This window comes from Gambusia affinis, linkage group LG17 (assembly GCF_019740435.1).
Source record: "Gambusia affinis linkage group LG17, SWU_Gaff_1.0, whole genome shotgun sequence".
NCBI lineage: Eukaryota > Metazoa > Chordata > Actinopteri > Cyprinodontiformes > Poeciliidae > Gambusia > Gambusia affinis.
The window spans coordinates 25,384,685-25,654,651 of NC_057884.1; the positions used below are offsets into that span (position 1 = coordinate 25,384,685).

General features: G+C 45.0%; 27 protein-coding genes and 2 long non-coding RNA genes across 54 annotated transcripts in view; 16 read left to right on the plus strand and 13 right to left on the minus strand.

The window, feature by feature from the left end:
- The window catches only part of ptpa (protein phosphatase 2 phosphatase activator), a 14,284-nt gene extending 13,626 nt beyond the window's left edge, over window positions 1–658 (plus strand). The window contains exons 10-11 of one of the 2 annotated variants that reach the window (XR_006368590.1): window positions 27–215; window positions 336–658. Coding sequence is in view for 1 of the 2 variants with exons in the window: in XM_044096027.1 (XP_043951962.1) it covers window positions 27–101 (75 nt within the window). In the remaining variant the exon portion in view is untranslated. Of the gene's footprint in view, window positions 1–26 lie in introns of both variants that reach the window. The other variant, XM_044096027.1, reaches the window with a different exon arrangement.
- Window positions 659–7,336: 6,678 nt separating this feature from the next.
- Window positions 7,337–9,940, minus strand: ier5l (immediate early response 5-like). Its single transcript, XM_044096028.1, has one exon. It carries the CDS (start codon window positions 9,402–9,404, stop codon window positions 8,616–8,618), a length of 789 nt encoding a protein of 262 aa, XP_043951963.1. The 5' UTR covers window positions 9,405–9,940; the 3' UTR covers window positions 7,337–8,615.
- An 18,259-nt stretch (window positions 9,941–28,199) lies between these two features.
- ntmt1 (N-terminal Xaa-Pro-Lys N-methyltransferase 1) lies at window positions 28,200–30,657 on the plus strand. 3 transcript variants are annotated; one of them, XM_044096042.1, is made up of 4 exons: window positions 28,200–28,337; window positions 28,977–29,136; window positions 29,211–29,463; window positions 29,977–30,657. In XM_044096042.1, the coding sequence occupies exons 2-4, from the start codon at window positions 28,978–28,980 to the stop codon at window positions 30,231–30,233; spliced, it is 669 nt and encodes a 222-aa protein (XP_043951977.1). In that variant the 5' UTR covers window positions 28,200–28,337; window position 28,977; the 3' UTR covers window positions 30,234–30,657. The 3 variants fall into 3 exon arrangements, with proteins under 3 accessions (XP_043951977.1, XP_043951979.1, XP_043951978.1); XM_044096044.1 differs by lacking the exon at window positions 28,200–28,337 and adding an exon at window positions 28,346–28,452; XM_044096043.1 differs by lacking the exon at window positions 28,200–28,337 and adding an exon at window positions 28,481–28,856.
- Window positions 30,383–35,527, minus strand: ndor1 (NADPH dependent diflavin oxidoreductase 1). 5 transcript variants are annotated; one of them, XM_044096035.1, is made up of 15 exons: window positions 35,394–35,527; window positions 34,658–34,851; window positions 33,757–33,834; window positions 33,573–33,670; window positions 33,404–33,502; window positions 33,230–33,331; window positions 32,955–33,158; window positions 32,607–32,734; window positions 32,329–32,540; window positions 32,146–32,253; window positions 31,968–32,082; window positions 31,092–31,238; window positions 30,896–31,014; window positions 30,726–30,820; window positions 30,383–30,595 (listed from the first exon to the last, which is right to left on the minus strand). In XM_044096035.1, the coding sequence occupies exons 2-15, from the start codon at window positions 34,790–34,792 to the stop codon at window positions 30,451–30,453; spliced, it is 1,785 nt and encodes a 594-aa protein (XP_043951970.1). In that variant the 5' UTR covers window positions 34,793–34,851; window positions 35,394–35,527; the 3' UTR covers window positions 30,383–30,450. The 5 variants fall into 5 exon arrangements, with proteins under 5 accessions (XP_043951970.1, XP_043951966.1, XP_043951969.1 ...); XM_044096031.1 differs by having other exon boundaries at window positions 30,726–31,014; XM_044096034.1 differs by having other exon boundaries at window positions 32,329–32,734.
- Window positions 35,528–36,112: 585 nt separating this feature from the next.
- Window positions 36,113–45,851, minus strand: lrsam1 (leucine rich repeat and sterile alpha motif containing 1). Its single transcript, XM_044096030.1, has 25 exons — window positions 45,584–45,851; window positions 44,409–44,620; window positions 44,252–44,308; window positions 42,983–43,027; window positions 42,840–42,917; window positions 42,704–42,772; window positions 42,554–42,638; window positions 42,366–42,487; window positions 42,187–42,277; window positions 41,904–42,013; window positions 41,805–41,834; window positions 41,609–41,731; window positions 40,745–40,884; window positions 40,630–40,674; window positions 40,409–40,479; window positions 40,065–40,164; window positions 39,617–39,704; window positions 39,474–39,548; window positions 39,271–39,351; window positions 38,719–38,814; window positions 38,326–38,424; window positions 38,122–38,253; window positions 37,494–37,560; window positions 37,220–37,419; window positions 36,113–37,023 (listed from the first exon to the last, which is right to left on the minus strand). Exons 2-25 carry the CDS (start codon window positions 44,478–44,480, stop codon window positions 36,901–36,903), a joined length of 2,199 nt encoding a protein of 732 aa, XP_043951965.1. The 5' UTR covers window positions 44,481–44,620; window positions 45,584–45,851; the 3' UTR covers window positions 36,113–36,900.
- A 3,462-nt stretch (window positions 45,852–49,313) lies between these two features.
- Window positions 49,314–54,773, plus strand: lmo4a (LIM domain only 4a). Of its 2 annotated transcripts, none has more exons than XM_044096045.1 (5): window positions 49,314–49,558; window positions 51,885–52,147; window positions 53,041–53,137; window positions 53,221–53,364; window positions 53,830–54,773. In XM_044096045.1, the coding sequence occupies exons 2-5, from the start codon at window positions 51,918–51,920 to the stop codon at window positions 53,836–53,838; spliced, it is 480 nt and encodes a 159-aa protein (XP_043951980.1). In that variant the 5' UTR covers window positions 49,314–49,558; window positions 51,885–51,917; the 3' UTR covers window positions 53,839–54,773. The 2 variants fall into 2 exon arrangements, with proteins under 2 accessions (XP_043951980.1, XP_043951981.1); XM_044096046.1 differs by lacking the exon at window positions 49,314–49,558 and adding an exon at window positions 51,076–51,237 and having other exon boundaries at window positions 53,830–54,750.
- A 13,251-nt stretch (window positions 54,774–68,024) lies between these two features.
- On the minus strand, window positions 68,025–70,924 carry cdk9 (cyclin-dependent kinase 9 (CDC2-related kinase)). The gene is made up of 7 exons (XM_044096037.1): window positions 70,837–70,924; window positions 70,576–70,689; window positions 69,718–69,799; window positions 69,542–69,632; window positions 69,304–69,470; window positions 69,058–69,229; window positions 68,025–68,862 (listed from the first exon to the last, which is right to left on the minus strand). The coding sequence occupies exons 1-7, from the start codon at window positions 70,875–70,877 to the stop codon at window positions 68,348–68,350; spliced, it is 1,182 nt and encodes a 393-aa protein (XP_043951972.1). The 5' UTR covers window positions 70,878–70,924; the 3' UTR covers window positions 68,025–68,347.
- A 799-nt stretch (window positions 70,925–71,723) lies between these two features.
- Window positions 71,724–78,572, plus strand: fpgs (folylpolyglutamate synthase). Its single transcript, XM_044096036.1, has 15 exons — window positions 71,724–71,929; window positions 73,228–73,356; window positions 73,432–73,485; window positions 73,589–73,653; window positions 74,387–74,501; window positions 75,222–75,299; window positions 75,371–75,432; window positions 75,797–75,899; window positions 75,982–76,059; window positions 76,133–76,280; window positions 76,569–76,652; window positions 76,724–76,874; window positions 76,948–77,023; window positions 77,101–77,167; window positions 77,400–78,572. Exons 1-15 carry the CDS (start codon window positions 71,780–71,782, stop codon window positions 77,765–77,767), a joined length of 1,728 nt encoding a protein of 575 aa, XP_043951971.1. The 5' UTR covers window positions 71,724–71,779; the 3' UTR covers window positions 77,768–78,572.
- Window positions 78,573–79,254: 682 nt separating this feature from the next.
- Window positions 79,255–82,167, plus strand: naif1 (nuclear apoptosis inducing factor 1). Its single transcript, XM_044096041.1, has 3 exons — window positions 79,255–79,836; window positions 80,755–80,799; window positions 80,875–82,167. The coding sequence occupies exons 1-3, from the start codon at window positions 79,392–79,394 to the stop codon at window positions 81,423–81,425; spliced, it is 1,041 nt and encodes a 346-aa protein (XP_043951976.1). The 5' UTR covers window positions 79,255–79,391; the 3' UTR covers window positions 81,426–82,167.
- A 1,006-nt stretch (window positions 82,168–83,173) lies between these two features.
- LOC122819363 (protein FAM102A-like) lies at window positions 83,174–96,122 on the plus strand. Of its 3 annotated transcripts, XR_006368591.1 has the most exons (13): window positions 83,174–83,425; window positions 83,539–83,795; window positions 88,544–88,664; window positions 89,575–89,604; window positions 90,084–90,200; window positions 90,350–90,396; window positions 90,642–90,799; window positions 90,877–90,969; window positions 92,031–92,205; window positions 92,773–92,894; window positions 93,412–93,481; window positions 93,581–93,850; window positions 93,976–96,122. XR_006368591.1 is itself a non-coding variant. In XM_044096040.1 (12 exons), exons 2-12 carry the CDS (start codon window positions 83,650–83,652, stop codon window positions 93,624–93,626), a joined length of 1,125 nt encoding a protein of 374 aa, XP_043951975.1. In that variant the 5' UTR covers window positions 83,174–83,425; window positions 83,536–83,649; the 3' UTR covers window positions 93,627–96,122. The 3 variants fall into 3 exon arrangements, 2 of the variants coding, with proteins under 2 accessions (XP_043951975.1, XP_043951974.1); XM_044096040.1 differs by having other exon boundaries at window positions 83,536–83,795; window positions 93,581–96,122; XM_044096039.1 differs by having other exon boundaries at window positions 93,581–96,122.
- Window positions 96,123–96,534: 412 nt separating this feature from the next.
- On the plus strand, window positions 96,535–98,515 carry dpm2 (dolichyl-phosphate mannosyltransferase subunit 2, regulatory). The gene is made up of 4 exons (XM_044144732.1): window positions 96,535–96,651; window positions 97,593–97,682; window positions 97,831–97,933; window positions 98,239–98,515. Exons 1-4 carry the CDS (start codon window positions 96,649–96,651, stop codon window positions 98,292–98,294), a joined length of 252 nt encoding a protein of 83 aa, XP_044000667.1. The 5' UTR covers window positions 96,535–96,648; the 3' UTR covers window positions 98,295–98,515.
- A 1,043-nt stretch (window positions 98,516–99,558) lies between these two features.
- Window positions 99,559–109,289, plus strand: pip5kl1 (phosphatidylinositol-4-phosphate 5-kinase-like 1). Its single transcript, XM_044095883.1, has 10 exons — window positions 99,559–99,698; window positions 101,004–101,216; window positions 103,134–103,184; window positions 103,273–103,427; window positions 103,827–103,951; window positions 104,036–104,070; window positions 104,512–104,567; window positions 105,571–105,683; window positions 106,115–106,277; window positions 107,143–109,289. Exons 2-10 carry the CDS (start codon window positions 101,004–101,006, stop codon window positions 107,552–107,554), a joined length of 1,323 nt encoding a protein of 440 aa, XP_043951818.1. The 5' UTR covers window positions 99,559–99,698; the 3' UTR covers window positions 107,555–109,289.
- On the minus strand, window positions 107,611–110,200 carry LOC122819526. The gene is made up of 5 exons (XM_044096306.1): window positions 109,997–110,200; window positions 108,384–108,867; window positions 108,081–108,272; window positions 107,919–108,008; window positions 107,611–107,888 (listed from the first exon to the last, which is right to left on the minus strand). The coding sequence occupies exons 1-5, from the start codon at window positions 110,198–110,200 to the stop codon at window positions 107,611–107,613; spliced, it is 1,248 nt and encodes a 415-aa protein (XP_043952241.1).
- A 12,199-nt stretch (window positions 110,201–122,399) lies between these two features.
- sh3glb2b (SH3-domain GRB2-like endophilin B2b) lies at window positions 122,400–135,705 on the minus strand. 2 transcript variants are annotated; one of them, XM_044144266.1, is made up of 12 exons: window positions 135,476–135,705; window positions 134,336–134,477; window positions 133,760–133,771; window positions 133,512–133,640; window positions 133,307–133,440; window positions 132,464–132,556; window positions 131,713–131,775; window positions 128,406–128,429; window positions 127,928–128,017; window positions 127,229–127,329; window positions 126,481–126,655; window positions 122,400–125,699 (listed from the first exon to the last, which is right to left on the minus strand). In XM_044144266.1, the coding sequence occupies exons 1-12, from the start codon at window positions 135,536–135,538 to the stop codon at window positions 125,592–125,594; spliced, it is 1,134 nt and encodes a 377-aa protein (XP_044000201.1). In that variant the 5' UTR covers window positions 135,539–135,705; the 3' UTR covers window positions 122,400–125,591. The 2 variants fall into 2 exon arrangements, with proteins under 2 accessions (XP_044000201.1, XP_044000202.1); XM_044144267.1 differs by lacking the exon at window positions 133,760–133,771 and having other exon boundaries at window positions 135,476–135,703.
- On the plus strand, window positions 130,948–147,463 carry LOC122846967. The gene is made up of 3 exons (XR_006373299.1): window positions 130,948–130,959; window positions 131,404–131,405; window positions 145,719–147,463. It is a non-coding gene; the product is annotated as an uncharacterized LOC122846967 (long non-coding RNA).
- zer1 (zyg-11 related, cell cycle regulator) lies at window positions 136,868–147,463 on the plus strand. Of its 2 annotated transcripts, XM_044144265.1 has the most exons (17): window positions 136,868–137,039; window positions 138,691–138,904; window positions 138,977–139,127; window positions 140,554–141,008; window positions 141,380–141,553; window positions 141,627–141,741; window positions 141,993–142,139; window positions 142,220–142,393; window positions 142,463–142,678; window positions 142,865–142,906; window positions 142,982–143,101; window positions 143,181–143,296; window positions 143,376–143,564; window positions 143,742–143,839; window positions 144,021–144,123; window positions 145,630–145,737; window positions 146,192–147,463. In XM_044144265.1, the coding sequence occupies exons 2-16, from the start codon at window positions 138,738–138,740 to the stop codon at window positions 145,715–145,717; spliced, it is 2,355 nt and encodes a 784-aa protein (XP_044000200.1). In that variant the 5' UTR covers window positions 136,868–137,039; window positions 138,691–138,737; the 3' UTR covers window positions 145,718–145,737; window positions 146,192–147,463. The 2 variants fall into 2 exon arrangements, with proteins under 2 accessions (XP_044000200.1, XP_044000199.1); XM_044144264.1 differs by having other exon boundaries at window positions 136,869–137,039; window positions 145,630–147,463.
- A 710-nt stretch (window positions 147,464–148,173) lies between these two features.
- tbc1d13 (TBC1 domain family, member 13) lies at window positions 148,174–156,899 on the plus strand. Its single transcript, XM_044095738.1, has 12 exons — window positions 148,174–148,364; window positions 149,745–149,818; window positions 149,891–149,931; window positions 150,109–150,170; window positions 150,426–150,525; window positions 150,709–150,791; window positions 150,863–151,022; window positions 151,517–151,727; window positions 151,804–151,967; window positions 152,257–152,417; window positions 152,492–152,549; window positions 153,738–156,899. Exons 1-12 carry the CDS (start codon window positions 148,189–148,191, stop codon window positions 153,801–153,803), a joined length of 1,356 nt encoding a protein of 451 aa, XP_043951673.1. The 5' UTR covers window positions 148,174–148,188; the 3' UTR covers window positions 153,804–156,899.
- A 3,545-nt stretch (window positions 156,900–160,444) lies between these two features.
- Window positions 160,445–168,571, minus strand: LOC122819310. The gene is made up of 3 exons (XM_044095937.1): window positions 168,296–168,571; window positions 165,942–167,486; window positions 160,445–163,979 (listed from the first exon to the last, which is right to left on the minus strand). The coding sequence occupies exons 1-3, from the start codon at window positions 168,301–168,303 to the stop codon at window positions 162,413–162,415; spliced, it is 3,120 nt and encodes a 1,039-aa protein (XP_043951872.1). The 5' UTR covers window positions 168,304–168,571; the 3' UTR covers window positions 160,445–162,412.
- A 1,990-nt stretch (window positions 168,572–170,561) lies between these two features.
- Window positions 170,562–180,328, plus strand: thnsl2 (threonine synthase-like 2). Its single transcript, XM_044095941.1, has 8 exons — window positions 170,562–171,213; window positions 175,259–175,482; window positions 177,011–177,205; window positions 177,287–177,439; window positions 177,507–177,860; window positions 178,219–178,441; window positions 178,933–179,175; window positions 179,729–180,328. Exons 2-8 carry the CDS (start codon window positions 175,260–175,262, stop codon window positions 179,961–179,963), a joined length of 1,626 nt encoding a protein of 541 aa, XP_043951876.1. The 5' UTR covers window positions 170,562–171,213; window position 175,259; the 3' UTR covers window positions 179,964–180,328.
- Window positions 180,329–180,940: 612 nt separating this feature from the next.
- dqx1 (DEAQ box RNA-dependent ATPase 1) lies at window positions 180,941–191,024 on the plus strand. Of its 2 annotated transcripts, none has more exons than XM_044096147.1 (12): window positions 180,941–181,338; window positions 182,867–183,187; window positions 184,173–184,366; window positions 184,646–185,042; window positions 185,608–185,889; window positions 185,966–186,065; window positions 186,139–186,297; window positions 186,377–186,568; window positions 187,201–187,326; window positions 187,397–187,587; window positions 187,655–187,869; window positions 190,383–191,024. In XM_044096147.1, the coding sequence occupies exons 1-12, from the start codon at window positions 180,970–180,972 to the stop codon at window positions 190,570–190,572; spliced, it is 2,736 nt and encodes a 911-aa protein (XP_043952082.1). In that variant the 5' UTR covers window positions 180,941–180,969; the 3' UTR covers window positions 190,573–191,024. The 2 variants fall into 2 exon arrangements, with proteins under 2 accessions (XP_043952082.1, XP_043952083.1); XM_044096148.1 differs by having other exon boundaries at window positions 181,062–181,322; window positions 182,871–183,187.
- A 99-nt stretch (window positions 191,025–191,123) lies between these two features.
- On the minus strand, window positions 191,124–196,024 carry smyd1a (SET and MYND domain containing 1a). The gene is made up of 10 exons (XM_044096149.1): window positions 195,729–196,024; window positions 193,687–193,863; window positions 193,194–193,407; window positions 192,979–193,109; window positions 192,716–192,754; window positions 192,447–192,633; window positions 192,286–192,378; window positions 192,054–192,217; window positions 191,411–191,579; window positions 191,124–191,340 (listed from the first exon to the last, which is right to left on the minus strand). The coding sequence occupies exons 1-10, from the start codon at window positions 196,007–196,009 to the stop codon at window positions 191,212–191,214; spliced, it is 1,584 nt and encodes a 527-aa protein (XP_043952084.1). The 5' UTR covers window positions 196,010–196,024; the 3' UTR covers window positions 191,124–191,211.
- A 320-nt stretch (window positions 196,025–196,344) lies between these two features.
- On the minus strand, window positions 196,345–199,832 carry spra (sepiapterin reductase a). Its single transcript, XM_044096154.1, has 3 exons — window positions 199,375–199,832; window positions 198,503–198,793; window positions 196,345–198,108 (listed from the first exon to the last, which is right to left on the minus strand). Exons 1-3 carry the CDS (start codon window positions 199,688–199,690, stop codon window positions 197,918–197,920), a joined length of 798 nt encoding a protein of 265 aa, XP_043952089.1. The 5' UTR covers window positions 199,691–199,832; the 3' UTR covers window positions 196,345–197,917.
- A 128-nt stretch (window positions 199,833–199,960) lies between these two features.
- On the plus strand, window positions 199,961–209,606 carry LOC122819423. Its single transcript, XR_006368611.1, has 3 exons — window positions 199,961–200,289; window positions 202,225–202,635; window positions 209,514–209,606. It is a non-coding gene; the product is annotated as an uncharacterized LOC122819423 (long non-coding RNA).
- On the minus strand, window positions 202,896–211,951 carry LOC122819421 (excitatory amino acid transporter 1-like). Of its 3 annotated transcripts, none has more exons than XM_044096150.1 (10): window positions 211,477–211,951; window positions 209,780–209,993; window positions 209,568–209,705; window positions 208,232–208,436; window positions 208,111–208,153; window positions 206,199–206,479; window positions 205,897–206,130; window positions 204,704–204,898; window positions 204,484–204,618; window positions 202,896–203,532 (listed from the first exon to the last, which is right to left on the minus strand). In XM_044096150.1, exons 2-10 carry the CDS (start codon window positions 209,916–209,918, stop codon window positions 203,322–203,324), a joined length of 1,581 nt encoding a protein of 526 aa, XP_043952085.1. In that variant the 5' UTR covers window positions 209,919–209,993; window positions 211,477–211,951; the 3' UTR covers window positions 202,896–203,321. The 3 variants fall into 3 exon arrangements, with proteins under 3 accessions (XP_043952085.1, XP_043952086.1, XP_043952087.1); XM_044096151.1 differs by lacking the exon at window positions 211,477–211,951 and adding an exon at window positions 210,091–210,165; XM_044096152.1 differs by lacking the exon at window positions 211,477–211,951 and adding an exon at window positions 210,148–210,163.
- Window positions 211,952–212,674: 723 nt separating this feature from the next.
- nadk2 (NAD kinase 2, mitochondrial) lies at window positions 212,675–219,105 on the plus strand. 6 transcript variants are annotated; one of them, XM_044144815.1, is made up of 14 exons: window positions 212,675–212,769; window positions 212,849–212,959; window positions 213,038–213,422; window positions 214,008–214,096; window positions 214,176–214,264; window positions 214,648–214,729; window positions 214,801–214,884; window positions 216,048–216,187; window positions 216,299–216,392; window positions 216,473–216,610; window positions 216,865–216,920; window positions 216,983–217,036; window positions 217,130–217,253; window positions 217,332–219,105. In XM_044144815.1, exons 3-14 carry the CDS (start codon window positions 213,201–213,203, stop codon window positions 217,468–217,470), a joined length of 1,311 nt encoding a protein of 436 aa, XP_044000750.1. In that variant the 5' UTR covers window positions 212,675–212,769; window positions 212,849–212,959; window positions 213,038–213,200; the 3' UTR covers window positions 217,471–219,105. The 6 variants fall into 6 exon arrangements, with proteins under 6 accessions (XP_044000750.1, XP_044000753.1, XP_044000754.1 ...); XM_044144819.1 differs by having other exon boundaries at window positions 212,676–212,769; window positions 216,515–216,610; XM_044144818.1 differs by having other exon boundaries at window positions 212,849–213,422.
- Window positions 219,106–219,653: 548 nt separating this feature from the next.
- Window positions 219,654–223,369, plus strand: dync2i2 (dynein 2 intermediate chain 2). Its single transcript, XM_044144284.1, has 9 exons — window positions 219,654–220,115; window positions 220,197–220,454; window positions 221,111–221,220; window positions 221,454–221,611; window positions 221,688–221,797; window positions 221,892–222,056; window positions 222,530–222,762; window positions 222,834–222,991; window positions 223,061–223,369. The coding sequence occupies exons 1-9, from the start codon at window positions 220,038–220,040 to the stop codon at window positions 223,297–223,299; spliced, it is 1,509 nt and encodes a 502-aa protein (XP_044000219.1). The 5' UTR covers window positions 219,654–220,037; the 3' UTR covers window positions 223,300–223,369.
- sptan1 (spectrin alpha, non-erythrocytic 1) lies at window positions 223,361–243,414 on the minus strand. 5 transcript variants are annotated; one of them, XM_044144279.1, is made up of 54 exons: window positions 243,175–243,414; window positions 242,971–243,096; window positions 242,395–242,535; window positions 241,397–241,677; window positions 241,173–241,317; window positions 240,944–241,098; window positions 240,546–240,681; window positions 240,360–240,461; window positions 240,143–240,280; window positions 239,960–240,070; window positions 239,802–239,879; window positions 239,565–239,720; window positions 239,190–239,394; window positions 238,690–238,871; window positions 238,354–238,597; window positions 238,022–238,144; window positions 237,722–237,939; window positions 237,556–237,648; window positions 237,342–237,476; window positions 236,573–236,721; window positions 236,364–236,420; window positions 234,366–234,564; window positions 234,168–234,272; window positions 234,056–234,088; window positions 233,938–233,973; window positions 233,711–233,758; window positions 232,594–232,685; window positions 232,374–232,518; window positions 232,108–232,289; window positions 231,753–231,852; window positions 231,485–231,682; window positions 231,264–231,410; window positions 231,086–231,189; window positions 229,800–229,962; window positions 229,703–229,717; window positions 229,065–229,196; window positions 228,839–228,976; window positions 228,657–228,761; window positions 228,338–228,546; window positions 228,147–228,267; window positions 227,942–228,063; window positions 227,741–227,873; window positions 227,568–227,666; window positions 227,326–227,485; window positions 227,151–227,227; window positions 226,568–227,074; window positions 226,380–226,492; window positions 225,652–225,669; window positions 225,111–225,165; window positions 224,833–225,029; window positions 224,165–224,218; window positions 223,947–224,093; window positions 223,723–223,870; window positions 223,361–223,653 (listed from the first exon to the last, which is right to left on the minus strand). In XM_044144279.1, the coding sequence occupies exons 1-54, from the start codon at window positions 243,409–243,411 to the stop codon at window positions 223,528–223,530; spliced, it is 7,440 nt and encodes a 2,479-aa protein (XP_044000214.1). In that variant the 5' UTR covers window positions 243,412–243,414; the 3' UTR covers window positions 223,361–223,527. The 5 variants fall into 5 exon arrangements, with proteins under 5 accessions (XP_044000214.1, XP_044000217.1, XP_044000216.1 ...); XM_044144282.1 differs by lacking the exon at window positions 236,364–236,420; XM_044144281.1 differs by lacking the exon at window positions 233,711–233,758.
- A 12,139-nt stretch (window positions 243,415–255,553) lies between these two features.
- On the minus strand, window positions 255,554–262,928 carry LOC122819527 (outer dense fiber protein 2-like). Its single transcript, XM_044096307.1, is given in 21 exon segments — window positions 255,554–255,815; window positions 255,881–256,006; window positions 256,442–256,520; window positions 256,590–256,690; window positions 256,759–257,079; window positions 257,386–257,491; window positions 257,613–257,704; window positions 257,832–258,185; window positions 258,264–258,336; window positions 258,385–258,510; window positions 258,641–258,795; window positions 258,988–259,122; window positions 259,188–259,304; window positions 259,383–259,547; window positions 260,086–260,187; window positions 260,267–260,402; window positions 260,884–261,065; window positions 261,293–261,460; window positions 261,530–261,628; window positions 261,733–261,840; window positions 262,769–262,928. Coding segments are annotated over 21 exon segments (2,919 nt in total). The 5' UTR covers window positions 262,772–262,928; the 3' UTR covers window positions 255,554–255,644.
- A 616-nt stretch (window positions 262,929–263,544) lies between these two features.
- The window catches only part of scai (suppressor of cancer cell invasion), a 15,960-nt gene continuing 9,537 nt past the window's right edge, over window positions 263,545–269,967 (minus strand). Inside the window, exons 12-17 of one of the 2 annotated variants that reach the window (XM_044096439.1) lie at window positions 268,229–268,328; window positions 268,081–268,162; window positions 267,929–268,001; window positions 267,675–267,848; window positions 267,453–267,553; window positions 263,545–266,957 (exon numbers count right to left, since the gene is read on the minus strand). In XM_044096439.1, coding sequence (XP_043952374.1) covers window positions 266,811–266,957; window positions 267,453–267,553; window positions 267,675–267,848; window positions 267,929–268,001; window positions 268,081–268,162; window positions 268,229–268,328 — 677 coding nt within the window. In that variant the 3' untranslated portion in view covers window positions 263,545–266,810. Of the gene's footprint in view, window positions 266,958–267,452; window positions 267,554–267,674; window positions 267,849–267,928; window positions 268,002–268,080; window positions 268,163–268,228; window positions 268,332–269,967 lie in introns of both variants that reach the window. The other variant, XM_044096438.1, reaches the window with a different exon arrangement.

Sequence of the window (269,967 nt, forward strand, 5' to 3'; positions counted from 1 at the left end):
CGTCTCGCTCTCTGTCGTGTTTTCAGTGTTTGGAGAAGTTCCCAGTGATCCAGCACTTTAAGTTCGGCAGCCTGCTCTCCATCCAGCCAGTTAATCCTTGACGCTCCACAGAGGAAGGATTCCCAGCGTTCCCAGCGTTCCCAGTTCCAACGGTAGCGAATGCTAGCTGCATAGCCCGATACATGCATTCCCCTCACTGGCATGCTGCTGAGAAGGTTTGGACACATCCTCAACTTTCCTGCTCAGCATGTTGCTGATGACCTCTGAACTCTGGAGCCTCTGTGAATTTTTGTCTTATTTATATAAAAGTCTGATTTCATTTTTATGCTTTTCAGAATGTGTGATCATGAATGCTGCAGTATTCTGATCCAGCTTCCTTCAGCCGGGTCGCTGTCATCAGTGACACTGCTGGGTTTTTGTTTTGCTTTTAAGGCCAAAGGTCAAATTTTCCTCAAATGTCATCTTTCGTTTGCTCAGAGCCGACTGTAGAACATCCATCTAGATTAGACAGAAACTTCTAGATTCAGGAAGTTTGTGCATGAAAAACTCTTTCAGTTTGTCAACGCTGCCTCATCAAGCCCCAGAAATAAAAAACACAAATATCAGCTCAGTTCTGATGGATATTGTCATTAAAACAATAAAATGAACTTTATGGTTCTGTGTGACGTGTTGTTTGTGTTTTAACGTCCTAGTCCAAGCAGAAAAACAAGTTTTAGCTGCAGTTCAACAAACCAGGTTCTACTTTTTGCCTTTCAGTAAACAAGTTTAAAATATTATAGCAGATGTTCTTTATTAAAAGATCCCAGATATTTTTAATCACATTTTCTTATATGTGCAGGTTTGAGCTACAGTGACAGTTGATACCTTGAACTGGACACAACAGAGCTAACCTAGCTCCTGCATGCTAGCCTAGCTCAGAATGTTTGTAACTCAAACTGAATAATTTGGAAGCTTTTCATCTGGTATTTATGTGAATCCTCACTGTCTGTGTCTGTTTGACTTTTATAAATTAATTTGCTAATGGAAACAGAAACTTAAACAGAACTTGTATTTTGATAAAAAGTTTGTATGAGCTGGTTTCATGACTGTATTTGGTTTAATTTGGAAAAGCTTTTTCTGCATCATGAGTCAAATGATCAACAGGATGTTGCTACTGACAGAAACCACAAAGAAGACAACAGGAAGTCGTTGGAGCATGTTTTATTTTATGAAAGTGTGTGAACAAACTTAGTCACATTTCTTATTTAATGGAAACACAAAAATTGTGTTGTTTTGACATTCATGAAAGTTTTAACATTTGTAATGAAAACACAGATATACGCTCTACAGAAATCAGACTTTTCTCTGTGAGTAGAATCCCTGGATTCTATTGGTCAGTTTGATCAACTTGGTTTATTAACTAAGTTGATTTGGTGACACCTGAACAGGTAGAAATAAGTTAACAGAGTTTCTATTTTCACCTGGTAAAACCTGATTTTTAACAGTTCAGTGATAAAACGACGTCACCTGGTTTTAAAGGGACAGTATCAGGTAAAAGCAACTTTTTAGTCTTTCCATTGTTTTCTTTTTATTTATGGAGTATTGCTTTGATACTTTCATCACCATGGCAACCATTCAGCTGTAAAACGCCTGGGTGGACCTAGCCCCGCCTTCCAGGTGCAGCTCCTCCCCCTAGCCAGCTCCTTCAGACTAGCCAGATGCAATTAGCCAACAGCTGCTGAGCTCATCTGAGAGCGATGCTGGTGAAAATATCAAAGGGTTAATAGAGGAGCCATGTTGGAATGACTTCCTGGAGGCGGAGCTTCAGAGAGAGCAAGAGCTTCTTAAAGAGACAGAGGCCCAATTTCAAGGCATTAAATCAGGAAGTCAAATTTATTTTAAGTCTTAAAGCATTTTTAGAACAATATAAGTAACAAAATTACTTGATTATGGCATAAAATGGATGAAAAATATACAATGCGTTATATAAAGGGAACATAAATGCAGGTTTAATTCGTTTTATGCACATTAAAAATCTTTCCAGTTCCTTTGAAACTCTTGAAACTGAATCTTTCTCCAGTCGTCCATTTTCTCCAGACGAAGCCTGTTTCTGGTTTGAGCTGCTTTATCGGAAACAGACTTCGCTCTGCTGACCGGCGGGTGAACCTGCAGCAGATTCTGAGCTGAACGGGGAAACGGCTGAATTTTACATGAGCAGGTCGACTTCAGGATCCGTCACACGGAGGAAGACCGCTGGTCTCCCACAGCCGCTCCGGCGGCCATGTTGGCTGCTTCCAGTGGAAATCCCCGACTGACAGGATGTGGAGGGAGTGGAGCTGAACTGAGGGACTTTACACAAACGTTCATTCAGAACCTCGGCTGTTTCATTTCAGAACAAACCTCTGCAGAACCAGAACCCAGAGGAGACGCTCAGAAAATCTCCTGAATGTTTGGCTTTGTGCATAAAAGTTTAAAACATTTACGAAGCGGTTTCTGATAATAATCCAGTTATTGTAGATCCCTGGAGCTGAACTTTCTGCCTTCATTTGGAGAAGAAAATCATGTTTCATTAAATAAATCAATGTGATGAATCATATCAGCATCACTGAGGAGCAAAGTGGAAGAAAACAGCAGCAGATGAAATATCGAAACTTCAACAGAGAAACCTCAGATTATTTAACCATAGATTAAGATTATTGATTCACCAAGCTACAATAAACATGTTTTAATTCAAATTAATGTAATCATAGCAAAAGATCCAAGAACTGAATTCTCATTTTCAAAAATGGTAAAGGTTAGCTGATGCTAACGGTGCATTTTAAATGTTTTTCACCAGTTAGCTTAAACTTTAGCAAATAGCATCAGCTACCAGTTCAATTTTAGCATAACTTAAAATCATAATTGTTTTTGTTTCACAGCTGTTTCATTTAAAATAAAAGTTTGACTAAACTAACCTATATTAAGTTAATTAATGTGAATACATAAGCAGCTAAAGTTTAGTAACTGCTAAGTGTTCAAGGTTTAGCAAAAACTAGCCAAATTTCTGTACTGATGTTTTAGCTTAGCTATCTTAACATTCAGCGCAGTAACCATATCAGTTTATTAATATGAAATGAGTTGTTTAAATTAACTCAAGTTACGGATGACTAACTATTTAGCATTAGCTGGAATGTAAGTTTAGCATATGCTAACTGCTAAAGTTGTAGATATAGTTTTACTGAAACTTAAGCTGTTAAATTTGAGATTAATTTGAATTTGTGAATTATTTACAAAAAAATTGTAAATGAAAACAACGTATATGAGCAACGTTAAAACGCAGCAGAAAGTTTATCTGAGCCTTTAGCTTTCTGCTGAAACTCTGCTCAATATTTTGAAATATAATTGGTTTGTTTGATTCAAAACTATACTTTAAGTAAATAAACACACCTAATTCATAATTAACTACTATTAAGATCTTCCAATTAATTAAAAAGTAGTAACTGGTAAACATTTAAAAAGTAGTTAAAATGTGACACATTTTACAAAACAGCCAGATGGAATATAATGGGTTAAATATATTTAATAAATATAATTCTAAATGAAGTGAGATTTTCATTTTTCTTCAGATCCGCCCAGAAACTTTTCCTTTTTATTTATTGATCTGTCATATTGGATTTTAAAAAAGACGCTCCGGTCGTAAAAACGCGGCACATTTTGTCCGACATGTTTGAAACCAGCCAGCGTCACTAATGACCCTCTGCTGTATCCATGGAAACCAAACACACACCCCCTCCTCCGGCCGTTCCTGTCAACATGTTGCTCAACATGTTGCTCAACAGCGGCTGATGTTCCGTAAACGGGCCGGATCCAAACAAACAAACTTTAACCTTTTTCCTGCTGGTTTCTCCCAGTTCTCCCAGTTCTCCCAGTTCTCCCAGCAGCAGAACTCCAGCAGGCAGACAGAGTTTTGTGCAGGAATGTTTGGAATGGGACAGCTGCGGTTCTGACCCGTTTGGACTTGTCAGAGACTCAAGTTTTCCAAAGAGAAACGGGATGCAGCTGCAGATGAAACAGAAACCGACTAAAAGCAAAAGTTTATTTTTATAAACATAAAGATAAAAAACTAAAACTGATCAAATATTTAAAAACTGCTGATAAAAAACATTAAAATGTTTCTGTTCTTGCAGAAACAAAGCAGAGCTGAGTCATGATTCATCGGCTTCATTTTATTCGCTTCTTAAAAACTTGAACTAGACCTCAGCTCATCCTGATGGGTGCTGTGGGATCCATCCAGCATAAATTATCCTAAATATGCAAATGAGCTGCAGCCTGGTTTCCTAATCAGGGTTAAATGTGGGCGTGGCTTCTCACGTCATGAATATTCATGAACACACTTGCCGGCTGGGTGTGGTTTTTGTTTTAATATAATTTAATTAAAACAGAAGGTCGGAAAATAAATCAGGCATAATGCAGGGCAGCCTGTTCGGGTCTCTGTCTACGGAGGCCTATCAGTGCCTAAACAGAAAAGCTAAAATGGAGGTTAAAATTTCACCAAAAAATCCGAATTTTTTTTAAATTTTGTAAGACAAAATTTTTTTCTACAAAATTTCTTTGTTTTTATTAAATCAAATTTTCAATCTTCCAAACTCAGAAATGTTTTTTTTTCTCCTCCCCACCAGGGGGTCTTTTTGTGGCTCTAGTGTCCCTTATATCAGTGGTCCCCAACCTTTTTATAACAGCGGACCGGCCAAAGCCTTCGTAAAATTCCGCGGACCGGGGGGGGGGGGGGGGGGTGCATGCGCGTTGTGAGGATCGTCGAACGGGGGTGCATGCGCGTTGTGAGGATCGTCGAACGGGGGTGCATGCGCGTTGTGAGCTGGCGCAAGACTCAACCCTCGGCATCCGGTATACGATTTTGGCCGGTACCGGTCCGCGGCCCGGTGGTTGGGGACCACTGCCTTATATGACAGCAGACTGACAGGAAGGGGGAAGGAGAGGGGGGGAGACATGCGGCAAACGTCGGCTGGGTCCGGGAATCGAACCCGCAACCGCCACATTGAGGACTAAAGGCCTCCAAATGTGGGTCACGCTGTCCCCTACGCCACCACAGCACGCCCCAAAACCCGGAAATGTTTTTTGAGATTAATCTGAAAATTTCTGAGCTTTTCGGTGGAAAATGTTCTCTTTTTAAAAATCTTTCCTGTTTTGTTTTTTATTGACTTTTAAAACATTTATTTTAAAATAAATAAATGTTTTCTGTTTTCTGTTCATTTTTAAAGTGGCTTGCAAAAGTATTCTCACCTCTTGAACTTTTCCATATTTCCATATATTTGTTTGCACTCCGCACTTTTCAGTTTTTTCTTGTAAAAACGTTTTGAATATTGTATAATTTTCTTTCTACTTTTTTATTATGAAGTATTTTCTGTTCCATATTAAGTTCCAATAACTTAAAATATGGAAAAGCGCAAAAGCTATAAATAATAATTACATTCAAATCATTTTGATTTGAATAAAAGAATTAAAAACTTTTCACTCCTTTTTGTATTTATGTATTAATGTCTTCTTTTGTTTTGTTATTAAATATAAAAAATATTTTTATATTTTATATTCTGGCTGCTCGTTTCTCCAACCTGCAGCTGAAACTGAATCATTTTTATTCCTCAATATTAAAATAAAGTAAATGAAGCTCAGTGAAAAAAAAAAGAAATTATTTATCCAGCCGCCCCTCCTCCATCTGACCTGACCAGTAAGACCAGTAAGCTCCTCCCAGTATACCTTCAGCCCAGCCCCCCCCCCATCACTCCTTTCTGCTGTCACATGACCAGAACCCCCACCGGACCACCTGGACCCCCTCCAGAAAACCTCTGTGTGTGTGTGTGTGTGTGTGTGTGTGTGTGTGTGTGTGTGTGTGTGTGTGTGTGTGTGTGTGTGTGTGTGTGTGTGTGTGTGTGTGTGTTTGAGTGTGTGAGTCTCTCCAGACGGAGGAGCTGTGAAGACAAACGGCTTCAGAACCAAACCCTGATCCGGTTCTGCTTTCAACTGGATCCATCTTCGTCGTTTAAATCTGGACAAACTTCATCATCCTCATCCTCACCTTCCTCCTCCGCCCTGCAGAACAGCAGAGGAAGAGGAGGAGGAAGAGGGAGGGTGGGCCTGCGGTGGCTCCGCTCCGTGACGCTGATATCTTCATTCATTGATTTTAAAGAACTCCACCAAGTGGCACAGAGCAGAGATAACAGCAAGCAGGCAGTCTAGTCAAAGTAAAGCATGAAGAACGCTCCAGTCTCTCACTACTGCACAGTTCTGTCTATTTAAAACATCTAATCAGTTTAAAATATGTATTTTAGGCTTATTTAAAAAGTTAATTACATTTAATATGATAATTTAACTTATTTAAAACATCTAATCAGTTTAAAATATGTATTTTAGGCTTATTTAAAAAGTTAATTACATTTAATATGATAATTTAACTTGAAAAATAGATCAAAAATATCCTGAGATTTTTAAAAATGCATGAAATTTAACTAATAATCCAAAATGGAGGAGAAATAAATTCATCTCTTTAGTTTCAGTTAGCAGCTGTTAGCACAACAGCAGGGCGGGAAGACAACAGCAACGACTCTGAAGGAGCAACGGTTGCCGTCATCAATCTTAGAAAGGGTCAAAGGTCAAAGGTCATCTGAGGAGAGGAAAACATCTCAGCAGGTTCAGATCAGAGAAATGACCAGAAACCCAACAGCTGTACTGGGCTCTGTTAGCAGGCTAAAGGTCAAAGGTCAGGAGAACCAGCATGGCTGCTTGGCTGGACAAGATGGCCGCCGGACTGATGTTAGCAAACGCAAGATTCTGGAACCAAGTGAAACATGGAGGAACCAATCAGCTGCTGTTAGCTGCTGCAGGTAAATAATAAGGCGCTAATTTACTTTTTATAAACTTTCAGTTGAACAAAGTTCAGTGTTTGTGTGGAAGTTTTGTTTATTGAATGCTAAATAAGTTAGCTGCTTATGTTCATGCTCTTATTTTGAAGTGGATGAAGTTCCATGTTCTCCATTAGCTTCAGCTAAATGTGTTATAGCGCTTTAGCATTAGCTTCCGCTAAACACCATGATGGCATAGCACTTAATGTTAGCTTCTGCTAAATAGTATGATGATATAGCACATTAGCATTACTGCGCTCTAAATGGCTTGTTGCTGTAGAGCGTTAGCGTTAGCAGAGCTACTGTTTGTGAAAAGATTAAAACATTAAAGCAGAAAAGATGTTTTAATGGCCTAGTCAAAGCCCAGACCTCAGAAATCCATGCAGGTTCATCGATTCTGAACAAATTCAGATTATTTTAAATATTCTTATTTTAATCCTGCTGAAACTCAAACACAACAGTTCAGATGAAAGACTTTTATTTTTTATTAAGATTATAAATTTTAACAAATACTTTCTCGAACAGTTTGACCCGGAGATATACAATTTATTAAGCACAAAAATACAAGAATAACAAAGAAAATATGTGGAGAATGGCTGAGTTCTCTGTTTTGGTACACATAGTGCTCGTAAAGCCGGCAGGATCCTCAGGCCGCGCAGAAACCCGGAGCTTCCCTTTCTACAACAAAAGGACTAATTCTGATCCGTTCTCACAACGTTCGGACCCACGGAACCGAGCCGGGACTCTACAGAACGGCGGCCATGTTGGAAACAAAACCACGTTTGAGATCTGGAGTCTGTTTCTCCGACATGCTGCTGAAAACATTCAGCGAGCTTCAGGGTTAAGGCAACAGGAGTTCCTCAGGGATGACCCGGTTCTGACCAGTTCTGACCCGGTTCTGACCAGTTCTGACCCGGTTCTGACCAGTTCTGACCCGGTTCTGACCAGTTCGGAGGCCGGGCTCAGCTGCATCCTCCACTTCCTGGTTCAGTTGAGACACGCTGCTCTGAGGTAAAACCTGGACCGGTTCAGGATGTCAGGCGAATCAAGATGGCCGACTCGGCCTGAAACGTGCAAACGTGTCACTTCCTGTCGGCTCTGTGGATATTTCTACAGCAAAACACCAACAATGATTCAGATTACTGAACCATGTTATTCCTACATTTAAACATTGAGTTTGGATATTTAGTTCTAAAACTAAATATTTATCTTCATAACTAAAAATTTTATTTGAAAGTTAGATATTTAGCTTGTTAATTTAATATTTAGTTTGAAATTTTGACATTTATAAATGTAGGAATAAGGCAGTGAAAACATTTTTCCACATTTTTCTCATTTATCATCAAAATAAACCAAATTATTGCTGTTCATGTTTTGCTGTGAAACTATAGAAATGAGACGCAGAAGAAGAAGTAGAAGGAGGAGAAGAAGAAGTGTGGAGGACCTCCAACCTCCCAGATGTGCAAAATGACCCCCGGGCCTCTGGGGCCCCGGCCCCCCCACCATGTAAACTCTGGACCCGCCTCTGAAATGTTCCCACACAGAACAGCTGAGCCCGGTCTCCCTTCCGTCCTGCTCGTTCCGTCCCTGCGCCATTTCGTACCCGGGCATGAAACAGCTGATTCTGACTCTGCCGAACCGAACCAGATCAGAACCAACCGAACATTTATGACCATTTATATTCATGACGAAATAAAAATGTTACAAATCAGCGCATCGGACTTGGTACGAAACGGCTCGTCAGAACGCCACGATGGCCCGGGTCCAGGCGCCCAGGCTGGCCAGCGCCTGCTTGCTGCAGACCTGCTCCAGTTCGGCCTGGCGGCTCAGCAGCCCGGAGAATCCGGAGCCGAAGATGGAGATCAGGTTGGAGATGTTGGAGGCGTCCGGGCTGCAGTCCGCGCCGGAGCACTCCTCCCGTTTCAACCGCTTCCGCCCCGCCGTGTAGTCCGCCGGCTCCTCCAAGTCCGGCGAGCAGCCGGCAGAGTCCACCTTCCGCTTCCTGGCCGCGGCGCCCGGCGCGCACTGCGGCGCGGCGGCGGCGGCGGCGGCGCAGCAGCAGTCCTGGTGCAGGAAGCCGTTCTCCACCGTGGTCACCACGTGCGTGTCCAGGTCCAGTACGGTGGTTTTGTTGCAGTTCTGGGAGAACTGGTCCTCCATGCAGCAGCTCCGGTAGTACGCCGGCTCCGGCGGCTCCGGCTCCCGGCCGCCCGCCGCCCGGCTCTCCTCCCCGCAAAGCGCGGCGCGCCCCGGCTGCTCCGGCTCCGCGTCCTCCGCGCCCTGCTGCTCCAGCGGCTCCAGCGGGTCCAGCTCCTGGATCCCGCTGCACACCGCCATCACCTCCTCGTACTGCTGCATCCGGTAGATCTCCGCGTACTTCTCCTTGATGTAGAGCTGGCGCGCGTTGCGCAGCACGTAAGACACCAGCAGGTTCTTGTGCAGCTTGATGCCGCCGCGCTGCGTCCGGGAGCTGTGGATCTTCATCAGGGACATGGAGATCAGGCTCTGCGCGTCCACGGCGCACTCCATGGCGCCCCGGTCCACCTCCAACCCGCTCCGGAACCGCCTGTCACTGCTCGGGCTCGGTTCTGGCTGAACTGCTCCAGTCAGCTGTGAGTGGAAACATCGGAGACGCCGCGGCGCCGCTGAGGACCAGCACTCATTTCCAGCCGCTCAGGAGGCTGAGGCGGTTTATACCCCGCACTGAGCCCGCCCCCGCGCCGCAACCGGCCAATCAGCGGCCAGCGTTCCGCTGACAGACAGCCGCGCGCTCAAAGCAGCCCTCCCTGCGGACCAATCAGCGGCTGGCGGCTCCTCTGAACTATTCAAATCCAGCAGGCAGCCTGACAGGAACGTCCTGATTTCAGGAAAACTTGTTCTGAGATCCAGAGAGAAAAGTTCACAAAACACGAAACTCAGCGGAGGAGGGACGACTGGAGGAAGACCAAAGTATAAAATAATAATACAGCAAAGCTCTTACAATAAATAGTTAGGAGCTTAAATAAATATATTTAACTATATAGTTAGTATTTTAACTTATGATTAATTTTTAGTTAATTTATGACATGGCAGGAAATGTGTGTTTGGTTCAGGAAACGGCAGGAATGTTAGACAGGAAGTGGTTTCTTCTTCCTGGAATCGTTTCTGCATTCAGAGGGAAGTGACGTCCTTCATCCTGAATCTAAATCTGAAAATCTGGTTCTGGATCCGGAAGCTGGAGCTCAGACGGAGCCGGTGAGTTTGGCCCTCAGGAGCATTTAACATCAAACATTCGTGACTCCAACAGGAACTCAAACTCATCCTGACCGGAGCCTGAACGCGTCAACCTGCGGAGGGTCTGCCTCCTGGTCACCGTCACAGCCGGGACGTCCGGCAGGTGAGGGCGGCGCCGCGGCTCCACCGGCAGCAGGAAGAGTCTGTGGCCCCTGCAGGTGATTCAGGACCAGGAGCCCCTCGGAGTGACTGCAGTAACCTGCGCTGAACCTGTAGAGGCCAGTGCAGCTCCAGTTTTCCTCTTTGTGATTAGAGCTTCTGTTATTTAGAGGGAATAAAGGCTGTGGCTGCAGAGGGAGAGAAGACATTTACTGAGAGAGAGAGAGAGAGAGAGACAGAGAGAGAGAGAGAGAGAGAGAGAGAGAGAGACAGACAGACAGACAGAGGGAGAGAGAGCAGAGGAGGGGAAAACATCTGCTAGTAATGTTCTCTGTTCTCTGGGTGATGAATGCAGAGCCTGACAGACACTCATCTCTCCTTCCAGAGGAGGAGCTGCTAGCTGCTAGGTGCTAGCTGTTAGCTGTTAGCTGTTTGTCTTCACTGCTGGGAAGGAAACACTGAACATCTAATCACAGCAAGGTGTCCCATTGTTGACTTTAATTAGGACAGATTGAGGTCAGGAAGGATCTTAAAGGTTTCCAACATTCAGAGCAGAGAAACATTCACCGTTTCCCTTCACAAGATTATACATCAAACTAGCTAGCTAGACAGTTAGCTAACCTTAAAGCACTAGTTATAGTTCAGCTAAAGCGCTAGGATGCTAACACTAACGTGCTAAATTCAGCCATGTTGTTGTTGCCGTTTCATTAACACTCTAAAGAAATGGAGCTGCTACCCACTTCAAAATAAGAGCGTGAATAAAAATGTCTGACTGATCACAAAAACTTAAAAATGTTAAAATTTATTCAACTGAAAGTTTATAAAATAGTTTCAATTGTAAAAACAATAATTTAGGAGAAGCTAAGTGCATGAAATGTTTCTTGCTAACTTAGCATTTTTGCTAATTTAGCAAATGCTAGTGGAAATATCTGTGCTGCTAATGGAGCTAATATAGCAGATTAGCAGCAGTGGTCTAGATCTGTTTGATCTAGAAGTGTTTTCACTCTCAGTTCAAACCAGATCAGAGTTTTTTCTCTATCAGAGGAGAAAACATTTTGTGTTTTTGTCATTTGAATCTGTAACCTGGTTTCTGTTTGTTTCTGTGTTCATGTTTTCCAGAAACCTCCAGCTGCTTCCCCACATTCTCTCTTTTCTCTTTCCATCCGTCCGCTGCAGCGCTCCGACCTGCCGGCGCAGCGGAGGCTCGTCTCTTCCTTTGCTCCAGAAAACAGGAACGTTCCTGAACCAGAACCGGTCCTGAAACAGGTTCTGGTTCTGATCCAGGTTCTGGTTCTGCTCAGCCTCTGGTTCTGGTTGCACTGGGAAAACCTGCTGGTTTATTGATCATTATTTTTATCACTGAGATGTGATGAAGGTGTGATGTAAAAACTCATCCAGCCTCCTCAGGCTGAGGTCTGGACTTTGACTAGACCATTAAAACTCAGTTATTCTCTGTAAGTTAATAACTTAATCAAGTTTATCAGTATTGAACATTTCAGCAGCAGCTCAGTTCAAAGTTCTTCACATCATCAAAACAAACAGTCAATAAATGAGAAACAAACATCACATTTTGCTTTAAACCATCATAATTTTGATTCTTTCGTGTTTGATAAATCCTTTAATCTCCATGGCAACCATTAAGGGCTGGGTGGACCTAGCCCCGCCTTCGAGACGCAGCTCCTCCCCCTCTACTTGATCATAACATAAAATGGCACCATGTGCCTGGAAAACGACCTTTAAACATTATTGTCCTTAATGAACAGTATTCTGTATTAAATTAATATTTATTCAAAAGATGTAAGGTAGAACTGCAATTCTTGAATAAAATAAAAAGTATGTAAATATGTCCAGAAAACTTATAGCAGCTATTTTAAATCTATTCCTCTTTATATAAACAATTGTTATTGTTTTCTGTACTTTCATTTAATTTGATTTGATCTGTAACAACTTTATTAATATACATTTGTTCATATTGTTTCCAGATGTTTTTATTCTGTGCTGCTGTTATTTCTGCAGGATGAATAAAAACTATTTTATTCTGTAATCCCAGTTTATAATCTCAGTTTGCTCCTGCATTGTGTCGGTTCTAATCCTGACATGAAGCTTTTCTCCTGTGCAGCGTTTTGTTTAAATATTTAAATATATTTATTATTTTTCCATCCAAACTGCAGTTCAGTTTCAGACTCACTGTAAAACTCAACATGTTGGCGGAAAGGAACAAAATCACGCAGGAATAATATTTTATTAATATTATTATTATTATTTTTAACCTTTTGTATAAAAACATTTCCTCTGTAACCGTCCATGTTCCTCTCTGCCTCCCCCTGCAGGCCGCAGCGCGTCACTGTCTCTGGTTACTGCAGTGTTTAATCTCTCTCTCTCTCTCTCTCTCTCTCTTTGCTGGTTTTATTTTTTTGTCTTTTTGTTTCGGTCCATTTCAGTTTGTCCTGATAGAATCTGGACCTGAAGCTCAGTTCGGATGAAACTCTCCAGTTTGTTGTGTAGAAGCAGAACCGAAATAAAACCTGCTTTTATTTTTCTGGTTCCTGCTGCGCTGCTCCTCCTCTTCCTCCTCTTCCTCCTCCTCCTCCAGCTCTGTTTTCACTCCATCCTCCCCCCTCGTCTTCCCTCTGGAGAATAGGGGTCATTGCACAAATGATTACTCAGACCCCGGTCTCCATGGCGATGCCGCCGAGTGACGGCGACAGGCCGCCGGCTTCGAGCAGCGAAGAGCCGATCAGAGGAGGAGGAGGAGGAGGAGGAGGAGGAGGAGGAGGAGGAGGAGGAGGAGGAGGAGGAGGAGGAGGAGGAGGAGGAGGAGGAGGAGGAGGAGGAGGAGGAGGAGGAGGAGGAGGAGGAGGAGGAGGAGGAGGAGGAGGAAGAGGAGGAGGAAAAGTTCTGTCTGCTGCAGATTTGATTCACAATCGCCTCCAACGGTCCAGAAGAATCAAAACCGACTTCCTGTTGTTCCCTGAAGACGTTCAGGAACGACTCAGTCAGACAGTTAGCCTCATCCTGATTACCCATAATGCTCTGCAGCTAATCTCGATAGTCCATGTTCCTGGTTCTGGTTCTGGTTCTGAAGGGTTTTGTATTTACACTGACAGGATTTCTGGTTGAGATTCTGACCTCCAAATGAAAAGAGAACTTTAGTTTCTTCCGGCTCCGGTTCCGGTTCTGGTTCTCCTCAACCCAGATGCTTGTTTGGATGTTCTTTGTGTCTCTGCAGCGTCGCTTCCAGACTCGGCTGTTTTTCCTCCTGTTGGACTTTCCGGATCGGGTTTCTGCTCAGGCCGCCGGAGGAGGGAACCGTTCCCACCGAGTCGGGCGGCCATGTTGGGCCTCAGCAGCTGGCGTCCAGATGGAGCCGATGCTCCACCGTCTGAACGTTTGACCTCACAGAGAAAAAACCTGCAGGCATCAGAGACGGAAACGATTCGCTGTGAGATCCTGAGTTTGGCGAGGACCCGCCGTGAAACATGGCGGTGGCAGCATCATGCTGAGGGAACGAGGCTGGGGATAAACCAGCCTGAACAGGCAGGCAGATCAGAGCGGATTCACAGGTTAGACTGGCCTAGTCAAAGTCCAGGCCTAAATCCAGCTGAGGGTCTGTGGGAACCCTCAGACGTTCTGAATCCAACCGGACTGACCTGCTGAAAAAATGCACACCACACTTTTCAGATTTTTATTTTTCCTTCTGCTTGACTTTGTTTAAAATAAACAAAATTAATTCACAGATGTTTGGTTGGACAGAATGTGGAAACCTTTATTAAAAAATAAAAATAAAGAATAACAAAGGAGTTTCAAAGGAAATAATTATGTTAGCTAATAGATTTAGCCAATAAACGGAAGTAGATTATCAAAATAAAAGCTGGATTTTACATGAAGAACAGGAGCTTCTTAAAGAGACAGAGGCCCAAATTTGAGACATTAAATTATGAAGTATGAATAGTTTTCAGTCATATTTGATCTGCAGCTGAAGGAAACCTGGTCTGAGTCCAGGTGACTCTGAGCAACACCTGAGCTCTCTGCTGCCCCCCGCCGGCAGACAGAAGTACTGCATCAACTATACTTTCAGGTTTTAAAGCTGCTGAATGAAACCAACCAACTCCTCTCACTGTGACACACAACATTCATCTGATTCACACCCAGAGGTCAGAGGTCAGCATTACCAGCCCAGCAGCATCATGGGAAACGTAGTTTCTGTTCGTTACATCAGTTCAATAGATTTTAAATGAAAGAAAAGTAGAAATAAAATCCTGATTCTGATGAGAACCAGGGATGAAGAGAGAGCAGAAAACTGAACTAATGAGAGAAACAGAAAGAGAGAGAGAAAAAGAAAGAGAGAGCTTCAACATTTTCCGTTTAGTTTTCTCTAAATGTGTTTGTCTGTGTGCGGTTCTGTCAGCTTTGTCCCTCAAAGAGCTCCTTTTCTTTCTCTCCAAAGCTTTTTTCTTTTTTCTTCTCCAGGAGAGAAAGAGGAGGAGGAAGAGAGGAGGAGGCGGTGGGGGGCTGGAGCCAGCAGTCTGGAACAAGCATGACAGAATCTGAATTATAGAAGCAGCACAGCAAAGAGGAGAGGGAGGAGGAGGCTGGTGTGTGTGTGTGTGTGTGTGTGTGCGTATTTGGGTGTGTGTGTGTGTGTGTGTGGAGAGCAGAGAGGAAGAAAAGCCGGTTTTCAGCAGCAGAGGCTGTTATTGTTGAGAAGCAGCTAATTTCTCATTTAGATGCAGCTGCTGCTCATCCTCACATGATGAAGAACAGAATGTTGGACCTGAATGTCCTGGACGTTCATACTGGAAAGAAAGTACACCCCTCAGTCAGTTAGTGCCGATTCTCACATCAACAACGACCTTAGAGAAAACTGCAGGGGTCAGAAGGTCAATAACAGAACAGGATCAGTTAGCGCTTAGCTAATCAGATTATTTTAATTCATTTAATACCAAATAAAGTCAAACTGTGTGATTTTTTTATGTACAAAACATACATTATCTTAAATGTTAATTATTTATATGAATTATTATCTTAAACATTAACTAAGTGGACAATAAAAAGTATAAATTTATTGGGCGTGCTGTGGTGGTGCAGGGTGTTAGCGCGCCACATGTTTGGTGGCCTTGGTCCTCGACTCGTAGGTTGTGGGTTCGACTCCCGGTGACCTTTGACACGTCTTCCTCTCTCCTCGCCCTCCTTCCTGTCTGCCTTCTGTCACAAAAATACGAGCCACTAGCGCCGCAAAAATTCTTTAGAGAAAATTTTTTATTTTTTTTTAAAGTATAAATATATCATAAATATGTTGAATCTGCCTTTTAATATTAATGTTACTGAAAACCAATTTTAATGTTTTTTTTTATCTTGTATTTTCTGTAGAGGCTGTTCTCGTTCTGATTGGTTGCTGTATTTGAAGCCCCGCCCATCCACTTCCGGCTCAGGGTCAACAGTTCAGCCTCAGTAAAACAAGCAGATGTTTTCATGAAGGATGTTTTGTGGGAAACCCTGCAGTTCGCCTGCCGAGCCAACAGGGGGCGAAGCTGTAGAGAGATGAAGATCTTCAGCAGGAGCTCTAGACCGAAAGAGTAGGTCTGAATGTTGTTGCCATAGTGATGAAACACCAGTGAGGACAGAACAGAACCCTGAGGAACACCTGAAGAGAATCCGACACCGAACGGCTCACCGCAACGTTTTAATGATCCAGGTGAAATCTGAGCAGCCATTTTTTATTAAGTCATTTTGGTACAAAGTGATCCCGGTTCCTCTCTTTTCTTTGGGAGTAACCAACAGCAACACAATCTTGACCTCTGACCTTCGTTCCGACCCTCCTCCACTCTGACTGGATGAGTTTCCTCTGCAGGGCGTCGGGACTCCATCAGAAGAGCCTCCGCTTCTACTGACCGACGGGCCAGTGGAGGCAGAGCGGTTCTGATTATCGCATATCATGACTGACTGGACTTTCAGTCATTCTGGCCTCACAAAGCCGCTGACAGCAGAACCACATTCACTCATTCACACTCAGATTCATCCACAGATCAGGAGGCAACTGAGCGCCTTGGCCAGAGGGGGAGGAATCGACTTCTAGAACCACTCTAGATCTATAGCTCTGGATCGATAGATATACATCTATAGCTCTGGATCTATAGCTCTAGATCAGGGGTCTCAAACTCCTCGAGGGCCGCAGTCCTGCAACTTTTAGATGAGCCTCTGCTGCACCTGAATAGAATAATTAAGGTTCTGGAGAACTGATCTACATCAGGTGGAGGAAATTAAACCCTTTCATTCCAGTGTTTTGTACCTGAGGCACATCTAAAAGCTGCAGGACTGGAGTTTGAGACCCCTGATCTAGATCATTAATATTAATTAATTAGATCATTAATCATTAATTAATTTAATAACTTCTGGTTTTTCTCATCCACACTGATCTGTTCTGCATCACCTGGTGACATCACAACGTGGCGTTGTGCATCATCTGTGTAGTCATGGTAACTAATCCAACCTCAGCAGGTCGACATCAGGAGGGTCCTGGGATTGAGCCTTGAGGTTCTCCGTAGGTTCAGCTGCTGTCAGACGTTCCCTGTGAAGGAGGTCCAGTGTGTGTGTGTGTGTGTGTGTGTGGGTGTGTGTGTGTGTGTGTGTGTGGGTGTGTGTGTGTGTGGGTGTGTGTGTGTGTGTGTATTCCAGAGAAAGAAGACAAAAGCAGAAAGAAGCAGGATACACATCATTATAATGGCTACTTGCAACCTGATCCTCTGCATACTGAATTTTCCCCCAGAGGGTTTTTTCCATTATCCTGAACGGGGGAGTCGTTTAGCTGATCCAGCCCAGTTCGCCTTCCTTTACTCCTTTTTTTTTTCCTCTCTCTCCTTCTTCTTTGCCGGTTTCTCGTTTTCCACAGACACATTGTGCAAATGTAACCTTTTGCGAGGCCCGGCCCCCTTCCCCCTCCCGCTCCCCCTCCCCAGGAAGTTGGCTCGCCACTTTGCTGCCAAGAAATATGAAAAACTGGCAGGCTGCCCGTTTCATCTGCAAACACACGGCGGAAAAAAGGGAAGGGAGGATGGAAGCAGCGGGAGGCGGAGGGTGGAGGGAGTGGAGGGGGGGTGGAGGTGACACAGAGGCGAAGGAAACGCTGCTGCTGCTTCGCCACGAGGAAGAGAAAGACTGTGAAGCAGAGAGAAAGCAGGCAGCAGGGAGATAAGGAGGAATTTCACTTGCATGAAAAGAGGCCACATTACCGACTGCAGATAAATCTTCTGTGGACGTTTTCTGAGCCGCAGCCGGAGATGAGCTGCTTTTACACACATGCAAATCAGCAGCGGCCGCCGTCCCTCATCTCAGCTTCATGGACACGAGATTTATTTTACTAACAGGAAGACGGAGCCTCAGCGGTCCGGTCCGGTCCGCTCCGGTCCGGTCCGGTCCGGTCCGTTCCGGTCCGGTCCGGTCCGCTCCGGTCCGGTCCGCTCCGGTCCGCTCCGCTCCGGTCCGGTCCGCTCCGGTCCGCTCCGGTCCGGTCCGGTCCGGTCCGGTCCGGTCCGCTCCGGTCCGGTCCGGTCCGGTCCGGTAGCCTGGAGTCATCGACTGGATCCAGTTCACCCAACATTAACACTGGATCCAGTGGAGATCCAAAAGATCAATCAACTTCTGAAAACCTTCTGGTGTCGAACCAGTGAAGAGTCTGTGGTTCAAACAAATCACAGTAAATACTGGAATGATCTCAGGAAGTGACGTCAATCCAGACATGGATGAAGAGGAAACTCAAAGTTCACAAACAGCAGCTGATTCTGGCCCATTCAGCGCATCACGTTAACCTCATCGTTGAAATGAGTTTGAAAGGTTTTCAGTCTGAGAAAACGCAGCAGGTTGAATCGAGTCGCTGCTAATCCAGTTAGCCTAGTGAGCACAAAATGACCGACTTTCTGACAAAACTGAAGGAAGCAGGAAACCAAACCGACTGACTAATGAGGTCACATTTATCCTAAACCAGAGGAATTATTACCCAATAAAGAAGTGAATCATTCTGAAAGTTTATGTTTACGTATCGGTCAGTTTGGGGTTTGCTACATGCTAATCCTCCTCACTGGAAAAACCAACATATTTACTTCATGAGCTCAAACTGTTTGTACTTTTCTCTCTGTTGGACGATTTATTTTAGGAAAATCCAGGAAACTTTTACATAATTTTAAATTTTTGAAAGAAAATGAATAAACGGCCACAATCTGCAGGCTGGATCTGCTGCAGATGTTCTGACACACTTCCCTGAAACAAAGGAGCGATCTGAACCGAGGCGCTGAAGCTCTGGCAATAAACACTCAGGTTGCTTCTGCAACAAGGCAACGTGGAAACAAAGAGAGCAGCTGAGGAGTCTGAGCCTCCGTCACCTCACAGCTCAGAGCCGCAGGAAACGGATCATTCACTGAATAACATCCAGTTCTTTAGTTCAGGAACTGTTCAGTTTGGATCCGTCTGTCTCTGCTGAGGGTCAGGATCGTTTTCCTCCTCAACCTGTTTGATGTTTTATTGTTTTTCAGCCTTTAAAGCTCATAAAGCTCATAAAGCTCCTTCAGCGCGCAGCGGGCCGACATGTTGCTTTTCCAGGTCTGTTTGTCTGCAGCCTGAAGTGTCTTTCTGGGAGCTCTTCCTGTGGCTTGGACGTCTCCAAGTGATGCTCTTCCTGTCGGTTGCCTAGCAACAGAGGAGGGAAAAAATAGATGAGGTGATGAGTGAAGGTGATCCCGAGGGAGTTTGGAGGAGGAGCGGGGAAGAGATGTTTTCTTTTCAGAAAGCTTTTCACAGATTGTTCCGTTTCTGTTCAGAAAAATAAAAATAACCTTCAGCTCCAAACGAGCAGCAGAGGAAACCCAGAGCCAGAACCGATTCAGAACCGGTTCAGAACCGATTCAGAACCGATTCAGAACCGGTTCAGAACCGATTCAGAACCGATTCAGAACCGGTTCAGAACCGATTCAGAACAGATAAACAACCTGGAGAGGAAAAGACCAATCAAAACAATCTGACGTCTCAGAATAACAAAAACTTTTGATAAAGTGGAAAAAACTGCAGAAAAAAAAGATTCAATTCATTCAGAGAATAAAAGTATTCACGCTTCCATGCGACGTTGTTCTAGTTTTCTGCTCCAGAGTATAAAACTATTAAAGCTCCATATTAAACTATATTCTATTTTTATTCTGGTTTTATTAGGTTTTAAGTATTCACACCCTCTGCTCTGAAACCAGGAGGAAACACAAAATATCGTCATGGCAACATCACCGACGGTTTGGAAAGTGTGCTCACAGTGTTATGAACGTTTTAATGCTAATGTAATATTCAGCCAGCTGGACTAAGGTCAAAGGTCACAGGGTGATGGATGGATTTCTGGCTGCGGGTTGAGAACAGAGGAGATTCTCTCCCAGCTGATCATTTAGATTCAAGCTTTAGATTTATCAAAACTTAAACCTTCTTACAGGAAAATAACATTTTTCATGAATTTATTAAACTGGATAAATACAGAAACAATGTTTTTATTGAAAATGTTTGTTTTTATCAATTGAGATCCAAACTATTCAAAACCTGGAGGCCTTTCATGGACTGAAACAAACCTGCAAATTATTTTTAACGTTTTGGATCTACAATAATTTATATTTCCTTTCCAACAAACAAACTATTTATCTAATTAAATTTCTGCAGCTTAGTTTATTGTTAAGAAGAAAAGCTCTTATTTTACATAATCCTCTTTTCTGGATGTTTTCATTCCATTAACATTAATCTGGTCTCTCCTGCTGTAGATGTTAGCTTCTGTAGCGTTAGCATTGATAATATTAATGCATATTAAAGCTAATTTGGAAAAATAAAAGATGTCTTTCCCATTTTTGACTGTCCTCTCACCTCTCACAGTATGTCAGCTTTATAAAACATATTTTAATATATTGGATAAAGATGTCTCCATGTTGTTTATGTTTTCTCTCAGTGCTAACTAGAAACAACCAATCAGAACCAGGAGGCGGGTCTTAGCTCTGCAACTAGCATAACCTGTCATTAATGCTAAGGCTAGTTAGCATAGCTACCAATGACAGCAGATAAATGATCTTCCTCTAACAGTCAGTTGTTTCTAGACCATTAGCACATTTAGCAGCTGGTGTTAGCACTGTTGATGGACAGCGCTAAGACCCGCCTCCTGGTTCTGATTGGTTGCTTTTGTCCATAATAGCAGCTCAGGGAGGTGGAGATCAATCTGTTCACAGATTATCTGTCTCCAATAAACATGGAGACAGTTTAAAACAAAACATTTTTAAAAGAGACATACTGCAGCTTTAAGATAAAGGAACCATTCGGATCAGGATCTGATCGGTTCTTAATGTTTGATCTGTAATATTGGTTATTAATAGGTGAGTAAATGATTGAATCTCCAGGAACTTGATAACTTCAGGATCATCATCTGGGTGTGTCTGGGCTGCAGAGCGAGCAGCCGCAGTCAGAGATCAGATCAGATCAATAAGTTCATCACATAAAGTGTCAGATCATTTCTGCTTTGTGAAGCATCAGCAGCGCAGCTGAACGCTGAACTCAGCAGGAATATTTCTGGCTTCATGGCCAAATATTCCATAAACAGCTTTTAGTATTATCGTAGCATCAGAGAGGAAAACGGCGTTCCTCCTCCTGGAGCGAACCGAGATCCAGGAGATCCAGGACAGGAGGTCAGAGGTCAGGGATTCCCCAAAGAGGTCATAATAATGTTCAGAAATGGACACATGTCCGCTAACGCGCTAAAGCCAGAGCTAATGTTTCAGTTAGCGCATTAGCATTTCTGCTAACTTTGAAAACATTTAAAATTTCCATATAAATCCCAAAGTTTTGCTTTACTTCGATGTAAACATTCAGCTGAATGAAGTTCAGCATCTTTTATGTGTTTATTGTTTTTATTTCTGATATCTTGTTTATGTTATGAACAATTTATCCCAAAGTGGCTGGAGACCACAAAGACAGTTAAACAGTCTTCACTCATTTCAAAATAAAAGCATGAAACTACTTAAAGAATTATTAACAAAACTTCAACACAGATAAAAAAAAAACAACTTTATTTAACTGAAGGTTTACAGAAAACTAAACTGGCGCTTAGGATTTATCTGGAAATTTAATTTCAAGGAAGCTAAGACGCTACATGGTTTCAAATGAGCAAAAACGCTAAAGCGCTAGCTGACAAATTAGCTCCACTATTAGCATATTAGTGGATGTGTGGCACCTCTGAACATCAGCATTAACTCTTCATCTCTGATTGGACGGAGTAAAACCTGGAGGTTGATATTTATCTTCATGCTCTTATTTTGAATAAAACTGTTTCATTCCTTTTCCTTCAGCCATTTTTGGATACATTATTCATAAAAATTACATATCAGTAATATGAACAATATTTATCAATGTACTCAGCGTAAACACATAAAATGCCTCCTATGGTCCTAAAAATATCCGTTGTCAGTAAATGTGAAGCTGCTGGTGCAGCTCCAGTTCTCCCAGTCTCACGCCTCACCTCCTGTTGGTGTGGGAGGAACCAGTGATGGAAGCCAGGACGCATAAATGAGAAGAATCCCAATTAAATGGATCCCAGGAGTGACAGAGAGAAGGAGAGCAGGTCTAAATGAAAGAGAAGGGCTCACCGGCGTGGAGCGCCAGCGCCGGGCGGGGGAGGATCAATATCTAATTTCAGTGCTGAGCTCACGCTGGACGCTTTTCCAATAAGGCCGGGATAAAAACACCCAAGCCTGAATAGGTGTGTGTCTGTGCTGTCTGCAGACCACACATCCATCTGCTGCCGCTGCCGGAGAAACCGTCAGCTTCTGCAACGACCAGTGGAGCCAGGAACGGAGCTGGAGCCGATTTAAAGCTCCACAGTTTGGAGGTTTAATCCCAAAACAATCCAACAATTAATCAGATTTAAATTCACCAACCCTGAGCTTCACCAAACACCTGCAGCAGCTCCACTTCCTGGAGACGCAGTGAGGCAGTGGCTAACAGCAGATCAGCACAATGTCGCATGCTAATTGGTAGTTAGCATGATGTTAGCATAAGATGGCTGAAGGATCGAGGAATCTTGCAGCTACTGAGTGAAACAAGAGATCATCTGTAGACCAAAGTACTTTAGAGCTCATCAGTGATAACCAGTAATAACCAGTATTATTGTTAATAACCAGTAAACAGACATATGATGTTCTGCTAGTTGTTAGCATAGCATGTTAGCTTTAGTGTCAGCTAATGTTTATCATTAGCTTCAACATAGCAATGAGCAGAATTAGCTTCTGTCCATTGCTATGGTGGTATAGCCCTTTAGCACTAGCTTCAAATAATTACGCTATAGTGCTTTAGCATTATCTTCTGCTAATTACTATGCTGGAGTAGCGCTTCAGCTTTAGCTTACACTAATTACTATGTTAGTGTAATGCTTAAGTGTTCACAGAACTAATATTCATGATTAGTGCTTTAGCTAATCTTTTAGCTAGCGGTGCCCACCATTGGACAAAGCCAAAGGTGTTAAAGCTAACTGATCTGCGCTAACCAGGAAGTTGATATTGGAACTTCACTATGAGAAAAACAAAGAGAAAATCTCCAGTCAGTGATGATGAGCAGGTGGAGCAGCAGCAGAGGCTCTGAAGGTGGACGTGTTTTCCTTCATGAGTGGAGCGTTGTGCTGATCATCAGGATCTCAACCCAACGAACCAAACAGTCACACAGAAAACGATGAGCAGATCCATCCTGATCACTGAAGCTGGATCTGTTTTGATCTGAGGAATCAGAACAGAAACTGGATCAGTGACCAAAGTTTCTCCAGTTTTTCTGCCTTTATAGAAGGAAAAATCTAAGGTTTATAAAATGTTTATGTGAATCTGTTTTCCTACAAAATAAAAGCCCTGAATGACCCTCTGGAGCAGCTGGAACAGAGGAACAGATGTATGTGGACTTTATCCCGTAGGAACACAACAGATTATTTGACAATAAATCTTTGACTCCAACATCTTCAGTCTGACTGAGAATCCCAGTTTTTCTGATTTTCTCTCCTCTAAGTTGAACGTTAGAATGAAAACTGCAGCTTCTCTCTGAAGCTTTGTTTATTATTTTAGCAGATTCTATTTCTGCGCTGGAGCTCCCCTCAGTGGACGCTGACAGGAATGACACTCAGACAGAAGGTCTCCATCCGTCCGGAGGTTCAGAGGTGATAAACCTGGCAGGAAGTTCTAACCTGAGAGCAGAAACAGGAAGCAGAAGGCTGCTAGCTGCTGCTAGCTGCTGCTAGCTCAGGTTTCTGAGTCTGGACTCAGCAGCTAACAGTTTCACTGAGAATCAAACTCAAACACTGACAGGAAATCTCCCCAAACCCGCCAGCAGATCGCTTCAGCTCGGAGCTACAGTGCCATCATGTGGCCGGGCTACAGAACTGCAGCTGCAGACTGAACAGGCAGAACCAGAACTTTCAGCTTCACTTTTCTCCGAACCTCCACTGGAGGTCCAGAAGTTCTGGAAATAAAAACAACTCGGGATTACAGCTCTAGCGGCAAGTAAAATTCATATTATTTACTTTATTTTTTTCAGTATTTTGCCTGGTTTTGTTATTTTTTGTAATTTATGAATAAATTATTGTCATTTTAGTTCTTAAAATACCAGAATTTCTACTAACTTTATATTCTGGTCCATCTGATGATTAATCAGTTACTCAATATTTGGGTTGACTTTTTATAAAATACATTTTTACTCTTACTTGAATAATTTCTTGGATGGATACTTTTTACTTTTACTTGATTAAAAATATGTTGAAGTATTGATACTCTTACCTGAGAACAGTTTTGGGTTCTCTCTAACTGTAGCGTCGCACATATCACCTCAAATAAACGGCCGCTCAATGAGGAGAATGAAATATTATGAATAAAGATATAACAAACCAGAGCTGAGTGAAGTTACTCCCACCTTCAAATCAGACAAAAATGGTGTCAAACATTTGTGCAAAAAAAAAATAAAAATTAGTTTGTGCTACTTTGGCTTTAAGGATATTAATGAAAGGTTAAAGGTCATGTTGTTAAAGTAGTTGACCTTTTGACCTTTAAACTTTTATTAATATCTTCAAAGTCAAAACCATTTTTGTCTGATTTGAAGAAGGTGGGAGTAACTGAGGAAACCTGAAACATAAAGAATAAAGATGGATGAAAATAAACAGAAACTGAGACAGAGGATGAGTCCAGAGCCACTGGGTTATTTTATTTATTAATATAAACCCCAGGTTTAGTTTTTAGAGTTTATTTTTCTGTTGCTGAGGAACATTTATAATATCTAATTAGATTATAAATGGTTTTTAAAAGGAAAAACCGGAGAACCCGGTGAAAACCTAAAGTGCAAGAACCCAGATATAAAAATGGCCTAAAAATGATAATAATAGTTTATTAATAATAATAATAATAATAATAATAATAATAATAATAATAATAATAATAATAATAATAATAATAATAATAATTATAAGTTAATAACAGATGTATTCCTGAATTTTGACTGGTCTGTTATCAAATACTAAATTATTTCTCCTGTTACCTGTTTACCCTGCTAGAGCTGTGTGTGTGTGTGTGTGTGTGTGTGTGTGTGTGTGTGTGTGTGTGTGTGTGTGTGTGTGTGTGTGTGTGTGATCTACTGGCAGGTGGTTTGATTCTGCTGTCCGACGATGATCCTCACAGTCTTTCTGACTTTGGAAATCGTTTTCTGAGCTGCACTTTTCCTGAGTTTCTTGGGGATGTAACTCTTTAAATGCGCCTCTAAGGCTTTCTGAAAAGCTTTGCCGTTCGGTGACATCGCCGCCCTCTGCAGCTCTTCTGCAGAGCCAAACTGCTCTTTCAGGTCTTCGTACAGGTTTCTAACAAAATGTGTGTTGTTGTCATTGTCCATGCTGACAGAGAAGTCTGTGATTTGACGTATTCTCTCCCCTGACAGATAACGTAAGATTCTCCTCATCTCCTTTTGGTTGAAGCACCCTCCATTTTCCTTTGAGCAGTTTAAAACGGCCCTAAACACAAAACATGCCGTACCGATCTCAAGGTCTCTCATCAGTTCTTCTGGAGTTTGAGCTGGCTCCTCAATTTGAATCGTAGTGATTTCTTGAACAAATGTGACAAATTTACTCTCTGGTTCCATAAACCCTGTCTGAAGGTTGGAGTCGGTGCCGGATTTGCGTGGCAAGGTTGAGAAGGAGACCTTGGGGATTTGGGTCTCATATGTTTGTCCAACGAGATCACTGATCTCCGAGAGCACATTGGACACCCTGTCGCTCTCGCTTATGCGATTTGTTTCCTCGTCCCTGATCCAAAGGAAGATGTTTTGGAGAAATCTCTTCACCTCGTCTTCTGTTCTGGCGTAGAAGATTTCAGGGCAAATCTCTCTCTGGCCGGAAAGGTCACTTATTTTCTCGCTGGAGAGAACAGACTCTGAAAGGTTTTCAGGGGGAACAGGAAGTTTATAATGATGGCTACTGGTGATGTCAGTATATAATTTATCAGTCAGTTCCTTGGAGAACTGCTTGATCCTGTCATTCAGCTGTGGGTTCTCCATGAATTCTGCACACAGTCTGTCAAACTGAGGTTTGATGGACTGAAAGTCCAGCTTAGGCTTTTGGTCTGTTTCGGTTTTGTCCGGCACTTTTGACTTGGCCTGCTCCGCTGACTCCTCAGGGACATATCCAGGAAACATGAGGCGAGCCAATCTGTTTGACAAAGATCTGCCTCGTTTCAGTTTCACCACATTTGTGTCATTTGGATCCCGGACTGAGCTCTCCAAAGAAGACGTCATGGTGATGAACTGGTCCTTGGCAAACCTGGAAAATTGTGGTTTTTTGATAATTTCTTCTTTTGCAGGAGGAACAGTTTTGCTCTTTGACCGGAAAAGGTTTCTGATATCACCAAGAATCTTTTTCAGGTTAAAATGAGGAGCGTATAAACAACTTGTGTCTTTCTGTCCAACCGAACCTTCAGCCTTACAGTAATGAAGGTCGTCAATAATCGTTTTGCTAATTCCGTCTGCAACCTCGTTTACTTCTAAATGATCCAGGCCAGATTCTGCATCTTCTGCACTTTTGGCATCATCTGAATATTTCTCTATGATTTCAGTAATGCTCTCGCTAACTGAGGCCACAGAGTAAAGAGATTTTACAATAGGAGAAACGCTTCTCTCTGTAAGGTCGAATGCAGTCTCTGATTCTGCTGGAGACACGCCTGAGCTTCGCTTTTTAGTGAATGCACTCCAGTATCTTTCGATGCATCTCGATCTGGGTCTGTTTATGTGTTTTCGGAAACATTGAACTGCGTTGGAAACCATATTATTGAAATTTCTCAGGTTAGAAATGCAGCCACTTGCAAACACTGCTGGTGATGAAGGAAAACTAGAGGTTCTCCTGATGCCATTAGCAATGGACGTTACCTTTTCAGAGACCTCCTGTTCCATCAGTGAGTTCAACTCCACGCTGCTCTCACAGACTTCTTCTGGCTGTGGAACCTCGAGGACGGTGGCCATTTCTGTTGAAATCATGTTGATCAAATGCACGCTGATGTTTTCATCTGGTATTTTACTCTTCATGCTCTTCATCATGTTTTCTTCCAATATTGGCACAAGGACAGTCAGTGAATTTTCCACACATTGTTGAAAAATGTTGGTAAGTATGTCAGCCATGACGCCTGTTATATGTGAATCCCTCAGGCCCTGTGAAAGCAAGGTCCACTGCGCTGGTGTTAAAGTGCTCAGGCGGGGCATTATGATGTCCTCCAGGTTGTCAATGGAGATGTGGATGCTTCTGTTTATTGGCTCGTTTGACTCTTCCATTTTTCAAAGTTTTTATCTTTTTTTTCAAAGTTTTCCTTAAAGAAACAACGTTCTGCTCACTACGGATTCTCTTCTTGGAATGACTTTTACCTGAAACTACACTAAAAGTAGTAGTAAGCTGCCTTTGACACTGTTTCACGTCATAAGCCATTATGACGCAGCCATCCCCCGCGCGAACCCAGAGACACGCCTACGAATATGCGCATGCGTAGAGACATAACTTTACGCTAACTATCAATAGCTAGCTTACGGTGGAAGCTAGCTGGAAGAGCAAGGCCTCGACTGTCACGTGGCCTACTGAGCTCTGTAACCATGGAAACGTAGACTGAATCTGAAGAAAAGTTGTAATTTAACGTTATTTTCGATCATTTAATGCATTAGTCTACATTATTTATGTACCAAACTGTAGAATTAAACTGACTGGCTAAAGTTAGCATAGAGCGCCAGCTGTCGCACGACTCCCTACGGAAGCTCATTAGGGCTCTGTGGGAGATGGACCCCGAATTTTGCTCGTTTTGCCGGACATGCAGCGTTTTATAGCCACAGATATAAGAACTGCATGTTTGATTAAAGTACATCTGCTGGTAAAGTATTCATATTAAGGTCTAAAATTATTACAAACATGTTTTATGTCAGGAGAATCTCATCAACAACAGACATGGATTTCTAAACTGTTTTACTATTATGTTTACTTCAGAGATAAAACCTCAGTCACTTCCTCTGTTTATGTTCAGCATCTACTAAAGCCAGATCACTTTGCTAAAGGTTTATGATTTTTAATTTTTAATCTTGTGGCCAGTGAGGAGGAACCCTACAGAACGCTTCTTATAATGTAATGTCTATTTGTAAAACACATGAGTTTGAATCCATTACTGTTTTGGTAAATGTGAAATAATTGTTTCATCTAATTTTAAAGAAACATTTTGAATAAATAGTAAGTTTCTTTTGCCCTAAGGAAGACCATGATCAAGGCGGGATTCGAACCCAGGACCTCCCTGCTACAGGGAGAAGTTTTTATCCTCTCTCATTGAATAACTGAATTTCTGTGTGAGATTATTTCACCGTGTTCTAATAAACCTGGACGCTGCTGATTCTGTACTTCTTAGAATCTACCAGCAGGGGGAGCTACTTGCTGGCCATTTCCCAGGAAAACCAAATAAGGAAATGACGTGCTGTCCGTGTGGCGATGTCCTCAAATAGAAAGTGAGTGAAACACGCTGAGGAGGACTGCCAGAGCTCCAGCGGACACTAAACCAGGTCAGTCCTCGAGTTTAAGCCGGACAGAGCTGCTGCTTCTCACCGATGGGAGGGAAGCTAACGGCGGCTAGCGGCTAACCGGCAGTTTGCTGTTAAATCAGCAGGAAGTAGAGAGGTTTGGGTCTTTAAAGTGACTTTTTAAAGCAGGTTTTCTGCTGTAAGGCTTTAGATCTGTTAGCAGTCAGTGTTATGTCTGATATTTATGTTGAGTTTCCGTGTTGTTTGTAACTGTTCAGACATTTTATTAAAGCGACCAAAGCTGAGGTCAGATCAGAAATACAAGCTATAAGTCACTGCAGCTCAGGATGACTGATGGTCACGTGACAGCTGAGCTGCTGCCAAATATGGTCAAGGTTACTGCCCCCACTTCCTGGAACTGACAGGTTCAGACCCACCTGTTAGAGGGCAGGACGGACAGGAAGTGGACCCGAACTGGGTCAGAACATTGACACAGCTGGATGCAGTCAGTCACCGTCCTGTTCATCCATCCATCTTGATCTAGAAAGATGGATGACTTTGGTAAAGTTGTGTTGGAATGATTTCCATCTGTTGGATGTCTCCAGAATTATTGATTATTGACTCCAATCAGCTGATCAGTACTCCATGTCTCCCTGGTGTTCTGGTTGTGTCTCTGGACAGGATGGGGGACGTGGCGGAGGACAAGTCCAGCTTCTACTCCAATGCGGAGGACTACTGGAAGGAAGTCCCGCCCACCGTTGACGGGATGCTCGGCGGCTACGGCAGCATCTCCAGCATCGACATCAGCGGCTCCAAGGCCTTCCTCAGGAAGTTTCTCGGGGTAAGAGATGTTAGCGTTAGCTCAGTCTGGAGCGCCTTGGCCGCTTCCTGTCCAACGTATGGCGCCCCCCGCAGGACGGCGAAGGGAAGACGGGGACGGGCCGCGCCCTGGACTGCGGCGCGGGAATCGGCCGCATCAGCAAGCGGCTGCTGCTGCCGCTGTTCCGGACCGTGGACCTGGTGGACGTGACCCAGGAGTTCCTGGACAAGGCCCGGACGTTCCTGGGCGGCGACGCAGAGCGGGTCGGGAACTACTACTGCTGCGGCCTGCAGGAGTTCGTCCCAGAACCGGACCGCTACGACGTCATCTGGATCCAGTGGGTCATCGGTGAGTCAGGGCCGGATCCAGATGAGATGTATCCAAAATATTTAATATCTAAAATATCCAGACCAAGGATATTATGACCACGACTAAAAAACTGACTGTTTTCTCCTAATTTTGACTCGATGGTGTCCTGATAAGTAATTCAGGGGAATTATTACTGAAGTATTCAAACCAAACTTTAGAGCTTTTTAAACTCATTTTTAAAAACGTTTTTTATTCTCATGTCATTTTTTTTCTGTTATTGAGTTATAACTTTTATTCCTGAAATATTATAACTTTATTCTGGTCCAGAAATCTGAGCTTAATGAACGTTTAAAATACTGACAGACGAGCCTCATCAGAACCAGAACCGTTAGATGTCTGACCCAAACGTTCTCCTCGTTCTTCTTTGGTTTCTCTGGGATTTATTTTAAGTTTAGTGGAGAACATAAATGTCTGCCACACTTTTCAGATTTTTCATCCCTCCTTCCTGTTTGCCTGGTTCTGGGTGTATGAATACTTTTGGTTTTTCTGCAGGTCACCTGACTGACGACCACCTGGTGGCGTTCCTGCGGCGCTGCCAGAAAGCCCTTCGTCCCGCCGGCCTCATCATCATCAAAGACAACGTGTCATACGAAGGCGTCGTCCCCGACGACGTGGACAGCAGCGTGTGCCGAGATCTGGACATCGTGCGGCGCCTGGTGGGCCGGGCCGGCCTGCGGGTCGTCCACGAGGAGCAGCAGCTCAACTTCCCCAAGGAGATCTACCAGGTGCACACGCTGGCCCTCAGGTAGGGGGCGGAGCCTGTTGCCACGCTGTGGCCTGTCGCCACGGCGACGCCCTCACCTGGACAGTGTTTAAACTCCCCTTTTCAGGCCTGATGTGAACTTTACCACCTCTCAGGCTGACACAACGGTTCTGGTTCTGAAACATGAAGCCAGAATCGAGACAAACAGATTTATTGACACTCAAACCGGAACCACAGACTCCGGGTCAGGACCAGGGTCCGGGTCAGGACCAGGTCTCGCTCTGCAGGCGGCCCGTCTTCTCCATGGCGACCAGCATCTGCTCCGCCTCCTGGGCGGACACGCCCCCTTCCTGCTGGAAGGCGAACTGCAGCGCGTCGCACACGGCGGCCGGCATCTGCTTGGCGTTCCTGAACAGAACCAGAAACCGGGTCAGGAATGTTTGAACCAATAAATACAGCAAAAACACAAAGTTCTGTTTCTGGTCTCTTCATCCGTAGAAAACTAGAGCAGAACAGGAGGTTCTGGTTCTGGACTGACCCGGCGATGTAGAAGCAGCCATGTTTGTTGTTCATCAGGTCCCAGAGCAGCGCTGCCCTCTCCCTCACACGGTGCTGAACGTACACCTTCTCCTCCTGAACACACACACAGCTGAGGACACACCTCACCGGGTCAGAACCGGAGCCGGTCTGTTCGGGTCGGGTTCTGACCTGGTCCCTGGAAAAGGCGGTGAAGAGCTGCAGCTTCCCAGCCGCCATCATGGCCGCCCACTCAGAGCGGAAGTAGAAGTCCTTGGTCTCCGAGCGACAGCCGAAGAACAGAACGTTGGCTGGAGGGAGGAGAGGAGAGCAGGATGACGAGCCGATCCGGAGCAGGATGACGAGCCGATCCGGAGCCACAACTCACCTGATTTTCCCTCAGACAGCCTCTCCTGCAGCGCGGCTCTGAAGGGAGCCACTCCGGTTCCGGGTCCCACCAGAACCACGGGTGTGTCCCGGTCCGGAGGGAACCGCAGGCCGCCCCGCTTCACCCACAGCGGAACCAGAACCTCGCCTACAGGAACAGCAAGTACCAGGTCTCACTCTGTCATGATCCAGAAACTCAACAAACAGAACCTGAAATTTCTATATGGAAGAAAAACTGCAGTCCATCCACATTTCTTCCTTCCACACAACTTTAACTATAAAGAATCTCATTTCTAAAATATTCTGCAACTTTTTTGATTTACAATTAAAATTTCTGCTGTGAAACTTTTAACATTATGAACAATAAAATCAAATTTAATGTAAAATAAATACTTAAAAATACTTCAAAATTAGCTAAACATTTATTTATATAATCTGAAAATAAAAAATGGTTTTATGTTGTCTGCATTTAATAAGAAAGGATATTAAAATAACATTTTTAAGAGGATGGGATACGAGGACCATAATTAAACATAATGAAGAAATATTCAGAAAATTATTAGAATAAATTTATAGAATGTTTTTAATTTATAATCTTTTTTTTCTCTGTGGTTAAAAATCGTTTAAGGAATAAAAATAATTTCTTCTCCAAGTTCTGAATTATTCTAACGGGTTGGTTCCGACCAGCCCGACCCGGTTCTGAAGAGACAGGAAGCTCCTGCTGTTACCAAGGCGACCACATCACGCAGCTCCTGATAAATTTACCGTAAATCCTGCAGAAGCTGCACATCTAGAAAATTACCGGGTCCAGATGAGACCCGGCGTGGTTCTGGTTCTGACTTCACTAAACTGGACCCAAACAGCTACCAGAACCGACCTTGTTCCGGGTCCAGAGACGCCAGCCAGTTGGAGCAGAGCCCTATTCTGGGTCGGTGCAGCTTGGTTCTGTAGCGGACCACGGCCAGCAGAACCTGCAGCCGGCCGGGCAGAACCTGCAGGGAGACGGACCGGGTCAGAGGTCACGCTGCAGCTCGGCGGCGGCGGCCCAGCGGTACCTTCAGTGACGAGGCGATGGAGAAGGAGCGCGGCTGGATCTCTGGGATCAGGTCCAGCAGCCGGTCCGGTTCCAGTTCTGCTGTGGTGAGAGGAAAGTCTGCCAGAACCTGGAACCACAACCAGAACCGGGTCACCACGGGGAGCCCGGTTTGTCACGTCAGACGGCGGGTGTGACCTCCGACCTCCAGCGCGGTGCGGCGCGGCCGGTCGCAGTACGCCTGCAGCTGGTCCCGACCCGCCGGCGAGCAGAACTCCAGCAGCTTGTCCCGCTCCAGGTCAGAGGTCGCCACGGCGGCCAGCAGCTCGAAGAAGGAGCGGCGAGGAACGGCCGCCACGTCCAGGTAACGCTCCACCAGGTGGCGCACCGAGCAGGGCTGAGGCAGCCGGGCCGGAACTGGGTCAGAACCGCAAAGATCAGCACCAGAACCTGCAGCAGCGGATCTATGTGGAGTGGATCTACCTGGAGCGTCGCCGTTTGGCGTCAGCCTGAATCTGGAGTCCGGGTCCAAACGGAGCAGCTGGCAGAACCGCTGGACGTCGTCCTCTGAGTTCTGGGGACGGATCAGAACCACGTCTCCGGCTGAAAACCTGAACAGAACCACAGAGTTTGGGTCAGAACCGGGAATCAGTTCTCTGTCTGGGAACGTTACGAATCATTCCTGAAAAACGGTTCTGCTGAAACCAGAACCGACTGAGAAACCCGGAACGGACCGGCTACCTAGAACCCTGAAACCGGGTGGGACTGGACCGGACCAGAACCGGACCGGACCAGGACCGGACCAGAGCAGAACCGGACCGGAGCACCTACTGGATGTTGGATCCGCTGATGTCGAAGTCGAGCAGCCGGACGTCCTGGAAGTGGGTCGGGTCGGTGACCCGGCGGTTGGACAGCATCCGGGCCGGGAACGGACTGGACTCTGAAGGGACGGGCCGGTCCGGGTCGGTCCCGTTCCGCTCCTGGTTCTGGTCCGTCTTCTCATCCAGGAAGTGGATCGTGTACGACGGCGGCAGTCTGCAGGACAAACAGCAGAACCTTCAAACCGGGCCTCAGAACCGGCTATCGGGTCGGGTCGGGTCACTCACAGCTCGTCGTCCCTCAGCGGCTCCACCTCGGACAGAACCGGGTACAGAACCAGAACCTTCTCCCAGAACGACTGGAGCCACGGGTCGATCACGGCGTCCGGCCTGCAGCGGGAGCACAGTTAGACCCGGTCCGGTCCAGACCCGGTTGCTATGACGACAGCAGGGACTTCTCACCCCAGGTCGTGCTGGTCGTCCGCCAGACCCACCGGAACCAACATGGCCGCCCCGAGTTGGACCAGACGCTTCTGGAGCTTCTTAGCCACAAAATTAAACCTGCAGAAGAAGAAGAAGTTCTAAACGGGGACCTGAACGGGTTCTAAGTGGGTTCTGGTTCTGCACTAACTTTGGATACGATGAGTCTCCCAACCCCAGAACCGCACAGTCCAGGCAGCTCAGCGACCCGGCCGGCAGGGACTTTCTGAACAAGAACCTCCAGAAGTTCTGGGGAGAGACGGGAAAACGACCCGGATCAGACGGGTCAGATCGGACCGGACCCGACCCGGTACTCAGAGTACACCCTGCGTTACCTTCATGTTGTCTGGAGGGTCTCCCTGACCGGTGGTGGAGCAAACGAAGACAACCAGAGACTCTGAGATCAGGTCGGCCTGCAGAGGAACCAGAACCGGAACCGTTACTGGACCCGCCCGGTCACTGCAGAACCACCAGGTCCATTAAACAGGATTACTAAATGCAACACCTGTAGCTCAACAAATCCTGATCAGTAAATAAATCTGACACCCGCACAGCATTCTGGGAGATGTAGGCAGAGGAAAGGAGCCAAGAAAGACATCAACTCTCAATCTGGTTACCTAGCAACTCACTCACTCTTTGGTTACCTAGCAACAGCCTGTTGCAGTAGCAGTTTCAGGTTTCGCCTCATAGCTGCTCAAAAATAAAGAACGGAGCAGAGAAACTGAATAAACTGGAAAAGTTTGGAAACATTTCAGGTATTTAAAACAAAAAAACAAATCTAGAATTATTCATAAACTTCTATTCATATCAACTCATATGAATGCTTCTATCATAGGTTTTTCAGCCAAAACATCCAGACCTAATATAAGAACATTTGGATTTACTCTTGTTAGACGCAAACAAGCTAGCTATTTAGCTAGGTTATATTAGCAGCTAGTTAGCGGTAGCCGGAACTGACTCAAACTTTTGTCTGACAGAAAAGTTCAGCAAGAAAAAAAATATGTAACAAATGTGAGAATTTGTATTCAGCCACTTTTACTGCAATGCCCTGAAATAAAATCTGGTGAGATCAACTGACATGGCCCTAATCAGAGGAGCACAGAGCCTCTGGAGGAGCTGCAGAGTTGCACCGCTCAGATGGGACAACAAGTCTGGCCCCCAGTGAAGCATGGCAGTGGCAGTGTCATGCTGTGGGAAGCTGGATGGAGCGAAAACCTGCAGCAGAACCGGACTCACCACGTTGTATCCGTCCAGAGGCAGAACCCGGACCTTCAGCCGCCTCCTCTGGGCCTGCCGGCCGACCCGCTGGGCCGTGTCCTGGGCGGTTCCGGTCTGACTCCCGAACAGAACCAGCAGAGCGGGAGCCGCCATGATGTCTGACCCAAAACCCGGTGAAAGTGAGCCTCACAGATGGAAACGATGCTTCTGATCTGCCCGGAAACAGGAACCACTAAAAACTCATTCAGTTTCTGGATAGTTTAACAACAATGCGCAAATATAAATAAATTAATTTTAATAAACACCGTTAAACTGGTCCAGCAGAACCAGAACCGATGCTAACTAACACATGAAGATAAAAACAAGCCTGCGTGTTAATTAATGTCTGCTTTGATTTTTATATAAATTTTAGACATAAAGACAAAAATAAATCATCTTCTGATCTGAAGCTAACATCTAAACATCAGTATCTGTTTATTCAACTTTTAGTTTTCACTCATTAAGTTTGTGTTTTAAACAGAAAAACATTTTTAGAGTAATTTTCCAATAAATATTGACCTTTCTTTAGTTTCATACTTCCTTACTAGATCAAATTCATGTTTAAAAACAGGAAATTGAGCAGGTTTCATCAGTGCTGCTAGCTGCTGCTAACTGACCGATAACAGAGAAAATGAGCAAATATTTCCACTCGGGGTAAATTTCCACTCGTGTTAAACTCACACAAAGAAAGAAACTACACAAATAAAATATTTACCTCTGCTGTCTTTCTCGGGAACAACTTTAAACGACCTTAAAGTTAGTTGAAGCTAGCCGGAAAACACAAACCAAACGAAACACTTTACGGCAAGCCGGCGGCGCGCTGCATTCAAGTACCAGACAGAGAGTGGGAGATTATAATTTTATTTTTCTATAGTAGAAAATTTGACTTAATCCAGTAACTCATCTGAGTGAAACACATTATATGGATTAATTCCGCCCAGAATGGTGATTTAAGGCCTTTATTTATGTTAATTATGATGATTTTCTGCTTCCAGCTAAAGAAAAGATGACATTTAAGATCCGAATATTATCAGATCAATAAAAATATTTAAATACAGAAATTAGTATTTTATTACTTAAAGGTTATTTTCTAAAATCACATTTAAGTTGTGATTCATCAAAATATTGAAATTATCTGTATTTTCATAGTTGTTTTCGTGAGCCTGCACAGATTGACCAGTAGATGGCAGTGTAAGCAGCGACATGCTGGAGACTAACGGAGCGGTTTATAAATACACAATAACATCACATATTAATAGAAAAGCAGGTTTTCAAAGTCTGGTCGGTGTTTGAAGACTGAATCCAGAACTCCCAGTAACATTTAAACTGGTTCTGAATGTTGGTCCATTCTGTTCGCGCCAGGTCTCTTAACACTGAACAATCCAGACCTAAAAACGGCTCCTGAACGCAACAGAAAGTTTGCACGCCACAGGATGATTACAGGTTTTATTTTATTGTCTTACAGCTTTAAATGTCACATTAATATGTGGTGTAAATATCCTAAACATTCAGCCTGATAAGATAAGAGCACTTTAGAGTAATAGCGTCAACGTCCAGCTTCACACGGAGATAAAACAGAAAATGATCCTCGTGTTTAAATGATGACCAATTTATTGAATGTCGGCTGATTTAAATAACTTCACTTGTTCTGACAAGGAAAGCCTGATTAAACAGTTTGCACCTTATTATTAACCGTATGAGAACGAAGAAAAGAAGCCAAAATAAGGAACAAAAATAGATATTTACTGCATGTTTTCATCGCCTTCTGAAAACTTTAAGTATTTTCTAAATCTTTTCTATCTTTTATTAAAACTCAATAAAATGGGATTGAGGAAACAGATCAGTTTAAAGTGCTTTAATATTCAGACCCAGGCTGCTGATTGGAGTTAATTAAAACTTTTTAATTGTTTTAAAACTCATAAAGTAGCAATAATAGTAAAGATGGAGGAACTGCTCAACGTGTAACTAAACCCAGCCTGAGGGCGAGCCGCTGCTGCGTGGAAACATCCACTCACATGATGAGAGGCACCAACAGAACCGGCCCGGTTCTGACCCACAGAGAGAATCCACAGGAACCGAGAGGCAGACAGAAACTCGTCTCACGGTTCTGTTGATGGTTCTTCAAAACCAGCTGAGAGTTTTTACTCCTTTCCTCAGCAGCTTGAGGATCATGCATAAATACACAGGGAGCGGTCCGGTTGTGGCCCGGTTCCGGTCCGGTTCTAGTTCTGGTAGAGCCGTATGCGCTGGGAGATGTTGCTGCGGCACAGAGGGCAGTTCTGCAGGGCGTCGCTGCAGACTTGGCAGCAGCAGACGTGACCGCAGGGCAGGAAGACGACCTGAGCCTGGAACACAAGAAAACCCGGTGAGACCCGAGGACTGGACCCGTCCAGAACCTGACCAGAACCCGACCAGAACCAGCTGGTCAGGAAGAGTCAGGTTAGTAAAACATTAAAAGTACAAAACTGAAAAGGACTGAGGGCACATCCCTGAGGGACGCCACAGCCAGCAGAACCCAGCAGAACCCAGGCGGTGTCTTACTCCGGTCTCCATGCAGACCACGCACTCTGAGCTGCCCGGCCCCTCCACCGGTGTGGGGGCGGAGGGCGTGACGGGGGTCCCTGGGGTCCCTGGGGTTCGCGGCGACCGCGGTGGGCTCGGGGTCGGCGCGGTGGCGGTGCTGGGCAGCACAGGAGACGGGGGCGGGGTCAAACCTGTTGGGGTTTCTGCTTTGCTGGTTCCTGCAGAAGCAGCAGAAGGTCAGTGACCCTGAGGGCGGGGTGGGCGGGGCTTAACCCAGGTGTCTCTCAGGTACCTGCAGGCGGGCGGTCCCGGGCCCAGCTCAGCAGAGCTTTCTGGATCCCGGCTTCCTGAACGCCCAGCTGCAAAACAAGGACCAGCTGCTGATTGGACGATCTGCTTAAACCCACTGCTAGCTTAGCCGGCGCTCGTTAGCTACAAACGTCATCAACCTGAACTCAAAGGAGGAAAACAAACTAACAAAAATAATTAAAGTTTTCTGATAAAACAGGTTCATTTCACAAACACACGATTCATTTATTAATGTCAGTTTTAAACTAAATATTAAACTCGTGAAAAAATTTTACTCTTTAGCATCCAACTGAATGTTTCGCTTCAGGTTAAATATTAAATTTGCTGACTAAATATTTACCTTGTAATATAAATAATAAACATTTAGTTACAAGTTCTAAGCCAGATATTTAACAAGCAAGCTAAATTTTAATTTACCAAAATACATATTTAGCTCCAAGCTAGGTTGTTAGTTATCAAACAGTTAACTAATATATTAGTAAATATTTAGTTTGAATCTGATCTTTATGATAATTAATTCAACCTGAACTGTTTTTTCTCTTCCTATAGGCTGTTCAGTTTTTACAGTGTAACTTCAGACATGGCGCCTGTGACCTCGGGTCCAGCCTGACCTTCTTCAGGTCCGACGCCGTCATGTGACGCAGCGTTTCCATGGTGACGTGGTGGTGGGCCAGGACAGGCAGGTAGTGCTGAGCCGACAGTCTGCAGAGCAGGTTCACCAGCTCCGTCTCCAGACCGGCTTCCTGCACCCAAAACCCCGTTAGGTCATTCATTCACCCCATCAAACCTCACCGCTCAGCGGGATTTGACTAGACCTGCATCCGGAGCGCCAGCGGCTTGGCATCCAGCAGCCGCTGGTACTGGATCATCCAGTAGTTCTGCTGGCTGGAGTCCGACTTCTTCTCTATCTCCACCTGGAAAACACAGAATACTGACTGCTAAAGCTCTGACGTTAGCAGACAGCGCTAGTAGCTAACCCAGCGCTAGTAGCTAACCCAGTGCTAGTAGCTAACCCAGCGCTAGTAGCTAACCCAGCGCTAGTAGCTAACCCAGTGCTAGTAGCTAACCCAGCGCTAGTAGCTAACCCAGTGCTAGTAGCTAACCCAGCGTTAGTAGCTAACCCAGTGCTAGTAGCTAACCCAGCGCTAGTAGCTAACCCAGTGCTAGTAGCTAACCCAGCGCTAGCAGCTAACGCTGCGCCTCCTCACCAGAACCTGCCGCAGCTCCTGCTCCCGCTGGTCCCTCTGCTTCAGCAGCTGCTGCAGCAGGTCGCTGAGCGCCGTGCGCTGCTCCACCAGGACCTCCTGAAACACAGAGCATCATGGGAAATGCAGTTTAATCCTGCTCCTGCTGATCAAAGTGATTTAAACAAAATAAAACATCAATGATGCAACAATAATATAAAAGAGAAGATAAAACTGCGGCGGGACTCAAATAAAACTTTTAATTTTATTAATTGATTTATTTGGTGACGGTGAATATTAATGATCCAAATGGCTATTTGAAGATGAACTGTGTACAATTTGTTACAAATAAAACAAAGGAAACACAATTATTCTAAGAATTGCTGCTAAATTACTGAATGAACAATCAGAATATGAAAACAAATGTTTATAATGTTTGAACCAGAAACACATGAAATCGAAGCTCTAAATAAAAAGCCTTGATGCCGAGTCACCATGAGGATGGACAGACAGACGGACGGACGGCATGAGGAACTGAACCAACATGAAGCCAACACAGGAAGCGGCGCGACGCACCTGCAGGCTCTCGACGTCCAGGCTCCGCCTCTTGACCTCCAGCTTAGTGAGCTGCATGAGTTCGGCCTCAATGAGTTTGATCTGAGGAATGAGAGCCACATGCAGCTTAAACCGGCCGGACGGGCGATGGGATGAGCAGCCGGAGGAGCTGCAGAGATGGTCGGCCGAAGGTCAAAGGTCGCCTGAGAGCGAAGGCGGCTCACCTGGTTGCGGATGTAGCCGTGGACGGCGTCCTTCTGCAGCTGCAGCGCCTGGAACGCAGCTTTCTGCATCTCCTCCTGAGGAGCACAGAGACTGTGAGGCGCCCCCTTCAGGCCGGGAGCGGCACTGCAGCACGACCTCTTACCTCCTGCAGGATCTGAGCGATGGCCTTGGACTTGTCCAGAACCTGGAGCGACAGCATCCGGTCGAACTTCCTGTCCAGAGACTCCAGGCTGGCAGAGGAAGACAGGGTCAGCAGAGGAGAAGGCGATGCGTTCAGGGACACGGTGGTGCGTTCAGGGACACGGTGGTGCGTTCAGGGACACGGTGGTGCGTTCAGGGACACAAGGGTAAGTTTAAATACATGGCGGTGTGTTCAGGGACTCGGCGGTAAGTTCAGGGACACGGTGGTGTGTTCAGGGACACAAGGGTAAGTTTAAATACACGGTGGTGTGTTCAGGGACACGGTGGTGCGTTCAGGGACACGGTGGTGCGTTTAGGGACACAAGGGTAAGTTTAAATACATGGCGGTGTGTTCAGGGACTCGGCGGTGCGTTCAGGGACGTGTGTGTGTTGGTGGAGGGAGGACAAACCTGCGGTGCGCCTCAGACACCAGGCTCTGCCTGCGGCTGTCGCTGGCCTCCTGCAGGAGACTCATGGCGTTTCCGTCTGACAGCATCTTCTGCATGGCGGCTGCAAACACAACCGGACTGAGACCAAACCAGAACCAGAACCAGAACCAGAACCAGGTGATGCAAACATCACAACAAGATGCAGAGAAACAGTGTTAGTGAAGAGAAACTAGCACCGCTAACTAGAACGCTGGCTGAGCTAACCCTGAACCACTGACCATAGACATTAGCTCTGCTAATGCTAAAGCGATATGCTAACACAGTATTTAGCTAAAGCTAACCCTGAAACAGTTTTAGCTCGGTACCTGCCACCTCCCTCCTCCTCAGGGATCCGGCCTCCTCCTGGGTGACGGCCGTCAGCTGCTCCATCCGGATCCTGATCAAACATCCACATGTAGCTTTATACATTTCCACTGAGCAGAGACAGTAAACTGAAGGATATCCTCCATGTTTTCTTTGGTTTTTCAGCTACGTGGAAATACTGGGATCGGTTTCACCAGCAGAACCGTATCGGATCAGAACTCACCGGTCCTCCTCCATGGCCTGGAGGAACTCCGCGCTCTTCTTCTGCCTGGAGAAACATCCACATCATCGTCAACGTATAGCTGCTAGTGTTAGCGTTAGCTGCTAGCGCCCCCTACCTGCTGTTGTCCATCAGCAGGCTGCTGATGCGGCCGCTGATGTTGTCCTCGGCCTGTCGGACCCGCTCCAGAACCAGCTGCCTCTCGGCCTCCTGAGCTCTCTGCTGCTGGCTGAACCCGAGCTCCACACGCTGCTGGTCCTGATCGGGAACCGGATCAGGATCAGGAACCGGAACCAGATCAGGATCAGGAACCGGATCAGGATCAGGAACCAGATCAGGATCAGGAACCGGATCAGGATCAGGAACCAGATCAGGATCAGGATCAGGATCAGGAACCGGATCAGGATCAGGATCAGGATCAGGAACCGGAACCGGATCAGGATCAGGAACCGGATCAGGATCAGGGTCGATGGAAGGACAGTGATTCAGAACCGAGCCTCTCTCAGTGTTTGGGTTTCTGGTTCTGGTTCAGACCAGTGAATCCAAACGATTCAAACTTTATGAATTTAATCTGTTAATCTGCTTCTGCTATTTTCCTACCAAAAACATTTTCCTTCCACAAAACTTTCCACTGATCTGCTGCTTTTGTCTCTGTAAAACAAAACTGCTCTTATTATTATTATTATTTTTCTGCAGTTAAAAATATTTTTTATAGATTTTTATGTGATATTTAACTTTTCGTTTTCTTTCTGTGTTGAAATAAATTGTTTTTAATTATATTGTAATCAATGAATCATATTATTGATACTGAATCCGTTTGGACTCTGAAGAACTTTAAACATTTTTCCACAAAGCGTCTTAAATAAATTTCTAATTAATTAACTTAAAGAGTCTGGATTTCTCTCCAACTCGTTTCTCAGACCGTCTGAACCAGAACCAGAACCAGAACCAGAACCAGAACCAGAACCAGTGGTTCTCCTACCTGTCGGACCGAGTTCAGAATGTTCTCCTTGTGTGAATTGTTCATGAGGAGAAGCTGGGTGTGCTCCCTGTGTTTCTCCTCCAGGTGGCGCTCAAACGCCAGCTTCTCCTGCAGCTTTTGCTCCTGAAGGAAACAAAATTCGGAGACGTTAGCCTGAAGCCGCCGCCGCCGCGCCGAGGGCGATGACATCACCAACCTTCCTCCTCTCATAGTCGCTGAATTTGCTCTGCAACAGAAACAGACGGCGGTTAGCGGCGCAGAGGAACCTGAGCCGGCGTCAGGCTATGAGACCGACCTGCCAGGCCTCCTCCAGCCCGTCCAGACAGTCAGAACTGGGTTTACTGGAGTCGCTCTCCAGAACCGGCAGCAGGTACTGAGACGGAGCGCAGTACTCCTGACCCAGTTCTGAGGAGAACAAAACATTCATGATCAGCTTCACAGCAGGAGGATGAACGTCTGCATTCCAGTTTCTAGATCTCCGTTTGGCATGTAGCATTAGAATGTAGCATTTAGCTTGTAGCATTAGCATTTAGCTGGTAGCATTAGCATCCCGTTAGCCGCTCTGAGTCTGGTCTTACCGTCGCAGAGGAAGCGCTGGATGCTCTCCGTTCCCTCTGAGCAGACGGAGGCAGGTGGGTAGGTCATGCTAGCAGCATCCAGAGTGAAGCTCTGCACACACACACACACACACACACACACACATATGTAAGTAGAGCTGCCTGGGCACGCTGCAACGCTGCAGCAGCTGCTGCCTCACCTCTAAGGTGCGGATGCAGGCCAGATGTTTGGGCAGCTGCAGGACGTTGTTGTCGCTGATGTCCAGGGTTCGCAGGCTGCTCAGGGAGCCGACGGCCGCCGGCAGCTCCGTCAGGCAGTTTCCTGTCAGACATGGTGATGCATTTAAGAACCGTCAGGGTTTCTGAGACTCTGAGATAAACGCCTCACCCTTCAGGTTGAGCGTCTGCAGCAGCTGCAGCCTGCAGACGGACTCCGGCAGAACCTTCAGACGGTTCTTCTCCACATTCAGGATCTGCAGGGAGGAAGACGGAGACATGAGGAAGAGGAGGAGGAAGAACGAGAGGAAGATGAAGGTACCTGCAGTTTGGTCAGGGTCCCGATCTCCTCTGGCAGAGCGCTCAGCTTGTTCTCATGCAGATCCAAAACCTGCAGAGCCGAAAACTGATCAATAATCAATAATCAGAGCAGCAGCAGGTCAGATACGGGCTGATACCTTTAAGGTTGCTAAGCAACCGATGTCACATCCTTTAGGCAGCAGAAACTTCAGTTCATTAGTGTGAAGGATCAGCACCTGAGGAAGGAAAACGACCAGAACCTCAGAACCAGAACCAGAACCAGAACCTCTGTGGATCTTACCTTCTTCTGCTGGACCTTGCAGATGGAGAAGACTTTGGACGGCAGCTGCAGAAAAAAACAGAAACATTGAAGAGATGAAGGTGGAGCACATTCTGCTGGTTCAGACCAACGGAACCAAACGGAACCAAACAGAACCAAACGGAACCAAACGGAACCAAAAAGAACCAAACAGAACCAAACGGAACCAAACGGAACCAAAAAGAACCAAACAGAACCAAATGGAACCAAATGGAACCAAAAAGAACCAAACAGAACCAAACAGAACCAAACGGAACCAAAAAGAACCAAACGGAACCAAATGGAACCAAAAAGAACCAAACGGAACCAAATGGAACCAAACAGAACCCGTCTGGCAGGATGAAGCAGAACAAACTAAATGTCTGGTCAGAACCATCTCTGAGGTTCTGGACCGGCAGGGAGGACCGGTTTAAGGAACACTTCTGCTAATCCGCTAACAGCAGAGCTAATGTTTCAGTTAGCACTTTAGCATTTTTGCTAACTGTGAAAACATTTACCACACTTTGCTTCCCCTAAATGAATTTTCCAGATAAATTCTTAGACGTTTTGTAAACTGGAAAAACGTTTCGATAATCGAAAGTTTAGACGTTTATTTTCCTGCTGCTCAGTTTCCATTTTGTTTCCTCTCCTCACGTCCTCCAGCTGTGATGAGGAACAGAAAATAATGTTTATTAGCGTTAGCTTCTGCTAAATACCATGTGGTGTTTAGCTTTAGCGGGGCTAATGTTTATGATCTGTGCTTTACTGTTAGCTAAATGTTTCTGCAGCATCTTCATTAATTTTCTATTTGTTTCCTGTGTTTTTTCTCTTGAATTATGTTTCTAATATTCTATATTTCCTCCAAACTTCCCATCAGAGCCGTGTGGTTCTGGACCGCAGCGATCCGTTGGATCGTTCTGTTAGGAGAAACAGAACCAAACCAGTTTGTTGGGTTGATTTACCAGCAGCTGACTGGGATTTCGGTTTCACTTCCTGGTTTCTGGGCTCATCCTCAGCCACAGGGTCAGCTGACTGGCTGGACCAACTGTCAGGGTCAAAGGTCACCAAGACCTGAACCAAGAGCTTCAGAGACCAGCAGAACTACAGACAGGAGGAAGCTGGAATCAAACCCACAACTTCCAGTTTGTAGCAGTAGATGTGAGAAGCTGTTAGCTTGGTGAGCTAACAGCTAGCAACTAGTAGCTAGCAGGTCCTCACCTCTGCTAACTCGTTAAGCTAACAGCTAGCAGCCAGTAGCTAGCGGTTCCTCACCTCTGTTAGCTCGCAGGCTGAGACGTCCAGGATGTCGTCGGCTCCTTCCTGGTTGGACTGCAGGTCAGGAGAGAAACCATAAGATTTAATCCATCATAAAACCAGCAGGTTCTGCTCTGTTCTGGTCCAAACGGACCCGGACCGGCTCGGTTCTCACCCAGTACAGCTGATGCTCCAGCCTCTTCTTGGAATCCTCGCTGGGCTTCCTCCTCCTGGAGAACAGAGGCATCCTGACGCCCGTCCCGTCCAGAACCGCCGCGCTGCAGCTGCTGGTCCCACGGGACCGACGGACCGGCTGGAACCCGACCAAACAGGAACCAGTTTAACCAGGACTTCCCTCACTGGAAGCCTGTATGAATATTTCTGACCCTGTGGGTTAGAAATGCACCAATCAAGTCAGAACCGGTTTGTGGGTTTCTTTGAGGTCTGATCTGCCGATTCAGATTAAGAACCAGAGGACGTTTGGACGCACGATATCCAATAATTATCAATATTATTCATTTAATGCCATAAAAACTCCCATAATCCTTTGCTGCCTCACTGTCACATGACCAACCAGATGGAAACAAACAACATTTTACTTATTAAGACAATACAACATATTAAAAAATGACTAATATTGGACCGATACCGATGTTGACGTCGTACTCTGGGATTTGATGTTTGGGAAATAACCAAAGATTTCTGATTCAGAGTGTAAATTAGCAGATTAACCTGAACTGAATTTCTTTATTAACCTTATATGAATTTAATCTGATCAATCTGGGATTGGTTTCAGCCCAGAATGAAGAGAAGCTGCTGGAGGAAGTCGGTCATAAACAGGATGGATGTAATGGATGAGGTAATCTGATTACATGTTGATGCTCTGAGTGGTTTGGACGGACTCATCATTTCCCATCAACAAAAATCCCACAAACCAGTTCAGGTTAGAACTATGAATACTGAGAATAGATGCTTTAAAAACTGTTATTTTATTTTAAGATAATATTACAGCTGTTGCTAAAATACTACCTTTATGTTTTTGGCAGATTTATCTATCTATGTTGTTACTATAATCTCATTTTTTAATAAAATATTGGTTTAACTTCATGTTAACTGACTCCTTAAGTTAGCTGTGGTTCTCTACTGGTTCTGGTTCTCCATAAAGGCCCAGTAAACGGATAAACGTCCCATCAGAACCTGACAGTAACAAACAGGAGGAGGATGCTAACCTTCATCATTACGGTAAACACCCGATGCTAACAGAGCTAGCATGTCAGAAATCCCTGAAAACATCACAAACACAACATGTAGCTGATATTTAGAGGTATAATAAATATATTTTATACTCACAGGCTCAGCCTCGGCGTTGGTTGGTTTCCGGTTTCACTTATTTAAAGGTTGAAGACCTTCATTTAAAAGAGCTTCCGATATTTGCTAACTACTAACTGGTTAATACCGCTGTTAGAAAGGACATACATCTCTCTAAAGTTATATCTCAGTTATATCGCGGTTAATTATTAAAGCAACTTCTCTACTATAAGCCCCGACAGGCTGAGTCTCCCTCACCCTGTGAAACCAGCTGAATTCACTACAGCAACACCGTCCACTGACAAACTGTCTGCGCATCTATGCTGGTTATTACGGCCACGTAAACGCCCTGTTGGCTAACAGAAACAATTCTTCCGCCATGTTCCGAGTGGCAACCGTGTCAAATAAATCTGAAGGGAAGAAAAACATTCACTGAAGTTTATTTTAGCTCATTTTACTTAATCTTTTGCAGTAAATCTCTAAAACGCACCGCTACACACTTAACGATAAAACACTCTTTTAACACGACTGATAAAAGACTGGAAAAGGTTATATCTTAGTTACACTATTATTACTGTTTATTAAATCGGATTTTAGCCTAAACACCAATAAGGGTAATTGTTTAATATGAAATTAATTCTTATTTTATTGAGCTAGACATTTTGTGTGTATTTGACATATCATTGACACATCCATGTAAATTATGTACTTTTTAAATGAATAATACAACACTTATTACGGTTTTAATTAAACTATTACTAATCTAAATATCTGTCCTTCAATGTAAAATAGGAATATGAAATTTTTTTTTAATCACTGTCTTTTTATTGAGTTTTTTCTTTTAATACATACAGTTTGTGAATACAAAGAAGTGTATCTAGTTAAAGTGTATCTAACACATACATAAAATAATACACACAGAGAAAATAATCCCTCCAAAGTAATCCCATTTAGCCCACCCAGGTCACTGCCCAGTAGGTCCACCCACTGCATTCCTATCCCTGACAGAAATGAAACACATCTTAATAAAATCAATTAACTTCATTAATCTGGAGCATTATTGTATGTTTTGAAATGAGTCAAGAAAGGCTCCCCATGTTTTTTCAAATTTACCAGTTGCGTGTTGAAGAGAACATCTAATCCTTTCCAGTTTCAAACACGACATGAGGTCACAGAGCCTCTGCTTGTGAGTTGGAGGAGCAGCAGCTTCCACCTGGTCAGAACTGTTCGCCTCGCTATCAGTGAGCAAAATGCCAGGGCCCGTCGTTTAGAGGCTGGTAAAGGCAACACTGAACCACTGAACCCAAAGAGAGCCAAGAGGGGGCCAGGTGTTGGAATATGAAATATTTAAGAGAATACTTAAATATTAATATCAGCTAATTCGGGGTAGCTTTCTAATTTACGGGGTGTTATTGAATGCAACATGATCGCAAACGGCGACCGTAACATGAAGTGTAGAAACGCAACCAGTTCATATTTATTTATTTATGGTTTGACTGCAGGTTTAATCAATCATAACGGATGCTGCTTTCAAGTTAGCTCATCAACAAACTTCAGAAGAGGGCCTCTCCGCCCGATAACGGTTTAAAAATAAAAAACAGTGAGAAACACGTTTAATTAAAAATGCTTCATAATGTTCTGAGACGGACACGATAAAGTTTCAATAGAATCGATTGAACGGATTTTATAAATCGTGGAAAATTACCTATTAACAACAAACAGGCAAATAAACCTTTTTGTTTTTCTGCTAGTAGAAAACAGGAGCTAAAAACTCTGGATGGATGTGAAGAAAAGCTGCTTTTGATTTCAAGGTGTAAGTTTGACTTTATGGATCATTAAAACCAAGATATTCAACAAGAAATTCAAAACTCCTTCTTGGAATTGAACGCTCCACCTTGGACACATAATTCGGATGAACAGCGCCATCTACAGCCCGGAGTTAAGACCCAATATTTCTTTAAAACATCTGTAAACATTTTAACGAAACATGTTTAAAAATATATAGAGAAGTAATTCTCTTTAAGAGACAAATATAAAAATAAAAAAAAAATCCAAAAAAACAAAAATAAATCAACAGCTATTATAAAGTGAAATAAAGTAAAACATATTTATGTTTTTACTTGAAAGTATTTGGGTAATATTAGTAATTAAAAAGACAGAAACATAAATACATAGAAAATAATTTACAGTAGAATAAAACAAGGCACAAGTTAACGATATAAAACACAATAAACAATGAAAACAAAAAATTATTTGAATTAAATTAAATAAAAATAGCAATAAATGGAAACTTAGAAACTTTTTCCTCATTTAAAACGGGAACACAAGCAGCCTAAAATAATTTAATATTTATAAATAAAGCAAGATATATTATTATCTGTGATGCCACAAGGTTAATCTGTGTTTGAAGAGGAAAATAAAAACTTCCACAGCGCTCCAATGTAAAGATGTAAAACAAAAATGTATTCCACAGTTTCTTGGGTTATTCTTTACCAAAGCAATTAAATCTTAAATAACCTCCACAAACAAACTACGGTTGAAAAACCGTGTGGATTCTCACTCCTCTCTCTAACCTTCATTAACACTCAGGCCGCGCAATGAAGCCAATGAAGTTATAAATCATACAAACTTCAAATAAAACACGTATTCACAATAAAACATTATGAAATTAGCTACATGCAATATAATAATGCAACAAAGGCACTTATTAAATTACTAATTAAACAAATAAGTTTTTACAGTAACTGAATATTTTATACATTAACTTGGCCTCCACATTATATTTGTGTAAATATTTTATTGTTGTTCGGACTGATCCGACTTTTCCAGTCTGTCCAGCAGAGGGCGCTCTCTGCTCAGTGGGCGGCAGAGAAAATTTAAAATGCTGTAAAATAAATAATATGTTTGTTTTATTTTTAATGAAAACTGGAAACCAGCAAAATAAGAACTAATATTTACACAATGTTTATTGAATTATGTGTTATATTTGTTTTTAAAAAATTAGGGTTAATTTGAATAAAGTAAAATAAAAAGCATAATGTAAATTACAATGCATTTGAATAATCACAAAAAAACATAAAAATTATGACATCCATCTAATGCAATTTTAAATTTGAGGAAGCTTTTAGTCATTTGTTTTATTTATTTATTTATCTAAAAAGAATAAAGAAGCAAATTTTTATTTATAGTTGTTTAATATCAGATAATTATTTTGTCACAATTAATGATACACTTGGTTCCAGCCAGTCCGGTGTTATTCTGACTGAGATACATCAGATTATTTATTGTTTTACTTTCTAACAGATCAGTTTGTTTTCCATAAATATTCTGGATAAAAATCACTAAACCTTAAACAAGTTTAGGAATAATTGATCATGATTTTATTTTTCATATTCCAGAGGAAACCCAGCAGCAGAGCAACGGCTTCTTTTCATGATTTCAAACCTCTGCTCTAGTTAAATTAATGTTTTTAATTTTGACTTTAATCTTTCATAAATGTCAAAATTCACTTGATCTTTTCTCTGCTTCTTGATTTCATAGTTAAATAAATGATGCAGATTATTTTTCAGGACAGTTTTTCTGCAATACAAAGGGCGTTTGGAAGCTCTTTAACTTCATTTTTTAAATATTTTATAAGTTAATATTTGACATTAACATAAAATAATGATTTCTGCTCCGTATTTGAATTTAAAACATTTTTATCGACGTGTTCCATGGTAATAAAGGATCTAAATGTCGCCCTCTGGCGGTCAGGAAGGAAACCGCAGCTGAAGCCACACCTCCCGGTGACGTCAGAGGGGGCGTGGCTGCAGTCGGTTTTAAACCTCAGGCAGAAAAGCAGCGCCGAGCAGAAGCGACCCGCTGCCGGATTTCCAGGTTTCGGTTCCGATCCAGAAGGACTTTATATGGAGGAGGTTCGGCTCCGCTTCCCGCCCTCCACAGGACAAAACAGCCGCTGAGCAATTCCCCCGGCTGGCGGTTCGGATCCCTCTGGACCAGCAGCTTTTCCAGCAGGAGGTGAGTCGGAACCGATCCGGACCAGAACTTCTGCTTTCTGTCTGCTGGGCCAGGAACAGGAAGCAGAAATGTTTCATAGTTTAAATTAATTCTAATTTATTTGTTTGGGATTTTTCTTAAATAAATAAACAGAAACATTTTATTTTCTAAACACATTAAACTTTCTGTTTGGCTTCCTAATAGTATTTAAAGATACACTTACTATAAAAATATTGTCACCTTCCGAATATTTTGTTTCTAAAGTATTTAATTTATTTTATTTATTCATTTATTATTTGCCAAAATCACTTTTGGAAAAATGACTTTGTCCATAATTTTAGGAAGTTGATGATATGCAAACAAATACATTTAATTTTTTCTAAATGCCAGAAAGACAAACTAAATGTTTGTTCAGATTTATTTTAATCTTAAAACTGAAATTAATAAATATTCTCAGTGAAGAAAATGAATCAAAACACAATTTTTAAAATCTTTTTCATTTTTTGTCTTCTAGTTTTTTCTTTTATTATTTTAAGCAGCTAAAAGTGTTTGAGCATCCCGGAGGTCCAGTCCAGTCCGGTCCAGTTGGGACCGGTTCTGGTCCGTCATTCAGGGGGAGTGGTTGTTTCTGTACAGGCCACCAGGGGGCACCATTAGCGAGATGACGCTACCGGCGGTAACAGGAGCGTCTGACGGTCACTGGGCTGGTTCTGACCCGGGAAGCAGCTGGTTCTGACCCGACAACCCAGAGTCCTGGTTCCGCTGGACGGGCCGACCCAGACGTCTTTCTGCTAAAATCAGCTGCCAGGCGTGTAAAAATCCTTAAAAACAAAATGAAGGCTCAGGCTGAGTTAGAGTGTTGCCATGGCGATTCCCGCCTTTTCTCCGGTGAAAGTAGGAAGCGTTTTGCTGGAGGGCGGGGCCAAACTTCTGGCCAAGATCAAAGGTCAAAGTTCTCAAACAACTCAAAAATTTCATAAAAAGAAAAAAACAAATTAAAACAATTTTCTCTGTTTTTTGTGAAATGTAATTAAACATTTTAATGAAAGACTGAAATAGTGAAACGTTGTCAGAAAATGGATTCTAAATTCAGATTTCAGCCTGTGACTGAATAAACAATTCTACTTCCTGTCTCTTCATGTACCAACATCCGGCTGTTGATCACATGACCTGTATGATGGGAAAACTGTTTCCATACATTTCACCTCATCCTAAAACTTTCACTGGAGTTTTTTCAGGAAACTGAAGTTTATTCAGAGACTGAAACCTTAAAATCATCTCTAACCTGGTTTCTGTTTGACCTCAGTGGAAATGTTGGAGCCATTTTACTGAAAACTTCCAGGTTCTGCCGAACTAAAAGGCCCGTCCCGGTGATTCTGGCCCGGTTCTGATGAACCAGTCCGGATCCGGTCCGGGCGGTTCTGTCAGCGGCTCTAGCCCGGCCTCGGGCTTCCTAACTCGGTGTTCCGCCCTCCGGCTGATTGGACCCAGGTGTCTGCTCCAGAAGAACCGGGCCAGCTGCTGCAGCTGTTTGATGTTGCTGCTAATTATAACCCTGGACCCGGTTCTGGTTCTGCAGGGGTTCTGACTCACTGCTGGGCCGGCCAGAGGCTGGATTACTCCCAGCTGTGCCTGGAAACAAGCGGAACCGCGTTTCTGCAGGAGCGGGAAGAACCCGGCTGGTTTCAGGAGTGAAACTGGTGAATTATCCGGAGAAAAGCTCCGAGTTCTGGACGGGTTCAGTTCTAAACTGGACCTGAAGGTGTTGAGCTAAACGTTTTCACATTCCGGACCCACCGGCAGGAAATAATCCTACCGACTGGACCGGCGCTACGGAGCGACAAAAGTGGCAATAATTGAACTTATCCAGCCACACGCCTCAGCTAAATGTTTGATTAGCAAGCTAAGCACTTAGCTTCAAAGTTAACAGTTAACTCCATTCTTAATATTTAGTTTGCTAAGTAAATGTTAGCAAACAGTTGGTTTAATTCTGAATATTTGCTTAGTGGGTTAAGTGTTTTTAGATTGAAGCTAAATATTTAGCTAAAATGTAAAATCACTTGCAGATAACTTGAATTGGTAACTAAACATTTAGCTTCCTGTTACCTGCAAGTGAGTTCGCATATTAGCTAAATAATTAGTTTGAAGCAAAATACTTAGATATTTATTACTTAATTTAATTATTCTTGTCTTTTGTAAATAAAATCTTGGATCTAAATAAAAACCTTTCAAATTAAAGGTAAAAAATAAAACATAAATGAACATCATAGTGAATATCTGATCAAAATCAAATCAAATCTTCCTGTTTCATCCTGAAATGATTTTATTGTCCTCCATGTTGATGCAGATTCAGAGCCGTGCTCTGCTCCTCCAGGTTGCCATGGTGAACAGCAGGGTGGAGGCGGTGCTGGGCGGCGGCGGGGCGACGGGCGCCCGGGCGTGTGCGGGATGCGGCGGGCGCATCATGGACCGCTTCCTGCTCTTCTCCATGGAGCGCTACTGGCACACCCGCTGCCTGAAATGCTCCTGCTGCCACGCCCCGCTGGGCGAGTTCAGCAGCATCTGCTACAGCAAGGGAGGCATGATCCTCTGCAAGAACGACTACATCAGGTAGGCGGACCGGACTGGACCGGACCGGACTGGACCAGGTCCAAACCACAGAGTCTCTGACCTCCAGTTTGGTTTGAGCCCCAACATCTGAATTCAGTTCAATGAAACTTGTTTATTTGTAGCTTTTAATGCTAATGCTTTTAGCATTTAGCCTGAATGCTAGCAGGTATTATAAACTAGCTTCAGTGCTAATATTTGTAGCACTTGATTTTTAATTGAATGAAACATGATTTATGCCATTAGCATCTTTAAAGAGCCGCTGCTGAGGGCTGGAAGGATCTCCAGTAGCAGTCAGCTTTCCAACCAACCTGAAGAAGCCTCTGACTGAAGACTGTGCTAACAGGAGATGCTACTAACATGCTAACAGCTCAACACCCAGGCAGCAGAGACTATATCCCACAGTAACATGACCTAAACGTTAGCTAGCTCTGCTAATCCACCTCCTTGGCTTTTGCCGCTTCTGGTTAGAGAGATGCCGCGGTAGGGGACGTGATGCCGCGGTAGGGGGCGTGATGCCGCGGTAGGGGACGTGATGCCGCGGTAGGGGGCGTGATGCTGAAATATTCCAGCTCTCTATCGTTTTTCGGTTTGAAGTTCATCCATCCTTCCTCCTGGGACTTGGGGTCAAAGTTCAGGTGTTATTCAAAGCTTTTGAGATGCTAATCAGCTAAAGAAGCTCCATGAACGATCAGGAGTTTCTGAACCTTTGATGATTGAACAGATTAAAAACTATGAATGTATCTGATTTATTGCTCATTTGTCTGTTTATTCGAAAACTTTCTGCTTTTGTTGATTTAAATGTGATTAATTCCAGCTGGTTGGGTTTAGGTTAGCTGGTAGCTGCTGTGAGGCTCGGTGGTGGCAGCATGGTGATGTGGGACTCTGTGTTTCAGGCTCTTCGGTCACAGCGGCGCCTGCAGCGCCTGCGGACAGTCCATCCCGGCCAGTGAGCTGGTGATGCGGGCTCAGGGCAGCGTCTACCACCTGAAGGTTGGTGATGCGCAGCAGAAGTTGTGTGGCGCCCCCTGCTGTCTGACGGGTTGCTGACCGGGTTGTTACCATCTGTCCCCCAGTGTTTCAGCTGCGCCACCTGCAGGAACCGGCTGGTGCCCGGCGACCGCTTCCACTACGTCAACGGGACGATCTTCTGCGAACAGGACCGGCCCGGCGCCGCCCTGGTGGCGCTGCAGGGCGGCAGCATCATGGCCGATCAGAAGGTCAGTCAAAGTCCAGCTGGAGACCAGAGCAGGTCACCTGTTATCAGGCAGCTGATGTTTTTCTCTTAATGCTGAAAACCTTCAGTCAAAAACAGAATTTTGTGTTTGATCTTAAACATTGAACATGAAAAAGCAAAAATGAAATCAGTAAGGTGTGAATACTTTTGTAATCATAAAACAGCTGCAGGTTCCCAACATGGAAAAACCCAGCATCCTGTTATTTACCATTCATGGTTTACCATACATTTCAGCTCTTAATGTGTATTATTTTTGACACTAATGGCTTTCCATACATTTTCATCTCTTCTTTGATTTGGGGTTAAAGTTCAGGTATTAGCTGATCTCATGATGATCTCTCCCATGTGTAAAAACAATTCCTTGTTGCCATGGTTACGCAGCGTAACTTCTGTATGGAAGTAAATAAGAGCAGAAATCCTCCCAACATGTCGGTGTTTCTGGTTCCAGGTTTGCTGAGGAAGACGATGGAGCCAGACGTGCCTTCTTCTTCTTCTTCTTCTTCTTCTTCTCCTACTTCTTCCCCGTCTATCGCCGTCCTTCATCATCATCTTCCTCCTGCTGAATGCGCCCAGTGAACCCGACAGCCGGTCCGGTCCGGTCCGGTCAGCAGTGGACGCTCTTCTTCTTGTAAATAAAGTTTGTTTGGGACGCAACAGGAAGTCCTCCAAGGTTTACCAGGAAATGATGAAGACTTGAGGTTTGAACTTTGACTAGGCCACTGCTGCTCCAGCTGATGGACTCTGATTGGACGCATCCTGGACCAATCAGAGGCTGGCAGACTGAAAGTCAAGCCCGCATCATGATACCTCCTCCGCCGCCTGTGTGAGCGTCTGGCTGACGTCTCCCCGCCGCCGCAGGAGGAAGTTCCTGTTTGTCTGGTTTCAGTTTTTATGAAAATTTGTCAAAAGTTTCCGTTAAAAACAAAAAATCCTGAAAATAAAATGATTTTTACTGAATTATCTGACATGAATCTTCTGTTATTTAAGCAGAATTATTCATATCTGCTGCTCAGAACCGGCGGTGCCCAAAGTGTGGCTCGGGGGCCGTTTGCGGCCCTTGGACTGATTTTGCGCGGCCCCCGACTGTAGCTGGTTTCACCAGATTTGGCCCCAGCAGATGGAAACTTCTTTTTTTTTTTACACAAAGATTAAAAACAGGCTGAAATCTTATAAAAACAGTAAAAAATATTTAAATATTTATCACTGCTTCTGTTCTTTTGTAAGAAAACAAACATAAAAATTGTTTTTTATTATTAACACCTGATAAGTTTTTCTTTTCAAAGAGAAAATCTGCAGAATAACAAAGTTTTCACTCGACTTTCAACTGAAAACCAAAAATACTTTTAGTTTTATTAAACTGTTGCATCATCAGAACAATAAAGAACTTAAAGCTGCAATGTGAGTTTTCCTGCTGAATTTACTGCAATAAAACGTCTGAATAAATCACCAAACTGAAATTCATGGGTCAGATTTCAGATTCTAAATGATTCAAAACGAACAAAAAGAAAAAATATTCCAGAAATGAATAAAAACTGGAGATATGAACATAAATATTCCTGTTATGGCTGAAAACCGAAATCTACAGATTTTATAAATATATTTCACTGAACGCCGACGTCACCGCTGTCTGACTTAAACTTCCCACAATCCTTTGCTGCGTCACTGGATCCAGTTTTATTTATCGGACTGATTCCGATATTTGAGCCGATTTATCGTTAATCTGTAATAAAACCTTCAGGTCCGGCTTGAGATCTGAAGTTTCTATAATCTTATAGAATTTTTGTTTTCAGGTTCCAGTTTTTATCGGAGAGTTTAGATATTCATCGTTTTTATTTCCTGTTTGCTCCGTTTCTCCAGCAGCTTCAGAAAGTTTTTATTCTGAGACCAATAAGAAAATAGAAAACATTTTTATAGAAACAGAAACAAATCCTCTCTGTCTCTGGATTTTAACCTTTGACCTTTTCCTCTCTGTGGCTTCGCTTTGCTGCTAATTATTTCTGAGTTGAGGGAGACGAGGCCTCGTTAGGCGGCAGACCCCCGCTGTCAAAACCAACACATGAAGATCACTGCGGCTAAACTGATTAGCATGCTGCGGCTAAACTGATTAGCATGCAGTAATGAATTTGTCTTCTGCTCCTCCTGAGCAGAAACGCGGTGCCTTCAGGTCACCAGGCGGAGCGCGGAGAGCAGAGCGCTCAGAGCGGTTCTGAACTACCAAACACATCCGACCCGGATGAGTCAAACTTTTGATTCAACAAACATCTGTAGAAATTTGTTTCACTGCTTAGATAAAGAGCCGAGATTTCACCCAGAAAACTGTTTTAAAAGAACTGAAGGAAAGATTCAGCTAGCATGCTAGCTTAATGTTTAACAATTAGTTAGCATAGTTAGCATGCTATTTGAAGCTAAATATTTAGCATGCTAACTACATTTTTAGCTTCAAACTGAGTACTTAGAAAATATTTAATTTACAGCTAATTAGTTAGCATGCTAACTTCATATTAGCTACCTAAATATTTAGTCTGAAGCTAACATCAGAGTGTACTAAATCCTAAATAAATAATAAATTCTTATTAATTGTGTCGGTGTGAAGCGGTTCTGGATTTAAAGGTTCCACCAGTCCATGTCTCTGAACAGAACCGTCTGGTTCTGGTTCTGTCGGGTCGAATGGATCCACTGGGAATCATAAAGAGTCTGAATCAGTAACTCGTCCATCCAATCAGAACACTTTGAATAATTAAACTGATCAACTTAATTAGCTCAATTAAGCTGATCTGACCGGAGAGCGCTGCCATATGGAGAGAGGAAACAAAGGAGGGGAACTAATTAAAAGTAAAATAATGAGGATTTTAATTAAGCGGTTCCCCAGACGTCAGCAGGCCGGGATGTGGAGTTGTAATTAAAAAGTCCTGTAGCGCTGGCAGCATCTCCACCCGCACACACACACACGCACACGCACACGCACACGCGCACACACACGCACACACACCCACACACACACACACGCACACACACCGTTTCTGCAGCGGCCGGCTCCATCCGTCTCATTAAACCTGAAAATGAATCTGAAACATCAAGAATCCCTGCTGGCGTTTATTCTGCTGCTCCCAGAGCCAACAGACCGACCCGACCCGACCCGACCGGGCCAACAGAACCTCTCTGCTCCTCTGGTTCTGGAGGAACCGGTTCCTGTCTGAAGTTGGATCTGGATCGGGGGACATGAACAGTTTCCTGGAGTTGTCTCTGTTTAGACTACGGTGGCCTGCAGGGGCTAAACCCTGAATGATGCTAACTCCAAAACACACAAAATAATTCAACCAAAAACAAAACAACACGTTAACCTCCAGGCCACCAGGGGGAGTCGATCCCCACATCATCTGAATCATCAGAAAACTGTGAACTGTGTAACAATGTTTTTAGGAAGCAGCAGCAGATTTATGTATTTAAGTTTTAATTTAAATACAGAATTTAAATCTAATTTTTATGTTTGTCTCTGTACATTTGCACAATTCTTATTTACTGAACTTGTTAGTATGACGGTTTATTAGAGTCCGAATTCTGGAGATTTTGTAAAACTTGTCAAAACTTAACCCACTTTCCACTATTCAGACCCAGAAATCACGTTTTTATAGAAAAGTTGTTTTTTGTCATTTTAGTCTTTTGGCAGAAACTTTTTTTAAATGTTGCTGCGGGTTGCTGGAACCAGAGCAACGTGCGGACCGAGCAGCCGACCTTCAGCCTCTGAGCCGGACTGGCTCCTCTTCCTCCTGCGGAGCGTCGCGGCGACCCGCCGGGCCAGGAGCACCAGGCCCACCAGGAGAACGGGCTTTCATTAGCACTCTTTAATTAGGAACAGATGCAATTTGCAGCTCTCGACTCTCACAGTGAGTCACAGAAAAACGTGCAGATTAACGCCCAGCGAGTCCAACAGAACCATCAGAACCACAGAGGTGGTTCGGAACCAAACATCAGAATTTACACAACAATATGGAAAATAAGATATTTTCACCATGTTCATTTATCTGATATTTTATTAGCAAGATAAACATTTAGTGGTCAAGCTAACTAATTAGCTCTTAACTAAATATTTACTTCTGGCATTTTGTTTTTCTCTAAGCTTGTTAAATATTAACTGAATAAATATTTAATTTCCAAATTAAAGATTTAGCTAGCTCAATGCTAAATATTAAGCTAGCTCAGAGTTAGCTTAACATTGGCTCAGAGCTAAATATTTCCAGCTAACTATCCAAATGCGTTAGCTCTGAGTTAGTTGAACATTTAGTTTCTAAACACAATATTTTGATAATCAGATATGTATTTCTCTGTTTCCTCTGCATCCAGTCAGTCCTGGTTAATCAGCAACATTCAGCCAACAGAGAAAACCGTTTAAATGTTTAGGCTTCAGTAAACAACTTTTCTCTTCTCCTGTTCGACAGGTTTATTGATTAAATGAAAGTTTGCTGGAAGGAGGATGAATGATTTAACCAGCAGTTAGCACTGCTAATTAAAAATAAAATATTAATAGCTGAGCTATCCCTAAAGTATTAATCAGAAACAATAGCTAAACTTGTAGCGAACGCAAGGAATTAGGTCGTCACTTGGTCACGTGATGCTTTCGATATAAGACTTTAAGTTTTGTTTTCATACTCAGTCGGTGTGCAAGCGGTAAAAGGAAAGACAAAGAACTGAAATATGGAAGAAATGGACTTCTAGCAACTCCTAACCTTCTGGCTGGAGAGGCATACGGTATGGACAATTGAGTGAAATATTCTTGTGTTTGTATATGTGTAATAAGTTTCATTTGAACAATTCATATAAGGTAACATGACGGTTTTACTGATGTATTTTATTGTAGTGTTCACGGTGGTCTTGGGCATTTATGCGACAGAAAATTCATTTAATAAAACGTTTTAAACCATCAGTCGGCGCGTTGCACCTTCATCAACCAGTGAGAAAACGTTGGGAGCAGCAACAAAACTACTGCTAATAGCTAAAATAACACGATGTTTAGCCAATGCTAACACCAAGGAGCTAAATTCATAACGTTTCAACTCACATGTTGAACTTAAAGCCATTCCAAATAAATTTGCACTTTAGACTTTATAAGAAAAAATGTTTTAAAGTTAGCAAAAGCTCTAAATTGCTAAGTTAGGAATTAGCTCTGCTGTTAGCGCATTAGCATGAAAGTACGCAAAGTTTTCCCAGCTTTTGTGAGTCTTCTCGAAGAATCACAGAAGTTACTTCTTGACTTTTCCTTGGAGGCTAAGCTAAGTTTCTCTGTCCTTTCTCTCCTCAGCCGACCGACAACCTGCAACCCAACACCTCTGTCCTTTCTCTGCCCTCCACTTCCCTGAAAACCTCCCGATAGTCCAGATACGATATCCCTAATATCTCTAATTGCCTCATTAAAGTGACACACAAGCCAGGGCCGGGCTGCGGCGCGCCGCCTAATTAGACATCCAAACACGCAGCCCGGGGCGATTTACGGCGGCGCTTTGGGGAATGTTTTAATGAGGACACGGAGCTGAGAATAACCCACAGCCATTTGTTGACGCAGATGCTGCACCTGGCGGCCAGCGGAGAGCTGCAGAGTCCAGATCGCTTCAGAAACCAGCTTCAGACGGATCTCTGGAATAATCTGCTGAATGAGTCTGAGGGATCAAATCTGCAGCAGATTAAAGATCCAGAAACTCGTGAAGAGAAGAGGTCCGAGCTCCAAACAGCAGCTCCTCTCATGTTTTATGAACTGAAACCAGATATTTCTCTATTTTTTATTTTAAATCAGTCAAACGTTCCAGTTTCAGCTCAGTCTGGATTATTTCTGTCAGAATTATGACATTTTAAAAGTCGTTTCCTTTTTATTTACCATTCAATAATTATTACATGCAGTTAGCATAAATGCTAACTCATCCCATGTGGTGGTAAATGTTATTACCATATGTAATATTTCATATGAATATAATCAGACTTTTTTGCATTTTTTTCTCCCTCTAACTCTCTGAGGCCCCACAGCGCCCCCTGGTGGCCCCCAAACCTCTGCCCCAGGAGAGCCATTAGTGCCCAAACTTTAACTTCCTGCTGATTTCTCCAGATGTTGCTTCGTTTCCACAGAATCTTTCTTCAAGATGAAAAGCAGATCAGTCAGCATGATGCTGCCACTACCGTACTTCACAGTTAAGAAAAATGTTTCCATTTTCCTCCATATGAAACAATGATCCAACAATTCAGTCCCATCAGACCAGAGTTTGCTTTTCCAAACTCTAATCTTGATTTGTTGTATTTGGAATCATGGCTTCATCCTCTCAGAGAGGCACTTCAAGCTGAACGATTCATTTTAGGCTGAACGATTCATTTTAGGCTGAACGATTCATTTCAGGCTGAACGATTCATTTCAGGCTGAACGATTCATTTCAGCCGATTCTTCAGCGTTTCCTCCAGGATTCACTCACGTTTCAAACCAGAACCGGCTCATCTCTGGCTGTGATGTCACAATAGGAAGCAGGAAGTGTGAAGTTTTCTTACAGAAGATCCTCAGAACTCAGTTTGTCATGTTGGAAACGTTTAAAGTTAAGAATATTATTTATAAAACTAATTCTCAAAGCGTTTCCTGGAGAAGCTATTTGTTCAAGGTTCCTTTAAATGGAAGCCCCGCCTTCTGCCGCCGCCTGACCAATCAGTATGCAGGAAACGATCTGAACCGTTTCTGCAGCAGGAAGTAACTAGTTACTTTTACTTGAGTAAAAAAATACTTTTTGGAGTATTTTAACTAAGCTGTACTTTTTGTTTACTGGAATAAAATCTCTGGATTTGTTTGTTTTAACCAAAAAAAACACAGATATGTTTTACATTAAAATTTTATAATGTTACTTATACCAATAGTTTTTATTTTGGTCTTCAGAACATCAAACTGACCAGATGATGTTATATTTTGGTCCATCTGATGATGTAATGTTTATATTAAATGATGTTTGGCTCTCATCTGCATGTAAACAACAGTAAACTTGTTCAAATCAACAAGAAGATATTTTATAGTTTATGGTTCTCCGCCCCTCTCTAATGCCGCCCTGGGTAAAACAAATGCATCTGTGATTTTCCATAACGACGGTTCATGTCTGACTGCCGCACGGCGACCAGAACCGGGCCCCCAGGGGCCCCGGCGGTCCAGACAGGCTCGGTGTTTATGATACGGGCCGAAGCAGCAAATCAGCAGGAAGAAGTTTCTGTGTGAGAGGAAGAGGAGAGAGGAAGAGGAGAGAGGAAATGGAGGGTTTCTGGGCCGCCCGTCCAGAACCAAGGTCTGATTGGACCCGACCCGCCCAACCAAACGAGATAATCAGACAGCTCTCACTATTTCCACTCCTCCGTCTTTATCTCAGCTCTCACACACACACACACACACACACACACACACACAAACGCAGGTCAGGAGGCTTCGGAGGCGTTCGGCCACAAAGAGTCCATTCACTGGAGGAAAAACAGGAAGCAGTCGAGCATCGCGCTTCCTGCAGCAGCTTTTCATCCACAGCGTAAAAACTTTCCCTCCAGATTCACCGACACTCGGTCTGAGCACCGCTGCTGCTGCCGCGATACAGACGAGATGGACGGAGGGAAAGAGGAGGAAATTCTGCCAAAAAAACTGACATCTGATGAAAAACGTTCATCTCAGAAATATTCAGGAAAAAAATGGAAATTTCTGAGCTTAAAAAATAAACAAAAAAAAAGAAGAAAAAACTTGATAAATGTTCGATTAATCTGAAGAAAGTTGGAAACTTTGGATTGACATTTTCTAAGTTTCAAAAGAAAATCTTTGATGTTAGAAAGTTTTATTCTGGAAAAGTTTTGAATTTCCAACTTTAAAAAATCTGAGGAACTCAAGAGTTGCTGCTTTTGTCTCTCAACATTTTAACATTTTAATCTCAAAATTTGTTTTGGCCTGTTTTTTATTTTTCAAACTCAGAAATGAATCTCAAAACCTTTCAGGCGTTTTGTGCAAAATTTCCACTTTTCAAGCTCAGAAACATTTTTAAAAGAAAAATTCAGAAATTAATCTCAGCATTTCTGATTTTTTCTGGTCTGTTGTAAATTTACTGCAGCTGTTATTTTGTACATTCAGGTGGACCCTGCAGATAAACACCGGTTCTGTGACCTTGAGTTTTCCGCTCTGACCTCTAAGTAAACGAGCGTCAGTCGTTAAGCGGAACCTGCGGAGCCGCGTTTGGTGTTACGGCGGGATGAAGCCGCCATCTGTTGGGTAAATAACGCTCTCCGCTGCTGTGAGGTAATGCACTTTAATCTGGAGTAATGTGAGAGTCATCTGGAGGAAACTGCTTGTGAGCGTCAAACGGCAGCGACGCGTTATGAGGAAGCAGCTGGACGAGCAGATGAGGTTCTGCTGAGCTGCAGCGGTTCGGAAACGTCCCGGCTCGTTTTCAGGTTCGGAGTGATTACAGCTGGAAACTCTGAGCTCCTCTGCCTCAACAGCGCCACCTGCAGGCGGAAATAACGTCATCACGGCCTCGACATGCTGACATCATCACAGGGTTACAGAAACGCGGCCAGAGGATTTTATGAAAGTTCCTGTTTGGTTTCTGAATTAAAGACTGAAAGAACCGAACAGAACCGAGTCATGAGTCATCAAAATATGATGAGTCATTCTGAAGACTTTTATTTTTACTTCAGTTTGTGAATCCTGACAAAATGAATCACAGAGAGAAAGGAACAGGATACGGCAAGACATCTGGAACTATAATCACAAATAAAGCAAAACATTTCTAACAACAAAAACCTGAAAATATGAAATGAGTACAACAATAAATAGGAACTCAGAAGTTCATGTGTCCCATGTTGACCTTCGGTCCAAACTGGATCTTCAACAGAACCATGATCCTGAACACACAGCAGCTGCAATGGCCTAGTTAAAGACCTCATCTTGAATATAGTATAAACCATTTTCACTAAAGTATTTTAAATGAAAATGATTTTTGACTCTTTCTGGTTGGAAACGATCGTTTAAGTCAGGGGTCTCAAACTCCAGTCCTGCAGTTTTTAGAAGAGCCTCAGGTACAAAACACTGGAATGAATCGACTTAATCACCTCCACCTGGTGTAGATCGGTTCTCCAGAACCTTAATTATTCTATTCAGGTGCAGCAGAGGCTCATCTAAAAGCTGCAGGACTGGAGTTTGAAACCCCTGATTTAAATGATCAAAGTTTGGATCTAAATGTTTCCATGACGTCACAGGTGAGTTCAGAAAAGAAGGTTTTCCTCTCAGAGCGGCCAATCAGGATGAAGCGTCGTTAAATCACCTGATGATGTCATCAGGATCAGACCCAATCGGTCCTTCTGTCCTCTGACTGCCGTCAGAAACACAAACTTTTCTCATGTTTCCTGTGAAAGCAGGAAAATGTCAGAGCAGATGTTTATCAGAGTCGAGCCGGGCCACAGCAGAACCGGATCAGAACCGGCAGCAGAACCGACCCGGAGGAGCCGCCCAGCATTCAGCTGTTTCCCCACCAGGGAGCAAACCAGAGGTCAGCAAAACAAACGCTCCTCTTTGCCTGTAAAGGTCAACGTCTTATCTTCACCTTTATGTCCATCATCTCCGTCCCTGGGGTCAAAGTTCATCAGACAAGGAGGAGAAAATGGACAACATGTGAATATGGTGACAGGATGAAATCATGTCTGAATGTGATCAGACCAGCTTCAACCTGTTGGGATCCATAAAGACAAAAACTAAAACCAGAGGGGCGGCCATCTTGGATTTTCTGAGCGGTTCAGACAGTTGGATAAATTATTCATAGAGACAGTGAACGGAAGTGGCTAAAAGTCTTAATATGGAAATATTATTTCATTAAATTTAGGCAGTAAAATAACATTTTATTCTCATTTGTGTTTTTATGTAATTCAAAAATCCTTTTATTTAGGTAAATATTGAATAATAATTTAACTGGAGAACATTTGGACACACCGAAAGAATAAAATGAAATTATAGTTACAACGGGAAATACTTTAAACATTTTGTTCCAGTCATAGTGGTAACAGTTTCGCACTGCCCCTAATATTTAGCTTAGCGTTTAAAAACATGTTTCACAAGAACCTAAATCAATTGTTCTGGATAAATTCTCAAACCAGGCTGTTAATTTAGATACATAAAAAATTCAGGTATATGAATTGTTTTCAAAACCTCATGGTGGGCAACAATATGGTGTAACTTAGCCCATTAGCATTAGCTTAATCTAAATCCTATGTGGGTATATATTATGTCCTGGCGTAGCGTTTTAGCATCAGCTTCTTCTAAATACTACACTGGTGTAACACTTTAGCATTATCTCTTTCTAATTACTATGTAAGTATAGTGCTTTAATATTAGCTTTCTTTAAATTCTGTTAGTGTACCACTTTAGCATTAGCATCCCCTAAATACCACTTTGGTATAGCCCTTGGAACTAATAGGTATGGTTAGTGCTTTATGGTAAGAAGTGCTAACTATTTCTTTAGCAGTGCTAACTATTCATTTATTGGTGCTAACTCTTTATTTAGTGGTGCTAACTCTTCATTTAGCAGTGCTAACTCTTCATTTAGCAGTGCTATTTAGCGGTGATATCTATTAATTTAGCAGTGCTAACTCTTCATTTAGCAGTGCTAACTATTAATTTAGCAGTGCTATTTAGCGGTGATATCTATTCATTTAGCAGTGCTAACTCTTCATTTAGCAGTGCTAACTCTTCATTTAGTGGTGCTAACTCTTCATTTAGTGGTGCTAACTCTTCATTTAGCAGTGCTAACTCTTGATTTAGCATTGCTAACCACAGCCCAATGACATTATTCTTGTGATCTTATTCAATGTCTTTGATCTGAAATGTAAATATAAAGTCTAATAATTACTAAAGTCTTTTCTGCAGATCAGATCCACAATGCATCGTTACAGGATGGATCAATATTTTACTGCTTCCTCAGACTTTAACAGACTCCATTAATGCTCCTGTGTGTTTGTGTTGAGCCGAGTGTGTCGGGTCACGCCGGGCTCTCCGTGAGCCCCGGTCCTCCTCCAGCCTGCGGCAGGAAACGGGTCATTAAGCTGCGCAGGAAGTCACCGCTCCGCACTAAACCAGATTCCTGGGAGCGATCCGACACGCGGCGCCATGACGGCTCCGCAGTGATGGATGCGTCTCCTCTAAACGTTTCATCAGAGCAGCGGGAGGCAGAGCGCCGCCGCGTGCTAACACCAGCCATCATCATCATCATCATCATCATCATCATCATTTCTGGGGTTACGTTCAACTCGACTCATATTCTGACATGAGTCCATCCTCAGTCTGGAGCCGATAATCTGCTCAGATTATTGAGTTTATCGATAAATTTCAGGATAAGATGTGAGAAATGAATCCTGAGAGGAGATGATGGATGGATGCTCATTATGCAGCGCTAATATGAGAAACAACAGAGAAACAGAAACGATCCAATCAGTTGATCTCCTGGAATCACAAAGGTGCTGTAAAAACAGGACGTCTCACTTTGACTTGAATTGTGTTTGTGATCCATTTATAGTTAAAACATGTTTATTCTTCATTCAGTGGAGGTACGGTGGCTCAGAAGGTCAAATGTTCAGCAAACTCATGAATAATGCAAACTTCAAGACAAACAAACACCAAAACCTTCCAGGATAAACCTCTGAACCCTCGCTCCACCGAACAGCCGTCCTCCAGACCACTAGGGGGAGCGTTTGTGAGTTTTGTTGTTTGCATCATTCATCTTTTTGCCGCATTTTTATCAGTTTCCTGCATGTTAGCATCGTTAGCCACCATAAAACAGAGCAGCCACAAGCTTCAGTCCTCAGAGAAGAGCAGAAATAATTCATCCTGAGATTCCTGCAGTAGACGGTAATGTAGCCGGAACCAAAGGGAAGCGGACCTTCGGTCGGTTCGGACCTTCGGTCGGTTCGGACCTTCGGTCTGTTTCAATCTTCATAAATAAAGTTTTGTGTCTCTTCAGAGTCTGGTTGTTTCCTAACACCGTTTGCTCTCAACTTGTGATTTTCTGGATGTTCTGATGAAACTGATCCTGTGGTTCTGTTGGAGCGGTTGGGCCGAGCAGCGGCCCGCAGCATCGCCTGCCGCCGCCGACTGCTGCTGCGCTCCTAATGTCCTAATGGACCCTGACTGCGCTCGCTCATCCTGCTCCTACTGGGCGGCTAATGCAGTTACACTGTCAGATCAGCAGGGGGCTCCCTCCCCCTCTCGCTGTGTGTGTGTGTGTGTGTGTGTGTGTGAGGCGGGATTCTCTTGCTGCAGGTTTACGGTTAATCAATCATGGAGGCGCCTTAATGACACCCTGCTGCTTCCCTAATGTCTGCTGGCAGCGGCCGCCTGCAGCTGGCTCCGCCTCACGCAGGCACGCAGATGGCCGCCTCGCTGACTGACGGGACCCGCTCTCTCTCACACACACACACAGCGCCGCTGGCTGGAGATGACGAGGAAGAGGAGGAGGACTCTTCGGCCTCGCCTGGCTGCCTCTGCCCTGCAGCTTTCCAAATGCAGAAGAAGAAAATCCAGAAAGTTTGTCTGCAAACACCTGGAGGATCAGCAGAAACACAACGAGCTGCAGAGAGCAACACGACGTCCAGCTCAGCTCACGCTAATGTCTCCATCAAGAGAAATCTGGAAAGTGTGGCATGCATTCGTATTCTACGGTGGCTGACAGACGCAAACAGAAAATATCAAAATGAATGATGCAAACTCCAAACCAGAAACAATGCAACAGTAAAGATGCTGCAAACACCAAATAAAAATAAAACTCTTCAATTAACAAACTGATGGAAATAAAATGTTTTCCGGTTGGATCCAGATCGTAGAAGTTTTACTTTGTTTACCTGAAACTACAGAAGAAGAGTTTCCTTCTCTGGGTTTCAATTAGAGCCTTAATTCAGATTCTTCCTTTAAATGAAACCCGTCTGTTTCGATCTGCTTTGACTCCTGATTCTGGTCTGGTTTCTTCTCCAGTGTGTGTGTGATGTCATACTGACGTGGTTTTATGTTCTCTGTTTGCAGAGAAGAAGGTAAAATCACCTCCAACAAAGTGAACTGCAGTGAGTTCAGTCCATTTGGTTCTGCAGAAACATTCCTCCTGTTCGGACCGCCAACCCGTCATCAGCCGCAGGTCCATTAGCATGCAGGTGGCTGCGGCTCACTGGCCCATCTGTCCATTGGATTGCTTTCTAATTTCTGCTGCTTGTTGTTGTCATCCCTGTCGGCGCACGCTGCCTCCTCTTCAGCCGGACTGACAGCCGAGCCGTTCTGGAACTAAAGCAGCAATCCATCATCCAGGGAGCCGCGGCGTGACACGCAGCGAGGGGAGGGAGGAGAGCCTGAGGTGTTACCACGACAACCAGCTCAGGTAGGAGACATCCCATCTGCAGTCCGGGGAGGAATCCTGCTGTCAGGAAAACGGTCAGAAGTTTCCAGAAGGAAAACTTTCTCTGAGACGTCCAGCTGTTGGGCTGAGGTCCAGATCAAAGTGGTGGTCAACTGTTGTCATAGCGACTATTTTTATTGAACAACGCAGTCAGCAGGACAAAAGACTTTCAGAAGTATTAAAATATTTAGACAAACATGTTTCTATTCAGCTGAACTCTCCAACTGGTTCATTGCTATAGCAGCAGGCTAACAGTTAGCTCACTAAACAGACCCAGGACGCCGCCATTGCTAGTCTTCATGGTGAACAGCGACGGAACAAGGAAAGTTAACCATAATAATATAATAATATTATTAATTATAATAATAATATATAATAATAATATTGGTACTAGAGCAGCTAACCGATATTAATATTGCTATAATGGCCGCTAATTATTTACCGACATATTTCCCTTTCCACATGGTGAGGTACCATTTTCCTAATGCAATATTTGGTCGCATCTCGCTAGTTTTACTCACCAGTTTGGTTTATGAACGTTAATCTTACCTTGGAAACAATGTCCGTGAACAGGGCGGCCGCTCCGTGTGGCTGACGGCTATCATCGACATCTTCTTTCCTTTGTTTACAAAAAATGCCGTTTGGTTTGCCGACCCACGGCACTGCGAGCATTTTTACACTGAAATCACTAAATAAAAGCCATATTGGGCGAAAGCCGTTTCTTGATAAGCTTTGCAGTTCAAGCGCACAGGTTGTTTTGACTTCCGGTGTCATGACGGAGTGGGCCGCTGAACATCGTGACGTCAAGATCTAAAATGAGTATTAAATAATGTTGCCATTGATCTGGTGGATAGTTTGCAGTATTTGGGAGTTGTTCTTTATATTTCAACATTTGAGTCACATTTTACCATTTCAATAACAAAATAAAAACAATTGTAGAGTTGTGTATCCATCCATGATGTTACATTTTATTACTCGATTAAATGTTAGATTCTGGTTCTGTCCCGGTTCAGCTTTATTTAAGTTTATTTAATCTGTGTACCTACCTACAAACTGTAGTTTAATATGTCACTAAACCACTAAAATAAATGAACATTCATTTCTGCTGGTTTCCTAAAGTTGTCTGCTGCCATCTAGAGGCCAGGCGGCGCCACTGCAGCATCACAGACCCGGTTTCAGGTCCAGAATGTTCCTCTTTGGTTCCTCCTGACCCTCAAACAAAATGACGAACAAGTTTATGAAAAAACACATTTTATTAGTGTGTGGTTCCGGCCCAGTGGACCACTCAGAACTAATTTGACTCGTTCCTATAAATAACCTGAGGCAGGTCCAGCTGGAACCGATCAGAACCAAGAGCAGTTTCCCTCCTGGACTGAACAGGATCGTTAAAACTAAACGTCTTTTCATGGAGCGCGGCTGACGGACCGGTCCAGAACCGGGTCAAACCAAACGTCAGCAGGACTCTGGGTCAACCCAAACGTCCTGAAGGTAAACGTAACAAGCAGGACGATCCTGCAGGAAATGTCACTAAGAGTGTCTGTCTGGTTCCGGATCTGGCTAGAAGACCCGGTCGAACTCGGTCTGACTGGTGGTGGCCGGGTTCCGGTTCTGGTTGGGCTGCTGCTGCGGCATGTGGCCCCTGCGCCGGGGCGGGGCCAGGTACTCGAACATGGATGTGTTGTGTGTGGACAGCATGTTCTTGAGGTCGGAGGGCATGGGGTCGGACCAGAAGAAGTCGTGGTTGAGGGCGTCATCGCTGTCGACCCGCTGGGCCGGGTCCAGAACCAGCAGCTTGTCAATCAGGTCCAGAGCGTACGCGTCCTTGACGTAGGCCTTTAGCCGATCCTTGACCTTCCTCTTCTGGCCCTTGGGCAGCTCCATCTTCTGGTACAGCTCGTACTTCTTGTCCACGGCGGGCCAGGCCTCGGCCGTGATGGAGCCGCACAGCTGGCTGATGAGGGTCAGCTGGTGCTGCTCCGTGTTGCCCTGCATGATGGGGCTGCGGGTCCACATCTCCGCCATGATGCAGCCTGCCCCCCACAGGTCGATGGGCGGCCCGTAGTCCCGCTCTCCTGGAGGGGAAACAGCCAGAGAGTCAGCAAACACAGCGCCCCCTGCTGGACTAATGACCAAAATACACAAACAGCTCCCCCTGCTGTTTCTATGTACTCAATACATCAAAACCTGGCATTTAATACAGTTTTTTTTTTTTTTTTACCACAACAAACATTTCTGTATGGAACCAGAACCAGCATGTAGTCTCTCACCCAGCAGCAGCTCCGGCGGCCGGTACCACAGCGTGACGACCCGGTTGGTGTAGCGGTTCCCCTGGCTGTTCTTGGCCAGGCTGAAGGCCCGGGCCAGGCCGAAGTCAGCCAGCTTCAGGACTCCGTCTCTGGTGATCAGGACGTTGGCCGCCTTCATGTCTCTGTGCAGAATCTGAGGCAGAACCGGAACTTTAGCAGACGTCAGGTCCAGAACCAGAACCAGAAGCAGAACCGGGCCGGGCTCACCTTGTTCCGGTGGATGTAGTAGAGGCCGTTGAGCAGCATCTGCATCACCTTCTTGATCTCGGCCAGAGTGAACTTGACGTTGGCGTTGCTCAGCAGGCCGGCCAGGTCGTGTTCACAGAAGTCAAACACCAGGTAGATGGAGCCCTTGTAGCGGTTGAACTGGGTCGCTGGGCCAAACACACGGAACCGTGAGAGCTCTGAATGCGGGTCGGGCCGGTACCAGACCTGGAGGACCAACCTTTGGTTCTGCAGATCTCGATCAGGTTCACCACGTTCTCGTGCTTCAGCAGCTGCAGGATTTTGATCTCCCTCAGAGCCGTGATGGGGAACTGGAGGAACCGGGTCAGAACGGGTCAGAATTCATTTCAGGTCAGTAGAACCCAGTAGGACCCGGGTCAGAGTCCGGTTTCTCACCCCTTCCTTCTCGTTCTCCATCAGAACCTTCTTCAGAGCGACCTTCTTCCCGGTCTGCCGGTGCTTGGCCTTGAACACTTCCCTGTCAGACAGAACCAAACGATCACAGATGATCCTGAGTTCGGGAAGGTTCTACAGAACCTCCAGAAAAATATGAACACAGCTCACCTGATGTGGGGTATGAGATTTATATGAACTAAAATGTGGTTTTTAAAGAACCCAGACTGAAGGCAGAACCACCCAGTCCAGGTCCGACTGGACAGATTAACAGAGAGCTGATTAACATCCACTGACTGTTACTTTGACCACATCAGACTTTTTACTTTTCCTTCAGTAAAATGTCTGGATCCTCTGTGAGTTTCAACCAAACAAGGATCAGACAGTTAATGCGGAAGTGAGACCTCTTGTTTCTACAGCAGCTTTGTTGATATTTTCCCGTTTGTCTTTTTGGAGATCAAGTAGAAACGGCAAACACCAACCGCCTCACTGGAAGTAAAATATATGTTTTAAATAATTTGCATATTTTTGTTTGTCTGATGACATTTTTTAAATGTCAGATCCGATCTTTTACCTCTTACTTTCACTACAGTAAAATATGTCGAAGTGATGCTCTCTCTGTGGTTGTGGGTTCGATTCAACCAGGATCACTTCAAAAAATCTCCTGTTTTTGAAGGTTTAACTTATCAGAAAACGCACTTTAAAAAATACTGGTTAAGTTTAAACCAAGTTAGCTCAGGTCCGATTAATCTCAGGTGCATATTACCTAAAACAGCAGAAGTGGACCTTTAGGTTCTGGGTCGGAAGCTAATTCCAATCATTTTCTGAAGCCAACAATGAAAAGCTGATCATGTTGCTCACCCAAAGGTTCCCTGTCCGATCTTGGCCATCTTCTCATACTTGGAGAACTCGTCGCAAAACGGGAACTCCACTCCGTCGTAGTATTTGGACATGATGGCGGCCTCCCGGTCGGGCCTGCGGAGGGAAATAAAAGCCGTTTTTCACCTCAATCTGAAGCCTTTTTGGCTGAACAGAGAGCTGGGCACAATATAAACATCTCAATTAATGAGTCAGAACAATAACTGAAGAACATTATTGAGAGAAAATGAGAGAAATTCTCACTTTTCAGCCGCAGTGGCGTTGCTTGTTTTCTCTCGCTGCATTTCGACACCGGAAGTGGCTCTTCTTTGGTTTAATCTAGCGAATGATCAAATAAAAACCCGGAGTACTACCGCCACCAGCTGGAGACAGGCTGCAATTACAACCTGTAATATAAACAGTAACGACCAGTTACTGCTTTGAATTTAGCTTTTCATGGTAAGAAGTTAGTCCTTTAAATTGGTTATTTGTTGAATTTATCCATTAATCCTTTAACCTATTAAATCTGTCGTTTAATCAAATAATATTAGGAATTGCATCCATTATTATTATATATATATATAGTTAGTTAGTTAGTTAACAGATCTGATTAGAAATTTTTTATTTATTTTAATCCATTTTTGTCATTTACTCCACCACTATTATTTAAAATGTAAATTTTAAATGAATATATATATTAATTCTGTATTATTTATTTATAGATTTATCATATTTTTGTGAAGTTATTTATTTACTAAAATGTCAAGCTTTTTATATACATTTTTAAATCAATATTTTCTCCAGTTATCAAATTGTTTAATGCTTTAATTATTTGTTATCCAACTTTCAACTAGAGTTGTAGAATACGCATTGACCTCCTTTTTCAAACTGTTAGTATTTCATTTATTCCTTTTTATTATGTAATTTATTTATTATTGGAGCTTTGGAATAAAATTTCGCTCAATAAGAACATTTTAAATGCGCAGTTGATTGACAGTATGCCTGTTTTATTCATTTTGCTTTTTGATTTTGTAAATCAGTTCAGTTTGAACATATATTTCATACTTTATGGTTCATATTTTGACTGTAACGCGCTTACGTCCAGAAAATAAACCTAAAAAGTAGAAGGAGCGTCTCTGGACGTCATTGCGCATTTGAAAGGGCCCTCCCATATTTGGTCGTGGCTTCCTGTGACTCCCACCGCCTCATGATGGCGTGTCTGCTGCGCGTGCTGCAGCGGCAGTCGGCGTTTGGCGCCTCGTGCAGTGAACGGGACTCGGTGTTCAGGTTGGCGAGCTGGGCCGTCCGGAACCACAGCACCCAGGCAGCTCCTCACTTCCCCGGCATGGAGTACCAGGTAGGGAGGCGGCACGGCGCGGCGCCTCCAGGCGCGGCTAGCTAGTTAGCTCGGCCAGCGGCAGTTTGATAAGTTTGAACCGAACCGTAACTTCGCACCGGGTTGAAGAGACAAACATGGGCCCAGTTAGTGATACTGGGAGAACAGCAGAAAGCTAATGGAGGCCGGCTGGTGCCGCGGTCCACTGGGTCAAAGTACAGCTGGACATGTGGAGTCCTGGTCCTGGTCAGTAGAAGGAGGTGCTACTACAGAACCGGTTCTGATTGGACGTCTTGGTCCATTTTTCAGACTAAAGCATCTGCAGCGCAGTCAGACTGGATGTAGCTGCAACACTCAGATTCTGAACTGGAGTCAGGTATGCACTTTGACTAGGCCACTTCAACACATGAACCAGTTCAGCACTAGGAGCCAGATTAATGCTGAACCGTTTCAGTGGGACACGTGGCTGTGTTCATTCTGTTCAGGTGTGTTTAGATTTGGTTTGGATCTGTTAGATTCTAGAAGCAATGTGAAAACAGAACAATGATTGGATAACACAGGAAGTTCCAGCCTCCCCGTCCTAAAGGTCCAGATGGGAGCTGACAGTCTGGAAACCCAGAGGGTTACAGAAACATTCATATTCAAGCATCAATGTGTTTAAATATTATGAATATGACGACTAAATTAAACCTGACTCAGAGTTAAACACAGGAGGTTTCAGTTTTTTAGCCAAACCCTTGAACCTTCCGCTCTGAGCGACGCGCAGCATTGATTGTGTTCATGTGATCAGAACCGGTCTGGTTTTGGGTCAGCGGCACCAGAACCTGCTGGTGACAAAATGTTCACTCCTTTGTTGTTGGCAGCAGCAGCTGGTTGTGCTTCACTCCCTCCTCTGAACTTTGATGCGGCACAAAGTTCACCAACATGAAATAATGAGGCCGACAGAAACACGCCTGTTGTGGAGTGCTGTTACCATGGAAACAGATTTTAGTCCTAAACAATCAGGTCCATTTGTCGCCTATCGTCTGTCCTCCCAGACAGACAACCAGACCAGCTAGCGTTAGCTTAGCAGAACTTCACAACCTGCGCTGCTTTTGCCAGTGCTGCCTTCAATGAGCGTGGGAAATTTCAGTAAGACGAACTTTACAGTCTCTGCTGCTAACGGGGTTCAGCTCTAGCCCTCCTCCCCCAGCATGATGCTGCCACCACCAGTGGCTGAGCCAGTGGATTAGTTCAGCTCTGCTCCATGTTGGGTTTGGGTCGTTGGTTCTGCCTGTGTTTCCGGGTCAGGATGTCATCAGACCTACTTCCTGTTGCAGGACGCCATCTGGACCCTGAACACGCTGCAGAGCAACGCCAGCGTCCTGCAGCAGACCCGCAGCGGGCAGAGAGACCCCCAGCAGCAGCTGCTGGCCATGCCGGGCTTCCTGGAGCGGGCCGGGCTCACGGTGGGTCCGCCAGAACCAGAACCAGAACCTGAATCTGCTCTGCTGCTTCAGGCTGACCCTCTGTGTGCTTTTCAGGTGGAGCAGCTGGATCACCTCAACATCATCCACGTCACGGGGACCAAGGGCAAGGTGAGGCCTTAAAGGGCCGGCACGCCCTGACCTCTGACCCCAGATGTTCTGACCTCTGACCCCAGCCGCTCTGACCTCTGACCCCAGCTGCTCTGTCTTCCAGGGATCCACCTGCGCGTTTACGGAGCGGATCCTCAGAGCCTACGGCTTCCGGACCGGGTTCTACAGGTGAGTCCGGTCCGGTGAGTCCGGTCCGGGTTCAGAACAAACCGACATTAACACTATAAAAATATTATATTGTTTTCAAATAATTGTCAAATATAACAAAACATTGAACTTTTTTGGCATTTAAAATAAAATTACATTCATTTGATCTGTTTATTGATCTATAATTTTATGTAAGTTTATCAGTTTATTTACTTTTTAATTTTATTTATACATTTATGTACTTATATATATATATATATATATATTATTTGGTTCAGCATTTGTTGTCAATATATTTACTTAATTTATCATTTAGGACATCATTCTATTTATTTTATTTACCAAGTTTATAAATTTATGTTTGTCTTCATAGATTAATCTAACAATTTATTAATTAGTATTTTATTTTCATCAGTTTATTTGCTTTCTATCATTTATTTATTACTTTAGTCAAGTTTTACTGCAAATGAACCAGATTTAGAATAACGCTGCCCACAGCATGATGCTGCCTCTGCCAGGCTTCACGCTGACTCCAGAGGTTCTTCAGAACCGTTTGGGTTCACAGCTGTGGCAGAACCAGTTTAAACTGGAGCGCTTCCTGCTACCAGCAGCTCCAGGTCTGACTGGTTTCCAGCTGGATGTTCCAGTTTGCTGAAGGTTTCCAGTCCAGGTTTTGGTGAAGCAGGTTAATGTTTTGGTTGAGCGAAGGCCTCTGATTGGACGACGTTCTGCTCTGACTTCCTGTTTCCTGCAGCTCGCCCCACCTGGTCCAGGTGAGGGAGAGGATCCGCATCGACGGCCGGCCAATCAGCAGCGAGCTTTTCACCAAATACTTCTGGCAGGTCTACGGACGGCTGGATGAGACCAAGGTGAGGCCGACCAGAACCAGAACCAGAACCCGGCCTATTAACTCACAATCAGAGCTGCTGGATGATGCTTTTACAGACCAGAGAGAAAGTCAGAGTTTTCAGTGTTTGACCTGCAGATCAGAATGAAATGGTCCGATTGGTCCGCTCCGCTCCGCACTGGGCCCAGTTCCAGGCAGGAGGAACCAGTTAATGAGGCTGGTGTGGGGCAGAGCGTGACCTCCATGTGACTCCGCAGGCTGGCTTATTGGAGACGTTCAGGCCTCACTTTGCGTTTTGATGGTGACTGTGTGTGATGTATGGCAAACCCAAAGGGCCAAAAATCACCATTTTACCATACATCTGATTAATGGTTCCTTTAATCTAGGTTAGGATTGGTCTCCATGGTTACTGAACATGTTCTTTTCATTGTTTTTAACAAACTCAGATAATGAGGTTTCACCTCGTCCGTTCTGCATTTTTTTCAGTTATTGTCAGCGCTCTTTTTATGCAAATGAACTGTTGCTGGCCACGCCCCCAAACTCAATGTTTACACTTCATACAGGTGAAAATGGCTACAGTTCAGTAAGACTGAAGAAACAGTCAACGATACTGTAAAATATGAACAAAATCCCATCAAAACAGTTTTTAATGCCTGAGGCACGGTGGTGGAGGGTTGATGGTGTGGGCTTGAAGTCCTGCGTGTCATTTACTTAGTAAGTTGATTCTGACCTCTGACCTCAGGAGGCTCACGGAGGGACGATGCCGGCGTACTTCCGGTTCCTCACAATCTTGGCGTTCCACGTTTTCCTCCAGGAGAAGGTGAGCTCCCGCCACGCAACATCTGATTGGCTGCTTCCCATCGCTGCATCTGATTGGCTGCTTTCGTTCAGGTGGACTTGGCCATCATCGAAGTCGGGATCGGAGGAGCGTACGACTGCACCAACGTTGTCAGGTGGACACCGTCACTTTAAGGCTGGAAGCCATCCGTCCCAAGTATTGTACAATATTAGCTTAGTTTCATTTAGCTTGGTGTAGCGTAGCTTAGCGCCTGTCAGTATCAGGACAGGGTAGATGTTTGGTTCTGTTGTTGAGTTCTGGAGTTTGACATATACGTTAGCTTAGTGTAGTTTAGCATAGCTTAGCTTTGTCTTGTATAGCTTAGCTTGGTGTGGCTTGGCATAGTTTAGCTTAGCTTAGCTCTGTCCAGTTTCTTGGGTAGAAAGCATTGGGACAGGGTAGATGTTGGGTTCTGGTTTAGTTCCTGGTTCTGGTTCTGGTGTTGTGCTCCAGCCGCTCACTGACCTGTGCGTTCCCAGGAGGCCGTGGGTCTGTGGCATCGCCTCTCTAGGAATCGACCACACCCAGATTTTGGGCGACACCATCGAGAAGATCGCCTGGCAGAAAGCGGGAATCCTCAAGGTGCGTCTGGTTCTGGTCGGGTCCAGGAAGGACCAGACTCCAGGTCCGGTTCTTCACTCTGGGGTTTTTCTCGTTTGTGTAGCCGGGCGTTCCCGCATTCACGGTCCGGCAGCCGCAGGAAGCCATGGCGGTTCTGAGGGACCGGGCCAGAGAGATTCAGGTGAGTGTCCGGGTCCGGCAGGTCGGCGCCGCCGCCGGCCATCAACCTCACATCTTCCTGTCTGCCGTTGCAGTGTCGGCTGCGGGTCTGTCCGGACCTTGACCGGTACCAGACGGAGTCCGGAGCGCTGCAGCTGGGCCTGGCGGGTCAGCACCAGCGCTCCAACGCGTCGCTGGCCCTGCAGCTCTGCCACACCTGGCTGCAGAGGAGGTGTGGCCCAGGTGAGGCAGAGGAGGAAATAGGACTTTGATGACATCACAGTTTATTCTCATTAAAATTAGTTTTCTTGTAAAATTATGAATTTATTTTTCAAATGTTTTTTTTTTTTTTGCTTTATTTGCTCTGCCGACATTCTCCATCTGTCAGCCGGGTTAGTTTGAGCTCTGCTGCCACCTGGTGACCGGAGGCTAGTTTATCAAGAATAAAGACCCCCAAACCCAAACTATATGAGAGGTTCTGGTCTAGAGGTTCTGTGTGGGAAAGCCCGTTTTGACTTCCTGTTTCTGCAGATTCAAGCCCCGCCCTCCCTGATCCGGACAGCAGCTCCGTATTGCAGGCCGACTCCTTTCGGCCCGGCGCCACCATGGTGAAAGGTGAGTCCCGGAACCGTAAGGTCGGACTCGTAGGATCGGCACCGAGTCACGGTTCCTGCGATTGGTTCCAGGTCTGGCGGACACGCATTGGGCCGGCCGGAACCAGACGCTACGGCGCGGCGCGCTGACCTACTTCCTGGACGGAGCCCACACCCACCGCAGCATGCAGGCCTGCATCCAGTGGTTCCAGGAGGCCGCCGCCCAGTCCCAGAGCGGCGCCAGGTGAGCCGGACCGGACCGGTACCGACCCGGGTCTGTGTGAAGATGTTCCCATTGACCTGCTGCTGTGTTTCAGGGGAGCCGTTGTCCGGGTTCTGCTGTTCAACTCCACCGGCCAGAGGGACAGTGCCGCCATGCTGAAGCTGCTGCTGGTGAGTCAGAACCGAGTCGGACAGAACTGGACCGGGTCCAGGTGGACTAACGGCAACCTCTCTCCTCTCTCCTCCAGCCGTGTCACTTCGACTTGGCCGTGTTCTGCCCCAACATCGCCGAAACCGTCGCCACCGGCAACGCAGGTCAGAGCCGCAGTCTGCTGCTGAACGAACAGTTCAGTTGTTCGGGGAACCGTTCAGTTGTTCGGGGAACCGTTCAGTTGTTCGGGGAACCGTTCAGTTGTTCGGGGAACCGTTCAGTTGTTCGGGGAACCGTTCAGTTCTGGCTGTCTTCTCGTTCTGCTGGACCGGTTCTGCCAGCTGGTCCAGCAGAACTTTAGTGTTTATATCTGAACATGGACCCGTCTCCTCTCAGACCAGCAGAACTTCAATGTCACAGTGGAGGCCATGCTGACCTGTTGCCTGGACAACGAGCGGAGCTGGCGTCTCCTTAGCGACGGCGGGGACGCGGCGCCACCGCTGATCCGGGACAGCCCGGCGCCGCTCGCAGAGAGGAAGGCGGACTCTCTGGTGTTCCCCTGTATCCTCAGCGCCCTCCGCTGGATCACCCAGGGAAGAGACCCGGTTCTGACTGAGCCGGCCCAGACGGCGCCGCCCGTCACACCCAGCATGGCCACCAAGGCGGCGCTGCTTCAGGACGCCGCACACGTCCACATCCTGGTGACCGGCAGCCTGCACCTGGTGGGCGGCGTCCTCAAACACCTGGACCCAGAGGACGGGTAGACTGGGACGGGTCGGTGCTGCTTTACTTCCAGGCTTGGTGAAACTGGACCTTCCAGGTGGATTACCAGGTTCTGTCCCGGTTCTGAAGCTCCTCTCTCACCAGACCGGTCGTCTTGTTGTTTTGGACTTTCTTTACTTTCCAGGTGGTTCTGATCACTGATTGACTGCTGGGTGCCATCGGGTCACAGCGGTCCAAACCCAGCCTGGTCTGCGTCTAAACCCAACAGAACCGAACCAACCGTGACCCAGCTGACCTTCAGAACCAGAACCCGTTGAGGAGCTCCAGCAGGGTCCTTTCAGTGTGAGAGCCCGGTTCTGATCGGACCGGGCCTCGGGTTTCTGAGTCTCACTTGAAGCTGAACTTGTTTACATGAACCACTGGTCTCTGCTGGACCGGCCGGCGCTGCAGAACCGGACCCAGCAGAACCAGAACCTCTGCCTTCATGATGCCAGTCTCTGTGTTTCTGTCTCTTTTACTTTGTTTCGGTTCTGTGGGAAAGATTTCAACACTACTGAGGATGGTTGTGGTTCTGATCCGGTTCAGATCAGATTTAAATGAGCCTTAATTTAAATGATTGTACTGACACCTGCAGGCGGTGAGAGGTACTGCAGGCGGAAGCATCAGGATAAATGAATATTCATTCAGTTTTTATCTGAATCTGATTCAATCGACGGTATTGATGTATTAATTCCATGAATTTCTCTCCAAACCTTTGGGAGTCAGACTACAATGAAGATGTCAGAAAATGTTTAAATTATGGATTTATTTGATGATGATGGTGCCAATAAAAATAATTAAAATTAACAAATGGTTTCCTGCTTCCGGTTTGAACTCTTCCTGTTTGGGTTTCTGCAGCTGGAAAACAATAAAAACGAGTTTAAAGCCGTGAAGCCAAAATCAAGATTTTTTTATTAATCAATAAATGGATCATAAACAGTTTGATGCTGAAAGTATGATCTGTAATTAAGTCTAAATTACACATTTAATTTGCATGATACAGGTTTTGGTGGATTCATTTTACTGTGAAAGGGATGTGAAGTAATTCATCTTAATATATTTATGATGTGGACTTTAATTTCCACTGGTAGTTTTCACAATAAAGGCCAATTTGATGACAGTAACTGATATTTTATGACTGTAGCTTCTAGGATTATTGTGACTTTGTTGTATTATTTTCTGATAGAACTAGATAAACTTTTAATTGAATGATTATTATACAGGAATAAGATTTTCTATCGTGTTATCAGTGCTAATATGAATTAAAATATTTTCATTTTCTAATATTTAATTTTAAATTAATTTTAAACGTGAGAACTGAGTTTTTACCGTGTTTGTTGTGCAGAACGTTTCATGCTCCTGCTTTGTTGTTCTCCAGCCCAACTGTTGAAAAGTTACTGGCGTCTTCCTTAGCCAATAGGAACACAGCACTATGAGTACTCGCATGTCACTCAGCCAATAGGCGCGCAGTGGGCGGGGCTTCGTTCCCGGCTAACGTAAGCGTTGTTTGTAGGAAGAAGAAGCCGATTCTGGAAGCCATTACGCTGCGCTCATAAAGTGAGCAAATCGTACTATTTTTGCGTACATTACGCACGCTTACCTCCGTCAGGAGCTTCTCCCGCAGGTATGGCTTCGGCCGCCAAGAAGAGGAAGATGAATTTCTCGGAGCGGGAGGTGGAAATCATCGTGGAGGAAATAGAGAAGCAGAAGCAGACTCTGGTGAGCCACTTCAACGCGGGAGTCACGCACATGGCCAAGAACAACGCCTGGATGGACATCCTGAAGAAGGTGAACGCCGTCACCACCTGTCCGCGCGAGCTGCCCGAGGTCAAGAAGAAGTGGTCCGACATGAAGACCGAGGTCCGCCGGAAGGTGGCCCAGGCCCGGGCCGCCATCGAGGGCACGGCCGCGGACTGCGCTCCGGTCCCGGTCATCCTCACCGCCATGCAGCAGCGGATCTGCAACCTGCTGGGGGAGGCCACCATCATCAGCTTACCGGCCGGGGACACGGAGGCGGAGATCAGCCTGCCGGTGGCGGTGAGCGCCGCGACCACCGTCACCCTGACGGAAGGTAAACACGACGGGGTCAGAGGTCAACTACTACACAAATACTCTCACAATTTATACATTATATTTAAAAAGAACACAAGCGACTGGAAATCATAAACACATTGAAAAACTTTAAAAATTAAATTAAAAACATTGGAAAATACATTTAAATAATAATTTAAAAGTTTTTTTAAATGGATACACTGTTAAAAAATCAGATAGTTACCAAAATTAATTAAAATAACTAGTAAAACTATTACAACAAACACTCATTAGTACATTGTATTTAAAAGTAAAATGTTTGAAAAACATTGGAGAAATTGTTAAAAAATTTATTTTAAAAATTTGGTAAATGCATTTTAAAAGGAAAAATAATTTAAAATTAATTATGAAAAAGACTTAAAAATAAAAAGATGATCAGACGATGTTTATTAAAAATAAATAAATTCAATAAGATTAGACTTGTTGGTAAGTTAACAGGTTATCACAAATTTATAAACAGATAAAAACACAAACTAAATATATACAGGAATAAATTAAAGTTAATTTATGTTAATAAATCAATAAATGACAACTTTCATGAACAAAGATTATTTCAGAATAGATTAAACAAAAAAATCATCACTGTTAAATATATATATATAAAAACTTCTCTACTGAAATTTTTTTGAATTACTGAAAAAAAATGTAATTATTATTTATTATTATTATTATTATTAGTAGTAGTAGTATTATCATCATCATATTCCATCTTTGACAGTTTTTCCCCAGATTATGTTTTCATTCTCAAGTTAAAATGCTTTAAAATCCTCTGAGCCAAAACCAAAATGTCAGCTCTGGTGTTGATCTGAACGAGATGCTCCGATTGGTGGATCTGTGATGATGTCACAACCCAGCTGACCGTCCAGTGCTCTAACCTGACGTCCTCCATGTTGTTCAGCTCTTCCAGGACCAGCAGTCTGTGAGGAGCCCAAACCGCTGACCGGTAAGTTCCCGTCCCGGACCCGCTGAGGTTCTGGTCCAGATCTGAGCTCAACCTCTCCTTCTCGTCCGCCTCCAGCTGAAACCACGTACCACGCCCTGGAGGACGGCGGCGTGGTGGAGTACTGCACCGCCTCCGTGGGAGACTCCGCCCCCGCCATGATGGCCGCCGTGGAGACGCCGGTGGAGATGCTGGCGCCGTCGCTAGCCACGCCGCCGCCGCCGCAGGCCAAGCCGCAGGAGCTGAAGAGCCGCATCGCCCTGAACTCGGCGCGCCTGCTGCAGGAGCAACGCGTCACCAACGTCCACATCCGCCAGATCGCGCAGCACCTGGAGGGGCAGAACGAGCTGCTGCAGGTGATGCGGCGCTGCCAGGAGGCGCAGGCGCTGGCGCAGGAGCGGCAGGCGCAGGCGCTGGAGGGGACGCAGGCCGCGCTGCTGGCGCTGGTCCAGATGCTGCGGCCCGCGCTCAAAGACCTCAGGAAGTTTCTGCAGAGCGGGGCGGAGCCGGCGCCCGCGGCAACGGGGGCAACGGGGGCGCCACCTGTCGCCGCAGAGGAAGAACTGAGCAGGTGTAAGAGTCCTGCTGCATCGGCGCAGCAACCCGACCCGCTGGAGGAGACACACTGACCCAAAGCTGGTTCAGACCCGGTTCTGACCCGCTGGAGGAGAATCCCTGAGCCAGATCCAGTTCTCAATCGGTTCTGGCCCGGTTCTGATGCTCAGCCTGGTTTTACAGGCTACAGACAGAAAGCTGCAGTGCTGCAGTTACACCACTGGGGGCGCTGTGTCCCTACAAACTGTGTTTTTTCATTAATGCAGTTTTGTTTGGGTCTGAAGACATTAAATCATTTTTAATAAATAAAATCTGAATTCTGGTTTTTAAAGCTAAAAGCTCTGTGTGGAGGAAGTAACATCATCAGCGTGAGCGTTGCTATGGAAACGGGTTTGTCAGTTTGCTGCTATGAAGCCTCCAGCTGGTTGTTAGTTGTTCACTTTTTGCTTCATTCCAAGTAATTTAAAAATTTTCTCCAAATTTTTGCACATTAACTCCAAAGTTTGGAGGAAACCAGGCCGTCCCTACAGTGAAACATGGTGGTGGCAGCATTATTCTATGGGGATGCAGCAGCTGACAGCTGTGAACATCTGGAGGGAAAATGGCCGCCAGACGTCTCCTGATGCAGAAGAAGAAGAAGAAACCTGAAGATCAGAGTAACTGGAGGCCAGAGCAACAGTTTCTGTAAACGTTTTGTAGAAGAACGTTCTGTTTGTCGCTAATTCCAGATCTCTGATCAATCGAATCTTCCTCGGTCAGAAGGAATAAAACGACTCCAACGGTGCTTATTGATGTCTCATATGTGTGTGTGTGTGTGTGGTTATCTGAAACAGAAAAACAATAAAGGTACATATTAATAGCCACGCAAGTAAAAAGGCTACATGTACATACAAGATGAAAAATGGCCCGCAGCACCACAGAAATCCACCAGAGGGCACCACAACACCACAAATGAACCATCGGTTAAATGCAACAAACAAACAAATGACTAAACCGTCAGAACACATGAAATGTACAGTAATTCCCTCACAATAACAATATACATCTGGAAAAGTATAAAATATAACCTGAGTTATTATGAATAAACACCTGCATTGTCGGCAGCCAGAGAAACACGAGGAATTCATCACCTCCTGGGCCAACAACCAACACAAACACAAATAAAGGACATGAATCTGCACTTACATCATGAAAACACACACAGGTTTCATACATGAGAGACCAGAGGATTGATGGTGGATATCCACGGTCCACTCAGCTACAGAACCACAAAATGAACAGATGCATGCTGGGTAACGTAGTGCTAAACAAACAGACGGACTTGTAAGACATTCTGAAATGAATTTATTTATAAAATCTTATTATTTAAAGTACATATTACTGGATATTTAATTAGACCTGATCTCAACGTGCATTAATGTATTTTACTGATAAATTTAATGGTACATTAAGGCTGTCACACACATGTTTTTGTTTTCTTCCATTGATGTATTTATTGGGTTTTATATTTCTATCTGTGTGAGTTGGGCAGTATTTTCCAGGAGGGCCCCGGGCCCCTGGTCTCCCTCTTTGGGGCCGCTGCTGGTTTCCAGGTCAATAAGCATTTCTGTCCTAAAAATAAGTTTTAAACTGGTTTTAATTTAATCTTTACATTTTCTAACTAAAATCTTCAGAATGAGAGAAATAAAAAATAAAGTTCCAGGTTTTGACTTAACGGCAGCAGCAGGGGGTGTCCTTAGTTTAGTTTAGTACTTAGTTTAGTTTAGTACTTAGTTTAGTACTTAGTTTAGTTTAGTACTTAGTTTAGTTTAGTACGTAGTTTAGTTTAGTACTTAGTTTAGTTTAGTACTGCGTTCTGGTTTGTTCACTGCGCGCTCCCGCGGCGGTGCGCGGGCACGGCGGGCCGCCTCTCTCTGTAACCCGCTCAGCTCAGCTCGGTTCGGTTCGGCGCGGCTCTGACTGCGGGGCTTCGCTGTGGGGAAGAACCCGCACATGTCCTGAAGAGCAGAACCAGGAAGTTCGGAGTTCGGATCCGGTTCTGACCCGGAATGACGCGCTGCGGGCGGACTGTGCGGTGAGTTTAGCGGTGTTTGCGTGGCAGAGCGGTTCTGGAGCGGTTCTGGAGCTGCTGCGGTTCGCAGTTGGTCCGGACCGGGATAACGTTCTGTTTCTGGTCCCGGTCAGCAGGACCCACCAGGGATGATTCACCTGGAACAACTCTAGAACCGGACCCAGTCTGTCCCTGCGTGGTTCCGCTGCGGTTCGGCTGCGGGGTTCGGCGGGTTCTCTCTGGGGATCATGGCTTTTCTGATCAAGAAGAAAAAGTTCAAGTTCCAGGTCCACTTCGTCCTGGAGGAGCTGACCGCGGTTCCGTTCGTCAACGGGGTTCTGTTCTGCAAGGTTCGGCTGGTGGACGGGGGGGACTTCAGCATCTCCTCCTCCAGGTGAGTCCGGCCGCTTCCTGACTGGTTCCTGACTGGTTCCCAGTCAAACCGCTGACTCGACCCAGTTCCTGCTGACCGTTTGTTGTCGGTTCGGTTCGGTTCCGGACAGCTTGGCGACCTTTGGTTCTCATGTTGATCCGCCTCACACACCCTGCGGGGCCCGGTTGCTACGGGAACTCAAGTTTCAGACATAAAGAACGTTCTCTTAAAGGAACGATTCGAACTGTTTTCTGTTCATTCAGGTGATTTTCTGACCTTCAGTTCTTCTCACGATTAATCAATTATTCTGCCAATAGATTTTTGACAATTAATTATTCTGATGATTAAATGAATATTTTAACTTTTAATCGTATAAATCGTCACATTCTGCACTTTTTTAATTTAACTGTTTAATCCTCTTTTATACAATATTAGAAATACGTTAAAAGAAGCAAATCAACAATTCAAATCATTTTTAAATAAGAAAATCAACATTTAGTGAAGGTTTGATCGCCGACAGCGAAACGTTCTGACATCAAGAGAAAAGCTGAGGCTGCTGTCCAGTTAGCGATTAATCGATTAGTTGATGATTACTTCATAAATTGATTAATCGTGATTAAACCGATTAATCGTCTCAGCCCAATCTTCTTCTTATTGAAAGGTCAAACTTTAAATATCCTGCCGGTTTCCAGGCTGCTGGAGGAAACAGGAAGTTTATCAGAAACATCAGAACCAGAAATAAAATCCGACTCAACCAGTCAGATGATCAGAAACAACCGACTGAGGCTCTGGTTTGTTGTTTTGGTGGAAATGCACCGATCAGGCCGATACCAGCCGATACGATTTCTGGTTTCCTTTGAGCTCCGACCGACCGAGTCCAGTTTTAACCAGTTCAGCTTTTTAATTTAAATTAAAAAGATGGATAAAGTTCTGCAGCTTCTTTCCTCTGGATCTCAAAATAAATGTGAGAGGAGACGTTGACTCAACAGAACCCGGTTCTGTTCCAGCCTGACTCAACAGAACCCGGTTCTGTTCCAGCCTGACTCATTCCTCCCAGCAGGATCGGTCGGGACTCATGACTTCATCTGCTCTCTGTTTGTTTCCTGACCTTTGAATCTCCAGGAAAACCTGCTGAATCGTTCTGTTAGCTGTTAGCTGTTAGCTGTTAGCTTTGCTCCAGCCTGATCAGTTCTTGCTAAGCGCTACACCTGGAGTCACCTGTCAGCGTGGAACATGCAGAGGAACCGCCACACAGTTAGACTGGAAATAGAGAAGTGCAGGAAGACGCTAATCCTGCAGATTTGAACTCCTCTTCTGATTTATTTGTTGTTTTTTAAGGTCACAGATCAAACAGTGATCGTGTTTTCAAAATTTGGTTATTGATCTGTGATTATATTTAAAAACAAAAACAAAAATAATCCACCAGATGGTTTTATTCCCTCCACATCAGGCTGTTTTGTTTTGGAAATGAGTTTCCAGTTCCACTCCAGCATCTAATCACGGGTTTGTCTTGTTTTTACACGTTTAATTCTGTGTTCCACCTTAAATATTCTCCTTTGCTCTGCAGCCAATAAATTTTATTAGCTCAGATTCAAAACAAAGCAGCAATGAGACACATTGCTCTCAATATAAATGCTAAGTTAGAGTTTTTCCAACAGAAAACAGCAACAACAAAAACAATCTGAACAGTTTTATGTGGATAAGCAGCTAGCATAGGCTACACATTACATGACACATCATAAAGCTGTTTTCATTTTAAAGGCTGATGAGTTTCAAAGGTTTCATGTTAAGAGTTTATTATACTAGCTAACTAGCTTAATAGCGTTGCTGCTATGCTACCTATAACTGTATAGTGAATGATTCACACAAAAATAATAACATTTCGGTAAAAAATCAAAGTCACGTTTCCAGATTTTCTGTGTGCACGTAGCCTCTATCTTGTTAGCTGCTAGCATGCTACTCCTTAAAATGTTTAAACTGATATTTGATACTTCTTAGCTCTAGCTAGCTCTAGCTAACTTTAGTTAGTTGTTTATCCATTTGTTAGTGATTTACTAACTATTTGCTAGCTAGCTGTGAAGTCGTTACCTTGCTAGCTGTTCAGCTAACCGCTGTTACATTTTGTTCTGCGTTATTTTCAGAAACAATAAAAGTAAAACTGCTGGGCTTTTTGCCACTTTGTTATTTTAAACCTTTCATTTAGGTTGGTGCTAGAAACAGTCAGAACACTGAGAGTGAAATATTTAGAAACCAACGATAAAAGAGTTGGTCACATTTTCAGAGCTGAGTTTGGAGAACCTGCTGCGATTTCCCAGCCGGGTTGAAACCCGTGTTGCTTTCAGGGACAGAGTATCTGCTCTGCAGCGGGTCGGCCTCATTGTGAGGAAAGGCTCTGCCTCACAAAGGTGTGCTGTGTGTCCAGGTGGGCCGGGCCGAAAGCAGAGAACCTGCAGAACCAGTCGCTCCGTCTCCGCCTGGCTGCAGTCGATGGGGGTTTAAAACATCAAGCCGTCTGAAGGAAGGAAGTTCCCAAAACACGACTGGAACATCAGGATGAAAAATGACACTCAGAAATGTTTTAACTCAGTGGAACATTAAATTTCACTGATGAAGCACCATGAAATATAAAATATGAGGAGAGATGAGAACCGGCTCAGGCAGGTTCTGAGAGGAGAACCGGGTCGGGTCCAACAGCTGGTGGTTCTGGGATCTGGCCCTGCTGGTACCAGGTCCAAAATGTAAACCTAATGACTGGGGAACACGGAGCAACGAAGCAGTTTAGAGTAATTACTCAAATCTACTTTATTTTTGCAGATAATCTGTTTAAATTTATGTTTTTTTGCAATTTGTGACATTTTTATGTAAATTTGTTTAACTCCGTAATATTTGGTCTGTAAAGATAGTTGATAGATTTGTTGCTTATTTTGAGGAAAAGTTGCTGGTTTTGAACTAGTGGTTTGTTTTGTCTCTAGTTTCTGACTGGAGCAACGGATTGCTAACCCGTTCATTCCTCTCCCAGTTTAACCCCCTCCACTCATCCCAGCACCTGGCCACGCCCCCAAAATATTGGCCCGCCCACTTTGGGGGTGGAGCCAAGCTTTTGGGTCAGTCTGGTCTGCAACAACAGAACCAAACAAACATACACAAAGTAACGATCAGGAAACTCTTAAAGCTGAACTTTGACCCAATCTGACGGTTGAAGAATCTGAAGAACAAATTAAAAATATTTTTGTTGTTCAGCTCAAATGTCTATTTATTCAATAATTTAGCAGCAAAAAGGAGTTTTGAATTGAAAAAACCGTTTCAGTATGGAGCCTTTGTGACATCTTCATCCTGTTTCTATTTCAGTTTATTTATTTTTATTGTCTGACAGAAGAAAAGCTTCTGGTTGGTTTGATGGGAAAATGAAACAGCTGATCCAAGTTGCATCAGACTGAAAACTGGGACTTTATCTCAGTTTAATAACTTTGTGTTCCTGCATGTTTCCATCTATCAGAGATACATCTGGGTCTCACTGCAGATTTATTAAAAGGTCCTATTTCAAGTTTTATTTAAACGAGTTTCATGGTTTCCAACAGAGAGACAAGGTTTCTAATTTCCATCGTTTATCATCCTGCTGTTGCACAAAAATACTGAAGCTGTAGATCAGGAAAAGCTTCAGATTTAAAACGCAGATACTTTAACTTCCTCTGTTAACGGAAGTTAAAGTATCTGTGTTATAATCTGATCGTTGCTCCTCCTTACATGGAAACTGAAACCTGTAGCATCATTAAAAGCCTTAAACTCGTCCTGCTGCTGCGAGTCGAGGTGAAACTGAACCAGTTCCTGGAGGAGTTGCTGATTCAGCCACAGCTGGTTGTGATGTTTGTTGGGTTTGATCTGATGGCGGGGGGTGGTGTAGGGGGGGGGGTTGTGATCAACATCCATCTGTTGGCCGTTAGCAGAGGAGGAAACCCCGTCGTAACGTCAGATCATCTTGGCTCTCAGCTGCAAACCTTTTCTCTGGAGAACTGGGTTGTTTTCTTCTCCTTTAGCTCCAACAGGCTAACTGTTGAGTCTGAAGACCTTTAAGCGGCGCTGTGATGACATCATGACCTGATTTATCTCACATTAAAAGCTGATGTCTCATGTACTTATGGTTACTAAATAAAAAAGTTTTGCTTCAGGAAAAAATTATTTAGAAACTGGAAAGATGAACAGCTACGATGCTAAACTAGTTAGGTTGTAGCCACTTGCTAACAAGTTGTTGTGCTGAGCTTTTTTAGCCACTTGTTAGCTGTTTGACCTCTGACCTGTTTGGTTGTTTCCTCTGTAAGCTGCTGGGCCTTGTAATGAATGAACTATTTAATCCACCTGCTAATGAGATGCACAGCTTTCAGCTAGCTGTGTAGAGCTACATTTACACAGAGGATATTAGCCTTTAGCAGTTTAGGATTTTACGTCTGATATTGTAGAAATAGGAATAAAGTGATTATTCTAATGTTATATCTACAAAAGGAGGCTAATTCTGAGGCTTTAGAGGATGTAAACTAGTAAAACTTTTACAGAAAGTCAACATATTTAAGATTAATTAAAAAAACATAATTTAAACAATTTTCACAGATTCTTGGAGTATCTTGTTTGTTAATGCAACAAGCTGCTTTCTGGGCTCAGAGGTTTACGGTTGCTTTGAGAAAAACCTTCAGTTTCAGCTCCAAATGAAGTGTGTGTGTGTGTGTGTGTGTGTGTGTGTGTGTGTGTGTGTGTGTGTGTGTGTGTGTGTTCTGCAGGGAGGAGGTGCAGCAGAACTGTGTTCGGTGGGGGAAGAAGTTCTCCTTTGTGTGTAAAATGAGCGCCAGCCCCGTCACTGGAGTGTTGGATCCCTGCATCTGCAGAGTTTCTGTTCGCAAGGTAAAACATGGAATCACATCCAAACTGCTGTAAACGCTGAAAATCTAGAATTAGTTTAAATATTCTGCAGAAATAAGATCTCTGTGCTGATTGGTCAGAGATGCTGGAACTGGTCAAGGTCATCGGTTCTGCAGGAAACCACAGAGTGGACATTTCCCACTAAGATCAGGGAAAGGATGCTGGTCATCAGGACCAGAATGCATCTGTCCACAGAGCGTTCAAGGTTTTCACCACTGGTGGAAATGCTAGCTAAAATGTTAGCTGCGCAAACCCTAAAACACATCATAAAACACTATACCAACATGCTACTTAGCAGAAGCTAATGCTAAAGTATTTCTTTGGAGGAGTTTTTTAACTCATGGTTTCAGTTTTACAGTTGCTAAAATTTGCTAGCTAAAAGTTTTTGACCACAGTTGGACTTTAGACAGAAAATAAACGTTAAACTTTTATTGTAGAACAGCAGCAATGCATTCTGGGTAAATGGCAATCTAACTTTTTGAATGATTCTTAACAGTCAATAACCAAAATATCAACACAGATTTAAAAAAACAGCCAAATAAATTAGAGGTTCAGAAGCTAAAAATGCTAAATGGTTTCAAAGCTAGCAGAAACACCAAATGAACAATTAGCTTTGCTGTTAGCAGGTTAGCAGGTTAGCAGGTCTGCTCAGGACCAGTTTTCATCAATAAAAGTGTCAGTGCCAGAGAAAAGGTTTTCATCCGTAGAGGGAAACGCTGCCTGGTTTGTTTTTATCAGGAAAGTCATAAAATCATAACTGGACCAGTGGGAACATGTTGGACGTCTCATCCTAAACCTGCCAACAGAAAACCTCTGGCCGGTTTCCAGGAAACAGGAACTCAACCTGTTCAGGTTCTAGTTTGTTCCTGACTGTTTTGTTCTGTCTCTGCAGGAGCTGAAGGGAGGGAAGGCGTACTCCAAGGTGAGTCTGCGAAGCCTTTCTGTGTCACAGATAATAAATGTAATGATTAACCGAGCCTCGCCCACTGGGCCGATGGACCGGGAACTTCCTGACCCTACAGACTTCTTTTAAAGTGTTTCTAGTTTCTTAAATGGGTTTGGAGGTCATATCAGCCTCTTTCTGCTCATTATTTATTCCTGAGATAAATAAACTGAGGTCAGAGGTCAGAGAGAATCGGGTAGATAAAGGTGAATGTGGGGTTAAAACAGGATGTTGATTTCATGAAGTCTCTGATCACTTCCTCTGTCGAAGACAGAGATGGAAAAGATGAGAAAGAATGGATCCATCTGCCTGAGCCGACTTTCACTTTCTGTCAATTCATCCATCCGTCTGTCTCTCCATCCGTCTGTCTCTCCATCCGTCTGTCTCTCCATCCGTCTGTCTCTCCATCCGTCTGTCTCTCCATCCGTCTGTCTCTCCATCCGTCTGTCTTCCTCCAGCTGGGATTTGCTGACCTCAACATTTCTGAGTTTGCTGGTTCAGGCTCGACGGTCCGCTGCTGCATCCTGGAGGGTTATGACACCAAAAACACTCGGCAGGACAACTCCATACTGAAGGCAACACACACACACACACACACACAGTTTTTTCTTATTTTCTGCTCATCAGATTTTCAGATGTTTGCTAGAGTCGAATTCGATCCTTAAAGTGATTTTGGTCTCTTTGTGTCTCCATGAAGTTTCATTAAATGGTTTTTCTCCTCCAGGTCACCATCGGGATGACGCTCCTGTCTGGAGATCCCTGCTTCAAAACGTGAGTCCAGGAATCTGAGAGGAGATCCACCAACTCACCAAACACTGGATGGATGGATGGATGGATGGATGGATGGATGGATGGATGGATGGATGGATGGATGGATGGATGGATGGATGGATGGATGGATGGATGGATGGATGGATGGATGGATGGATGGATGGATGGATGGATGAGCAGAGGGTTGAATGAACAGATGAATTACTGTTCGACATGCTAATGCTAATGCTAGCTGCTGCCTGCAGGCCTCCCAGCACGGCTAAGTCCATCCTGATTGGTGTGGAGGATCCCAACCTGCAGCTGGCCTGTAAGGGGGACAGCACCGCCTCTCTGCAGCCACCAGGGGGCATGGTGGAGGGGCCTGGCGCCGTTAAACCCAGACAGTCTTCAGTTCGTGGTTTAGGTGGGAACTGCTGATCCGGTTGGTTGTCAGGGAATCGTAATGAAAGTTTTAAACCCGTCTTGTGTTTTTCCCTGCAGGGCTGCCGGAGCACGCTGACGGCCTCCACAGTCCGGATGACGTCTTCCTCACTCGGCACGTCCGCAGCGCCAGTCAGCACAGCAAAATATCAGGTCAGCTCCTGTTTCCATCAGCGTCACTCTGATCAATGAGGCTCTGATGGAGCAGCTGTTAGATCTGTTAAACTAAGGAGCCAGCGTCACATTTCAATGTCTGGGAGGAAAATTAGTGACATTTCTAAGATTAATGCTGATTTAATGTGGATATCAGTTTTATTATAAAACATTTTCTATCTTAAAAACAGAAATGAAACTGCAGATAAAGTAAGAATTCACATCGAGCAGAACAGAGAAAGATTAAACATTTTTAGAAACAGAATAATCACAGTTTAATTGGCTGTTCCCACATACTTATTTATACACAGCGCTATCCATGCTAACTAGCATGCTAACCAAAGATACAGATCAATACTAACATTTGAAGAAGTTTTAATTTCTAAATTAGTCACATTTAAAATTTAACTAAGTACTTATTTGCATGCTAACAAATGTGAATGTCTGATCAGTTAATTAACTTGTTAGCAACTAGCTTTATAGCGCAAACATTTAGCTTTCAACCAGCATGTTAGCAAGTTTCCTATTTACTAGCAACTAGTTGTGGATGCATGAAAAGCTAAGTTTCATGCTAGTTGGTTAGTGTTTTTTACATGACTGGATAGCATCGACAGCGTTGTTCAAACAACCAATTAACATGTTGGCTAGCTGGTACGCAGAGCTAGCTAACGTCTATTTATCCAGCTAACCCATCTAAATTTAACTAATTCAATATTGGACATATAACCCACTAGAATACTAAGTGTGGATACTTACTAGCTAATTGGCATGTTAGCTAGCTCATTAGCAAAGTAGCATGGATTTTTCTCCCAGTAGTATCAAGTGTAAAAGGTATTCTGTTTCTGTGAAATGAACAACCAGATCTAAAGGTTTGAACTCAGGAGAGGAGTTCAGCTAAAATGATTCAAAATCCGCAGAACAATCAAGATGAATAAACCCAAAATGTTCCAGACGGGCTGGAAAACAGAAAGAGACGACGTCTGGATCAGCAGCTTTTCAACATTTTGAACGTCTTCCTTTCTGTTTCTCCTTCTTCTTCTCTTGTTTCCTTTATCCTCCAGGCTACAGCACCGGTCACTCCCGCTGCTCCAGCCTGACCGACCTCAGCCACCACCGGAACGCCTCGTCCAGCAGCGGCGCGTCCTGCGGCGTCGCTCAGCCTCCCGCCGCCCCCGGCAAGCCGGAGCGGCCGCCCCCGCCCTCGGCTGCCGCCCTGCTGTCCCACCGCTCCTCCAGGTGGGTTCTCACCTGTCCCGGCACGCTGGCCGAACCCAGACATGTCGGCTCACATTCCTGGGATTATTTCACTGCTCAGCAGGAGAAACGGGGAGCAGATCGGATCAGGTTGAGATTCCCATCGGCATTCTGGGTATTTTTAAAGCTGCAGTTTGTAACTTTGTTGTGACAGTTTGATCAATCTCCTACAACTACTGTGGTGTGAAGAAATCAAATCAAAAACAACCAATCAGAGCCAGGGGGCGGAGCTTGGAGCTATCAATCACTATCATGTACTCACTGCTAAATGTGCTGACAGCAAAGAAAAACTGTTTGTCCACCGTCATTAATGGATATGCTAACAAGCGTCAGCATTCATGACAGGCTATGCTAGAATCAGGGTATCAGAACAAGGGATGAGGTTGATTGACAGCACTAAGACCCGCCTCCCCGTTCTGATTGATTGTTTCTAATTAGGAGGTGTTAATTCTTACAAGTGACAAACTGCAGCTTCAGGGTCATGGAAGGCAGCATTCAATGACTGATGATGATGATAATGATGATGATGATGATGATGATGATGAACAGGAGGAAGAAGGATGCCGTGGAGCGCCAGCGGAGCTGTGTGGACGACACTCGCATCGACGCCGACGACATCGTGGAGAAAATCGTTCAGAGTCAGAACTTCTCAGCCGGCAGCAGCGATGAAGGTTCAGATCTGACTATGAACCAATCAGCTCTCAGCTCAGATTCTATGAACCAATCAGCTCTCAGCTCAGATTCTATGAACCAATCAGCTCTCAGTTCAGACTCTATGAACCAATCAGCTCTCAGTTCAGATTCTATGAACCAATCAGAATCCAGAGTTAAACAGGAATCATTAATCAGCCATGAAGAGGATGTCAGACATGTTGAATCAAAGTGATGTATTTGATCATTTATTAGTTATTTGTGATGTTGGTTGTTGTCTGTCGGACGTAGAAATTCAGATCAAAGTTTGTTTTTGTTAATTAAGGGTCAAAGTTCAAACTCTAATTTAAATGTTTTAATCAAGTTAATTGCAGCGTTTGTAATGAATTAATTGAAAATTTATAGTTGAAGTTTTTCTCCATTAATTACTGTTTGTATTTATTCCAGGTGATGAACATGTTCAGTTTTTGTGTTAACTATGGTAACCATGGTAACCAGATGAACGTTGTCAAGTAACTCTGGACTGTTTGTCCTCAGACAGCCACCTGAGACTGTTTGTCAGTAAAGACGGGACCACGGCTCTGAGCGGGACACAAATCGCCACCAGGTAGGGCTCCAGAACCCGGCAGTACCAACCAGAACCAACCAGAACCAACCAGAACCCGGCAGATCCTGACCCGATCTCTGCTTCCTGTCTGTCTTCCAGAGGAACGCCGGGCGTCTTTGAGCCGGTGGAGATCGAGACTCACTGAGGCTCCATGATGGAGGTTCTTCTGCTGACCCGGTTTACTCAGAACCAGCGGTTCCCGTCCGCTCCGGGTCGCTCCATTCACCTCATTATCAGCTGCTTTTAAATCTGAATAATCTGGATTATTCCAGCAAAGGTTGGCAGGATCCAGGCCTCCAGATGATTAATCCTGAATGTTGAGAATAATCCAGAATAATCCAGAATAATCCAGAATAATCTTGACGGTCGGTGGGTAAAAATATTTCCTTCTTTTTATGCACAAAAACGTATTAAAACCTATAAAGTTCTGAATTGATCTCAGTCAGATGTGAAGCTGCAGGAAGTTTTAATGTTTTTATCCTGAAACATTTCAGCTTCAGAACCGGTTCTGACCCGATTCAACAGAACCGCTCCACTTTAAGACAACTACGTTCTGCAACATTCATGATGACATCACAAAAAGTTTGGTTTTATAACTCAGAGGATCATTTAAGACTGAGAATTATTATTATTATTATTATTATTATTATTATTATTATTATTATTATTATTATAGTCTACTGGTTGATCATTGTGTTGTTTGTATTTCACAGTTTTGCACGTTTAACCTCTGAGGTTTATTATTAATAACCACTGTAACAGGTTTTGAATTGCTGTCCTTTAATCTCTGCCGTGTTTCTAATGGAGAGAAAAATGATGAATATTTTCTCTGATCTAATCGCAGCTTCGTTCCTCCAACCTGGATTTTATTCACTTTATTACTTCAAATCCATTTAAATCACATTAAAGTGCTTTTAATCAGCTGTTCTTTTGATTAATGCAGGAAAATTAAACATTGATTTTTCCTTTGCTTCTCAGGATGTGTAGCTACTGAATGATTAGCTGCTAACGGGCATGCTAAAGGCTAATTGCTAGTTTTTGTTACTGTTCTCTAAATTTTAGCCACAATTTTAACAAAGTTATGATTTAAAAGGTTTTTTTCCCTTCTTTTGGGTTTTCAGAGGCCCTATGAGAAAAATCCAGAACTGCAACGTTTTTATCTGTAGCATTTAGCAGCTAATGGGGTCGATGCTAACGTTTCTTATCCAACCTGAACGTCACCATGCGCTGCTTGGACCTGGATTATTTTATTTGACTTTTTCTTTGCTTCATTTTAGCTTCTGGTTTAAAAGTCTGTTTACTGTCTTTAGCCTTTTGTTTGTATGGAATCACAGAAGTGCCACAACAAAGAAGAGATTATATATTTTAAAAATAATTTTTTTATTTTTGTGTCTATCATTTGTTTATATAAATGATTTAATAATTTCTTTAGTTAGATATTTTAGCCAGTAACTTGGTGCTAAAATATGTCGGGTGAATTGGAAGTATCTAGGAATTAGCAATACATTAATATTATTATTATAAAAATCTATAATGAAGTGTTGCTGCTTAAGAGGAAAGTATTATTTTTGGTTTTGGACTGAATTCCCACATTAATGTTTGTTCTTTATTTTCATCCTCACCTTTAAGCAAACTCCCAATTAGTTTTTGTAATATTTCACACATTTATTCTTTTTGTGGCACTCTTAGGATTCCATACAAAGAGTAGATTTAAGTTTTCTGAAGCTAGTCTGACGTCTTTAGAGATAAATTATTGTTCTGGTTGCCATAGTGATTAATTTTAGTGCCGTTAAACTGAAGAGGAAAAGTTTTTCTGCTGGTTCAGAAACATTTGTTAGTTTTTGCTGCTCAGTTTCACCCAAAGGGAAAAACTCCAGTCAGAATCAGCTCTGTTTTTATGCATGTCGATGTTTCTGTGGTTCTGTCGGGTCAGACCCACAGCTGCTCCAGGACAAAGCCCGGCCTGTTCCAGAACCAACAATAGACAGAGAAACGGACCTGAACGGGTTGGTTTGTGGTTCTGGATGTGTGGACGGATGCGTGCAGGTCACGTGTTCGCTCCTTCTGCCATGTTTCACATCGTTTTAATAAAATAAACTGAATATGTAATATTTATCTGCTCCGTCTGATCCAGATAGACGCTCAGATTTAGAATCAGAAACATCTGAAGCCAGCAGGCTGGTTCTGGTTCTGGTTCTGGTTCTCACTGGATCTTAAAGCTTTATAAACACTGAATTAATTACAGTGCAACCACTTAACTCTGTTTTAGACGAATGTCCATCAGACGTGTATTACCTGTTATTTTTTCACATAAAGCGTTTTATTTTTTATTTTGGTGAAAAGGGTTTTAATATTTCATAATGATTCAAATGGAAATGATGAACGAGATTCTGATTTATATTTTAAGTGTTGTGATGAATTAAAGTGTTTGTTAAAGGGAATGTACTGAGTGATTTATTTCACATCATGTTTTTATTACGCTGATCTAAATATAAACGGTTATTTTGGGTAAATTTATGGTTGTTTTTGTTATTAATGTTCAAACAGATTTTAATTATTTACATTCCTCGTTTTGAAACAATTGTTATTGTCAGAATTTATGTGTTAATTTTGTACATAAACATCAAATAAAATGGAAAAGTTGTGATTAATTTCATTTTTGTGCTTCATATCTTCATCTCCATTGAAAATTAAAAAAATTATTTTCCATTTATTTATGTTCACAGCTTTACTAAAGTATTCACGCCCCTTAAAGTTTTCCACATTTTGTAGCATTACAAACAAACTTAAAGTAACAGACCAACACAAAGCTGTGCATGATTGTGAAGTGGGATGAGAGTGATTAATTGTTTTCAATATTTTTACAAATTGGTTTTATTTTTTGATTTTTTTTACAAAGGTTTTAGTGTGAATATGTTAAAAAGAATTAATTTTTATTTTAATTATAGTTGAAGTTTCATATCTGAGTCTAATGTAGATTTATTTTTTTGTAACTAAAACTGAAGATCAGATTTTTTTGTATCTAACGAATCTAAACGTATGGCGGTGAAATTGCACCATCCAAACGTTAGGGGGCGACGGAGATCTGAGCATTTCCGGTAGGTTTAGGAGAAGAAGTAAGAAGCCGGAAGCATTGACAAATAATCCCTCACTACGTGTCTGTAAACATGGTAAGAAATATAAATAAAGAAATAAACATTTATCCTGAAAGACAGATTTAAAATAAAATTTTAGCGTTTAATGTCTGACCGGAAGTTCTGGAGGTGAAGCATAAAGATAAAGTTGTTTTTAAGAGGTTAGCCAGTTAGCTTGTAGCCTCAAATTAAGTGTAAATCTGATTTAGAATAATACAGACTTCTTTTATAGTTTTAATAATTGTGTTGGTTTCAGTCTTAAGTGTCGATTTGAAGCTAATTATCTGTGAACTGTTTCTAAATTATTTGTTCGTGTAACTTCTTTGTCAGACAATTTTTATTTATTTGTTGAAAATAACTCCAGATTTATAAAACCGTTCAACGCCGAATTCAAGATTTCAACGTTGTTTGTTCAGAAAGTACGTTTTATTATCACATTTTATACACAAAAATCTAGTTTTTGTTTAAAATGTTCAATTATTTGTATGGAGTCACTGGATGGAACCAGTGTGAGACGGAAAACAAAGGAGGAAAAACGGAACATTTAGCACAGTGGTGGCCAAAGTCTGCATGTTTTATTCTCTCCCTGGTTTTAGTAACAACCTTCTCAACATGTCAGTGTTCTCCTGAGGCCTCTGATGATCCACCATTTGATCCAGGTGCGTTAAACCAGTGAGAGAACTAAAACACGCAGGAACCTGTTCATGTTTATGATTCTGATCAGATTCCAAGAAAATAATGAAATCTAAATCTAATTTTATACAACTTGAATGTATCTGTTAGATTTTCCCCTCAAAAGGTTAAAAATGAAATAAAAGGAAAATGAAATTTTCCATATTTCCAGGTTTAAGAGTTTTATCCATCTATCCGTCCCAGGTTTTCTCCTTGTGTCCCAGGTTTTTCCAGGTTTTTCCAGCCAGAGCAGAAACCTGTCTGGTGAACTCCCAGTGAGGGGAATATGTTTTCTGTATTTCCAGGCTACTGGAGCGGATCAGGCGGTCGGGATGAGTCTGGTTCTGTTCAGCCTGCTGCTCTTCACGTATTACACTGTTTGGGTCATTGTTCTGGTACGGGACCCGATCCGGGGAGAGAAGTCAACCCATTATTATCAATATAAACATCTAATTACTGGATGTTGTTATAAATCCAGTCATGATGTTTCTGCCTGTCATTCTAAATGAATTTTCTCCCTGATGTCTTCGTGTTTCTCTGCAGCCGTTCGTCGACGCCCGCCACGTCCTTCAAGGATATTTTCTTCCTCGGGAATATTCGGTCATCCTGCCTGGAGTCGCTGCAGTGCTGCTGTTGCTCTGCATAGGTCAGAGGTCATGTTTCCTCTACCTTTCGGTTCCTAACAGACTGAAGCTGATCTGGTTCTGGTTCTGGTTCTGTCCCATCAGCTTTAATTCAGCTCTCATTATGAATTCATTCAGTCTGTTTATGCAGCAGCAGCTAACAGGTGTTCAAACTGTCTCATGTGAATAAAATGTCACATAAGCTGAACTGCATGTTTCAGTTTCATAAAAAGCCCAAACTGATGCAGGAACCAAATTTTTAGCTGAATTTCAGATTTCTTCCCGGTTCTGAAGGTTTTTGGGTCTCATGTTCTGTTCGGTCCAACAGGAACCTTCACCGCCGTCATCCTGTGGAAAAACCGCAAACCAAAGAAAACCGACTGAGTTCACGAAGTTCTGCGTTTCGTTTCGCTCTGGACTCTTTCTGAGGAACTCTGGCTCCCCCTAGCGGCCGTTCTGTCCCGATGACGTAGGAGGCTGTGCCGCAGGAATGACGTCACAGTTCAGGAATGCAAAACTGATTATTGAATGAGGAAATCTGTAAATATTTTGTTGCCGTGGAAACAGTTTTCTATAAAAAAAATAAATGTAGGAGTGAATTTGTACAGATGGTTTTACTTTTGTTTACATTGAAATAAAATAAAAATTTTGCTCTTTAAAATTATTTGTCTAAGTTTTTCAGATCAAACAAATAACTGAAACAGACTCATATTTTATTTATTTAGGAAAAACATCTTTCTGTGATAAAGTATTAAAAAATATGTCTTATGTCTGCTTACAGCTTATTTTCAAAAGATTATTTTAATCTGACAGATGAAACTCATTAAGGTGTATTCATGCATTTATTGAATTATTAAATTTGTTCTTTAATAACCTGCAGATCTGTAACTGCAGGTTATTTTTCTGAACTCGATCCTCAGATTTTCTCTTATTCCAACAAACATAAAATACTAGTTTGTCTTGATGGATGAAAAATCAGAAATAAACAGATTTTATTAGTTTTTAATATTCACCTGCGCTGCAGTAATGCTTCCGTCCAGATGGGGGCAGCAGATCCAAACTTTAAATCTGTAGAAAACCGAAAACACCGATTAAAAACGATGTTTCCAGGTGAAAATAACGTGGTTTTATGTTTCTGGATGTATTAAATTAGGGCTGAAACGATTAACTGGGTTAATTGATTATCGAAATAATCGTTAACTAATTTATGAACTGATACAAACTATAAACATTTTACATAAATAAAACCACGAAGGAAACTAAAAGGGAAAATGAGGAAGATTGTGTAAAGACACACAAATATATTCTGAAAGTAAAGTTTAAAAAACTATAACAAATCTTAATAAATAAAACAATAATCAGCACTAATATTTCACAAAATTGTTAATAAATCAGAATAATTCTTTACTTCCTGAATATTTTATGTAAAGTAGCAAAAACTAAAGAGAAGTTCAGCAGAACTTTGATTTCATTAAATTATTCCATAACATATTCATAAACCTGAACATTTTCAGCCCAGTTTAAAGTTCGGAACCGATGGAAACTCCTGCAGTAGGACCAGCTGCTGGTTCTGGACCGGTCCGCCCAGCTGGGCCGGGCTGGGCCGGGCTTTTAATTTGAAGGGACGCTGCTGGTGTGGAGCCGGAGCCCATCAGCGCGCAGAGCCAGTCGGTGTCAGGGTCTGAGTGTGACCGGATCCAAGATCAGTCCTGGCCCGGTCCGGCTGCGGCACATGAGCCAGAGACACCGGACCGAACCGGTACCAGAACCAGCAGAACTCACTCTGAGGTGAGCAAAATAACTAATTCTGCTCTGAAAAAAATAGATAGATAGATAGATAGATAGATAGATAGATAGATAGATAGATAGATAGATAGATAGATAGATAGATAGATAGATAGATAGATAGATAGATAGATAGATAGATAGATAGATAGATAGATAGATAGATAGATAGATAGATAGATAGATAGATAGATAGATAGATAGATTGATTGATTGATTGATTGATTGATTGATTGATTTTATTGAATAATTTGATCATTTAATAGATACTGATGTTAACATGTAGATCATTTGAATGTTTCTGATTGGCTGATGATGAGAAGCCGGAAGTGATGCGCCCACCTAAACAAAGTCTGAGGTGAGCTGACCTGCTGACTCCAGGTCCGAACCGGTCCGGATCGAGCCGAACCGAGCCGAACCGAGCCGAACCGGCCCGCCGTAGTTTTGTTAGTCAAATGAAGGCCGGAGGTCATGTAAATCCTGATGAGAGGAAAATCTCTGCAGAGCAAAAAGCTGCTCAGCAGAGACAGAAAATTTACACTGTAAAACAGCAATGATCTGATATTGGAGGAAAAAAATACTTTTATATTTTTACTGTGTTATTCAATTATTTAAATAGTTCAGCTTTAAGTTAAATATCTCAAAGATACAAAGATCTGAATAGCAAGCTAATTGTTTAGCTTAGCTGAATTAGCGTAAATTTATATTGACTACAAATTTTGTAGTGTTTACATTATTACAGCTTTTTTTGCTGCAGTTTAATTTTTCTTGCAGTTTAATTTTCTCCAAAAAATGGAGAAAATGTATCCTTTCATCATGAACCTGTTCAGCTATGCTAACGTTAGCTAAATATTTAGTTAGCTAAATTTAGAAAGTAAAACAGAAATAAAAACTTGTCTGTCTGCCATGTTGCTGTTTAGCTCTCCACACCTGGACGTCTCTTTCCTGTTTAGGCTAGCATGTAGTCGTTAGTGCAGATGACCTTTGACCCTCCTGGTTTGTGTTCCTCCAGGTAGCTCTAAAGTTGGGGATGAACCAATCAGACTCAGAGAAAGCAGTTATTTAAAGGGCCAGTCGTCTTATTAGCTGTAGAGGTTTGATCTGGAGCTGCTCTGCTGAAACGTGTTAATGAGCCGCCCGGCTCATCAGGCGCAGCGCGCCGCGCCGCGGCCCTCAGAGCTTTCATCCCATTGTGCTGGTCACCATGGCAACCCAGTTACAGATTGCCGTGTTTGGTTTTCCTGCTGGCTCTTTGATTTCTGCAGAAAGCTTTCAGGGCCTCACGCTGCCGCTCTGCTCTCTGCCCAGATGGAGATGCCTGGACGCCTCCAGCCGCCGCCGCCGCCGCCGCCGCAGCGGTCCGGCACGATGAAGCGGCGGCGCTGGGGCGGACTGCGGCAGCAGTGGAAACTTCTGGGTCTGTTTGAGATCGACCAGCAGCACGAGTTCTACGGCCTGACCTGCAGGATGAAGGAGGGCCTGGCTGCAGCCATACACACCTCCACACACACACCGCCAGTGGTGAGTAGCAGCCGGCAGCGGCAGCATCATGCCTAGTGAAAACCACAGAGGAACGCCTCCCAAACCCAACGCAAACCGGCCCAGAGGTCAGAGGTCAGCAGCCTTCATGTTTTGGTCTCAAATCCATTCAGTTCAGTTCAGTTCAGTTCAGTTCAGTTCAGTTCCTCATATCTGGATCAGTCAAGTCAAACTGAATCAGTTGAAGGTGAAAACTTTGTCGTTTCCTGAACGTCCGTCTCTAAAATGATTCCTGCTTCGTCTGCCGATTGTTTGTAATCGATGAAGTGATTTGACCTCTGACCTCTGGTTTCATTCTGACACTGCTCCTCTCTCTGTCCAGTCAGTAAATTGATCTGAAGCTTTTAAATCTGTACAAAACGTCTCTGATGTTCATTCATTCACTTCAGAGCTGAAGCTTTTAGTTTTTATGTCACTAATAATAAAACTCTGAAGGTTGCTTCGCCGCGCTGAAGGTCGCTGCGCCGCAGCGCTAACAGCTTTCCAGGGATTGATTATTGGATTTCTGAACGTGTCAGCAGTAAAATCATCTGTGTTCAGATGAGAGGAAAACCAGCAGCAGAAACTTCCACAGATTATAAGTGACCCCTTCCTGCTACTGTAGTGGAATCAGGTCAGAGTGCGGTGCAGCGCGGCGCGGCGCAGCGACAGCAGTAAACAAACTGCTTCAGCAACCCGGGATTCAGCAACAAACAACTGAATCCACTTAAAGTTGCTTAATGTGTCAATGCTGCCGTCAACGTTTAGGCATCTAAACAGACAAGCAATTATTCCTGAAACTGAGATTATCAGGAAACTCCTGATGCTAATTTAGAGGAACAGCTACAAAACATTTTACAACCAATTGTTTAAAATATTATTAAAGCCAGAATCCAGACGGTGAATAATGAGATTCAGTTTTTATGATTCTAAATGTTTTCAAAAGTTGCTGCTGCTGAGTTGTTGCTAAGACTTTGTGTTGGTTCAGTGGACAGCATAGACGTCTGCTAATCCGCTAATAGCAGAGCTAGTTTTTACCTTAGCGCTTTAGCATTTTAGCTCATGATGAAAACATTTATTGCTTTAGCTTCCCCTGAACACTGACATATATGAATTATTACTTCTCCATGTTCTCCTTATGACACCTTATGGGAATCAACATGGCTGAATTTAGCTCTTTAGCAATAGCATGTGTTCAAAACCATTTTGGTATAGGGCTTTAGCGTTAGCAGAACTAGTGTTTATTAGGATGATTTAGGGTTAGCATAAAGGTTAAAATTTTTAAACTTGAATGAATAATACCTAACAGTTTGGCATCATGCCAATATTTATGTTAGCTTTGTGAATTAGCCACAGGCTGATTTGTTAGCAGGCTAACGATCTGCTGAATGATGCGTTGTGGCGAAGCAGTGAGTCCCTCTGAGCTCCATCTGTTATTTTAGAGGAAAGCTTCAATCTGGAAGTAGAAGAATAAATAAATGATTCTGGTCAAATCTGATCCAGGTTCAGCCGGGAGCTTGGAGCCGACTGACTTTCTGTTGCTACAGAACAAACAGAATTCCCGACCCAGTTCAGTTCGGGCCTAATCCCTCTGACGCCCAGAGCGCTGACTCAGCAGGGAGCATTACGGCTCGGTCAGCGCCGCCGCCTCTGACATCACAGATCGCCGCGGCGACTTCAGCACCAGCAGTCACTGAGAAATATATAAATATCCACTGAAATCTCATATTTAAACCAGATAAACCAAATTAAACTAGTCGCTGCAGAGATGGATGGAGTTTGAAGAATCTCCTGTAGAGGTCTGTGTTACATCACTTCTGGAAATCCCTCTGTCTGAAGACATTCTGTTGTTTTATGGCTCATAAATTCCTGAATTTCCAGATTGTGAATCTTTCTGTCTTACTGTGTTTCTGTTTCCAGAACGACCTTTCAGACGACGACTTCAGATCCAAGGTCACGCAGGTGCACAAGGTGAGGTCGGGCCGGCAGGCGGTGATTGTGGAAAATCACCGCCTGTCAAACTGTCAGGTGTCCCAGACAGTTTGCTGTGTTTGTCCAGGACTTCTCCCTGGAGACGTTCGGCGGCCCGGTGTTCGCCGCTCTGCGCGCGTCGCTAGGAATCACAGAGGATGAGTACCTGCAGTCTCTGTGCTCAGAAAGTTGTTACCTGCAGTTCATCAGCAACTCCAAGAGCAAAGCCGACTTCTTCCTGACGTGAGTCTGCTCCTAACCCGAACCCTTACCCTAAAACAAACGGGAAGCAAAACTGACCTGGTTACAAGGCATAGACAGAAATACATAAATCAGAATATTAGAGAAAAGCTGCCTGTTAGCATTCTAACATGTTAGCAAAGATTTCCAGCACTATAAAATTATTAACTAATGCTAACAAAATAATTTTAGTAGCATAGCTGCTAATATTAGTCATTCTTAGATATTGGACTTTTTTTCAAATGTTTGTTGCTATAAGCTTATGAGCTAATGCCAACAAAATAGCTTTTTTAGGACAGTTGCTAACATTAGCACATGGTAGCTGTGGTTAGCTGACATGCTAACTGTAGGATGTTTAACAACACGTGTTCATTGATGCATTTTGTGTTTTTGAACCTTCAGAAATGATAAACGTTTTTTCCTGAAGACTCAAAACAAACGGGAGATTAAATTCCTTCTGTCCAACCTGAAGATCTACGTCGAGCATCTGAGGAAGTTCCCACATTCACTGCTGGTCAAGTTCTTAGGTACAACCCACAACCTGACCTTTAGCCTGACCTTTAACCCGACCAGCTGACTTGTCGTCCTGATGATTCTCGTTTTCCTTCCAGGAGTTCACCGGATCCGGATCCCGCCCGGTCGGAAGGTAAAGATCCGCTTTGACCCGGTTTTCTGGTTCTGAATGTCTGGATCAGGATCTGAGGAATCTTTAAACATTTCTCCTTGGAGAAAAGTGATTTTTTTTTTCATTCCAAAATGTAGCATTATCAAAATAAATTAAAAATTCAGAAAACAAATATGATTTTTGTGTTATAAGTGAAAAAATCTGTTGTGTTTTAATAGTTGATCTTTTGTATCTTGGTGAAAAATTACTATTTAGTTTCGTTTCTGAGATTTTAGAAACTAAACTAAATTAATTACTTGGTGAGATTTTGTATTTTTGAGTTACTTCCTGTAGAAACCACCTGATAACAGGAAGTAGATGCTGGTCTGATAGCTAAAGCGTCTGAATTTCTTCTTCTGCTGTTTTGTGCATCTGAACGTTTGGCGCCTCCTGCTGGATCTTCTCATCTTTTCTTCTTGGCAGAAATATTTCATCGTGATGCAGAGCGTCTTTTATCCGGACGAACGCATCAACGCCCGGTGAGTCTGGCCCGCCGAGGTCCAGGTCAGTTTTGGTTCCGGGTCGGTCCTGGTTCTGGTCAGTTCTGGTTTCAGGTCCAGGTCAGTCCTGGTTCTGGTCAGTTCTGGTTCCAGATCCAGGTCAGTTCTGGTTCCGGGTCGGTTCTGGTTCTGGTCAGTTCTGGTTCCAGATCCAGGTCAGTTCTGGTTCCGGGTCGGTTCTGGTTCTGGTCAGTTCTGGTTTCAGGTCCGGGTCAGTCCTGGTCCAGGTCAGTTCTGGTTTCAGGTCCAGGTCAGTCCTGGTTCTGGTCAGTTCTGGTTCCAGATCCAGGTCAGTCCTGGTTCCGGGTCGGTTCTGGTTCTGGTCAGTTCTGGTTCCAGATCCAGGTCAGTTCTGGTTCCGGGTCGGTCCTGGTTCTGGTCAGTTCTGGTTCCAGATCCAGGTCAGTTCTGGTTCCGGGTCGGTTCTGGTTCTGGTCAGTTCTGGTTTCAGGTCCGGGTCAGTCCTGGTCCAGGTCAGTTCTGGTTTCAGGTCCAGGTCAGTCCTGGTTCTGGTCAGTTCTGGTTCCAGATCCAGGTCAGTTCTGGTTCCGGGTCAGTCCTGGTTCTGGTCAGTTCTGGTTCCAGATCCAGGTCAGTTCTGGTTCCGGGTCAGTCCTGGTTCTGGTCAGTTCTGGTTCCAGATCCAGGTCAGTTCTGGTTCCAGAACCAGGTCAGTTCTGGTTCCGGGTTGGTCCTGGTTCTGGTCAGTTCTGGTTCCAGATCCAGGTCAGTTCTGGTTCTGGTCAGTTCTGGTTCCAGATCCAGGTCAGTTCTGGTTCCGGGTCAGTCCTGGTTCTGGTCAGTTCTGGTTCCAGATCCAGGTCAGTTCTGGTTCCGGGTTGGTCCTGGTTCTGGTCAGTTCTGGTTCCAGATCCAGGTCAGTTCTGGTTCCGGGTCGGTTCTGGTTCTGGTCAGTTCTGGTTCCAGGTCCGGGTCAGTCCTGGTTCCGGTCGGGTCCAGTGATCCTGCCTGTGTTCTGCAGGTACGACATCAAAGGCTGCCAGGTGAGCCGGTGGACGGACCCGGCGCCGGAGGGCAGCCAGATCATCGTGGTTCTGAAGGACCTGAACTTTGAAGGCCAGTTCATCACGCTGGGTGAGGAAGAGGAGGAGGAGGAAGGTGCCGCACGCCCTCTGCTGGTCACACAGAGAACTACTTCTGTTCTCCAGAACCGCACCAGTTCAGTCTGAAATCATCTGAAAAACCTGCTGGGTTCAGGTCTGGACTTTGACTAGGCCATTCTAACCGAGGAGTCAGCGTTGATCTAATCCATCCCATAATATCTCTGGATTGTGTCAGAAACCAAAGCTCAGATTTTTTATGGTAAAAATGTAGAAAGTTCTGCTACACTGTAAAACATTAAAGTTAGTTTTTGGTAAACAATGAAATGAAACTCAGTTTCCAAACTGTCTGGTTCCGCTCTGACACCCGACCCGGGTCTCTGTGTGAGTTTGTTTTGCTCTTTGGTTTTTTGGATTTTTGTTGTATTTGTTGAGTTTTGTTGAGTTTGGTTGTGTTGTGTGCAGAGCGGCAGCGCTCCTGGCTCGTTCAGCAGGTGGAGATCGACACCGGCTTCCTGGAGCGGCTCAATGTTCTGGACTACAGCCTCCTGCTGGCCCACCAGCCGCTGCACCACGACGAGCGGAACCAGAACCTGTCCTTCGCCTCGCTCATCGTCAGAACCAAGAAGTCTGTCCACTCCACTTACAGAGAGCTAAATAATTACCTAAACATTTATCTGGCTAACATGCTAAGTAGTTAGCCAGATAAATATGGAGCTTACAATCTAGCTAAATAGTAAGATAAATATCTAGCTGGCTAATTTGCTGAATAGCAAGGAAGCTAAGTATTGAGACTTAGCTTCCTTAGCTAAGTACTTAGCTAGCTAAAGTTTTTAGCTAGCTAAGCTAAATACTTAGCTAGCTATTCCAAACTCTGCAGAGTTTATAGTAGTTAGCTAAGTATTAGCTAAGTAGCATAAATTTAGCTAATATGTAGCTTTGTTTATCAAAACATATGTACTGGTAAATGTCAATACAGATGTTCCTAACAATGGATCTATTGACACAGCTTTTATTTTGATAGTTCACTTCCGCTTATCAGCAAGTGAATTTGCATGTGGCTAAGTATTTAGCTTGCTAGCCTGAGGGTTGTGTTTGTCAGCTCTACAGATGTAGGGTTATTGTTCTTGTCTCTCGCTGTTCTACGGGAAAAATGTGAATCACCATGGCAACCAGTTGCTTCAGCTCCTCCGTCATTCGTCGCCTCCGTAATTTCTATTAATTAGATTTTCTGATCAGAACCGATTAGATTCGATTAGGGAGCAGAGCAGATACCGTATCTCAACTAGCCTGCGTCTCCATGGTAACGTCTAGTGGGTGGGGTTCCAGTCCAGTTCGGTGATCCTGACCTTGTGGGAGTAAAACGGACGCTGGACGTTTTCTGGTCCGTTTCCTCAGAACTTTAAATGGAATAATTATCGACCCGGTTCTAATCTCCCGGTTCTGTCCTGAATCCGTAAGTCTGCCTCACTTCCTGTCTGGTACCGTTGCAGGTCCGTGAATCCCGGGTCCAGCCCGATCCACGCCGAAGTCCCAGGAGCGGTTATGAACGACGACGCCGGACCGTCACCGGAACCGGACTCGGGCTTAACGTCGTCCCGAGACCGAGACGACTCGACCCGGATTAGTCCGCGGCCCGCCGGATCCGACGCCGACTCGCCCGACGACTTCAGGACCCAGAACCGGCGGCTGCTGCCGAACCTGAAAAACCCGCTGCACGTCATCGATGGACCCGAGCAGCGCTACTTCATCGGCATCATCGACGTCTTCACCGTGTACGGCCTGAAGAAGCGGCTGGAGCATCTGTGGAAGAGCCTGAGGCATCATGGCCGCTCCTTCTCCACCGTCAGCCCGCAGGAGTACAGCCGCCGGCTGCAGCACTGGGTCCAGAACCACACCGAATAGACCCAATGGGTCCGGAACCACACCGACTGGACCCAATCGGTCCGGAACCACACCGACTAGAACAGAACCACACCGACTGGACCCACAGGGTCCGGAACCACACCGACGAAACCCACTGTGGTACCGACGAAACCTGCTGGATCCAGAACCACACCGACAAAACCCAATGGATCCAGAACCACACAGACTAAATCTGCTGGATCCAGAACCACACCGACAAAACCCAATGGATCCAGAACCACACAGACTAAATCTGCTGGATCCAGAACCACACCGACGAAACCCAATGGGTCCAGAACCACACGGACTAAACCTGCTGTGGTTCCGACTAAACCTGCTGGATCCAGAACCACACGGACTAAACCTGCTGGATCCAGAACCACACCAACTAAACCCAATGGGTCCAGAACCACACCGACGAAACCTGCCCGATCCAGAACCACACGGACTAAACCTGCTGGATCCAGAACCACACCGACGAAACCCAATGGGTCCAGAACCACACCCGCTGCGGTACCGACTAAACCCAATGGGTCCAGAACCACACCAACGAAACCCAATGGGTCCAGAACCACACCAACGAAACCTGCCCGATCCAGAACCACACGGACTAAACCCAATGGATCCAGAACCACACAGACGAAACCCAATGGGTCCAGAACCACACGGACTAAACCCGCTGCGGTACCGACGAAACCCACTGTGGTTCCGACTAAACCTGCTGGATCCAGAACCACACCAACGACACCCAATGGATCCAGAACCACACCGACGAAACCTGTTGCGGTACCGACTAAACCCAATGGATGCAGAACCACACGGACTGAACCTGCTGGATCCAGAACCACACCGACGAAACCTGTTGCAGTACCGACTAAACCCAATGGGTCCAGAACCACACCAACAAAACCTTCCTGATCCAGAACCACACCAACTAAACCCAATGGGTCCAGAACCACATGGACTAAACCCAATGGATCCAGAACCACACCGACGAAACCTGCTGTGGTTCCGACTAAACCTGCTGGATCCAGAACCACATCAACAAAACCCGCTGTGGTATCGACTAGACCCAATGGGTCCAGAACCACATCAACAAAACCCGCTGTGGTACCGACGAAACCCAATGGGTCCAGAACCACACCAACAAAACCCAATGCGTCCAGAACCACACGGACTAAACCCAGTGGATCCAGAACCACATCAACAAAACCCGCTGTGGTACCGACGAAACCCAATGGGTCCAGAACCACACTAACTCGACGGTCCGCCTCCTTCAGCTCACAGAACCAGAACCACTGGGTTTCTGGTTTCTAAATGAAAAGAAAACAAACTTTTTAAAGAACGAACTAAACCATCGTTCTGCATCAGGTCAAAGGTTAAAGGTCACAGCTGCTTGCCAGGGTTGAAGGAGAAAGCCTCTTCTCTCTAGAAACAAGATGGCCGCCGGACTGAGGTCATCAAAGCCAAAATGTCATGACGACGTCCTCTGGACCGAACACCAGGCACGGCGGTGGAGGCATCAGGATGTGGGCTTTCTCTGTCTCTCAGTTAATGATTGGACTAGACCAGGGGCGTCCAAAATTACGGCCTGGGCTCCATTTTTGGCTCTTGGACTGATCTTTGCGGCCGCCAGCTGCAGCTCAGGAAAGAAGCAAATTCTGATCAAGATTAGATTGTGGAGATTAGACCTTCCTAATCTAATCTGATGCAAATAAATTCAAATTCAAAAATACTTTATTGACCCCTGTCCTTAAAGTCTTAAAACGTCTTAAAGTCATTTTAAAAAAATATGCATTGGCCTTAAATACACCAATCACAGGCCTTAAATTTGGTCTGTAGCTAGCTGCTAATATCCCCATGCTAACTAGTTAGCTGGCTTGTTTTGGACGTTGGTTTTGGTTCGGTTCTGTTGTGCTGGATCCTCCAAACATCGCCTGGATTTAGATGTTTCTGTCTGAAGTTTCATTTCAGCTGGAATTAAAAACGATTTTCTGAAACCTGCAGATTTCATTAAACCCACAAACCGACTTTGATTCTTGGCTAAATACGAACAGAAAACAAAACAAAAATGGCCGACTGGTTTTATTGACTTTATCTATTTATTGGAACTGAATTTATTGGAACTTCTGAATCTTCAAACTGCAGCAGAATTCATGAACGATGTGAGATCCTGATGAAGATCCAGGAAGTAAGTACACCCTGCTGGATCTCAGGGTGTACTTACTTACTTCTTTACTTTTCCTCCCAGTTTCCAGATGATGGTTTAGTTTCTGATCAGCTGCGTCTCAATATGCATCATTTGTTAATTTTTGGACGTCTTTCTGCCTTACAGGAACTTCCATGATGATGTTTTCTTTGAACTGTGTGACGTTTAAATTAATAGTTTGGATTTTATTTCATGTTTCTTTGTTATAAATCTGTATTTTTATGCCAACCGACCTGAAAGGCCTGCGGTCCAGTCCAAGTAACACACATTACAAATCCTTCATTCGGAGGATTTTTGCCTTTGATGAGCTTCACCAAAGGCTCAGCCTCAGGCCCACAGCATGATGCTGCCTCTGCCAGCCTCTGGCCGCTCCACTTCCCGTTGCTCCGTTTCTTCCTCAGGAGTTCTGATCCGACCGGATCGTCGGACGGTTTCATCATTTCCTCTACAGCAGGGGCGTCAAACTCCAGTCCTCCAGTCGCTGTCCTGCAGGTTTTAGATGAGCCACAGGTACAAAACACTGCAGTGAAATGATTTAATCACCTCCACCTAGTGCAGATCAGTTCTCAGAGCCTTAATGACCTAATTATTGTATTCAGGTGCTGCAGCAGAGGAACATCTAATAGTTGCAGGACTGCGGCCCTCGAGGTCGGAGTTTGAGACCCCGGTTCTACAGGAAGTAATCCGTCTGTCTTTGAGGAACTTTGACCCGTTTGTTTCTGTCCAGAACTGAATGCAATAAAACCGGTTTGGATCCAGATCAGAACCTCCAGCTGTTGGCTCCATCGGGTCAGAACCTCCAGCTGTTGGCTCCATCGGGTCAGAACCTCCAGCTGTTGGCTCCATCGGGTCAGAACCTCCAGCTGTTGGCTCCATCGGGTCAGAACCTCCAGCTGTTGGCTCCATCGGGTCAGAACCTCCAGCTGTTGGCTCCATCGGGTCAGAACCTCCAGCTGTTGGCTCCACCTTCACCATCAAAAGTCTCTCAGTCCTGAACCTGCAGAAATCGACACAAATCTGATCTGATGCCTGGAAGCAGACCTGGACACACTAATGCTAATACGCTAATAGCAGAGCTAATTTTTTGTTTAATGCTTTAGTTAAGTTTCCTAATAATACAGCACTTAGCTACCTTGGCTTCATCTAAATAGCATGTCGGTGTAGCAATTTAACTTTAGCTTCTCCTAACACGTTGGCATTAGCTAACACGTTAGCTAATGCCAAAGTTAGCAATGTAGCGTGAGTGTAACTAATGATGAGTTATTTCAATTTAGGGCAGTTAGCTTTTTAAGTAGCAGTGCCCACCACTGACTTGTTGAGTTCAGGCTACTTTAGGTCAAAGGTCAGTGAGGATTAGCTGTTCTGTAGTGACAGCAGGAAGCAGATCGATCTGTGGATCATCTGATCAGAATCTCCAATGATCCAATGTTTTGTTTCGATTCTGGAACTGAGAAACTAAATGTTTAGTTCTGATCCAGAAACATCAGATGAACCGGAACCAGAAACCTTCAGGTCCAAACAGGATGGTCCCAGTGAGAGGAACTGGAACCAGACCTGGGTCGGATCCAGAACTCCTGTTGGATCCGGTGAACTCCTCAGGGACTGAACCTTTAGACCCAAAACGTGTTCAGCTCCTGCAGACGTCGGTCGTGATAAAACTGTTTCTGTTGCCTGAGAGGCAGGAATGATGTGAACGGATGAAACATCTTTACTTTTTACCGCCTGAAATAAAGAGTGAAAGAAAGAATCTGTATTATTTCAGTTTCCTCGTCTGTCAGCTGCTAACTGCTAACTGTTTTCTCTAGTGAAGTTTCACAAAAGAGCAAAAACCAGTTGGTAAAAGTCTCATGACAGATACAGCTAAAAGCTAGCTGTGCTAATGTAATGGTAAATGTTTTCAACGTTAGCGAAAGTGCTAAATGAAAAATTAGCTCCACTATTAGCAGTATAAACATTTGTGCCAATAGAAGCTCAACATAATTGTGTTTTTTTTCAGTGGGTCATAACTCAAAGTTACTCACATAAAATGCTTCTGTTTTGCAGAGAAAATTTTAAATATTCAACAGGAAATACCTGGAGGCACCGCTAAGTGACATGCTAAGAGATGGCGTTAGCAAAGCAGCCGCCGTTGTTTTTGCTCGGTGCTGATTGGCTGAAATCTGAAAAGCAGAGATGTTAGCTTGTACAGTGGAGCCATTTTGTTTCCACTGTTTAATAATAGATATTAAAATATCTCTATTGTTTGAACCAGTTATAAATACTTAGTTAGGATTTTTCTTTCCTCTCAGTTTTTTAACTTTGTTTTGTCTTTAGGACTAATGATTTTTATTTTTATTATCAGACTTTAAAAACATCTGGTCATTTATTTATTTGTTTATTTGAGTTGGTTTGGTAGAGACAGACACACATCCACATGGACAAACTGAACAAAACAGCAGTCATAGTGCAATAGCAGCAGCTAATTCACAGCACTTGTCCCTGGGCTTTTAAGAAATACCTCTAAAAGTTCAAATGATAATGATAGCACAGCATGGTGTTGACAACATCTACAAACAAACAGTGAAACGTTAAACATCAAAAATGGGTACAGTTCTGTTTTTGACATAACCAGAGTTGTTATCTGCAGCTCCTCCTGAGATTTTAGTTATTTTAACTTGTTTTGGTTTTCCAACTTTTCTACAATTAGGTACTTAAACTTTTAATGAATAGAGAATTTAAAAAAGAGTTGAATCTGGATTGTGCTTTTCTACATGTGAAGTGAAAGCAGATAAAACTAAAACGAAATAAGATGATAATAACTGCGTGGTTGTCAAAAGGACGCAAAGTTTTTGGAAGTGGTGTTCCATCCATGACCACTAGAGGGAGCCAGAGAGCTAAATAAGAACTACCAGAGAGAGGAAGAGTAAACTCCAGAGCATCAGATCTTCTGATGGCTCATTCTGACTCTCAGTTCAGGTTTTTATGTTACCTTCCAGGTATGGAGCTTCGTTTCTGTTTTATTATTATTATTTACTTTATTTCAGTGATTCCAGTTTATTATTTTTACTTCTTGTCTCGTTTTTCTTTGTTTTTGTAGTTTAGATTAGATTCCTGCTGTGTGTTCTCGCTCACCCCCTGTGCCATTTTCTCTCTCTCTCTCGCCCTCACACGTGTGAGGTTACATGTTACTTTCTCACATGGAACCAGAATTTTTACTTTGTGAATAAAACATAAAAATGAAATCTGTCTCTGATGAAGGCTCCTCCTCATCCTCCTTTGCTTTCTTCCTGAGTATAAAAATAAGCAGTGAGGTAAGAAACTCTGTGGGTGTTCACCAATAAAAGGCTGCTGGATGCCGAGAGGAGCAGACCGGGAGATGGAGGCTCTCAGCGGCAGCGGGTCGGTGGAGGTCAGGGTGCACCGGGAGGAAGAGTCCCTCCTCATCCTCATCAACCACTGCCGGGAGATGAAGCAGCAGGAAGCCCGGCTGAGGCTCATCACGCTGCTGCTGCTGCTGGGCTGCGCCGCCGCCTTCATCTTCATCAGCTGCGCGGATTTCAGTCAGCGGAGAGCCGCGGTAAGAGCCGCCGACAGGGGGCGCCCTGACCTGATCCAGCCTGCTGAAGGTTCTGACATGTTCAGGTTCGGTTCGGCTTCTAAAACCACCAGAACCTGCTCAGTTTTTAATTTTTCTGATTCAAATTTTTTGCTGTGACTCGGAATCATCATAATTGAAAAGTATATTAAAATATTTATTATTGGCTTCATATTTAAAGTAAAACCTTCCTGAGTTCAGCCTGGTTTGGATTAAAGAAACGGTCCAAAAAACCCCCCCAAAAAACAAAACAAAACAAAACAAAAAAACAGCAAAGATTTGAGCTAGCCTAAAAATGGCGGTTCATTTCTCAACCTCATGTTTTTATTTTTTTTTATTCATTTATCATATATAAATGTCACAGTTTAAACTAATCATTTAGCTAAATATTTCTGAAGCAAATGCAAATTATTTAGCTCAAAGCTAAACATTTAGCCACTTAGCTAAATAATTAGCCTCAAACTATATTTAGCTTGCTAAGTAAATATTAGTTTGAAGCTAAATATTTAGCTTTTAACAAAATATTTAGGTCAATATTAGTGAAGTAGCTTGTTGGCTAAACATTTAGCTTCAAACTAGTTAGCAAGCTAAATATTTCCCCCAGGCGGAGTAATGAAAATGGTATTTGTTTGAAGCTCAATATTAATGTATAGCTTGCTAGCAAAATACTTAATTTGTCACTGTGATTGAATAAGTTGGTTAAAATAACTTTTTTAAATGAACGTCCTTTTTCTCTGACAGGCTAAATAACTTGAATTATTGCTGGTAATTTTTGACTGTAACTTTACAAATGGCGCCCCCTGTGGTTTAAAATGATATTAGTAGGTCCTGCTAGTTTCCTGACCTGATCAGACCCAGATGTGCTGAACGGTTCTGAAGAACTTCCTCTGTTATTCACAGAAATCGTCTGATTCTGATCCGTCCTTCTCGGCCCAGAGGAGCCTTTGTCCTGCAGGTTTGTTAACCTTCATTTCCTCTCCGTCCGGCTGCTGATCAGAACCAGAACCAGAACCTAACCGCCAACCTTCCTCTGTCTGCAGACGACCCGTCCACAGCCAGTACCACCAGTTCTCCCACCGCCGGACCGCTGAGCATCGACCTCCGTGAGTTTTTGTCTTTAGATATTAAAATAAGCAGCAGCATGAAGCCAAGAATCTCATGGAAACTGAAACATTTGATCCTTCCCAGGTTTCCACTGATGTTTATATAAAAGTAGCTCAGGTTTGAGTCTCTGGGCTGCAGAACAGGATGTTCATCTCAATTCATTTCATTATTCAAACAAACTGACAGGAGAGCAGGAAGATGATCTGTTTCCATGAAGCATTTAGAAATAAAACAGTCAGAACTAATAATCAAATTTACAGCATAAAAAACTGAACATATCAAACTGATCCAAATATGCACATAAAGTAACAGAATTAATCAGAAATGATTTCTGTAACCTCTGGGAGGAAGGATCTGTGGTGATGCTGCTTTGTGCACCCAGGATGCAGCAGCAGCAGGTCTGCAGTTTGTTTATCGTCACATCAGATATTATTTAATAAAACTGTTTCCAGGTGAAACTCCACTATTGTGATAAAAATCTGATTTTAATCCCAGTTATTCACTTATTGTTCAATCTGAACAGGAAGTGTGTCATTCTGGTTTAGATGCTAAGCTAACGGATGCTAACGGTCCTTCTGCAGGTTCCGTTAACGTAGAGTACCTGCTGTCTGGGTCTCAGCTGGAATGGAGAGCCAGGTTCGGCGGCGCCGCCTACAGCCAGGACCTGCGGGCCATCGTGGTTCCGGAGACCGGACTCTACTTCGTCTACATGAAGTTCGTCCTGAAGGGCCGGGCCAGGGACTTCCGCGTGACGCTGCAGCGGCGGAGCGAAGGCTACGACCGAGACATGGACCTGATGGGGGCCCAGGACGGCGGCGGCGGCCCGGACCCGACGGGGCCCCCGGACGGCGCCGCCCAGCACCGGGTCCGGACGGTGTACGTGGGCCAGCTGTTGGACCTGTGGAGAGGAGACCAGCTGAAGGTTCTGATCAGTGAAGGCCAGGAGCTGATCGATCGGGCCTCGTTTGGAGCCTTCAGGACATAGGAACCGTTACGACCCGGTTCTGGCCCGGTTCCGGTTCTGTTCAGGACGTGATGACTGGAGGACAATATCCAACTGGACCTGCTTTATATCTAATGTTTGTGACTTTTGATGTGCAACTTGGAACAATACTTTACTTTTTCAGAGGTTAAAGGTCGTTTTATTTATTTTGACCTCTTAGTTTTTCATTTAACCTTTGAACTCTGACCCCAGAACGCTCCGCTGCAGGTAGAGATGATTTAACTTTGGTTTATTTGATTTTAATCCAGGTTAATTAGTTATCTTGTTCAGCTTTCCTTCACCTTCGTTAAAATTAAAAATTGATTAATTTTCATTTATTTACAATTTATTTTAATTAAGCAGAAATTTATTTATTTATAACTGGAAAAAAAAGTCCTGAAGACTAAACATAGTAAAATAAAAATAAAGAGGGTTTGATGTCTGTAGTGGGAAGGGATTGATTGATTGATTGATTGATTGATTGATTGATTGATTGATTGATTGATTGATTGATTGATTGATTGATTGATTGATTTTGGGAGCCATCTGTAAAAATCTAAACTTTCCTGCTGAAATGAATCTGCAGTAAATATTTTCTCAGTAATCTGATTACCAGTGGATATTTCCATGTATTGATCTTCAGATTTCCCATTGATCGAACCGTTCTCTAGGAGAACAGAAACTAACTCTCTCATGTTTATGCAGATTTTTGTTATTTTTGTAAAAATCTCTATTTTTCTGAGTAAATCTACATTTTTATTTTAAAAGCTGCTGAATAAATAAAATCTGTAAATCAACTCTGAGCTTCTTTCTGTTCCTGGATCTGAAAGTTTTTACAATATTTTAGTTTTCTGAGGCTCTGAATTTGATATTTTATTTTCTGTCAGCAATAATCATCAAAATTAGAAAAAATAAATGTTTTAAATTTTCCCTCCATGTAGTTTATGTGTATGAGTTTCATTCTGTGAAAATACTAAACTTGTGTTTAAAAACGACATGAAACAGAATAATTTTAGTTGTTTGTGTTTTGATCAGATCAGGTTTAAGATGTTTGAACTCTGACCCCGGTGGCCAAACCTTTTCCTACTTGGAGCAAAATGTGAAGTTGAACATTTTCTCTGTGCGAAAATATTTTTCATCTTTTTGTAGTCAAATGCAATAAACAGATTTATTACTATAATATTAGCAGTAATACTTTAAGACTCCTGGATGAATAGATTCTGTTCTTTGACGTGTTTGTGCTGAACTGGCTGTTGTTGAATTTCACAGATTCTTGTGGTTTCAGTTCCTCATAGTGAAACAGAAACATGAGAGAATCAATCTTAGAATAAATGTCAGATTAAACCTGCAGCCCTCGGGAGGCGCTGCGTGTTGCTGCGTGTTGCTGCGTGTTGCTGCGTGTTGCCGCGTGTTGCCGCGTGTTGCTGCATGTTGCTGCGTGTTGCCGCGTGTTGCTGCGTGTTGCCGCGTGTTGCCGCGTGAAAGAAAAGGTCGATTAATGCTGCAATGGACGATCAGAAAGTTTAACCTCACAGTTTCACTGAAACTTGAAAAGTTGCATAAATTTAAAATGAAACAACAACAGAAACAGAACCTGAAAGACGAGAGAGGAAAATCTCAGGATTTATTTTCCTTCAGGGTGGAGAACCAGAGAAACAGAAAGTCAGAATTCAATAATATTTACTTTCCAACTGATCCTGGTTATTATGAATTTAATTCATTACAATTATTTGAAGGTTTTTATCTCAGGATGCAGATAACCTGCTGGCTGCTCACGTTGAGTTGCTGATTTTACAGGAACTGAACATACACGTGGCGACAGTGGAGAGGAAAAACATTTTAATAAAAACTCTGACCAAAGTGGAGGTTTTAGAAAACTTCAGGATCTGCAACAAAATTTCCACTTACTTTGTTTTATTAACTTTATAATTTTGAATTCTCTGTTCAGCCTGTCCGCCATGTTTAATTCCTAACAGGAAGTCATTGTTTTAAAGCAATCTGATTGGCTGGCAGGCTTTAGCTTGGCGCTGCACCGCCCCCTACAGGTGTGGCATGTTTCACACAACGCTCTGTGATAAAAACATTTCTGAAGAACTTCCGGTGGCGCCATGTTGTAAAAGACCGGAGAAAAGGCTGCTCTGAGGAACACGACTAAAACTAGCGTTAAAATAAGGTAAAAACGGTAGAATTTAAAGAAAACCCGCTCTTAAAGTTTTATAGAACATCCATGGAAAATATGGTTAAGAAAGGAAAGAATACGGAAGAGAAAGGCGCAAAAGAAAAGAGTACCGGAATGGCGAAAGTGCAGAGCCATGAGGCGGAGCAATCGGATCCGCCGAACGAAGACCGTGACTCGGCCAAACTTCATGAGCTAAGGGGGCTGCGAAAAGAACATCAGACAACAAGAGAGCACTGGCTAGACTGGAGGGGAGCATTGGAGAGCTCATGGTCAGGACAACGGCCCTGGAGCAGAAGGTGGCTCACATGGAGGAAAGATTGGGAAATAATGAAGACAAGATGACACGGATGGAGCGGGAAACGAACAAACTATCAGAAAAATGCAAAGACTTGGAGTCGAGAATGAGGCGCAACAACATAAGAATCCATGGCATTCCCGAGGGGGCGGAGAAAAACGACACCATGGACCTTACCAGAGGGGCCGCTTTTCATTGGCTGATGCTCTTTCTACGTGGTCACGTGGGTGGCAGTCTCACAAACACTAGCTTTTCGTTAGCTAAGTACAGCATAATAGCAGTTCTGATACAACTTCTACACCTTGAAGCCTGTCTGCTACACAGTCTAACGTTAGCTAAACAGATCAATATGCAACGTGTATCTGACACACACTAAAGATTTTATTTTAGCAGAAAACGCTTTGGACTAAACTGTTACTCGTGTTAGCCACTCTAACACAAAGTACAGCTAGTAAATCAACCATCGCTGCGTTCAGGGAAGCGCTGATTAATAATCCAGAAATAAATATCAAGCCTGGAAACTTGATATCGTAACGGACTGGATGCTATGTTTTTAACGTAATGTTTGCTCGTCTTGCGGGGCGCAGGCGGTTGATACGGTAACAAGTGTGCTTAAACTACAAAGAGAGAGAGTAAAAAGGTACGAATGGTTTTGAGTTGATCACCTGTTCGGGTTATTTTACCTTTGTTTACATTTGCTGTGGCTCATTACAGCCGCTGTAGTTTCTAAACGTTGGACTAATTACCAACAGAGCTCTTTGTCTCCTCTTATCATAACAAACATCAAATAGAACAAATAGATTTCATAAAATTTTAACAAACAAACCTCCTCCCAGATGATGACATGAACTTTTGGTTCCTCTTATCAGTCTGTAGCTTCTCATATTGAGGTCATCAAACCCAATTTCAGATCTACCATAACTGACTGACTGACACCTGCTGGCCTCAGGTTTGCAACCAGCTTGTGACTGAGAAACCAGTAACCTCCTCCCAGATGATGACATGAACTTGTTATTTCCTCTGTCATAAGATGAAGCAGGCCTGGAAACAGAAGATTTGCTATGAAGGGCAGTCTGTTTATTTCAACCAAGATTACACAACGGAGGTCCAAAAGAAAAGAAAACAGGTGAGGGAGAGGAATGTGAAGGCGCAGTCCTCCTATCGGCCCAACGGAAAGTGTTTCTGGACCCGGAACAAAGACGTTCAGCACAGTGGAGGAAGCGGCGCCTATTCTGAAGGAGATGGGCATCAAGGTGGAGGAGGAGACTGGAGACAATTCAACATCTGATGACGGTAAAGGGGACCGGACACAAAAGCTCGAAATGACGGAGGCGGATCTGAGGGACCCCCTGGAGTGATGACGTCATCGTGCCAACGGTAACTTACGTATGTAGACATACATGCATGTTTCTATAGAGAGCTTAATGGTCACGATCTGCAAAGGAAGGAGGGGATAAAAACAAAACGCTAGTTGTAAAATAATGTACTAAATTATAAGAAAATTGTGTTTATTAGGGAGTAGAAAGGAGTGTTGAGTCTTTAGGGCTTTAGACAATTATTAGGAAGTTGTTCAAGCACACAGTGGTTGTTCATGGGAGAGAAAAGACCACAGCTCTCTGATGCTGACACTCTTGGAAAACTTTTGTTCATGTTTCAATCATTGTTTGGGGTTCCTGTCCCAATAAGTGTTTATATTTAGTTTTTGTTTATCCTTTTCAGTTGAGGTTATGTTATGTGTAGCATATTTTTCTTTTCAAAGAGCTGTCAGGTTCAGTGCAGCTCCAGAAATGGTAATAATATGACTGATCTAAATATAATATCCTACAATGTTCATGGTCTGAACCATCCTGTTAAACGAAAGAAGAATTTAACCCAACTAAAAATCTACATTGTTCAAAAGTTTTATTACAGGAGAAACTAACAGAATGAAGACAATAAGCTGAAAAGGGATTTTATTCCTCATTTGGAAAAAGGAGAGGATACCACATTAAACTACCTTTGACCCTAATCTTGTTTATCATGTTACAAAAATGTAAATCCATTCACAAAAGTTCAACTATTTTCTTTAATTAAAACTGTAAAAATTGGCAACAGAACTTTAACAGAAAAAAATAAATAAATTTCCATCCGTCCAACTCATTTCTTGTATCTCCGTCTGCACAGCTGCATCCGTTTCTTCTGAAAGATTTTAGCATAAAAATGAATATCAGAACACATAAAGCAATTCCATCTGAATATAGTAAAATAAATAAATTCTCAAAATAATCCATGAACAATAAAAATACAGCTGGTAGATGCTCACTAGACGGGGGAGAATATTTATACAATCATTATTTCACATCTAAATGAGTGAATGAATCTCATTCTTCATTTTTATATATATTACAGTTTTGGAAATGTTTTTAATCAGAAGTGAATTTTTCCTTTTATTCACCATGGATTTGTAAAACAAACAAAAATAATAAATCATTCAAGAATCAAAAATACTTTCTGCATACATTACAGATAACTCATGATAATTAATTTTACAATATAAAACAAAAATAAAACTTATAAGCAACATGATATACTATAAATATACTTACCATCAGTATAAAAAGCAGCAGTTCAATCCTTCCCGCGGCCTCAACGACTTTCTTTATTCATTTCGTCGCCTTCCTACAACCTCCAGACTGAGTCTGAAAGTATCGTTGACACTTTTATTAACTTCATGATGAGAAGCTGTGAGATCTGTGCAATGGTACCATAAGAAAAAAAAACAATATGTAAAATATATAAAATATATAAAATATATAAAATATATAAAATGTATAAAATATGTAAAATATGTAACTGCGGCTCCGATGATGAAACTTAACTTCCTGTTTGGGTTACCATGGAAACAGAAAGCAGCTGGTGAAACGTTCACAGGAAAACGTTCCTCACCTTAAAAACTATTCAGTCCTTCTGCTGTTTTATTGATTTTTACTAATCGATCAGGATTTACAGAACTTGGTTTTGTTGACATAAAAACATTTAATATAAAGAGAAACTGATTCCTACTAAATGTCAATTAAATCCAAATATTTGCCTCAAACTAATTAAAATAAACAACATTTTACCTAAAAGAACTCATTCTGAGAATACTAACACCAATCAATCAATCAATCAATCAATCAATCAATCAATCAATCAATCAATCAATCAATCAATCAATCAATCAATCAATCAATCAATCAATCAATCAACCTGGTTAGTTAAGGTAAATATTTATACCATCACTTATTTTTGTCATTATTTTGTAAAACTCATTTTGACATTAAATGTTTTTCTGTCAAAAAAGCCAAACTTTATTGATCCTGATTAATTTGTCATAATAAACTTCATTAAATTCAAATCAATATTGAAATAAATAAATAAATAAGGTCAATATTTATTGTAATTTATTGAAAATCTTCCTTTGTGGTTCATTGTTATTCATAATTCTGTTTTTAAATAAATTTGATCTTTGTTACTTTTGTTGCCTGATATTTTTGCTGCTGTTGCTCTGAAGGACAATAAAATATGTTTTTATATTATTATTATAATTATTATATTACCTTCATGGCAGCAACCTCAGCCATGTTTGATTCAGAGGAAGGGTCTAGTCAAATCCCTAAAGAGACTTTGACCTCAGGACACCAAACTTTTTCCATCAGGGTCAAAACTGAGTTTTAGTTTTTCTCCAGTTTTCTGACAGGAAGGAGGGAAACATGCAGTAAACGTCACCGGGTCCGGGAATCGAACCTGCGACCGCCGCGCCGAGGACTCAAGGCCTCCAAACGTTGGTCGCCCCCTTGTCATTGGAAGAACAATTATTTCTAAATATAGTTAATGAATATTTTTATTTGTTCAATATTAAAGTAGAAATGTTAATTCTCTTTAAAAAACAAAAATAAGTCATTGGTTGGAGAAAAAGCTGTTAAAAATCTGGCATGGGGGGCGTAGAGGGCAGCGCGCCCCACGTCTGGAGGCCCTCAGTCCTCGATGCGGCCGTCGTGGGTTCGATTCCCAGACCCGACAACATTTGCCGCATGTCTTCCCCCTTCCTGTCAGCCTGCTGTTGTATAAGGAAAACCAGAGCCACAAAAGACCCCCTGGTGGGAAAAAACAACAACAACAAAAACAACAACAAAAAAAAACAACAACAACAAAAACAACAACAACAAAAATAAATCTGGCATGACATTTTCTTATAAAACAGGTTCACAGTTTTCTGGGTTTTTTCAGATTTATTTTTTGCAGCTACAATAAATTGAGGGTAAAAGTTTATTTTGTGTTTTTATTTACAATAACATTAAGATAAATTTAGGAGAAAAGATCATCCTGAAAGATAAAAGAAGATTCAGGACTATTTTAAGATTGGATTTATTCTGTTATGATAAAAATAAAAATCACTGTGTGGGCCATAAATGGCCCCCAGGCCGCAGCTTGGACATCCTGCTGCGATGCGTTCAATGACCACTCCGACAACGCAGCGTCTGTGACACACATGCTGTTTATTGAACATCAATCCAGGAGAAATGAGACGCCAAAAAAATCACATCTAACCAAAGAGTTAAAACACTGAAGCAACAAAACGACACTTTATTTACACACACACTGCGCATGGTCCAGTCAAAGCCCGCGCTCTGATCGTGCTGAGAACATCAACAGTTCCCCTCAGAGTTCAGATCCTTAAATCAGAGAATCTCAGAGATTAAATCCAGAAACCGTTTGATCATGTGACCACCACCGTCGTCATGGAAACAGTCAAAGCCACAGAAGCAGTGGCTGTTTCCTGTGGATCTGCTGTCGGTTGCTGTGATTTCTGGGTTTGGGTCAGTTTCTCTGTCCGCAGCAGATTTATTTCACGTCTCGTTTGTTTCTCCTTTAAAACATTTAAAAACTTTTTCATCTTTAAATGTGAAGTAAACAACCAGACAGGGTTTTTCCTGACAGCGGCTCCGTCCCAGAGCTTTGAGAGCAGCGTGAGCGAACAGACAGAAGGTGCTGAGTCATGATGAGGAACGAGTCTGACGACAGAGACGCTGAGTCGGCATTCACAGCCGAAACTAAATCATCCTCCACTTTCTGCTTGTGGTTCTGTTTTCTAGGTTTTAGGCCGAAACTGCTTGTTGTTTTCTCTGAATGAAAGTCTAAAGTTTCTTCATCTTCAGAATATTTCCACGTTAAAACCCGATGATGCGGTGAATCACAGCTGAGATTCACCGCATCATAAAATGTACATTTTGGTGCAACATTTGTACAAAATACTAAATAATTTTAAATTAAGTTTACAGAGAAAAGCTGAATGTTTGTGATTCTTTGGGTGTTAAAGGGTTAAACTGAACCCAACCCCAGAAACCGCAGCAACCAATAAAAATGTTCCACCGACGACAGTAAAACGTGTTTATGGTGAAACGGGTCGGAGTCGATTCCTGGCTCTCAGGTTTCTGAATATTTCAGATTCAAATAAAAATCTGCTGAATGTTTGTGAGTTTTTACAGTTAAGTTGTTGCATTTTGTTATTACTATGAATACAGCTGCATATTTCTGATATGTGGTTCTAAACCTTAGCATCACAGCAATGATTCAACAATCTAAATAATATCGATAATAAATGCATCCTGCTGCAGTTCCCTCATAAACAGTAAAACTGCAGCGTCATGAATCGTAGTTTACAGGGAAACGGATCTGACGCCGCCGCTCTAAATAAATCTGATCCTGAGTCGGATCCATGACATCACTTCCTGCCAGTTCACAGCAAGCAGCTGCTGAGGAACAGAAATCTACTAAATGGATCTTTTTTAGTTTTCAAAGTGTTTCATTTCCCTAATTCTGCGTTTTGTACTCGTGTTTAAATCATTTACTGGGAGGATTTTCATTTCATTAGTTTTGTTAAAGTGTAATAACGTCTTTATTCATCAGAAAAACAGAATAATGAATGAAGAAGAGCATCAAGTAATCTGACTTTAAATAAGACTAATTATTAATTAAAATTAATTTTTATGACTGTAGAAAATATTTGAGTTTTTGGTATAAAATAATCAAAGCTGAAAAGGGAAATAGAAATATTTTTATCCTGATTAGTTTTGTTTGGAGGGAAGCGGCTGCGGCGACGTTAGCCTCCTAGCTAAGCGGCTAACAGATTGTTCCTCTGAGCCGCCATGATGAAAATAATTCATCACCAAGTCAATGAACGGCAACAGTTTGTGATCAACAAGCCACTAAATTAATTTATGTAAATTGTTTTTTGTTTGCTTTGTTTGTTTTTTAATTGAAACAGAAGAAAACACACTTTAACCTGCAAGCTAAACTAGCTGCTACTGCTAAAGCTGCTAGCAGCTAGCTTGGTCTTTGTTGACATGTTGTGCAATCAAACAAATACCAACAAAATATGCGACAATAATTAATTAATTCATTGAAAAAAAAGGTACAAAACAGAAATATAAATCAGCGCAATGCTAGCGTCTTTAGCATTAGCTCCCTGGCTTAGCTTGGGATTCTTCATGTTTCTGTCTTCTGAACCAATCAGGAGCTGCTAAGAAGCTCAAATCTTCACCAAATTAGACTTGATCAATTACAATCCAGAAAACCATTAAGATTTGCTAATTTTGTGTTACGATGCTAACTGCTAACAGAGGCTAATAGCGATTAATTTCTCAGCAGGTGATCATCCAGACACTGAAGGAGCACGTAAACAAGATGATTTTGAGTATCAGGTGAGATATTGACCCAATGAGATTCAGCCAGTCAGAAAGTTAAATAAATGTTTTCCAACTTGCAGACTGTTAGGACTCAAGGCAGCCATTTTGACTTTTGAGGCTACAACTGGTTAAAAAAAAACCTTCCAACCTTCTTGGTACTTTTCAGGTGATTTTTTTAAACTCAGATGCCAGAAATGTTTTCTGAAACTTTACAGTATGAATGAAATGAAACTTCAACCCAAAGTTGGAATTAAGACTGTAAAATTCAAAGTTCCTTAAACAGCCGTATGTTCAGAATCCAAGATGGCTGCTGCTCATCGATGTAGCTGAAATCCAGTTTGCTAGCAGTTCTGATGGTTTGAGCTAAACATTTCCTTCAGTGTCAGAATGAATAAAATGGAGGGAAATGTTTTCATATTGTCTTGCTACTAGCCGTTAGCACCAAAATAATTAGCCTACTGGTTGTAACTGGTGAGTTTTCCTGGATAGGAGCTCAAACTTCAGAGATAAAACCAAAACGCATCATAAAGCCACGAGCCAACATTTAAGTAGAAAGTGACTGAGAAATGGGCCCCATAAGGTACTGACCACTGGTTGCATAACTGGTTGGTTTTAATGGCCTCTGATGCAGGACACCGATGGGTAATCTGGGACCCACAATGGCTCTTTAAAAACTGTTAATGACCCAACTGGGTCCCAAACAGGAAGCCATTTTGAGCCCAGATCCACTTTGAACCCATCGGACCCGAGAAGAAACCATATGGGGCCCAAATACACATTGGTGTGATTTAATGAACCGGATCAGATTCCAGGAAACTTTCCTGGTTTCATGAGAGCATCGCTAAAACGTTTCTGGTTTTTCTCCAGGAAAAGGTGTCGGATAAAAATCCCTGAACTAAATCTGAACTGAAAATGAACTAAATCTGAAACTGAACTGAGTCTACCAGACGGTTCAGATGTTTCATCAAACAGAATGCTAACGGTCCATTAGCTTAGCAGCTCCAGGTACGTCACAGGTACTTTGCCTTTCTCGTTGCCCCGCTCTCCAACTAGCCAATCAGGATCCATTCCTGGTACCGTGTAGACGGTGATGACCTGGACAGAAACACAGAAAAACGGGTCAAAATAAAACAAACATCTAAAAACAGAAGCAAAGTTTCCAAAAGGAGCCAAGTGACAGAATGACCAGGCAGAAATCAAACACCGGCCCTTTAAGAGTTTCACCGCTGAATAAATGGATCAAGTGCAGCGTCAAAGAAATTTGTACTTGAAATTGGGCCTCTGTCTCTTTAAGAAGCTTCTGCTCTTTCTGAAACTTCAGCATCACAACACAAGCTTAGAGAGACAACAACTAATTTAAAACACTGACCAGGAAATGGTTAATGATGTCATTATAATCTAGATTCTGTTGGGATTAATCTAGATTAAAGTTACTGATCCAACTTGCTGTTATTATTTGTTTCATTTTATTTAAACAGAAATAAAACAGCAGCAGCAAAACTGAGAGCTGAGCGTTTTTTTAATAAAAAAATCCCCCTAGTGGCGGGTGGAGGCATTACCAATCGATCCCAGAACAGGATTACAATCTGACTGCTGATTTACAGATCAGTTTGCCTCAATAAAACAAGTAAAAATAATAACTTATTATTCTCACTGTCTTTACAGAGTTTATCAAATAGTGTGAATTAATATTTAAATGATATAATTTTATATTTCAATCATTTTTACAGTCAACAGCTGAATATAATGTTTTCGTTCCCAGACTACGTTTCCCATCAGCCAACATGTTCAGGAACCACAGAATAACCTGATCAGTTTGTGGATATCCAGTTATTTTGCGGTTCTGGTCGTGATCAGGCGGTCGGGTCAGACTGACCTCGTCGGCCAGCAGGGACAGTTCGCTGGTATCGTGAGCGTCGTAGTCGTACAGAACCTTGGCCTTCCTGGAGCCCGAGGCGCCGGGAGACAGGCGGCCGGACGGGAAGGCGGTCGGAACCGGGTCGGAGCCGGCGCCGGAGGGCGGCGGGGGGCCGACGGCCGAGTTCGCACATCTGCAGCAAAACAAGCAAATAATCCCAGAAGGTTCAACCGACCCGATAATCTGAACCAAAGAACCGGCAGATTCAGAACCAGCAGCAGAGAAACCGTCTGATCTGGTTCTGATGGATCCCCGACCCAGAGGAACTGACTGGACCCAGAGGAACTGACTGGACCCAGAGGAACTGACTGGACCCAGAGGAACTGACTGGACTCAAGTATCTGGAGCTGTTTGCTCATTTTTCAGTCATATTTTCATCTCATTATTCATTAATTTATTAGTTTGAAAATATTATTTAGTCTCAAACTAAATATTAATTTGAACTAAATAATGATTTTGGCCTCTAAAGGGTTAAAAAACAACTAAATGTCAGTAATTCAACATGAAACTAGTTTTAAACTGCTGACATTTTAAGTATAAAATATCAATAAAAGAAGTTTTAACAGGTTTTTCTGCTTTGAAGTGAATATGTTAGATAAGATCATTAAGTTAATTTAAATATCTTAGATATGATCATTAAGTTCATGTAAATATGTCAGCTGTTCTGAGGTACAGTCTGACAGAAGCTGGCGCTGCAGCTCCTCACCTGTTCAGCTCCCTCTGCAGGTCCTGCATGTAGTGATGACACTGAGCGAAGTACGTGGCCTGAGCCTCTGCAAAGTCCTGCAGACACCTGAGATGGTTCAGCTGGAGGAAGAGGAGGAGGAGGAAGAGTTAGGACCACACAGAGGACAGAAAAGCCCTGGAGTGGCCTAGTCAAAGTCCAGACTTTAATCTGAATCAGGTCGTTCTTGTTGGAAAACTGTCCAATATGAATAAACCAATTCATCGAAGCAGAGCAGGTCAAAGGTCATCCAGAGTGTCGTTAGCGACTCGGCAGCGGCAGGTTGAGGGTGTGAATACTTTTTCACTCAGGTTGGGTTGGAGAGTTTTGGTTCCTTAAACCAGGAGAATCCAACTGATCTTCATTCAGGTCACATCCAGACCCTGAATGACCTCAAAGGTCAAAAACGTTTTAAACTTTCACAGTTTTTCCATCTGATCAGATTGAGACATAAAGAAACGAAGACTGATCAATAATATTTAAGCATCTGTTAAATTAAAGTTGGACCCATGTGGCTCACTAAAGCGGACCGGATTTGGCCCACAGGCCTCGAGTTTGACACCTGTACCTTTAAAATGTTACCAAAGAGGAAAAGAACCTGATCCACAGTGACACACTGTGACTCATCAGGTCCACCTCCGGACCCGACCGGACCCGACCGGACCGGCGCCTCTGACTCACATGTGTGCTGCTGATCCCCTCCAGCAGCAGCCGGGTGACCTCCGCCTGCCGGTCGAACTCCGTCTGGGCCACACGCAGCTCCAGCTCCGCCTGGGGGAGAGACTCACATCACATCTGACCCAAAGACAACGCAGTGTGTCGGGAAACTGGTGGTATCACACACACACACACACACACACACACACATACACATACACACACACACACACACACACCCACACACACCCACACACACGCACACACACAAACACACACACATCCCCACACACACACACACATCCACACACACGCACACACACACACATCCCCACACACACACACGCACACACACACACACGCACACACACGTACACACATCCCCACACACACACACACAACCACACACACACGCACACACACACACACACTTCCCCACCCACACACACACACACACACACATCCCCACCCACACACACACACACACACACCGTTATCTCACCTTGTCCACTTCCTCGCTCAGCAGCTGAGACAAACAGAACCAGAGAAACGTCTCAGATTAAATCCGCAGCTTGACTTTCCACCATGAACCACCTGAACCGGCCCGTTGCCATGCCGACGCAGGGAACCGGGTCAGATGTGGTGGTTTTCCACACAGGCTCACATATTTACATACACCCCAAAGAAGACGGAGTCCTCCATTTTTGATGATCCATCCACTTTGTGGCAGTAGAGCTAGCAAAACATCCCTCAGCATGATGCTGCCACCACTGTGCTTGATGAATGGTACAGTGCTACTAGCAGTGGTTGGCAGCACTAACCAGGAAACACAAACATTAGCTATACTAATGCTAAAACACCAATGTAATCATAAACTGTGAAACTGCTAATGCTAAAGAGCTAATCATAAAATTAGCTCAGCTAACGGTGAAGCTCCGGATCACCATGGAGTCCCTCCAGGATGTCACGTTGTTTTATTGATTTTTAAGATCAGAATCAGGGATTTTCTGATGCTATTTGGAAAATACTTGGAAATAATTTTGCGATGTTTATATTTCAACATTTTTTCCAGATTCTACAAAGAGGAGAAAAAACAGATCAACTGGCCAAAAAAACCACTTTTTAAAGAATGTTTGTTTCACAGACGATGACCTGACTTCAAATAATGCTGAGGTAGGAAATACCGCCACCTGCAGGTGGGAGTTAGAACTGTTTACTGTAGAACTACAGCGATGCATTCTGGGTAAATAGAAGGCTAACTACCTGTTGATTACCATACCTTCACAACAAAACAACCAAATTAACAGCTAGCTCTGTTAGCGCATTAGCAGAAGTTGTTAGTTAACTTCAGTTCTGTGCATCAGAGCAGAAAAACATTTTAATAAAAGACGCTGAAGTTTCTGGAAAGTGTTTGTGAGGTAAGATGGGGAAATTTACACGTCTGAGGCACCAAGTCGGTATTTTTCTTTTGAATCACTGAGGTTTACGTTCCTCCTCTGGGTAACGGATGAATCACCAGGATCCAGAAAATGAGGATGAATCCATAATGAATGGATGAATGTAGACGTCTGACCAGCTTCAGGACTGGAATATTTTCAGTCAGATGAACAACATGGCGGCGTCTCGACTGGAAGCTTCAATGGCTGATCGTTTTCCAGGAACATGGCCGACTTGGGTGGGCAGATCCAGATGTTCTACAGATCCAGATGTTCTACAGATCCAGATGTTCTACTGATCCAGATGTTCTACAGATCCAGATGTTCTGCTGCTCAGAGTTAAACTCAATCAGAAACTGATGCAGCTGAACTTTCAACTACATTCTGAACAAATTGCTGCAGCTGCTGGAGGTTTACAGCGCCCCCCTGTGTTAAACAGATGCAATAACTCTGCAGCATGAAACTAAAAATAATCAAGATAAATCTTTCAGCCTGTTATTAATGCTCTTCAATTCATTTGAAAAATACTTTATAATCCCAAAATGAAAATGTCATTCAAATATATTTAACACTCTTTGTGGATGCTGCTGCTGTAGCAGTCAGTCTCACAGCGCATATGAAGAGGCCTCTGACTGAAGACTGTTCTGACATGCTAACATGTCCTGGATGACATCATCAGTTTTGCTGACGTCTACTGCAGGAAACAAGAGAAAATCTTCTGAAGACTCTGAGAGCGACTTCCTTCTTCACCAAAAGGAAATTAAATGTCCGATTTTAGTGTTGGAGGATTTCTCTTTAGTCTTTGGCTGAAGACCAGGAGCCATTTCTGCTGCTAGCGCTAGGCTAACATGTCAGCTTAGGCTGTATTTACCCAGAATGCCCTGCGCTGTAGTCCACTTCCTGCTGTTGAAGCGATCTCTGATCCGCTTGGCGTTCACATTCAAACTGAACGCAGACCGAGGTTTGGAGGACCAGAGGTCAGAGGTCGATTAGCGTTCACACCTCACCAACTGAACCGGACTTTGACTAGACAGACAGACTGGAGTTCTGTTAGAACCGACTGGACTCTGGTTTTTAAGCCTCGCTAAGCGCTTCGGATCTTCAGCGTTTCTCAGAACTTTTCTGTAGATTTAAAAGTTTCTGGACCTGATGTTCTACCACCACCAGTTCTACGGGACACGGATCTAATCGTTTATCGGTCCAACCTTCCTCTGCGGCGCCGCCGGGTCGGCCTCCAGGCTCCAGCTTTCCCAGCCGCTCTGAAGCCGCATCACAGAAACAAACTGGGAATCAGAACAACTGCTGGAAGATTTACACCAGATTAACTCCACAAATTACAAGCAGTCCTGGAATAATCCCACATCGGATCCTAATCATCACCTATTCCTGGTTTTCCAGGCTGGTCCAGATCCGATAATCCAGATTATTCTATAAAATGAATCAATATGCTCTGTTGCTAATGTTAGAACTTTTAATCACTTTGTAGACTAAAAACAGAAACCGGCCAAGATCGGACTCAGCAGGTCGGGTTTGTAAATATGGTCGGCCCGAAACCCAGAATCAGTGCAGCATAATCAACCAACAAAACCATTTAGAACCTTCAGCTCCAACCAGAACCAGGTTGGTGCCGACCCGGATCGGCAGTAAAACCAACCAGAACCCTGAGAGATTCCGAACCAGAACGCCTGTAAAGCTGGAAACGACCCATCGGAACCATCCTGAGCGTTCCTCAGAATGGTTCAGAACCAGAACCATCCTGAGGAATGCTGGGTCTCTAAACGATGACATCATCGACAGCACTGGGACTCGCCCAGTGAAACCAGTAAAGCTTCTCACTGGTGAGCAGAAACTTCCTGCAGGCCGCTCCGACCCGTTTCATGATCAAACTGTAAATAATAAAATGTGAAACTGGATTTATTTTCTGATCCTGGAGGATCTGCAGCAGGTGGAACACTGTAAAAACTAAAAATTCGACCCATTTATAAAACTAACTTTACAAACAGGAACCTGATTTAAGGCAATAATTAAGATTTTCACTTCTAACCTGGAAAAATGTCTTTTTAGAAGTTAAATAACCTGCCAGTGAAAGTAGTGCTTTTTAAAAAATCAGTATGGAGAAATTATTGATTTAAAACCAACTCCTACATGTTGCTAAAAGTTTTATCTTATTTCAAATTTACTCAGATATTTAGAAACTAGACTGAAATATTTATTAACATCTTGTGTTTTTGCATGTATTTTGACAGATTATTAAAATCTGTTTATTAAAATGCAGAAATTCCTGTTTATATTTCACATTCCAGAGATGTCTGGAATGTGACGGACTTCCTGTTTGTGAGCCAATCAGATGGCGGCTCTGAGCGGCCCTCTCACCGCCGACGCGCTGGCCGACAGGACGTAGTTCCTCGGCCGCGTCTCCTGGAAGTCTGGAGTCGCCTGGAGACAAAAGGAGAAACTTCACATTTCAGTTGAATTAAATGAGAAAGAATCAGAAAGAAGCGGGAGACAGGAGAGGTAAATCTGGAGGGTAATGTCGCCCCCTCGTGGACAGCGACGGTACAACATGAAAATTAATACAAATATTTGCAAAATTTAGAATAAAAAAAGTGTAAAAATCCTATAAAATCTTAAATATTTGTAATATTTAAATTAAACATTAAGAAATTTATTTAGCTTAGTTACAAGTTAGAATTGAAATGTTATTAAATATCTCATATTTCCTGCGCTACACTCCATCATAAATAATTTATCTGCTGCTGTGACTCAGCAAACAGACTAACATCTGATTGGTTCATCAGCACAACAATAAAATAATAATTAATTAAAGTTAGTGACAATCAGAAGAGGTTTGTCTGGTTTGAACTGGTGGCAGAACTTCAAATTATAAAAAGATTTTAAATAAAAGATGAACAGAATAAAAGAAGAAAAGCAACAATAAAGGCCAAATCTAAACCAAAATGTTGATTTTTTACAGTGTTTAGTTGTTTTACTGCCACCAGGTTCTGATCAAACCTGGAGCTCCATCAGCACAGCGCCACCATGTGGGTGAGCAGAGTAACTGATGTTTCTGTTATTATTTTATTTGAGGTTCTGGCCCGTTAAGGCGGCTCGGTTCTGGTCTCACCGCTGCTTTGGCTTCGGCCTGCTTGGCTTTCTTCAGACGGGCTTTGCAGATGTCCAGGTCCAAACGTCGGTTCTCCAGGAGCCGCCGCTCCTTCTGCAAACACAGACAGAACTGGTTCTGATCCGGTTCCCTGGTTCTAATCTGATCCGGTTCTTTGGTTCTGATCCAGTTCCCTGGTTCTGATCCGGTTCTCTGGTTCTGATACTAAGGGTATAGGAAGTGAACAAGTGCATCTTTGGGTTCAGGAACTGGTTCAGAACCCAGAGAAATTCTGATCCAAACGGGTTTGAAGCTTTACTAACCTTTCTTAAAAATATCTTGCATTATTTATCATTATTATTATTTTATTATTGATTATTATTTATTCTATATTATTTTTTAAACGTCTATTAATTGATGTTTATGTTTCTCCATGTTGTGACAGATCATCTGAAGTAAATAAAACATGTAAACTAACCTCCTCTGTTTTCTCCCAGTGCTAGAAACAACCAATCAGATCCGGGAGGCGGGTCTTAGTGCTGTCAATCACCCTCCTCCTCCCTGGCTCTCTGTTGTTAGCATAGCCTGTCATGCATACTAAAGCTAGCTAGCATAGCAACCCGTGACGACAGATAAAATGTTTTTGTTTCTCTGCCATTAGCACATTTAGTAGAGTACATGAGGATGATTGGCAGCACTAAGCCCCGCCTCTCGGCTCTGATTGGTTGTTTTCTGTCTCATAGAGCAGACGGATCTGTTTTAAAAAATATGTAAAAAGAATATATTTTAGAAGTCACTGCAGCTTTAAAGGAGGACAGAGGACAGAAACCGGACCGGATCAGAACCGCAGGCGGTCCAACTCACAGAGATGGTCCTCCAGTCTCCCTCCAGGAAGTTGCGCAGCGGCGACAGGAAGGTGACGGCGGCCGTGTGGAGGAACTCCCGCTCGGCTCCGCCCAGCTTCCTCTGGTACTCTCCCACCGTGATGAGAGTGGTACCTGCAGCGGGTCGACAGAACCGGGTCACACAGAACCAGGCCCGGTTCTGATGCATCGGGACCGTTCCTCACCGTACGGAGTGTCGGCTCCGAACTCCTTGGCGGCGTCCAGCATGAACTGGCCCAGCAGTTCAGCGTTGGTGGTTCTGGACGGAAGCTTCCGGTCCAGCTTGTCGTAGATGTACTCCTCGATCCGAGCGCCTGGTTCCGGACAAGAAGACAAGTCAGAATCAAACACTAGAAATATTCATAGGAACCAATTAAAATCTCCAGAACATTCAGAGCCCAGATGCATGCTGGGAAATGGAGGAAACTCCTACCTGTGTGATCGACTGAGGCATGAAGGAAAACAGAAGTTAGATGTTAGAACAGAACCGGTCCAGTTCACCAACAACCTGGAACCCTTGAAAAGGTTCATTTCCACCAAAAGTCACCAGGAACTTCAAATCACTTCATCCAGGAAGTGAGGTTTTCAAAATAAAGCTGATCAAGCTTAATTTTTAAAGGATTTCTACCAAAATTTCAACATTATGGATAAATGATATGCAGGAGTTCAGAATCTGGATCCCATGGAGGATTAGCAGCAACACAACAACTGGAGCTCTTCTTCTTCTTCTGGTTTCAGGCAGAGACTGAAGCTAATGTGGTTCCTGGATTTGCTGTCAGAAGTTCTGTTACCTCCTGATTTACTTGTCAATTATAACGTCAACATTAAATTGGGTCAATGGTTGTAATCTTTCAAGGCAGATATTCAATCTAATGATGGAAATTTAGCATTAGCAAAACTAATGTTTTGATTAGCGCATCAGCATTAGCTTCCATTAATTACCATGTTAGCGTGGTGCTTTAGCATTAGCTTCAGCTAAATACCATGATGGAGAAACCAGACCACTTACTCGGGTTGGGCTGCAGCAGAACCTCCGTCTGTCTCAGGATCTTCTCAGTCCAGTTCTTGGTGGAGTCGGCTTTGGCCAGCAGGTTCTCCAGGTGAGGGTCCAGTTCAGTTTTCTCAGCCTGGCCCAGTTTCTCCTCTGTGAACTGAAACACAAGATGGAGGTCAACCAGCATCTGAACATCTGGGTTTTATTTCCTGTAATCTCCTGAAGTTCTTCTCTTCAGAGCTCCATGTACAGAAAATGGACCAAAACGTTTAGTTTTTGTAAATTAATGGAATGTAATCTGATGCTGAAGAGATTCTGGTGAGTCTGTGTGGATTACAGCCTCACTTCCTGTCTGACAGCAGAGACCTTGGTCAGGTTTCCTGCTGCTGTAGCTCATCTGCTTCAGAGTTTCTCATTTATTCAGAAATGTTCTGCATACACTGATAATAACGAGTCGTTATTTGAGCTTCTGTACATCTATTCTTCTGTTTTGATCTCTACAGTTCCAGGTTACTGAATATTTTCTCGTTTTTGGACTGATTCTGTTAAAATCCAAGTAGAAAAGCCGTTTCTGCATCTCTCTCAGTCTGGCTCCATCATTACATGTCAACAGCCAACAGTCTTCATCGTGTCAAGACAGCTAAAGGCACAGAGCTGGGAAAAAAACATCCTCTTTCTGCCCCTAATCCACTGATGCCCTGGGCAAAGAGCCATTTTCTCCACATTTTAAAAACCTCGTCCTCCTTCTAATTGCATCAAAATGTTACCGAATTTTAGAATAAATCTTCCAGATTATAATCTATAAAATTCCTAACACCAGATTACAGCCAGCCTGAGAATCGGAGCCGTTGGTTAAATCAGCTGCTTTATGAACGGAGTCTGGCTGCGGGCAGCAGCAGGATTCTGCTGGTGTCACATGAGTGATGGAGCTGATCACAGCCATCAATAATGGATCGAGGCAGGACGGACCTTTATCGGCTTACAGCTGCTGCTCATCTGAGCAACAACAACCAGGACGAACCACAAAAACCAGTAGAACCGAGACCAGCCGGTACCAACCGGGCTCCACACAGCCAGCCTCCCTCCCAGCGGGACCTGGAGCTCCTCCGACCGGCGACGGGAGCCCCATCACCCCGCAGCCCGCCGCTGCTGTACCTGCACGGCCCGGGTGAAGAACACCCCCGCATCGGAGGCCAACTTCTTCACGTTGAAGTCCATGGCGCTGGGCGGTTCTGGCTGCCTTTGTTCCCCCGGATCAGCTGCTGATGGATCGGAGGAGACGCTGAGCTGCGGCCGTAATCCGCTCCGAGGAGGATCGGAGATCTGCTGGCCGCCCTGCGCTTAAAGGGACAAGAGGGCGGGACGGAGGGGGAGCTGCCGCCCTGCAGCACGAACCATGATACAACAAATATATAATACACTTATAAACTATAAAACACCAAACATCCATAAAACAACTAATATAGAAACTACATAATATCCTATTTTATAAATGTCTCATTTAACTGCAGCTCTCTGACATTTTTAAATCTGTAAAACTGCTCAGATGTGGAATCGTTGACTGTAGGAAGTAACCTGTAGCTTTATATTTTATGTTTTATTTTTCTATTGGACTTCAGATGCTACAGCTAATGCTATCATCTGATTCAGCGCATCAAATGTGATATTAATGTATCAGCTGTCCATTTTTAAATAAAGTTTATTATTATTATGTTAAAGAGTTTATCAGCTTCTTGAAAGCCTAGAACAGTGATTCTAGAGCAGCATCGCGCTGCAGATCTGCTGATCATTCCCTCTGGTTCTGGATCCAAACAGCTGGAAGAATTTTTACTTTTATACCTTCAGCCAGATGATGATGTGTAACCATGGCAACAAGATTTCTCTTTTGGTTTTACAAGTGGCGTCTTAATGGATGCAGAGCAAAGGGAGAAGGAGGAAGTCTAAACCCTTTCATATCCCCTACTCTAACATCTCTGTAGATGGACATCAAACGGCCAGGCAGAGATTTAAAGAGGAGCAAAAGCAAAGGAGGAGGATTAGCAGAGCTAGCTAAAAACTGATGGAGCCATGTGGATATCATCTCTGCTGCCTGGATGTTGAGCTGTTAGCATGTTAGCCTTCTGATCCTCAGCAGGAGGAACAATCAGCTTCCTGACACATTGTATGCGCTGTGCACTTTATTCTGAAAGGACTAAACGTGCCGTTTCCTGATGGAAAGTAAAGCTTAAAACAATCTTATGAAGAGAAACTGAACATTGTCTACTTTTTCACACCATGTTTAATCCTGACCTTTTGAAGAGGCCAAAATCCTCCTGCTGAAATCACTGAGGGGCCATGTTTTTAATAAATAAAGATGCTAAATAATTCTATTATAAATCTTTCATTATTGTCATTACATGTTGGAATGGGGCACCCCCAAATGAAAATCTGCTCGGGGCCCCAAAGAGCCTCGGAGCGGCCCTGGAGTGGCTCTGCTCCAGGTTTTAACTCCTAAATTTCCAACATGGCCGCCTTGCTGCCGGCGTGCTGATGGAGGAGGTGTGTTAGCAGCACAGCTAGCAGCTCCGTGATGACAGCTACCGGAAGTGGGAGCAGAGGAAGAGGAGGAGGAAGAGAAGGGGGCGGAGTCTGTTTGTTGACATCGGGAAGAAAGCGAAAATCAGATGATTGAGGACTGAAAACAGCTTCACTGAGCCCGTCACCAGGACACGAAGCCCAGGTAGGTTCCGGCACACCTGCCAGAACCTGGACCGGGCCCGAGCCGCGGTTCTGCCCCGCTGACCCGGTCCGCCAGCCGGTCTGATCCAGCTCAGCTGTCCGGTTCTGTTAGCTCCCTGCTAAGTTTGACTTGGAAAGTCAGCGCTAGCAGTGAGCTAATGGTACCGTGAACCCGAACCGAGGGCGGAATGAGGCGGACAGCCGAACCGGTCCGAACACCAGATACTGCTCTTGACCCGGTTCGGTTCTGCTGGGTCACAGGTTCCGTTTCAGTTTGCCAGCAGCTAGCGGCAGCGGCTAGCCTGCTAACCTGCTGCTAACTGTTTCTCCTTCAGTTCATCTCAGTGTTCAGAACCGAACAAACCGGGTCACCGAACTCCTCGGCTGGTTCGGACCGACCCGGAGGCTCCGGATCAGATTTATTCATGATTAAAAATAATTTTAGGTGATTCCTGAACATGGAATCAGCCCGTTTCCTGTGAAGGAGCAGCAGAAAGGTTTCATTAAGGTTAATTATTAATAATCTGATTAAGATTGAAATAATCTGAGCTCCAGACTTTAGATTTGACTTTCAGCTCATGTTGTGTTTTAACAGCTGAGTGACTATTTATATTACAAATGTCATGTTAATGTTTAATGTGACCTTAGCAGGAGAGATGATTGAACTTTTCCTGTTTCTGTGACTCTCAGACATAAACTTCAGTTTGTTTTGAAAGTTAACTCTTCTACCATCTACAGAGTGAAACTCTTCTTTAGAAAACATCTGCAGACAGTTTCCATGTCCTGGATTCAGGGCTGGACTTTGACTAGGCCATGCTAACCCATGAATCTGATCTATTCCATCCCATAATATTCACCTCAGTCTCAGGTTTTCCTCCAGGACCCATCCATGACCTCTGACCTCTGAGTCAGACTCAGTCGTTTCAGAATCCTGATGATGATTTGATGTGTTAAAATTAAAAAGTATTTTATTTTTCGGTAAAAAGTAAAAACACAATAATTACAACTTTAATCATAATGTTATAACTTTATTCTGATATCATAATTCTCATGTTATTCTGACTTTATTCTTTTAATATTGCATTTTTATAATTTAGTCTTGTTATATTTTAACTTTATTGTCAAATTATTACAAATTTATTATTAGGACTTTATTCCCATATTATTCAGACTTTGTACCTGGATTAATCCAACTTTATTCTGGTCATTAATAATTTATTATTTTCCTGGTTATAAAATCCAGAAGAACTTCAAACCTTCAGATTTTAAACTGTAGAAAATAAACTTTTTCCTTTATAACTAAATTTATTCTCATTTTTCTGGAGTTTTTCTGGTTTCATCTTGATTCAGTTTTTATTGTTGTTTTTTTCTTCCTGTTATTAATTTGATTTTATTCTGAGTTTGTTCTGATTTTCTTCAGTTTTTATGAGAATTTTTAAAGTTTTCATTTCCGCTGGTTTTGAAACAACCTTAGAGAAACGACTTCCTGTTAATCTGGGATTAGCTTTAGATCATTTCTTCCCTCTTTAGAGTTCGAGGCTCTGCTGGAAACGTCTTGATCCCGGATCAGTTAATCGTTTTAATCATTTGAACCGTTTCAGAACATTTGGTTTCTCTACCGGACCCCTGACGTTCTGCCCGTCCTCCTTCAGGTCCTCTGTTCTGCCCGTCTCTGACCGGAGCCAGCAGCGGGGCGAACATGGCAGCCAAAGCGGGCGACGACCCGGACAGCCTGATGACGCTGGCCACCGTGTTCTGCCTGAGGAACCTGAGGAAGACGATGTGCTACCAGGGCTTCAGGAACAAGCTCTGCATGCGCGCCGACATCTTCCTGCCCAGCGAAATCTGCGACAAACTCGTCAACACGTACGCAGACCGCCGCTCGCCGCCTGGACGCTGTCTGTCGCCGCCGCCGCTCTGACTTCCTGTCCCCCACAGGTACATGGAGCTGGTCCACACCGACAGCAACTTTGAGCCGGAGGAGAGCTTCTTCCAGCTGTTCTCGGACCCGCGCAGCACCAGGCTGACCCGGGTCCAGCTGAGGGAGGACTTCGTCCGGGACCGGGACCTGGAGGCCATCAGGAAGCAGGTGGAGCCTCGACTCGTCCTTCACACTCTGACATTCAACAGGCTGCAGATCTCAACATGCAGATAAAATAATCTTAATTAGAAAATAAAATTTTATTACTAGCAGTCTGTTAAATGCAAAATGTTTTGGTTTTTCTACAGTTTTCTCTTAATCATTGTTCGCTCAGCTAATTACCTTTTTTATTAAACTCCAGCTGGCAATTATTCAAATAATAAATGAATGAATTGGTTGAATTATTTCTGTAATCAATTAATCAGATTGATCGTTGTAATCCAGACTTTCTGAAGGTTTTCACTCTTCTTCTGCAAATGCAGAGAAATTAGTTTTTGTTTAAAGTTGAGCTAAGCTCCGCCCCCTGACCAAGTTGGATCCCAAAGTGGGCGGAGCCTAAACACACGGAGGGGGCGTGGCCAGGATAAGAAAACTTCAAGAGTTTCTCTTTAGATTTACTGACTTTTTTCAACAAAAAGCGACTAGAGACAAATTTAGTGCCTTTTTTCAGTAAGTGGAGGCTTTTTATGGCAACATGTGAAACTTGTGACTCGCCACCAGGGGGCGTGTCTGAGTCAGAGGGTTTTAAATCTGAAGGTGAGGCTGTTGGTATTCAGCTGCAGTACCACCATTCAGACCATAGAGGGCAGTTTGAGACCGAAATGTTGCAGAATGAAACAAATTTACAGAAAAATGTGACATTTTGCTCAGAAACATGGAGAAATAACCTCTAATGACAGATTTAGACAATTTATCTTTAAATCTGATCTAGATTCAAGTTTCTAGTTGAAGAATCAATCAGGGAATTTTTTACAGTGAATAATTGTTTTCATCAGAGATGCACAGATTTTGAGTTAAATAAGAACATTTAGGGCTGCACAGTGGCGCAGTTGGTAGAGCTGTTGCCTTGCAGCAAGAAGGTCCTGGGTTCGATTCCCGGCCCGGGGTCTTTCTGCATGGAGTTTGCATGTTCTCCCTGTGCATGGTGGGTTCTCTCCGGGTTCTCCGGCTTCCTCCCACAGTCCAGAAACATGACTGTCAGGTTAATTGGACTCTCTAAATTCTCCCTAGGTGTGAGTGTGTGTGTGAATGGTTGTGTGTCTTGTAAGTCTTTGTGTTGCCCTGCGACAGACTGGTGACCTGTCCAGGGTGACCCCGTGACCCCGCCTCTCGCCCAGTACGCAGCTGGAGAGGAACCAGCAACCCTCCCAACCCCTTTAGGGAAGAAGGGTGAACAGGAAATGGATGGATGGATAAGAACATTTAAAATGTTTTTATTAACATTTAAAAGTGGCTGCTGACAGAAGGTTTATAGATTATTGATTTGACCAACAACTGAAACTTTAATGTTTAATGTTTTACTGAACCAGTATAATGTCTCAGTATAAACCAGTATAAACCAGTATAAACCAGTTTAACCCTCTGCCCTCTCCAGGACCTGATCGAGCTCCACCTCACCTACTGCAACAGCCTGTCGTCTCGCAGCCTGAAGACTCTGTCCAGCTTCAGAGAGACTCTGGTGTCTCTCTGCCTGTTCGGCTGCAGTAACATCTTCTACAGGAAGGGCGGCGCCCCGCTGGCCTGCACCGAGGACTCCGAGGACGAGGACGAGGACGTCCCGGCCGCCCGGCAGGCCCCGGAGACGGACTTCAGCTTCCGGGGCTTCGACCGGCTGCGGCTGCTGAACCTGGGCCAGCTGCCCGACGACGTGGAGGCGGAGTCTCTGCTGCGGCCGCTGCGCTCCGTCACCGCGCTGGACCTGTCCAACGTCCGCCTGCAGGGGGCGGCGTTCCTCACGCAGTGGAGGGAGCGGCTGGCCTCGCTCGTCCTCTACAACGTGGATCTGTCGGAGGAAGTGGTCAGCACCGTGCTGGAGCTGGGCAACCTCAGGTAGCAGAGCATGCTGGGAAATCTGGAGGGAGATGAAAGAATCTCCTGGTTTACCAGCTGGGGTCAGGGGTCAGGGGTCAGCGTTTAGTTTCACTTTGATTCAGTTCAGTTCTGCTGAGTGTTTACTGGTTAAACTGGTCATTCAGGGTTTGTGGTGACCGTATGAAACAGGTGACCTGAGTGGCAGCTGGAAAACGTCCTGATTACCAAACCAGTTCAACCAGTTCAACCAGTGGCTCCAGCTGCTGCAGATGTTTTCTTACTGGAGCAGAACCGGCCCAGATTCTCTGGGTTTTACAGCTTCTTGCTGTTTGGTTATTCTGGTCATGCTGTTCACACCCTGACCTCTGACCTCTGACCCGGCTCTGCAGACATCTGGACCTGTCCCGGGAGAGCAGGCGGAACGTGAAGTTCAAGATGACCCGGAAGATTCTGACGGTTCTGGTGCAGCGGCTGCTCCACCTCGTCTCCCTGGACATCTCCGGACACATCATGCTGGACAACTGCACCGTGCCGCATTTCGAGGAGGCCGTGGGCCGGCCCAGGTGGGTTCCGGTCCCGGTTCTGACCCGGTTCTGGTCCGGTTCCCCCAGGTTGACGCCTGTCTGTCTCCTGCAGCACCGAGCCATGCAAGAGCAGCATCTACCCGCTGCAGGAGCTGAAGAGGCCGCTGCAGTTCCTGGGCCTCTACGACACGACGCTGTGCACCGTCACACACATCCCGGCCTACAAGGTACCAGCAGAAGCAGGACCAGGACCGGAACCGGCCGGGTCACTTCCTGCTCCACCGCGACCAAAACCAACATCAGAAACAAAAGATTAGAGTTTAAAGCTGCTCTAAAAAAATCTCATTAAACTTTAAAACAGAATAAAACTCAGATTGAAACTTGGATAAATTTCAGTTTTGCAGCTTTTTTAACTGACTGGACTGGTTCTGGACCGGTTCTGCTGACCTCTCCTCTGTGTTGCCCTTTGACCCCTCAGGTGACCGGGTCAAAGAACGAGGATCAGATCCTGAACGCCATCGAAGCCTACACCGAGTTTCGCCCGGAGCTCGCCCACAAAGCCATCAACCACCTGTTTGACATCGCCCGGATACAGCACTGCAGCCAGCTGCTGCGGGCCCTGCAGGTCAGAACCGGGTTAGAACCGGGCCGGCGCCAGAACCCCGCCTCCCCAGGCCTTCAGGTGTTTCCTCTCCCTGTGTGCAGCTGGTGATCGCCGCCCTGAAGTGCCATAAGTACGATAAGAGCATCCAGGTGACGGGCAGCGCGGCGCTCTTCTACCTGACCAACACCGAGTACCGCAGCGACCAGAGCGTCCGCCTGCGCCGCGACGTCATCCAGGTGGTTCTGAACGGGATGGAGCAGTACCAGGAGGTCACCGTGAGTCAGTGGGGGCGGGGCCAGAGCCTGGGGGCGGGGCCATGGTGCTGAGCCATCTTTCTGCTGCAGGTCCAGAGGAACTGCTGCCTGACGCTCTGTAACTTCAGCATCCCGGAGGAGCTGGAGTTCCAGTACAGCCGGGTCAACCAGCTGCTGCTGAAGATCCTGGAACCGGCCCGGCAGGACGAGTCCATCCAGAGGATCGCTGTGCATCTCTGCAACGCGCTGGTCTGCCAGGTGGACAACCACCACAAGGAGGCTGTGGGCAAGATGGGCTTCGTCAAGGTAACGTTCCACCTGTCAGGGTTACCAGGAGGTTCACCTGGTTTAGCTGGGTTACCTGAAGGGTCACTGGGGTCACTGGGGTCACCGGATCACTGGGGTCACCAGGGTCAGGGTTTCGGTTAACCTGTATGTAGTGAACTGAGTTATAGTTGTTGGTTTTGCTGTTCACTGAGCTTTTCCCCTCAGACCATGCTGAACCTGATCCAGAAGAAGCTGCAGGACCGAACGGTGAGTCTCTGCCCGTCAGGCTCCAAGTGTGTGTGACGGTGTGTGTGTGTGTGTGACGGTGTGTGTTTGCTGCAGTGTGACCAGGTGATGGAGTTCTCCTGGAGCGCGCTCTGGAACATCACCGATGAGACGCCTGATAACTGCCAGATGTTCCTGAACTGCCGCGGCATGAGCCTCTTCCTGGAGTGTCTGGAGGTGAGGCGCCACCTGGAGGACATGGGGTGAAGAGCAGCGGCTCTGAGCAGTCAGTATCTTACCTGGTTCTGATCCGCAGGAGTTTCCAGACAAGCAGGAGCTGCACCGCAACATGCTGGGGCTTCTGGGTAACGTAGCGGAGGTGAAGTCTCTGCGGCCGCAGCTGCTCACGCCTCAGTTCATCACCGTGTTCAGGTGAGAGTCCTCCGGCCAGCAGGGGGCGGCGCGGGGGCAGCGGGGGTCGTCCTAACGTTGTACCGTCCCACCGCTGCAGCAACCTGCTGGAGAGCAAGGCGGACGGCATCGAGGTTTCCTACAACGCCTGCGGCGTTCTGTCACACATCATGTTCGACGGGCCACAGGTGTGGAGCATGGAGGAGCCGCGGCGCGACGCCGTCATGGACAGGATGTGGGACGCCATCCAGAGCTGGGACGTCAGCTCCCGCCGCAACATCAACTACAGGTCAGGGTCAAAGGTCAATCAGTAGTGGAGGAGCTGCTTCCTATCTATCTACAATCAACCTTTATTTGTAGTTTTGTTCTGATCAGATTTTTTGTTTTTTCTGTGTTGAGGATCAAACCTCCAGTCAGTGTAGAAATGCAGATCTAGATCTGTTATCAGAAGCTGTTTGTGCTGCAGGTCATTTGAGCCGATCCTGCGGCTGCTTCCTCAGAGCATCGCCCCGGTCAGCCAGCACTGGGCCACCTGGGCGCTCTACAACCTGGTGTCCGTTTACCGTGAGTAAATACGACACCTGATAAACACGACAACATGATGGCTGCTGGGAAAACGCTGCTGCTGCTGCAGCTCATAAAACATCAGATTTATGGAGAACGATCTGATCGTTTTAGCTCCAGATGCTAACTGTTCTGTGTTTAACTCATTTCATGGTTTATTTTTGTCTGTTTCCGTCTGCAGCCAGTAAATACTGTCCGCTGCTGATAAAGGAAGGCGGCGTTGGTCTTTTGGAGAAAGTTCTTGAGCTGGAGAGTTCCCAGCCAGAGACCAAGGAGATGGCGAGGTGAGATTTTTATTTTAACCTTTAGCTTCGCTCTCTTTCTGCATAAAGACCAATCAGAAGGAGTCGCTCCTAAAACCTCACTTCCTGTTACCTTAAAGTGACAGGAACAATGTTACATCTACAACCAGGGATCAAGTAAGAAACGCTGCCCCCTGCAGGTGGGAGTTAGCATCACTTCAACCCAATGTTTTGACTATTTCTGTGAGAAATTTGAAATAAACTCACAGTTATTAATTAGCGTTTAAAAAAATTATAAAACCTTTTATTTATTTCCATCCATCCATTTTCTGTTCACCCTAATGGGGTCGGGAGGGTTGCTGGTTCCTCTCCAGCTGCGTTCTGGGCGAGAGGCGGGGTCACGGGGGTCACCCTGGACAGGTCGCCAGTCTGTCGCAGGGCAACACAACCATTCACACTCACACCTATGGAGAATTTAGAGAGACCAATTAACCTGACAGTCATGTTTTTGGACTGTGGGAGGAACCGGAGAACCCGGAGAGAACCCACCATGCACAGGGAGAACATGCAAACTCCATGCAGAAAGACCCCGGGCCGGGAATCGAACCCACGACCTTCTTGCTGAAAGGCAACAACTCTACCAACTGCACCACTGTGCAGCCCTTTTTAGTTATTCAATTTGTGAATTTCCACAAAAATCTGAAAGATTTGATAAAGGTTCTGGTTTCCTGTGTGTGGATCTGCAGAGTCAGCAGGTTCTGGTTCTGGTTCTGATGGGTTTATAACACGGCCTTTAAAAACTTCAATAAAACATTTTAATACTTTAGAGTGGATCTTTATCTGTCACGTTTTCAGTTTGCAAACCTTTGGGATGAAAGCCAAGCTGCTCAGTCAGCTGCAGTAACATTCATGCCCTTTGACCTTTGTCACGCCTCATCTCGGCCACATGCTGCATTTATTGGGACTTTATGGGTCAGAGCAGCAGGAAGACAAACAGTCAGAAGCTTCCTGCTGGTTCTGGTCCTGTTTAGACCAACCAGGAAGCAGCTGGGGCCGCGGAGCCGTCAGGAGGTCCTGATCGACCAATCAGAAGCCGGCTTTGATAAACTTAGCCATGTAACTCTAAAGAGGCTAAATAACAACAAAGTTCTGGGATTTCTACCCAGAATGTTCTGGAAAGTCAGAGAAACAAGTTTAAACCAAACCTGCAGCTGAAGCCTAGTCAAAGTTTCTGACATACAATACAATCTAATAAAGAGGCTGAGTTTATCACTTAGCCGTATTTCTATCAATGTTTTTATGGACATTTTGAAATGTCACAGCAGAAAAGTCAAAATAACGGTGTTGTAGAAGTGTTTGCGCCCCCTGCAGGCGGTTTAGTGAATGAGCTGCAGGTTTCCTGTTTATTCCAGCCAAAACACCTGACTCTGTGTAGCCTGGTTGGTCCGGTCCGGTTGGGTCCGGTCCGGTTGAGTCGGGTTTTTGCAACATTTATAAAGTTTGTTTGGTTTCCTTGGACTCATTTTGGCGCCCCCTGCTGTTTTCCAGGAAGGTGATGGAGCAGTGCGAGAACTTCAAGGAGGATCCGATGGAGACGAACAACGGCCAGGAGGCCAACTACGGCCAGAGAGGCTGAGCCAGAACCAGAACCAGAACTCCCCGTCTGCAGCGGGTCCAGCTGAGGAGAACCGGCTGGTTTCTGCTTCTTTTCCCGTTTCCTCTTGTTTCGTAGAGCAGAGTGACCTCTGAACCCGAACGCATCATAGGAGCCGCCATGTTGGGTCGGGAGGGCTGTGTGTGTGTGTGTGTGTGTGTGTGTGTGTGTGTGTGTGTGTGTGTGTGTGTGTGTGTGTGTGTGGAGGAGTAGCACAGATCTCCAGTTCTCAGATGGGACTGGTGTTTCCTCCTCTGTTAGCGCCTGCGGTCCGGTCCGGTCCGGTCCGGTCCGGTCCGGCGCTGGACTCGTTGTTAAATATGTAAATATTCAGTGTGGGTTTCTTCTTTTACTGTGTGGATGTTTTATAAACGGCTGTAAACACTCATGACTTCACAATATTTAAACGGAAATGATCTGCTGTCGGCACCGACCCGTCACACCAGCATCCCTGGACAGAACCAGAACCAGAACCAGTTAAAACCAGTGGAACCAGTTAGAGGACTGTGAACCAGTGACTCAGAGTGACTCAGCAGACAGTAAAGCTCGTTTCCGGGTCGAATCGGGTTTCCTTTCTCCTCCTTCCTGTTCGTCTCGGTTCCGTTGGTTCCAATCTGACGGACGAAGAAGAAACTGCTGAGTCGTTCTTAAAACGCCACGTCACTGGTTGCCATGGTGATTCCCGCCGTAGCTGAGGAGACAATCGGTCACTGTGTGAAAACTGAAAATGTTTTGAACTGTGAGAGCCAGGCTGAACAGAACCTTCAGAACCAATCAGAGTGGGCGTGGCTCTCTGGGCTCTGATTGGTCAGAAACCAGGAAGTCCTGGCTGGAAGGAGACAGAACAACCCGGATCAGAACCGTCGTCGCTCTGAACTGGAAAGCGGATCAGACAATCTCCCTGTGACCCGGTTCTGATGGTTCTGATGGAGCGAACGACTGAGGTCCAAACAGAACCGGGTTTCTCATCCATCTGATTAAAATCATGTTCATATCTGTAGTTTGGTGAATTTCTGGATTTTTCAGTCCAAACAGGGAAACCCATTTGGACTGGTCTGGTTCTGATCCAAACAGTCTCAGAGATTCGGATCAAGGCTTTGCTCTTAGAAAGACAGCTGGCATGTCTGAATAATCCAGAATATCTGGGATTATTCCAGAGATCTGAGAACAGATTAGTATGAAATAATAATAATGTTTATGAGATCAGAGACGACGGTCCGGTCCGGTCCGGTCCGGTCCAGAGATGCTCCTCCATCTTGGTTCGGTTCTCAGAACTTCAGTCGGGTTAAATAATCCCGTTAATCCCAGAACCTTCACCAGGATTTCTCTGTTTTCTGATTCCCTTCCTGGTTCTGTTGGGTGTTTTTCTCTGATTTCTCCATTCTGGGTTTCGGTTCCTGGTTGTTATTGGTTCTGTTATTGATCCGATTGCTCTGATCAGGTGTTGATCAGCTGTTCCGGCTCCAGAGACCTGCGCAGTATTTGGACCCAGCAGAAGAAGAGGAGCGTTTCTGTCTGGTTGTTTTGCAGGTGAACAGGAAACTGGACTGTTTGTGATTATTTATGGGTTCTGGTTTCGTCCTGATGACGTTTCTGTTCATTTGTTCTCACTGCTGAAGAGTTCGATCCCAAACGAAAAACAAACGGTTCCGTTTCTGTTGATCTCAGTAGCTTCATGACTTTAATGTAAAAATATGAATAAGCAATAAACATGGAGTGGTTAAACAAGCCGCTGCTTTTCATTTATATTCAGCTGAGATTCAATAAGTTAATAAATTACAGCAGCAAAAATGTTCTTTAAAAATAAAATAAACTGCAGAATTTAAATGGTTATCCTGATTATAACATCTTACCTTTGACATTCATTTTCACATAAAATAACTATTTCAAAACTCAAAGTGCTCCTTTTTCATGAAATAGTTTTTTAATCTATTAATGTCTAATGTTCAGAATTTCTGCTGAAAGAAGTGTGTACAAAAAAGTGGGGTTTAATTTTTCACATCTGAATGTTTAGCAGCTAAATTAAATTAAATACTTTTCTGTCCAACCTGTTTTGTTTCTGATGAGTTTACTTCATTTTACAGCGGATTTAATCTTTTTTATATTCATCTAACTGCCACTAGATGGCAGCACAACATTTCTTGTTTTTAATTCAGTTAATTTTCTTCTCCGTGACTTCACACTAAATCCACAACTAAAACATCCACTGTATTCAGAAATCCAATTATAAGACACATTTATTAATAATCTTCGAAATCACAAACAATATGGCTGCCACTGGGAGAAATGCAGCGGACATGATTAAAATAAACACGTCTAAATACTTTATATAGCTTATTGAATCACACACTAATTTGAAATTTGGGGTCAGAGTTCAGGTCATAATTACTTTTATCTGTTGAAGTTGTGTATGACTATGACGTAACGGTGCTCCAGATTCCGACACAACCTGAATGCGGCGTGCTTGTTTGTCCCTCGCCGCCCGCCGTAGCTCTGCCTGCTGGCTAAAAAGGCGGAAGTTCCAGCAGGCTAACTTCCCTGAGTCCAATAATTCATTCCTGTTTCTGGGAGAAAGGCTGAAAGGGAAACAGCGTCACCTGCCAGACATGTCTACTGCCTACAAGAACAGGTGAGTTCTCCTCCTCAGGTGAGACTCGGAGCCATCCGGGAGGGAAACGCAGCTGGACCGCAGAGAAATCAATTAGCTTCAGCTAACAGCCCCGCTAACCAAACAAAGGCTAACTTCACGTTCAACACACAATTAATTTAATCTGATCTGTTATTAATACAACAGACTTTATGTCCGTTTTCATCGTCTCATTTTAAGCCCTTTAATGGGTTTTTAAAAGTTGTTTACGGTTTGAGTCAGTTAGCTGTGTTTGTTTAGCCACGTTAGCTCCCTGTTAGCAGGTCAGGTGACTACTTCCATCTGCTGACGTCATCAAAAGCAAACGCGAGTGCGCAAACAGCTGCTAAAAAATAAACAGCTGCATGTTATTTTAAAAAAGATTTCTGAAGCTTCATGTTGAGATTAGGCTGCAAAATAGATTATCGATATACTTTTTTCAGAATATCCGTCCGTCCGTCCGTCCAGACTGAACTCTGATGCCAGATTGTCAACAGTGATAGTAGTATAAAACCATGAACAAGAACTAGGAATGCAAAAGACATTTTTTAGTACCACAGTAATCTTAACATTCTGGAAAAGGAGCAAGAAGAAGAAAGAAACTGATGACCTCTGACCCCTAAACTCATACAATATTTTCAGATGGACCCTCAATAATAAATCCAATCAAAAATAAAAATAAACTGGTTAATTTTATCTGGGTTTACATGTCTAAATATATTCATCCATATCCACACACTCATATGGTTAACCTCAGTTTACGGAAACACATTAGTGCCAAATCTCACCCTTATTTCTGTATCTTGTGAAAATTACCTCCTTATATTTCCTTTTAAATTGTGTTAAATTTTGACTTTGTTTTAACTCCTCATTTAACTTGTTCCATAATTTTACAACATGAATTGAAATTCAAAATCTCTTTCTTGTTGTTAAACTGTGAATCCTTCAGTTTGAGTTTCAGTTTTATCCTCCTTCTCTTTTATAAAACTTGCTCTCTATGAACTCAGGCTGCACTTTATTAGACGCCTTAAACATCATTTGAGCATTTTTAAATTCCAGCAGCTCTTCACTTTAAGAGTTTTAGATTTTAATACTAACAGGTTTGTGTTCTCATAATAACCAACATTATGGATGATTCTAATGTTTCTGTAAGAAACTCAGTGGATGTAAAGAGTTTTAATTAATTCCTCACCTCTCTGAACAATATGTTAAATATGGTCAAATCAGAGAGTTACATAGAAAATGAAGTGATTTATTATTCAGAATATGTTCAGTTTTATCCAGGATTGATTTGATTCTCTTTAGTTTATTCTGTAAATGTTTAATCTGTTACCATGGTAACGGAGTGTCTCTGTTCCTCAAACTTCCTCCTGGTTTCTTCAGGATCCAAGAGTTCAAATCGGCTTTGGGAGAGGAAAGCATCAACCTGACGACGCTGAGGGAGCTGAGCTTCAGCGGTAACCTTTGACCTCCAGCCAGTAGACGCTCTGCTCTGATTGGTTCAGTCTGACTCTGGTTGTTTCCCTCAGGAATCCCTCATGAGGAAGGACTGCGCTCGCTGTGCTGGAAGGTGAGCTTCACTCACAGGAAGGTCCAGAACCGGTTTAGACACCAACCCAGAACCGGGCCAGAATCAGACCAGGACCGGGCCAGAACTTCCTGCGTCTCTGTTGTATTTATTGTAATAAGTTCTGTGTCCTGATGGAAAGTACCGGCCGTGTTCTGACCCGGTTCGTTTGTCCTCCAGATTCTGCTGAACTACCTGCCTCTGGACCAGACATTATGGGATTCCTTCCTAAAGAAGCAGAGGTAGGAGAACCGGGCCGAGCGGGCCGGACTTCAGGTTCAGTCCAGTCCAGTCTGGTCCGGTCCGGTCCGGTCCGGTTCAGTCTGGTTTTGTCCGGTTCGGTCCTATCCGGTCCGGTCCAGTTCAGTCTGGTCCTATCCGGTCCGGTCCGGTCCGGTTCAGTCTGGTTTTGTCCGGTCCGGTCCTATCCGGTCCGGTCCGGTTCAGTCTGGTCCTATCCGGTCCGGTCCGGTCCAATCCTCTTCCTGTCTCCACAGAGAGGTTTACTCCCAGTTCCTCAGAGAGATGATCATCCAGCCCGGTATCGCCAAGGCCAACCTGGGCCTGTCCAGAGCCGACGTCACGCTGGAGGACCATGTAAGTACTGACCCGGTTCTGGTTCTGGCTCTGATTCTGATGGATGTTTCTGCAAGGCCCAGCTTGCATAATCAGTAGAACTGGTACCAGCTAGTTGTACCAGTTCTACCCGGTTCTGGTAGACCGGACCAGTCGGGTTTGTCAGAACCGGTCCAATCAGAACCGGGTCTTTTGCCGCTGCAGCCGCTGAACCCGAACCCGGACAGCCGCTGGAACACGTACTTCAAGGATAACGAGATTCTGCTGCAGATCGACAAGGATGTGAGGTAAGAACCCGGACCCGGACTCCGACCCGGACCCGGACCGGCTCTGATCCGGGTCGGTTCTGGTTCTGCAGGCGGCTGTACCCGGACATGGCGTTCTTCCAGCGGCCCACCGACTATCCGTGCCAGCTGATCCTGGACCCGCAGAACGACTACGAGACGCTGCGGCGCCGCGTGGAGCAAACCACGCTGAAGGCCCAAACCGTGAACCGGAACCGGAGCGGAGTCACCAACGTGAGTCAGCAGGGGGCGCCAGTTTACACAGAAGACGAATAAACGAACCTATAAATTTATTTAAAATACAAATCCTATAATCAGACAAAAAGTTAAAATTTTCTCTTTTTGTTTCTTATGTTTTGTTGTATTTTTTAATTTGCATTAATATTTATTTTTTATTTGCCTGCTTCAGAAACCAACAATATGTTTTAGTGTAAAATAAGTTTTGATGTGAGAAAGAGAAACTTTGAAGAAATGTTCCAGATAAATCATTATTATTATTGTTATTATTATTATTATTATTATTATTATTATTATTATTATTATTATTATTATTATCATCATATATAATATGTTAGAACTGGATCAGAACATTCCAGGTTTTTTTTAGTTTTTGTGGATCCCAGTTCTTTTCTAACTTTGATCTCCTGGTTCTGACCTGCCGGTCCTCTGACCTCCTGAACCCGTTCTCTGGTTCTCTGGTTCTGTGGTTCTGTGGTTCTGCGGTCCAGGTCAGCTCTCCAGGGAAGTCTCTGAACCTGTACCCGTCCAATGAGTACGAGGTTCTGCCCAGCGGCAGCGAGGCGCACTGGGAGGTGGTGGAGCGGATCCTCTTCATCTACGCCAAGCTGAACCCGGGCATCGCTTACGTCCAGGGGATGAACGAGATCGTCGGGCCGATCTACTACACCTTCGCCACCGACCCCAGCAGCTCCTGGAAAGGTTCTGCTTCTGGTTTTGTGATGTTCTGGTTCTGGTTCTGGTTCTGGTTCTGACGGCGCTGTGCTCCGTCCTGCAGAACACGCCGAGGCCGACACTTTCTTCTGCTTCACCAACCTGATGTCAGAGAACCGCGACAACTTCATCAAGAGTCTGGACGACTCTCAGTGCGGCATCACCTGCAGGATGGAGAGCGTCTACGCCATGCTGCGCGACAAGGACCACGAGCTCTTCCTCAAACTGGTAACGCCGCCGAGGAAGAGGAGCAAACCAGCTGGTCTGGAAACTTCTAAGCATTTAGTCTGTTTAAATGCATAAAAGTTTCAAATATATATTTGTATTTAAATACATTAATTTATATTTAAATAGAAACGATTTAATCATAAATGAAATGATTCCCAGTCTCTGTTCTTCATTGATTTCTGTTAAATCAGGGTTTCCACCAGGCTGACGATGTTTAGTGGAACATGAGGTCAGGGCTGTTTCTTTATTCACTCTCGGACCCGGTTCTGGTTCTGGTTCTGTCCCACAGGAGGAGCAGAACATCAAGCCTCAGTACTTCACCTTCCGCTGGCTCACCCTGCTGCTGTCCCAGGAGTTCCTGCTGCCGGACGTCATCCGGATCTGGGACTCCCTGTTCTCCGACCGGGACCGCTTCCACTTCCTGCTGCTGGTCTGCTGCGCCATGCTCATGTGAGGCTCCCAGGTTCTGGTCCCGACCCGTTACTGTAGCTGAACCTGACCCGTCTCTCTGTCCTCCTGTCCAGACTGATCCGGGACAGCTTGCTGTCCGGAGACTTCACCAGCAACATGAGGCTGCTGCAGGTACGTCCACTGCTGTGGTCAACATTACAACAGGAAAGAACGAGTGGGGTTCCTCAGGGTCGGTCCAGGAAACCTCCCATTTAACATCTGTATGGTCCCACTGGTTCAGGTCATAACCAAAATATTAGTCACCAGGTGACCTTTGACCCCGTTGATCACTGATCAGATGCTGAGAGCAGATAAATATTTGGATCAGACAAAACTTTCTGAACTCAAGTTATTAAAGAGGAACCATCTTTAGTTCTAGAGTTATAGATCTAGAGTTATAATTATTGATCTATAGATCTAGAGTTATAATTCTAGAGTTCACACACAGCTTCACGTCGTCCATCTGGAAACCAGAGATCAGGTTGACCTCTGACCTTAACATTCAGAGCCACATAAAGACGGTTCTAAAATCAGTCTTCTATATAACAGTATCAACCGTTTGAGTCTCTATCTGATGGATTCAGCTGAAGAACATTTCCAGGGTTAAAGATCTGCTGCTGTTGTCATGGCAACCTTCCACATCTCTCAGGTCTTCTGGTTCTGCTCTACAACCAGAACCAGAACCAACCGGATAGAAGCAGCATTCACATTCTATTCACCACGAATCTGGAACAAACTGCCTGTAAACTGGAAAACAGCCGAAACACTGAGTTCATTTATAACTAGACTAAAACCAGCTGGTTAGTTGATTTGATTAATAACTGGAACTTTGTTCAACATTTTGAAGATGATTATTGATTATTGTGATATTTGATAAAATAAAACCAAAATATTTAGTTTAATAATTAGTTATTATGATGTCATAAATGACTTTGAATCGCCTTGTTGCTGAAATGTTGGTTTTTCTGATCAGGAGAAATTATTTTTAGAGTTAAAACTATTTATTCCACAAACTGCTGTTTGATTTGTTGAAGTTCATTTTTAGAACCAGTCAGATTAAAAATCCTTATTTATCCAAAATGTGGATTAAATGTTCAAACCTTCCTGAATCTTCTGTCGTTCTTTTGTTATTTTCAGTTAATTTATTGTTTGTGTTGATTTCAGACTTTAAAATTAAACATTTTAACCTGAGCTGCTGTTATAGAATAAAATTAGAAGCAGATTTTCTGATCTCGTTGTTTCATCTTTAGGTTTTGGATCAAAGTTTCTTAATCAAATTTCTGGATTATTTATTTAAATGAAACTCTTTTCTTCCTGCAGGATTATCCGATCTCAGACGTCCACCTCATCCTGACCAAGGCCAAAGAGCTGCAGGAGAACTGCTAACCTGAACGAAGGTAGGAGGTCAGACTGAGAGCCGGGTCAAAGGTCAAACCTGCTTCATCATCCGTCATGGCGACAAAACTCTTCCTTACGAACTGATCGGAAAATATTATTTTATTGATCATCTGGAGGAGAAGCCAAACGATTCAACACTACAGAGCCGGTTGCCATGACGACTGCTGGAGGAGAGTCCAGTGGAAGTCGCAGATCTTCTGAGACGTTGCTTCATTTTTTACTGTCAGAAACTTTTGGGCCTTCATGGAGCAGGAAGTGACCAGATCCACTTCCTGTCGGTGTTTAACTTCTCTACAGGAGAAGAACCGGTTCTGTTTCTGCTTCTCCGGGACAGATTCAGTAGAACCGGTTCTTCAGCTCAACAGAACCTCCTGGATTTCTGTTCAGAGACTTTCTGAAGGTCCAGAACCAGCAGCAGAACAAGGACTTCACTCTGAGACCAGAGAGACCGCCATGCTGCTCGTTTTCCACCTTTAGCCCATGGTTCTGGTCCGGTTCTGGTTCTGGTTCCGGGTGCAGACTAATATCTGGTGAAGCACAGTTCTGTCTGGTCTGAATTTTCTTTCTAGTTTTCCTGCTGCTGCTCAGAGAACAGATTTCAGTTCAAACCCAAGTAAACAGGAAACTTCTGGTCAGTATTGTGCAAAAGTCTTAAACCTCCCACTTCCTGTGATCCAGACGTTCCTGAAATCTTTACTGGTTTGAATCAACGGTTCTCCACACAGTCCAGATTTTACACCTTAAACATGTCAGACCTAAAAGAATCGATTCTCCAGTGAAGTTTGGAGACTGATGGGTGTAAATATGCTGCAAATGCCAAAAACCTGCATACAAACCAAAATAGCTGCAGTCACAGGAAACAGTAGGCTGTTTCCACTAGATTCTCAACTCTCTTCACTGCTGAGTCTGGAATTCCTCCCATTGATTTGGATTCCTCCAGAAAAATTTCAGGCCAATCAGCAAACAGAAGAAGTTCTGAACAATAATGTTGATTTTCTAATCTGCTTTAGAGTCTCTCTGTCGTTTCAGTGACTGCAGCAGAGGAAGTGAAGGAAGCCGGTCAGTTGATGGTCAGACTTCCAAATATTGAATTATTAACAGCCTCGTTCAGATCAGCTCTTCTCTCCTCAGTGAAGTGCTGCTGTTTACAGAGCACTGATGCATTACATACATCACAGCCAAACATTAGTGATTGTGAACTTTTTAAAATGTCAACAGAGGAAACAGGAAGTGATCTGTCCAGATCCTCTGGAGGAAACGAAGCATAGAATCAAAGAGCAGGTAAAATTTCATAAGGAAATGAATCAGAATGGAAAATAGTGAAAACAAAAGCAAATATAAAACGTTGCAAACTCTCTTCATAAAACTGAAGTCCTCCAGACCACCAGGGGGAGCCGAGGAGAAGAAAGCTGGAGGAAGAAAGAGGGTGTTTCACTTCACGATGTTTTTCAGAGTGTTTTACATTATATAAGCACAGCATATTAATATGTTTATATTACCAACTCCAGACTCCCCCTGCTGGTGAGGAGGACTTCAGTTTGCAGCTTTTGCTCTTTTCGTTTTTTACAATTTGCAGCATTTTCCCTTTTGCTTCCATTTTCTGTGGGAGGAAGATGTTTGTTGATTTATCTTTTTGTCTTTGCAGGCTGTTGCATTTTATTTTTTTGTTTTTGAGCCTGCATCATTTATTAGCTTGTAGCGCATTAGCATCATGAGGTCACATCTAGAATCTCCTTCAGTCCAGATCAAGACTTTATTTTGGAATAAACTCTCTGATGTTGGTTTCACCTGAACAAATCATTATGGTGCTAACTACCGTTAGCCATGCTAGCTGCTAACAAGCAGTTTGTGTGCATTTAAACAGTAAAGAAACATTTTGATCATGTTTGCTCATTGGGTAGACGCCACGCTGCCATCATGCTTTAAGTTTGTGATTCTTCTGGATGATTTGAGTCCGAGTTACAAAAGTTCTCTGGAAATGAGTGAAAAAGCATAAAAACTGGAGAACTTGTTGATCCAAACCACTTTGAACGACTTATAGGAACAATCTGGAAGTTATGAGAAAATTAGGGTTTGGTTTTAGATTGGGCATTAAAATAAAACCTTGTGCTCTCACGTTGATCATCTCATTAAAAACTGAGGGTTTATAAACGTTTCTTTAACATCCAGGATATCAAGCTGATTTTTTTTTTCTCCCTCCTAAACAAAACCAAAGCAACAAAACTTTTTTTTCTTGCCAAATGTGTTTTTATTTTCCAAAACCTGAAGTCACTGTTTACCATTTAGAAACCACCACAGTAAAGGTTTTACCGCTTTAATGACACTAAATGCATCGTCAGACATTTATCTACTGACGGATCGTCTTTAAGCTCTTCACATTCGATGCATCATAACGGTGCATTACAGGAACATTTCTGAGCCCAACTGTTCAAAATTCTGGGTATTTTCCTGTTTCTGCTGCAGTTTCTCTGAAACATCTGCAGGATCCTGTGGATTTAAGTGCAATCTAAAACTGGGCCACTAGATGGCTCCACTGGGGCAGAACGATTCTGAACCTCATCTGGTTTGGTTTTATGATGCTCCGATACCATAAAGAACAATGACATCCGGACCGAACCGGATCAGGATGAAAACTGATCAATCATGTTGAGAAAATCTCAGTTAACGTCGGTTTCTATTGAATGAACATCTGAGGTCATTAGAGCCTTTGGAACAAAACAAATGAAGTTTCCTGACCTGGAAACCAGAATCGGTTCTGGTTCTGAGGTCCAGCTTTGATCCAAACGCCAGAGACTCAGAATCTGATCGTTTTCAGGATCTGCTGCTGGTTTTTGGGAGGAATTTGAAGCTCTTGACATTTTTCCCTCCTGATGATCAAAAGTTTCTGTAAGGTCGTTAAGTTAAAGTCGGGGTTAGAAAGCTGCACATTCAGACCAGAACAGAGTGAAGGCGTGTCGAATGTTTTTACTTGGGGGGATCGTCACTAACAACCTCCCCATCAGTTTAATGTGTATTTATTTCTCCTGATGCTTTTCTGTTGGATTGTTGAATAAAACTTGTTTTTTTGTTTTTTGCATGATTTTACATTTTGTAAACTCAAATGACATTTTTTGTAATACTCTCCAGTGTTTAAAATAATTGTATATAAATTGTTTTTACATGTTTGCATATGTGAATTAAAATAAACAATGACAGAAATGTTTGACTAATTAATTTTTAAACAGTTAAAGTGTTAAATAACCTGTAAATCAGGTCAATCTGCTGTCAGGATGGAAGAGTCCCACAAACTGAAGGAGTAAAACAACTTCAACTTGTTTTTACTGCAGTAAAAGTCAAAATTATTGACCCTCTGGTCTGATGTTCTGATTGGCTGGTTCCTTCCTGGAGGAGGCCATGATGCTGCCATCACCTACACCTTCTCCCTCTCCTGCTGTTCACTTCTCACCTCCATCAACGTAGAAAGTTCTCCTGATCAGTTGACCTGTTCTGTCTCTGCTCTGTCTTCTCTCATCTCCAGTTAGTCGTGGCTGATGGCTGCTGGTTCTGAGCCCGGTTCTGGTTCTGCTGGAGGTTTCCTCCTGCTACAGGGGAGTTCTTCCTCTCCACTGTTGCTACATGCATCCTCAGTATGAACGATGGCTGTAAAGCAGGGGTCTCAAACTCCAGTCCTCAAGGGCCGCAGTCCTGCAACTTTTAGATGAGCCTCTGCTGCACCTGAATAGAATAATTAAGGCTCTGGAGAACTGATCTACACAAGGTGTAGGTAATTAAGCCATTTCATTCCAGTGTTTTGTACCTGTGGCACATCTAAAAACTGCAGGACACCGGCGCTTGAGGACTGGAGTTTGAGGACTGGAGTTTGAGACCCCTGCTGTAAAGTCAACAACTCAACTGAAACAATGTGCTGCTGCCCCCTGCTGGCCAGGTGGAGTGAATGCTGACAGTCATGAGTCCGTTCAATCTGTTAGGTTTCCTTTGGTACAAACTTTAAACTACTTTAATAATGAACTCCTCTCCTTGTGCTGCCACCTTATGGTGGTGGAGGGTTTGAGGCCCCAGTGATCCCAGGAGCTCTGCTGTCTGAGGCTTCATGCCCCTGGTAGGGTCACCCAAGGCAGACAGGTCCAGGTGAGGGACCAGACAAAGTGCAGCCCGAAGACCCCGATGATGAATACAAACTTTGGACTGCGTGCCCGGACGTGGGTCACCGGGGCCCCACTCTGGAGCAGCACTCACGTGGGCAATGACAGTGAGGCCTGGAGGGGCGTGGTTGGGATGAACGGCCCCCCGATCTGAACTGGAGTGGTGTTCTGTTGTTGGACTTTTGTGCTCATCATGGATTGTCCATAACGAACACCATGTTCAAGCATAAGGGTGTCCATATGTGCACTTGGCACCAGGACACCCTAGGCTGCAGTTCGATGATCGACTTTGTCATCGTTTCATCGGATCTGTAGCCGTATGTCTTGGACACTCGGGTGAAGAGAGGTTCTGTCCACTGACCACTACCTGGTGGTGAGTTGGCTCCGCTGGTGGGGGAGGATGCCGGTCAGACCTGGCAGCCCAAACGGGTTGTCAGGGTCTGCTGGGAACGTCTGGCGGAATCCCCTGTGAGACGGAGCTTTAACTCCCATCTCTGGCAGAACTTCGAACACGTCCCGGGGGACATGGAGTCTGAGTGGACCGTGTTCTGTACCTCCATTGTCGAGGCGGCTCATCTGAGCTGTGGCCGCAAGGTTGTCGCGGCGGCAACCCTCAAACCCGTTGGTGGACACCTTCGGTGAGGGAAGCCGTCAGGCTGAAGAAGGAGTCCTATCGGGCCTTTTTGGCCTGTGGGACTCCGGAAGCAGCTGATGGGTATCGGCGGGCGAAGCAGCATGCGGCTTGGGTGGTTGCTGAGGGAAAAACTCGGGCGTGGGAGGAGTTTGGAGAGGCCATGGAGAAAGACTTCCCCGTGATTCTGGCTTCTCACCATCCAGCGTCTCAGGAGGGGGAAGCAGTGCAGCACCAACACTGTCTACAGTGGGGATGGTGTGCTGCTGACCTCAACTCGGGATGTTGTGGGCCAGTGGGCAGAATACTTCGAAGACCTCCTCAATCCCACCAACATGCCTTCCATTGTGGAAACTGAGCCTGGGGACTCTGGGTTGGGCTCTCCAATCTCTGGGGTCGAGGTCACCGAGGTGGTCAAAAAGCTCCTCGGTGGCAGGGCCCCGGGGGGGGATGAGATCCACCTGGAGTTCCTCAAGGCTCTGGATGTTGTAGGGTTGTGTTGGCTAATGCGACTCTGCGATGTCGCATGGACATCGGGGGCAGTTCCCCTGGATTGGCAGACCGGGGTGGTGGTCCCCCTGTTCAAAAAGGGGGACCGGAGGGTGTGCTCCAATTACAGGGGGGTCACACTCTTAAGCCTCCCTGCCAAGGTCTATTCAGGGGTTCTGGAGAGGAGGGTCCGTCGGATTGTCGAACCTCGGATTCAGGAAGAGCAGTGTGGTTCTGGTTCTGGTTCTGGAACACTGGACCAGCTCTACACCCTCAGCAGGTCCTGGAGGGTTCTGGGAGTTCGCCCAACCAGTCTACATGTGTTTTGTGGACTTGGAGAAGGCGTTCGACCGTATCCCTCGGGGAGCCCTGTGGGGGGTTCTCCAGGACCATTTGCTGTGAATTGGTGCTATAGAAAATTGAACACTGAAACCAGCAACCAATATAAAAACAAACAACCCACCCAATAACCAATGCCCCCCTCCCCCCTCCCCCAACCCGAAAGTAATTTTTAATTCAGTCAGCTTTTCTGTCTGTAGTGTTCAGATTCAGGCTTAAGTTTCTTAGACTTAAGCCTGGCTGTTTAAATCTGAAACAACTGATCAGTGGTAAGATGGTCATAGGTCTCACATGAGCCTTTAATTTTACTCTTGTTGCAGTTTTATCCCTTCCATGAATTGCTGGCCTGTTTGGAAAGTTATTTTATGTGCAGGTTTGTGTACAAAAGATGGATAAATCTCCCTGTGATGATCACATTATGATGTAATGTCAGAACACAAGAACTGCTCTCGCCTCCTATCCACCATCCTCTCAGTTGTTTCTGTTTGGTCTTTGGTTTCTGAACTTTTCACACTGCTTGAACTACATATTCTATCACATTACAAACATAACTCTCAGTCTTTAGATTTAATAAATTTTCTTCCAATGTTCTGTATTTGGCTCCATCCATTTTCACCCAGAGCATGATGCTGCCACCACCATACACTGGGATGGTGTGTTCAGGGTGATGTGCAGTATTGGATCTCATAGTGTTTTGCATTTTGGCCGTTTATCTTCTGGTCTGATTAAAGCTGCTTCTTCCACATCTTTGCTGTCCAACATGATTTCTGGCAAACGGATTATAAAACTTATTATGGTTTCCTTTAACGATGTTTTTCTTCTTGTAATTCTTCCATCACAGATCTCATAACAACTTTGGTTCTCATTTCATTTGTTCTTTATTGCAAAGCTTCAGCAGGTAAAACACACAACTCAATTCAACAGCTGAGAAAGATTAGATAACATGTAAATATCACCAAATAATATTTGACTTTGTCTCTAAAGGCTGAGGCAGATGAAATTTACTGAAATAACTGGTAGTAGAAAGAGAGAGATGCAGTAATTTTATTTATTTAGCACATTTTCAGCAACAATGCAGTTCAACCAGTAACCAGTAAGTGGCAGTGTTTTCCTCTGGTAGTGATTAATTCTTGATCACTCAAAAACCCAGAAGGAAGAAAGTATTCAACTGGTAATTCCAACAAAATATCAAAAATAATTGAAGTAAATTCCAAAACTTTCATGAAAATATTTAATAAAACCAAAAGTCTGATAATCTCCAGTAAATTTAGAATAAACTTCAGCTGTAAATGTGTTTGGTCAGATGCATATTTGGTCGATATATTTTCCTAAAATGTTGGTGATTTTCTTCTCTCAACTATTCTGAAAAACATTGAAAAATCATCTTAAAAATTAGCATTAATCAAATTCATTATTAAGAATCTTCCCTTTGCTGATTATCAATTTAATTGTAGACTTGAAATAAACTCGACAAAAAAAACATGCAATTCATATTCAACTTAATAATCAGATTAATTCTGTTTTCACAGTTTAAAAATTAAAATCCTTACAGCAGAAACAAATAATTATTAACAAAAGAAAAATATAAGAAAAATAAAAAAAACAACCTTTTACGTTCTTTATTTGTATGAACAATTCAAAATTAGAAACAATGGAGACGTAACCTCATCTTGACATAACAATATAAAATGATCCAAGTATTTCCACTAATCAACTAAAATATGTTATTCTGATCTAATATGTGAACAAACAAGCAGAATATTCAGTGTTAACTTTGTGTGTAAATCTTGTGTTACATTAGGAGAAAACGTCTCAGACACTCCTGGTGGGATTCCCTCTTTACTGAAGGAGTTCAACACCAACATGGGCAACAGCAGAGAGATCTGGACGTGAGTTATTGGAAGGAATAATAACTGAACCCAAACTCTGCCTGTCATGGATTCTCCATAATGAACACATTGGACAAGTGTAAGGGTGTCCAGCGTGCTTGGAAAGGTTTGCAGTTTATTTTTGAACCAACAAACCTTTGGCTACAGTTTGATGACTGACTTTGTTGTCATCAAAGTGGGTAGAGAGGATAGGATCTGTGTCTGCTGAGTCTTTTTCTAACTGGCTGCCACATTTCACCAGCTCTAAACCCTCAGCAGGCTCATTATGGGTTCATGGTAGTTCTCTCACCAGTCTGAATGTGTTTTGTGAATTTGGAAAATGCAGTTGACTGTAGCTTGGTGAATCCTGTGGGGGTGTAGTCTGGGAATACGAGGTACCAGGACCCTTGGTCTGCATCCATCCATCTTCTGTTCACCCTTGTCCCTAATGGGGTCAGGAGGGTTGCTGGTTCCTCTCCAGCTACGATCCGGGCGAGAGGCGGGAGTCACCCTGGGCAGGTCGCCAGTCTGTCGCAGGCAAAGTTACCTTCTGTCACTAATTTTGTTCATCGTCCTTGTGGATAAAACATCTAGGTGCAGTCAAGGTTTTTGAAGGGATCCATTTTGGTGGCTTTTGGATGATATCTCCATGTTTTGCCAGTGATGTTGTTGGATTGTGATCTGCAGCATTTGCTAGAGCAGAGTGTGAAGAAGCCGGGATGGGAATCAGTACCTTTACACCTGAGACAATGGTCTTCAGCCAGAAAAGGGAAACCTGCTTCTTCCATGTTAGGGAGTTTAGGTATCTTGGGGTCTAGTTCACAAATAAGAGAAGAATGCAGTGGGAAACCAACAGGCGGATTGGTGCCGTGTCTGCAGCGATGTGGGTGTTGCACCGGTCTGTGATGGTGAAGACAAAACGGAGCCAAAAGAAAAACCTTTGATGTACAAGTCAATCTATGTTCCTGCCCTCATCTGTGGTCAAGAGCTCTGGGTAGTGGCTGAAAAACCAGATCATGGATAGAAGCGGCTGAAATGAGAAGCTCCAGGAGGAAATCAGAGTAGAGCTACTGCTCCTTCACATGGAGGGGAGCCAGTTGAGGTGGGTCGAACATCTAGTTAGGAAATCTATTTTTTCTGAGGTTTGAAGCCCTCATTCATCCTGTTCTTCAGCTGTTCTAGCACTTCAGCTTTCTTTTGTTCTCCTTTTTCCTTTATTTTCTCAATCAAAAAGTCCAAATGAACAAAAGTGGATGCTGAATTAATGTTGAGGGCAATCTGCTCCAGTCTGGTAACACAACTGTAGGCCTCATCCAGCAGCAACAATCGCTCTGTTGTCAGTTTGCTGGTTTCCTTTTCAAGGTTTTCCAGAAGAGTTGACTTTTTCTCACATTCTGCTTTATTTTTTTCATATTCTGCCTTCACATCATTCAAGGTCTTCTGAACTTTTCTGGTCTTTGTCACATATTTCCAGTCTTCTTTGACATGATCTGATGCAGGACACTTGTTGGTACAAACTGTGCAGTGGCCTCGCTTCATGACATTACAGTGTGCTGGTTTCCGGGCCATTGTGCATCCAGGGTAGTGACAGTTCTCCTGACAAATATTACAGGTGATGGCTCCTTCCAGAAACACCAACCCCCACTTTCCTCCCGTAATTGTTTCCTTTTCTTTGTACGGCTCATCAACTTCCATAGTGAAGTTCTTGTTCTTCTCCATCTCAGCTTCATGTTCATTATAAGCTTCTTTAATCTGTTTTATTTCATTCTGTTTCTGTTCATTCAGCTCGATTCTCTCCTTCAGGTTCTGGATGCAGGCCGTCAGTCTGATCCGTTCATTCAGAACCTCCACTGTTGTATTCAGTGGTTGAGGTTTGGTGTTTTTCAGGAAGTTTCTCAAACGACCCATATCTTCATTTGTAAAGTCCCAGGAGTATTTGTCACCACGCTGACCTTCCTCTGTGTATCTCTGTGTCTTCTGCTGGTTATTAAACATGAAGTGAACAGGAAGATTCATCTCATCTCTAGAACATTTAATACCTGCAGCTTCCAGAGCCTGAAGAACATTTCTAGGTGTTCTTCCATCAGAGTGAGTGATCAGAGCTACAATGTTTCTCTCCAGGTCGTTTCCAAACAGAGACGTCACTGAATCAAAGATGTATCTCAGTCGGTCACTCAGTCTGTTATCACTGGCCTTCATCACCAAACCCACTGCATTGATCTGATGAACTCCATCTTTTGATCGAAACAAATCCAACAATCTTTGACTGACAGAATTATCTTCTTCAGTCCCTCTGGTGCTTCCATATCCAGGAGTATCGATGATGGTCAGAGAGAACGGCAGAGTTTGACCTTCAAAACCAAAGATCTGATAGACGATCACATCTGAGGTCTGACTTTCTGTTTGATGGCCTTTATTCTCCTCTACAATCTGAAACCAGACTTTATCCTCAAACTTCACTCCCACAGCGTAGTTGAACAGAGCGTTGATCAGAGTAGATTTTCCTGTTCCAGTTTCACCAACCAGTAAGATGGTTTTATTGATCTTCATCTCATCTTTCTCTCCAACCGTCAGTCTGCTCAGAGTTCCTATCATCTCTTTCTTTGGTATCACCTGATAGACAGCAGGAGGTCCTTTATGGGTCTGAATACTTTCGGAGATCAGAGCCTCCTGATTAAATGAGGAAATTCCCATCCTGCAGGAAAACAGGACAAACTTTTATTAAAAGTGCAAACAAAATGCATTGGAACTTATTTTATTAATGTAATGATAATGTAATAAATGATTAATCATCCAAAACAAATTTAACATAAAAATACAGTATATGCAGTTGTAACCTAGTGTTTAAAAACACAAGTAAAAAAAATAATAGATGTTGATTTATTGTCTTATTCTACCACAAGAGCTAAAAGGTAATAAAGTAAAAAAAATAAGTTAATAAATATGTTCCTAAATATAGATAAAAAGTGCTAAAAATCTTAAAAACTGTGAAATATGCCTTTAGTGATAGCTTCTATTTTGATTAAGCAGCCATTTGTTTGTATATTTCCTCGGTTCCTGCAATAGGGTTGATTTCATCTCCTTGTCCTTTCAAATGCTGTGCTGATAAGATTTTACTCAGATGACGCGTCAGACAGGAAACTGAATCATCAACTGAATCATTGTTTCTTAACTAACTTGTAGGAAATTTGAATCTGGAAATCGGTAAGAAAAACAATATTAAAATAAATTAAAATATATAATTCAAAATAGTAAATTGTTTTCTTAGATCTCAAGTTTTCTGAACAACTGAAGCCCTTTTTCTCGTTGATAGCATCTTATATTGTTGCTTCAGCAGTTGGCTAAATTCCTCTCAAATCTGGGCTGATCAAAAACCTATTAAATTCAAATTTAATACAAATAAAATGATGCAGGACACTTGTTTGTATTGTTATTGCTGTGTGTTATCATCACTTCCCATTCCGTTGAGCATTTAAAGCCTTTGTGCATCCAGGATAGTGAAGATGAAACCAGTGAAGAAACAAACAGGCACAGTAATGTACTGAGACCACAAGTTTCATCTCCAAGAACTCTATTGCTAAATATACCATAATAATCACATCTTATGAGTGTTGCCCAACGTGGTGAGTTTTTATCTTCTGTTAGTTTAGATATGAGCCTCTTTGTTGAGTTCTGTTTGAGCGTGAGCTCAGGTTTAGCTCAGTGCTAATTAGCCATATGCTAGCTGTGTTTTGCTGCACTGTGATGTTTTCTCAATGCCATCATGACCTTCTGCTAAGAAGTGTTCTAGAAAGGCTAAAAAAGTCTTATAACCTCTTTCTGTTAACTCTCCTAGCTCTCTAAAACTGTATCTTCTGTTTGTTTATTGAATATTGCAATACTAAGTATTGATGTTTTGTTTTTACTTTATTTACAATATATATATATTTATGACATATAAGCTAATCTCTTTAGTTTTATTAAATATAGCTTAAGCTTTATTGATGCTGGCATCTTATGAGCTAAGATGTTTTACTTTGGCCTTGTTCCAGGTCAGGGTTTTTATGTGCTTGTATGATACACTTTTGGCCTGGAGAGCCAGAGATTCCAAGACCTTCTCTGAACAATTGATGCTTTGGAGACTGAATTATTCATATATTTGTTTTTTGTTTTTAAATGTGGATCCACAAATGTACATTATATTAAATTTTGCTCTTTTTTATAGACACTGTGTACTCTGTTGTTGCTCACACCTAGGTTCCCTCAAATTTAGAACTTTCTGATCAGGCCCAACTTCCTATATATATATATATATATATATATATATATATATATATATATATATATAGTATAAATGAATTAACCTTTCTTGTGGGTTGCATGTTACACAGTACACATGTTTGTGATGTGAAAAAGGTGTTGTGTGGTGCTCTGTGGATTAAATGATTTATAGAGAGTCTCTGTTTTTGTTGCTGACATAACCTAACAGTAAAATGAGGTTCAGTAAAGGTCCACCAATTTCTAGCAGGGACATTGTGGGCTGTCAGCCATATGAGCCTCTATTCAGAAAGACTGCTGGAATCAACCATACAACCTTCTGATCACAAGACAACGTCTCTTCTCACAGAGCCACAGAAATGTTGAACATAACATGAAGTGCCATTTTGAAAGTACCTACCTGTGTTTGTGTGACGTTTTGGTTTCCATTTGTTTGTATATTTCCTCCGGTTCCTGCACCTTTTCTTCATCTCCTTGTCCTTTCATCTTCTTGATAAGGAAGTCCAAGATGACATGAGTGGAAACTGAATCATCAACTGAATCATTATTCTTAACTAACACAGAAAGTTTGATCACATGTCTATATGCTTCATTTACTAATTGTCTCTTCTCTTCCCTCAGCTTTGTTTTCTCTTTTTCAAGTCTTTCTGAAAGTTTGACCTTTTTCTCTCCTGCTTCTTGTTTATATTGTTGCTTCAGGGTTTCTTTATTCCTCTCAACCATCTGGGTCCTGATCAAAAACCTCCAGTTTTTTTTATCATGATCTGATGCAGGACACTTGTTGGTGCATGAAGTACATTTTCCATTTCTCATCACTTCACATTGTTGAGCATTTAAAGCCTTTGTGCATCCAGGATAGTGACAGTTCTCCTTACAGACAAAACAGACGACAGCTGTGTCTGAACCACAGGTTTCATCTCCAAGAGACTCTATTACTTTGTAGGTCTCAGGAATAAGTACATTAAAATTTTTAGACCTTTTTATCTTCTGTTTGTTAATACAAAGAGCCTCTTGAGTTCGCTCCACATCTCTCAGGTTTAGCTCAGTGAACCTGATTCTGTCCTGCAGGTTCTGGATGCAGGCCGTCAGTCTGATCCGTTCTTTCTCAACTTCCATCATGACCTTCTGCTGGAGCGGAGGAGAGTTTTCTAGAAAGGCTGCAAACTCTTTTAATCCTCCTCCTGACACCCTCCAAGCATTTTCTAGAGACAATTTAGATTTTTTTGTTTGCTTTTTATCCTGACGGTTATCAAACTGGAAGTAAACCATTTCATTCTCTTCATCTTTGGCACATTTAATGTTTGCAGCTTCCAGAGCTTCAAGAATATCAGTAGGTTCTTCTCCCTGTGAGTTTGTCATCAGAGCTACGATGTTTTTCTCCACATCTTCTCCAAACTGAGACTTAATGAAATCATAGATGTACTTCAGTCGGTCACTGACTGGATTCTCTCTGTCCTTCATCACCAGACAAACTGCATGAACTTCCTGGATCCCATCAGCTGACTGGAATAACTCCATTAATTTCTGATTGATCCTGGTATTATGATTGACATCTTGTGAGTCTTCATATCCAGGAGTATCAATGATGGTCAGAGAGAACGGGAGAGTTTGATTCTCAAAACCAAAGATCTGATAGACGATCACATCTGAGGTCTGATGTCTGTCCTCGTTCGCTACAATCTGAAACCAGATCTCATCTTCAAACTTCACTCCCACAGAGTAGTTGAACAGAGCGTTAACCAGAGTAGATTTTCCTGTTCCTGTTTCACCAACTAGTAAGATGGTTTTGTTTGGTTTGGTCTCTTGTTTTTCACCAACAGTTACTGAGGTCAGAGATCCGATCTTCTGTTCCTGTTTCCTCAGCTGGTAGATCTTAGGAGGTCCTGAACTAATTAGATCACTATTGGAGAAAATGTCCTCAAAACTGGATGAATAGTTTCTGTTCCTGTAATAACAATAAAGATGTTCAGTGTATGTTTTAAAATAAGACTTATAGTTTAAAAATATTACAGTGGGATAGATTTATGTCTTCTAAACACACATATAAACCATGAACCCATCTTTAAATGCACTCAGTGATGTTTTAATTAATGGCACATCTTTATAGTTTCAGCTGCAGCAGAAATACAGACTGGCTGAATCACTGAATGTGGAGAAAGAACAGATGGAAGAAATCCAATTTGTTTTGCTAAAATAATTAACAGAACCAGTTTGAGTTTACAGATTATAGAGAGTAATGTTTACATTATTGGCCACTTCTCCAAGATCACAGCGTGTATTGATTATTGTTCAAAGATAAACTCTTTATCAGACAAAACTTTAATAAGTTTTAAAGAATCTGTTCCAGTTCTCTCTGTGAGAAAATAAACTTTACTAACAGGCAGTTCCAGTCAGAAACGAGACACTAGAGACACCAGGAACCGTAGTCCAACGTTTTCCAGGCCCAGACATCAAACTGGACCAGAAACTGCTGCGTTCTGAATTTCAGTTAAATCTAAACAGGATTTTAGATTCAACTGTCATCCTCAGTCTGGGATGAGGATGACAGTAAATATAGTTAGCAACACGATAACTTGTTGCTACATGTCTGGTTTCTGTTATATAGTTACAGACATGCAGCAACAAGCTTCAGGGTTATGTAATGTTGGAAATGTCCCATAATTTTGTGTCACTGAGTATTTCTAACAAACTAACTTCCTCTAACTGTTTCACTGAGTCCTCAGTGGTTTGGGTTTTTGGTCCAGATATACTCACTGTGCCATCGTACTCCCCAGATCACAAATCTGCAAATTGAGACAAATAAATCAAATGAAACGTAATGAAAAACCTGAATTAATTGTCATAAAAGATTTCCAAAAAGTCACAGCTGAATCTAGAAATAAAATTGCAAACAAAAAAAAACCTCATGAATATTTTAGAATCGTGGCAAAATTCTTTAAATATCTATTTAGTCAAAATCAAATATGGCAATGAATTCATTTCTATATGAATTTATATTCATACTCAAATCACCAGCTGACTCATCAATTTTACAGAAGTTCAAACTTGAACTATTTCTGGATTTTTCTGTTTTATCAGAAACAACTTGTGAAAAGAAACATTTACAAAAAGAAAAAATGTCATTTATAAAACAAACCTTTACAGAAATAAAACATTAGATCCTCCTGATTAAAAACTATTAAATGACACATTTTATGTTTTCAGTAACTAATGCTTTTGTGTTGGAAATCTTTTAATCTGATCATGTTTGCACTGGGCCGTTTAACAGACATTATTCTCATATAAGGGTGGCGCCTAAAACAGGAAAATCCTGTTTAGATTTAACTGAAATTCAGAAAGCAAATAAATCTGTGTGCATTTCCTTAAACCAAACCTTAAATGTATTGATTGCAGTTACCATGGACAGGAATATTTAATTAATTATTTTCATTCAATAAAATATTTTCATGTATAACTTTTTTTTAATTTATTTATTTTTTCTCCATCTTCCCCGCTTTGAAAACCACTAGTACAGTATATATGTAAAGTGATCTGTACTCTAACTGAACCCGTTATGATCGGGAGGAGACAGAGATAAACTCTTTTCCTTCAGTTCAGGTGAAAACCCGCTTCTTCATTCACCGGCAAAACTACGAGCTGCAACTTATTCATAGATTTGTCTGTCGGACCGGATTTAAAATAGCTTGACAAAAACAGCATACAGGTTAAATCATCACGTAGCCTGGAGAACACTAGCTAATAGCTCTAAGTTAGCTAAAGTTAGCTGATAGCTAAATAAAGAACCACCTACCGTTTTTAATGAAACGTAAAATGTCGGTCAGAGTTGGAAGTTGCTCCATTTCCAGCTTCTCGCATGTTTTGTATTATATACTTCGTTTTTATTGAGTTCTTTGTCGTTTATGCGCCCGAAATAAATTACTTTTCTCTTCAACGTTTTTAAAATCATCTCTGTGATTTGATTGGCTGAGCTGCAGATGACGCACACAAACAAGCAGAGTGAAAAAAGAAAGTGTTTAATACGGAATGAGAGAAAATTAATGATCCTCACTTTTTAAACAAGAGCTTTTAACTTAAGACTTTGGGTAAAATATAAAGTATTTTCAAATTAACGAGTTTAAATCCAATTCAAGTCAGTCAATAGTGTAAAGTCCAAGTCACAAGTCTGAACATTTGTTTCAAATCGAGTCTAAAGTTATATATTATTAATAATGACTGGAGTTCACCTGATTTATAGCTTTAATTTCTGAGAAGGTGAATCTTACAGAAGAGAACTCACACAGATAACAACTTCAATATGAAAAACTGTTATTTTTAAGCATTTCTTTTCCTCAAAGCGCTTATTGAACTAATGTCTTCATAATATTTCAGGTACAATTTTAAGAACTTTATTTAAGATGTTGATTCTTAGAAATTAATTTTATTTGGCCAGAGTCCTTCTTTGAAGTTTGTGCTTTTAATGAAGGAATACGACTTTTTATTTGTTGTTTGCTTTTTCAGCCAATGGAAAGACGCGTTTACACCACGTGGTCATAAAGGCTCTGCACCATTTACAAGCCGGCGTAGAAAGCGATTCGTCTTGTTGGTGGGTTTATTCTCCATTTCAGGTAACAGATCAACAGGATGATCCACTTGGTCCAGCAGCAAACTTTAACCACGAATCTGAATCTTAGTTCACAAACTTCATGATATTAACTCATCTCCTGCCAACTGTTTGGTCTTTTAGCCAGGTCTCCGCCGGCTGAATGTGAAGGAGTGGACCGCTGACAGACTGAGGTAAGCAAAACAAGCAGACCGGACCCGTTAACGTTCGGAGTTCTTCTAAGTTCTTACCGAAGTAATTAACAGAACCATGTTTGGTTCTGGTTCGGTAACTTGACCCAGTCTGGATAGTTCCTGTAGTTTTGACTGCCTGGTCCTGCTGGCTGCAGCCGGAGTTAAACATCATCCAAAGCGGGATTCATGTCTGCTCTGTGTTTCACTGAGCTAAATATTATAAAGACAATACAACCACGAGTCTTTAATCTGGTTAGTTATTTAAACAATAAACCGTTTTATTTTCATATAGCGGTTATCAGCGGACATATTCAGGGTTTATTTTGGTATTTTGTAAATCTACTGTAGATTATTTGTAGATCTACTGTAGATTAACAGTTTATAATATAATAACTGATTAAACTGCAGGATTCATTTTCCTTCCTGAATCTTGAATCCTTCATTTCTCCTCATGTACAAGTTAATACTTCAGAACCATAAATGGATCAAATAATCGATCATGATCTGATCTGCTTTAATTATTACTACTATTAAATACATCAGAATAAAAGCATCAACCAGCAGCATGATGCATTATTTTATTTTAATAAAGTCAGATAAAGGCTAGAGAAAAATGCTTCGAACTATAAATATGGAAAAACTCCACATGATTCAACTGGATCTGGACCCAACAGAACCACCAGATCATAAAGTCTCAGAGTTAAAACAGGAACTTTGTTTCTCCCAGTCGGTCAGTGAACGTCTCATCCGATCAAAGTCCAACTTTTATCGGGTCAAAGGTTCTGATCAGCGAGTCGTCGGGTTAAATCACAGCAGAGCAGAAGATATCTGAGGTCCAGCTGGAGACGGGTTCTGTTGGACTGGATCAGAAGGTTCTGTTGGTCGGTGTAAATAAGGAGGTAGGTCCAGAGCTGCAGTTTGTGGTTTTGGATCTTTGTGTTCAGAACCTGAAGCTGCTGATGATCAGACTGGAGATTCTTCTGCACATAAACTGATAATTATTGATTTTCTCATTAATTATTAATTTCAGACAATACTAAAAATGAATGTGGAGTTATTGATTATTGATTTCGCTGGCTGAAAAGTAAAAACATTATAGTTAAAACTAAATAATGTGTACAAATTTAAATTTAATGAAACATATTAAACAATCTTACATGATAAAACCAGTTGTTGTGTTGTTTGTTGTTGTTGTTGTTGTTGTTGTTGTTGTTGTTGTTGTTTTTTGGTACCTATCTTTAATTCATACTGTGATGAAATATGCAACTGAACTTAAAAAGTAAAAAATGGCTACACTATGAAAACTTAGCTGCACAAACGTTTTCATATACTATAATTTTACAGAATAAACAGTAAAAACATGGAAAAGTAGAACTTCATGTTTAGACTTTATGCACTGACTGCAGTAAACTGTCTATTTACTCTCAATACGATTCCCCAGCATAGCTGTATAGCATAGCATAGTGTAGTAAAATATAGCATAGCATAGTGTAGTATAGTATCGTATAGTACAGTATAGAATAGAATAACATCGTATAGAATAACATAGTATAGAATAGAATAGTATAGTACAGTACAGGCCCCCCTACACCAGTACATTTTCAGCTGAGGCCCCCCCCTCATATGAAACATGCTAAACACTAATGTTTAAGCTACAGCGACAGAATTTAAAAATGAGTGAACAAACCATCTAAATAAAAACAAATTTTTTTTGTAAAGATGAAGTCAACATTATATTTTATTAACCTTTAATTCATTAATTTTATGAATTAAATTAACTAACGGTCACATTTTTCTGTGTGACCATAAATCCATAGTTAATATAGTCCTTTTCATACTTCCTCAACTTGTTTGGCCAGTTGCAGCTCCTCTGTGTTTGATCAGATGTTTGTGGATTGGTGGGGTCTTCCAGCTCCTTTTCTTTTCAAAAACTTGTCCATGTTAACATGTTTGCCTGCTCTCTGGTTAGCACTATTATTTTCACGAAACTAATGTCGGCGCAAGGCTAGTCAGGTTTGTTTACATGCGTCATGGCTATGCCAACCAATTAGAAAGAGATCCGTTATTTAAAAAATATTATTTGTAAGCTTTATGTGAATGATTGTCATAATGCAGTTATACCCAGACAGGAATATTTTAATTATTTTTATTCAATAAAATATTTTCATGTATAACTTTTTTTTAATTTATTTATTTTTTCTCCATCTTCCCCGCTTTGAAAACCACTAGTACAGTATATATGTAAAGTGATCTGTACTCTAACTGAACCCGTTATGATCGGGAGGAGACAGAGATAAACTCTTTTCCTTCAGTTCAGGTGAAAAACCCGCTTTCTGAATTGGAGCCCCGCTTCTTCATTCACCGGCAAAAACTACGAGCTGCAACTTATTCATAGATTTGTCTGTCGGACCGAATTTAAAATAGCTTGACAAATACAGCATACAGGTTAAATCATCACGTAGCCTGGAGAACACTAGCTAATAGCTCTAAGTTAGCTAAAGTTAGCTGATAGCTAAATAAAGAACCACCTACCGTTTTTAATGAAACGTAAAATGTCGGTCAGAGTTGGAAGTTGCTCCATTTCCAGCTTCTCGCATGTTTTGTATTATATACTTCGTTTTTATTGAGTTCTTTGTCGTTTATGCGCCCGAAATAAATTACTTTTCTCTTCAACGTTTTTAAAATCATCTCTGTGATTTGATTGGCTGAGCTGCAGATGACGCACACAAACAAGCAGAGTGAAAAAAGAAAGTGTTTAATACGGAATGAGAGAAAGAATTAATGATCCTCACTTTTTAAACAAGAGCTTTTAACTTAAGACTTTGGGTAAAATATAAAGTATTTTCAAATTAACGAGTTTAAATCCAATTCAAGTCAGTCAATAGTGTAAAAGTCCAAGTCACAAGTCTGAACATTTGTTTCAAATCGAGTCTAAAGTTATAATATTAATAATGACTGGAGTTCACACCTCCGATTTATAGCTTTAATTTCTGAGAAGGTGAATCTTACAGAAGAGAACTCACACAGATAACAACTTCAATATGAAAAACTGTTATTTTTAAGCATTTCTTTTCTCAAAGCGCTTATTGAACTAATGTCTTCATAATATTTCGGTACAATTTTAAGAACTTTATTTAAGATGTTAATACTTAGAAATTAATTTTATTTGGCCAGAGTCCTTCTTGAAGTTTGTGCTTTTAATGAAGGAATACACTGACTTTTATTTGTTGTTTGCTTTTTCAGCCAATGGAAAGACGCGTTTACACCACGTGGTCATAAAGGCTCTGCACCATTTACAAGCCGGCGTAGAAAGCGATTCGTCTTGTTGGTGGGGTTTATTCTCCATTTCAGGTAACAGATCAACAGGATGATCCACTTGGTCCAGCAGCAAACTTTAACCACGAATCTGAATCTTAGTTCACAAAACTTCATGATATTAACTCATCTCCTGCCAACTGTTTGGTCTTTTAGCCAGGTCTCCCGCCGGCTGAATGTGAAGGAGTGGACCGCTGACAGACTGAGGTAAGCAAAACAAGCAGACCGGACCCGTTAACGTTCGGAGTTCTTCTAAGTTCTTACCGAAGTAATTAACAGAACCATGTTTGGTTCTGGTTCGGTAACTTGACCCAGTCTGGATAGTTCCTGTAGTTTTGACCCCGCCTGGTCCTGCTGGCTGCAGCCGGAGTTAAACATCATCCAGCGGGATTCATGTCTGCTCTGTGTTTCACTGAGCTAAATATTATAAAGACAATACAACCACGAGTCTTTAATCTGGTTAGTTATTTAAACAATAAACCGTTTTATTTTCATATAGCGGTTATCAGCGGACATATTCAGGGTTTATTTTGGTATTTTGTAAATCTACTGTAGATTATTTGTAGATCTACTGTAGATTAACAGTTTATAATATAATAACTGATTAAACTGCAGGATTCATTTTCCTTCCTGAATCTTGAATCCTTCATTTCTCCTCATGTACAAGTTAATACTTCAGAACCATAAATGGATCAAATAATCGATCATGATCTGATCTGCTTTAATTATTACTACTATTAAATACATCAGAATAAAAGCATCAACCAGCAGCATGATGCATTATTTTATTTTAATAAAGTCAGATAAAGGCTAGAGAAAAATGCTTCGAACTATAAATATGGAAAAACTCCACATGATTCAACTGGATCTGGACCCAACAGAACCACCAGATCATAAAGTCTCAGAGTTAAAACAGGAACTTTGTTTCTCCCAGTCGGTCAGTGAACGTCTCATCCGATCAAAGTCCAACTTTTATCGGGTCAAAGGTTCTGATCAGCGAGTCGTCGGGTTAAATCACAGCAGAGCAGAAGATATCTGAGGTCCACCTGGAGACGGGTTCTGTTGGACCGATCAGAAGGTTCTGTTGGTCGGTGTAAATAAGGAGGTAGGTCCAGAGCTGCAGTTTGTGGTTTTGGATCTTTGTGTTCAGAACCTGAAGCTGCTGATGATCAGACTGGAGATTCTGCTGCACATAAACTGATAATTATTGATTTTCTCATTAATTATTAATTTCAGACAATACTAAAAATGAATGTGGAGTTATTGATTATTGATTTCTGCTGGCTGAAAAGTAAAACATTATAGTTAAAACTAAATAATGTGTCACAAATTTAAATTTAATGAAACATATTAAACAATCTTACATGATAAAACCAGTTGTTGTTGTTTGTTGTTGTTGTTGCTGTTGTTGTTGTTGTTGTTGTTTTTTGGTACCAAAGTTTTCTCATCATTGATGCCTTTAAAAGTCCATTTAAAATAAAAATCTATAAATTTAACATGTGTTTTTTTTCAGTGGTTCCTCTTCATTAGTTTTTGTTCTAAGGTTTGTCCAGCAGCTCCATGAGTTTTAAAGCAGTTTGAGTTTTCAGGGTTCTGATTGACCCGGTTCTCTTCCTGTAACTGCTACAGGATGCGGTACTGCAGCACCCGGGGCGGGGTCCGGGACCGGGACTTCAGGGAGGTTCTGTTCTCCGGATTCGCTCCGGATGGAGGGATGTTTGTGCCGCAGACGCTGCCCACAGTGAGTCCAGAGACGCTGCGCAGCTGGAAGGGGCTGCGGTACCGCCGGCTGGTTCTGGAGGTCGCTGCCCTGTTCATCCCAGAGGAGCTGATCCCCAGAGACGAGCTGGAGGGTGAGCAGCATTAAACCAGCAGCACCAAAACCAGCAGCACCAAAACCAGCAGCACCAAAACCAGCAGCATTAAACCAGCAGCATTAAACCAGCAGCATTAAACCAGCAGCATTAAACCAGCAGCACCAAAACCAGCAGCACCAAAACCAGCAGCACTAAACCAGCAGCATTAAACCAGCAGCACCAAAACCAGCAGCACCAAAACCAGCAGCACCAAAACCAGCGGCACTAAACCAGCAGCATTAAACCAGCAGCACCAAAGAGAGAGAAAAACTTCAATAAAAGTTTAGATTTATTTACCAGAAGTAATTAATAACTTTTTCACATGTTCTGTATTTTCTGAATGTTTTGGACAAAAATGTGTGAAACATGAACATGAAACATATTTTAGTTAAATTAGTCGTTAATAAAACACCAACATGTCATTGTTTATCTTTTTATCATGTTATTAACATTAAATGTGCAGTAAACTATCAGTGCTGTAGAGGGCGCTGCTGGGTTAACAAGGTCAGTTCCTAACAGTCCAATCCGTTCTTCAACTCACTCCAGGCCGATTCTTACTAGTTGTTGCAATCATCAGTTTATTCCACTTTGACAGCCATAGTTCAGACTTTACCAGGACGACACATCCTGACCAGGCTGAACCATACAATGGTGCCAACAATTAGCAACATTACATCACAGTCAACACAAATTACGACCACCGCCGGCTTCTCATAAATATAAAACCAATATGGCTCCCATTCACACCTTAGTGACTCTCACACCACCCAAATGTCAAAGCTGTGAGCTGCTGCCACGTCAGTAATTGTTATTTCAGTCACATGGTTCTGACATTCATATTTACTTTATCACATGTTTCTGTGTAACGGCTCCCCCTGCTGGTTGACTCTGGATCTGAGTTTGATGCTTCTGTGGTTTAAATCTGTTTTTATCTGGAATTTTCTGCAAAGTTTAAAGTTCAGTTTGATTTTCCTCAAAGTTAAAAATGTCAAGTTTTCTATTTCTGTAGATTTTCTTCAGTTTGTTGAGGCCAAAAGAACAAGAAGAGAAAGAAGTTAAAGAGGAAATTGAACTGAACTGAACTGAACTGAACTGAACTGAACTGAACTGAACTGAACCGAACCGAACCGAACCGAACCACACTGAACTGAACTGAACCGAACCGAAGTGAACTGAACTGAACTGAACTGAACTGAACTGAACCGAACCGAACTGAACTGAACCAAACTGAACCGAACCGAACTAAACTGAACGGAACGGAACCGAACTAAACTGAACCGAACTAAACTGAACCGAACTAAACTGAACCGAACCGAACCGAACCGAACTAAACTGAACGGAACCGAACCGAACTAAAGTGAACCGAACCGAAGTGAACTAAACTAAACTAAACTGAACTGAACTGAACTGAACTGAACTGAACCGAATGGAACCGAACCGAACCGAACCGAACTGACCTGACCTGACCTGAACTGGTTCGGTTCTGTCAGGATGAATGAATCACCAGGGTTTCTTCTGCCTCCAGGCCTCGTAGCTGAAGCTCTCTCTGGGTTCTTGGTTCCCGACTCGGTCCGGATCGCCCGGCTGAAGGACGGTTTGTCGGTTCTGGAACTTTTCCATGGAGAAACTTTGGCGTTCAAAGATCTGGCCATGAGCTGCACCGTCCACTTCCTCAACTACTTCCTGCGGAAAGACGGCAGCCGAGCCGTCGTCCTGGTCGGTAAGAACCATCCCTGAGACACGACCTCTGACCTCTGACCCGGTTCTGTGATCATGACCTCTGACCCGGTTCTGCTCTCAGGAACATCAGGTGACACCGGCGGTTCGGCCGTCCGCAGCGCCCGGTCTCTGCCGGGTCTGGATGTTCTGGTGGTTTTCCCTCGGGGTCGGATCACGGCGGTCCAGGAGAAACACATGACGTCCTGCCTGGAGGACAACGTCCACGTGTTCGCAGGTAGGCCTGGCCTCTGACCCGGCCCGGTTCTGTCCTGGTACCGTCTGACCGTCTGGTTCTGCCGCAGCCGATGGCAGCTCAGATGACATCGACCGGCCCCTCCGCCGCCTGTTCTCCGATCAGAACCTGGTCCGGACCCACGGCGTGATGAGCCTCAACTCTGTCAACTGGTCCAGAGTCATGATCCAGGTGGCTCACTTCTTCTACGCCTACCTGGAGCTGAGCGGCCTGGGGGCGGAGCCTGAACCGGGGGCGGAGCCAGAGCTGGGGGCGGAGCCGGAGGCGGAGCCTGGACCGGGGGCGGAGCCAGAACCGGGGGCGGGGCCTGAACCGGGGGCGGGGCCTGGACCGGGGGCGGAGCCTGGAGCGCTGCCGGAGCTGGAGGTGGTGGTTCCGACCGGAGGAGCCGGGAACATCACAGGTGGGTTCAAGGTGTTTGGATCAGGACCAACAGAACCTCCTGCTCAGGTTTCATTTCCTCACAGCTGAAATAATTTTATGTTTTATTTATTGACTAAATAATAAAATATTAATCCAGTCCCAGTGACTAGATTAATGTTTTTAATCCAGTTCATTTCAGCGTCTGTAACTGTTATAAAGTCCATGTCAGTAAAAACTGGGCCAGCGGCGCCATGTTGTGATGTAATGAGGGTAAGTCAAGCTGAGTTCAGTTCTTTATCGTTTTAAATCATTTAAGTGTTTTTATTGTCAGTTAAACTTTAAAATCTTCCTCCTGAAGCAGCAGACGTTCCTCCATGTTTGTAGTTTTTTCCTCTCAGCTGCCTTCATCGCGGTGCGGATGGGCCTGCCGCTGAAACTGGTTGCCATGGTGAACGCTAACGACATCGTGCATCGGACGGTAACCAGCGGCGATTTCTCCATGGCGCCCAGCGTCACCCAGACTCTGGCTCCGGCCATCGACATTCAGGTAAACAGTGACTGGAACCAGAACCAGAACCAACCAGAACCAACCAGAACCAACCGGGTCTTTATGGTCGGTTCATCACAGGCTGAGCAGGAAGAAACTTTTCTTTTAAAAACAAATAAATTATATTCTAATATTTTATCATTAACTATTAAATACATGAATTTATTTTGAAACTACTTTGATTTTTTTGCTATTATTGAATTTCTCTTATTTTTATTTGTGTTTTTTTATTTTTTTCATATTTGTAATATAATTGTATTTATTTATTCATTTATTTTATGTATATGATTGTTTTGTGTTTTATCCATTTATTTATTTATTGGCATTTATTTAAGAAACTTTATTTTTCTCTAATTTAATTTTGGCTAAAACCAGAAAAGATTTTTAATAAAACCAGATTAAAATAGTAATAAAACAGGAATAAAATACAGTAAAAATGTTTTTATTACATTTATTTGCTGTAGTTTTTGTTTTATTTAAATAGTTTTACTAAACAGGTTATTTATATTTTGTTTCATTTTAAATGTTAAATTAACAGATTTTCTCCGTTTGTTTTGTTCTAAACTGGATTTAATGATAAAATAATTCATTTCATTCTTGGTAAATTTGGAGTGGAAGCCATCTTGGTTCTGGTTCTCTGTGGGTTCTCCCAGCTGGCCCAGGTTCTGGTGACCGGCGCCGTGAGCGACCCGGAGATCCTGGAGACCATGAGGCGGTGCTGGGAGCAGAACCGGTACCTGCTGTGTCCCCACACGGCCGTGGCCGTCTGGCACCACTACCACAGAACCCACAAGGCCGGCAGAAACAGGTCGGGGAGGGGCGCCTGTCTTTGTATTAGTTAATGTTGTTAAATATTTGATATTATATTTTAAATGAACTGGTAAACATTTTATCTGAATTTATTTTCCAGTTTAATTTCCTACATTTAATTTAATTTAATTTAGTTTAATTTAGTTTTTCTCTCTTAGATTAATTTTACATTTATTTTTAAATTTATTTGAAGTTGTTTTGAATAAGTAATTTTCACATTTTTAAAATATTTTATTAATTTTATTTCAGTCTCACTCTATCGTTTATGTCTTTTAAAATATTTATAAAATTGATTTCATTTATTTTTAGTTAGTTTTTTACAATTTAGTAAAATATGAAAAATAAGAACTTAAAATATTAAAACACTTTAATTTAAATAAAAAGTGTCAAATGTTTTGAAATGAAAACTTTTATTAGATCCCAGTTCTATCCAGGTTCTGCCCGGTTCTATCTGGTTCTGTCCGGTTCTGTCCGGTTCTGTCTGGTTCTGTCCGGTTCTGACCGGTTCTGTCCGGTTCTGACCAGGTTAATCTTTTCTCGTGTTTCTCCAGATGCTACGTCGCTACGGCGTCTCCAGCGAAGTTCCAGGCGGCGGTGGAGAAGGCCGGCCTGACCTTTGACCCCCCTGAGGCCGTGCTGGCTTTGGACCAGTTACCCACCCGGTACCAGAACCTGGAGAGGAGCGCGGACTGGTGCAAGGACTGGGAGGAGCGTCTGAGGGACTGGATCCAGTTTGTGAGCAGAACCAGGAAGGAGGGTGGAGTTTGTTACCCTCAGAGTCCATAGAGACGTTTCTGGACGACTTCCTGTCCCTCAGGGGACTGTGATGTCATCAATCACCTGATCAGCAAATAAAACTTCTAAATAAAAATAACCTGGATGTGAATGCAGCCGGAAATTTGTTCAAACTAATTTACATGTTTGCAAAGAAAGAAACAAAAGTTAACTTAAAATAATATTTTAATGCACTTTTGATTCCTTTTACTTAATAGAAATAATTTAGTTATTGAGACCTATTGTAACTTTTACATCTATTAATTTCCATCCATTATAATAAATCTGTTTTATTATTTCAGTTTTATTCTGACATGTCAGGATGTTTAATAAATGTTGAAGATTTTCTTTAACCTGAATAAACTCCACACGTTTCACTGCGTCTCATTTCTTTACAGAAACAAAACAAACTGTTTGTTTCTGTTGTTGTTTTTAACAACATGGCGTCTCAGCATGATGAGCAACCTGCTAATGATCAGAGCAAACTGGTCAAAACAAAACGCTTCACCATTAAACCTGCAGCAGATTAATCCCAAAAATATTCTGACGTTTCTTTCCAGGTGAATATTATCAAACACCTGCATCAGGGAGCTAACAGCTATTGATTTGAAATTGGTAACTATGTATGGTGTGTAATAAATCTCACATTATAAGGAAGCTGCCGGTTCCATGTCCTGCACACGGTTCCCTTTTCTCCACTGGAGCACCCGCCCCCAAAATGTCTGTGCACGCCCCTGTCACTGTGTAAAAATATTTTCACAGGATTTTTATGTTTTAAGTTTGTGCCTTTTTTACTTTACAATGTTCAAACTACACATTTTAATGTCAGAGGCAAACTTAGGAGGAAGTACAAAGAAACTATTTTCCAATTTAAACTATGATTGTGGCAGAAAAGCTAACCGACTTGATTCTTTCTGAAAAATAGAAAATATAAATAAAAATTTATTCAAAATTAAAGTTAAATATTTTGTTGTTGAGTAAACATTTATTTATTTGATTTTACTGAAATAAAAGCGAAATGATTGTTAGCGAGGTGTCCCTTCAAGCGCTCCGTGTCGTTCCGGTCCGTCACTGCGGTGTCCGAGGACACGTGAAGGCACCGCAGGCTTTGACAGCGCAGAGCCAACATGGCGGCTGGTCGCTGAAGCAGCCGGACTCCTCCTCCGCCTGTTGTTGTCTCTGGGAGCCGTCAGGTGAAGCACCAAAAGCGGCCAGGATCGTCAGGGACGCTCGGGGAGCGGATGCCCGCCCTTTCTGCCTCCTGTCGCGGTTCTTTTCCAGCTGGTGTTCGGTATGTTCGGAGCGGACTGACACGACAGCAGCAGCGGCTGAAGGTGGAGCGTCTCCCCGGGTTTCCTCACCTGTCTCCCGGTATGACTCAGAGCAGGTAGGGGGCGGGCGGACAGGTTGACCGGGTACTTCTGCTTAGTTTTTAGGTTTTTCTGGTAAACTCTGGTTCTTCCTGGTCAACTGGAGCTGGTGTGACCGTCAGCTGACTCGCTGCTTCTGGCTGAATATTAACTGTTTATTGCTGAAAGCTAAAAAGCCTCTAAATGCTGTTGTGTTCAAAGACCGCAGGGACATTTTAACTTCTCATTTATGGAAGTTGGTCACCTGGAGCTGAAAGGTCTGGTGGTGGTGATGTGGCTCCGCCCTTTGGTCAATCAGAACAGGTGACCTTTGACCTCCTGGAGCATCCAGGTCACACTGATCCACATTCTCTAAACCAGGCAAAACATTATGACCAGACCTGTCCTCCTTTCAGCCTCTGGATTTCTGCGTTTTTACCTTCAGACAGTAATGATGCGTAACCGTAGCAACAAGGTATCATTTTTTTTTACAGCTGGTAGCAGCTGATTAGCATCTTAAAACCTTAAGTAATTGAACTATGACCCCAAACTGTCTCACTCAGGCAGCGGTTTAAAGAGGAGGAGCAAAAGCAAAGGAGGAGGAACAGCAGAGCTGCTAACAGCTGATGTTGTCATTCAGGACATGTTGATGTTGAGCTGTTAGCGCGTCGGGACACAGCAACAGTCTTCAGTCAGAGGCCTCTTTAGATGGGCTGGCACACAGACTGCTACTGCAGAGCCTTCCAGCCCGCAGCATCACCATTTAATGAAACTGGAGGATCTGAGTTATGGCGTCATGTAGAAGTGTTCTGAAACTGGATGTTCTGACCCAGTTCTGTCAGAACCAGCAGCTCCTTTGGGTCCAGTCTGCAGTTAAACACGGATGCTTCAGGTTCTGATAAACTTGGATTTTATTCAGGATTTAATTCTTGTATGTTCTGGACTCCCCCGAGGTTCTGGTTCTGGATTGTTCTGCAGATTCTCTGGACTCGGTTCTTTGTGGTTCTGTAGAAACGGCTGCAGATTGTTTTCACCGTTTGGATTCTGTCGGTTTTCATTTCTGCTTTTAATGACCCGGTTTCATTCCCCACAGCGGACCGACCCGGTTGTACTAAAACATCTGACCCGGAGTTTTCCTGACGATAATCTAAGTTTAATCCTCAATAATCTCCTCGGACCGGAACCGGACCTGATGAAGAACTTTAGTGTCTCCGTTCATCTGAGCTCAGATGGTTTTAAACTTCTTCGTCTCCAGAGAATCATCAGACCAGAAGCTGCTGAACACCAGAGATATCGACCCGGTTCTGGTTCTGGTTCTGGTTCTGCAGAAACATGACATGTTTTAACCCCAGAGGTCCGTTCCACCAGCTCTGACTGGACTGACCAGAACTTCCTGGTTTCTGACCAATCAGAACTCAGAGCCCACGCTCACCTCTGATTGGTTCTGGTTATCTGGACCTGGAGGTTCTGACCCGGATGGTTCTGGATGAGTTTCTTGCCTGATAAAAGTATTGATGAATCTGTTGGTTCATGTTGCCATGACAACGGTCCTCCTCTCCTCCACAGCTAGGCTCCTCCCCCTATGAACTGATGATGTCATCGCCTCCGTCGCAGCCCATTGGCTCCGCTCCCTCAGCTCTGGACTCGCTGTCCGTCTCCTCGCTGCTGTCCGGGGATCTGGACGATGATGACGGTGAGGAGGAAGGCCTGGGCGACCTGGAGGTCAACCCGTACGACGGCCTGCCCTTCTCCTCGCGTTACTACGCCCTGCTGGAGGAGCGGCGGCGGCTGCCGGTGTGGCGGCTGCGTCAGAGCTTCCTGGAGCATCTGGAGAGCCACAGCATGGTGCTGCTGAGCGTGCCCAGTGGAGCCGGGAAGAGCACACAGGTGAGCAGGGAGGAAACGCTGCTGTTAGCAGGGAGGGCTAGCTACATTAGCTCTGTAGGCGGTAGAGATCCATACCACCATAACCATCAGTGACATCACAGAACCAATCAGGATCCGGATCATCAGGAACGACGCAGCAGCAATCTGTAGGAAGATATATTCAGCATCTAAAGTTTCCATAAACCTCAGAAAACACCACCAGCTGCCAGAGCCTCCAACCGGAGAACAACTGAAGATAAACAGTTGAACTGAACGTCCAGCTCCTCTTCCTCACCGAGATTCAGACCAACAGTTTGACATCTGGGCTGAGCCGCCGCCTGAAGGCCACGGAGCCTCAGAAACCCAGCAGACATGAGCTGCTGGCGCCAAACCTGCTGGACTTTTGTTTTTCTACCAGTAGAGGGCGAACTTCTGCTAATCCGCTAACAGTGGAGCTAATTTCTAGTTTAGTGCTTTTTGGTAACTTTAAAAATATTTAGCACTTTTCCTCCTAATACTGTGTTGATACAGAGATGTAGAATCAGTTTGTATAAATACCTTGTGAAAGCACCAACAGATCAGAGAAGTGAATCAGTTCCCTGTATTTAAAACTGAACATGTTGTAGTTTTCACGTTTCACCTGCAGCTCTTTGACTCCCGTCTTGCTGGGGTGACCTGGTTGCCATGGTAACGCCTCTCCCTTCGGGCGGATGGACGTCAGGTTGAATTTACTCCCTGCTGTAACCTGAAGCTCCATTCAGCCAGAGACGCCCTGCCCTCCTTTCAGCTTTCAGTCTCACCTTTGACCCCAGGCTGTTGCCATGGTGACCTCGCCCGCTGCTTGATCTCTGTTCAAATATTGACTCTGATCTCCAGGATCTGATGTTTGTTTGTTTTCTGGTTGTGGATGAGAGAGTTTTTATCCTGGGATGTTTGTTCAGGTCTGATCAGGAGCAGGAAGCTTTCATGTTGCTGCTCTGTGCTCAGCAGCGCCCCCTCTCTGCAGGTGGCCCAGTGGTGCGTGGAGTTCTCCCTGTCCTTTGAGTTTTCCCACGGCCTGGTCTGCTGCTCCCAGCCGCACCCTGAGGCGGCGCTGAGCCTGGCGCTGCGCGTGGCCGACGAGATGGACCTGAGTCTGGGCCTGGAGGTCGGATACCGAGTGTCGCATGACGACAGCTGCACACCTGACACCCTGCTCAGGTGAGGCGGACGTTCAGGTCAGGTTGTTCTGTCAAACAGCCAATCGGTTTGTTTTAAACAGCAGATCAGAGAGAAACGTCCAGCTTAACACCGATCTGCACCAACCAGAGAAAATGTTCCTAATGTGAACGAGTTCAGTCAAGTCTGTCAAGGAATCAGTTTATTTTTTAGTTTTGGTCCAGAAAACACACAGTGTCTCCTTTAATGGCCCTTTAAGTTGTTGGTTTGAATCCCGTCAGGTTAATTCTTGCTCCCTCTCTCTCTCTCTCTCCTCTGCAGGTTCATCAGCGACACGTTACTGCTGGAGGAAATGATGTCGGACCCGTTGCTGCGGCAGTACCACCTGGTGGTTCTGGACGAGCTGCAGGAGCGAACCGTTCCCACCGACGTGCTGCTGGGCCTGCTGTGTGACGTCTGCCGCCAGCGACCCGACGGCTTCAGGGTCGTCCTCCTCGCCCACCCGACGCTGGCGCCGCGCCTGGCCGCCTTCCTGGGCCCCGCCGTCCCACACCTGGCCCTGGACGGCCCCGAACGGCCCCCGCACCACCAGGTGGAGGTGATGTACCGGGAGCTTTCCTCTGGGAAGGAGCCGGTGTCTGCAGCCTGCCACATGGTGCTGGACCTGCACCGCAGAGGAGAGGAGGGAGACATGATGGTGTTCCTGGCCGACGCCCAGGTGGATGGCAACAATATAGAGAAATTATATAAAAATATAGAAATGTTGGGAAAAAATACTGTAATAAATACATATATACATATATATATATATATATATATATACATATATATATATATATATATATGTATATATATATACATATATATATATATATATATGTATATATATATATATATATATACATATATATATATATATATACTGAAATTTTACACTCATTCATGATTTGTGAATTAGTTTCTGCTGGTAAATCAGCTGCTTTGACCCAGTAAAGGTGAAACCTGAGAGCTGTCAGGAATCCGCCGGTTCTGTTGGTTTTGTGCTTTAAACAAAGGGAACCGGTCCGACTGACCCGGTTCTGCTGCTGTTTGAACACAAAGAGGACCTGCAGGGTTAACCCCTTAGTTTCCTCTCCAGGAAGCAGGAAGTGGCGTTAGCTAGAAGCTCAGGATGTTAGCTAGGAGGAGCTGCTGTTCCCACTGCTGACCACCGGGGGGCAGTAATGTTCAGGGAGGGAAGGAATCAAACGTTTGGATTGATCCGGTTTTCCGTGTCGCTGCAGGAGGTGGAGGAGTGTCTAGTTCTGCTGCAGAAGGAGTCTGTGGCTCTGAGTCCTCAGCTCGGATCGCTCCGGTTCCTCCCGCTCCACTCCGGACTGGCCGGCCTGGCCCAGCGGGTCTACGAGTCCGGTCCTGGCGCCGAGCCAAAGGACGGCGACCCGTCCGAGGGCGATGCCGGCGGCGGCGTCAGGAGGAAGGTGATCCTCTGCGACACGCTGGGAGAGGCGTCGTTCTCCCTGCAGGGGGTCCGCTACGTGGTGGACACGGGTCTGCAGCTGAAGACGGTGAGTTCTGGAGGAGAACCCTGGGATCTGGGTCGGGTGGTTCTGAACCAGAAGCTTCTCTCTGTGCGGCTTCCAGGTTTACAACCCTCAGATCCGGGCCAACTCCCAGGTCCTAAGGAGCATCAGCCGGCACCAGGCGGACATGAGGACCCAGCGGGTCAACAGCCAGCTGTCCGGTAGGTCCACAGGTTCTGGTTCTGGTTCTGGTGGACCTGGCGGGTTTCCTGACGGTGTGTCCCCCTGTGTCAGGGCTGTGTCTGCGGCTGTACTCCCAGGCCCAGTATGAGTCCGGCATGGCGGAGGCCCGCGGGCCCAGAGTCACCGAGGAGAACCTGAGCCACCTGGTTCTGCTGCTGAAGAGGCTCGACATCGCAGACATGGGCCAGTGCAAGTTCCTGGACCGGCCAGGTACCACCTGCTGGGTCTGGGTCTGGATATAGTCCTGGTCCTGGTCCCGGTTCTGGTTCTGATGCCGCTGTCCCTGCAGCTCCTGAGGCCCTCATGCAGGCCCTGGAGGACCTGGACTACCTGGCCGCTCTGGACGACGACGGGAATCTGTCAGAGGTCGGGATCATCATGTCGGAGCTGCCGCTGGAGCCGCCGCTAGCTAAAGCGCTAATCGCCGCCTGCGAGTACGACTGCGTGGAGGAGCTGCTCACCATCGCCGCCCTGCTGACAGGTGAGGAAGAGCAGGAAGGAGGTCTTCATCAGCAGAGAGTCGGTCTGTAGACTGACAGGTTTTACTGTCTGAGAGAAGAGGAAGGAAGAAGGAACGAGCTAGCTAGCATTGCTAACTAAACAGCTAGCATCGCTAATAAACAGCTAGCATTGCTAACTAAACAGCTAGCACTGCTAACCCTTAAGAGTTCATCATACATTTCAGTTACTCTAACGCTAAATACACCAACATGGTATTTAGCCTAAGCTAATGCTATAGCATGTTAGTATTAAGGGAAGCTAATGCTAAATGCTAAAGTAACATAGTATTCAGCGTAAGCTAATGCTAAAAATGCTATACCAAGTTGTGGAACGTAGCAGAAGCTAAAGTTAAATCTCTACACTAACCCAGGTATTTAGTAAATTAGCATTTTAAAATGTATCTGGGAAAAATTATCTTAGAGGATGCTACGTGTGCTAACAAAAAATTAGCTTAGCTAATAGCGCATTAGCAGTAAGTCTGCCCTCCACAGGATAAATGAATGAAACAAGAGGAGGAAAGAAAGGAAGAGAAAAGGGGAAGTGAACCTGGACTACTGAGGACTGAAGCGTCCGTCTGTCCGTCCGTCTCTGACTGGACCGTTTCTGTTCCAGCTCCTTCCTGCTTCCTGTCCCCGGACCCCAGCAGACAGGAAGCTGCCGTGTCCGCCTGGCGCCCCCTGCTGCACCCGGAGGGCGATCACCTGACCCTCATCAACGTCTACAACGCCTTCCTGGAACGTGCGTCCCGCCTCTCCAGGTCTCTGTCCCAGTGTCTCCGTCTCCTGACGTCCCTCTGTTGTCCCCACAGACAACGAGGACGAGGCGTGGTGCGGCGCCACCTTCCTGAGCCACGCGGCGCTGCGGCTCGCCGGGGTCATCAGGGCGGAGCTTCTGGAGGTCATGCAGAGGATAGAGCTTCCTGTTTCCCCGCCTGCCTTTGGTTGCCAGGACAACTGCACCAATATCAAACGCGCCTTGATCTCAGGCTTCTTCCTCAAAGTGAGTACGGCCTTCAGAAGCCCCGCCCCCTTCTTCATCACTCCCCTCACCTCCTCCTCCTCCTCAGGTGGCTCACGATGTGGACGGGTCCGGTAACTACCTCCTGCTGACCCATCGCCACGTCGCTCACCTCCACCCGTTCTCCTCCTACCGCTGCCGGCAGCCGCCTCCCAGTTCACCTCCCAGTTCACCTCCCAGTCCGCCCAGCTGGGTCCTCTACCACGAGTTCACCGTCTCCAGGGACAACTGCATCCGCATCGCCTCCGAGGTTCATCCCCAGATGTGAGTCTGAGTCTCTGACAACTTTATTCCTCACAGAAACACGACAGACGCAGCTACAGATTACTGTAGAGATTATTGTCAAATAATCTGATGATTAATCTGCTAATCTGATGATTACTCTGTTAATCTGATAATTAATCTGTTAATCTGATTATTAATCTGCTAATCCGATGACTAATCGATTGATTAATTGGTTAAATATTCTGGTGATTAATCAATTATTATGACGAATAATTAGTTATTCTGGTGACTAATTATATGCAAAATGTTTATATATTTTGTTTACTTTGAGTCTGTATTCTGCAGTTAATGATTAATTAATTAGTTTCTTTCAATAATCGATTCATTGCGATTAATCAGATTGATCATTTCAAAGCTAAATCTCCAATCAGAGGTAGAATGAGTTCTTAAAGAGACAGACATCAGGTCAGTTTGGGTTCATCCATCACCAGCAGCGCCATCAGGTGGCCACTCTGGGAAACGCACATTTAAATGTTTATAACTTTATAGAAACTGAGAGATTTACAGAACCTCGACTGTTTACTGTCCTACAATCGGACCCGACTCTTCCTCCCATTTTCCATCATGTGGTCAAATCAGCTCCAGCTGTTCGGACAACATCTGTTTTAATATTCTTTGTAGATTCAGTTTAATTCATTCAGACATTTAGGATAAATTATGTTTATATTTCTTATGACAATTTGTGTATTTGGATCAAAATGATTACTAGTTAAATCTCTATTGCATTCTAATCTATTATATTGGACGATACTAAAGCCTCCTTCTTAATTTGCATATCTAATTGCAGTTCAGGATTTGAGGGCTACAGATTTAGCTGGGCAGTTAGAGTGGAGCCACAGTTTTTTCTCCTCTCTCTCTTTAGACTCTTTTGTTTACGCTTTATTATTTTTGTGGAAAAGTAACTTTTGTACCGTTTTTATGTCTGAACTAAACCGTTAAACTTGATCAAGAGGATCCAGTCTGGGTTTTTTGTCGTTTTGTCATCAAATGGACCAAAGAGGAAAGACGGAGAGCGTCAAGCTTATGGCTTCATTATTTAGGAACCTACATGCTTATTACGTAACTTTTTCCAAAATAAATGTAAAAAAAAATAAAATGTCATTTATTTTTTATCATATGTATCAGATTTATTGATCGCTGATCATATTTCGTATCTTAACTCTGATCCGAAGTTTTAATCCGTTATAATTATGCTGCTAGCATCAGACGCAATGAAACTCCGTCAGGAAGCTGCTAACCTGAAGTTAAAACTGAAACGTGTCTGAACAAGTTCACATCCCAGCCTGCAGGACAAACGAGACAAAATATTAACAAAATTATCTACAGAGACAAAATTATCTACAGAGACCAATGACCAAACTAGCATGCTAGTTTGATCATTAGCATGCTAGTTTGATCAATAGCATGCTGGTTTGATCATTAGCATGCTGGTTTGGTCATTAGCATGCTAGTTTGCTCATTACATGCTAGTTTGATCATTAGCATGCTGGTTTGATCATTAGCATGCTAGTTTGATCATTAGCATGCTGGTTTGATCATTAGCATGCTAGTTTTATTATTAGCATGCTGATTTGGTCATTAGCATGCTAGTTTGCTCATTACATGCTAGTTTGATCATTAGCATGCTGGTTTGATCATTAGCATGCTAGTTTTACCATTAGCATGCTGGTTTGGTCATTAGCATGCTAGTTTGATCATTAGCATGGTAGTTTGATCATTAGCATGGTAGTTTGGTCATTAGCATGGTAGTTTGATCATTAGCATGGTAGTTTGGTCATTAGCATGGTAGTTTGATCATTAGCATGGTAGTTTGATCATTAGCATGGTAGTTTGGTCATTAGCATGCTAGTTTGGTCATTAGCATGCTAGTTTGATCATTAGCAGACTTGTTTTGTCATTAGCATGCTAGTTTGGTCATTATCATGCTGGTTTGATCAATAGCATGCTGGTTTGATCAATAGCATGCTGGTTTGATCATTAGCATGCTGGTTTGATCATTAGCATGGTAGTTTGATCATTAGCATGGTAGTTTGATCATTAGCATGCTGGTTTGATCATTAGCATGGTAGTTTGATCATTAGCATGGTAGTTTGATCATTAGCATGCTGGTTTGATCATTAGCATGGTAGTTTGATCACTAGCATGCTAGTTTGATCATTAGCATGCTAGTTTGGTCAATAGCATGGTAGTTTGATCATTAGCATGCTAATTTAATAATTACATGCTAGTTTGATTATTAGCATGCTAGTTTGATCATTAGCATGCTGGTTTGATCATTAGCATGCTGTTATCTAATCTCTACATTTTTCCTCATCAATCCATTTTCTAACAGAAAGGTAAAATTGTTTTAAGAAATCATTAAAACTTCAGTTTTTAGGAGTTAAACTCTGTGATCAACATAACTCTAAATGTTCCTGGATGGATAATAAACTATCTTGAGTTTAACTCTGTTAGTTTATCGTTTCTCTGTTTGGATGTTTTCTCTCCGTCAGGCTGGTGGAGTTGGCGCCTCAGTACTTTCTGGGAAACCTGCCGGCGAGCGACGGGAAGGAGCTGCTGATGGAGCTGCGGCGGAGCGTAGCGCCCCCTGCAGGCCAGCCGGACTCAGGAGACAGGACTCAGAAAGACAAAACGGCCGAGACTCTCAACCAGTCCAGCACAGAGCTGTGCGTCGTCCAATGAGACGCAGGGGGCGGGGCTTTTCAGACGGCTGGTTCTGGTTCTGTAATCAGGTTTAATCTGGACTTTAATCTGGACTTCTGCTGGAATAAAAATTAATCCAGGAGTTTGACTCGTATGCAGCTGCTGAAGAACATTCACACTAATTATTTTCTATTTCCTGTTTTAATTTAAGATTTTAAACTTATTTAATGAGTGGTTTCGGTGTTTCTGTTGCGTTTTTTTAATTAAAAACAGGAAGTGAAGTTTTTTGTCAGTTCATCCAGAACCTGAATCGGGTCACTGCGGTTCTGCTTCCCCGTCAGATTTCCTCTCTATGCAGACGACTCTGAGGTTTACTGAGATCATCACGTTTTTCAGACCCAGTTTGGGATTCTGGCTTCCCAACACGGCGTTTCCTGTCTCTGTTGTTTTTATTAGCAATATAAATAAAAAGATCATGTTTGAAATCTGAACATTTTATTAATTTTTACGCCTGATTCAAGTTGTCTGAAGGAAAAACGTTGGACAGGAGGTAAGTTCATCCTCTAATATTCAGAAAAACAGAGATGACATCATGAAAGCTCCAGTTTTATTGCAGATATTTCCATATTTTCAGAGGTTCTGGTAAACCCGGTAAAGGTCCGCTCGCCATCAGAGCGGTCACTGCTGCCGCAGGAAGTCCTTGGCGTTTTCCTCGGCGGAGCTGCTGCTGGTCACCGGCAGGTTCTTCATGTCCAGGACGTTTTCCTTCAGCGCCTTCAGCTCCTCCTCCGTCTGGGACCGGATGGACTGGAGGGGAACGGACTCGGGTTAGGAACCGGTCATCCTGCAGAACCGACCCGGACGCAGCAGGACGTACCTCCAGGTCTTTGGTGATGGAGTGGTTGGGCCCGTGAGTGACCATCATGATGCGGTAAGCCTCACAGATCATCTTGTGGCTGACCTCCACCTGCCCAGCGTGCCAGTGGGTGACCCCTGACCTCATCAGGGCCAGGCCCAGCTGGGCGCTGTTCGGGTGGTACAACTTCCTGTTTGGGAGGAAGGACAGAGAAAAGACCAGGATCAGACCTTCAGGATGCATCCCCACCATTCAGCCCAACTCCTGTCCATCTGCCTAGTCAAAGTCCGGTTCTGGTGTGAATGCTAATTGAACTTCAGACCTCGGTCACGGTTCTGTTGATTTCTCTTTTGTCTTTATCCTAAAGAGAAATCCTCCAACCCTAAAATCTGACGCCTCCATCTTGTTTCCATCTGGTGAAGAAGGAAGTTGCTCTCAGTGTCTTCAGAGGTTTTTGTGTGGTTTCCTTCAGTGGTTGTTGGTGCAGCGCCCCCACAGGCCAGGAGGGGAACAGGTTGGTTGGACTCAGAACCACAGCAGCTGGTTCTCTTTCTCCTCTGGTTCCAGCTGAACCGGGTCTACCGGACCATCAGGTGTGAAACAGCCTACAGGAACATTCAAACTTTACGTTTGCTTGATGTTCCGGTACAGCTCATGTACTCACGTGTATCCTTCCACCATCTTGCGAGCGTATCCTGCAGCTTCAGAGAACTTCCTGTGGTGGGTCAGCACCTCGGCCAGGACGGACAGCACCTTGAGTTTATACAGGTGAGTGTCGCCCAGAACGTCCTGCTGCTTCTCCAGACACTCCTGGCACAACTTCAACACCTGAGGCAGCAGAGAAACGTCAGACTGAGACGTCCAGAGACGGAGCAGCAGGACGCAGGACAGCCTACCTGGCTGTGATCTCCGTCTCCACGGGCTTTCTCAACCTTCTCCAGAGTCTCCTTGCTGAAGGCGCTGACCTCTTTCACCGCATCCGCAGAGGGCTGTCGGGAAAACCCGGTGAGGAGAGGAAGGCGACGTCCTGAAGAAGAACCCAGAACGTTTCACTGACCTTTGCCTCGGCAGCTGCTGCCATCAGGTCGTCGCCAACATGGCGGCTGCAGTGATCGCAGCTGCAGTCGAAGTGGAAACGCTCCTTCAGCTGTTTCTGGCGATCCGCCGACAGGTTGAGGACGTCCACGTAGCTGATGGTCAGCTCCTCGCCCTGGCAGATCCTCCCCAGAGCGCGCAGCTCCATCCTGCACACACCAACGGAGGAAGACCTCAGTTCTGGTCGGGTGCAGCTGATTACTGAGGCCGGGTCCGGTCTGTGGTACGCACCTCAGCGGAGAGTGGAGGGTGGAGTTCACAGCTGATTGGCTGCAAAAGACCAACATTGAAATGTTTATTTCTGTCCGTGTCCTCTAATGGACAGCAGTGGACTGAATCTGAAATGTTTCACGATCTTCTGGAACCGTGATGTCAGCTGTAGAGTCTGACGGATTCAATGGGAGCTTTTTGTTTCTGAGTGACTCCTTCTGTTTCCAGAACCTCCACAGATCTTCACATCAACCTTATCTGTGTCCAACGTACAAATCACCTACTTTCCGTGGTTGAGGGTGGCGGTGCAGTTGGGCCAGCAGTCGTGGTTGACGAGGCTCAGGTTGGGGAAAAGTCCCAGACCGACGGTCTGCAGACCTCTCTGGTCGGGAAGCGTCAGTCCGTTGGATTTGATCTGCAGAGACACAGAGAGGTCAGCGGAGAGGTCAGCGGACCGGCAGAGACATGCGGAGCGTCACGGCGGAGGAGGCCGACTGACGAGGCCGAAGACGTGGCTGATGAAGTCGGCCGGGTGCTGCTTCGTCCCACAGGACCAGAACCTCAGGAAGCTCTGGACGTCGGCCTGCAGCCTCTTCAGCTGGTCTTCAGGCAGATCCTTGAGATGATCCTGCAGCTGATCCACGGCCAGCAGCTGGCTGTCCGACGCCAAACCCTGGTCTCTGTTCCTGCGCCACAGCAGCCGGCCAGCCAGTCTGCAGGGAGAGGCAAACAAACAAACTCAGGTTAACAGGAAACATTTAGCAACAATGTTCACATCTGTAGCATCTGCCTTTGTGGAAAACTCCCAAAACGTTTAGTGCGTCTCCAGCATGAACTGATGAATTTAATTTAATCTGATTTTTCTGCACCAGATCCAAGATCCATTCAGGACTTTAGTTCTTTCTGACCGATTACCAGACAAAATGTCCCAAAACAAACCAGCCTCCACCGTCTCGGTCCTGTAAACCCACCAGGTCCAGATCCCTCCTCACCGGACGTTCTCGTTGGGCGCCGCCCCGAGTTTCCTGATGGCGGCACACTCCTGCTTGTGTTCGTCCCATCCAGCCGTCTGGCAGGTCCGGTTGCAGTAGTGGGCGAAGCGGCACTGGGCGCAGCGGTGCAGGTTGGCCTGGCGACGGAAACAGCTGTGGCACACCTGGGAGGCCAAACTTGGACAAAACACAGCCGCGTAAAGATGCTAGCAGCTAGCATGCTAAGCTACAGAGCTAATCCAGGTTCTGGATCTGCTGCAAAAGTACTACAAATACAGAAACTGTTCTCTATGCTAACAGCTAAATGAGATGGATAAACTGCTGGTGATATAAATCATGAGAGATGAATGTCTCTGGTTGCCATGGTGATTCCCAAAATTATGGGATAGGAGGAGCAGCAGCATCACTGGTTTTATCCTCCATCAGTCACTGAGTGGAAACAGAACCTTCAGGCAGAACCAAGGCGTAAGCAAACTAAGCAGCTGCTAAGGGCCACTAGAGCCACCAGGGGCCACTAGAGCCACCAGGGCCACTAGAGCCACCAGGGGCCACTAGAGCCACCAGGGGCCACTAGAGCCACCAGGGGCCACCAGGGGCCACTAGAGCCACCAGGGGCCACTAGAGCCACCAGGGGCCACTAGGGCCACCAGGGGCCACTAGGGCCACTAGGGGCCACCAGGGCCACTAGGGGCCACTAGGGGCCACCAGGGGCCACCAGGGCCACCAGGGGCCACCAGGGGCCACCAGGGGCCACCAGGGCCACCAGGGGCCACTAGGGGCCACTAGGCCCCTCAGTGGAGCTGATTTATTATTTTTTAGTAATAATTTCTCTCATTATAATATCAAAAACACACAAATTCACCATGAAGTCATTTGTTTTTACAATAATATATATTTGATAATGTATGTAGAAATCATTATTTTATGCATAAAGATAAAAAGATGAATTGCTCTTGGCGCCCCCTGGTGGCCGCTGTAGGTACTGCACGGTAACGTGAGCTGGCGAGCAGAACATCCAAAGGTCCAAAGCTCCAGTCAGAAGTTAAGTTAGCAAAATAAAGTCTCATAAAAGTACTTATCCTTCAGGGAGGAAGAAAAGGAAGAGGAAGAACAGAAAAAAGACAAGATAAAGGTTTGTTTATCTTGGCATGTAAAAGATTAGTAAAGCTGCTAACAGAACATTAGCTTGATAGCAACCTGGACCGGTCCAGTTCAACAGCCAAACATTTATGCTAGGGTCTTTGTGTTTGTGTGAAACTGAGTTTAAACTTTAAACGAGTTGATTTTCTGGATATTTCTGAGGTATTTTTGGCTTCAAAACGTTTTTTTAAGAATAATTAAAACCTGTCAATGTTTGACATCGTCTAGTAAAATGTTTTTCTGTCAGGCTACATGATTAGCTGCTACATGATTAGCTGCTACATGATTAGCTGCTCTAGGCTGCAGTTGGGATTTGTTGTTTGCTGCTGAACTAAATCATTTAGTAACTAAAACAAACATTATTTTTAAATCTTTACTTTAATCTTCTAATATTAGATCAATATTCTAGAAAAATTACAACTTCATGCTTTTTATAATCTGACCTAATTCAGCTGCTTTCCATCCCTGAATCACTTCGTTTCTATTCTGTTACCAATATCAACTGATCAGGTGATTAACTGATCAAGTATTGATTTCATAATTATTAGAACTGATAAAAACATTGATCTGTTCAATATTTCTTTCTGTCTTTCAGTTAAATGATGAAAATCAGCAGCTTCAACTCAAATATTGATCAGATCAAATCAGAGATCGTTGATCGGATTTTCATCAAACTGAAGGATTAATTATTGATTTTTAGATTTTATTGAACCTGAACCTTTGATGTTTTTATGACCCAGCTGGGTTCCTGCTCGGTCCGGTCCGGTCCCGTCCGGTCCTGCCTGTCACCGTCCGGTTCATGTTACAGTTGTCATGGTAACCAGATCAGATCCCAGAAATGCCTTTAAATCCTCTGAACAGCAGCAGAACCCGTCCCACCCGGAGGTCCGGTACCGGCTCACCTGCTGTAGACCACGGCGGCGTAGCCCGGTTCGGCCAGCAGAACCTCCCCGGCGCTGAGCTCCCTGCTGGCCCGCAGGCCGCGACCTTTCACCCCGGCATCAAACAGCTCCATGACCGGACCGGTACCGCCGGACGGACTGAAGGAGACTCGGCCGTCTCTCCTCGGTGCGACCCAACGGGGGAACCGGGAAGCCCCGCCCCTCCGGACCCACGGGTCGGACCCTTGTTTGGGTCGGTTCCCCTGCTGGTATTTTGGTCCCAGGCAGCTGCTGCTGTCCATCAACTGGAGCTGCTGCAGCTCACTGCCAGCAGAGGAGACGGACCGGACCGGACCGGACCGGACCGGAACCGTCCTGACGGGGCGGGTTAGAACCAAAACAGAACCAGAACAGGGAGGAAGTTGAGTCTGGATAAACAGTGTGATTGACCTCTGACCTCCATCTGTTTCCAGAAAATGTTTCATAAACAAACTGAATCATTTAATTTGTTTATTTGATGCTGGAACAAAAACAACAAAAACAAAAACTGATGAATATAAAAATATGCAAATTAATAAGAAGGAAAAATAACATTTTATCAAACAGGAAGTGAGGTCATCACTGTTCATGGTGGCGAGGGGAAAGCGGGACGTGGCCGTCGTGGGTTCGATTCCCGGACCTGATGAGATTTACTGCATGTCTTCCTCCTTCCTGTCGGCCGGCTGCAGATAAGAGACCCTAGAGGAAAAAACCCACTGTTCATGAACCCATCATGGTCACCGAACATCGGCCGCACCGTTACCACGGCAACGCCTCTTAAAGGGACAGGCCTGGTAAAATATGATTTCTATAATCAGGGCAAAAGCAACAATTATCAAAACCATCTTAGAAAAATAAACTGTAAGCAGAAAACAATTAGAAACTTTAATAACCTTCATCATCATCATCATCATTGTTGCTACTATTATCCTCCCATAGCTTCACTGTTTCATGGCTTCAGTATTTATCAGCTGACATGCTGACAGATCAGATCAATAATTAATATTTAAACTCTCTGGAAGGTTCCCTGACCTCTGACCTTTTTAAGGCACCATAAACATGGAATGTTTTTTACTAAAGCAAGAAAACTTTGATCCATTTTATCTCCAGTGGCGACGAGGAAATAACATTTCAGACCTGAAACATCGTTTCTTCAAACCGCCTCCAGTTTCATGTGAACAATGAAAACCTGACATGCAAGTCAAACCTCTAGCCTGACCTTTGACCCCAAATGTTTCTGATGCTGCAGCAGAAATTCTACTAAAGACTGAACTCCAGCTTCACTGTTCATGTTTCACAAAAAACAGCTGAGTCAGCAGGAAACCAGAACCCGTCCAGAACCAAAGAACCAACATGGTGAAGCATCTGCAGCCTGTTGAACTTTAAGTCCAAACTGCTGTTTGGACTCGGTTAAACTATAATCAGGTTCTGTTTGATCTGGACGCCGTCCAACATAGATACTGACTCCACTGCAGCGTCTGGTCCAGAATCAGAACAGAACCGAACAGAACCTCATGTTTCCAATCCGCTCTGGTTTCTCAGTTTGGTTCATCTGTGATCCAATAAACCGAAGAGAAAAAACCTTTAGAAGTTTCTCTTTTAGAAAGTTCTTCAGGTTCTGGATCCTGGTTCTGAGTTTTCCTCTAGTTTGATCACATCTAAGGCGAGACATTAGTGCCAAATTTAAGACTATTGTGATCCAGCAGCCGCTACTTCCTTGTAGCAGGAGGCTACTTCTATTCTAACCAATCGTCTCGTAGCTTTGGAGAGGCTAACAACTAGCATGTCTAGGATGGACACCTAGTGGGTAGCCACCTTCTGCTGTAAATTAGCACGGCTAGGTCTAACCTTGCATAGGCAGACCCTTAGCTAGGCTAGCATTAGCATTGAAGAGGTTATCCTATCCAATCCAAGGCTAATGTGCAGCAGAGACAGAAGGTAGGCTAGTAGGTGATCAGCCTTGGTTTGCTAGTCACTAGCCTCTCTAAAGCTAGTCAGTTCTCTACTTCTGATTTGCCAATACCGATTGCTAAGTCACTGATTTTGAACCTGAAAATGAAGAACTGGAGAACCGTCTTCCACAGTGACAGGATTAAGATTCATATATTATAAAGTTTCATCACAACATCGACGCTACAATTAAACGACGTGGCAGTGAGCAGCTGCAGCTGCTACACGTCGAAGACGTCCACATGTTCTCCGGAGGTGAACTTGTCCTCTAGCAACAGCTTCATCAGTTTGGCTGAAGACGCCTCGCAGGTCAGCAGCTGACCCTGAGCAAACATGTTGGAGAACGTCTTCTTGATGCTCGGGTCGGCCGTCCTGGTCCGGGCCTCCACCTGCATGTTGGTGTCCAGCGGTCCTGGTTCAGGAGGGACAAAGGAGACGCATCAACAGCCACAAACACAGAGAGGCTAGCTTGAAGCTAGGTAGGGCTAGCATAAACTAGGTAGGGCTAGCATAAACCAAGGTATAGCTAGCATAAACTAGGTAGGGCTAGCATAAACTAGGTAGGCTGGCATTAAGCTAAGTAGGGCTAGCTTAAAGCCAGGTAGGGCTAGCATAAACCTAGGTAGGGCTAGCATAAACTAGGCAGGGCTAGCATAAACCTAGGTATAACTAGCATAGAGCTAGGTAGGGCTAGCATAAACTATGTAGGCTAGCATTAAGCTAAGTAGGGCTAGCTTAAAGCCAGGTAGGGCTAGCATAAGGCTAGGTAGGGATAGCATAAAGCTAGGTGCTAGCTTACAGCCTACCTGGAGAGTAGCTGAGCACGCGCAGCTCCGGCTCCTCCTCGGCCAGAACCTTGAACATCATGTCTCTCGCCGCCTTGCCGGTGCAGTAAATGCTCCAGGAGCGGAACGGCTGCAGGGCGCAGAGCGACGACACGTTGATGACGTAGCGCCGCAGCCCGGCGTGCGGCGGGAAGGCCTGCAGCAGCCGCGCCGTCAGGCACATGGCGGAGCTGACGTTCAGCGACAGGTAGGCGTCCACCTCGGCCATGTCCGTGAACCCCTTCATGTACTTAGAGACGTCGCCCAGAGAGCCTGCGGGACAGAGAACAGAGGTTAGAGAGGTTCCGATCCAAACAGAACCCGGCGCTGGTTCTGACCCAAACCCAGGAGACAAAGGAGCCTGAGATCCGTCAGATGGGTCGGATCCACCAGAGCTTCAGATTTATGATCCGGATCATAAATGGTTCCGTCGATCAGCTGCAGCGACACTGATGGGAATTTATCAGTAATTTTTTTAGGCTATAACATATTTTATGTTATGTGTAATGTTTATTATTTTTTGTAATCAATGAATCTTTTAAAATTATGTTCACAAATATTTACATTTAATGAATAAATCTAATTGTTTTTTATTTCTAGAACATATAAATGTTTTTCAGTAATGTTTACATTTATTCGTATTTTTATCTGAAAATCTTTCCTAATTTTTTCATCTGGAATGTTTTGCTTTTTGTTCATATATAGATATATACTATTTAAACTTTCTCTCTTATCTTAGTTCATCACCAGGATGCAAATCCTACCTAACAATAATAATAATAATAATAATAATAATAATAATAATAATAATAATAATAATAATAATAATAATAATAATAATGTGTTTTCCTCACCAGCGTTGTTAATCAGTATAATTTTCTCCATCTCGTCGTTAAAAACTTCTCTGCTGGTTCTCATGATGTTCTCCAGACTCTCCACCTTCCCAACATCCGCCACCACCACCTCCACCTTCAGGCCGGCTCGGCCCGCCTCGGACTCGGTCAGCTCGGCCTGGACGGCCTGCAGGTCGGCCCCGGAGCGGGCCACCAGAACCAGCGCCGAACCGGGCTGAACCAGCCGGCACAGGTCCAGGGCCACGGCCCGGCCGAAGCCTCTGGAGGCCCCGGTGATGACGCAGAGAGTCCGGCCCAGGTCCGCGGCAGGAGGCATGATGAGGGCGATGGAGCTCCGAGGAAGAGGAGTCGGTTCTTCACCGGGAGGTTCGGATCAGCGGTTCTTCTTCTGGGATTCCTCTGACTGCTGATGCCGCGCTGTCGCCATCTCCTGGTTTTATACCGGAGAGGCCGGGCGCTCTGTCAGCAGAGACGATCTCTGATACCGCAGGGGGTAATTACAGAGTAATTATGGATCAGGATCAGGAGCTGGTTCCGCCCATCAGAACCTCAGTCAGTGGTTCTGTTATTTATAAAACGGGTCAAATGAAAAAGTCACTGAACTGTTTTCTGTTCGTCACTGAACTGTTTCCTGTTTGTCCAGTTTCTGCTGTTGCTCCATTGCTTGTTGTGATGCGTAACCATGGCAACAGGTTGATGTTTTTACAGCTGGGAACAGCTGGTTAGCATTTCTAAAGCTTGAAATGCCTGAACTTTGACCCCAAATCAGCTCCATGGATCCAGAAGGAAGACGTTGAAACCTTCTGATCCCCTACTCCAGCATCGCTAACAGGCAGCCAGACTGAGAGCTGCAGAGGAGCAGCAACAGCAAAGGAGGTGATGAGCAGATCTGCCAACAACTGATGGTGTCAAGAGGTGAGTTAGTAACTAGGGGTAGTTAGTTAGGGTTAGTAACTGCTAGTTACTGGAGCAATTTGTCAGAGAAAATCTACTTTTTGGACTTTGATTTAAATAAACGTATTTCTGCTCTGACTAGAGAACAATCTGTCTGTTACTGCCAAACATCACCTGCTGTTAGCATCATGGTGCTCATCAGTCAGAGGCTTCTGTAGAGTCACTGGAACACTGACTGCTACTGGAGATCCTTTAATAACGTCTCTGACGTCCATCTGGCTCTGGTTCTGAACCATCTCAGCCTCACCAGGCGGATCGGACCCGGATGAGGGAAGTGAAAGTGGCGGCTGTGATTAGTACCAGCGGTACCACGAGCTCCCACTGGTCACGGTGGTTTTGACCCAGTTAGCCTCTATGTGCGGATCCAGAACCCCTGGAGGCGGCTGGTTCTGAAAGCAGCCTGTGTGGCGACAGCATCCATCAGTTCTGGTTCTGATCCGTGGAGAATCGGGTTTTTAAGGTTCTGGAGGATTTGGGCAGAGATGAAAAAGGGCAGAGATTATTTTTTAGTGTTTATAGTTTGTATTCAGAACCTGGTCAGATGTTTTATTAGGATTTGATCTGGAAGGAAGGAGTTTGGGTTTCAAAACGTTTCGTTTAGAAAAGTCTGTGTTATTTTAATTTAAAGATTTAGATTCTTGTTTTAGTTCATGAAGGAAACTGAATCTGCAGCATCATGCTTACATTCAGAATCTGATGAGGAAATGTAGGAACAGAAAATAAAACTGAACAAACTAAACTTATCAGCAGGACGCCCCGCTAACGAGAAGCTAGCTGTGCTAACCCTACAGCATTAATGCTAATATTAGTTTTGCTAACGTTAAGTTCAACATCTGAGCTGAAGTTTTAATTAAATGGCAAGAAAACAACAAATGAACAAATGAAATGATGAATACATGAATGAATGAATGTTGTGTTAACGCTTAGCGCATTTAGCTCACTGGATGCTAATGAAACAAATAGAAACACAAATTCACATTTATGAATCAACCAAATTAAATTAGCATTTCAGAATTTCAGCTAAGTGAGCTAAACGTTTACAAAGTTAGCTAACGCTCTAAACAAAATATTAGCTCTGCTATTAGCGCATTAGCAACCAGCTATTTACCTGTTTTAAAACCTGATTTCCATCGTTGTCTGGAGAACCAGCCGGCCCGGTTGTGGTCCTGAGCGGGTCCAGTTTTCAGGCTGAACTCATGATGACGGATCCAGCAGGGATCTGGGCTTCGTTTCTCTGTGGTTCTGGGTTTGGGCCCGCGGCGTCAGAGCAGAACCAGAACCAGAACCGGGTCGTGTCTTCACTCGGTCCTGAAGTTTCATTAAAATCTCATTTCACAGAAAATCTTGAATAATTTATTGGTTTTAACTTTATTACAAAAATGTTTCTGATTTCAAACGAAGTCCAGTTTGTTTGGTGAAAAGAACATTTTGGTTCTGAGATGCAGGAAATAGAAACTAGAATAAAACGTTTTGTTAAAAGTTCCTGTAAAATGAGATTTAAATCTGGTTTAGATCCAGATTTCCTCCTCAGCGGTTCTGAGTCCGACTGTTGGACCGAACCCAGATCCACGTTGGTCATCCTGTCAGGTTTAAACACTGAAACGGGTCGGACCGGGTCACGGAGCGGGTCATGACCCGATCTGAAGGAATGGGCTTCAGATCAGAACCACCAAACGGTTCCAGCATCAGTTACATCTGAACCATTTCCTGTGACTCCAGGTTGTTTCTATAAAATCAGTCATCAGGTAAAAACATTTTAAAAACATTTAAATCAGTGAAGGTCGTAAACATCAAAACTCAAGAGAAAGTTTCACGTCTTCAGAGGTTTTGGGTCATTTTAGACCAAACGAAGGCAGAATAATAAATCTGGACCTCTGATGATCTGTTTCCTGCCAGAGGTTTTGGCTCAGAGGAACCCGGGCAGCAGCGTGTCGGGTCACACGACTCCGGCTCAAAGGCGTCTCTGTCCGCCTGCCTGACCCACGGCGAGCGGCTGAGGTCAAATCCTGAAGACATCCATTCATCCAGCAGAGATCCATCAGCCACAGAAAATTAATGAGGCGGCACCAGAACCAGAACCGGCTCCAAACTGAGACCCACTTCAGGCCGACCCAAGAGTGAAACCTGCAGCTCATCAGGATGTTACGGAGCGAGATCAAAGCAGGCAGAGATCCGTCCAATCAGGGTCCAGAACGTCTCCAGAGACCGAAACCAGGAAGTGGAGGAAAATCAGAGGAACAGAAAGAAGAACCAGAACCAGGTAGCTCTGGAGGAGCTGCAGAGACCCACGGCTCTGGTTAGACCAAGGTCAGTAATAAGACCAGTACGGTCTCTAATGGGGCCCCTAAGGTCAGTAATAAGACCAGTACGGTCTCTAATGGGGCCCCTAAGGTCAGTAATAAGACCAGTACGGTCCCTAATGGGGCCCCTAAGGTCACATGAGGCTTGTGACTGATGTAACTCAGGAGTTGCTACCAGTGAATAAAAGATTTTCAGATTATTTTTCTGTCAAAACATTTTTAACATTTCAAACTTTTGGGTCAGAAAACAAACAAAGAATTTCTTTATTTTACTGGATTTATTTTTCTAATTAAAATGTTTTCACAAAGTGATCGATCAGCTCGTTCATGTGATCACGTTCATTGGACATAAACAGCAGAAACAATGAAACCTAAAACTGAACTGGCAGTTCAGGGCCGTAAAAAACCAAAATACTGAAACTGTAAAAAACGTCTCAGAATCTAAACTACAACGTTGACGGAGGAAAGTTTTAAAGCCATTTTTATACTTTCTTTCCTCTTTTTTTCTACGTTTACATGAAAGTTTTTTTGTGTTTGGTTGCAAAACGTTTCCTTGAGAGGAAAGTGGATCTACTGGCTCTACAGGCAAACAAATGCAGTCATGATGGATTCTCCTCATGAATAAATGACAGTGACCCGATGCTGAAGCAGGAGTCCAGGTCCCAGAACCAGCTGTGGGTTCTGGTTCTGGTCCTACATGTTGGACTCGCTGTGCGTGCGCTTGTCGTTCTCCAGGTCGCTGTCCTGGGAGATCAGCTTGTAGGGTTTCTTCCTCTCCTTCTCCTCCACCACAGAGTTCCCCATCTCCACGTCTCGGCTGCGCAGCTCATGTCGGGACAGGAACTCCACGATGCCGGCGCCGATCGAGTCTCCCAGGACGTTGGTGGTGGTCCGAAGGCGGTCCCTGACCGGAGAGACGGGTTCTGGTCAGTTCTCTGTTTAACATCAGAACCAGATTGGTTTGCTGCAGCTCAAAACGTTCTGCTGGTTCAACTGGTAAGAAATGAAAATGTTTCAAATCTCTAAATGTTTGTTAGAAAGACGAGAAGAACAAGGACTGAGCAGGATGTCGAGTAAAATCTTTATAAATGTTTTATTAATGTTTTATTAATGTTTTATTAATGTTTTATAAATGTTTTATGAATGTTTTATAAATGTTTTATTAATGTTTTATAAATGTTTTATAAATGTTTTATAAATGTTTTATTAATGTTTTATAAATGCTTTATTAATGTTTTATAAATGTTTTATAAATCCTTTATAAATCTTTATAAATGTTTTATAAATGCTTTATTAATGCGTTTCAGAGTCAAACTGACAGTAGAAACATGAAATGATGCTAATCCAGGTTCACCAGGTCTTATCATTTAGGTTATATTTTAGTTTATTATTTAGTTTCTCCCTCAGTGAACCTGGAAGCCTTCCTATCGTCCTGCTGTGAGCAGAACCTGCAGAACCCCTCTCAGCTGAACTGGACTCTGTCGGCCTCCAGCTGAACATCGGTTCCATTTTCCCATTGCCCCAGTTAGCCGAACCGTTTTCCCATTGCCCCAGTTAGCCGAACCGTTTTCCCATTGCCCCAGTTAGCCGAGTCATTTCTGGTCCCGTTTTTCTAATTGAAACGATTAATTTGGGACCTAATTATGTTTCTATGTTAAAACTCGTTGCTAAAATATTCAATACAGGGGAAGATGTGGCACGAGGCTCCGGGGAGACGGAGAAGTGTGTCAGTAGATGCTGGTAGACGCAGAGCTGCCGTTGACCTTTAGAGTGACCTTTAGAATGACCCCAGTGGAGCCTCTGAAAGCCGTAACCTTTGACCCGGTCGGTCCGTGTTTACTGGGATTATACTCACAGGAACCAATCGACTGCGATGATGAGAGTGATGTCATCAGTAGGAAGTCCGACAGAGGTCAGTACGATCACCATGGTAACCAGGCCCGCCTGCGGGATGCCGGCGGCGCCGATGCTGGCCGCCGTCGCGGTGATGCTTCCCAGTCAGGAGACAGAAACCAGTGAGTCTTACTGGCCGGGTTGTTTTCAACAGAACCGTCGTCATGGCTACGCTCGTTTACCTGATGGTGATGATCTGACCGAAGTTCATCTCCATGTTGTTGACCTGGGCAATAAAGATGGCCGCCAGCGCCTCGTACAGAGCCGTGCCGTCCATGTTGATGGTGGCGCCGACCGGCAGCACGAAGCGCGTGATCCGCTTGTCGATGCGGTTGTTCTCCTCCAGACACTTGAAGGTGACGGGCAGCGTGGCGGAGCTGGACGGCGACACGGACAGGAGAAACGCTTCAGAGGACCTGCGGTACCGACCGGACCCGGAACATCGCTGACGACCCGGACTGGCGTCAGAACTCAGCTGGACGTCTCTTCAGTTCGCTCTGAAAGTCTAGATGGTCTAGATTTCCAATTCTAGATCTGCAGTTTGTAAAGTTACCTTAACTCTTGTTTTGCAACATTTAAAAAATATCAAAATTCATCCTGACATTTGGATGGAAACGAAGCTAACGGAGGACGCTAATGGATGAAGCTAACAGAGGAAACTAACAGATGATGCTAACGGATGAAGCTAACGGAGGACGCTAACGGATGAGGCTAACAGATGATGCTAAAGGATGAAGCTAACAGAGGAAACTAACAGATGATGGTGATGGATGAAGCTAACGGAGGAGGCTAACGGATGAAGCTAACAGATGATGGTGATGGATGAAGCTAACGGAGGAGGCTAACGGATGAAGCTAACAGATGATGGTGATGGATGAAGCGAACAGATGATGCTAACAGATGAAGCTAACAGATGATGCTAACGGTTTAGCTAAGGCTGAAGAGAAAAGCTTCATTTGGACGACGGTGGTAGCAGTTTGTCCTTCAGTCGGTGGGTTGCCGGTTCGACTCCTCACCTGCCGTTGTGTCTTTGGGCAGGACATTTCACCAGCGCCACCTGCTGGTGGTCAGAGAGCGCAGCAGGTGTCGCTGGTACTTGGTGTGTGACTGAAGCAGAGTGATGCACTCTGGGATCCTCTAGAGTCGATAAAGTGCAATAAAAGTAAAATACATTTATTGTTGTTCATTTAGCAACCAGGTTGCTTCATGTTGGATTCATTGACAGGTCAGAGACTGGGAGGGAGACATGCAGCAAAAACCAGCAGCGGGGATTTGAACCTGTACCTGGGCATCGATCCCTGATTACAGACACATTTAATCATAAAGTCTGAACCCTGACCAAAACATCCAGCGGTGTGAAGGAAACCTTCCTCACCTGGAAGACGTTCCCAAAGCCGTGACCAGAGCCTGTAGGAGCCCAGCGATGAAGATGAAGGGATTCTGTCGAGTGATGACGAAATACAGCGTGGGCAGAATGAGAACGCCGTGGATCAGCAGCCCGATGATGACGGTGATGGTGTACATGCCCAGCTGGCCTCCCATCTGCGTCAGGTCGTCCATCTCCACGATCTTCCCCGCGATCAGGAACAGGATGCCGACGGGAGCGTACCTGCAGGGAGAAGAAGAGCAGAGTGACTGCAGGTCGGAGGGAGGGCAGATGGGAAAACGGAGATTTACCACATGATGATGGCCACCAGGCTCATGATGGCTTCATTCAGGCTGTCGAAGAAGTCTCTGAGGACCTGGCCCTGCTCCTTCATGTTGCCGATTATCAGACCGAAGCACATGGAGAAGACCACCAGGCCCAGAGCGTTGACCCCGTTCACCTGGCCAGGTATGGGGATCACCTCCTCCCTGGTGACCTCCATGACCTCCTGGGTGCCGTTGGTGGAGTTGAAGAGCGACTCGTTCACTGTGATCGTCACATGGACCGTCCTCTTTCCATATTTGGTCTTGAACTGTTGAGAGAGGAGAGTTTGAGTTTGATCCACCTGAAGCTGGGATCGTCTCCAGCTGGTTCCTCAGACGGAGGTCGGGTTCTCCTTCACCGGGTCTCGGTCCAACTGGACCTCTTCAGGAAGTGAGGAACCGGAAGTCCTCATCATGGCCAACCAGCCACCCAATCACGTCTCTCTGGACCAGAACCTCAGAGGATCGGCTTGTTGAATCTACATCACCCACACCTATAGGATTTAGCATAAGCTAACGCTAAAGAGCTACACCAACATGGTATTTAGCAGAAGCTAACGCTAAAGACCTACACCAACATGATATTTAGCAGAAGCTAATGCTAAAGAGCTACACCAACATGATATTTAGCAGAAGCTAATGCTAAAGAGCTACACCAACATGATATTTAGCAGAAGCTAATGCTAAAGAGCTACACCAACATGATATTTAGCAGAAGCTAATGCTAAAGAGCTACACCAACATGATATTTAGCAGAAGCTAATGCTAAAGAGCTACATCAACATGGTATTTAGCAGAAGCTAACGCTAAAGAGCTACATCAACATGATATTTAGCAGAAGCTAACGCTAAAGAGCTACATCAACATGGTATTTAGCAGAAGCTAACGCTAAAGAGCTACATCAACATGGTATTTAGCAGAAGCTAACGCTAAAGAGCTACATCAACATGATATTTAGCAGAAGCTAACGCTAAAGAGCTACATCAACATGGTATTTAGCAGAAGCTAATGCTAAAGAGCTACATCAACATGGTATTTAGCAGAAGCTAACACTAAAGAGCTACACCAACATGGTATTTAGCAGAAGCTAACGCTAAAGAGCTACATCAACATGATATTTAGCAGAAGCTAACGCTAAAGAGCTACATCAACATGGTATTTAGCAGAAGCTAACGCTATAGAGCTACACCAACATGGTATTTAGCAGAAGCTAATGCTAAAGAGCTACATCAACATGGTATTTAGCAGAAGCTAACGCTAAAGAGCTACATCAACATGATATTTAGCAGAAGCTAATGCTAAAGAGCTACACCAACATGGTATTTAGCAGAAGCTAACGCTAAAGAGCTACACCAACATGATATTTAGCAGAAGCTAATGCTACAGCTCTTATTTCAGCCATGTGTCAGTGACTGGAGGTGTGTTATCTCTATCGCCCTCCACAGGTCAGGTCTGTCATTACACCAGGCTGTAAAGGTCAGGAAGTGATTTTTCTAAACTTTCAGTTTCAGTCGTTGAGTTTTGCTAGCTCTGCTGATTTAGCCTAACTGGTCGTAGACATCAGGACACCAGCAGAGTTTAAACTGTAAACTGTCTGCAATGATGCATTCTGGGTACAGAATAAACGTCATTTTCTGGACCGGATTACAAAACAGTAAAGTTATGACCTATGTGAAAAAATAATTTTTTTTAAAGTTAGCTTTAGCGCTACATGAACAGTTAGTTGTGCTTTCAGTGGTTCAGCAGAAGTTTTCCTGCATCACGGATGATTTTCATCTTAACTTGAGCTGCTTTTTCACTCAGTTTCAGTTCAAATCGTTGAGACGTTTCAGTAACAGTAGCCGACTCGTACGTTTAACCTCAAGATGAAGTTAAACGTTGTTCCTCTGAACTCACTGACCTGCTGTGTGCAGGCCTGGACCAGGTTTGGAGGGAACATGTTTCTGAAACGAGACCATAAGAAGCGTTTAGCTGCGACTCGCCGGCTGCTTGAACTTTGGGAGGTTTGAGTGTGAAATCACCTGATGAGGTCCAGGAAGGCGTCGGCAGGGCTGACCTGCTCGATGGTCTGCTGCTTCCCAAACTCGTCCTTGGAGCCTTTTCCTGGATGGATGATGAGGACGATGATGATCCCGATGAAGACGGCGATGATGGTGGTGGTCATGTAGTAAATCACAGCGCGCATTCCCATCTTTCCTGACGCCTTGCTGTCCAGCGCCGCCATGCCTGAAATCACAAAACACCAACGTTTATTACAGCTGGGATAACAATAAATAACAATAAAAACTCGTTTTAAAATCCTCCACATACAAACACAAGCTGAGTCACGTCCGTTATTCTGCTCTAAAGTCTCTGCAGACTCAGTTAACTTTTTCTCATCAGGAATTAAAACCTGTTTGTCTAAATTATTACAGTTAATAATTATTCTCTGATATTTTAATAATTACCAACAGATATCTTCTAAACTTTTAACATTTTCATCCAAAATTCTCCTAAATTTTATTTTTAAAAGAACGTAAAACATAAAATTTACCCTGCGAGGATAAAAATATATTTATGATCTAATAAATTAATAATTAAATTTGTTAATGTTGAATTTCAGTTTCCTATAATTGTTTCTCTCTGTCTTCATTTTGATCTTCATTATAAACTCGACTAAATTTATTCTCGTTTTTCTTCTTGTGACTCTGAGCTGAAATTTTAATAATCCACATTTAAAACTTTTATTCTTTATTCTAAATACAAAAATGTTCAGATTTAAGGTATTATTGACAATATAATGAACAAAACAAAGTGTAAGAAACATATAAATTTTAAACTTCAGAATGAAAGGACAGGAAGTGCTTTTATTTTGATATTCACAGCAGGAAGTGTCTTTTAATGGAGCAGCTAGCTTAGCAGTCAAGCAGGTCAGTTGTGTTTAGTTTCCTTTGAAATGATCCAAAGTCAGAAAGACACTCATGTAGTCATTAATATGAAGCTAAAGCTAACGCTAGCAGATTGCTATTAGCCATTAGCATGTTCTAGATAATTTTCTAATCCAAACTTTCTGCCCTGATTGACCCTGACCTCCAGTTTTAATCCGATCCAGACGTTAAGAATCTAACAAAGATTCTTAATGTTTCATTTGGTTCCTCTGGAAGAATCTCTGATTTTACATGAAATGATGGAAAATATTGTTCAGAAATAACAATCTGATCCAGTCCAAACTGGAGAGACTTTCTGTCTGAAGGTGTGTCAGGATCTTTATCACTGATGATGAGTTTTACTTGAGCCCATTTAAAGAGTCTCTGTTTGTGCCAGGTAACCTGACGGCGAGCTGTGGGTGTGGATGGATACGGGGCGGACGAATCTGACCGGTGATCAGGCTGGAGACGAGCAGCGGCAGCACCAGCATCTGCAGCATCCTCATCAGAACCTCTCCAGGAAAGGAGAAGTACTTCACCTCCCGGTAGCTCATCCTGTAGGGACGCAGAGCGAAGCCCAGGATGATCCCTGCACAGAGAGGAACCGGTGACTCTCCGCTCAGCCGCAGCCGGACGGCAGGACGCCTGCTGAGGACCACACACCTACGACCACGGCGCCCACCGTGAAGAGGACAAACGCGTTCTTCCTCAGGAAGGCCTGGACGTCCTCCTTGGAGATCTCCTCCACTTTCCTCTTGGCCTTCATGGTCCGGATGTGGATCCCTTCCCTGATCCGCTGCATCCTGCTCACACACGGAGGAACGCTCCCTTGTTCAGCCGGGATTCAAACCCACAACCTCTCACTTCACGGTCTGTTCTGGAAACAGAATAGACAGACGATGCACGGCTTTTCTAATAAAGAATAAATAAAAAATATACTTCCTGTGAGGCAGTAATGTCAGCAGCATGTCTACCATGAACCGTCACCAGAAACAACATCAGAATCAGTGAATGAATGAAGATTCATTAACTTGTTCCACCAAGTCGTCCTGTAAAAACACAAACCCTCATTTAAATCACAGCGATGTTTGTAAAGTGACACGGTGAAAATTAGCAGCAATAATTTGGGTTATTTAGCTTGTAAAAAGATAAAAATGGGTTTTATTCATACATTCACCAATGTCACAGTTTGAAACTAAATGTTTAATTACCTGGGTGAATATTTAGCTTCAAACTAGTTCTGATTTAGCACTAAACATGTAGCTTGCTAACTAATTACTTCACAAACTAAATATTTAGTTGTTGCTTTAATATTTAGCTTGGTAACTAAATAACTTGTTAACTAAGTTTTTGGCGAGCAAGCTAAATCTCCAGATATTTAGCTCTGAGCTAAATGTTTAGCTAATATGCAAATTTACTTGCCGAAAACCGGAAGTGGACGATCAAAATATAAGCCAGGTCTTGCAAAGCTCATCGGATATTTTTTTTACTTCTTCTCATTTACATAATTTCAAGATAAAACAAAGCGTGGGCCGTTTGAGATGTAATTCAGATGTTTACCAAAGGAGCTAGGCAACAGTTACTTCGCTAGCTGGAGGTTAGCGCAAGACCCCCTTTTATTTTGACAGTCCACATCCGGTTATGGGGAAGTAAATTTGAATACCTGTCAAACAAAGCTAAATATTTAGCAAGCATTTATTGTGACAAGATAAAGTAAGAAACCTGAGAATACTTTTTCACAGCATATTTACGTCACTGTGACCGCGTGACGTGTTTCCTGCTGGAAGAAAATGTCCATCAGGATCCGATGTTTGCAGGGAACAATGGAGGAAACACTTTCCCACATCATTTCTTCTAAATATTTCGGTTCCACCTCCTGCTGGATGGATGTTAGCGTCCAATCTTTTCCAGAAATGTTTAAATCCAAACAGATAAACTGCGTTAAGGTTTGTTTCAGTACCGGCTGGTTCTCTGAAACTGGAAGCTTTTCCTGTAACTCTAACTGGGATTCAGATTTCCAGTTTCACTCGAAGTGACTCGTTGCTTTAGTAAATCTGGACCAGATGAAAAGAAATTTTATTCTGGTGATAAATATTTTTATCAAGTGCAAAATGTATATTTTGTACCATTTTCAGTTAACGATTAATCGCAGACAAAATTAGTGACGATAATGACAGTTATCAATTAATCACGACTCAACCGATCTGCTGCGGAATTAGCCAAAGATATAATTAGATGTAATTAATCTAAAGGTTAAAATCTGAGGAGACATTTGATCCAACAGGAGAACTCTGGGATGTGGTGACGAACCCGGTTCTTCTCCTGCTGCATCGTGTAAATAAGGATGAATCTGTGCTCACCTGTCTGCCTCTCCGGTCTCAGTGATGCGGCTGCAGAGTCGGAGGAAAGCGTCCTGCTGTGATCCTGCTGCTGCTGGGCGCTGAGCTTCTTCACCTCCCGCTCCAGCGGAGGGAGGGACGGGGACAGGAGGACAGATCAGGAGACGTCCTCTGACACAGTTTCAGGTGTGAAACCTCCCAGGACTCCGTCCATCCCCGCTCCGCTCCTCCTCTGGGAAGTTGCGAACACGTCGCGTCTGTTTGTGGGAACAAACCGAATCGTTTCAGGCGGAAAACAGGAATGAGGTTTGGAGGATGCGCTCCTTCCCGCTCGGGACTTGGTATAGTTCAGAATGGATCCTCAGAGGGAAACCGCAGCACAATTAGCTGGAAAAGTGGAGCTAGAGCGGGAATAGGTGACCTGACAGCGGAGAGGCGTTCCCAGGAGGACGGAGTAAAATTAGAGAAGAAGATTCCCCCAAATCAGGACCAGGACCAGGTCAGGCAGACTTCCACAAAGCTCAAACCCAGGAGGCTCTGTGAACGGAATAACCCGTCTGTGCGTCTTCCAGCTCGGTTCCGACTCCTCAGACTGGAGAATGAGACCCAAACACTAGGAAATGGTTCTGGTTCTGAAACCGGATCGGAACACCTTCACCCTCCAATAGTTGAATTAAAATACAACAAAGGAACAAACACGTCCATGAAAACAAAATTCAGATTAAAATCCAAACTTTTCAGACATTAAAAAGACCAACACCTTCAATTTAAGATCTTTTTATGGTCGATTCCAGTCAGGAGAAGTAAACTGGAGATTTATACAAATTTAAATACAAAAGTGATGCCCTAATATCGCCACTGTCATGAACAAACTTTATTTTACATAAAATGCAAAACTTTTAACACAATTAACCGATTTTGCTCACTGAATTTGTTCATTTATAACTGAAGTATATTATTTAATGCCTTATTTCAGTAATGTGTAACAAACTATACTCACGTTAATGAGTATATAAAACATAACAATAAGCAAACATGTCTATCAGAAATTTCGCGCCCCCATGCAGTACCTCCGCGACCCTCATAGAGGTCACGACTCCCATGTTGAAATCCTTTCATTTGACCTGTTGAATCAGTTGAATCTTCTAACCGCGAGCCGGTTAGCGGTTAGAAGATCCGGCTCTTTTAGGAGCCAAATGAAGCGGATCTCGGAGAGATGCTGGAATTCCCAGCACCTGCTGCGTCACGTACGTAGCCAATCCAGAGGAACTCTACGTAAGTTACGTAGATTCGGAGTACGTGCCAAGGTGCCTGGTATGTTTAGCAGCTTTGCTCCTCTGTAGTTTCGTGTTTTTCTCTTTATTTAATGTTTTCTGGTTCTGGTTCTGTTCAGAACCGAGTCACTGCTTCATTGCGCTCCGAGCAGACGAGTTAAATCCGAGGAACGGCTTCAATAAGCAGCTTTAGGGCTGCAACGAGCCCCGCTGCTAGCAGCTTTAGCTGGGTCAGCACCGCCTCGAGTTAACCAGGTTAGCGGCTAACTAGTTAACCAGCTGCTCAACTGTTGCTGTCTTCCTCACAGAGACACCGGGCTGGATAGCGGCTAGACCCGGTGACCTTCACGGACTGACGGCTGCACCTGGACCGACCATGTCCCCTCATTAACAGTAGCTCCAGAACCCTCGGCTCGGTTCGATTGGCCATAATCCGGCTTTCAGGTTCTGGTTCCCGCCCCGCTCGGAGGAATGGCTCGCTGCCCGGTGGTGAACCTGCTGCGGTTCGGGAACAGGGTGGCCAGGAGCGGCTTCCTGCGGCCTTTGCACGCCGCGGCAGGTTGCTCCTCCACGGAACCAAGAACTGGGTTCAAACCGGACAGGGTTGCCGTGGTTACCAAAACCACCCGGTATGAGTTCGAGCTGCAGCGGTACCGGTACGCCGGACTGTCTGAGGAGGACCTGACGCAGCTGGTAAGGAACTGTTCTGGACGGGTCCACAGTAGGGTGGGTTACACTGGGACTGGGTCGTACTGGGTTATACTGGTCATGGTTCTGGTTAATCTGGTCAGGGTTCTGGTATTTGTGGTTCTGTTGGATCTAAACGGGTCAGAGCATCCAGATCTGGAGGGAAAATGGAGCTTCTGCATGTTTTCACATTAAAATCTGAAAAGTGTGTCCAGCCCCTCTGGACTGTCTGCCTGAAGCAGTGATGGAAAAACACTTTAACTCTTTATTGTTTATGCATTATTTCCTTTTTGCCCCTGAGCAAGGCACTCCACCCCAGGGCTCTTGTGTTTCTAAAGTCTTCTGGACCTCCAGGGCAGAGGGCTGCTGGTACCAAGTTCTGGTTCTGCTGGAGTTTTCTTTCTATTGAAATGGAGTCTTTCCACTGTCGCCCCCTGCTGGTCAGGAGGAGTGATGCTGCCAGTCACTGACTGTTTTCCACAGCTAGAACTTGTTCTGTGTTTCTGTGCATGTTGGTGTTGACAGCCGAGAACAAAACCGCCATGGCTCCATCACCTCGACCTTTAACCTTTGGCCTGTGGTTTCTTTCAGCTAGCCATGAAGGGCTCCAGCTACAGCGGCCTGTTGGAGCGCCACAACATCCACACCAGCAACGTGGAGCACATTGTCCAGAGCCTGCAGTGAGTCCAGCTGCGTGTTGCTGCTACATGTTGCAGCATGTTGTTGCAGATTGTTGCTGCAGCTCTGATGTGTCTGCAGGAGCGCCGGTATGGAGGTGCGGGTGGTGAGGAGAGGGGAGTACGATGACGAGGTGGTCCGGTGGGCCGACGCCATCGTCTCTGCTGGAGGTAAGCTCCGCCCATCTGGTCCTGGTGACCAATCAGAGCTCAGCGTTGCTGCTGCTCCAGAGATAAAGTTTAATTATTCTCTTTATGTAACTTTAGTTTTATTGAGCTAGAACTTGTTCTGGACGAAGCTGGAAGGATTTCTGTAATCTTCAACCTTCAGACAGAAATAATGTGTAACCATGGTAACACCGGTTACCATGGTTACACATTATTATCCTTGCGGCTAACGCCGGTCTCTCCTGAGACCGGGTCTCTGGGCTGTGGGTTGGCTCTGCTAATGATGGGTTCATGTTTTCTTTGCTTGTTTATGAAACATGAACTTAAAATGAACATTAGAGCGTCTCTGGTTCCGGTTCTGGTTCTGATAACAGTTTGTGGTCCAGGTGATGGGACGATGCTGCTGGTGGCCAGTAAAGTTCTGAACAAGGACAAGCCGGTTGTTGGAGTGAACACCGACCCAGAGAGGTAAGCCCCGCCCCCATTGGGTAAGCTCCGCCCCCAGCACCACCTGCTTCACTTGGACATTTCTCCACCAGGTCAGAAGGTCACCTGTGTCTGCCGGTGCGCTACACCCGCGCCTTCCCAGAGGCTCTGGAGCGGCTCTGCCGTGGTGAGTTCAGGTGCGTATTTACCTGATTCTAGTGGTGAGTTCAGGTGTCGTTAAGGACCGGTTAGCGAGTCACATGGTGCTCAGCTGCCGTGTCCCAGGACTCGGCGGCGACTCGTTGATCCTCAGCTTAGCGCTGCAGAGCGTCATGCTGCTGCCACCGCCGACACGCCTGGTCGGCGGCTCTGATTGGCTTACAGCTTCAGCTGGTCTTAGCCGCAGAGATCAGGCGGTGGCTTTGAGCTTAGCGAATGCAGCTCATCGCTCCAGCTGGAACAGGAAGTGGAGCGAAGATGATTCATGGTTTCCTAGGAAACCAGCTGGAAAGTGCCTTTGTCTCTAGTCCCTCTGACTCGTCAGAGGGACTAGAGATAAAAGCACGCCACAATTTTCAGATTTCCTCTGTAAACCAGGAATTATTTGTTTGCGATGGTTTTACGTCTGACCTTCAGTTGGTGTGAATTCTTTTGTCTCGGTGCGCAAATCTAGAGATTCAGGCAGCTGGATTACAAAGCAACAGGTGAGATTAGGTTAAATCCCAGGATGAGCAGAAACAGGACCAACAAAGGTTCTGTTCAGTCCAGATCCTCTTAACCTGGAAGAAGAAGAGGAGGATGAAGAGTTCAGTCTGCAGCTAAATGCTAACTGCTACTCCTGATCAGCAGAGGCCACCTCTATTCAGAAACCACTGATCTGATTAGTGATAGGCTGGCACGGTAACTAAGCAACCGCTGTTAGCTAATGAGAAGAAGAACACTATCTGGCATTAGCATTTGATAAGCTAACAGCTAGCATATCTAGGCTGGTCAGTCATTACTTCTATTTTCTTCTTTAAAGGAAACTTTAACATTGTCAACAGAACGAGTCGTTGCAGCTAATGTGACGCGACAGCTATTGTTTATCATCCAGTTTTATTTTTATTTGTTTTTAAAGAAAAATGTGAACTGTTGCCTAATGCTAATGCTAGCTTATCAAATGCTAACAACTAGCAGAGGAAGTCGGTTGTGCAGTGAGTTAGTGACCAATGTGGTAATGCTAGCTGCTAGCCTCCCTGTATCTAACGTTAGCTGTTAGCCTCACTGTCTGTAGCTAACGCTAGCAGTTAGCCTCCCTGCGGCTAACGCTGGCTGTTAGCCTCCCCATCAGAACCGGGCCCAGCTGTTCTGTTGTGTCCAGGTGGTTGTGGCGCCAGCGGCTCCGGCTGCACCTGGAGGGAACCGGGATCAACCCGACCCCAGTGGACCTGCATGAGCAGCAGCTGAGCCTGGAGCAGCACAACTGGGCCCACCGGATCAGCACCGTGGAGCAGCAGCAGAGTACGCCTCACAGAACCGGGAAACCCATTCGCACTGTCCCTCAGAGGAATCGATTCTGGTTCCGGAGGCCCGGTTCTGGCAGTAACTGTCCGTCTCTGTGCCCGGTTCCAGGAGCGGGAGCGCTGCACCCGGCCTACTCAAAGCCCAGCCTGCTGCCGGTGCGGAGCCTGAATGAGATCTTCATCGGGGAGTCTCTGTCCTCCAGGTACCGGCCCGACCCGATCCGACCCGTCCAGCCGGCCGCACGTCCGTCCAGAACTCACAGCTGACTCTCTTCCACCACAGGGCCCAGCTAAAAGTCTTCACTCCCCGTCTCTTCCTCCATAGGGCGTCGTACTACGAGATCTCTGTGGACGGCGGGCCCTGGGAGAAGCAGAAGAGCTCCGGGCTCAGCGTGTGCACCGGAACCGGGTCCAAGGCCTGGTGAGTCCGGACCGGGACCAGAACCTCATTCTGAAACTTTAACTGAGCCGTTTCCGTCAGAGTTCTTCAGAACCAAACGGTTCTTAACCGGTTCTGTAAAAGGTCCGGTTTATTTCCCAACCTACCGGAGCGCCGCGTTGTTCAGAACCAGTGAAAAGAATTCAGCCTCCAACGTTTAACGATCAGTTATTGACAAATTATAGACAAATAAAAGTTTGAGTTGTAACTATTTTTAGTTTTTCTTCCTCCTGCAGGTCGTTTAACATCAACAAACTGGCTGAACAGTCTGTGGAGGAGGTTCTGAGAATCGGTACGTAAAGCGGCCCGGTTCTGAGTGAAGCGGCCCGGTTCTGATGTTCTGTTGTTCTGCAGGAATGTCTCAGGCCGGAGTTGATCTTCCCCTCAGCAGGGAGTTCGTAGGGAAAGGTGAGTTTCTGATCCAGTGGAGCGAGTTCTGGTTCTGATGTCGTTAGGTTCTGGTTCTGGATCTGATGTCTTTTGGTTCTGGTTCTGGCCCAGTAACCGATGACTACAACGCGTCCCTGGTGTTCGCCCCAGACGAGCCCCGCCTCTTCTACAGCGTCAGGGAGCCAATCAGCAACCGCGTGTTCTCCAGCAGCCGGCAGAGAGGCTTCGCCAGCAGGTCAGTGCTTTGACTAGGCCGTCCGGCGCAGACAGGAAGCGGTGAACGCTACAGCTTCTTCTTCTGCTCCTCCTGCAGGGTGTGCGTCCGCTCGCGGTGCTGGGACGCCTGCATGGTGGTGGACGGCGGCACGTCCTTCGAGTTCAACGACGGCGCCATCGCCACGGTAACCGTGAGCGAGGAGGACCGGCTCCGGACCGTCCTGCTGGACCAGTGAGCCAGGTCGGCGACCGGTCCGGACTCAGCAGCCTGTTGCCATGGAGACGGGATCAGGGTCTGACTCACTAAGCCCATAATGAAGTTCTGATCCAGAGCAGAGTGGAGCTGCTGCACCATGTGACCAGCTCTGCTCTGATTGGCTCAAACCAAACGTCTAATCAGAGGACAAAGATCTAAAACCCATAAACACGCTGGACCAGTTTACCCAGTAACTGATGCAGACATCCCATAATAAACCAGTTTTATCTGCACATCAACGCCGCTGCCTCACAGAATCTGCCTCTGTCAGAACCGGACCGGAACCGAGGAAAACAGCCAAAGGAGAACCGTTGGGCTAAACACACCGGATAAGTTTTCACACCCAGCACCTTCTGATCAGGCCCAAAACTTTATCGCTTCATTTCTATCCATTATTTACAGATCAAAACCAAAGTTCCTCCTGGAACCCTTGTTTTATTAAATATTAGTGTTTTATTAAATATTAATGTTTTATGAAATATTAATATTTTATTTAATATTAATGTTTTATGAAATATTAATATTTTATTAAATATTAATGTTTTATGAAATATTAATATTTTATTTAATATTAATGTTTTGTTGTGACAGACACAAGCAGGGCAACAGGAAGTGGAATAAAATGATTGATGATGGATTATTGATCATTGGTTTTCTGCAGCCATAAATCAATCCAGTTGTCCTCATTTTTCTGCCTCTGCAAAGGTCTGGAAATCAGCTGCTGTTTCCTTTGACTAGGCCATTTTGACCCATGGGCTCTACAGTCCAAAGAGCCGTTTTTGTTTTTATAATTAACTAATACAATTTATTTATAGAATCTTAAAACCTGCAGGGCCCTTCAGAATAAAAGCTTATCAAGTTTTATGACAATTATGTTTTCCAGTTATAATAAAGATCTACAAATACAGATGTAATTTAAAGTTTTAAACTATTTTGTTAATTTTTATGGAAAATTAGGAAAATCATGTAGAATCAAAACAAAAGAACCAAAAATGAAAAGTTTTCAAATCGAATCAAATTTAACATGAAAACCAGTAAAAATGAAGTTTCAGACATTTTAATCTTTGTAACTAAAACAGTTTTTAAAACCTGATCTGACCGTTCAGGAAGAATCCTCAACATTTTAAACCCACTTCTCTGGGTTTAACCCCGTCACTGCTGGGGAATTTTATTTTCTTTTATTTGCATTAAACCGTTTTTAAAGCCCGATCCGGTTCTGGTCGTAGTGACACAGCAGCAGGTCAGAGGTCAAAGGTTAAATAATAGTAGAGCCTCAGTTTGTGTTGCTGAAGAAAGTTTGAGTTTTATTAGTTTGTAGAGGGAAGCAGGTCCGATCCAGAGCTGCTGGTTCTGGTTCTGGGAACGCTGCAGTGGCGTCTCAGCGCGGCGCTGAGCATTCTGGGAAAATCTCACTTCTGGAAATGATTGTTACAAAACATGAAAATGTGACGTCGGCATTAAGAAGCTCATGAACTGGTTTCTAACCAGCAGTCCGCCTCCCAGTCTGGACCTGAACCAGTAGGTCTGTCCTGAAGGGAACTGGTTCCTGCTGGGAACGCCATCCCAGTTCCCATTCCTGGGATGTTTGTGTTTTAATAAAAATGTTTTACAGCCACTCTGGGTTTGGCTTTATTTTGGTAGAAATGTTTCAAACATGAACAGAAATAGAAGGTTCTGCAGGATGAAATCAATCCAATCCAGACGAAACGATTCGGACCTGGAGGAACGATGAACCACAACAGAATGACAGATTCAATAAAACATTTTCAGATAAAACTAATTTAAGTTACTCCAAATGTTTCTGATGTGCGTCCGTCTTTTATTGGGTAAATAAACCCACTTTAACACAACGTGCACTGAGGCCCTGACCAATATGGCGGCGGCGGCAGAACTTTAAATGAGGCTGGAAGCTAAAAACAGAAACAAAGGTTTGTTGAATCACAAAATAATTTACTTTTTCCAAGTTCTTCAGTAGCTCATCTTGAAGTTTTTTATTTTATATTTACATTAATTCTACCATCCAAGCAATTGAGTTTGGAGCTTAATTTTTATTTTTATCATTTTGGAGACTTAATATTTTATAAATGTTTTACTTTTCTGTTGATTTTTTTTAATTGTGTTCATATTTAATTAATTTAGTAGTTTTTTTTATTTTGTAGCATCTTCAGTTAACATTTATTTCGGAGAGTTTTGCTTCGAGAAGCGGAAATGACGCAGCGTCTTCAAGTTGCTTCCTTTATATTCAGCGACCTTGTTCTGTTTAAACGTCATTAGACAGAGAAGTAGAAGAAACGTTCCTGTTTGCTCTTGTTTGGAGTTTAAGCTGATTTATCTTCCATAATCTGAGCTAAATTATCTCCGGCTTCCTGTTTTATTTCATAATTTTACCGAACCGGGTCTTTATTTCGATCACGTGATCTGGTAAGGCAGTCACCATGGTGACGCTGGCTTCGCTGAAAATGGCCGCCGCAGCGTCATGTAGAGTTTAGGCTGTTCCGGTTCGGTTCTGGTTGAATCCGGCGAAACTTTGAGACCAGAACCGTGAAGATGTTCGCGGATGAAGATCTGGACTCTGTGAGCGTGGAGTCAGTGTGGAGGAAATCCCAGCAGGGGGCTCAAGAGTCTGTAAGAGTTCAGAGGTCAGCCGCAGCAGATGCTCATCTGGTTCTGTTTTGAGTGACCCGGTTCTGGTTCTGTTTGTTCCAGAAAGCCTGTCAGACCCCCGCTGTGACCACCGAGCATGCTGGAGTCCAGACCGGGTCCAAAGCCTCCAGGTTCACCCAGACGGAACCACAGGAGCAGATGGACCTGAAGCGAGCCTTCAGTGGTTCTGGTTCTGATTTACCCGGGCTGGTGGATTTTCTGAGGCGGGTCGAGGAGCTGCTCATCCGGGAGCTGGAGAAGAACTCCAGGAGTCACGCTTTTGACGGGTTCCGGGCAAACTGGGAGGAGCGAAGCCAACAGGTGAGAGGAAATCAAACCTTCAGAAAGACCTAAAACACATCAACAGTGACTCTTCTATGGAAGCCCCGAAAGGCAAAAACCCCACAACTATGGAAGCCCAGAAAGGCAAAAAAGGACAGGAAGGACTTGATTGAAAAGTTGGTCAGATTTTGGGCATCACTCTTTTTTTCTTTTTTTTGCTCGCCTTTCAGGGAAAAAAGTTCTCTAAATAAGGATATTCCTTAGATGGTTTTTTTGTATTCAGACTTTATTTTTACTTGCAGATGAAAGACTAATGAAATTTGGCTCTTAAAAAAAGGATTAGCTTATGAGTGTGTTTTTATTGTCAGAAAGATTCATTTGAAAACTTTGCTTTTGGACTAAATTTTTTTTTGCTTGCCTTTTTTTAACTTGCAGAAAACCAAATAAAAGGATTGAAGTCTTTCAAAAACAATATTATGTGTTCCTCAGGGCTTCCATATTAACGTTGACATATTTACGGAAGCCCTGATTGGCCAAGAAAAAAAAACTTGAGAAATCAAATTCTCACAAGAAATGAGGAACTGGTGAGATTGGGATTGTTTCACTGGTTCCTTCGGGGCCTGAATGTCCTGTTTTCATCTGGATCGTATGGAGGAACATTAGTGGAAAATGTTGACAGGATGTGATGTTTGCAGGTTTCCCATCTCCACAGGCTTGAACATCCCGGCGCTCAGGAACAAGGCCTCCATGTGACCGCCGTGTCCTGGAGCTGCACCGGGTCGGTCATCGCCTGCGCCTACGGTCGGTACGTTCACAGAAAATTTAAAACCCAAAATCATTTAGTTTCAGCACAGAAACTCACTTTTGTAGGTTCTGTTGGGATTTACAGCAGAATACCGTGTTGGTGTAGCACATTAGCGTTAGCTTCCAATAAATACTTCCTCCCTTCCAGGTTCCGACCAGGAATCTTGTTTTTGTGTAACTCTGACCCGTTTGGACCGGTCCGGTTCCATCATGTCCTCTTGTTTCCCTGAACAGAACCGACGACGGAGACTGGACCAACCAGAAGTCGTGTGTCTGCCTGTGGAACCTGGACCGCCGCAGCCTGAGGCCCAAACAGCCGGACCTGGTTCTGGACGTTCCTGCAGCCGTCACTGCCGTGTGCTGCCACCCGGAGCGGCCCGCGCTGATCGCAGGTCCACAGAACCAGAACCGGACGGCTCTGCACCGCCGGGCCCGGACCAGAACTCACCGGTCTGTGTGTTCCTGCAGGAGGCCTGTACAACGGGGAGGTGGTGGTGTGGGACACCAGCCGGACTCAGGACCCGGTTCTGGCCCAGACCGGGATGTCAGCAGACAGCCACAGGGAGCCGGTGTATCAGGTAGAACCCAGCAGGACCAGAACCCAGTGGAACCAGAATGCAGCTTTGATGGTTCTGCTGTGTTGTTGTGGCGCCGGTCCGGTTCTGCTCGCAGGTGTTCTGGGTTCCGTTGGAGAAGAAAGGAGAGTTTGGAGTTCTGAGTTCCAGTTCTGGAGGCGGGGTTCTGCTGTGGACGGTGGAGCCGGACCAAGGCAGGATGGTTCTGGTCGCTGCGTACGCCTTCGTACAGCAGCAGGTTCCCCACAGCAGCGGCCTGAAGGTGAGACCAGAACCAAACCAGACTCTGGACTCTGGGACAAAAGTCCTGATCCAGACTTTCCTTCCTGGTTCTGATGACCAGCTAAATTTGGAAGCTAACGCTAACACGTTTATTTTAAAATTTAGATGTTTGGATCATTTTGTTCCTGTTATTCTTCTAGTTTTGAATAAAGTTATTGCAAGAGGAAAAAGAGGAAGTGGATCTGCTGTGTGAACAGACTTCAAAATAAGAGCATGTATATAAATGTCTAAGGAGTTAAAGAATTTTTTAAAGTCAAAAAACTTTAATTTTATCCAACTGAACTGCAGAGAAAATTATCGCCTCATTATTCAGAAACATTAATGTAGGCGAAGCTAAGCGCGCTAAACGTTTCCTAAGTTAGCAAAAAGCGCTAAGCTAAAACTTATTTAGCTTAGCTGTTAGCGCATTAGCAGCACTGTGCTGAGCGCTGATGGTTCTGGTTCTGCCTGCAGGTCCGCAGCGGCAGCATGGTGGGCGTCACGGCGACGGCTCTGTCTCCGTGGGACCCGGACACGTTCCTGGTCGGGTCCGAAGGCGGCCTGCTGCTCCGGTGCTCCTTCTCCTCCCAGACGCTGGCCGCGGTGACCTCTGAAGGTCGCAGCGTGACCCCCAGGGCTCCGGCCGTGTTCTCCTTCCGGCCGTCCGGCGGCCCGGTCCATTCCGTCCACTGCTCGCCGTTCCACCGGTACCGACCCGACCCGGACCGATCGGGTTCTGCGTTCCGGTGATTCTCTCTGACCCGACTCGTCTCTGCAGGAACCTGTTTGCCAGCGCAGGAACCGACGGGCTGGTCCAGGTCCACTCGCTGCTGCAGGCCGACCCGCTGCTGTCCGTCCGGGTCTCGGACTCCTACGTCTTCCAGGTCCAGTGGTCCCCCAGCCGGCCGCTGGTGTTCGCCGCCGCCACCGAGCCAGGTGAGCCCGACCGGAACCGGCAGCTTGGAGACGAACCCGACCATCTGCTGACTGAACTCTGCTCTCCAGGTGAGGTCCAGATCTTCGACCTGGCCAGGAAGTCCCTGCGACCAGCCGGAACCATCCAGGACGGCGCTCCGGGTCGGACCGCCACCTGCCTGGCCTTCAACGGCCAGAACCCCTGGCTGCTGGCGGCGGGTCGGTCCGACGGGTCGGTCGGCGTCTGGCGGCTCAGCGCAGACCTGACGGAGCAGAGACCCTCAGAGAGGCTGCAGCTGGAGCAGATAGCCAATCAGGTTGCAGAGTGACGGGCCTGGCAGCCAATCAGGTTTCTGTACTGGACTAACTGGGAAATAAAGAGTCGGTTTCCAGTGGTAACCAGTAGCGTTTATTGAAGCACACAGTTTAAAAGTTTCACTACAAGCAGTTAAATAGGACAGACGCTGTGAGCGGCTCTAGAGTCAGACATGCATCGGCCAGGTGTGTTAAGGTGAGCGGGGAACGCCTCTGATTGGCCGCCGGGGAAGGGGGCGGGATCAGTTGACGAACAGCGAGCGCGTGAACTCCACGAAGTCAAACGCCGACGGCAGCTCGCGGCCCTTGCTGTCCAGGTACGGCTTCATGTGCGAGAGGCAGTAGTCGGCCTGCTCCTTGGTCAGGTTCTGAAAGGAAGAGCAGAACCGTGAGCCGGGCCCGGAGGCGGAACCGGGCCGGAGCGGAGCCGCACCCACCTGGTACAGCTCCTCCTTGGTGACGTAGGGTTTGTTCTCGGCGCTCAGCGCCCGGAAGGCGCTCTCGATCTCCTCGCTCGACTTGACGTTCTCCGTCTCCCGGCTGATCATGAAGGCCATGTACTCCTGCAGCGACACGTTCCCGTCCCTGAAACAGAACCGGCTCGGTCAGGAAGCAGAACCGCAGCCGTCCTACCCGCTCCAGAACCAGAACCTAAGCTCACCGGTTGGGGTCCACCGTGTCCAGGATGGCCTCAAACTCCGGGTCGGGTTCTCCTTCCTCCACCATGGGAAGGTCGTAGCCCAGCGAGCGCAGACACGACTTGAACTCCTGGTGGTTCAGGCGGCCCGACTTCTCCTTGTCGAAGTGCCTGGAGCAAAACCAGGAAAGGTCAGAACCGACCCGGGAACACACAGCCCGGTTCTGATTCTGCTAGCTTACTTGAACATCATGCTGAACTCCTTCAGCGCCTCCTCCGTCACGCCGGTCGTGTTTCTGCAACAACAGCAACAGATTAGCGATTCTACTGGTCATTAATGTGGACCTTAGCCCCGCCCCCGATGGGAGAGGGCGGGGCCAGACTGAGCTGGAAACTCAGACCTTCACTAATAAAACCAACAGCCATAAATCTAGTGACTTTTATCAAGACTAATCATAAGATTAGGCACTAATGATTGTTTCCTTTTTAAAAGCGTCAAATCCAACAACTATTTTAGTAACGAGACAAATTGCAAATGTCAAATTAGTAGTTGAGTCACTGGTCTTTTTTTAAAAGCATCTAGTGACTAACAGGGAATTCAACTGCAGTGGCCCATAGAGGGCAGCACTGAGACGGTTTTAGGTCAAAGGTACATAAAATGTCAAAATCTGCACAGAAACATAAAGATAGAACCTTTAAGGACAGGGAGTTAGCTGACGCTAGCTGACATTAGCTGACGTTAGCTGACGCTAGCAGCCGTTAGCTGACGCTAGCAGCCGTTAGCTGATGTTAGCTGACGTTAGCTGACATTAGCTGACGTTAGCTGACGCTAGCAGCCGTTAGCTGACGCTAGCAGCCGTTAGCTGACGCTAGCAGCCGTTATCCGGTGTTTTCTGTGGTTCTGCCCTACCGGGCCTGGATCTGCTGCTCCAGGTTGTGCTGCATCCTCATGCCCAGCTGGTCCAGTTGGTCCCACTGCTGGGCCAGCCCCACGGTGCTGTGCTCCGTGTATTTGTTGTCCAGGATCAGAGCTTCCTCCATGGCCGCCCCCAGATCCTCGATCTTCTTCAGCTGGCTGCGCATCGCCCGGATCTCCTGGTGCTTCCGCTGCCGACGCATCGGGTCAAAGGTCACGCTACCGGGTCAGAACCGCCGGCCGGTCGGTTTGAATACATGTGAGCTGCTCACCTTGGTGGCCTCCAGCTGAGACTCCAGGGTTCCAGACTCTTCCACCATGCAGGACCTGAGGCCCAGTGAGACATCGGATCAGAACCAGAACATTTCCACTCCAGCACACATCCACTCCAAACACCAGAACCATGCAACAGCTGTTAGTGGGTCGGAACCAGAACTCCGGAACGGAACCTCAGCTCCAAGACGGTCTGGACCAGAACCACTGGAGACGTTCTGATCCAGAACGGGTCGCTGAGCCGAGGTCCGGGTCGGGTTCTGACAGGGGTTGGGGTTAGTTAGCAGGGAGGTGTCGAGCGGTCCGAGACCCAACACGGTGGTTTTAGAACCGAGCGGATCAGAACCAAAACCAGAACCAGAACCAGCTCAACCTTCCAGAAAGATCATCGGCTACTTGGTACTGATAGACACAGAAAACCCGACGGTACGCTAAGCTATCAGAGAGGAAGAGGAGGAGGAAGAGGAAGAGGACACATCAAGCTGAGGAAGACCATCATCATCATCATCACACATTCACAGAGGAGGAGGAGATACTGACCCGTCCAGAAGATACGTCCTGATTGGATGAGCCGCCGCAGAGAGAGAGAGAGAGACAGAGAGACGGTTAGCAACACGGCAACAGAACCGGGTCAGAACCACAGCATGTGGATCGGATCAGAAAAACCTGGAAAATATCAAAATAAATCAATGAAGGAATTAAATCACTTTAGAACCAGAGTTTTTCCTTCCACCTAACTTTCCAGTGACAAGTAGATAAATCCTGTTTGCTGATTGGATGTAAAACTGAAATGTTTTTAAATAAACTAACAGATTTAGTTATTTATTTACAAGTTTCTCTAATAAAAACTTTTGAAGATTCTTCATTTTTAAACCAGCAGCCTGGTTGCCATGGTGACCGCATGCTGTCAGCCAGGCGGTGGCAGCATCATGCCCGGCATGTTTCAGAACTGGAAGGAAAAAATAATAATCCTGAACTGAAAAGTGCGGCATGTCGGTGTGAATACTTTTCCACTGCAGCGTTTCAGACTCGTTTGCTGTAGTCTGTGATGCTAACAGCAGCTAGCATGACGCTTTGTCAGGCAGCCATGCTAGCTGCTGTTAGCATGGATGGCTAATGAAGATTACAGGAAATACAGCAGCACTGAGCAAACGCCTGATTCTGCAGAACTTCCTCCAGGAAATCCAGATCTCAACCAATGAAAACATGTCAGCAGAACCGGATCCAACCCGGTCCAGAGTGTTAGTTTGGACCGGAACCGGCCCTACCTGGTCTCCTGCAGCCACTGGTGGAAGGCGTTGGCGTGCTGAGCGAACTCCTGCCGCAGCTTGTCGTTCTCCTCCTGCCTCCTCTGCTCCTTCTGCAGCTCCAGCTCTCTCTCCTGCAGACAGAACCAGAACCAGAACCGTCACGCCGGCCCGACCCGGTTCCGCCGAAGCCAGAGGTTCTACCGGACCTTGATGATCTTCTGCAGGTTCCTCCAGGTCTCCTCCAGGGCCTCCATGGTGAACCAGGTGTAGGGGTTGGACGCCACCTGGTAGCTCTTGATCTGCTGGTCCAGCTCGGCCAGCTGGTTGAAGTCGGTTTGGGCCGAGCTCAGCGACGAGCGGAACGCCTCGTGGGCCTCGCGCAGCGCCCGGATCTCCTCCAGGGAGTTGCAGCGGACCGGGTCGGTCAGGTCCTCCTCGGCGTTCTCGAACCAGCTGTTGAAGGCCGAGGCCTTCTTGGCGAAGGTCAGGAAGAGATCCTCCACCTTGCGGAAATGTTCCTGCGCCTCCAGCAGCTTCTTCTTCCGCGCCGCCGAGTTGGACAGCAGCTGGTTCCAGCGCTTGATGAGGGCGGCGTGCCGCGCCTCGATGGCCTTGGACTGGACGTGCTGGGCGGCCAGCAGCTGGTCCTTCAGCGCCGTGATGTTGGTGATTCCTTCCTGCTGGAAGGCCTGCAGGCCGGCGTCAAACGTCTCCTGCGGAGGGTGGAGCCAGAGGTCAGGGGTCAGGGGTCACACAGGGAGGAGCAGCGAGGCTCTGAGGAGAACCCACCTGTTTGGTGAGCAGCGTCTGGACCGAGGACAGGTCTCTGCCGTAGTCGTCCGTCTTCAGGCTGTTCTCCTTCTCACCTGAACAGACGGACAACGTTCAGAACCCGGTTCTGAAGCCTGCAGTGGACCAGCTGGACTCCAGAACCAGAACCGGTTGTGGTTCTGGAGGCGCGTACCGATCCAGGACTCCACCACGTCGGCCTTCCAGTTGAACTGCAGGAAGGCCGAGTTCTCGTCCAGCTTGGCCTTCCTCTGGGCCGCCGCCCGCTCCAGCTCCGACACCTTCCCTCTCAGGGCGGCCATCTTGGCGCTGATGTTGTCCACATGGTGGTTGTTCTGAAGGGAGCAGAGCAGAGTTGGGTCTTGGTGCTGCAGGGGAAGCGGTTCTGACCGGTTTGTTCTGGACTCGGCGGCCGACCTTCTTGATGAGCTCCTCTCCGTTGGCGCAGACGTCGCTGACCCGATCCCGGTGGACCGTGAAGTCCGTCTCAAACGCTTCGTGTTTCTTCAGCAGGCCCTGAGGAGCAAAACAGCAGCAGTTGGACGCCTGTGGGCTCTGAGGAAGTGACCCGGACAGGAACAGGAAGTCACCTGCACCGCCGCCAGCGTGTCTCCGTAATCCTCGCTCCCAACCAGGTTCAACTTCTCGTTGATCCAAGCTTCCTCCTCCTCCACGTTCGCCACAAACTGCTGGTATTCCAGCGACTCTTCCAGCCTCTTCCCTCTGAAACAGAAGCAAACGGCTTCAGAGGCGTTCCAGGAGCTCAGGCGCTGCGGGTCATGACCTCTGACCTGGCTCCAGATAAATCCTTCAGCTCCTTCCAGTGGTCCACGAACTGGGCCAGCCTCTGCTGGATCTCCTCCTGACCGATGGTGTTGTCGTCAGACAGCTTCTTCCCGGTGTCCAGCACAGACTGAGGAGCAACAACTTCCCAAGGTCAGGAGAAACATCTGCTGTTGCTGGCTGACCCCAGAGGTCAGAGGTCAGAGGTCCTACCTGGATAGCCGGCTCATGCGCTGCCAGTTCGGCTTCCAGCCTCTTATGCTTCTTCCTCAGGTTCTGAACTCCCGTCAAATCACGTCCGTAATCCTCCGATCCGACCAACAGCTTCTTCTCCCTGAGGGATTCAGAGCAGAGGTCAGCCAAGGTCACCGGTTCCCCTGAGGAGCGGAGGATCCGGGTCTTACTTGATCCAGGACTCCTCGTCGTCCAGGTCCCGGAAGAACTGGTGCAGGCGGTGCGACTCGTTGAGCTTGGCGCGGCGGCCGGCGGCCATGCTCTTGATCTTGGCGAAGCGGCCGTTGACGGCGTCGCGCTTGTCCTTGACCTGCGACGTGTCGAAGGCGTTGCTGGCCATCAGGCTGTCGGCCTGGCCGTTCAGGTCCTTCAGACGGTCCTGCGGGAGCCACACGGGTCAGACCAAACATGTTCTACATCCTCTCCTATGTTCCTCCGATTCCGGCCTGATCAAACGGACTCCTGACCCAACAGAACCAACATCCGTACCTCGTGAGCAGAGATGTCGGCCTCCAGCAGCTGGTGCTTCTTCAGCAGGTTGTTGACCGAAGCCAGGTCTTTGCCGTAATCCTCGGAGGCCAGAAGAGCTTCGACCTGCGGAGACGCCGTCGGGACGTTTAGCGCAGCGCCGACCGTGTTGCCCAGAGATCCGGTTCCGACCGGAGCCTCACCTCAGACAGCCAGAAGTCAAAGTCCTTGATGCCGGTGTTGAAGTTCTGCTGCTTGTTGGCCTCCTTCAGCTTCTGACTCTTCTCTGCCGATTTGTTGACCAGGAACTGCCACTGCTCGTCCAGAGCGTTGAGCCGCGCCTGCAGACAGAACCACAGACCGGACTCCATGAACCGTCCCAGAGTAACTGGGGTCCCGTGTTTTGAGTCGGATGTCGGGTCCGGTCACCTTGACGGCGTCCTCGCTGCCGGCGCAGGCTCCCCTCTGGATCAGGGCGTTCCCCGTGTCGATGACTCCTTTGATCCGGTCGGCGTTGGCGTGCAGCTCCGCCTCAAACGCCTGGTGCTTCTGATGTTTGCTCTGGCGGCACAGACACAGCGTCAGAAGGTTCTGCCCGGCCCGGTCCGTTCACGGCGGACGCTGCGGGGCTTTAAGGGGGCGTGGTTACGGACACGGAGGACAAAACAACATCGGCAGCAGAACTGAGGACGGAGCCAAAACACACAGAGAGTCGCTTCAAGCTGCTTCTGGGTCAGAACCGACCGGATCCACGGAAGAGCCGCACCGCATGAGGCTAACATTTATCGCCATGACAACACGTCACGAGGCAACACGTGGTGCAGCTCTGGTTCCGATCCGTCCGCCTCACTTCAGATTGGACCGGTCTCTGGTTCTCTGGACCGGGCTGAGGCAGAACCTTCAGGACGGTTCTGAGAAGCAGCCTTAAAGCGGACTCTCCTCCATGGATCTAAACTGGAAGCAGAACCAAGGACCTGGACTCGAGACAAACACTCGGACCTACACAAGAAGCCAAACGGGACAAACGGACCGCCTGCTGGTTAGTGAGCGACACGACTACGACTTACCAGCAGCTTGGACAGCTAGAGAGGGTAGAAGAGAGAGGCGTTCAGACAGGATGACAGGGAGGATGAAGCTCAGAGCAGAACCGGAACCAGAACCAACCTGGATGTTGGTGGGATCCTTGTAGGACTCGTCGGTGGCGGTCTGCAGCTTCTCGCTGATCCAGGCCTCGATCTCGTCCACGTCCCGACTGAACTGCTGCAGCGTCTGGGACTCGCCCAGCTTGGAGCGCTTCTCGATCATCTGGGCCTTCAGCCGGCGCCACCTGGAAAACAGGAACCCGTCCTGATCCGGAACCGGCCCCAGGACGGTTCTGATCCGCTCAGCAGCAGGAGTCCAGAGGCTCTGGAGCTCAACGGGGCTTTATTTTGAAAGGCTGGCAGAAGAAGCTGCTTCCTGTATGCACCTTACCAGAGGGGCCGCTTTTCATTGGCTGATGCCCGTTCTACGTGGTCACCTGATTGGCCGTCTCACAAACAGCTTCCTGTTAGCTAAGTACAGCATAATAGCAGCACTGATACAACTTCTACACCTTGTAGCCTGTCTGCTACAGTCTTATGTTAGCTAAACAGATCAATATGCAACGTGTATCTGACTCACACTGAAGATTTTATTTTAGTAGAAAAGGTTTTGGACTAAACTGTTCCTCCTGTTAGCCTCTCTAGCACCAAGTACAGCTGGTCAATCAACCATCACTGTGTTCAGGGAACCAACGATTAATAATCCAGAAATAAACTTGATATCGTAACGCACTGAATGTTTTGTTTTTAACGTAATCTTTGCTCGTCTCGCAGGCGGTTGCCACGGTAACAGGTGTGTTTAAACTACAAAGAGAGAGAGAGTAAAAAGGTAGGAGTGGTTTTGAGTTGATCACCTGTTCGGGTTATTTTACCTTTGTTTACCTTTGCTGTGGATCATTACAGCCGCTGTAGTTTCTAAACGTTGGACCAATTACCTCGTTTGTTTGTGAGTTTACATCATTCACAACAAACATCACATAAAACAAATAGATTTCATCAAATATTAACAAATGGCTTCTTTACCTTTCCAGAGCTCTTTGGTTCCTCCTGTCAGTCTGTAGCTTCTCATATTGAGGTCAAAGGTCAGATCTACCATAACTGACTGACACCTGCTGGCTTCAGGTTTGCAACCAGTTTGTGACTGAGAAACCAGTAACCGCCTCCCAGTTGATGACATGAACTTGTTATTTCCTCTGATATATTGTGAAAATGCACTAATGGAATCATGTTTCCGTAGAAACAAGGCGCTATGAGGCTTTGCTTCTGAGACTTGCGGTCACGTGGGTCGTTGTGGGCGGAGCTTGTAAGGTCCATTGTGGCCTAAAGTCATGACTGGAGACGAGGCTTTTATTTTGAAAAACAGCTCACCTGTCCAGAACCTCGTTGCGGCGGTTGTAGATCTCTGGCTTGGCGTAATGATCGGCTCCGATCAGCTGGTCGGCAAAGGACTGCAGGGCGGCGATCTTCTCCTCCTGCAGCGAGTTCAGAACCGCTTCAGAACCGCTGGAGAACCGGTTCTGGGCCGGTTCTGCAGCGGGTCACTGACCTGGACGTTGATGGCCTTGTCGAAGTCCTCGTGCTTCTTGATGAGCGCCTCCACGCTGTCCAGCGAGTCGCCCTTGTCGTCGCTGGCCAGGAAGGCTTCCCGCGCCGCCATCCAGTTCTCGGCCTGCTCACAGTCCCGGTTGAAGAGCTGAGGGCGAGGAGGGGGCGGAGTCAGCGGGTTGCCGGCTTGGGCCCGGCGGCACCGAGCGGAGTCCGGCTCACCTGCAGCTCCAGGCACTGGTCCAGCATCATGCGGCGCTGAACCCAGGCCTTCTCCAGGTCGGCGCGCTCCTGGTCCAGAGCCTTCAGCTTCTGCTGGATGTCGGGGCTGGCGTAGTGGCCGCGCGCCAGCAGCTGCTGGCCGAACTGCTCGAAGGCCTGGAAGGTCCCGGCCCGCGCGTCGATCTCCGTCCGGTGCTCCTGCAAGGCCCACAGTCCGTCACCAGAACCGCACCGGCAGCTTACCGCGGGCGGGAGGCGCTGTGCCCACCTGGTGGCGCTCCAGCAGCGCCTCGGCGCCCGTCACGTCTTTAGCCAGCTCCTCGGACGACACCAGGCCCCGGATCCCGTTGATCCACGACATCAGATCCCTGCAGGAGGAGAAAGGTCATCCTAACCGGGTCGGTGCAGGTTCTGACCGTTTCCACAGTGAAAACACTGAACCGCCCCAAACGTCCAGCTGCACTAGAAATCGTTACGACAGTTTTAACATTCATGACGAAAGTCCAGATTACGTCACTTGTAGAAACCATCAGCAGGTTTCTACCACCTTCAACATGAACATGCTGAAGGTGGGAATACGTTCTCAGGTGTGATTGACCGTCAATAATGGGGAGGTTCTCCACCTGAAGTCGGACAGGAAGCGCTGCAGGTCGTGGGAGTTGCCCAGCTTCTCCTTGCGCTGGTCGGCGCGGCCCACCAGGCTGCTCCACGCCGTGTTCAGCTCCGTGCATTTCTCCTGGATGTCGTCCACAGCCTCCGGGTGCGACTGGATCAGACGCTCCGCCATCTCGCCCAGAGACTTCACCTGTGGGACAGGAGCAGCCCGTGTGAAGGCCGGGGGGCCAGCGGGTCACCTGGGGGTCACCTGGGGGTCACGGCGGGTCCTGACCTTATCGCCCAGCGCCGCCAGGTCTCTCTCGAAGCCTTCGTGTTTGCGCTGCAGCGCCTGGACGCTGGCCAGGTCGTGGCCGTAGTTGTCCGTGTTCAGCGCCTGGTTCTTCTCCTCGATCCACTCCTTGGTTTCGTCGGCGTCCCTGAGAGGAAGTGACACGCCTCAGTGCTGCCGCCGGTCTCCGATTGGCCGGCGCGGCGTCAGGAGGCGGGGTTACCTGTGGAAGCGCTGCACCTCGTGGGCGCTGCCCAGCATGTTGCTGCGGTCCTCGGCCAGCTGCTGCAGCGAGCGCCAGCGGTTGTTCAGCTCCTGCAGGAGGACAGCCACTGGTCAGACTGGGAACTATTCACACACACCAACGGGTTCTATGTGACGGAACACAGAGCGGGTCGGCGGGTTCTGGTTCTGGTTAAACCAGGTTTGGTTCTCCATCCAGGGCGGATCAATGTTTAATCATTGATCTGAATGATTAAACATTCAGATCAACGATTTATTGTTGTTCTATTTTCAGGAAATGATGAAACTTTGCTCTCAATAAATCAAAACATTTAAATTAAAAAATTTAAATTTAAACGTTACTCAACTGGAAAAAACTTTAAATATTTATAAAAATAAAAAAACAATAAATAAAATGGAAATATAAACTATTCCAACTAGAGCTGCATCATGTTAGAGAATCTGGTTATAATATTGTAAATATTAAGCAGCTCTGTGACCTTTGACATTAGCATTAGCATAACAATGCTAGCGCTATTTACTCTCAACATCCATCATCCAGCAGATCTTTACAATATTAATATTCATATATTTATGTATTGATTAACAAAATGGCCTTTCGAATATTATTAATATTATTATTGAGCTCATTTTAATCCATCATACGATTCATTTCTTACTGCAACAGATGAACCTGCAGATCAACCAGGACAGGAAGGACTATTAATCAGAGGAGGACCGGAATGTCAGAATGGCCTAGTCAAAGGCCAGACCTACACCTAACAGAGACTTTAGGTAAGACTTGAAAACTGAACTTCTCAGTTTCAGTCTGCAGATGTTCTTCATCTTTATTCCGTCACATAAAATCCCGTTAATTCATTCACAATGAGAACATGAACATGTTGGAGGTGGGAATAACCAATCACAGCAGAGCAGGAAGAACCTGCTGACAGCCAGGAGCAAACAGGAAACAGGAAGATGGAGTCCAGTAGGACGGGTTTCAGGGTGAGAACAGAACCAACAGGAAGGACCAAATAAGGACAGAGGTGGCCGGGGGCGGAGCTACGGGTTAGTTTCTGGTGACGATGCAGGACGGGTTCGGATCAGTCGGGTCTTACCTTGATGGTATTAAAGTTAGCCGTTGTTTGGACACCCAGTCGTACGGTCTGAGGTCAAAGGTCAACCAAACAGGAAAAACAAACACCACAGCAGTCAGGAGAGATTGAACCGTTTCACTTCAGATTAATACGGTGAGGGCAGTAACCATGGCAACGGGTCTGGGACCAGTCAGGGCGTTCGGACTGATAGCAGAACCAGAACCGAGCAGCTGGTGGGCGGAGCTTACCTTCCAGGGCGAAGCCGTCTTGGAGTCGGACTCGTCCTGTGGAACACAGAAAAACCGATTAACTCGTCGGTTCCCTCAGGGGAACCAGCAAGACGTGAAGGAGAGGGAAGAACCGGACCTTTCCCAGAGCGGATCCCAGCAGCTCCTGTTGCTGCAGACACACAGAGACAAACCCGGTCAGACGGAACCGGCAGCCGGGTCGTCACCCGGACAGCACAGGTGCAGCTCACCTGGGCCTGGAGCGTGGGAGCCTCCTCCGCCATCAGGCCTTCAGACTCCAGCTCCGACGCCACCTTGTTGATGTCCCTCAGCCGGGACTCGTTGGCCTTCAGGTCCTGGACGGGCGGGCAGAACGCAAACATCAGAACCTGGACGGAACCTGGGCTGGGAGGCTCAGTTCTGGTTCTGAACAAACCCCCCGGCGTTACCTTCTGGAAGTCGTCGAACTTCTTCTGCAGAACCTCGACCTGCTCCAGGTCCGAGCCGACCTCCTCGTTGGTCAGGGCGCTCTCCTTCTCGTGGATCCACTGCTGGAGCTCGTTGGATTCGCGGAACAGCATGAACTTCTTGCAGCTCTTCTCCAGCATGTCCTTCCTCTTCTCCCCCAGCTCCAGCAGCGTGCCGTACCTTGGAGAGAGGGAGGAGTCAGCGGAGGGACGCCACCGGACAGACAGGCTGCCGCAGCCAGACGGACACAAGGACACCTGGCCTGGAGCGGCGACCGGACATCATGCATCCAACGGCTGCTGCTTAGTTCAGCTCAGTTTGGATCCAGGATCCGTCAGGAAACACGTCACAGTCTGAACTGATTCCTCCAGGAAAATCTTCTCCCATTTAACTCAGGAAGAGTTTTTACAGCTCTACAGGTTTCTGTACGTTTTAAATCCTACATGTATGGAGCGATGGGAACGTTTAGGAGATGCTGAGTCATGCAGACACCACAGCGGTTCCTCTTCCAACCTGACCTGCAACAGCCTTCACATCGAGTAATCTATCCATTATTCTTACAATTAACCGAGCAATCGATTTTAAAAATTGATCAAATAAAATATTGGTAAATCTGCCATAACACCAGTCTTACTACCAGATATCAATATTTGAGCTTTCCTAACAATTAATTTTTCTGTAGTTTAGAAAACTAACAATATCTCACTTTCTAAGTTATCCTGAAGAAAAGTTAAACAAAGATCTGAAATGATATTCAGTTTAAATAAAGAGGCTGACAGATACACTTCTAAAAAATGTCTGTGCTCCAGCTGTTAGTTTCTGTCTTCACCTCCAGTCAGTTTAATAGATGAACTCTGACCTCGCCCCATAACCTGACAGGATTCAGGAACGAACGAAAGACGAAACGAGGGAGCAATACAGAATATTTACGGTAAAATGCTGGAGAAATACGGTAGTTTACCTGTCAAACCAGGAGACCTGACAGGTGTGACTCATTTACAGGCTTTGTGTTCTTGTCAACATCAGGATTTGACTCCTTGGTTCCTCACAGTCAGGAACTCGTCTACAGCCACGAACCGCCACCAGGCTCTCTGCCGGCCGTTTGTTCACACCGGGATCATATGAATCTATTCACTTTCACTGTAACCATCAGCTCACCTGTATAAATACCTGCAGCTCTGAACCAGCAGCTCTGCAGGAGAAAGGCTGCCGAACTCCAGGCATGGAGCCGGTCAGAGTAAAGATGCTTATTGGTCCCCCGAAAACAACAAGCATCTTCAAATGCCTATTGGTTTTGATCATTAATCAATAAAATCCCCTCGGGCCGAACCTGAAGATTGGACCTCATGTCGCTAACACTTAGCTTTGGGCAACTCAAATAACGTCCCGGCCAGAACACGGTGGCTAAATAATAAAACATAAATTAATGAAGCTTATTATTTCATTTTCCTCAAGGAATGTTAATAATGGAGGAACTGGAATCATTAGATGAATCGTTTCAGCCCAACTGCCAGGTCTGTCTGACCTTTCACCCTCATCCAGAGAGGTGAGACACCTTCAGGTCTAGTTGCCCTGGTAACGCCTGGACAGCATCTCTACCTGGTTGTTTTCTATGGCCTCAGCAGAACCGCTCAACAGGGATCAAGAACTGATCAATTAAACCCATTGTCCTGGATGGAGCAGCAGGACACGTCCGTGTTAGTGAGGACGGGTCCAAAGGACGCAGCAGAACCTCAGTGAACCGGACCGGTTTGGGATGGTACCACACATCTACATTCAACACAGGACCTGAAATGTTTCCCTGTTTCTGCTTCACGTGGTAGGAAAAAGGAAGAGAGGAAGCGATGGGATGGTACAGATGTTCTTCTATCCTGCTGCTGGATAGAAAATGAGGATGGAGGATCACAGACATGAGGGAATCTGAGGCTAAACTGCTGCGGATCACAGGGAAACGGGTCGGAACGCCGGTTCCTACTCACAGCTCTTCCACCTGCTTCATGCGCACAGACACGCTGCAGGGCTCCTTGGTGACCAGCCTGCCGCAGCGAGGCGAGGTTAGGGGTTAGACGAAGAAGAGGAGACAGAAACAGAACCAGGAGCCGGGTTGTTAGTGGATGGGACCAGTTAGATCCCACAGGAAGGAGGAACGTGTTAGGAGAGCCCACAAGACAGGAAAAACGTTTCTTACTGGTTCTCAATCTGTTCCTGTCGAGCTGCGATGCTGCCATGCTCGTCCAGCAGGTTCTCCCTGGAGGACGACTGAGTCGGGTCCAACTTCTTCACATAGGCGGCCGGAACGAAGCCCTGCCGGTCGTTCACCTCCACCTTCCACCAGTCCTGGGACGTAAAGCCACATCAGACAGGAGGGACATTCACAACACAGACAGACATCCTGCTGCAGAACTGAAGGGTCCTGCATCAATATACAAAGTTCCTTAAAATCATGTTAACACACTCCATCTTTACAGACTCCAATTCCCAAGTCCTCTTTTTTAAAGCTGATTTTAAAGACTGAGCATAAACATTCATGGGTCGTATTCCTGCTGGGATCAGGAAGGGTGGGAGAGGTGGATGAATGCATAAACCAATGGAAGCAGAAACCGACGGATGCAGAAACCGATGGATGCAGAAACCGATGGATGGAATAGGGAGCAAAAGAATGGAAAAACCAATATTTATCTATCCATCATTTAATATTTCCATAGTTTTCCAGACATTCACATTGCAGACTTTCCCTGGACCATGAACCCATCAGAACCAAACCAAGAGTCTGCAGTCAGATCATCAGAAAAAGAGATCTGACTGGAGCCTGAGAACCAGACGGCTCTCATCTCTTATACAGTCTGGCTGTTGAAAGAAAAACTTCCAAGCAGCCAGGACCGTATCGGATCTGGATCCCAGCAGAGAACACTGGAATTCCAGGAACTCAGGAAGCCCAGTCCAGTGAGGTTCTGTACCTTGTTGGTGCTGTTGAGCAGGGTCAGAATGTCCCCCTTCTTCATAGTCACTTCGCGCGGACTTTTCTCCTGATAGTCGTACAGAGCCAGAACCAGCTCCTTCCCAGTCTCGTCATCAGTCGGAGCCACTTGTTGCTGTTCATAATGGAAACTCAACCTGTCATTTAACAAACCCAAACTTCAGATCTGATCTGATCAGAACAATCGGACTCACCCTGCAGGACTGGGCCTGCTCCTTCAGAGCCTGGATGCTGCTGCCGTACGCCGTCAGGTCTGACATCAGGGCCTCGTGCTTCTTCAGCAGTGCCTGTGGACCGGACCCAGAGTGAGAGCACAGCGTCTCTTTGTGGAACAAACAAACTGCTGCCATCCTGCATTACCTCAGCTGAATCCTCATCCTTCCCGTAGTCCGGGCTACCGACGATGGGCTCCTTCTCCCTCATCCAGGACTCGGCCTCGTTGGCGTCGGCAAAGTACTGCTGGGCCTGCAGGGAGTCCTCCAGGTCCTGCCTCCTCTGGCCCGCCTTGCCCTTCAGGGTGTCCCAACGTCCATGCAACTCCCCCAGCTTGGCCTTCACCTCCTCCCCGGCAAAGTGACCTGAGAACCAGCATCCAAACCATCAGCACCTTGAGAGGAAGCTGGAACGCTTTCAGGGAGTCGAGGATCTAAATCCACCAACCTTCTTCCACCATGGTCTCTCCTTTCTGGGTCACGGCTTTGATCCGAGGCTCATGACCTGTGATCTCAGCCTGCAGAGCCTGGTGCTTCTTCAGCAGGTTCTGGACTCCAATAAGGTCTTTACCTGAGAGACAAACAGGAAGTTATGGCTCATTATTCCATCTGAACCCAAAAGGTCAGTCCTGGATCTTACAAGCTCAACATTCCTCCAGACTCAGATTATCTCTCTAAAATAAAAACAAAGTTTTAACTGCTCCATAAATCAGGATATACAGTAGTGAAGATGGCTTCCCTGGCACCCGCCTCTACGGCCAGTGTTCTGGGGATTGATACCTCTGTTGGTGGACGAAGCGATGGGCTCCTTCTCCCTGATCCAGGTCTCCTCGTCCTCCACGTCCCTGAAGAGCTGCTGCAGGCGCAGCGAGTCAGACAGCTTCTGCTTGCGAGCCGCCATCGGCTCCCGTAGAGCTTCATAGCGAACCACCAGAGCCTCCTGCTTCTTCTGGATGTTGTCTGCGTCAAAGTGGCCGGCCTCCTGGAACTGCCGAGCCTGGATGGTGATCCCGTCGATCCGATCCTGGTGGGGGAACATTCACAGGAGAGGTCACAGATTCGACCTCTACAGACGGAAACGCGCAGTCCTGGTGGGTTCTGGGATGTCAGGGTCACCTGGTGAGCGGCCACGTCGGCCTCCAGCAGGGCATGCTTCTTCTGCAGGTTCTGGACGCTCGTCAAGTCTTTCCCGTAGTCGTCAGAGGCCAAGTGACCTTCGACCTCATAGAGCCAGAGCTCAATGTCCTCCACGTTCCTGTTGAACTGCTGCTGCTGGTTGGCCTCCCGCAGCTTGATACCTGAAACAATGTTGAATCAAACCGTTTCATCTTCTCTAAAGGCTTTCTACACATTCTACTCTCTAATCCTCAGATTAGCCGATTTTAGAGCTTCAACAGCAAACGTTCCTAGGAGTTAAAGGAAGATGTTTCTAGAATTCACTGCATGTATGATGGGAGCAATGATTTACTTCTGGAATTCTCATATTTCTCCAGACTCCGGGGTTTTTCCTACATTCTTATCCAAACCTGATAAACACTCCTTTCCGTTTCTATGGAAACACCCTCACTCCTGTTCAAAGCCTCTCTACCAGCAGTGCTGTGATTGGTTCCTGCTACCTTTGAGCTCTGTGGCCTCCAGCAGCTTCTTCCACTGCGCGCTAACATCTTCCATGCGGGCGGTGACCTCAGCGGAGGCGTAGTGCTTCCTGTCCAGCAGCTCCTGGCCAGACTTCTGCAGGGCGTCGATGCGGCTCTGATTGGCTGACAGCTCGGCCTCGAAGGCCTGGTGTTTCTGCACCTTCCCCTGCAGGTTGGACGGGTCCTGGGCAGAAGCAGAGGAGTTAACCAACAGAAGCATAAACTGATGGAAGCATAAACTGATAGACTGAAGCATAAACTGACGGACGGATGGATGAAATAGGAAATGAATTATGGAAGAAGAAGGCTAAAGAAGCAAACAGAGGTGTGGAGTGAGGAGAAGCTGCAGCAGACCTTGTAGGACTCATCTGTAGCAGTCTTCATTTTCTCGTTGATCCAACTCTTCAGCTCATCAGAATCCCTGAAGAACTGCTGCAGGTGGAAGGAGTCCTCCAGGGCGGCCCGGCGGGCTTGAGCGCGCTCATGCAGGGCGTTCCTGCGGTTGAGGAGCTGGAAGCAGAGAGAGACAATAAACCATGACTCGGCTCCTCCACCTGGAGCTCAGAACTACAGTGGAAGGAGAAGACTCACAGCGTCTCTGCGCGTTGCCACATCCTCCTTAGCATAGTGGCTGTTCTGGATCAGCTTGGTGGCAAATTCATCCAGGGCCTGGAGATGCAGCAGAGGTATGAGTCAACAAAATCCTGCAGAGCATCAGTGATGGCCAGAGGAACCTGGAGCTGACTCACCGTGATCTTCTCCTCCTGAGCGCTAAGAGATTTCTCAAAGTCCTCGTGTTTCTTCAGCAGAGCTTCCACGCTGTCCAGGGAGTCTCCCAGGTCTTCGTTCAGAAGGAAAGCCTGCAGAGATGTTCAGTTCACCAGTTAAACCAGTTAATCCAGTTAATCTCTGCAGACTGTGGCTCAGCTTACCTCCTGCTTGCTCATCCAGTTGTCCACCTGCTCCGTGTCCCTGTAGAACAGCTGCAAGTCCATGCACTGTTCGTACTGCTGCCGGCGGACCTCCCACAGCTCCAGGAGGGACTCCTTCTCTTGGGCCAGGATCCCCAGCTGCAGACACACAGAACCCAGTTAAAGCACAACCAACAGATAAACTGGATCTTCAGGAGACCCGATCTGACGCTCCCACCTTCTCCTTGACCTCCTCGGAGGCGTAGTGTCCTGCAGTGAGCAGGGCCTGACCAGCTTCATCTGTGGCCCTGAAGCTGTCCTCGTGGGCATCAATTTCCCCCTGTAGGAGACAAAACAAGTCGATCCATGTTCAGTAAATGTCCGGTTCTGGTCTATGACCAGCTGCAGCTTTAAATAGTCTCACCTTGTGCTCCTGGTGCCGGTCCAGCAGCGCCTCGGCTCCGGCCACGTCGTTGGCCAGCTCGTCGGCGTTGATCAGAGCCTTCATCTCTGTCACCCAGCTGGTCAGATCCCTGAAGTCAGCGGTGAAACGCTGCAGACTGGAGGACAGAAAGACACGCTCTGAGTGAGACAATGAATGACTGACTGACTGACTAGCTAGGGGAGGAAGAAGAAAGGAAGGTGCAAAAACAAAAAAAATTGCAAAAGAAAGAAATCTACTGGTGGGCGCAAACCACCAGTAGATAGTTGGTTGGTTGTGTGTCTGGTTGGCGGTGTGTCTGGTTGGTTGTGTGTCTGGTTGGTTGTGTGTCTGGTTGGTTGTGTGTCTGGTTGGTTGTGTGTCTGGTTGGCGGTGCGTACTGGTAGGAGTCGTTGAGGCGGGCGTGGCGCTCAGCAGCCAGCGTCTGGATCTGCTCCCAGTTGGTGATGAGTTCATCTTTCTTCAGGTGGATCTGGGAAGCGTTCTGAGGATGGGTCTGCTGCAGGCGCTCGGCGTCCCCACCCAGAGTGTTCACCTGGTTGACATCAGGAAGAGGGTTAGCAGGGCTTGGGAATGCTGAGTGGGAATGTGGGGCAGCAGGAGTCCCACCTTGTCCTTCAGAGCGGCCAGGTCTCGCTCCAGACCCTCTTGTTTCCTCAGCAGAGCCTGAACGCTGGCCAAGTCCCGCCCAAAGTCATCGGACGCCATCAGCTGCTCCTTCTCCTTGATCCAGCTGATGGTCTCATCCACATCCCTGCAGACAGAAGCAGCATCACAGCTCAGAGAACGGTCCAACCTGAGGAGACGTTCATCCTGAGGTTTCCGGCGTTCACCTGTTGAAGCGCTGCACCTCGGCCGAGCCGAACAGCCGGGTCTGCCTCTGCAGGGCCAGGCCCTTCAGGCGCTGCCAGGCCGCGTTCACCTCCTCCTGCTTCCTGACGATCAGCTCGTTCTCTGGGTGCGCCTCCTGGATCAGCTTCCCAGCCAGCTGGTTCACCTCGTTCACGCGCTCCTCATGAGCCGCCAGGTCCGTCTGGAACTCCTCAAACTTCTTCTGCAGGAGCTCCACGTGCTCCAGGTCCTGACCCAGCTCCTCAGAGGTCACGATGGCCTCCTGCACAGCGAGCACAGCTTCAGCTGCATCACATCCAGCTGCATCACATCCAGCTGCATCACATCCAGCTGCATCACATCCAGCTGCATCACATTCAGCTGCATCACATCCAGCTGCATCACATCCAGCTGCATCACATCCAGCTGCATCACATTCAGCTGCATCACATCCAGCTGCATCACATCCAGCTGCATCACATCCAGCTGCATCACATTCAGCTGCATCACATTCAGCTGCATCACATCCAGCTGCATCACATCCAGCTGCATCACATTCAGCTGCATCACATCCAGCTGCATCACATCCAGCTGCATCACATCCAGCTGCATCACATTCAGCTGCATCACATCCAGCTGCATCACATCCAGCTGCATCACATCCAGCTGCATCACATTCAGCTGCATCACATCCAGCTGCATCAGCTTCAGGATGTGTTTACGATCATCCAGCAGGTGGAGCCTGTCTGGCTGCTGCAGATCTTTGTTATATGAACTAAAAGCATCTTTAAACATTTTGTCTCTTGATGCTGCAGCTGATTTAAAACTTTCTGAAAACAAAAGATTATTTTAAAAAGTATTTTTCTACAACCGATTTAGTGTCAGGATGAAGTTTTTAAAGGACTAGAATGAAGTTGTAATAAAGCAAGAATAACATTTCATTTCCAATGAGTTAAATTCAATTTATTAGAGCAGTTCTCCGACCAGAACCGGTTCTGACCTTGTCGCTGATCCAGTCCAGAGCGTCTTCACACTCCCGCAGGTACTGCAGCAGTTTCTGGGCCTGCAGCAGCCGCATGCCCTTCTCCTTGGTCTTCTGCAGCAGCAGGTCCCACAGGCGGTGCAGCTCCTCCAGGCGGCTCTGGAAACACAAAGCCTCTCTGAGTTCTCTAGATCTACGTCTGACGGGTCGGCCCGCTTCCTGTGTCTAACTGGGTCGTGTCTCTGCAGGTTCTGAGTTCCTCGCCGTCATAAATTAACTGATTTGTTTTTGCGTTTGATCGTCCGGACCGGACCGGACCAGAGAGCTCGTCACACTAAAGAGTGGAAAGGGGCTGGTGGGAAACCGGGTCAGAACTCTGGAAGCACACAGAGGAGCCACTCCAGTCCAAACACACACTTGGATATACTCAGCCATGTTGACGCTGGTGACTATGGGCCTCTGCTGGGTCCGGTACGGAGTGTAGGACTGAACCCGACAGGGAAAACAATCAGACCTGGATCATCTGAAGCTGCCGTTCCCGTCCAGAACCGGCCGGCCCGGATCGGGGCGGTTCTGGGAGTCAGAGGGACGTACCCGGATGGTCTCGGCGGCGAAGTGTCCCTCGGTGATCATCAGGTTCCCCGTCTTGTCCAGTTCGATGATGGCCGCCGCGTTGGCCTGGACCTCGGCCTCGAACGCCTGGTGCTTCTGCAGCTTCCCCTGTGAGGACAAACACGTCAGCCGCAGCAGAACCGGGCCGCGGCGCCGGGCCAGACCCGCTTCCTGTCAGAACCAGACCTGCAGGTTGGACGGGTCCTTGTAGTTCTCGTCGGAGGCGATCTGCAGCTTCTCCTGGATCCATTTCTCCAACTCGTCAGCGTCCCGGCGGAAGAACTGGAACCGGTACGAATCCTCCAGCTTCTGGCGCCGGACCATGGACAGCTCCTTGAAGCGCCGGTACCGGTCCAGAACCTGCTGCCGGCGCTCCTGGATGTCTTCGGCCGTTTCCAGCACTTTGACTCCGACTGTGTCCATTTTCTGCAACAGACAGAACAGAGAGGATGAGAACCCGGACTGCTCCAGAACCAGCTGCAGTACAGGTCCGGTTCTGGTCCGCTACGGAGAGGTCCAATGAAAACACTGGATGCTGCCATGTGAACACAGCTGATTGGTCGGGAGCTGAACCAATGGGAACAAAGCAACAGAAACAGTGGAGGAGCTGATTTAGAATCTAAAGTTCTTCTGAATCAGAACCGGACCAGAACCAGAACTGGACCTGCTGGTACCTATAGATCTGGATCAGTGGAGTTTAGTTCTGTTTAGTCGGACCCGTCCTACAGAACCTTGGCTCCAAAGTGAAAGGCCGGATACAAAGCCCTCCCACCCCCTCCCCTCCCGTTGCTTAGCAACCAGCAGCAGCTGACATGCTATGAATGCCTGGAGGGGTGGGGGCGGAAATCCCCCGGCGTGAGCGGCGCCGAGTTCCCACACAAAGAGAAGTGAGCGGTCAGCGTCTCTGTGGGTTCAGCCTGCCGGGCCGAACCGGACCGACCCGACTGCTCAGAACCGACCGCTGGGCCAGCAGAACTCTGAGGCTCCAGCAGGAAGTGAGGCGGAACTTTCTGTTCCCATTCAGAGGAAACATGAGCTGCTTCCACGTCTGAGGAGGTTTATCAGCGAAGAGCTCGGCTCTGCAGCACCTGATAACACAGAGACACACACACACACACACACACACACACAGAGACACACACACACACAGAGACACACACACAGAGACACACACACAGACACACACACACACACACACACACACACACACACACACACAGAGACACACACACACAGAGACACACACACACAGAGACACACACACAGAGACACACACACACACAGAGACACACACACACACACACACACACACACACACACACACACACACACACACACAGACACACACACACACAGAGACACACACACCCAGAGAACAACACACACACAGAGACACACACACACACACACACAGAGACACACACACCCAGAGACACACACACAGAGACACACACACACACACACACCCAGCCCCCCCACAGGCCCCCGCCCTGCTTCAGTAGATAACCCCCCCCATCAGCAGACAGACACGCCTCCCTTTTTGATTCTGCATTCAGCATCAAACTCATCGCTGTTTCCTTCCACTAAACTTTCCGGGCTGCAGCCTGTGGTTTCAGCTCATGGCTGCTGCACATGAGCTGGAAGCTCGTTAATATTTCACTGCAGCAGAACCGGGTCAAACATCCCGATAATGGAGGAGTGTGTGAGGTAATCAGAGGATGTTAAAGTCCAAGCTGACACTCCCTGAGCCTCAGCGGAGCAGATGATCCACTTCAGCACCGCCCAGGGAGCCAAGGGGAGGGGGGAGGAAGTGACTCAGGAGACAAAGGAAGTTGACCTGGAGCTCCTCATCTCGCTGTCAGTCTGTGGAAATCATCCAGAAGGTTCTGAAGGTTCTGGAGGTTCTGTTGGGTCCAGACATCAGGAGATACGCAACAATATCCTCTGGTGCCATGGTTACCTTCAGCAGCTAACAGGAAGGCAAAATGCTAAAAATATATTCTTTAAATGAAAAGCTAACGTGGATAATGTGGAAATAGTAACATCCAGTAAGGTTAGCCATGCTAACAGCGCTAACCGATGCTAACAGCGCTAACCGATGCTAACAGCGCTAACCGATGCTAACAGCGCTAACCGATGCTAACAGAAACTATCTGAAGGCTGTTCTGTCTCACGGCAGGATGACGTCACCTCTGTTCCTCACCGGAATAACAACGAGTGCTAACGGATACGCTAACAGCAGGATGGCTGCTAGCATAGCATTAGCTCAGGAATCTGTCAACGTTAGCAGGTCTGCGGGTTTCCAGAGACGACAGGAAGAAAACTGAACATTTCCCAGCTGGATCAGAACCCGACCAGAACAGAACCTCCATCACATTTCATCCACATGCAAAGGTTTCACTCCAAACATGCAAACAGCGAACAGAACCGGGTCAGCAGAACCCAGGAACACAACATACACACACAGAGCGGTTCTGTCCTCAGCTGCTCTTCCTCTGACGCTCGGTTCTGATCCGCACCGCTCTGAACCAGAACCTTCTGCTGTGTCAGACGCAGTGCAGTGACTGGGCAGAACCCAGCAGAACCAAGCCCAGCCTCTGCTGCAGAGACGCTCCGCCCACCGCTGGCATGGAAACACACTCCTCACTTCCAGCCTGGAAATCCAGGATTTGCCTCATTTTCCAGGTTTTCCTGCCTGTTCACACATCTCACACACACACACACACACACAACATAACATCTCACACACACACACACACACAACATAACATCTCACACACACACACACACACACACACACACACACACACACACACACACACAACATAACATCTCACACACACACACACACAACATAACATCTCACACACCATAACATAACATCTCACACACACACACACACACACACCATAACATCTCACACACACACACACACCACATCACACCCAGCAGATGTTACCTTCAGTTTGGGTTTAGGGAAAGTCGACATGCTGCAGGATGGAAGAACCACGGTTAGCTCTAAAGTTGTCTATAGGACAGTAAAGGTGTGACCAGAACGGGTCAGAACCGGGCCCAGACAGTAGAACCAAAGGCCCTCTGGTCCAGATGTTTCCATGGAAACAGTGAGAATAAACCAGTTAATGGTTTCTCCAGAACGTTTCCAGGATCCCGGGTCATTATAGAGCGGACCATCAGAACCAGGTCCGGTTTATCCCGAAGGCCCGGACCCAGCCAGGCTGTTTGGTTTCTGTGGCTACATCTGCTCTGAAGCGGTCTAGTCAAAACTCAAACTGTTTCAGAACCGACTATGGATCGCCAGATGTAACTAAATCAATTTATTATGACGACACACGGAAGCCGTAGCCAACGACCCGGTTCTGATATCTAAATATCCATTATCCAAAATACTTGGTCTGTTCCACTTCCACATGTGGAACTAAATCAGACACACGCCTCAGAGTTTTGACATCATTACATCATAATTCAGCAAAGACAGACGAGAAACAACAGCTGAAGCCAGCAGCACTGACACTTAGCTTTCTTTCTACTAGCTTCCTTCGTCTTGTTATGATCCATAGATGGCAGCGGCCATTATTACCAAGTGCTGCTGGGTAACATTTATGTTCTTCTTTTGAACATGCAGGGCTCAGTTAATATTATTACCCTGCTATTTTTGTTTTTATTTAATTATTTTGTTCTGCCATGATGACATCCTGCCCACCCCGGCCCCCTCTGTAAACCTGTTCTAGAGCCGCCTCTGCTCGGAATCAGAAGGCATCACTATGAGTTTACCCGCAGCAGCGCCCCCTAGCTGTTGGTCTAGCATTACTGCAGGGACAGTCATCAGCTTCTTAAAGCAGTTTCTGAAAACAGATGGTCTGCGGTTCTGGTAAAACCCACTCTGATCCGGTTCGGACATCAGAGCGGCTCGTTTCAGATCAGATCTGAGCTTATCTCGGTCCTGCAGACTGGTTCCCAGTAAACTGGCTGGTTTCCAGTTAACTGGGTGGTAGGTGAGGAATTCAGCACCAGGCTGATGGTATCAGCTCGGACTGCGATCCGCGTCATTCTGAGCAGAACCGCGGTGCTAACGGGGCGGTGTGATGGACGGAGGCCTGGGCGGCTCCTTTCCGACCGGAAACCATTTATTTTTATTGAACATCTGTCCAATAATCTGGGTTAATCTGGAGAACCTTCACCCGGTACCATCCGAACCCTCGTTGAAATCCAAAACACGCCCATGAATTGGAACTGCGGTCTCCATCATATTCTGCACGCTTTTATTAGCCTTTAAACAGAAAATAAAGCGTCTTTGACTCAATTATTAACGTTTATTTCACCGCTGCTGTTAGCTGATCCAGCTCCTGCTAGTCTGTCGGGCACGGCCGAAAAACCCGAATAAACAATTTTAAAACCACAAAATAAAAAGCAGCATTTATTCGTTTAAAACGCAACTTTGGATTATCAAGCAGGAAACATGGAATCCATTTCCTTACCGTGAGGTTTTTCTAAAGAGCTAATGGAGAAGAAGCTATCCCGTAGAATCGACCCTGACGGTTCGTTTGAAGGGCGGGGCGCTCTGTTGCATGACGTCACTCCTGCAGCTGTACGGAAATACCCGAAGCTCAACGGAAGGACACGAAGGCGGGCGGGAGATGGAGTGACTTCATTTTTAAGCAAAACAAACCTCTAGGAGTGGAAGTTGAAACTCTCTGAGGAAAAACAGCTTCTAGTTTACCTTAGACGTGCTGTTTTGCTGAAAAACTTAATTTGTGCGATAATCTCTGGATATCAGCAGATTAAAGCGTAGTCAAGCCATGGAAATCATATTTAATTTAAAGAGATGCATTGCTTATTCCTCTTTGGGAAACTTACTTTTATAATATGAAGTAAAAATTCCACCTTTAATATATTATATTCTTGTTTTCAAAAACAGATATTACTCCATGTGAATAACTGTTCTGGCCCTGAAATAAAGATAAAAACATCTGTCCTGTCTACAGGGCCGGATTTAGGAGGATGGGGGCCCCTGGGCTGGAGTCAGGATGGGGGCCCCTGGGCTAGAGTCAATATATATATATATCTATATATATATATATATCTAGATATATCTATATATATATATATATAGATATATATAGATATATATATAGATATATATCTATATATATATAGATATATATCTATATATATCTATATATATATATATATATATATATATATAGATATATATCTATATATATATAGATATATATCTATATATATATATATATATATATATATATATATATATATATATATATATATATATATTTGTGTGTGTGTGTTTTGTTTTAGAGGGTGAACAGAAAATGACCGAACAGTAAGCTTTGACAACTTACAACTTTAATAAGCCAGTTGTCACAAACTACAAACAACTCTGAACTCTTTTCTAGAAAGACTAAACCATATGTTGGGGTTGAAACTAGAATATGATGCTTACATCACAAAATAAAATCACTGAATAGTTATTGTTGCCTGGACTTCAACACAAACTATAAAACAGATTGAGTGCAAGAAATGCAATGCTCAAATATACTTTTACAAAGCAAAGCGAGTAAAACAATATTTATACAAATATCCCCAGCATTTACAAGTCCATATAAGTACAAGTGGAATATATCAAAACTCAAACTTTTCTTTGGTTTTAAAGTTCTTGGTAAATAGTGGAGGAAATAAATGTCAAAAAGTGCTTCTCTGCCAGTCAGACAGAACATGGATATAAACAATATCTTCTGGAAAAAAGAGATCAGGCATACTGTAGTTTTCAGAAAATATCCTGACCCAGGTAAGTCCAAAGTGCTGCCCTCTGAAGGATTTTTTAAAGTTTAGGCATTTGCGTTCAGTTGCGTGCTTCCAGTCACTGAAACCAGTTTCAAAGTTTGACTGAGTATTAGCATTGCTGAAAATGCGGCATGCAAAACAAAATGCAGCTCCGTGGATGGAGAGTAGAGCAGCCACGGTCTTTCGATGTACTCACCATTTAACATCTTGCTTTAAAGTGAGATTTGGAGAAGTGACGCTTTTGATGCTTGTACACCCGCTCTGATGCTTGAAAGCCAACATTCATATTTTGACAGCTCTCCGTCCTCGCCAGCCCAGTAAGCTCGCACGGACTCGCCAATTTCCAATGCGCCGGATCGGTACTGTACGGATCCACAGTCGCCTTTCCATCTGCGGAAGAAGATCCGCTTCCACCGACTCTGACTCCACAGACGCCAGTCCAGCCACCGACTCAGTCACGGTTATAGGTTCTGGCGGATCTTAGTGCCGGTGTGAGCATAGCTAAGGGTTTGAGGAGCGGGGATAATGATGTTTCTGCTCCATCTCCGCTAACAGGTTTAAAAAAGCCTGTCAATTTAGGCATTTTGTTTGTCGCCTCTTTGGCGCGATGCTCTTTTTCTTTTCTCTTCCTTCTTTTCTGCGCTCCGCTTTCATATTTCCTGTTGTCCGCCATTGTAAAATAATATTCCCTTGACGCTCCTCCTCCCCAATGCGTAAGATGCGTCAAAAGTGGACCAATAACAAGCAAGCATTCAAGATGGACGTTTGCCAGAACAAATTGGAACATTTTTCATCGGTGCTGTCAAAATCATGGTAGTCATTGATTAAATTCTGACACTATCCATTCACAAAAATATAAAACATCCTTCGGGGCCCCCGAAATGCCGGGGCCCCGGGCTGCAGCCCCGGTAAGCCCCTGCTAAAATCCGGCCCAGCCTGTCTATGTTGTTGTATATATAAGCATATATATACATATATATATATGCTTTTATATATATATATATATATATATATATATATATAAAAATAAAAAAATTCCCTTCTCACCCACCGCGGGTGGTGGTTCTTCTTCCTCTGAGCTCGGGTCCTCTACCAGAGGCCTGGGAGCTTGAGGGTTCTGCGCAGTATCTTGGCTGTGCCTAGGACTGCACATTTCTGGACTGAGATGTCTGATGTTGTTCCTGGGATCTGTTGTAGCCACTGTTCCAGTTTGGGGGTGACTGCCCCGAGGGTCCCGATGACCACAGGCACCACTGTGGTCTTCACCTTCCAGGCCCTCTCCAGTTCCTCCCTTAGGCCCTGGTATTTCTCTAGTTTTTCATGCTCCTTTTTCCTGATGTTGCAGTCACTTGGTATTGCCACATCCACCACAACGGCTTTCCTCTGTTGTTTATCCACCAGACGTGTATATATATATATATATATATATATATATATATATATATATATATATATATATATATATATATTAATAAGATGCGTCAAAAGTGGACCAATCATCGGTCCATTAAAGTGGCCTGTTAATCCTTCTGGATTCCAGAAGGAATCCAGAAGGATTAACAGGCTCTTCTCCACCCAACCAGCTAAAGTGTACTCTCAGTGGCAGGGGAATAACAAGGCTGGAGACCCACCAAAGCTGGAGACAGAACAATACTGGAAAAGCATATGGGAAAGGGAGGCGTCCCACAACAGCAATGCAAAGTGGCTGATCTCTCTACGAGATGACCACAGCAAACTCCCTGAGCAAAATCCGGTAACCATCACTGTGGCAGATGTCCAAGAAAGAGTCTCAGGTATGAAGAACTGGACAGCACCAGGGCCAGACAAGATCCATGCCTACTGGCTAAAGAAACTGACTGCCCTACATGAGCGACTGGCAGACCAAATGAACCAGCTGCTACAGAACGGGAACCACCCTGAATGGTTAACTGAAGGGCGCACAATACTGATCCAGAAGGATCCAACAAAGGGCCCGGTCCCATCTAACTACCGACCAATAACCTGTCTCTCCACAACCTGGAAGCTCATGTCAGGCATCATAGCGCTAAGATAAGCAAACACATGGATCAATACATGAGCACGACACAGAAGGGCATCGGGTGAATAGCAGAGGAGCCAAACACCAACTCCTTGTAGACCACACAGTTGCCAGAGACTGCAAAACCCGACACACCAACCTGTGCACGGCTTGGATTGATTACAAGAAAGCCTATGACTCAATGCCACACACTTGGATCATCGAATGCTTAGAGATGTACAACATCAACAGAACCTTGAGAACCTTCATTGCAAACTCAATGGGGCTGTGGAAGACCACCCTTGAAGCCAACTGCAAGCCACTTGCACAAGTATCCATCAAATGTGGCATATACCAAGGAGATGCGCTGTCCCCGCTACTGTTCTGCATAGGCCTGAACCCCCTCAGCCAAATCATCAACAAGACTGGCTACGGATACCGACTCAAGAATGGAGCCAACATCAGCCACCTCCTCTACATGGATGACATCAAGCTGTATGCCAAGAGCGAGCGAGACATAGACTCACTGATCCACACCACCAGGATATACAGCACGGACATTGGGATGTCATTCGGACTAGAGAAGTGTGGTCGGATGGTTACAAAGAGAGGGAAGGTCATCCGCACAGAAGGGATCTCACCCCAGAAGGAACAATAGCAGACATAGAGGAAGGTTACAAATACCTGGGAATATCACAAGCAAATGGCAACCTTGATGAGATCACAAGAAAAGAGCCACAACCAAATACCTCCAACGAATAAGACAAGTCCTGAGAAGCCAGCTCAATGGCAAGAACAAGATCCGTGCAATAAACAGCTATGCCCTACCAGTAATCAGGTACCCTGCAGGAATAATTAGCTGGCCAAAGGAGGAGATACAGGCCACAGATGTTAAGACCCGAAACTACTAACAATGCACGGAGGGTTCCACCCCAAATCCAGCACACTGAGACTCTACACGAACCGCAAAGAAGGAGGCAGAGGACTAGTGAGTGTGAGAACCACTATCCAAGACGAGACATCCAAGATCCATAGATACATCAGGGACAAAGCCTCAACAGACAATGTGCTCAGTGAATGTCTCAAACAATGGGGAACAGAACCTGAGGTGCCGGAGGAACCATCATGGGAGGACAAGCCCCTGCATGGGATGTACCACCGCAACAACCAAGTGGCTGACATCAGAAAGTCCTACCAATGGCTGGAAAAGCTGGACTGAAGGACAGCACAGAGGCCCTCATCATGGCCGCCCAGGAACAGGCCCTAAACACCAGAGCAATTGAGGCCCAGATCTACCACACCAGACAAGACCCAAGGTGTAGGTTGTGCAAGGAGGCCCCTGAGACAGTCCAACACATAACAGCAGGGTGCAAGATACTGGCAGGGAAAGAATACATGGAACGACACACAACCAAGTGGCAGGCATAGTGTACAGAAACATCTGTGCAGAATATGGACTGGAACCCCAAGATCAAAGTGGGAAACACCCCGAAGGTAGTGGAGAATGACCGAGCTAAGATCCTGTGGGACTTCCAGATCCAGACAGACAAAATGGTGAGGGCGAACCAACCAGACATAGTCGTGGTGGATAAACAACAGAGGAAAGCTGTGGTGGATGTGGCAATACCAAGTGACTGCAACATCAGGAAAAAGGAGCATGAAAACTAGAGAAATACCAGGGCCTAAGGGAGGAACTGGAGAGGGCCTGAAGGTGAAGACCACAGTGGTGCCTGTGGTCATCGGGACCTCGGGCAGTCACCCCAAACTGGAACAGTGGCTACAACAGATCCCAGGAACAACATCAGACATCTCAGTCCAGAAATGTGCAGTCCTAGGCACAGCCAAGATACTGCGCAGAACCCTCAAGCTCCCAGGCCTCTGGTAGAGGACCCGAGCTAAGAGGAAGAAGAATCACCACCCGCGGTGGGTGAGAAGGGAATTTTTTTTTTTTTTTTTTATATACACACAGTTATATAGTCTTCTTTGTTACAGCATGGCTGTATATTTTAGGATTCACATTTCAGATTGTTTTGTTTATACATTTGGGGCAATAACGGACAGGTTGCCGGTTCAAAAACCGCTCTGCCCATCTCAGTCACTTCGCTCTTTGAACATCCATTGTAAATTGTATTTCCTGGTTGCTAAGCAACATTAGCAGCATTATCCATCAGCTGACGACCATGAGACCCGGCGGGCTGCAGCTCATCTGACCCAGAGCGAATGCAAACATCTGACCTGTTCAGGATGGAAAAAATTCAAACCACAACAAACACGTTTCATGTGAGTTTAGTTCAGGAATCATCAATAATAAGGGATGTGATCTGGTGGTGCAGGGGTTCAGCACAACCCACATAAGGAGGCCTTAGTCCTCAACACGGCCGTTGCAGGTTCAATTCCAGGCCTGGCGACCTTTGCCGCATGTCTTCCCCCTTCTCTCATTACCCACTTTCCTGACAATGAACTATCAAATAAAGGCCACTAGAGCCAATAAAACCTTTAAAAAAGGAATCATCATAAATACAGTTAACTGTTGGTTCTGCTGGAGCAGAGCAGCGTTTAATCAGACCTGTTAACACGTCTGTTAGCATCAGACATGTTAACACGTCTGTTAGCATCAGACATGTTAACACGTCTGTTAGCATCAGACATGTTAACACGTCTGTTAGCATCAGACATGTTAACACGTCTGTTAGCGTCAGACATTTTAATACGTCTGTTAGCGTCAGACATGTTAACACGTCTGTTAGCATCAGACATGTTAACACGTCTGTTAGCCTCAGACATGTTAACACGTCTGTTAGCATCAGACATGTTAACACGTCTGTTAGCGTCAGACATGTTAACACGTCTGTTAGCGTCAGACATGCGTCTGTTGGCGTCAGACATTTTAACCGTCTGTTAGGCGTCAGACATGTTAACACGTCTGTTAGCGTCAGACATGTTAACACGTCTGTTAGCGTCAGACTTGTTAACACGTCTGTTAGCGTCAGACCTGTTAACACGCCTGTTAGCATCAGACATGTTAACACGTCTGTTAGCATCAGACATGTTAACACGTCTGTTAGCGTCAGACATTTTAACACGTCTGTTAGCGTCAGACATGTTAACACGTCTGTTAGCGTCAGACATGTTAACACGTCTGTTAGCGTCAGACATGTTAACACGTCTGTTAGCGTCAGACCTGTTAACACGCCTGTTAGCGTCAGACATGTTAACACGTCTGTTAGCGTCAGACATGTTAACACGTCTGTTAGCGTCAGACATGTTAACACGTCTGTTAGCGTCAGACCTGTTAACTGCGTCTGTTAGCGTCAGACCTGTTAACCGCGTCTGTTAGCGTCCAGACCTGTTAACCGCTCTGTTAGCGCCAGACATGTTAACACGTCTGTTAGCGTCAGACATTTTAACACGCGTCTGTTAGCGTCAGACATGCATCGCGTCTGTTAGCGTCCAGACATGTTAACACGTCTGTTAGCGCCAGACATGTTAACTCGTCTGTTAGCGTCAGACATTTTAACACGTCTGTTAGCGTCAGACATTTTAACACGTCTGTTAGCGTCAGACATGTTAACACGTCTGTTAGCGTCAGACATGTTAACACGTCTGTTAGCGTCAGACATTTTAACACGTCTGTTAGCGTCAGACATTTTAACACGTCTGTTAGCGTCAGACATGTTAACACGTCTGTTAGCGTCAGACATGTTAACACGTCCTGTTAACGTCCAGACATTTTAACACGTCTGTTAGCGTCAGACATGTTAACACGTCTGTTAGCGTCAGACATTTTAACACGTCTGTTAGCGTCAGACATTTTAACACGTCTGTTAGCGTCAGACATGTTAACACGTCTGTTAGCGTCAGACATGTTAACACGTCTGTTAGCGTCAGACCTGTTAACACGTCTGTTAGCGTCAGACATGTTAACACGTCTGTTAGCGTCAGACATGTTAACACGTCTGTTAGCGTCAGACATGTTAACACGTCTGTTAGCGTCAGACCTGTTAACACGTCTGTTAGCGTCAGACCTGTTAACACGTCTGTTAGCGTCAGACCTGTTAACACGTCTGTTAGCGCCAGACATGTTAACACGTCTGTTAGCGTCAGACATTTTAACACGTCTGTTAGCGTCAGACATGTTAACACGTCTGTTAGCGTCAGACATGTTAACACGTCTGTTAGCGTCAGACATGTTAACACGTCTGTTAGCGTCAGACATTTTAACACGTCTGTTAGCGTCAGACATTTTAACACGTCTGTTAGCGTCAGACATGTTAACACGTCTGTTAGCGTCAGACATTTTAACACGTCTGTTAGCGTCAGACATTTTAACACGTCTGTTAGCGTCAGACATTTTAACACGTCTGTTAGCGTCAGACATTTTAACACGTCTGTTAACGTCAGACATGTTAACACGTCTGTTAGCATCAGCTCTGTATTCTGTTTTCAGAATATAGAGCTGATGCAGGAGACATTTAGTTTTACTCCTCAGGACGAGAAATGATACAAATCTGGATCAGAACCAGAACCTGTGGCTGGAGTTGAAGGTTTGATTCCCATGACACTGAGAGGGGCGGAGCTTCTCCTGGTGTCCAATCAGGAGCTTCTGCCTCATGCTGAGGAGAAACCAGACACCAGGGGGCAGTCTTCTGGAGACGTCCCAGAGACTGACTGGATCGACCAGTTAAACCAGTAAAACCAGAAAAACCAGAAAAACCAGCCAGCAGCTCAAAATAATTAATACTTTATGGTTCTAATGTGGATGAGGTGATGATTGGCTTAGTTTCCAATATCCATTGCCGTGGTGATGAGGAGTGTCTCAGACGGGTGACGGGGGGCGCCGGGGCCCGCAGAGGAGCCCGTCACTGAACACGCTGGCGTAGGACGCTTTGAGGAACTGGACGTAGTTCTGCAGGCTGCGGTTGGTGCTGTCCGACTGCTCCAGGCGGTCCTGGAGGTCCTGCAGTCGGCTCTGGTACCGCCTCTCCGCCTGAGGACCAATCACAGGTTAGTAACATGTTACAGGAACAGGAAATAGCCTGTCCAGGAACTCACCTCCTCTATGTTGCGGCCCAGTTGCTCCAGCTCCACGGCGGTCTGGCTCAGCTGCGCCTCCAGGTCCATGATGGTGGTCTGGGTGGAACGCTCCTTGTTGGCGGCTCGTTCTCTGGTCTCTGAGATCTGGAAACAACACCAGGAGAAGTAAGTCCACGTCTGAGCTCAGGGCGTTTTGAAGACGTAACGCTCTGAGCTACTAATTGTAGTTAGAAAACTAATTAGCAAATGAACTAAATATTTAACTAAATATTTAGCTTCAAACTAAATATTCAGAGCTGATACATAGTCAGTAAGCAAGTGAAATATTTAGCTTGTTAACTAAACAACAAGCTAAATATTTAGTTAGCAATATTTAGCTAACTAACTTGCTAACTAAATATTGCTAACTTGCTAACTAGGCTGATAATAAATACTTAATCAGAAGTTAAATGTTTAGCATTCCAACTAAATATTAAGTTTGAATCTATAACATTTGTGAATGAATGAATAACATGATGATTTTGGAAAAAATGATGTTATTTTTTCCTCTGTGACAGGCTAAATTTCATTTCTGCTCACCTGAACACTCTCGGTCTTCTCCCGTTTGGAAATGACGGTCAGAAGGTCCGAGTTCTGGCTGGAGACGTCGCTCAGCTTCCTGTCGGCCAGCAGGGGGAGCAGTCAGAGCTGCAGCAGGACAGCAGCTGGAGGCTTTTCCTCCACTCACCTCTCCAGAGACTCCACCTTCAGCTGGAGCTGCCGGTTCTCCTCCATCAGCAGCTGGTTCTTCTGCCGGAGCAGGTCCGTTTGGCGCCCCTGGGTGTCCACCTGACAGAAACACACTGTGAGAAACAGCAGCAAACTCCCGGGGGTTCTGTCGGGTCAGAGAACAGAACCTTCAGCCGCAGCTCTGTCACGTTGCCGCTCAGCTCCAGGTTGCGCCTCTCGCGGCTGCGCTCCTCCTCTGAGCCTCACAGGTTAGTAACATGTTACAGGAACAGGAAATAGCCTGTCAGGAACTCCAGCTCCGACAGCCGGCCCTGCAGCTCCCGCCGGATCTGCTCCTTCTCCCTCTCCAGCTCCACCCGGACGGCCTGGGCGTCCCGCTCCGCCTGCGCCACCTGGGCCCGGGCCTGCTCCGCCTCGGCCCGCGTGTTCCCCACCTGCAGAGCGGAGCAGCAAGCTGAGCGCCTGGTTCTGCTTTCTGTCACCATAAATCCAGCTCAGCTACTAATTGTAGTTAGAAACTAATTAGTGAACTTGTTGTGACAGAGTTTAGCAATATTAGTAACTAATCTTGTAACTAAATATTGAACCTCACACTGCTAACTAGACTGAAAATAAATAAATAATCAGAAGTTAAATGTTTAGCATTCCAACTAAATATTAAGTTTGAATCTATAACATTTGTGAATGAATGAATAACATGATGATTTTGGAAAAAATGATGTTATTTTTTCCTCTGTGACAGGCTAAATTTCATTTCTGTGTAAGTTTCAGGCAGCGCCCCCCAGTGGGCTCACCTGGTGGCGCGCGTCGTTCACAGCCTCCTCCAGCCTCCGGCTCAGCAGCGAACACTCTCTGGTCTTTTCTTCTCCGTCAGGTCTGATTGGGCTGGGGAGCAGAACGCTTGGAAAGACGGTCAGAAGCGACCGAGTTCAGAACAACAGGACCAGAACATTGGCCAGCATGAAGCTCAGTTTGGAGCTGCAGCAGGACAGCAGCTGGACTGACTGTCCTCATCCATCACCTGGTCCAGAGAGCTCCACCTTCAGCTGGAGCTGGGTTCTCCTCCATCAGCAGCTGGTTCTTCTGCGGAGCAGGCGCTGGCCAGGTGTCCACCTGACAGAAACACAGAGCCCGGCAGCAAACTCTTCCTGTTGGGTCAGAGATAGAACCTTCAGGTGCAGCTGATCAGGTGCAGCTGATCAGGTGCAGCTGGCCCGCCATGCGGCCATGTTGGACCCACCCTCTTCAGCAGCTGTGCGCTCAGCTGACCCGCTGAGCCCTCGCAGCGCTCCACTCGCTGCTTCTGGGCCCGGCTGGCCTGCTGCAGCGCCTCCTGCTCCTGCTCCGCCTCCTGCTTCACCCGGCCCAGTTGCTGCGCCACCTGGTCCACCTCCGCCAGATGCTGGCTGGCCGCCCGCTCCAGGGTCTCGTGTTCCCCACCTGCAGGGTCTGCAAGTCCCAGTGGAGCTGTGACCTTCTGCTTTATCTGGATGATGAGCCAGTTGTAAACTTCTTTTCTCCGCAGCTGACTCTGCAGATGAGCTCTGGTGGCGTCCAGATTCTGGGACATTTCCACCGACCTCCTGGCTTTCTCCTGCAGTTCCCAAACATGGATGGATGATCCAGATTATAATCTGGATTACAATCCGGATTATAACACTGTTTCTGGTACCTTCTCAGAGTCCAGCTGGGTGGAGAGCTGATGAAGCTCCTTCTCCTTCTCCTGAAGCTTCTTAACCAGCAGCCTGGGAAAACCACAGCGCCCCAGCAGGAGAGATTCTGAGAGATCCTACAGGTTCTGATCCATCAGGACAATAATGCTGGAATACACGGCCTGCAGCCGGTCCAGCAGCGCCTGCTTCTCCAGCCGACCCGTTTCCTGAACGGCCTGCAGCTGCTCCGTCAGGTCCGATATCCGGCTGGGGAGCAGAACCGCACGGACCCAGAGAACGACCCGGTTCAGAACAACAGGACCAGAACATTGGATTAAAACATGAAGCTCAGTTTGGACCGAGCATCCGACGGACTGACTGTCCATCATCCATCCACCTGGTCAGCAGGTTCAGCTCCACCTCCAGCTGACCCTTCTCTTCTGCTTCCTCTCCATGGCGACGCTGCCAGGTGTCAGCAGAAGCCAGAGCCTCGGCGGTTTGCTTCTCCTGTTGGGCAGATAGATGTAGTAAGGTGCACCTGATCAGGTGCAGCTGATCAGGTGGTAATTTCCATCATGCAGATCAGGTGCAGGACTTTATTTGGGGAATCAGGTGCAAATGAGGCTGCAAAAATAGGTGCAGCTCATCAGTAGCAGTTCTGGCCCCCTGTGTTTGGTTTGCTGAATACTTTGGATGTAAATACTTTGGGGTGTGAATACTTTGGGGTGTGAATACTTTGGGTACCTGGGACTCGCTGCTTCTGGGCCCGGCTGGCCTGCTGCAGCGCCTCCTGCTCCTGCTCCGCCTCCTGCTTCCCAGCAGCAGCTCCTTCTGCTGGTCCACCTCCGCCAGATGCTGGCTGGCCGCCCGCTCCAGGGTCTGCGGAGACACCCGTCGGGTCAGGGTCTGCTCTCCGAAGTCCCAGTGGAGCTGTGACCTCTGACCTTTATCTGGATGATGAGCCGGTTGTTTTCGGCTTCTTTTCTCCGCAGCTGACTCTGCAGATGAGCTCTGGTGGCGTCCAGATTCTGGGACATTTCCACCGACCTCCTGGCTTTCTCCTGCAGTTCCCAAACATGGATGGATGATCCAGATTATAATCTGGATTACAATCCGGATTATAACACTGTTTCTGGTACCTTCTCAGAGTCCAGCTGGGTGGAGAGCTGATGAAGCTCCTTCTCCTTCTCCTGAAGCTTCTTAACCAGCAGCTGAGAAAAGAAAACCACAGCGCCCCCAGAGGAGAGATGAGAGATTACAGGTTCTGATCCATCAGGACAATAATACTGGAATACATTCCTGATCTAAGGAGTCCAGAGAACCAGAACCAGAACCTCGTTGAGGTCCAGATCTGAATGCAATCCGGTCATCAGACTGGGATGATACGGCGTGAACCCCACTTCAAGTAACCCTCCATGTCCCCAGTGAGTTCAGGAAATAACCCCACTACAGGAAGTCTCTGCTCCCCACTACACAGGACCCACCTGATCAAACCACATCATCAGAGTAACCCCTCACTTTGACTAGGCCCTTCTAACTAACCCGTGACCCTGCTCTGACCTAAACCTGTGAGGGGCCTTCTGGAGCCGCTCCACATATTTTCATTGATTCCTGAAATATTTGCTGTAAATTTCCACAAAGTAAGAGAGTAAAAGTATCAGAAAAGGTTTTGTAATTTCCATCATGCAGCCGGTTGCTATGGACTTTATTTGGGGGAATCAGAGGAAATGAGGCTGAAAACAAAAATATATAAGTAGTCCCCACTACACAGGTAACCCCTTGCTGAAATACTTTGGGGTGTGAATACTTTGGGTGTGAATACCCCACTACACAGCGCTGTACTATGCAGCAGATGGCTATACAGAACTCTTGAGTGACCTCGAATGCCTCCAGCTTCCCCAGCAGCAGCTCCTTCTGCTGGTCCAGATCGGACCACATTATCTTCTGCAGGCAGAACCAAACGGGTCAGAGGTTCCGGTTCCACCAGGTTGGCTACGGAACTACAAACCGGGATGCCGCTCACGTTTTTTACCGAGTCGCCCAACTTGTACACGTGTTCCTTCAGAGCAGAAACCTGCTGAGCAGCTGCAGCGGCGTCAGCTTCAGCTTCCCTCAACTTCTGGAGGAGAAGCTCCGGATCCTTTGGAAAACCGTCTGGACTGGGAACACGAGGACCACAGGAAGTAACCCCACTATACAGGAAGTAACCCCACTATACAGGAAGTAACCCCACTACACAGGAAGTAACCCCACTACACAGGAAGTAACCCCACTATACAGGAAGTAACCCCACTATACAGGAAGTAACCCCACTACACAGGAAGTAACCCCACTATACAGGAAGTAACCCCACTACACAGGAAGTAACCCCACTATACAGGAAGTAACCCCACTATACAGGAAGTAACCCCACTATACAGGAAGTAACCCCACTATACAGGAAATAACCCCACTATACAGGAAATAATCCCACTATACAGGAAGTAACCCCACTACACAGGAAGTAACCCCACTATACAGGAAGTAACCCCACTATACAGGAAGTAACCCCACTACACAGGAAGTAACCCCACTACACAGGAAGTAACCCCACTACACAGGAAGTAACCCCAGAACCACAGTGAATAATGTCAGTGGTACCTGCTCTGTCTGTTCTCCTGCAGTATCCTCCCTATGGACTCCCTCAGCTGGCTGTTTCTCCACTCCTGCAGCTCCTTGTTCTCCTCGGCCAGCTCCTCCTCCGGCTTGGCGGTCACTCGCTGGAAGACGTCCTGCTGCTCCGATTTGCGGCCCAGGACCTGCTCCTTCCTGCGGTGTTCCACCTGGACGCAGGAGACACAGTAGAACGCTACAGGAAACCCGACCAGAACATCCTGGTACCCGAACATCCTGGTACCAGAATATGGTCAAAGTCTTTCCAAACTGGATTACTGGATCATTTCTGGTTTTATTTGGATCAGATGTTTAAAAGAATGATTTTAAAGGGCAGTATCATGTGTCTTCCTGCTCCACCGGATCAGAACCAGGTCAGAACAGGATCAGAACCCACCTCGGTCCTCAGAGAGCTGACCTCACTCATCAGGCTGTCGATCTTCTTCTCATACTGGCTGATGCGGCTGCGCAGATGCTGCTCTTCCTCTGGGGCGAGGTCGGACAGCCGCAGCTCAGGTTCTGGTCCCGGTTCTGGCGGTTTGATCTCCAGGCAGTGGGTCGGTCCCTGAGAGGAAACAAAGTCTGAGGAAGAGGACAGAAAAAAGATCCGATTGGATCCCAGCAGACTCCTGACCTCCCATTTGTAGGGAGCCTTTCCTGGAGGAATCCATGGAAGACGCGTTTTGACGTTGGCGGAGGGACGGAGCGGCGATTTGTCCTTGCTCGCCGTCCGCTGAGGAGGACATGGAGGACAGAACCAGGGGGGTTAAAGGAGACGCCTCAGTCGGGCTCAACAGACAGGAAGGGGAGCGGAGGGGCGGCGAGGTGACCTCTGACCTGAGACGTCTCGCTGGGAGTCCTCTTCACGTGCAGGTAGAGCGCGTCGGCATTACTGACGTGGACCTGAACCCGGGGCGAACCGGACAGGTTCCTCATGGCTTTGTTCTGGGAAACAACGAGTTTATACTGGTTGGTTGAGAAGGAGGATAAAATCCGATCTGATTGGACGGTAGGGGAGGATGTTCACCGAATCATTCTCATAATAAACTCCAATTAACGATGTAAAACACCAAACCCTTCACATTGTTGGGCTTGATTATTTTTTATTATTTTATCCACTGTGTGTTCAATGGGAGCATCAATAAATATCAACACTCTGGAAATAAAATGACACTGTACAGTTTAGTGACACAATTGCACTTTTTTGTGTTTAGTTTTAAGTGTTTAGCGTTGAGTGTTTGTTAATAGCAGTATTTGTTTTTTTGTGTGTTTTGTAATCGCTGAGCCTCTAAAAAAGAAGTAAGATACAAATAAAACATTTTAAATCACTAAAAAAGTTGATGTAATCAGTGGTTGACTCCTGTGTTGCCATAGTAACAAATGTAATATTTTCTTTGCTTTGTTACCAAACATCTTAGCAAATATAAACCAATTATCACTGACTGCGTTTTAAGCCCCGCCCCCTCTGCCAGATTCAGGAAGCGGGCCCCAAATGAAGCTCCACCCCGGGCCCCCCTCATCCTCTGACCGGCTCTGATAGGAGGCATGGTTTTAGACAGATCCACCTGGTTAGTCATGAAATAATCCTGGTAATGATTTTAAAAAGTGCATATTTTCAATTTTAAAGAAAAAAAAATAAGACGCTAAGAATAAAAGAAAATCTAAATTTTAACTGGATTTAAAGTTTTTATTTTCACAGAAAAATAAAAATGCCTCTAAAGTGTATTTTGAAAATTGCCAAAAACAAAGTCCAACTAAGAAACTGCAGTTAATTGGATATATTTGGATATTTATAGTCAAAAAGGCAGAATAGTCAACTTGGTTATCAGTAATAAAAGCTTACAGCCTAAATGAAAAACAAAACGTTTCTTACCATGAAGTAAAGTAAAGACCAGCCGTTTAAACCCGCAGATAAACCTGATCTGCTCCAGAAAATCAGCTCTATGCTGATATTTACACGGAAAGTCCGTTGGATACAAGCTAAATGTCAGCTCAACAGCTAGCCTCCCTGTGATTGGGCTGTTTGAACCACGTGACATGTTTCACCACCGCTGATTGGGCAAGAGTCGGCATTCTGACGTTCCTTAGCAACAATCTCCATTGAAACCGCGGTGGCTTCACAGCAGCTGTGCCCCCAGGAATCTCTGTGGGATTTTCATCTATTCGGTTCAAAAATCCTTCATTTACTAAAAATGGAAATTAAAATATGTCAAAACTCATAACTGTTTTCATCCAAGAATCTTCTAAAAGATGCCGAGTCAGGCGGAAATTAAAATGTTTCTAACTGAAGACTGTTGCTGTTTGATTAAGACCAGAGTTGAGTAATTAGTTAAATTTAATCAGTTATACGTACTTCAATACGCTTTGTAACAAATACTTAATGCAGTTTTACTACACTCTTTACTTCTGCTTTGTTATTATGAAGTATTTTTACTCTTTCCTGGGTTAAACTTCCAGGCAGCAGTCGATGTTTCACAGCAACAAGTCCTGGATGAGACCATCAGTTGTTGACGAGCTCTGCTACTCTACCTCCTTTGCTTTTGCTACTTCTTTTTAAACCTGTCTGAGCGTACGGTGACAGAGAGTAGGCGATATTTTCCCATTCAGGCCAGAAAAGGTTCATTTCACATTTCTTTCCTTCTAATTTACCTCCAAACGGTTCCAGGTCCAAAACTCCAGGTCTCAGCTCCAGCAGGTCAGGATGGATGAGGTCCAGTTCAAACACCAGAGGGTCAGTAGAGGTTCTGTAACTATTCCGATGACCCCTGGTGTCGTTGTGGTCAGGAACAGGTGGCATCGGAACGTGAGGAGCAGTGGCTGTCCGACCCGACCCGACCCGACCCGTCTGTCAGGTTTCTGTGTGGCAGCAGCTCCAGTCCATGTGAATCATTTCTTAGTAAAAAGACAAACCAGGCGGTTTATGAAGCCAGATCTTGTTTTCTTTATTGATTCTTTCTGGCGACAGAAAACGAACCGTCGGTACATGAAGGTCTCCATGGTGGCCAGGATGTGACACGGCAGTCTTTGGCACTTCCTATTCTAAACAAACATGCTGACAGATCATCATCTGTTCTTTTGTCAAACCAAACGACTCAAATCACAAAGGAAACAACAAGCAGCTCAGGATGATGTGGATCTTCAGAGTGTAGAAAAGTAAAATCGAGCTTCCTGCGGTTTGCAGCCCCAGGCGGCTCTGTGTGCTCCGGGTCAGCAGGTCAGAGGTCAGCAGGTCAGCGCTCTGCAGCCGACTTACAGCAAAACCGACAAGATGACCAGAAATGATCCCATGAGGTTCTGGGTGGAAGTGAAGAGCTGAATCAGGTGAGAGACGCACCAACCAGGATCCTGCTTTTCTCTCAGCTCAAATTTAAATTTACATTTTGCAGATTGAAAACAGAAATGTAAGATAAAACTGAGGAATTAAATGCATCGTTCCTCACAGCACGCTGCGCTGACCTGAACATAAACGCTGTCAGTTTTTAATCATCAGCTGAATGAGACAGATTTCCTGCTCTCTGATTGGTGCATCTCCAGCTGAATTATTATTATTATTATTATTATTATTATTATTATTATTTCTATAATCTGCATCTTTCTGCAGATCAGCTGCTTCAGAAACAAATATTTCACAGTTTCCTCCTTGTTCATTTTCAGAGGTTTATGAAGATGATCTGTTTAAAATCCTGACATGAAACATTATTTACCTCTACAGTCATGCTGTTTATAAAAATGATATGTAGCAACTGAAAGGTGGTCCTTAATGTCTGACATTTCATTTACAAAGTTAAGATGAGTCCAGTGAAGGAGCCGCTGCTTCATCTGCTGCTGGGTCGGCTCCTGGATTTCATCCTCACGTTTTACTTTTCTTTTGTTCGGAGCTCAAAGTAAAGAACATTTTAAAACCCGAAGCACAGAAAACATCACAACAGTAAAAAGTTTGAACAGAAGCTGAAAAGATTTTGTTTTATAGCTGCAATGAAGAGCAGACGAGTCAAAACATTATGACCAGGAATTAGATTAGACATGAATGATTCTGCTCATGATTCCTGGTTCAGATCTAAACTTTGAGTCCTGAAGGTCAGAGGTCGACGCTCTGCTGGGTTTTTAACCGTTAAATAACAAACTGAACCGATTGGATCGGAAACGACTCGTTTGTGAACTGTTGCCATAGAAACAAACTGAAACGACTGGTCATAATGTTGTGGCTCAAATCTCTTTTTCTTTTCTTTTTGCTATCTTACAGATTAAAGCCGAGTTTCTCTCCTCCTGCTAGAACCATGTAGAACCCCAGACAGTCGGGTCAGAACCAGCCTACATGCTCGGCAGAACGTCCACAGAACCATGGGAGTTAAAAACACAACAAACTAAATGACAGTAACACCAGAACTCATAAAGTGCAAAACAACAAGGGAAAAATTCACACGACGATTCTGCTGGGAAAGTCGGAATGTAGATTTAGGAAAATGATTACGGGTCACCGAGATGATCCGGTTGATTCCCAACTTCATGTTAAACATCATAGACTGAACACACACACACACACACACACACACACACACACACACACACTCTGACGATATCAATAAATACTGGAAAGACAAAAAAAATAAAATTCTGGTTTTTCATCAGCCGTGATCCAAAAACAAACTTCTGGGAACTGTCCAGAACCAGAACCAGAACCGACCTTTGATCCGGTTCTGTTCCAGGTTCAGAGCAGACAACCCATCTGACCACAGAACCCAGAACCCGTCACATCCGGGTCTGAACGCGGATCCATAATTCAGCCTGAAGACGATCCGAGGAAAAACTAAAGTAACGTTTATAGAGACAAACAAAAACCGACAGGAATAATCGGAGTTATTTATTTAGTTTGTAGGAAAATGAAAAAATAGGATTCATTTTTCAGAATCATGTTTTCACCATGTCTGTCATTCAATCCCAGATTTAAAGTAAGTAAACGGTTTGGAACTGGGACGTGTGTCCGTGAAGTGATAACATGTTGAAAATCGGACTTTAAAAAATGATTCCTGTCAGTGTTTGTCTGTAGCTCTAGAAAACGGCTCGTCTTCAGCTCCATATATTATTAAATATTAAATTCATTAAACACAACGTGACAAATTTCAAGCATTTCATTTGCTTTTTCATTTTCATCTGATTATCACTGAATGAAAGCCGATCATTAAATCCGGCCAATCAGAAGGCTTTTTACTGGAATGTTCTGGTTTGGACCAGCGGGCAGTTACTGACGCCGTCCACCAGGAGGCTCTAATTACATATAAATGGAAAGTTGAGTGGAGGGAAAAAGTGTGCACCAGTAACACGGATGGAAATAAATTCTTGAAATCCACCAGTGTGTGATGAATCTGTCTGAGTTTCATTACCTTTAAGTTAAAACTCTGAATGTTTGGCCTCCTGTAGCCAGAGCGCTGCGTCCCACTAGAGGGCGCTGTGAAGGTTTTGTGCTTTTATATCTGCAGAGAAGAACTAATGACAAGAATTTTACTCACAGCAATAAGAGAAACTCTAAGATTCACAGAGGAACCAGATGATCTGGTTAAAAACCTGGAATAAACGGAGCGAACCTGAACGCATCTCAGCCCGTCATCTGATAAACAAACCTCCAGGTGTCACCGCGACACAACAATAAATAAATAAAAAACAACACACGGAATGTTACTGTTGATCTGGTTCACAGGAGCCGCGACTCGGGCCGCGACTCGGGCGACTTCGGCCGCGACTGGTCATGACTCGGGCGCGACTCGGGCCGACTCGGGTCAGCGACTGGTCAGACTGGCCGCGACTGGGTCAGCCGACTCGGGTCAGCGACTGGTCAAGACAAAGATTACCTTCATACTACAAAGGAAAGAACAGAGCGGGTTCTGGTTCTGGTTCTGGTTGAGTCCGGTGCGGAGGCGCTAGTAGCTCTCCAGAGAATCGTCCCAGAATAAGCTCTGAACGTCCAGCATGGCGGCCAGCTCCAGAACCTGTTTCTGCAGCAGGACGCTCTCCACCGTGTCCTGCTTCGGCAGCTCCGGGTACGACTCCGGGAAGCTCCGGGATTCCTGCCAGCAGAGGGCGGCGGTGAGTCCGACCGGTCCCGACCGGAACCGGCTTCATGATTCACTTACTTTTATTAATAAAGTGTTTAAATTAGCAGGTTAGCTCATTTAAATAGCTGCTCTACTGCAGAGTTGGTGTTTTGGTCGCCTTTTATGGTCAGGTTGTCAAAGTCAAGCTAGCATAGCCGACCTACTTCCCTCTCCTCCTTATTTGCTTTTAATTAAAACCTTTTCCTGACCTCCTTATCCAGTTTCTGACTGTCAGTAGCAAAGCTCTGTTCCTTTACTTCAATAACTCACATTTAGCTCATGATGTTGACAACCTGGCAGCTAAAGTCAACGATAGTCATCATCACTGAGCCGCAGCTCCGTGTCTGTAGCAGCAAAGACATTTACAAATCCATCTTTGTATTTCAAACCCATTCAGAACCCCCAGGTCAAGGAATTGCAGTTTAATTTTTGGAACATTTGTATCTCCGTAGAGAAGCAGCGACTCACCCGGAACAGCTTATGTAGCCTCAGCGTCGCCGAGCAGAACACGAACCGGATCAGGAGCAGCCGCAGGAACTCGTCACCGAAGAACTGCAGGAAGGCCTGATCTGCAGAGACAGGAGCGCGAGTTCAAGTCCGGCAGCGCCAGGCTCAGCGGGTCGGACCCGGTCGGACCCACTGAGACCCGATCAGACCCACTAAGATACACTAAGACCCACTCGGACCCACCGATGCTCCGGGACCGGGTCAGCATCTGGCCGATGTCCCGGAACACCTTCTGCAGGAAGTCCTGAGCGCGCTCCCACAGGCCGCGCCGCACGCTGCTCAGGCCGCAGACGGAGGAGAAGCCCAGCAGAGGAGAGTACAGGAAGAGCGTGAAGAGGCTGCCGCGCTGAGACTGATCTGGACCGGAACCAGAACCACAGGAAGAACCGTGAACACCGAGCCAGCAGAACCCACAGCAGACTGAAGCAGAAACTCACCCTGGACGCTCTTTGGGTAAACGGTCGGGGAGAGCAGACACACCAGCGGCTGGCCAAACAGGTTGGAGAAGTTCTGATCGGATCCAACACAGGAGGATTAAAACGGGCCCAGAAAGAACCAGAACCCGGCCAGAACCAGCAGGTCCACCCACCTTATAGGCGGTGCTGTTTGAGGAATCCACGACGATGAAGAGCGGCTTCCGGGTGAAAGGAAACAGATCTCCAGGATGAAGGCTGCGGCGGAAACAAGCATCAGAACCTGGTTCTGACCGGAACCGGTCCAGTCTCCATCCGACTCACCAGTGCATCTCTTTCTGGGCCTGGTTCCTCTTCTGGACCGTCTCCCCGTTCACCACGTCCCTGTTGGTGTTGGTCAGAACGCCGCCGAAGTCATACGGACCTGCTGGGGTTAACAGAACCAACAGAACCAGATTTAATCCGGATCGGACCTGATTACCAGAACCACTCAAGATTAAATCCAGGTTTAATCTGGACTTTTAGTTCATTCCACCAGAATTCATCCTGATGATCAGCTGGAGAAACGGACAAGCAGAATCTGTGTTTCTGTTCGTCTCCATGGCTACAGCCGCTCTTAAAGGTGTACACACCTCGTATGGAGCTAGAAAGGTGCCAAACGGTTTGGCCCCAATTTAGTTTAAAGAAAATGAAACTGAAAATTAGTTTTTAGATTTTTTAAGTTTAGTGGTGAGACTTTGTCCTCCGTTGATGTTGGCGGATGTTAGCAGATGTTAGCGGATGTTAGCAGATGCTAGCGGATGTTAGCAGATGTTGGCGGATGTTAGCAGATGTTAGCGGATGTTAGCAGATGTTAGCAGATGTTGGCGGATGTTAGCAGATGTTAGCGGATGTTAGCGGATGTTAGCAGATGTTAGCGGATGTTAGCAGATGTTGGCGGATGTTAGCAGATGTTAGCGGATGTTAGCAGATGTTGGCGGATGTTAGCAGATGTTAGCAGATGTTGGCGGATGTTAGCAGATGTTAGCAGATGTTAGCGGATGTTAGCGGATGTTAGCAGATGTTGGCGGATGTTAGCAGATGTTAGCAGATGTTGGCGGATGTTAGCAGATGCTAGCGGATGTTAGCGGATGTTAGCAGATGTTAGCGGATGTTAGCGGATGTTAGCAGATGTTGGCGGATGTTAGCGGATGTTAGCAGATGTTAGCGGATGTTAGCAGATGTTAGCGGATGTTAGCAGATGTTAGCGGATGTTAGCAGATGTTAGCGGATGTTAGCAGATATTAGCGGATGTTAGCGGATGTTGGCGGTGCGTCACATTTCTGGGGGAACCAGAAACACGATATAAAGACAAAACTTACAAAACTTTAATCATTTACATTAAAGTTTTGGACGCATTAAAACCCATTAATTAATTAATTACATTTTTTTCTTTCTATTTTTTTTTTTCTGAAGAGTTTTGCGGCGCTAGTGGCTCGTATTTCTGTGACAGTAGGCAGACAGGAAGGAGTGCGAGGACAGGGGCAAAGGTCACCGGGAGTCGAACCCGCGACGTCCGTGTTGAAGACCAGGGCCTCCAAACGAGGGGCGTGCTGTGGTGGCGCAGGGGGTTAGCACATTAATTAGTTAATTAGTTAATTTAATGTAAGACACTAAAGTCCCACCATAACTAAAACATGACGAACATCAGGAAACAGGAAACAGGAAACAGGAAACATGAGCCTCCAGAACAATCAGCCCTTTTACCATAAAATTTATTAATCTGCACCAAGGACACATCCTAAATGGTTCTGACCTAGAAAACGATAAAAACTGTTATTTATGGAGTTCAGATTAAATGTTTTCTAAATCTTAATCTGTGTTTTAATGAATCTGTTCACTGCAGATTAATTTAGACGTCTGAATGTTAAATGTAATTAATTGTTGGCTCAAGTTTAAATATTATGTTTTAGTTCGAGAACAATTGTTTTGCACAACATTTAAGGCCATAATTTAGCTCCGTACATCATCAATACATACAAGGTTTTATTATGAAAAGTCACATCTCAACACTTCCTCTGTAA

Coding starts and splice junctions, on each gene's coding strand:
- ier5l (XM_044096028.1), bottom strand. CDS start 9,404: ATGGAGTGCGCCGTGGACGCGCAGAGCCTGATCTCCATGTCCCTGATG.
- ntmt1 (XM_044096042.1), top strand. CDS start 28,978: ATGGGGGACGTGGCGGAGGACAAGTCCAGCTTCTACTCCAATGCGGAG. Junction 29,137..29,210: donor TCCTCAGGAAGTTTCTCGGG/GTAAGAGATGTT, acceptor CGCCCCCCGCAG/GACGGCGAAGGGAAGACGGG. Junction 29,464..29,976: donor CTGGATCCAGTGGGTCATCG/GTGAGTCAGGGC, acceptor GTTTTTCTGCAG/GTCACCTGACTGACGACCAC.
- ndor1 (XM_044096031.1), bottom strand. CDS start 34,792: ATGGCGGCTCCCGCTCTGCTGGTTCTGTTCGGGAGTCAGACCGGAACC. Junction 33,671..33,756: donor ACCCTCCAGACAACATGAAG/GTAACGCAGGGT, acceptor GTCTCTCCCCAG/AACTTCTGGAGGTTCTTGTT. Junction 32,541..32,606: donor GCCAAACGGCGACGCTCCAG/GTAGATCCACTC, acceptor GTTCTGACCCAG/TTCCGGCCCGGCTGCCTCAG.
- lrsam1 (XM_044096030.1), bottom strand. CDS start 44,480: ATGCCTCTGTTCTCCAGGAGGAGGAAGCCCAGCGAGGATTCCAAGAAG. Junction 38,425..38,718: donor AGGAGCTGCGGCAGGTTCTG/GTGAGGAGGCGC, acceptor TGTGTTTTCCAG/GTGGAGATAGAGAAGAAGTC. Junction 38,254..38,325: donor CGCTGGCGCTCCGGATGCAG/GTCTAGTCAAAT, acceptor TTTTGGGTGCAG/GAAGCCGGTCTGGAGACGGA.
- lmo4a (XM_044096045.1), top strand. CDS start 51,918: ATGGTGAACAGCAGGGTGGAGGCGGTGCTGGGCGGCGGCGGGGCGACG. Junction 52,148..53,040: donor TGCAAGAACGACTACATCAG/GTAGGCGGACCG, acceptor TCTGTGTTTCAG/GCTCTTCGGTCACAGCGGCG. Junction 53,138..53,220: donor GCAGCGTCTACCACCTGAAG/GTTGGTGATGCG, acceptor TCTGTCCCCCAG/TGTTTCAGCTGCGCCACCTG.
- cdk9 (XM_044096037.1), bottom strand. CDS start 70,877: ATGCAGCGAGAGAAAACAAGCAACGCCACTGCGGCTGAAAA. Junction 70,690..70,836: donor AACGCCACTGCGGCTGAAAA/GTGAGAATTTCT, acceptor TTCCCTCCGCAG/GCCCGACCGGGAGGCCGCCA. Junction 69,471..69,541: donor CGAGATCTGCAGAACCAAAG/GTTGGTCCTCCA, acceptor TGTTTGGCCCAG/CGACCCAGTTCAACCGCTAC.
- fpgs (XM_044096036.1), top strand. CDS start 71,780: ATGATGGCGTGTCTGCTGCGCGTGCTGCAGCGGCAGTCGGCGTTTGGC. Junction 73,357..73,431: donor TGGAGCGGGCCGGGCTCACG/GTGGGTCCGCCA, acceptor TGTGCTTTTCAG/GTGGAGCAGCTGGATCACCT. Junction 73,654..74,386: donor TTCCGGACCGGGTTCTACAG/GTGAGTCCGGTC, acceptor TGTTTCCTGCAG/CTCGCCCCACCTGGTCCAGG.
- naif1 (XM_044096041.1), top strand. CDS start 79,392: ATGGCTTCGGCCGCCAAGAAGAGGAAGATGAATTTCTCGGAGCGGGAG. Junction 79,837..80,754: donor CACCGTCACCCTGACGGAAG/GTAAACACGACG, acceptor CATGTTGTTCAG/CTCTTCCAGGACCAGCAGTC. Junction 80,800..80,874: donor GGAGCCCAAACCGCTGACCG/GTAAGTTCCCGT, acceptor GTCCGCCTCCAG/CTGAAACCACGTACCACGCC.
- LOC122819363 (XM_044096040.1), top strand. CDS start 83,650: ATGGCTTTTCTGATCAAGAAGAAAAAGTTCAAGTTCCAGGTCCACTTC. Junction 90,397..90,641: donor GGAGATCCCTGCTTCAAAAC/GTGAGTCCAGGA, acceptor TGCTGCCTGCAG/GCCTCCCAGCACGGCTAAGT. Junction 90,800..90,876: donor GTCTTCAGTTCGTGGTTTAG/GTGGGAACTGCT, acceptor TTTTCCCTGCAG/GGCTGCCGGAGCACGCTGAC.
- dpm2 (XM_044144732.1), top strand. Junction 97,683..97,830: donor CTGTTTGGGTCATTGTTCTG/GTACGGGACCCG, acceptor GTTTCTCTGCAG/CCGTTCGTCGACGCCCGCCA. Junction 97,934..98,238: donor GCTGCTGTTGCTCTGCATAG/GTCAGAGGTCAT, acceptor TCGGTCCAACAG/GAACCTTCACCGCCGTCATC.
- pip5kl1 (XM_044095883.1), top strand. CDS start 101,004: ATGGAGATGCCTGGACGCCTCCAGCCGCCGCCGCCGCCGCCGCCGCAG. Junction 101,217..103,133: donor CCACACACACACCGCCAGTG/GTGAGTAGCAGC, acceptor TTCTGTTTCCAG/AACGACCTTTCAGACGACGA. Junction 103,952..104,035: donor ACTGCTGGTCAAGTTCTTAG/GTACAACCCACA, acceptor TTTTCCTTCCAG/GAGTTCACCGGATCCGGATC.
- LOC122819526 (XM_044096306.1), bottom strand. CDS start 110,200: ATGAAACCGTCCGACGATCCGGTCGGATCAGAACTCCTGAGGAAGAAA. Junction 108,273..108,383: donor TGTGGTTCTGGATCCAGCAG/GTTCAGTCCGTG, acceptor TGGATCCAGCAG/GTTTAGTCGGAACCACAGTG. Junction 107,889..107,918: donor TGTGGTTCTGGATCCAGCAG/GTTTAGTCCGTG, acceptor TGGATCCAGCAG/GTTTAGTCGGAACCACAGCA.
- sh3glb2b (XM_044144266.1), bottom strand. CDS start 135,538: ATGGACTTCAACGTGAAGAAGTTGGCCTCCGATGCGGGGGTGTTCTTC. Junction 134,478..135,475: donor TCTTCACCCGGGCCGTGCAG/GTACAGCAGCGG, acceptor CTTGTGTTTCAG/TTCACAGAGGAGAAACTGGG. Junction 125,700..126,480: donor TGTCCCTGCTGGCCGACGAG/GTCAGTCTGACC, acceptor GTTTCTGTCCAG/GTCATCACCGTCTACACGGT.
- zer1 (XM_044144265.1), top strand. CDS start 138,738: ATGGCAGCCAAAGCGGGCGACGACCCGGACAGCCTGATGACGCTGGCC. Junction 141,554..141,626: donor GAGGCCGTGGGCCGGCCCAG/GTGGGTTCCGGT, acceptor TGTCTCCTGCAG/CACCGAGCCATGCAAGAGCA. Junction 142,907..142,981: donor AGAAGCTGCAGGACCGAACG/GTGAGTCTCTGC, acceptor TGTTTGCTGCAG/TGTGACCAGGTGATGGAGTT.
- tbc1d13 (XM_044095738.1), top strand. CDS start 148,189: ATGCGGCGTGCTTGTTTGTCCCTCGCCGCCCGCCGTAGCTCTGCCTGC. Junction 150,792..150,862: donor CAGATCGACAAGGATGTGAG/GTAAGAACCCGG, acceptor CTGGTTCTGCAG/GCGGCTGTACCCGGACATGG. Junction 151,023..151,516: donor ACCGGAGCGGAGTCACCAAC/GTGAGTCAGCAG, acceptor TCTGCGGTCCAG/GTCAGCTCTCCAGGGAAGTC.
- LOC122819310 (XM_044095937.1), bottom strand. Junction 163,980..165,941: donor AAAACGTCACACAAACACAG/GTAGGTACTTTC, acceptor GTTTTCCTGCAG/GATGGGAATTTCCTCATTTA.
- thnsl2 (XM_044095941.1), top strand. CDS start 175,260: ATGCGGTACTGCAGCACCCGGGGCGGGGTCCGGGACCGGGACTTCAGG. Junction 175,483..177,010: donor CCCCAGAGACGAGCTGGAGG/GTGAGCAGCATT, acceptor TTCTGCCTCCAG/GCCTCGTAGCTGAAGCTCTC. Junction 177,440..177,506: donor CAACGTCCACGTGTTCGCAG/GTAGGCCTGGCC, acceptor GTTCTGCCGCAG/CCGATGGCAGCTCAGATGAC.
- dqx1 (XM_044096147.1), top strand. CDS start 180,970: ATGATTGTTAGCGAGGTGTCCCTTCAAGCGCTCCGTGTCGTTCCGGTC. Junction 184,367..184,645: donor ACACCTGACACCCTGCTCAG/GTGAGGCGGACG, acceptor TCTCCTCTGCAG/GTTCATCAGCGACACGTTAC. Junction 185,890..185,965: donor CGGGTCTGCAGCTGAAGACG/GTGAGTTCTGGA, acceptor TGCGGCTTCCAG/GTTTACAACCCTCAGATCCG.
- smyd1a (XM_044096149.1), bottom strand. CDS start 196,009: ATGGACAGCAGCAGCTGCCTGGGACCAAAATACCAGCAGGGGAACCGA. Junction 192,379..192,446: donor CAGCAGCTGCCGAGGCAAAG/GTCAGTGAAACG, acceptor TTTTCCCGACAG/CCCTCTGCGGATGCGGTGAA. Junction 192,218..192,285: donor GAGACGGAGATCACAGCCAG/GTAGGCTGTCCT, acceptor CTGCTGCCTCAG/GTGTTGAAGTTGTGCCAGGA.
- spra (XM_044096154.1), bottom strand. CDS start 199,690: ATGCCTCCTGCCGCGGACCTGGGCCGGACTCTCTGCGTCATCACCGGG. Junction 198,794..199,374: donor TATACTGATTAACAACGCTG/GTGAGGAAAACA, acceptor TCTGTCCCGCAG/GCTCTCTGGGCGACGTCTCT. Junction 198,109..198,502: donor CGTGCTCAGCTACTCTCCAG/GTAGGCTGTAAG, acceptor CTCCTGAACCAG/GACCGCTGGACACCAACATG.
- LOC122819421 (XM_044096150.1), bottom strand. CDS start 209,918: ATGCAGCGGATCAGGGAAGGGATCCACATCCGGACCATGAAGGCCAAG. Junction 208,154..208,231: donor GCCTTCCTGGACCTCATCAG/GTGATTTCACAC, acceptor GTCTCGTTTCAG/AAACATGTTCCCTCCAAACC. Junction 204,899..205,896: donor GCTTTGGGAACGTCTTCCAG/GTGAGGAAGGTT, acceptor GTCGCCGTCCAG/CTCCGCCACGCTGCCCGTCA.
- nadk2 (XM_044144818.1), top strand. CDS start 213,201: ATGGCTCGCTGCCCGGTGGTGAACCTGCTGCGGTTCGGGAACAGGGTG. Junction 214,265..214,647: donor CGCCATCGTCTCTGCTGGAG/GTAAGCTCCGCC, acceptor TTTGTGGTCCAG/GTGATGGGACGATGCTGCTG. Junction 217,037..217,129: donor CAGGGAGTTCGTAGGGAAAG/GTGAGTTTCTGA, acceptor GTTCTGGCCCAG/TAACCGATGACTACAACGCG.
- dync2i2 (XM_044144284.1), top strand. CDS start 220,038: ATGTTCGCGGATGAAGATCTGGACTCTGTGAGCGTGGAGTCAGTGTGG. Junction 220,116..220,196: donor AGCAGGGGGCTCAAGAGTCT/GTAAGAGTTCAG, acceptor TGTTTGTTCCAG/AAAGCCTGTCAGACCCCCGC. Junction 222,992..223,060: donor CGCCGCCGCCACCGAGCCAG/GTGAGCCCGACC, acceptor TCTGCTCTCCAG/GTGAGGTCCAGATCTTCGAC.
- sptan1 (XM_044144279.1), bottom strand. CDS start 243,411: ATGGACACAGTCGGAGTCAAAGTGCTGGAAACGGCCGAAGACATCCAG. Junction 240,682..240,943: donor CGCCTCAACGACTCCTACCA/GTACGCACCGCC, acceptor TCTGTCCTCCAG/TCTGCAGCGTTTCACCGCTG. Junction 238,872..239,189: donor GGAGGCCACAGAGCTCAAAG/GTAGCAGGAACC, acceptor ACATTGTTTCAG/GTATCAAGCTGCGGGAGGCC.